General features: G+C 38.5%; 1 protein-coding gene and 3 long non-coding RNA genes across 4 annotated transcripts; 1 reads left to right on the top strand and 3 right to left on the bottom strand.

Moving 5' to 3' along the window:
• The first annotated feature begins 74,075 nt into the window (after window positions 1-74,075).
• LOC148051022 (uncharacterized) lies at window positions 74,076-226,055 on the top strand. Its single transcript, XR_015700472.1, has 3 exons — window positions 74,076-74,273; window positions 219,278-219,530; window positions 224,587-226,055. It is a non-coding gene; the product is annotated as an uncharacterized LOC148051022 (long non-coding RNA).
• Window positions 226,056-248,895: 22,840 nt separating this feature from the next.
• LOC148051021 (uncharacterized) lies at window positions 248,896-252,936 on the bottom strand. Its single transcript, XR_015700797.1, has 3 exons — window positions 252,811-252,936; window positions 250,728-251,081; window positions 248,896-249,433 (listed from the first exon to the last, which is right to left on the bottom strand). It is a non-coding gene; the product is annotated as an uncharacterized LOC148051021 (long non-coding RNA).
• A 1,755-nt stretch (window positions 252,937-254,691) lies between these two features.
• On the bottom strand, window positions 254,692-257,604 carry CBLN1 (cerebellin 1 precursor). The gene is made up of 3 exons (XM_087739765.1): window positions 257,124-257,604; window positions 256,828-256,947; window positions 254,692-255,639 (listed from the first exon to the last, which is right to left on the bottom strand). The coding sequence occupies exons 1-3, from the start codon at window positions 257,388-257,390 to the stop codon at window positions 255,442-255,444; spliced, it is 585 nt and encodes a 194-aa protein (XP_087595891.1). The 5' UTR covers window positions 257,391-257,604; the 3' UTR covers window positions 254,692-255,441.
• Window positions 257,605-263,425: 5,821 nt separating this feature from the next.
• On the bottom strand, window positions 263,426-265,529 carry LOC148051019 (uncharacterized). Its single transcript, XR_015700788.1, has 3 exons — window positions 265,461-265,529; window positions 264,819-264,864; window positions 263,426-264,183 (listed from the first exon to the last, which is right to left on the bottom strand). It is a non-coding gene; the product is annotated as an uncharacterized LOC148051019 (long non-coding RNA).
• Window positions 265,530-288,358: the final 22,829 nt, after the last annotated feature.

The following is a 288,358-nucleotide window of genomic DNA, read 5'->3' as shown; positions in this document are numbered from 1 at the left end:
TTAAAGCAACAGTAGCCCTCCATCCGAATGAGGGTACATGCACTAGATCAAAGTCTAGAACTAGCTGTAACACATATACCAGAATATAAATGTACAGCTCCCGATGGCTAGAGTACATGAGTTTCTTACTTTTTAGGTTTGCTTTGTACTGACTGAAAATATGGACAATGGAAAAAGGAGACTAATGCATATTAGAATGTGTTGGTTTTCCTAATATAAAAACCAAAGATTTTTAATGGTGGTTTTATTCATCACTAAGAAGTATGGCATTACGTAAGAGCATAATTTTTAGGTGAATCTTCCCTGCCTTCCTCTCCCATCCCCTTCCTTCTCTTGTGTCCTCCTCCCTCACCTTCTTTTTTCTGACCTTCTCTTCTATCATCTTCTCTCATCTTGTCTCCTCTCATCTTCTCTCCTGTCTGACCTTCTCCCATCTTCTCTACTTAGACCTTCTCTTCTCTGACATTCTCTTCTATACTTTCAGCTTGTCTTCTCTGACCTTTTCTTCTCCCTGACCATCTCTTCTCTGACTCCTCTTCTCTTCTCTTCTCTTCTCTTCTCTTCTCTTCTCTTCTCTTCTCTTCTCTTCTCTTCTCTTCTCTTCTCTTCTCTTCTCTTCTGTCTTCTCTTCTCTCTTCTCTTCTCTTCTCTTCTCTTCTCTTCTCTTCTCTTCTCTTCTCTTCTCTTCTCTTCTCTTCTCTTCTCTTCTCTTCTCTTCATTCCCTTTCCTGAAATTCCCTTTCCTGAAATTCCCTTTCCTGAAATTCCCTTTCCATCCCTGACCTTCCCTTCCCTGACTTACTCTAACCTTCCCTGACCTTCTCTATTGTAATGCTCGGTACTCAGAGTCACATTTAAGACAGCGTCTTACAAGTCATTGATTTTAATTACAGCTGCATGTGGAGCTGGATCAACTTGTTTCAGTGGTCAACTCTTTATCAGATGTAACCCTTTTCTCTTTGCATTGTGCATCATCAAATCAATATATCCAAAGGTTCTTTGGAATGTATTTTGGTTTTCTTTATTTCAGCATAAAGCTACATGTGAATTTTGCTCTGGTTCTCAATATTCTTACTTTTAATTTCAGGTTGTTTTGATGGGATACAGAGGTCACATGTTGGTTTCTTTTCACTTTCCAGGGTGGGAATCCTATTAAGAACCCATTTTCTCATGCAAAACCTCCCAAATTTTAATCCAAAATTTTCTTTCTTTGACTATTTGGCAAGTGGATTGACAGCATTCTTGTTTGGGAATTGTTTGCTTCAGGTGTTCTTAAAAGCAATCACAAAGAAGTCAAACGTGAAAGAATGTCAGCAGATGTTTTTCCACCATTTGTCCTTGTCATAAGGATATATTTGGGAAACAAATTTAGAGATACAAAAGAATCTTTTTTTCTTTTCTGTAGGATAAATAATCAAAGCATTTTTTAAAGATTACAGTTTTATTCTCTCACCTGAAAGAAGTATAATTTGATTTTATTTTCTTTAAAGCAAGAATATTTCAGAAATTACTGTTATTTCTTCACTGAAAATACTTAATTGTCTAGTAGTCTGCCACAACAGAGATTCAGGAAACCTGTGGTTAGATAAACATTTCTTTTTTATCCTTTACTGAACGTTTCTTATAACAAAATGGGGGCTGGTCCTTTCCCTCTAAAAACCTTGTCAAAATCCCCTATTAAATTAGATTGGTTTGTTCCATTAGCGTTTTCTGTGAGAAGTATCATTTCAGCAGAATAAGACTCTTCATTTTTCCTACAACACTGTAGTGATCCTAGTCAGGAGACCATTGTACATGGGTTAGTGATCCACAAAACAGTTAACCTGAGCAGGCCCAAACCTGAGGTGTGCTGTGCTGTGGGAACAGCTTAGCCTTCAGGCCTGTCTTGGGCTGCACAGTTTCCTTGGTCACGGGATCACCTCAGCCGGCTCATTTCAACAGAGGAGCCTGCAGGCAGCTCCCGCTTGGTACTGGCAATTACACTACCTGTGTGCCTCATCTTCATCTAAAAGTGCAGCAAGTTGTTCTTATGTGTACTTCTTTTTGTTTGACAGTAGAAGTGATGAATAGAATTCTTTTCTTGTAAGAAAATCATATAATAGCGTGGATGACCCAAAGGGAGGAGCTTCTCTTCATGGATGGGTTCTGTGCAGCATGCCGTGGGAAAATCCATCCCATGTCTGTCTGACGCTGTACAAACATGGGGTTCCCGTCTTGTAAGATTTACTATCTGTATTCCTCTTTTTATTCTATCTTATTAAAACAACTATTTTATTAAGTCTTTTGTTGTTGGTTCTTATCAAGATACAGAAAGAAGCCTGCACCATCTCTCTCCTCTCTCTCTCACTGCCACCCCACCTCCGCTCTTCCCCTGGTGCAGAAGAACCCCCTTTTACATTATGGTAACTCCGTTTATCTCCGTGGAACTTGTCCCAATTTATCTTACATTCTGCTTTTTTTTTTTTTTTGTACCATTGCTATCACTTAAAGCACCTATATATCATTATGTGTTTCAGTATTTTTCTTGGAAAAATATCCACTATGTGCATGTTTGGGAAAGAGGTTCAAGCTATTTATCTAATATACTGTGCATCTAACCATACAGGAGCTTTTCCTTATTTTGCAGAGGGTGAAAACAAGATAAATCCATCTCAGGGAATGGAATCTATTCTCCTAATACTAAGTTTTGATTCTCCTTCCTCACCATCTCAAACTTCAGGTTAATGGACACTCATATTTCAGCCAAGAAATCTCTCTAGTAATCATAGCATTGTAAAAAGAAAGCATGTGAAGGTATTTTCTCTGCTTTCCCATTTTAAATGTGCTTTTTCTTAGTGCTGTGTTCTCTTTTTTACAGTGGCTGTATTCATCTGTCATTTTGCTTAAGCCGTCACTCTTTAGGTCTTGATTACCCTTGCTTTGGGCAATCCCTTCTCTTTTAAATAATGTGATGAAAGGAAATCCAGTGAGGCTTACACAATGAGACCTTTAAGGTGCCGCTCAATCCTATTTGGTCTTGCTGAGACAAAGATTGGTCTTTCCTTTCACAGAATTCATGATCACAAACACAGTTGTTATTATTCTTATAAAAAGCAGCCTATACATGCAAACACTTATTAACTGTATCAATGCAGGGCACTGGAATGGCTCTTTCTGATGCTGATTGATTTACAGTTAAGAGAAATGTTTGTCAGTTCCAGGGAATAAAAGCATTTTAATTGGGAGGATCACTGCAGTCTTTCTGGACAAAACACTTATTGGCTTTTAACATTCTTTTGATTAATTTTAACAGAAATCACGATACAAGCAAAAAGAAATTAAAATTTTAAGTGGGTTTTACTTAAACTGATAAAACCCAAGATATTAAATATTCACTTTGGCAGGTTGGTTCCTGTCCCTCAGGTGAATCTATGTGGATGAACCCTGTTACAGTACTGGTGGCTTCAGGCTAGATTTGTAACTAACTAGTGATGAAAACAGGAAAAAAAACCCACGGGTTTGGCACCTAGCTCACAGTGAAAGCCAACAGCAGTTGTGTGCCTCTCTGGGGCCGTTGAGTGAAAAACCTAAATACCTCTGAAATATGCATTACAGATTGTGAATTGCTTTGATATTCTGTTACGTGGCTTTCTATATCGTTTAAATGGGTGAACAGGACAGACTGACCTTTGACACAAGTTGGGACAAAGTGTCACAGTTTCTTCTAACACCTTCTTTGGTTGTGGGGTGGGGGTTGAAAAATCTTCAACTGCTTTACATCAAAGCTCTCCTGTGATGTGTCTGCCTGGCCAGCAGAGACACTCATCACTAGCTATACCTCAGTTGCAGGGAGAGAGTTTGTTGCCCATTTGTGCAAGTAAATCAAAATGCTAAGTCCTTTCCAGAGATGTTTGAGAGACGATGCTTGATTCCTTTGTCTCTTTGTGCAACTATATGATCCCACTCATAATCTAGCTCTTGTGTAATCAGTTTCTGAACATAAAATGCTCATAGAGCTTTAATATCTTTTTTTGCACTTCTAAAGCAGGAAGCTTGAAATTAAAATATATAATTGCAGTTCAGAAATGTATCTCTTTCTGACTCAGTTTAGGCATGTGCTTAAAAATCTATTTATTGGAATGGGGTCTGAGGAGGTGATTGAAATTAGCACATTCTTTTAAGTGATTAGTGAATTTTTATGCTTTGATACTGGAGCTTATGGAGCTAAGCCAAGGGATTTTTTCCTATTGGTTACGTTTAGGGAAAGTTCCACAGAGCTATGTAAACATAATCACTGAAGATTTTTAGGTTTTGCCATGGGATTATTGACAGCAAAAAAGAAGAAAAAAGAAATTTGAAGCCAGAAGAAATAAATGAGATTGGTACAAGTAGGAAGAAAAAAAAATTGTTACTGTGAATGCCAAATAATCCGAATTCCTAAAATGGAAGACACTGTGTAGATTTCCTCCTGCAGTTACTGAAAAATCTTTTAAAATATATAAAGATGCAACAATAAGTTGCACCAAGGTTTTTGTGGGAAACTATGAGATTTTCTGACAGTGAAGTTTCCATATCAAAAATGCAAAGCTAGGCTTGCTAGAAATACCAAGTTTTTGTCTTAGATGAAGTTTACAAACCTGCACAGCCATTTCTTTTGTCTTTGCTTTGAGATGCTTGTGCGATATAAATGGGCATATACTTCCAATCACAATAGCGTAACACTCCACTGATGACACCTGTCATCAGTTCCTTAGTTTGTGTTATCTCTACAGTGGCCTTAGCTTTTAAATAGTTCATTCATTGGAGAGGAAGGAAAGGTCAGTGATCTCTTATTGTTCAACAACACCAAGGGGTTTTTCTGAGATTGGCAGCTGGCAGAATGTTGCAGCGAAAGTACTGTATAAAGCTGCCAGCACAGGCTTGCATAGATCAGCATTTCATTACACAAATAGCAAATCACTGATGTATTTTCTAGGTCAAGGTGGAAGAAGTTAAATAAGGATACTGATGACTTGAGTAGGGAAAGGTGGTTGTTGGGTGCAGTATTCCACCAGCTGTGAATCGACAGTGTAGTCCTCTTTTCTTTCACTGTATAACAATATTTAAAGACCCAAGCACTATAATGCTAACCCCGATTTTAACAAATTGCAAGTAATACTGTGCTTATCTTCATTTGTTTATCTCTTAGATATAATGACACTGAAATAGTAGGCATCAGTGTGGACAGAGTTGATATATCTTCCTCTCTGGCGGAATTAGTTTGAAGAAGAACCTCCAGACAGTGATGATGGTACGTAGACTTTTTAAAATTTATCTTCTTCCCCTGAAATGTGTTGTGTATTTGGATACACCAGAGGAGCCTGGCTACAAGTACTTACTCTCTTAAAGAATTTTAGATGTCTGTCATGATTTAGAGAAAAAAAGTAGTTTAGTAAAAGCTTTAAAGCATTTACTTGTTTTCCAAAATGTTCCTCATAACCACAGCGTATCTCCAATGAGCTGGTGGAACTGGAGGTTTTCAGGGGTGCTACTTAAGACACTGAAGGAATCAAGAGGCAGAATGGCTTCTAAGGCAACAGGAAGGTGTTTCCAGATCTTTAAAGGTCTGACCCTATTCTTCAGTTTAGAAGTGTATGAGTAAGGCCTATGTTGTCTGAAGAAAAAGTCATTAGGAAGAATAGGCTCAAGAAGAAAAAGAGCAGTGAAAGACCATTTAAGAACTTCTTTAAGACAGCTAATTAGTTTCTGTCCTCTAATTATTCTTCAGTTTTAACTATTTGTTAGTTGTTTTACTTTTCTGAAAGTGAGAAAAATGAAGAGGTTCTGCCATTAAACAATTCATAAGAGTAATCTTTACTGGAAATTTATCAGCTTTAGTGCAATGCTGAGCAAATTTCTAACTGGCTTTTGGCAAAATTTGATGAAAATAATTTCTTTTTCAACAAATATTACAAACAATTGCTTTTCTCCTATGTCTTCTTGCTCCTCCTTTGTAGAAAGAACCAGATGAGATTAAAATAGCATTTTGTTTATTTAGGATAGTTGTTTGAAGACTCACATTTAGAATTTGCACAATTCAGAAAGAAGTCTGTGTAAATGTGACATAGGCACAAGTGACAGGAGCTGATCCTTTGCATTCAGAATGCTTCTCTAAAGGGAGTATTGCTGCAGAGCAGGTGGCTTGGCAGATAGAGCTCCACCTGGATAAACCATGGGATATCAAAGTAGCCTGTTACCTACTGACATACAGGAACCACAACAGGAAATTGAGATGAAGTATGAAAACCTTTTTGCTACAAATTCAGACAGCTCTTCTGCTACCTAAGGTGGAGTCAAAGAATATATTATAAATTTCTGGTTTGGCTTTATAGTGAATATTTCTTAATTTTCTTTATTTTTATTTTAGTTATTTTTGTCTTTTATTTCTTACATTGTTAATCAGTTTTAGATTATTGCAAAGGCAAAATACAGGCAGAAAATTTGGAATGTATTTGTGTCTTTGTGATTGCAGAAAAGGAAGATCTACAAGTCTTAATTCTGAGGTCAGCTCACATTCCTCATGAGGTAAAATCTGACAGGAGGTTAGGTTAGATACGCGGACTTTGGTCCTCTCTTTGGAATAAAATAAGATACAACTTTTTTTTTTTTAAATTGAATGTATTTCAAGTTTTAAAAAAATCACATTTTATTTTTAGTCTTTGCAAAAAATCACAGTCTATCCACAAGAGAACTTGGAATTGTCACCAAGCTGCCAGATAACAAGCTTATATTGCTCAGGAAAATATATTGCAATTTTATCTACTTGTACTGTTCAATAAAACATTAGTATCTCAGCATTTTTATTTAACAATAGGCAACCTTAGGCCAGTAATTATGCAACAATTATAATCATAAAAACTGTCCCCTGCTGCTCACCTAGAAACAAGAATATATTAAACCAGTACTAACCATCTAAAAGGAAAGCAACAAACTAGACTCATTTTTAATGCCCCTGCAGTGCACCATGGGAAGCTAATAATTCACCCTCTAATTAGTATCCCTTCTGCTGCTGTTGGCGCAAGGACAGACAAAGAGGTATCCGCTTCATTACAAACTTGCCTTGGTAATCTTTAAATGTCTTTCTTCTCTGCAGGTTGAATGCATGGAATAGGGGCAAATAGAATGTGCAATTAAAAAAGGTTTGCTGGTATCGCTAGTCTGACCATGCATCCTAAGTCTAATGAGTATACTAAAAAATCAAAAAAAGCCATTTGAATGTACTTTTTCTCTTTTTGGCTATGTTATAATTCTTCCTTTTCGTCCTTCAGTAGTTTCTACATTAACAGAAAAAAAGGAATACACCAATGGGGTAAAGATATGATAACTTCACAGCATACCTGCAATGACAGTATTGTTTAGAATTTGAGCAGTTGATAAATGTTATCAATCTAGCTTGAGAAAAAATGAATGACAGTAGGCCTTAATTAATGCTTTAGAAGATTAAGTTTAATTGTTTCAAAGAGAGTGTGTCAATTTTAATACATTTCTGTTTTAAAAACCAGAATGATTTTGCCACAGGGCACTATGGGTTCGAAATATACAAAGCACTTCTACAGCAGTTTTAGTACTGTAGAGATGATAATGGTAATACTACTGTTACAATGATGCTTTCCTGTAACTGTCTTGTTTACATACGCACAGTGTATTTGTTGATTAGTTTAAGCTTATGAAAGAAAATGTTACATGCCTGAGGGTATTTTCGACTTGCCAATACACAGCTGATTCTAATTATATATAGAGAAATTTTAGTTTTTATCATGGCCTGCTGGTACAGTAAGAAGCAAGGCCAGCAGCATACTGGACAGCACTAAGAGCTTGTGCTCTGGTTCAAATATGGCCTAAATCAGTTGTGTTATTTCCATTTCATAGCTGCGTAGTGATCTGTGTGAAGTCCATTAGCAGTCTCAGAACAAAACTAGGTATAATGTTGCTTCTTCAGTTAATTTTAAGGATTATCTATTGAGTTTCAGAGGACCTGTCTGTTTACCTCTGTTTATATCCAGTCGTGCCCTCTGTGAGATTCTGCTTGTGTAATCACTAGGAGAGTTGTGTGTGCTTAGGGGAGTTGAATGTCACATCACATTTTTATGAGCGGTCAATAGAAAATTCAAAAGTGAATGACCACAGTAACTAGCTTAAAATTTTACCTTCTATTTTGAAACATATCAGTGCTGCTGTCTGCTGAACAGGTAGTGAAACGTTATATTTTTTGTAATAAATAAGTAGTTTGAAGAAAGTTAATGGAGCCTCATAATCCTTCCATTTGAATATTGCAAGCTAATAGCAGGTGAGGACTGGATTATCAATATGAAAGGATGTAGCACTCTTGTTCAGCAACCCTCCAGCCTCAGTGGTAGAACTCGTTCTGTCCCACAAGCAATGAAGCTCCTTTAACCATTTCTGTCTTTGTGTGTATCTGTTCCTGGTTGACTTGTGACTCTTTCTCCAGAATTGCAAGCTGTTCTGTCATACTAGGCAACACCTTTCTGTATCTGTGATCCTCTTCCTGTCAGCCTTCCTATCCTGCTGTTTTTTTGACGGCTTACCCTACCTTGTTTTTCGTAACGCTCTATTCTCCTTCCTGCTATTTCACATCTGTTACTACTGCTCTTCCTCTGCTTAGGTCTACCTGTCCCAGTGCTTACCTCTCCTCTACTCATCTTACCAATCTCAACAAGAAAACTCAGTGGCTGTAATATAGAATAGAGCACTACTCTGTACCAGAAGAATATATAAATTAATAGGCTGATCCAGCATCCACTAAGGCTTTCCAGTATTCTCATGAGTACCGGATCAGTTCCTAAGTTAGTTTTTAGTTTTAATTTTAATTAAAGGAGCCACAAGGGAAGAGCAGGAGTGTTGTCTGTAGAACAAAATAGGATCTTGATTTTTGTTCCCTCTGTCTAAAATAAAGATATTTCAGAGTTTCTTATAGGAGAGTAAAAGGACATATAGTGCATGCGATGGAAAAAAATTGGTTTACTTCCATTCAAATAGTGCTTCACTGTTGATCCCAATTTGTCCTAATTAAAATGTGGCCAAATTAAGAAATGGAAAAAATTGCTATCTTAGTCTGTGTGTACACTTGAAAAGGAAGTTGATGCCATTTTAGGCTATCTTAGGACTCATGTTGGGAAATAAAAGGTCTGAAGGTTGTCCTGATTTAAAATCAAAGAAGAGAAATTTATGGAAAGCTCTTATCAGTACTGTATCTGTCTGGAGAATAAATGGAGAACTTGATCAAATGGTTCCATAAATTTAGCCGTAGCACTAAATTCACTTAAAAATGTCAAAATTGGGTTTGGCTGGCACTCAATCATATCAAAATTACTTTCTAAAGAATTATGCACAGTTTCTATTATTGAAGTATCTTGATAAGAAAATAATTGGATATAAATTATAACATATTGTTTTAGTGCAGCATGAAGCCACGTTTTGCATGACTAAGAATGGAAGCAAAACCAAAATATTCTAATGATATTGTCTTTAAAAACAAACATATGCTTGTAATAATTACTAAACCACAGGACATTTGCTAAAAAGCTAATGACATGGTTGGATTTAATGGATCTGGATGTAGCACTAGGACACTCCTATAACTGGCCATTAATCTCAATGGAAATACTTTCTGCCTCAGTCATTATTGCTTATTGATCTGACACAATTGACCATAACTTCTTTTCTTATTATGTCATATAAATTGCTTCTCATCCAGTTATGTGGTGCACTGCATCAGTTTACATTGTTTTCCATAAAATACTATATTAAGTCTCTATTTTTTAATACTGTCTGTCTGATAAAAATGTGTTGTATGTTTGGGACGAGTTCTTGAAATACTTTTTTGAACACACTGGCTTCTCTGGGGGAGGCCAGCATCTGAGAGGTGGAAGCATTAACCTCAACTAGCCATGCTACAGTTGCAATGCTGGAGTTAGTCTTTTCCTCAGAAAAAAAAATGTTAATCTTGTCCTGTAAGTGTTTTGTCTTGAATCAAGATGATAAGCCAACCATCCACAATTTTTCTTAAAGGTAAAATTCTGTTTTTGAAAAATTCTTGCTAAGTGTTCTCTGAGGTAGTTCTCTGGGTCTCCTGAGCAACTCAGGCAGGTGATTTCGCAGACAGATGAGCAGACTACAAAACTGGGTGGTCCAAAACAATTGTTAGGGAGTCTATAGAGTTTTCTGCTGAAAAAAACCTGTCAAAATAACCTATTCTTCACATAGAATTTATTTAGGAGCTGCCTAGATGATCAATTGGCCATGTAACCCAAAGGATCTGGGGACTGTGAAAGGCTGGGACCTAATGAAGTATAGCAGATGGGCAGCTCACCTTAAAGTCTTGATAGGAAAAAATCAGGAGAACAGACAATTTTCTTTGACATTTTTATTGCACTAAGCATATTGTCAGCAAACTTCTAGTGTTTGACACACTTGTATTTTTTGATGGGCAACTATTTTGTAAAGTTTCCAGCCACTCTGGTAACATTGCCTATGGTTAACTAGAAACAGTGATGTCTTGCCCAGCAGAAACTGTATGGTGGATAGACTCAAAAACTATGTCCTTGGCCAGCTCCCAGCTCCCACAAGGAAGGAAACCTGCAGTTAGAGCAACTCTTTATGGGCTAGCAGGTTAAGGAATCCATATGCATAAGTTATTTTTTGTTGTCATTCCTTTGCACAAAATCATGCCTGACTTGCTGAAAATGTTCTATTCCCTGTGGAGTCGGTTCCTTGATTTCACTTTCCCAGAAAGGTTCGCGCTCTGGGGGAGAAAAACTAGACACAAACTTCATGTTTTTATATTTTGTAACTCCATATATCTTGCGTCTCAAATGAGAGCTTCTGATTGCTGATCTCTGACTTTCTGGCCAAAGGGGAAGTTGTGCTTCACTCGTGTTCTGTACCTCTAGCTACCTTCAAAGTTTAATGCAGGGAAATGGAGCCAAACAAAGAAAATGTCTCAAAGACAAACATCTCTGATTTTGCTTGGTTTTGTAATGAATGATAGCAACTTAGGGAATTATTATAATAGTAAATGTATTAGAGTTATAAATATTGGTAAATAAATTTGTATGGATTCCAGATTCATAGCAGTGATATTTTAATTATATTACTTTATTTATTTTTGGCCTTAATTCTCAGAAATATCACTATTTCTGCAAAAATTAATCATGTAAATCAAATTGTCATTGATAGTTTTTAATCTAGAGAACGTTTTTCCTAAATTTATTTCTAAACATTGATCAAGATGATAAACAGCTTAGAGAATGTTTTAGCTCAAGATTGGAGTTCAATTTTTAATATGATTATTGGCTGCTCTGAATTTCTACTGTAAATAAAATATTTTTCTTAAACAGACCACGTGTTTCTGTTTGGTGACATAACAGATTTTTGCTAAGGAAAAGCACAAGCCTAGAATTGCTTAATGTCTAAATTGATCATTATTTCCAGGAAATTAATTTTGTTTGTTGATGAAACCCTTGGCATGGCAAAATGTATAGTAGAGACTTTGCTAAGAAGGGGAAATTGTATACTTGTGAGATAATTTTCTTGTGTGTTGCGCCATATTTATAAGGTATAGAAGGTGTAAAATTGTTGTTGGGAAGACAAAAGAGAACAGTGGACTCCATATCATCAACATTCTAGATTAGGTTTCTAGTGCATCTCAATTCTGCTAGATTGCTTTCAGCTGACATGCTCGTTTTTGCCCCCCATGGGCTTTAGAACATAGTCTTGTACCTAGTAAATCACTGACAGTTTTCTCTTGTGGCTTTGATGCCGTTGGCTTCAAATTCTAGTTTCCGCAGGTGAGACTAAGAGTAAACAAACAAAAAAGAAAATGGAATAGTAACTAATAAAGCAGATAAAAGATAGTATTTTGACATCATTCTTAAGTAGCTTTGTAAAGAGGCCAATACTTTGCATAATAGTCCATTATTCCATCTCATTTGTCTGATTTACGAAATAATTTGATTTATGGTATGTAATGTGTAATAGACTCACAAGAAAAGGGTAACTAAAAATGTAATTAATGTTTCTTAAGGAAACCACTTGCTGAAGCAACCCCTCACCAGCAAGGTAATGTACCATTATGCTAGTTTTTTATATATAGCTCCTACACTCCTTCTATATTTTCACACAATCACTAGTGATAATCCACATATTGGCGTAGTACACAAAATTACAAAGTTTAAACCACTGCATTCCTCATTGTTGTTTATATTCCTTGAATATTTTAAAGAGTATAGGGTTGCAGTACATTCAGAATATCTTAGACCTAAAATTCTGAGAACCAGGAAATACGACCTTAAAGAAGTTTTATGATGTACAAATGTTTGCATAATAATGCACAATTGAATAGTAAGTTTGTCATCGTTGTTGTCACTTTGAGCTCTTGTTCTGCTACTCTGAACACTAAGTTTTTGCAGCCTATATGATTCCACTAAAATGGAATGTAATTTGTGTAACTGTATAGAATCAGGGTTCCCAAAGTGCTGGAAACTGATGTTTAGTGTAATGACTAGCAGATACAGGAGTGGAAAGGTCCAAACATTAGTGGCGACCATGAAGTTCTGAATGGCTATTATATGTAGGTAGTGACAATTTTGACACATGAGAAGGTATGGCTTTGTTAAAATGTATTTGTACCTATTTTTGAACAGTTCTTGTTTGCAACTCTTCTTATTAATAGTGAATCATTTAACACGCCAAGGCCCTTTAGAGGACTACATTGTAAATTACATTTCTTTTCTGAGTTGGGCTGTTGTTACTGGGCTGAATATGCTGTGCATGCACAGGATCAAATGATTATTAATAGTTCTAGACTTTCCTGGGTTGCTAGCTGCACAATAATGAACAAAGCAGCATGGTCAAGGTACAAATCAGATTGAAACATCTCCTGTGAACTTCTAATTCTAAATTTATACAAAGCAATTAAAAAACCCTGTACTTACATATTTCTTTTAGACTGCACTAATGGTTTGGAAGTAACAAGGTAAGATACACGTTCTGATTAGAAGAGACCAGCAGTTCACAGATCAATAAGAACAGAATGTCCTAATACCTTCTATACCTCTGAATGATGTATTTTGTTCCACTGACTTTCAGTTTAGAGGTACTCACAGAAATTTATAATTGTAAGATGAGAGATTTTTGTTCCCCAAATTCTAAACTAATATCAAACTTCATAATATGTCTACGAGTATACCTGTCCTGCCGTATGTATTGCAGGAAAATTCATGTGGCTCATACCACATAAGCTGCATGAACTTTTTGGCAAAGGTATATCCATATTATGTATTTGATAGGTGAGGGCCCTGTGATTTACAGTCGAGGAAAGGATTTCTGAGTTCTTTCATAACTTCAGAAATTATTGGTGGATGAAGAAGAGTTAGAGAATCCACAGGTTTTAGACAGTGAAGCACTTTGAACAAATTTTCCGTTTAGGGAAAATGAAAATGTTTTGTTACGATAATTAAATAATTGACGAAGACAGTTTGGAATAAAAAGGAATCAACTTTATTATTTAATTTGCTTCTGACTTTCCCATTTTATTAGAGATAATGCTATCAGGCATCATCCACTTTTGTCATATGTTGGCTTGTGAATTTTTTTTATTGTGTGATTGCATTTTTTATTTGTCTAGTATATTTATGCTTTAGACTGATGAGGTTTTTTTCTTTTAATCTGAAAAGTCATTGACGAAGCGTCTTATTCTCAGCTGAAAGAAAGCGGTTGAGAGGTTGGATTGCTGCGACAGGATTACAACAGCATATTAGCAGTGTCTGTCTGTCTCACTCTTTTAGGAGTGCTGCTGGCTGCTTCTGCTATGTAGGGTAGTAATTATTCATTGATTTACTTCACTTCATGGAGTCTGCCTCCAACCTTTCCAATCCGTATTCTGCAAGATGAAAAGTGAGACTTTAAAGTAGCAGTTGCCTAAGGAGAAGGAAGGTTTTTGATGCTATTGCTAATGCAAGTAGTGAAGAGCTTGCTTTATCCATCTCAGAGCCAGTATCTGAGAGGTTTATTATTTGAGCACCTGTAAAAATTAGTTGAGAAGCTGATTTCCTCTATGGTGCAGAGTAGGAAGGCAAGAGATGCCCATCCCTGGACATTTGAGCTTTTTCCATAAAGAATCTGTTGTGCTATTTCTGTAGCATTAGAACCATGTAGCCCACCACAGAGACATGCCTTTAATGCCAAGTCATTTTGGCCTGTTATGCCTCACATTCTTTCAAATGTGCTGCTCTTCAAACCAGTCTCTGCTTACACAGTCTCAGTGTTTTTGCTGCTGTTGGAGGATATATCTGACAGCCTTTTTAGAGTCTTTCTATGATTTTTCAGGTTCTTGACATGGTCTTTGACCCAGCTGCCTCAATGTGCTGCTGCTACTCCCTTGTCTCTGTTCTTTTCTCTATTCCTGTACAGAATTTGTAGCTGGGTTATACAGCCTCTGTCTCATGTTATAATTTAAAACTCTGATGTGATTTTTAACAGAAATACCTCAATTGCAGCAGTGCAAAATCACAAGAAGGTACGATTACTGCAGTATTCACTTCTGCCACCTTGGAGATGCATGTCCCATAAGGGTTGCTCTTAAAGCAGGTACAAAGCAGGTACAAAGGGGTAGCAAGCTGTCTCCTGTCTATCCCTGTGCCAGCTCTAACATTAGGGCACAGATGAAACATTTCTAATTCCTCCTAAAGGGCTACGCAGCAGGATACATTGCACCAGCAGCTGCAGTATGTGTTGAAAGGCTGGAGCATATGCTCTCTCTTCACTGTACTCACCTCTGCAAGTTTAGCACCAACAACTTTAACAGTGTCTGAGCCCTAGGTATCGGGCCAATATATTGATCCTCAGTAGGGAATCGTACTCGTATAAAGTACTCTTTCTTTCCTTCCTGTCTTCTTCACTCACAAAACACTAGAAACAACATGCATCTTACTGTTCAGGATATTCTGGTAGTTCACATATTGAGAACTAATTTCATGCCTGTAAGAAGCTATGAAGAGTATTACTCTAAAAAAAATCTACTGTAAAATATAAGCAGTGCTATCTGAAAGTACTGATTTCACTGTGGCCTAAAATAGCATATTTTTTTTTTTTTAACTATTCCTAATAAACAAAGATTCTTATCTGCATTTACTTGCTTTGAATTTTATGGAAGCAGCAGTTTCTCTCTACAATAAACCCAGATCAAAAAGTGTTTTCTTTTGAATTCAAATCAGCCAAATGGGCATCTCTTTCTGAATTCATTCATGTAGCTGATCTCTGATCTGCAGCATAGTTAGGAGTTTCATGGGGTAAAAGGGGTGTAACTCATTTACACTGAATAATGTATGCATATATAATATGTACAAAACAGCTGGAAGCAAGAGAAATATCCTCCAGCAAACTATCTGTGGTTAATAAAAATTACTGTCCTTTCACAGAACTCCAATTTGACAAGGATCCTTTAAAGTTTAGATTAGATGGTTTTTACTTAAATTATTGTATTATCAGACAATACCGTACTACTGGCTTTCAGCATGTTTATTTTACAAAGAAGGAGACCGCAAGATTAGTTGAAAAGGATAATAATGATAACTATTTTATATAACATATGAATAACATATGAATTCCATGCACCATTTAAGATTGCATTAATTTTGGTCTATTTGTTGAGATACTGAATGACACTAGTTCTCTAAGATTTTCTGTAGATATCACTATAGAAGACAAGTGCAACTTTTTTTCCATTGTAGTTAGTTTCCTACAAGCTCTTTTTCTCTTCTTATAATATGAAAATGATTTCTAAAACTAAAAAGGTCTTAGAATGTATATTTTTCAATTTGACTGGTATTCAATTTTTTAAATTTATTTTTTCAGTCATGTCAGATTCTTATGGGAACCTACACAGAGGGAATGCAGATCATTAGGCAAGTTACTGCTATTAAACAATGCAAATCTTCATCAGGTCCTGTTGTGGAAAAAGATATTGGGCCCATTATTCATGGCTGCTGAGCACTTATAACTCCAGGTGAAGTCAGTAGGAGGTAAAGGTGCTAATCCTCTCTGAAAGTAGGTGATATTACATTAAAATAGACCTATCGTAGTAAATTGAAATGTTGCAAGTACAGCAAAGGTTGCCCAACATCTACTTTAAAATATGAATCTCTGGAGACTGGTTTCACACAATAATCTGAGCTGCAGTATGAAAGATGGTACTTTCAGAGCAAACCCTATAAGCAATAGGGCAGATTCCCGTTGTTCCTGTATCTTTTTTTGTAGGCATTTGTGTTTCTTCTACAAGTTGAAGGTGTCATTCCTCTGTTTTACCTTGTTAGGCGATATCTAAGGACATATTCTCCTTGCCCTCAATTGTTCCCTGATCCTGGTCACCATTGGATCAGCGACAAGTGTGGAGCATGCATTATATCATGTGTGCACTTATAGCTCAGCCTCACAACCACCAGGCTTGGAGTCTCCTTTCAGCCCATGGCTTTGTAGCTCTGGATGGGTCCTTATACCAAAGTTGTGTTAGCAGACAGAACAGAGTAGGCTACAGCTTAGGAGTCCGAGAAAGCGTATGAACCTATGTGGGCATAATATATATTTGACTTTCAATTGACTTACTGTTGCTTAGATATTACCATTATCATAATTTATGCCATTTAAAAGCTTCCCTGGAAGCTATTCTTTAATGACAATATTTGGTAATACTCTGAACATTAAAACCGTTACATAAGTTCCCTTTCCTTTGTTAATCAAAATTAAAGAAGACTACCACAACATTTTCAGACATTGATGTACAATTGGATGATCTGTGTTAAACAGCTGACTTTTGTCAGCTTACACTTTGTAAACATTTGGCAAGCCATGCAAGGTTTTCAGTCCATCTCTCTCAAAACAAGTTTTTTGAAGGGAATATACATTGTCATGGAGGGGGAAATAATCTGCGCTTGCTATGAAGCTGGTGACCCAGAGAGTCACAGCTTGGCTTTCAGTTTACTTTGAGGGCAGTGAAATTACATTGTTCTTTATCTGAGGTTTCTTCCAATACCACAGTCAGGTACCTGGCAATGCCCTTTCACATACTGCCCACCACGTGCATGAGGCGTCATGCTTCTTCCTCCGTACTCCATCACAGTAATATTTCCTTAGTAATCCCTGCAGACACAGTTACATTTTTGTCATTTATGTGTGCCAAAAATAGGAAACAAATCCAGTTCCTTTCCTCCTCCCTACCTCCAGCAAGACACAGTTCTGTCAGTCTTCTTTCTCTCAGGTTTGGTATTGTAACAGTATTTGTTTTGCTCAGATTGTAAAAAGCAGTTTGGGGACTTACCTGTTAATCTAAACTGTTGTGTATTCCTATGATGATGCAGTGCAGATGTGTAAAATCATGTTAACATCCATTCACTTAGCATATGTTAGCTAATGAGAGAGGGCCTGCAGCTGACAAAGATTTTTTAAAAAATGCTTTTTGTCTTGCATTCAGCAATTTGGCCCAACCGTTAATGACTTTGGGTTGTGGGGAGTGACCAAGTAACCCATGGCAAATTATTAATTTGCTTAAAACAAGCATGTCATTTAATGGTCTACTTAAGCCTGTCTTAGACCTGCAGCTTAGTACTGTCAGGATCTCTCTTACTGAGAAGGATTTTTTGGAACTTATTTGAAGTGGAGGTTTATTACATTTGAACTGAAAATGAGCTGTTCTGGAGGAAATCCTTGGAGAAGCTCCACCAGTATAGGACACAACAAACACAGCAGCAGCTGCAGCATCAGCATGCTCCTCACACTTTCAACTAGCAGCTCAATGAAAGATTTTGGCAAGGCAGAAGACCCAGTGGGTGCCAGGTTGGCACTAGTATCTATTGTGTTTTCTTTGCCTTATAGGATTTTTAAAAAAATTGTTAACCTGTTTTTATGATACTGCAGCTTGAAATGAGGGGGTAAAGGGGAAAAAAGAATTTATCTTGTTTAGGGTCCCTTCCCTGTTAAAGGCCTTTTGCCTTTATTCTTCTCTATTCTTCATCATGCTAATTAGGAAAAATGTTCAAACGACTGATGTCAAGGACAGTTTCTGGAATAGGACGATACATTTTAGGGGTGAGCATTTCCTCAATATTAGTAGTTTCTTACACTGTAAGAAGAAACACTATATTTTCTTACATATATTGGTCCGTGTTTTCAAATTTAAGTGTTTAGAGGCATGCTGATCTCATGCAGTATAGCAGAGAACAGGGCTGTGCTGTTTCCAGAACCAGAAGCAAACAGCTGTGCCACTGTGGTGTAATGCTCAAGCTAAGTGGGGGACCTGCTGAGGACAGAGCCTATCAGTTCAAGAGAATTGGCAATATAATTGTCAGTATGTTATGTTTAACGTTTTGTAATTACTAGAATGTGGAGGGAATGGAATTATTTTAGTGTACATTTTGTGCAGTCTCTTAGAGTGACTTCTAGATCTATATATACAGGCTCTCTTTGTTGACAGTTTCAGCTGGAGATGTTCCATGTTGAATGTAGTTGGCTTTGGTCTAGGAGCTAAATTTGTGACTAAAATTTCCCTCAGTATCTGTCTTCAGGAGGTGAAAAATATGGGTACCTAAACGAATACAAAATATGACTGCCTGGTTTTTCAGTATTGCCACACACAAGCATACTTTGTTGAGGCTCTGCAGTTACCACTAATTTCCAATTAACTTGCAGGCTAAGTCCAAGTTGTTGGTTTTAACCTGTAAAGTCCTAAATGCCTTGGGACTAGGCCACATGATACCATTTGTGATATTCTTGCAGATGTCATCAACAGATCACCTGTGATAACAGAGCTCATCTTTAAAAAAGTGGAGCTGTTAGGGGAGGGTATGTTGTGCCATTTTCTTCAGTTTTGGTCTGTACTGAGTGGTGCTGTGCTTAACTCCATGTCATGTCTTTCATGTGTGATGTTTCTGCGGGTGAGTTGAATTAATTAAGTGGTATAAAGGAATATATGAGAGCACAGGTTATGAATAGCAAAAACTGGTAGCACACTTAGAATTAATCAAGCTTACAATAAATGTAATTAATAAGAATTTTGGAGAAGCTCAGAATAAATAATTTTATTCACACTTGTCAGCTAGACTGAAAAATTTGCTTATGACAAAGGCAAAAAGATAGTTGCCTTTGCAAAAGATATGAATGCACTTAAAGTATCTAAACAGATGTTTGTAGTTTATATTATGAACAGCTATACTCAGAAGTATGTTTCTGGAGAAAAAGAAATGCTAGGTGTCAGCACATTCCTGCTTGGATCAGAACTGTAAAAGATTTGAGCAAAAGTTTATTTTTGACAGTTGAACTTGTGTTTCTTTAAGGAGATCAAAGCAAGTTTGATATAGTACAGCAGTTACAGAATTTTAAAAGTCTTTCTTACAAGTAGAGTTTGACAGTCTTGTTTTGAAAAATGTATTTTAATAATTCCTGTATTTTGCAAAGACATAGACACTTGTTTGGCTTTATGCATCTCACTGAAGTCAGTGAATTTATGTATATGGCGTTAAACTGCTTATATTTTTATGCTATTGAAGACTTTGACGTTATTTATTGTTTAGCTGTTCTGAGGTGAAATTGTGTTCTGAAAGCAAAGTGGATGAAATGCAGCAATGTTTGTAAAGGGGAGGGGGGAAAAAAAGTCCTAAATGAATGAGTGCTTATTGGCCACTGAGAATTTCGTAGCAAGCTTTAAAACAAAACAGTGATGGTAAGTGTTACTTACTGTACTTTATTTCCTTGATTGTAAATTAATGTATAAGTTAAGTAGATCGTTACCTCTGCTTTTATATAACCATAGATAAACTATGAGGAAAAAAATATCACTGACTTGAGAAAGTGTGCCTGTGCAATTATCTGCTCCCTTGCTGTTTACCATGTCTGACTATAAATGTTTTATTTTGCTCTGACCATGTTAGCATGAGTAGGGAGGCCAGAACCATTAGCAGATTGATCCTTCTCTCCTCCGTTTTATGGCCCATATCCATTGTTAGTTTCACTTCAATGATTTTTCTATTTCTCTTCCAGTACAGCTAATTTAAATAAACAAAGTTTGGGGTTTTCAACTTGGATTATCTGCCACTTTTGCTCTCTGTAGTTGTGTTTTCTCTCAGCTGTCTACTCTTCAAATAATCTTAGTTGTTACCTCCTGCATGCTATCTTACTGGTTTTCAATTATTTTTGTTATTTTTATGACTTTTTCTATTGGCTAGAAGTGTCTTATCTTAGATCATCTCCATTTATTAATTTTGGAATGAGTATGTTTCCAGACTCTTTATTCATTTCTCTTGTGGAAAGCTATAAATTTTCTTAAGCATCTGAATTCAGCAAGGACACCAAATTCTCATTTAACACGCTGTTATTAGCAGCCTTAATTCTTGAGAATCTACATTTATTTCCACATTTACATGCCTATGTTTTAGTCATTTGTCTTATACTGCAGTTACAATAAGATAGGAGGTACTTTAACATAAAATTAATATTTATCCTGGCAAATGTGGCTGAATTGCTCATCACTCTTAACAGTGCTTGATCAAACTGCCAGTCATTCAGCTTATTAGTGTCTATGTTTGTTACTGATTTTTAGTGTTCTTCAAGCAGTATCGTTTTCAATTCACTTGCCAGTGTCCTTTGTTTCTGTACGCTTCGGTACTCTGCAGTACCCAGGGCCTTGTTCTGGCCCACCTTGTCTTTCACCAGAGGATTCCTGTGTCAGAGCTCCCCTGAAACCCGAGTTCTCTGACAGTCTCCAAACAGCTGTCGATAGCAGAACTCTACTTCTCGGTTGTATTTCATATGGCATTGTTTCTCCATGTACATTTACAGTGTCTTCTCAGGAACTGGTAGCAAAGTGATTGTGCAAACAGGTATGACCACTTTGGTGCAGTCCTGTGAACATTAGTGCAGGAGCCCTTCCCAGGATACTGGTTATTCCTCCCTCTCTTTGAAAAGTGCCCTTGGAGCGTTGACATTCCATGCACAGAGAAAGCAGAAACTTTGAGAGACCTGTGTTTAACATCTCCTTTGAAGTAGAGTGCTACTAACAGAGTAAGCATTAATGAAAGGCAAGAGGATGACAAAATAATGTGTCAGAGAAAAATCTAAATATAAATTATTTGGGAAGGATGTTTAGCGAGGGAACTAGCACTATGCTGGAGGAGTCCGTAGAATCCAGTGAAATACAGTTTCCACATCTATAGAACCAGAGACTATAATATGGAAAGGAAAGCATACGTATGTGTATTGGGTCTGGCTGGGATGGAGTTAACTTTCCTGTAGCAGCCCTCATAGTGCTGTACGTATATAAGAATAATATAAAGTCATCATATGAATTTGTATTTTTAGTTCTGGTCACCTCATCTCACAAAGAGTATAAAGGAAAGTAGTTCACAGAAATTATAGTAGACGTAAACAACTGATATTTTAATACTATAAATGTCAGGCATAGAAAAAAACTTTCAATGTTGTATTTAATGCAGTATCACAAATGCATATTAGCCCAAGGCCCTGTTTGGGTGTCCAGTACAGAAGAGCTTTCTGCACACTGGAAATATTAATAAATCAAATGAGAACCAGGTATATGTGGTTGTGTTTTTCTGCAACATAACAGGTGTTGAGTGCATGTATTAAGGCACCTGGTTTATTTGGCTGTTATTTGTCCAGAGATGCTTATTCATGCTAAATTTAGCTAGGCTGTGGCAGAGCATGAGTTCACTTGGGAATGTGAATCTGTGAAATATGCTTTCACTGGAGCATGGTGAATAATTTAACTCACTAAATCTCTTTTCCAGCTTGCCATTTAACTGTGAATGGATTTCAATTTTGATTTATTTTTTTTTTTATTCAAGTTATTCAACAAAAGGTTTATGCAAATACATTGCAGCCTAAGGATAGCTCATATATTACTCACAGTGACTATAGCTGGTGATGGGACTGATTCAATGCTCATTGAAGTAATTGGAAAGGCTGCTATACATTTCAGTTACAAAATCCAACAGATATTTTTTTCCACTGACTTCAGTGAGTATGGGATGAAGCTGTGTTCTCAGCTGGCTACTTGTGCTCTGTGACTGGGCTGATAGCTCATGTAATAGGGTTTCTGCTGCTTGACAAGATGACTTGAAAATCTGCAGAGAGTTCTTAAAGATTGCAATGAGACTGTTCCCTCAAAAGATGTGCGCTACTTCATGATATTTTATCTTTCTGAAAAAAAATCATTGAAACATATGTACACTTACAAAAAAAAGTCTGTAAAAAGTGATTTAACGATTACATGGTACATTTGTAATTCATTAAATATATTTTTAGTGTTTACCAGTTTAAAGTCAGCTTAAAGCATACCTGTAGGAGTTTACATTATATAAAAGGAAAAACCTAATCTGGAAAGAATCTTTTACTAACTGCAATATATAGCAATAAAGTCTTTCAAAACAGTTATCAATAGCAGTGTTTCTAATATTTAGGAAAATGCCTGTTTTATCGTTAGCTAGCAATTCAGGAAGTTCGGGTTTCATTTCTTATAGTCAAGTCCTATTGGGAAATGTGTCCGAATAAGACACAGGATAGCAACCTTGCATTGTATGATTCACAGAACTAAAACATTAATACACTCCTATATTATTTCCTTTAATGTCTGATTTTTTTTTTTCCTGGAAAATGAAAATGTACAAATAATTTTATCTAAAGTAAAATCTCTTGAGGTACTTAGGGGTTTTTTTTCAGTGCTCATGATTTATAAGAAAAATATGTTTATTTGGATTCTGTACCGTTAAATCTAAGAAATACCTAAAGGGTATTTTAGAATCTGATTTTATGATTACTAGGTCTTACTTAGTTGTTTATAAATTTAGTAAAAATCTGCTTCATTGTTTTTATTTTCAGTGACTAACTGTAGAATAGCCTCTGATCATATTAGTTGCTTAACCAAGTGAAAGATTCAGTATGTGCACATTTCCTTAGTCACTTGGCAATTCTTATCGCAGTCAATTTTTTTGAGTTCCCTCCTGACATGACTGATGATAAAGCATTTGCATATACTTCATTTATATGCATAAGTATCACTTGATCTATACATATTATTTTGGTTTGCAAAGTCCATAATAGCTTATCAACACTTTCTCCATATCCACCCATCATCTTGAAGCACAGTATCTATTTTGATGGGCAATCTTCATACCCTGTTCCTTTCTCTGGAGGTAATTGGCTGAATTTTCAGTGGAAGGCCTAGCTTTTTCAGTGATTACTTAACAGATTCATGTGGTTAAACCTCATCTTGTTTACCTCAATCTGTTCTTTCAATATCACCAAAACTTCTTTCCATCCCACTCTTTTTTTTTTTTTTTTTGTTGTTTGAGATATATTCCTTTTGCATGCTAGACATTTTGTTGGTAGTGTGAACCCACGGTAATCTCTTTCATCATGTTTCTTTTAATGCCATATGCTTGCACTGCTGGATTTTGGATTTCCTTGGATATTTGCAGAAACAGTAAATGTAGATTTATTTTTTCCTGACTTGTCTCATTGCTTGCATGTTCTGGGCTTCTATTCTCTTGTAACATTTAGCAGCCAACAGTTAGTTCCTCTCTGGACTGTTCCAAGTACTCTGTGCCCATGTGAGGTTCTTTAAAGTATCATTGCAAATATTTGAAAGGAATAACCTTATTTCTTTTGTTTTGTGAATAAGATTTTGAAATGCACTAGTCGCAAAGGAAAAACAGCAGGCACCAAGTAATTTGAAGTGTCTGTACTACAACAATTCTCTATTAAATTAACTGGACAACAACTCATCCACGTACAATAACTGGCTGATGAGAGATGGATTTGTTAGGTTGTGTTTTAAAGAGTATAGTAGTTAGAGTTAATTCAGTAGATGGCACTATTCCTCCTGAGTCACTGAGTTAATAACCCAGTTACAAGGTGGTTCTCCACTATGCGAGTCTCATCTTTTTTTTTTTTTCAGATGAGAACGAATACAATTTTTGGATATTTGAGTCCATTAAAAGTTCCCATGAGATTATTTGCAAGAACATGGGCAGCTTTCTGCCAAGATTCCAGTGTAAGTGATTATTAGATTTGGATAAACTTATAGTTGTGTTCCTCTATATCTGAGCAGTGCCTGCACCCCTTTTGAGTTCAAATTTTCTGAACAATGGCATGATTAATATGGTAGTTTTGCAAATCATGTAGGCCTGCATAAGCTGTCACTGTTCCGTAAAAAAAGCAGTGCCCCTGGTCTTTACTGATCAATCCCGCCCACCTATTGCCCTCTAATAGTTCATGGTGCCACGAACGTGCCTATGTGGATTGGGAAACTGATCCACATTGTAACTAAGCCAGCAAAGAAGCAATCCACCAAAAAGCTAGTTAGCCTGGGTACTTTTCCTGATCTGGTTCATGGCACAATAACCAAGAAAGTGGCATAAGAGGGGGTGGTATCAAAACAGAAATGATCATGAGTAAGCTGCCTAGACTGGTTCTTTTAGCAACATCAACAGTTTGTACCAGCTTTAAGTGTTCGTGGACTGCGAACGCTATTGCTGAATTATTTTGGAAAGAAGATTTAAAACTTGCTCTGGAAATGTTTCCAGTTCTGCAAATTCAGACCCTGGTTCAGCATAGACTTCTCCTGTGTGACTGAAAGTGCTGCAGCTACATGAGGCCCTGATCCAGCATAACTTCCCTCTGTTAGTTCCTTTGATCCCTGTAAAGCAGGCGTACAACTCTGTATGATGTGTACCAGCAAGAGTGACAGAAATACTATCGTGTCATCAGGCCCAATCAGTTAATGCACTGATCTGTTGTTAAAGTCAATAGGACCGTGGCTTCCTTGCGAGTGTGGGAATGCCAAAGTTCAAAACCTGGGCAAAATAGCACTGATTAAGAGAATTAAATAATGAGAAAAAAAGTTGTATGTATTCTGTTTGTGTTTCTATTCTCAAACATAAGAAGCAGCATAGCCTCAGCTCTTTCTTCAAATAAGAACTTACTTTTTATTGGATTGGATTTTTTCCCACTAAAATTGAGACATTTTTATCGCAGTTGTCTTGAAGATAACTATTCCCATTATTTTCTTGCTTTTACGAAACTGTGTGATTTAAATTATTCTGTGATTCTACTTTGTTTGGTGGATGTAGGAGTAACAGATGTGGTGACAGTTTCATTGCAGATATTCAAAGCTGCCAGAATAAATCCTGAGTCTCTCTTGAAAAATATCTCAAAATGGGAGATGAATAAAAGCAATTGAGGTAGTCCAAAGGACTAAACCAATGATCTCTGAAATGTATTTCATTTCACCAGATCTGAAGTTCCTTCTTTCATACATGAAAGACTTAAAGCATATGGTAAAAATTTGGTACTGTCCTTATTTTCAAGTTTGACCACAGGGACTACTCACATGCCTGAGCATTTGTTGCATTGTTCCCTTAGCCTAATAGTGTTGAACTAGTGGCATCTATGAATATAACGTATGCAACTGTGTGCTATCTAATGTAGCTCCAACTTTTTAACCAAGTAGAAAACAAAGGTTGTTTTAGAGTAAATGTAATATAGGCAATCAAAAACGTTTTTCTTCCTTTCAATTAGGTCATATGACATCTTCTAAAAGAGTCCATGGTCATAAATAGAAAATCAATAAAGATAGTGGACATGTCTGAATGACAAGGATGGAATTTGCTGCTGTGGCTTGAAACTGCCTAATCTAGAATTAATTGTCTTTAATCGTAGCAATAACATATCACTTGCTTGTTTTGGAAATGTGGTGGGAACATGGCTGCTTTCTCTGAGGAACTGGTTGTAGCAGCGTGTAGTTTCCTTCCTAATTTGCAGAGGTGGAACAAGTAGGCAGGTAGATGTTTAGTGCAGCAGAGCACTGGCGTATATTTGACTGGATTATAACTGAATACCTAGTGCTGTTACATAGTAGGGTAACTAGTTGTACTTAGTGAAGAGTGGGTAGTGTATAAACACAAATGTTTGTAGAGATGGGCTGTGGATACTTATAAAAACTAAAAATTTATAATAATGAGTTATCTCCTGTAACCAGCTCCATGAAACAGACATCGACGTTTATCAAAGGGAGAATGATCTGTGCTTAAGACATGGTCAGGGGACTCGGATAATCTGAGCACTATTCCCAATTTGGTTTCTAATGTCACATAAATAATTCAGTTACTTTATGCAGGTTGCATGTGCAATATTTTGGAGCTGAATGCTTGTGACGCTCAGGGTTCCTGTGCCTACCCCTACCACCTCACAAAAGTGAGTGTTCCTCTAGCCGTGTTCTCACTACAGCTTCAGTTCTATTATTTAGTTCTTCTTTTACAAAATAAGAGTAATTCCTTCTTACTTTAGAAGGTTTCTTTAAGTTTAACTTTTCTGATGTGCCTAGCTGTAATGATATGAGAAATGTGTATGTTTAGAGTATTGACAATTTTCCTAGAATCAAAAGAGTGATAGCTGATAGCAAATGTGTGACAAATAAGAGAATAATAAATTTTTTTCCCCCAAATCAATAGATTTTAAATTTCATTTAGGATGCAAGTAATTAAATGCAAGCTTTTTTCTTGATTTTATTGGTAGCTTGGTCATATCCTCCCATTACTATGCTATGATCTAAAAGAAGCCCTTAAGAAGCATTAGTGCAGAGTTCTGATGTGTAAATATCATGAGCTTGGTTTGAAATAATGAACCTATTAAACCCAAAATCAACAACCTATAAAACAATTTCCTCTAGCTTTCTCACTGAGAGTCTTGAGGGTTATATCACTCTTTATTGAATTCAGACTAAAATCAGAATATTTCATGTAAGCGGTATATTTCAATAGGAAGGTCTTTTAAAATAACATGTGAGTTGCTGTAAAATATTGAAGCTTGGCAAAACTGAGGTGTGATTAAAATACTTGTTTTAATTTGGACTATGAAGCCCATTCTTGTCAATAACTTAATTTTATCTGTTAGCTGTTTACATGTTTATGAGGATTACAGAGCTATTTAGAGAGTGGGAAAAGATTTATTTATTTTCTTCCCTTATGTATATTTTTATACAGCTGTATATAACTTAGTGTTTTACAAACACTGTGATATGAATAGCAATCACCCCTATATTTCAAAACTAGTAAAATAGAAACCAGGTAGTTAGTATTGATTTGTATTAAATGCTTAAGGTCCAAGCAGCGATCCCCTACTGTGTTAGCTACTGTGCATACAGTATTAAAAGTCTCTGCTATCCTTGCTCTGACTCCAGTATTAAGATTCCTGCTTGTAGCAGGACAATAAATGATCAGATTTGCATTTCCTCAAATTAAAAATACCTAGATTTCCAGCATGGTGCTTGTTGTTTGCTCTCAAAATGTTAGAAAATGAAAGAGTCTGGCAATAAATATGCTTATTTTCTGTACAGAGCAATAATGATTCTCCTTGCATTCCTTCAAGTTCCTCCTGAACTCTGTCACTCAGTAATATGCTACTCCTGTCAGCCTAAAAGGATCCCAGATGGACATAGCAAATCGGCTATGAATGCATCCTTCCTTCCTTCATTTATATTGTTTAATAAGCTAATACTGGGTCTTCAGTCAGTACTTTGTCAGGTTCATGTGTGTTCTTTTTAAAGCAGTTTCAAATTCCACAGATAAATCTCTGTTTGAGCTGTCAGCATATGCATTGTGCAAGACCAGCTTCTGCAACATTCCCAAGGCAAAGCAATTAAAACACTGCGTTTCCCTTAGCCCTTCTGGCTCCTAATGGCTGTTTATATTTTCTGTGAGGGCAATGGAAACATGGACAGATTTGCTCAACATAGAACAGTGGCATTAAATGATACTGACCTTCTTTAAAAATGCATGTTTTGTTATGCTGAATGCTTTCTTATCCTTTCAAACCACGTTTGGCATGGCAACATTTTTTGTCCTTGCAGACAAAAAATGGTTCTGGGCTAATGAAGACTTATTAGCTTTTTAGCTCTGCTAAGAGAAAGAAAGTTTCATTTGCAGGTGTGGTGGCCACGGAAGATAGTAATCGCTATGGCTCGTGGCAAATTTGTTTGCATCAGAATACATCCACATGGGTGATTCAGAGTTAATTTTAGCTGTTGGTGAGGCCCTGAAAGCTTTACACATTTTTTCTCTTTAGGGATGTCCAAGGTTCTCTTGTGTTACAGTTCCAGTTCTTCCTCTGTGAAATTGAGGCATGTGCATGTGACAGTCAGTTTTCATGAAGACAGATCACTGTCTGTGCAAGGTCAAATCTCCTCCAGTCCATGAGTTTTGGCAGCCACATCACTCGGAAATGGCAAAAGACTATCACCTTTCAGTCCCTGGGCTATCTGTCTCGTCAAAAGCTTTTCTGGAGCATATTATGTCATTTAGAACATTTTTATAATGAGTATGCTGAATTAATTTGGCCAATGCTTAACTGCTAAAGGGATGACAAGGAACAGAAATTAGTTTGGAGCTACATTGTCCAAGCATGTAACTGAGAAAGGGATATAAAACGCAGACTTCATCATTTTCTGGTAATGAATAACCAGAATATCTAGAAATGAGTATAGGCCTGTAATACATACAAGCTGAGTATCCAGTGATTGTGTGAACTTGAACATGAACTGTAGATGCTCAGAACCTCTGAAAGGGATCTATTAAATAAAAATAACCCTTGAAGAGTCCAAAGCCTAATTTTCAAGCATTTGTAGCTGGAGACAGAATTTTCAAGTATCTTCACTCCAGTTAGGGAGTGTATATCAGGACCAGGTTTTCAAATACACTCACCAGCAGTTCCCATTGTGACACCTAAGACCAGAGTTTTAAAAGACTTTGCCCTTCAGCATGCTTAGTTCTTTCGAAAATTTGTCTGCAACTGTGTAGATGTAACAGAACTTCTTTCTCTGACATATAAATACCTAAACCCCAGAATGAGGGAAATGTCATAGAGTACTTTCCTCAGATTTTTTTGGGTGAGTAAAATTCATTCTCCCATTCTTATTCTGGTATTCTTTCCCTCACATGGGGATGCCTGAAACTACAGACAAACTTTCATAAGTACTGGGATAAATAAGATTCAAGGAGATTATATAAGAATAACTATGTACTCATCTATTTTCAGGTAAAGTAGGGAGACTGTGGACCACCTTCTCTAGTTTCTATTCAAGCTTTTGTGTTGCTTTTATTACATTTGGATACTCTTCCGTCGTCATTAGTGAGACCAGGATACCATCAGTAGAAGTTCTACTAGAAAAACACGCTGATTTATTCATGGTTATATGTAAAAATGTGCGTTTCTGAAGTTGCTAGTTGACAATGTAGATACCATTTATTGGAAAGATGTTTGGGTTTTTTTTACGTTTCACTGCAATAGAGGCCACAGCTTTTTTAAGTTTTTAAATAAAAACATGAAACCAGGAATTAGCTGGCTTATCAATAACACCCTCCTTCCCACAGGAAATGTCAAATAAAAGGATTCAAAAATTATTTACTTCTAAGGGTGAGGGGGGAAAGTTGAGAGGAAACTTTCAACTGGAAAAAAAAAAAAAATTTAATTATAAAATACTTCACCTTCTCCTAGTTAAGGTGTATCTTAAGTGGAAGAAAATATGTTAAATATTCATTTTCAATGGCACACTAATTAAAATAAATACATGGATATAACATTAATCTTAATTTTTTTAACCCCAATATGTTTTTTATATTTCCTTTATAACATTTAGCAGACAAAAGAGGTATGACTTTATACACTCTAAACATTTTATATTGTTCTTGAATGGAAACTAAAACTTGTATGAAAGAATGCCCTAAGTGTGTAAATATAATTAGTCTGGCCATTATGAAACAAATCCTTCATAATCCTTGTACATACAGAGACTGAAGGGTGGGATCTGTTTGTCTTTGCAACTCCTGAAATTGAGCTAATTTTCAATGGCTACGCTAATTTAGCTTATCTATAAAATGAGCACATATTACAAGTGCTGTTTTATAGTTTTAATATGCTGTGATTCATTTTATAACTAACTTAGACTTGGACACTAATTGGGCATTGTGCATGCACACACAGTAGACTGACAAAAAGCACACTTCTGTAAAACCTTGGGGCAAGAAAATACACCAGATAACCTCTTGTAATCTCTTCTACTCCTTATTTAATGATAATATGAGCAACATGCACTGTAAAGGTTTAACAAACAGTAAAACGCATTGATAAAGGTACTGTCCAAATAAGTCTGCTGCATACCTTTGGTTGCATTAGGTCAGAAATTTTAGTACATCTCCAGCTGTAAATACAAGGTTAAAGCCAAGACATTAGTTCCTGAGATAACTTTCATCTCTGTGGCTGTGTAAGGAATCTGTGGTTCCCCTCTTCCCTCCCTGCCCCCCTCCCAGTATTACATTGTTACTGAGTTGAATTAATTCTATGAAGTACATAACCTCACCCATGAAGATGAAAAGCAATGGAATTAATGCTTTATGAAAAAATACACTGCTTGAATATAATCAAGCATTTTTACCATGTATAGCTGAATATGCAAATACCTACCTACATATTGACATGGCAGTTTCCAGTGTGTTAACACCTGTGGGCTAGGGGAGGTAAATACAGTTGACTGAATTCAGCCATAAAGTTAATTCCAGCACAGCCTTGCAAAATGCTTCAGGAAGGTTGTTTGGCGCTTGCATGTTTAACCACATTCTGGACATATCTGAAATTGCCTGCAATTTTCTTAAGGTAGTAGATGAAATAAAGCCTTTCAAAAAACTTAACATGATTCAAAATAGATGATATAAATTCATTGTTTTAAAGATGAGTAGTGTCACTATTTTATTTGACAGCATTATTTGTTAGAAAGTGCTATTTTCATTGCATATAAGTAATTGTCTGAACATTTGCATTTGTTTTTTATAGCCAACGTAGGTTACTACTAAAATACCGTGTCACTGACAGGTTTATAATTCTGCTGACACAGGCTGGCAGATAGACGAGCATCTCCCATGGAATATAAACATAAATTTCAATGAATAAATAGAATAGGGTCTGTTAGCACGGTCATCAAAAGAGAAAAGCCCCATAAGAAAATAACAGAAGGCTTTTGACCCTTTAAATTATAGCTCACTGCTACAAGGAACTGAGCTCCTTAGCATTGGTGGTACTCTGGCTATCCCCTGGCATCTGCTTGTTTGCTATTCACATCAAAATTCCTATGGAAGATCACATTTCTCCCAAAATTAAGTAGATAATAGACTACCTGAATAGTCCAGGTTCTAGGTCAGACAAAGTCTTTTATGTTATTCTGCAAGATTCAGGGCTGTGCATCTTTAGCAATCTGTAGGAAAAACGAAGATATATTTGAATATCTCTGAGTGTTTTCTGTTTAACTTTTGTGATTGTAAGATAAACCTTGAAGAGATTACTCAGAGTAAGTAATTTGAGCAAACATTAAAGGTGGGGAGGTGCCATAATATTATTAATTAGCACTCACTTTCGTAGAAGTATTTCCCAGGCATGGGGTTAGAACTGTGCCCCACTGACTTTGCAGGGGTAAACTGGGTACTGACTACCAGATTATCTGCTGGTGTGACTTTAATGAGTTTTTCCAGTTGGAAATACTGGCCCCCTGCTTAACTTTTGACACATCTTTGAGCACCACTTCCTTTTTTTTTTTTTTTTCTAAATTAAGAAAAAGATGAGCAATATTGAGTAGGTAGGTATATTGACATCGGTAAAGTTGATCCTGCCTGTGTTGTTTGTGAATTTAGCCCAACACCACTAACATAACATTCTCCTTGCCAGAAGAAAATTTTCTTTTAGAGCAAAGATTGAGTTCAGAATTTCAAGCAATTGTTTATCAAGCTAAGTGATTGCACCCTGTTTACATATATACATAATATATGCAGTTACATGTACATAGAAAACATCTATCTGTATATCCAAAATAGTACAGGCTCCAAACATGGGCATGATGCAACTACAACTACTTGTAAATGCAAAGCAGCACTCATTTCAGAGTCTGAAATCCTCTCATCTTAGAGGATGGAATTACCATAATATAGGGTTATGGGTATTTTTTTTCCCTATTAGTCAGGCATTGGTGCTTGGTCCCAATCTAGATCTTGGCCTGCTTTAGGACTCCGAGGTCATTACCACCCTGTGGCAGCTACATCCACTTATGACATTGTGATCAGCAATAGTTACGTTAAAATTTACAGGCATCCTTTCAGGCAGTTGAGATGGGTGACTAAACATAACTAAGCTAACTTAAAGCTGGCTAATTACAATACTGAAATGAATGAACCTGTCAAATGTGGGATTCTGTCAGGGCTGTTCCCATCTTTCAATGACTCTGCCTTCCTCTTTTATAGCTGTGGCCCCAGCTGAGCTATCTGAATTAGACCTAGTTAGAACATGGTCACTAATGTTACAAACATTACTCCTTTTAGAACCTGTTTTTACTTCCCTGACTTGACTTTGACAGTCCCTTTACTGCTTATACCGTTCCCCGGATTGTCATTTTCATACCTGTTATTTATATTACTCCCATTACTATCTTTGAACCTTCAGTGAAAGACTCATCTATGTTGTCAGAACAGCAAACCTGGGAATTACCATAACAAAAGACCTTTTGTGAATCAGCTAGATTCATTTTTTTACAGTGAGTGCCTTAACGTAGAGGAAAGATGTGTGGAAATTTTTTTTCTTACAGAAATTCAGTATAATTCTTAATGCTTGTAATGATTCCAGGGACTGGAACTATTGGAACTTTCATAATAGATTCAATAATATATGTGGAAAAGCCTTGGTTTTCCTCTAAACAGATTCAGCCTGTCAGCAGGAAATTTTTACAGTGCTAGTTCTTTGGTTTGTTGCGGGTTTTTTGTTTGGGTTTTTTGTTGGGTGTTTGTTTTTTTTTAATGTAGGGTTGTTGTGTTTTTGTTTGTTTATACATTTTTCATAAGAGTTACTGCAACTTTACCTCTGGCTGAAATTTGTCATTGGCACTTTGGCTTTTCATTATTGACAGATATTTTTGAAAGGTATTGCACATATACACTACACTTCTTAAATTTCTTCTTTTCTAGAAGAAAATCAAGTAGAGTTGGGAATCTATAATTACTCTAATAGCTGAAAACATGTCTGCAAACAATTGAAAAATAATAAAAGAATTGATAGATAAAACTGTCTATATCCACCAGGGAGAATTGTTTTCAGTTGGAATCTTTTTCATTAACAGCAACTCTTTTCTGCTATTTTAGATTATTTTTTTTTCCTGACTACCTGCCTTAGCTAGCATACCTTTGCTCTCATTTACTTTCAGCATTTACACTGATGTTCTCTTGTAAACTTTTGCCTCTTCTTCCTATTCTTATCTATACTTCACCCCAGTTAATAATTGTAAATTAAACCTAGGAAAAAAAATACACTGGAGGAGGAAAGAAAAACTATAACACACTACAAATTCGTTAAAGCAAGACTTAAGTTATCTTGTAGAACAAACCCATTTCTTTAAGGGGAATGGGTCATGTTGAGAGTTGTAATTAGTCATTAGCAGAATTTGTAGTAATGTGTGTGGGTTTAAGTGTGTGCTTTTTGGAATAAAGTATGTAGTGGCTCATGCTCTCATTTCCTGGCTTTTTGTGTGTGTGGTGTTTGTAAAGCAAACTTAAGTACTTCATTATGATTGTTTTTGTGTGCGTATTAAAACAGGACCTGATGTAGAGCTGCTATAAGTGTGGTTGCATAGTTCTGGACAATTACCTCTAGACTAATTTCAAATGTCCTTTGTCATTTATGAATAACACAGTAAAATAGATGCAGACTAACACCATACGGATAGGCTTCCCACCTAGAAAAGGGTTTAGTGGTGAATCCTGCTGTCTTCACTCAAATAAATCTTTTTGTTGAATTCTGTGTTAATGGCAGAAAGACATTTTGGGTGACACCTATGACTGGTTTTAGTGTTTAAAATATCACCAGTTTTCTCTTCTCCCTTTTACTATTCTTCAAAACATAGGCTTATATAATGGGTTTCTATTTAATGGGAGATGCTTTCTTCACCTTTTGAAGAGTAGAATTTCTTTGTTGTATGAACATCTGATTTCAAAATAGGTGCACTGTAAGAGTCCACATGAAGATGTAATAGATGTGCAACTTAAAATCAAATCCAATTTACCCAGAGGTCAAAGGCAATAGTGAAGAGATCAGATAGAGGAGAAAAGAGATTAATCCATCGTACTTCCTGACTGAAGTTCTTCATGAAGTGTGTAAACTCTAGGAGTTAAAAACAAAGAAAAAGACTTTGAGAGAACAATATGAGGTATCCACTGGCCTTCAAAATAGGCAAAATAATTCCAAGCTCTGTAGTCCACTGCCAAAGTTAGAATGTAGTTTTTGAACTGTCCTGTCTCATTTTTTGAGTTAACATAATGCAACCTTCCCCCCTGTCTTTTTATGGGGTATCACTGCCTTTTCTGCTTGAAACATTTCAAAAGTTATTCTCATTTTTCATTGACCATGTATAATCAGGGCACGCTATTTTTCTGTTCAGAACTTTAGTTACACATTTCATGTGCCTGATGTACTGGTCTTGTGTAGATAACTTCTGTTTGAAAGAAGGAACTCTATTTTCATGCCTGGCCACCCTTACTTTTAAGACCTTGTTTTTAATTCCTATGATACAGGACTCGAGTGTTGGAATTTCCCATGCATAAATGCAAAAATGCATTGCTGTTCATAGCAACAACTTCCAGATCTACAGTGGTCAAATAGTAAACTGAATCTAAGCAGTCATGTTACACTTCAGTAATAGTATACAATAGGACATTAGGATCATTTTATGGTTATTACACCCACAGATCTGCAGTAAGGTGAATAATGACACATGAGATGAAAAGTAAATGCTTTCAGAAGCTATATGGGGTGGTTAATGCATAATAATTTTTCACTCTGGAATGGTTTATCCCTGAATGAGATCAAATCTATGTTGTAACATACCATGATTTGTGAATAAATAAACCCAAATACACTCCTATTTATGAGCACTGTGAAACTCTAGAAGCTCAAGACTTAAACATGGTAGAATTCTACTTACTCCTGCTGCAACTATACCTTGCCAAGTTACTGCTTCCCTTACGGCCTTTTTTCTACTGTGTAAATACCTCTTTGTAACAGCAATATCTACTACAATTTCATCAGCAAAATATTAAATACAGATTAGAAATTACTATCGGCCTAATCCAAATACAATTCATTTCCCACTGGCTATAAGACTTGGATGAAGGAAACTACAAAAAGTGCAAATGACTTGCTGTAGACAGCAAGAACATTCTGATACTGCAAACCTGGTTTTTTTTATAGGGGCTGACCATTTCCTCTAAAGCACTCACCAGTAGCTATATTTAGAAATGAGAGGGGGGGATTTTATGTTGAAATTTTTATCCTATCAAGATTGCTGTGAAGACATCTCTTGACCTGGCAGAAACAAGAATTTGGTCTTCAGTCTGTTCTGGTAGGACAGATCTCTAGCTCTGACCCTGATTTGTGCAAAAACACACATTACTTCATTACTCTCCCCTTAGCTACTGCGGTTTGTAAGGAGCAATAATTACAGTCTCACTGCGGAAAGGAGCAAAGTGCTGTATGTTTGTTATTAGGCTACCTAGCACAATAGTAATAATTACCTTTAAACTGAAGTTTTAGGTTCTAATCTACCAGAAATAATGAAAAAAATAATATTGCTAGGTTGACTTTTGTTTAGCTTTCACTACACAATAAATGGAAAATCCTACCAAATCTACGTGTTTAACTTTGCTTTCAGTGAGACAGAATTCTTTTCAGAATTTATAAGATCGATATTATTTCCCAAAATTCTTATAGGTATTAAGAAATACAATTTCATTTTGCATTTGTGATTTTTATTGAGCTAGAGAACAAGAGACTTATTTAAGGCACTGGAGTGGGAATCTGCTCAACTGAGATTAGTTTCTGGTATGCTCTAACTGCTTATCTCATGTGTAAAAGCCAGTCTTAAAACATTTTTTCTTCCTCTGTGTGGGCTGACTTGTACATATACTGTAAATACATGTGTGAAGTGACTAGTATAACTGCTATCTGAGTTTTAAAATAAAAACACCACCAAAAATCAAAACACAAACACATTAAAATTACACTATTGTATGTTACATAGTTCTGTTACATTTGAAATGCTTCATAAAACCAAAGTCTCTTTTTGTTCCAGAACTTCATTTCAAAGAAAGAATAAAGCAAGCTTTGAAATTGTTGACACAGGAACTTCCAATTTTGTTTTAAATTTACTTTTCAATTTTTATATATTATTATTATATTATTGTATTATATTAGAATGAAACAGCTTTTGGTTTTGTTCAGTGATTTTTTTTTTTTTCCTTTTTCTAGATATATGTTGGGGTGGGGAACTCAGTAATTTTCAGTTTTATCTCTGATTTCATGAAACAAAACTTTCATCCTCCCCATGCTTCTAACATCCAGTGAGCACTGAACTACTTCAGCCCCCTTGTCAAACAAAGGTTTGCTGTGGTACTATCCTACTGGGCCATCTTGTAGACGAAGCGCTGCATCTGTCAACTCCTCTTTCATTACCTTCATTAGTACATTTGCAACGACAGCAAATTTTTCTAAAAATCTTGAAAAGAATTAGCACAAATACTGATTTGGAAATTCTCATGAGAAGTCTTAATCAAAATGAAGTGAGATATGGTCAAAGTAAACTGTAGATTTAATGACATATTTGGCTTGATTCTTCTTTACTTCATTGTAAATCACTAATAACGTATTGAACTCTCTTAAAGCAAATCTAAAATGTAATGGGAAGTAGCGTTGCATCAGAGTGCGTGTGCAAAAGAAAACATTACTAGAAATGCTGATTTGTAACAATCGTGCCAAAAAAAAATGTGGGAATACTTTGACGTACAAAGTCTTTCTGTATAATACATTCTCAATTATTTTAAAATCAACTTTATTCTGATCCTATTTATTTATTACCAAGTAGCAAGCAGATGGAGCAATTTTTATTGAAAGCAGTTTGAGAGAGATGCATTGTTCCACATGCTGCAACTCCACTGATTTACAGTTTCTGCAGCTCAGGAAGCATCTCCAGATATGCCTCTGTTCTATTCAATACAAAGGAGAAGGGTTTTCAGTGCAATCTCACTTTTATGACATAACTTATACATGAAAAAATTACACAGTGAAACATTATAGTGCCAGAGTCACTAACATATACTCAAATTTAAATGATCAGATACTGTAGTTTTACAGAGACTATGCTCTTAAAGCATTTTTCACTTAATTTTTAAATATGATCTAGCTAGAGAGTTTGAGAGATTGAACACCCATTTAAACTAGGACAATTTCCTTGTGCCAAATGAATAAAACTGTATCTTTAATCATATGAGTATTTGAATAGTTTCTAAGCTGGGTCACTTGTAGATTATCATACTGGCCTATTTTTACTTAAATTGTCACACTGAGTTTTTCAAACTGCCACACCTAAACAAGAGTACTGATAATATATAGCTTTCATATAGTATTTTAGATATTCAGATTGATTCAGACCGGATTCTAGGTACTAAAAGTGTTTCACAATCACTAATTACTTGGTTGCTACAAACATTATCAACTAGCAAGATAAAATTGAAGGAGAAGGATTAAGTCCTTGATTTTAAGATAAAGGCAGTGAAGGGAGCATCAGAATTCAAGAATTGCCATATATGAAACTTGAAGTACTGTTATTTCAAGTTTCTTATATAATGAGGCAAAAACTTGCAAGTGACATTTTAAGAACAATGAGGACTGGAAAGTGTTTTGAAACCACAGGAAGAATAAAATGCATTAGAATCTTTGGATCCTATGGGTCTAGACTGGCTCAAATGAGGTAAAAGCATTTGTATTTATGACATGGGATGAACCCTTTCATTGTTATAATAGTGATGGGAAAGAGGAGGAGCAAGTCAGGAGGAAATATTTGACGCATCATCTGGCTGCCCAGAAAAAGGGCCATGAATTTGGTGACAGGCACTTCTAGATTGCATACTGACTTGTGTCCTTGCCATGAACTTGAGTGTTTTCTAGCAGGATAAGTAGTCCTATGTGCATACCTTGTTCCTGAATGAACTGTATGCGATATTATCCATTACTTTCTCAGCAAACCTAGAGGACTGTGGGCAAATCTGCTTTGGCCATGTGAGATGGAATGCAGATAAATACCGATTAACAGAATGAACAAAGATAGGAAAAAAAAGAAAGCCAAAACCAAACACGAAAAGCTTAAGTGTTTGTTGTTAGAATGAGAAATAAGGTTTGAACATATCCAATAATATAATTTTGTGAAATATTGGAGAGAAACTACCAAGTGAAACTCAAGAACTGGGAAACTGAAAGAAAAAGAAGAAAATGCTAAATTTGTAATAATGAGATCACCTGTTGTACCAAAATGTTACTGCCTAAAATCAGTTTGTGCTTTCCTGCCAATCCCATCTAATTTGCATTGAGAGGTTAGAAGATGGCAGCTGTGCACAGTGTATCAGGGCATAGAATCATAGAACGCTTTGGGATGGAAGGGAACTTTAAAGGGGTCATCTAGTCCATCCCCCCTGCAATTGCCAGGGACATCTACAACTAGATTGGGGTGCTCAGAGCCCCGTCTAGCCTGTCCTTGAATGTTTCCAAGGATGGGGCATCTACCACCTCTCTGGGCAACCTGTTCCAGTGTTTCACCACCCTCATTGTAAAAAAAAAAATTTCTTCCTTATATCTAGTCTAAATCTACCCTCCTTTAGTTTAAAACCATTACCCCTTGTCCTATCGCAACAGGCCCTGCTAAAATGTTGTCCCCATCTTTCTTACAAGCCCTCTTTAAGTACTAAAAGGCTGCAATAAGGTCTCCCCGGAGGCTTCTCTTCTCCAGGCTGAACAACCCCAACTCTCTCAGCCTTTCCTCATAGGAGAGGTGTTCCATCCCTCTGATCATTTTTGTGGCCCTCCTCTGGACCCGCTCCAACAGGTCCATGTCTTTCCTGTGCTGAGGGCTCCAGAGCTGGATGCAGTACTCCAGGTGGAATCTCCCTGGTGAAGCTGTGCTGGCTGTCTTAAATCACCTCCTTGTCCTCCATGTGCCTTAGCATAGCTTCTAGGAGGATCTGTTCCATGATCATCTTATTCTTTGCATCCCTTACCAAGTTCAGCTCCATCTGTGCCTTGGCATTCCTGACCCCATCCCTACACAACCGGGCAGTGTCCCAGGATACCTATCCCTGCTTCCACTGCCTGTGCATTTCCTTCTTGCCCTTTAGTTTGACCAGCAGGCCTCGACTCATCCATGCTGTTCTCTTGCCCTCCTTTCCTGATTTCTTATACCTGGGTATTCAAAGCTCTTGCACTCTATGGAAAGTGTCCTTAAAGATCTGCCAGCTCTGTTCCGCTCCCTTGTCCCTGAGGGCAGTTTCCCAGGGGGTCCTATTGACTAACTCCTTGAGGAGCTGGAATTTTGCTTTCCTAAAATTCAGGGTCCTGACTTTACTCTTCGCCTGACCCACATCCCTCAGGACTGTGAACTCCACCAGTGCATGATCACTGCAGCCCAGGCTGCCTCCAGTCTTGATGTCACCGATTAGCTCACTTGCTAATTAGCTCACTTGCTAATTAGCTCACTTGTTGGTGACCAACAGGTCTAGTATTGCATCCCCTCTGGTAGGGCTGTTACCTGGCTTAAGAAGTTATCCTCAATGCATTCCTGGATTGCCTATAGCTCACCATGCTACTTCTCCAGCAGATGTCAGGGTGGTTGAAGTCCCTTAGCAGGATGAGAGCCTGCGAGCACGATGCCTCCCATAGCTGGAGAAAGAAGGCTTTGTCAACAGACTCCCCTTGATCAGGTGCCCTGTAGTAGACACCAACCACAAGGTTCTCTTTGTTGCCTTGGTCTCTGCTTCTTATCTGTAAGTTTTCAACCTGCTCATGGCTATTCTTCAGAGACAGCTCTTCATACTCTATCTCTTGATGTGGAGGGCAACGCCTCCGTTCCTCCTTCCTTGCCTGTCCCTTCTGAACAGCCTGTAGCCATCGCTAGCTGCACTCCAGTCTGAGATTTGTCCCACCAAGTTTCAGTAATGGCAACTAGGTTGTAGCTTTCTAGCAGAATAGTGGCTTCCAACTCCTCCTTTTTGTTGCCCGTGCTGCGTGCATTGGTGTAGAGGCACTTCAGCTGGGCTGTCGGCCGTGTCATCTTCTTAGAGGAACAGCCCTTAATTCCTTTGAGATATTTCACTGGTTTTTCCCTGTTGGCTCCTATTACCTCAGAAGCCCCTGGCTCATCTCTGTAAGACTTCAAGTGTGCTGTAGTGTAGCCAGCATGTCTCAGAGCAACAGGCTGAGGGCCCTTGCTAGCACCCCATCCCTCTAACCTTGGTGTGTCATCCCACAGATTGTCACAGGCAAGCCTGATATTATCCCCCTCCCTCTCGTAAGAAAGAGTGTACGTTTTGCAGTACACGTGGTCAAACTGCAATGTAGTGCTGGCACTGGTCCAGAAGGATGGAAAGTACTGGCTTGTTTTGATAAGAAAGTATTAATTAAAAAGTGTGAGAGAACAGAATGAATGATACAAACATTGGTTCTATAATTGGTAATAGCCTCTGTGTTGTTGCTTTTGTTGTTATTGTGTATTAACAGCCCTAAGTTCCTGAGGGCTTATGACAGATGCTGCACATGTGCATGCAGAAATACTTATATGCACATATATACATGCAGACAATAGTGAGAAGATCTTTGGCTTAAGGAGTTACGAAAATTTTGAAGCAAATGTGCATTATGTAAGACATGTCATGAGGTAAGGAGTGGTATTCCTTCTTAGTAATGGCTGTAATACCAGAAAAAGTGATTAATGGAACTGAAGAGGAAAAGATAAAGACAACAGAAAGATTGAAAGAAGGAGGGAGAGTGATAGCTGAGGAAGAAAATACACTGAAAGATACTGGCAATTGGTTTGATATAGAATATATCAGTGTAGAAGAAAGTAGGAGAAAATAGCAATTCCACTTATACCTGTAGGTGCTAATCCTCTGTTACTGGGAACAGCTTTAGAGACTTCAACGAGCATAGATTCTTGCCTTGACAGGATTAAATCTAGAAGAAGACAAATGATACATTAATTCAGTTTCCTCATTCACTTCAATTTCTGTAGTCACCAGAAGACACTTTAATGAATGTCTTCTGACTGAGTTGATTTTTATGGTTGTCCAGGATAAAAAGAGAAAGTAATGGAACTACTTTTCTCAACCCGTTGAACCTACATTATAAAACAACTTAAAAACCTTCATACTTTGAAGACTACAGAGAACAAACAGCCAAAAGTTTCATTTGAAGCTAATTCTTAGCTTATTTTTGCAGCTGCCTACTCTCACCTTTATTCATGTTGACTTTGCTGAACCAGCATTGCCTCTGTCAGTCTCGTACCCTGGAAGGACTAAATCTCAAAGAGCAGGTTGACTCAGCAAGTGTAAGACCAGCAGGCTGGTTGCAGCCAATTTCAGCAGGAGGATTTGAAAGTTATATAATAACTTGCTCTGCAACCTGTTCAGCAAAACAGATGGAGAGTAGCGACAGATGCATGGGCAAAAAGGAGTAAGAATGCAAGGGCAGTAGGACAAAGAGGGGAACATCATAAAGGGACAAATAGAAGATTGAGGAAGAAGAAATTTAAAAAAAAAAAAAAAAGAAAAAGAGTTGATAGAAAACTCCTAGATTATCTAAAAGAAATATAATTGATTGTTGTAATTTTTTTTTCTTAGACTTTAATGGGAACTTCATATCTACCTAAACAACACAAAGATTCAGGTATGAATGCATAGATGTATACTCATTTTTTGTGGAAGTATTTGTCCTAACGTTTGTAAATAGGCCTTTAATAGTTGGGGTTTATTGCTGCTGATGCATTTTACCTGACCTAAGTGTTAGCTTACATAGTGGCTTATTTCAAGTCAATTTTCTCTTGTAGTTCCTTGCATCTAAATTGCTCACTGGAGAGAGAGCGAGAGAGAGAGAGAACACAACCAAAAAAACCCCACAAACCCCCAAAAAACCAAACAAACCTAAACTAAAAAACACCCCCCCAGCAACACTCCCCTTATACTTATTTATTCAGAGAAATTCTAGAACAGTTTTTCTGAAGTCAGTGAATTTACTCTACCTTTAGTGTAGTACAAGAATACTGTTAAGTATTTTGTTATGGAGATTACTAATATTTGCTAAGTTTTGCTAGTATTTATATATATTGTTTAGTATAATATTGTAAATTGGTGTTTGGCAGATAATATAACCCATCTAATCATTCATAAATTATTTTACTCATAATTTAATTAGCTTTTGCTGTGGTACACATTTTCATTACTCAGTAATTCCTTTAGCAAATATTTAAAGGTTTGAGTGCAGTTATCATTCTGTATGAGCTGGTTATATTACTTGTTTCACATCAGTTTGCTGTTTGTATGTGATATTAATGAATTCTTAATACTTATGTAAGCACATTACTGGTATATATCTGTTAAACTATGATACTGTAGCCTGCTTCAAAGTCTTCTGGAAGAAAATAAGGGGTCTTTTCGTTGCTCACAAAGACTTCAGAATAGGTTCATTAACCAACCTGTATTGTAGCATCTCATATAGCATGGGTATACTAACCAATAAAGAAAGCTAAATTTGGCTTATTTAAGACAAATCCACACTAGTTGTGCATTTCTAGCTCATGAATGATAACATTGGCTGGATACTTTGCTAAGAGTTTGATCAACTTTCTCACACTGTGTTTCAAGATCAGAGAAGGATGACATTAAAAAGCACATCACTAAGGAAAAATAATAATCTAACTTTACTGAAGATGAACAAAATTAACCTTCATTTGAATATGCAAGCATGCATAGCATTTGGCAACTTAAAACTGCCCTTCTCTGAGGACGCAGGAGGCATTGATGAAACTGCCTATATTCCAACTCAAAACTTTTATTCTTAGAGGCTTTTACACTTGAGTAAGTGCTAAATAATAATAATAATAAGCAGAGACTGAAACAAACTACTGGTATCTGAAGGGTGTCAATGCAGTCAAGATAAAGAACTGGGAGCTCTTCAAGTGAGTCAGGGTGTGACAAAATCTGTACTGATGAATGCTGACATCCTGAATAAAATCACTACATGGCTTCACGTAGGTCAAGAAACTACATTGTTTCCCTGAGCCACAATGACAGCGGGGTGACAGAGATTAATAGCTTTGTATTGACTGAGCAACTTCCAGTTCCTTATCTTTGTCAAGTCAAGGCTCTGTCCAAGAGCTGAAATTGTTATTAGACTTATAATTGCAAAGACATTTAAAGGGTTTACCCTTAAGGGACTATGAAATCCAATAAACCTTTCATAAAACCTCAAGCATTCAAGTGCAAAACCCTTGTCTCGGAGACAGGCACGCTCACAGCCATAACAGGGGAAACCTTGAAGCCTCATACATTGAATAATGTTTGATTTATGAAGTTGGTTTTGAATTTGTATCAGTTGTTTTATTAAAAATATATGAAAGAATGTTTTAAATATGAGTGAGCTGTGTTCACTTCTGTCTTGATCAAGTACTCTATGTGTCTGAGCTGGAGGTCTTTCTTCACCTGTCACTTAGATTCATGAGAGCTCAGGAATACTGAATTTGTATTGCTAATTTAAGGCACTTAATTCAATTTGGATGAGATTAAATCTCCATTCCTCACTGAAGTTTCAAAATAAAAGCTTTAAGATCAGGGTTGGGTTTCTTTATTATTGTTGATTTGTAAGTAAATGTTTGCTGCATGTAAAGAGTCTTCAGTGCTATATGTCAGGCTTACTTAATGAACCTCTTTGAATGAGAGAATGCAGTGTTTTAAAGCAGTAGATTTAATGCTTATCTCTGTGGCTTACTTAGAGTCTGTTCCAGTACAACATAGTGTAAATTGAGAGATTGCACTGGCCTCAGGAGATACCAGATTCTTTTGTTTAAGAAGCTTGAGCTTTGCTAGGAAATTATTGTGGCTCGTCAGTAACCCACACTGTGCTAAATTTTCTGTTACCCTGTTTATTTACTTACTCCAGAGCTTAAAGGGCTTGAATTGATGCCAGTCATAACAGCAGTCATTGCAGTCATTTTGCAGCGGAGCAAATGATACTGCATGGTGCAAAGTAATGTAGAATCTGCCCCATGATTTTAAAGAAGGGAAATCTCATAAAACTCTACTGTGCTGCATTTAATAACTTATAAACTCTGATATTTTTTGTTGTTGCTAAGACATTAAGAAATAAACAGTTAACATAATTAAAAACTAGCTTCTTAATAGTGATAATAAGATTTAATAGCCATAATACATTCAGGCACATACCTTTCTATAAGCATTTGTTAGTTCTTCCACTTTCAGCAAAACTGAATGGCATTCACCAGAACTAGTTACTCCAAGTTATACAGCTCTATACTAGTGTGTCTGCAGCCACAACAGACTACTCTTTAGATATTTCAGAATGTATTAATATGCATTATCTTCTTATTCCAGTAATGGCTGTGCTTGCTACCTCCCATAGTTATAAGCCATACCCTAGGACCATCAGACCAATATGGAGGTTATGCCTGATATTCCCTTTTGCTCCAGAGAAGACAGTTTGAGCTTTTTGACAATAAGAAAATGTTTTATTTTTAAGCACCTGAAAAACCTGAGCATTGAAGTGACTGTAACATCCATATGCATCCACTGGATTATAAGAAGGCTTATTTCTTGTTTGTCATGTGTCCACTTAATTCACATGCATGTATTAGGCTAATGCAACCATTATCAGGTTCAAACTTTTTTACGTTTGCAGAATTAAGGACCTCACTAAGATCATGCAGCGTTAAATATTACTATGAGGACCCTGTCTATACTTACAGAGTATAATAACTAGACAGACATATAAGAGCTAACAGTGAGATTTTAGAATTGACTTTTCTACCTTGTCTTGAGATTTGTCCAAAGATTTGTTGAGCAACATTGCTGGGCAGAATAAAGAAACATAAGAAACAGTTTAAATTGCCATGAATTTCAGTCAATATAAGGACTACAATTAACACAGCTAAAACTAGTTAGTCTTCATAATATTGAAGGGCCATAAATTGCAGGATTAGAAAGGGTCTCTGGACTGTTTGAACTGTTTGGGAGAATTTACAAATATAGTACTAGACTACTGTAGCTTGCCTTAGGGGCAGACTTTTATAAAAGACTTTTTTCCAAATTTTTTGACAAATTTACCTTTATTCAAAATGCTCCACTAAATAAAAAATAAAATTGATCAAGCTTTTATTTTCAGTGTTCAGTTTCTGAAGACTTCTCTAACAGCTTTAGTACTGACTGATTTGGTGATTAATGTAAGAAAAGTAAAATGCAGAAAGAGGAAGGGTTGTAACTGATATACTTCAGATATCTGGAGGAACAAGTATTCATTAATTCCTTTTTGAATTGACCTTTAGATAGAATGACAAACAATTTTCTTATTGCCTGAGATTTTTTTTTTTATTTTCTAATTTGCTAAGTATTTTTTTCCTCTAAGAACTTTCCAGTGGTTACAGTCTAATTTAAATGAGCACGTTATATTAGTCCTTTTATTATGTATATATGTTTGCAGGTACATCTGTATAGAAGCATGTCAGTATGCATTATAAAGAAGCTCTATTCCAGTTTCAGAATCCTCAAATCTGCTTTTGATAATGATCATATAATTATCTTATATTTAATATATTAATAATTAGAGATATTTTAAGCTATTATCAAGGTTATAAGCTCTTATGGCTTGGTTTAACCCTGTCAAAAATATATTTAAAAAAATAATTTATTTCATCATGTCTATTGCATAGAAATGGAAGAACAGTAAAAGATCAACATTATTTAAAACTTGTTTCATACGTCCCATACATGTGTGTTATCTGGAAAACATCAAGATGATCTGAACACATGAGAAAAAACTTAAGTAAACGACATTCCATCTTAGCATGTGATAGAAGGTTTTCTTATATTTGGACCTCTTCTTTTTTCTGACTAGAAATGTTGCCAGAACAGAGTTTCAGGACTTTGGCCATTTGTCTGGCAGTTCAGTTAAAATTTTGGATAAATCGTATTGCACATATGCATGTCCATCCTACCCCAGATGTGCAGACACCTGACGTGCTCTGCACATCCAGTGCATTCTGCATACCCTGAACCACTGAGATTGACTGTACGTGTGTGACAAAGCACGCCCTTCTCTCCTGGAAATCCTAGAAAGAAAAATGGGAGTTTTGTACTTACATGACTGCCTGACCAGTCCTCTACTATAAGCAGCTTCTCCACTGGTCTACCTTCTGTTGTGGTTTATTATTCCTTGCTAAGGTAAGATTTTACTTTGATAGGGATATTTTTTCCCAAAATAGCTTTCTGAATGTGGCCACTGAAATTCGTTAGAGGGCTGCAGTTTTAAAGAAGCAGTTTAAGTAGTTGCTGCTTGCTTCATTGCTCTCTTGTCTCGTAACTTTTTGTCCCTACCTGAGAAAATGGGATATAGTGAGAACTGAAATCTGTTAGAACTATCTTGTTACATAATGCAACATTATATGCATATTATCAAAAGCAGATAAGCATGGGATCTTGTTTCATGTAGTGGTAGGAACACGTTTGCTGAGCGTAATTGGTAGCAAAAGTTCAGTGTAATGTACAACAACCAGCACTTTAGTCATATGGAATGTAAGGACGTAGTATTTTGCCTGCTGCCTACACCCTAATTTCCTACAGGGAAAAATGCCCAAGGAGCAAACAGGAAGGATGTAACAAACTGGAATGGACACAAACTGAAAAAAGTAGTTGTTAAAAAGGCTGAGGTATGAGGTGAAAACTGAAAAAAGCCTTAGTGTTTGTTTGGTGTTTTGGAGTCCAAGGAAAAAGGAATATCATTAATTCTTCTGAGTGTTTCTGTAAATATCTGGGGTTTCATCGCTTTTTTCCTCCAGTGTTTTTCATATATCAGTGCCAATGCTAATTTCTAAGTATATTGCCACAAATTAACTTGCCTTTGTTACTCTGTGTGACAAAAAAATTAAGCAGTAAAAATGTGACTTAGAGAAAACTGTCATCAGTTAAGTTAGCCACTGTCTATTGGCAGAAGATGAGCAGTCTAGCCATCTTTTCTCTTATTGAATGCTCACCATTAATTTTCTATGTATATTATTTCATATGTGTTGTTCTTATATATACTAAATAAGAACTCTCTGGATTCTTATTCACATAGATGTGCTATATATTCTCTGTCCATAATTGTGTGTAGGAAAGAAATGAAGAAAGAAATTAACGCCTATGTTCCTAAGCTGTTTAGATCCTGTGCTGTTTTGTAGTTTGCTTATCATAATTGTTACCAGTTAGTGCAACGCATCAAGAAGCTGGGGAGGTGGTGACCTATTGATGAAATTACAGAAAAGAATGGAGTGAACGGACTAGTCCAGTATCTGCAAAGTACAGTTCAAATTCTTAAGTCAATTTTTTGAAGCAAAATTTGAATCCTGAAGTAATAACTTAGTTGTGTGACAAGTAGAATAAAAACTAAAAGTTGGGTGACTTCTTAACTATCAGCATAAAAGGCCAGTTAGCAGCTGCCTTGTTATTAATAATCTAAAGCTGGAAGACTAATTGCAGCTGGGGTTTTTTTGGTTTGTTTTTTTTTTTTTTTGTCCTTTTCCAAACGTGACTTTTATCTTGGTCCATCTGAATAGCGATGTTTCATAGTTGTGCTTAGATTTATTTATTTATTGGAATAAACACTTTAAATGCTACTGGCATCTTTAACAAAAGTTCTCAACAAATCCAGAAGACAAACTGGTAATTAGTCCAATAGTAAACTAATATTTTAGGAGCTGTATTTTGTTTTATAAATGCAATGACCAGTTTTAGAAATAATTCATTTCTAGGAATTGTAGTAACAAAAGTTTCAAACCCCTATACATGCTTTTTTTTTTTTTTTTTTTTTTTTTAATACCTGGAGGGGAGAATTAGTCAATACAATTTCTGTTCAGTTATGGGCTTCATGCATGTGTCCAGGAAAACCACATAATTTCTGACTTTCTCTTATCTGTGACATACCTAGAAATCCATGTTTAAGCAGGCTTAATAGCCACTCAAGATTTCATATGGTGTTTTTTCAACATATTCCTACTTTTTAGGGAATAGAAAAATAACATTAATGTGGCCAATGCATAACTGAGTGTCTCCCTAGCAAATATTTCCCAGTTTCTTATCAAAGCTTATGGATGGCAACATACTGCAGGAAGAAAAGTTTTCTTGCATGAATAAATAATTTTTTGGGAAAATTTCAGGGTTCATTCTCCAATTGTACTTTGTCAGTAGTGCTAGGAATCAGTTATGGTGGTCATTCGGTTGCTGTTTCATCATTTATTCCAACAGATGATTTATTATGAATTGTTTTGCTGCAATTGGTGAGATACTTAAAGCACTGACAGCAGCCAAATGCTGCAAGCCTAATTCTGTCCAGTTGAAAACCAGCATAGTATGAATGCAACTTACATGATCTCACGTAGCTCATGCTATTACATTCCCTCTCTGGTTATCTCTTGTCTTTGTAGCCAAAAGGGATCTTAACTACACATTAAAGATCTATGATCTCATGAAATATTACTGTGGCCTCCCATTATACACAACAATCCCTGTTTATAAGTTCTTTGTACTGTAGTCAGTGGGTATCCTACCATCACCACCACTGAGAACCCAACATTTCCTAATAGTTATTATCCAGTGGGAGCTGTGGCAGCCATTGCTTTCTCTCTGCTCTTCAGGAAGTATTGGCACTAACTATGCAGTTAGGAGTAGTCTGGTAAATTTTGATAGAAGTCTAATTTTTAATAGCTTTATCTGTGGGGTTTTTGTTCAGTGGTTTTCTTAGGATGTTTTGTTTTTTTTTTTCAGGATTTGAAATCATCACCGCTCTAGAAGTGAAAAAACTCCAGTAGGTTAACTTGCTGCATTCAATAAATAGCATTGGCAATTTGGTTAGTGAATGATATTCTTTTGAAGTATATTCAAGCAAGCAGTGGATGCTGAGGACAGTGCAGTCCTATGCAAGACGGTCTGTCCTCCTAATACTTGTTTCACATTGTTTTCTTGTTTATACCAAGATAGATTTTAGTCAAGCTGCTGAGTGCAAATAAGCTTTGCCAAGTCATCCAGTTTTCCTTTTTAAGTTCCAGAGGGAGCTACAAAACAGTTCCACTCCATTCATAACAGTATTAATGTAACTGTACAGAACTGTAGAGAAGATGGGATAGAACAGAATTCATTACACTTTTATCACAGGAAAACATGAGGTTTCTTCAAAAAGTTTGGATGGAAGTAGAAAGAGATGAAAAGATAAAATCATGCTATTCTTCCTTCCAATTCCTTTTTGTTCAGGATTGCGCTTCAATTGAGAAGCCTTAAAGGACAGTAATTATTGAGCTAAGTAGAGTCCCTGTTCTGGCATAACAACGTAAAGGGTTTCCTCTTCTTAATTTTGGTAGTAAAAAACGTGCAAGACTGCAGAAAATGAACTTACGTTCAGCAACTGCTGCAGATTTTATTTGTTGCATACATACAAAGCTAGAGAAGAATTGTTATTGATTATCAATAATCAAAACAATATCAATATGTTAACCTCATTTAGGACTGTGTATCTACTGAAGAAATGTGGTACGTTTACCAGGTGTATCATCAGAGATGATCCCTGCCCTGAAGACTTAATAGCCCTTACATAAATCACATAAAGGCAATATGTTTTAAATATATCCACTACTGCACTTTAAATCCTTGATGTAGGATAAGGATAAGAGTGCTTTGCTGCATCAGAGCCTTATTTAAAACGAGGTGCCATAATGGCAAGTAATAAACCTTAGGAGGGAAAGGAAATGTGGTTATCTGTAGCAAATACATGTAATCTTTTATGTCATCTCTGTGCATGACTCCATGGTTTAAATTCAAGTGAAACTGCAAAGACATGAAGCTGTGATTATTACAGCTTTGTAATGTTGGGTGTCCTTCAGAAGAAGAAAAGGGAAAAAAAAAAAGTTGAAGTGTTTTAAAACCGTTTAGTGAAGAAAAATTTTTGACCTCTCTATTGATTGTTAATTTTTTTTTAATATGAAAAGTGAGAAAGAATTTATTTTCAGAAACTATTGACTTCAAGGATCCTAGGTCTGGGAGGAGAATCTTTATTACTTTATATAATCAAAATCTTGAAAATGTTTCCGTTTCTGTAGCCTTAGTTCTGTTTCTTTCCTGAAAGTAATAAACACTGTACACAGGAGTATTGCTAAAGTAGACTTCTGATAGCAACCTGGGGTGTTGGATAAAGTTACATTGCTCTGGGAAAAAAAAAAAACTGGTGTTTTTATGAGTATTTCTATAGCTGAAAATACTTGGGAGAGGATGGGGGAAAGGACCAGTATTTGAGCTACCATTTTAAAATTGTTTGAGTGTGTGGTATTGTTTCTCACAGGTTGGCTAGGTAAACAGAATATTTTTTAATATTCTGGATTTACCAGAGTTTTCCTGCTAGAAGCTTAAACATGCTAGATGCAGGTTATTATTGTGTGTGGAGAGCTTCAGGCCATATTTCTTCCTTTCTTCCCCAGCTGCTTCTTTACTCTGCAATTGGGCATATTCCTTATATAGCTGTACATAAGAACATATAGCCACTCAGTGACAGATAAGATAGCGTCATGTGGGACATACTTTCAAAACAAATGGGATTAGCTAATGTATAAAAATGGTTGGAAACAATGGCTACTGTTCTTCTGACTTCACTGCTATTACAATTTACGTGTGCAAAAACTTTATCTCAACTTTTTCTGCCTCTCAGCCTTGCATATTTTAGCTGATGTTTTTAAAGTTAAAATGGGCTCTCTACAACTTGCACATCAGCAGTACTAATGAGGATGCTTCAGACCAGATGAAACTCATCTTCAAATAATTCCCTTAGTATTCCCATAGTCACCCCAGTGGAATAGAAAAAGAATTAATACAAAGTCTGTTGAAAAGAAAATTGTTATAGTCACATTCAGGCACGTCACTTCATTTTCTGCTTGGTTGGATTTTGACCCTGGACTTGCACTGAGGCAAATAACAGAGCAGGATGTAGCCCAAGTGCTTCATATTTATTTAGAAACTGCCGTAATATATGCCTCCTTTTTGTTTTTCTTACTCAGTTTAGCTATATATATATATAGCTTATATATATATATAAGTCTTTAAAAATAACTTGTTGAATAATAAGGCTTATGTTAGTAGTACTGTTAAAAATTTATTTCATAAGGCTATTCTTGATACCAAGAGGTCTTTGGACTAACTGGAAAGTAGAGACTAGTGAAAATGTACATTATATTTCAAATAAAGTAATTAATGTTAGTCATCAAAATGGGTATTTATTGATCTGTTGCAGAACTGATATAGTAGTTTATATGACATGATCTGTGATTATCTGAAATTCATCAGCTGTCAACTGGTATGTTGATAACTTGATAGAATATCTTCCTATGCTTTTCGATCTGCAAAACAGAGGATGGTACAATTTTGCTATTGTGTCGTTTGTGCAAGCATTATACCAAATTTCACTTATCTTAGTGAAAGGATAAACAATCTAAATGAAATAAGGTTTACATAGTTATGAGCTTCCCAAGCACAACTTCTTTGGCTACTGCCATTTCAGAAAGAAGACACTGTTGTGTTTTCTTGGTGGTGCCAACTGCATCTTCCAGCCCTGTACTGGGAAGTGCATATTTTCAAAAAAACAGCATTCTGTTGCTAGACCAATAAGCATTGCCCAAATAGCTACTGTTTGTTTTCTCTAAAGAAAAAGCAGCATTTCTGCTTTTCACACACACCATTTGCTAGTGCTGCAATTCACACTTTAGTAATCACTGCAATAGAAGTAGACAATTAGACAGAAGGATGTAGAAAAACTCATGGCATCTAGGAGCTGCAGATAAGGCTGCTGCAACTAGAGTGGGGGCTGTACCACTTCAGATCATGTGAGAGGGTGGCTGGAAGAATAACAGGGATAAACAGAAGATTACAGTTTTGCAGAGAAGACATTAAGAAACTGGAGGAAACAGAAGCAAACTAGTTAAAAGGCTGTAAAGAATGACCAATGTTATTCAGTATAAACAGATGGATTTGCATTCAGAGGAAAGATGGTTATGGTCTAAAGGAAAACAAAAGAGGCAACACTCAAAACAATGAGCAAAACAACTTTGTCCATTACAGAGACACAAACAAGGGCTCATCACAGCTTTCCTTTAGAATAGTTGTTGTTGCCTCAAGAACAGTTCTTGCCTCAAGTGTAGGGGAACAGTCTTCATCAAAGAAATTTACTGCTGCTGAAGCTTAATATGACAGTTGCAACTGAATATTCAAATATTTTCCATTAGGAAAAACAACTTAGAAGGGCAACTTAGTTAATGGCCTCATTACTGGGAAATGAAGCAATATTATTGTTACTACCGCAAGGCTACCTTTTTGTGATATCAGAGACTCATAATGGTGAAGAATTCTTGGGAGTTTGATGTAGAATTACGACCAGTTCTAAATGTCCTAAAAAGGCTGCAAATTTTCATGTATTCCTGCTGCCATATGTAGCCAATAATTTCCATCACAACATCTCTGTGGAAATTGAACAAAATGTCTTGATAGGAACAAAATTAACACAGGTCACACATCACTCCATATGGCAAGTCACTGTGCCAAGACAACTCAAGGTGCTTTGTAGTAGATGGAAAGTCACTAACAAATACCTTTCTCTGTCAAGCAGTGTTTCTGTTATCTAAAGAAAGTTTGACATCCATGTCTTCAGCCAAGATCCATCAGTGGTTTTCCATTACTTTATTACATTAGCTTAATTTGACCTAGAAGAAAATATAGATGCCTAAGCACAAGCTCTGTACCCTTGTGTACTCAACTCAAATACCTTGAGAAGGGAAAAAACTTGGCATTGGAATGTTTGAAAATAATCATTATAAATTCTTCCTTGCTGTTCTCATGCTTGACCTCTACAGTATTCATGTTCTCTCCCTGCCTCTGTTCTTCTCCCCCTTCTTTCCCTTCTTTTGCATTTCATCTGGGAAAAAATGGCCACACGCTTTTTTTTTAATGTATGGGGAATTGCCTTCAACTTTACCTATGACTGTACACTGAGAACAGGAATCACAGTTTTTACCTTGGCCGATTCATCCACATCAGGCTGCAATGTGAAGGTTCTGTGATTTAGCTAGACCAATTCAGTCTCATAGCATCATGGAACAGAAAGCTCCCACTGAGCTTCTGCCTACAGGGCCAAAATTTTACCTCTTCTCAACTACATGTTTCACACACAATTGCGTATGAAAGCACTGCAGAGCCCTTGTGTCTGGAATTATTAAAACCCATAATACTGCCTCTTGCCTGGCATTTTCCTGCTGTATTCTACATGCAGACTTAGAACCTGTGTTTCTGAAAATGCCTCATAAATAATGCATAATTATGACACCCATATATTGATGTTGGTGCAAAATCAAATGTAAACTTGCAGTGTATGCCACTAAATAGTTTCCGGTTTGCTGAGATCACATAGTAGCTCTTAACTAGGTTTTCAGGAGACATCTTGATATAGTTCAACTGCTCTACCTCCTTCTGCGTGAATAATCTAACTGTCTGCCATGGCATTCCTAACTTGGGAGTGTTGTTATTCTCCAAGTAACATACAATAAATAGTTTTTACATGGATAGATTCGAATAGGGTATTGACAGCAGTTCTAGTGAGATTAAGCATTTGAATGCAGTGTGGTTTTGCATTGCTCTGATTAGACTAATCACATCCCAGCCGTTTGTAGACATGATTTTTATAATAACTTAGATAAGAGCATAGTGCATATTTCTCTTCATTGCTGCTTGTAGGATTAGCAGCAGAGGAAAGGTAAATCCTTTCTGTGAATCTCCAATCTCTGCAATTTTAATGAGGGTGAGAGTGATCTGATCCTTATGGCCAGGTTCAAGTGTTTTTGAAGTAAAAAAAAAAAATTTCTATTGCCCTTAATGAAGTTGTATCAGACACAAACTGAATGCATATTCTGAGTTGGGAACTAAAGGAGTGGAGTTATGTAGTTTTAGCAAATCTATTTTAATTTTTCTAGCAATTTTGAGTGGAATTTTTATTTAAGTGCAAATATCTTGTGTCTTTTTTCATTAATAAATAGTGGGAAAAGGTAGAGGACTGTATTTTCTAGTTAAGTAAACTGATCTGTATTGCTGAAAAGCTTACAAGAATTTCACAACTATGGAATTACTACAGGAAACAGGGATTGGAATTTTTTGGTAGTTCTCAGCATTATGATTGTGTATAAATAGATATATTCTAAACCCTGTTAGCTTTTGCAAATAAGTGCACTGAGAGCTGCTGGAGACCGATGTTTGTAGACTGAGGAACTATCAAAACATTGGAGATGAACATTTGAGGCGCTGCAGAAAAACATATTGACCTTTCAAGTCGCTTACAGTGTGAAAGAGGTTATTCGCTATGTAATCATGACTCAAGGAATCGACATTTGAAATATTACTGTGTTCTTCATGGGCTCTCATAGTTGCATTGTGGTTTTCATAGGAAATTATTATTGCATTATGTTAACCACCACCATTTTCTGTTAGAAGATGCATAATCAGTAGCAACAAATAGTCTATGTATTATTCTGTTGACCTATGTCTATAAGTAAATAAACATATAAGATATCCATATAGAAAATCAGGGTTAAAGGCAGAAATGAAATGAGCTCAAATGTAGTGCAGTAATGACAAATATTGCATAATTTGCCATATACGTTACATAGACATATCTTATCTTACTGGCAAGTGACAAATTGTAGTTTTGTATTCCTTTTCTTCTATTATCTAAGTTAATGCTTTTAAAAATATGTTGTGAAGTTCTCAGGATAATGATCTTTTCCCAGAGTGTACATTTACAGTAGCACCAAGAAGCGAGATTTCCTGCCCAAGTTTTGGTGGGGTTTTTTTGTTGTTGTTTGTTTGTTTGTTTTCCTCCTTCGGTCTGTTGTTCAGCAAGGAGCAGACTTGACATCCATTCTCTTGTTATCCTGTATACAAAGATCCCATGTTCCAACTTTGTAATCTTACAGCTCAGAATTAACTTCCACTTTGGGCTGCGTTCATTTTAGAGGGATTTGCTCACAATATTGAAAGACAGGATGATATAAATGGATTATAACTACTGAGTCTTGTTCCCCATCTCATTCTCATTGTGCTTTGATCTTCTCTCTGCTTCCTCCAGGAAGCTCAATATCAGAAAGAGAAAAGATTCTACCCATTAAGCGTAAAAGACCTCTGGTGTTTGATGCAAGGAGAGCATCCACCATGTCAATAGATTTGCCAGTGAGCTAAGTAAGTGCAGAGGTACTATCTTTTGTTCTGGGTTTGTACAATGCCTTAAAAAATCAGTACTGACATATGACTGATGCTCCAGAGAATGTTTTATATTTTACTAACTTTTATGGGAAACTGGCTCTGTGATAATTATTTAGAAGAAGAAATATAAACGTGATTCTTGTAACACCCAAATTCCTAAGATGCTGCTTATTTATCTCCATTCTATGTGCGATTTTAACAAAGTTGAGAAAAATCTTTCACAAAGGGTTGAAAACTTCTCATCTGTTGAGAGAGTTAAAATGTGGGTTGATGCTCCAAATGTTGGTCTGCTCACAGGCTAGGACTTGTTTCCTCCACAAACAAACACACCCCCACACCCCCACACTCCCCCCATTAAAAATCAAACGTCATTTGTCTGCCTCCGAATGATAGCATTTGAACTAACTTATTCCTACTAGAAAGCCTAGATTTAACAGAGCTGTGCCTAAAGATTTAACAGATACGGTTACTCTTACTGTTACCACAGATTTCTCAGATTTTTATTGTATATAACTTTTCAGAGTCTTGAGCCTCCTGTGCAATATAAGGTGTTAGAAACTCAGGTTATTACCAAAGTGGCAGCCTCAGGCAGGAGAGAAAATTGGCACAAAAAGACACACGCTTACTTTCCTTCTCCTTTTTCCTGCCTTCTGGCTTTATCCTCACCTGATGTACCACAAACTTTCAGAACTCTGGTTTCTGAAATATGTAGACTTTCAATGTTATCTTTGCTGTGTTAAATACACTAAAACATCATTGTCCACACTTATATTTCTCTGTAATTCAGTCTATCAATTTTTACATGAAATTGTAGCAGGATGCCACTCCCAGAGCAACAGGTTAGCCTTCAAGCAGGCTGCCACAGTTGCCTTTTCCTCTCTTCTTATAACTTATTTGTAACTTGCATAACTTCGTTTCTGCACACAAACAACCCTTCTCCAAATCTTCTGCCCCATCCCTTGTCCCAGCCTCCCCCAAAAGAACAATATGACAATCTTATTTTCCTAAGGCACTGATTCAGTTTCTGTGGAAAAGTGAGGCATCTTCACTGACTTCAGAAAGATCCAATATGGCCTGTTCAAAGACAAATCCAAAATCTCCTGCTTGATAAAACTGAACTCATACAATTAAAATGAGAAATTTGCTCTTTCCTTTATGCAGCTCAAGTATCCAGACTTTCATAAGAGGCCCTGAGAAGGTGTAATTTCTTGGCACCCAAGCCTCACAGGTCAGAAGCTGAAAATAACCATCGCTTTCCATCTGTATTACTCTTCTAGAACAACTAACAGGGAGTTAACAGTTCTAATTTTGCCAAAATGCCCTACTTGAGGATCTAACCTATGATGTATATGAGGATTCATTTTCTGTCAGTTCACCTATCATACAGAAGTAACTAGCCATGGTACTATCTTAAGACTTCATACAACTGCATTTTGCGTTGCATTTATAGATTTCCTGATCTTCTGAAAGCTGTCTCCGATTTTGTTTGATACATTGCACTGTGGAAATGTAAAGTTGCTGCGTTTTTACTTAAATCATTTACCTCATCAATGGCCTGAGAGTAAGTTAGCCAAACACACCCCCAAGCTACTGCGTTGTTTACGTGTTACTACTGTGAAAGAAAGATGGGGAGCTGAACACTTTCAAACTTGCTGAAGTAGTTCTGTGGTGTTACTCACAGGTGGCTGGAATTAAATTGACTAAGTGGTTTCTCCAAGCACAGCACCTGTCATATCTTGTCTCCTTTTCATAACTTCAAAGATATGAAAGTCATAAAACCAAGCCCAGAAAGGGTCAGAAGTCACAAGCTTCTTTGATTGATGTTTTGTCATATTTTGGCTCATTACTTCACCAGAAATCTTCTCTTCTAAATTTCAGAATTTATGAGCTCCCACAAAATAAATATTATTAAAAACTAGGCAAGAGGGTCAGAGTGAATCTAAACAACATGCATGAATCAAACCCTTATGCCTCCAGGATGCACTCAGAATAAGAAGATACAATAGCGATTACATTCAATGTATTTGTTATCTATTCCTTTGACCTTACAGCCACCTTACAGTGGCTGAACCATTGTTGAAGAAAATATTTTTTTTGCTGCTGTGTACAGAAGATTCTTTTTAATGAACACCACAGGGTTTACTGATCGCTCTTAATGAGTTGGGAACAAGTGTCCTGCAGGTAAATTGTCACATATCTTTAGAAATAAACCAATCAATGAAGGTGATGTATAGAATGATAGTTATCTGTACTTCTCCAAAAGAGAAAACAAATATATCAATGTCCTTAATGTTTTATATGAAAGACACTTAAGGAGCTGGCAAAAACTCTGTTAGAGCTCTATGTCAGAGCTTAAGAATCAATAACAGCAGTTAAACTGAGGTTTAGGGACTCTTACGAGCAGTAGCAATATTCAAAGAAACAAAGAAACTGAAGACTGTCACAGGAAAAAAAAAGTTTGATTTTGTCAGTGTCTCAGTACTTTTTTTCAAGAGGTATCTTTTAGGAGAAATAGCTGCCTCTGAAGGTTACTGTAACATACTCTGTTTTATACAATAAGCTTACCACTATGATTTAACAATGACTTCGACTACCTTAATAATGTGTGGTAGAAATCTGCTATTCTGCTGGAATTCAACCACAGAAATAAAAAAATCTGTATCCTTTTCAGCAGATGTATTTATTTCTGAATATTTAAATCGGGATCTACTATTTATGACATTTGCTTAATTCTATTGTATTTGATGTAAGGGAGACATACTCCTTTTCTTTATGTATAATGCATTTATATAGTTCTTTTTATCCTTAAAGATACACTTATATCTTTGTACAATATTTGCATATATGTGCTGAACATATAAAGATTGCTTCATCTGCTTCGCCTGCAATACAGGCAGTATTGGCCAGACAGCTTACACTGCCTAATGCACAGGGAATGGGGACCTTTCTTCTAATGATAGAAGGATCAGTCTAGTCTCTTACGGGAAGAGCCTTCTGCACATAGATGCCTGTTCCGTCTGTTAGTCATGCTGGGCTTCAGGTTTTCAATGTGAAATTCTCATGAGTTTGAGAGCTCTGTTCTCAGAATTTGGCGATGTGATGCTTATCGTAATAGACCCTCTGTTTGAGAATTTTTTTTTTTTTTTCCAAACATTTAATGTAGGCCCCTACTCTGTATGAGTCAAACATAACATCTCTGGGAGAAGAATATATAGCTCAGCTAACTCTAATGGGCTTTCAACATAATTCTACATATTTTGTGCATGGTACTTAATACCTTAACTCCCTTACTACTTAGCTTTTTTTTTTTTTTAATATGCAAAATGGAAAATGATGTTAATGTACAGTTTTTTAATATTTTCCTTTTTCACATGTAAATGTTATTTTGCTTAATCAGATAATATATCTGAAAGAAGAAACAACTTTTAAGGACAGAAAATCAGGATTATTTTGTGTAAGTGTAATGCATTATAGATCCCCTTGCAGCAAGATTTTTTGTAAGCTTGAACATGGTTTCTTGTGTCTTTACACAGGCATTTTGAAATTGGTCCTATCAAACAGCATAAGGCAATTTAGAGTACATAGGATAAAACCCAAACTCTATAATACATACAGAATTACCTGTGCTTTTGTGATTTTTCTCTTATACATGAGTATATCTCTGGTTTCTTAATGTTTTGGGATTTTTTTTGGTTTTGTTTTTTGTTTTTTGTTTTTTTTTAATTTATGTGAGGATACTTTTTCTGAAAACAAAATGTTGTTTTAAACTGTTCTGTGTTATTCTTCATGTTGGAATGCATGCGTAAAGATCATCATTCTAGTTCTTATAACAATGGCAAAAGCTTACATTGGGATGTTTTATTCTTACGTCTGCGCTTCTCTGAAATTCTTTCCTCTGACACTGTAAGGAGGAAGCAGACTAGGTTATTGTACAAGAGGGTTGCACGTCTAGTTTGTTAGCTGAAACATAATTACATCAGAAATCTAGAGTATTATAATTAAGACAGAATAAACACAGCTGCTTCTGATTTCAGGAACTAGACAGTATTTAGGTGGTCAAAATTCTGAAAAAGCTCTTCAGTTTTTATTTTGAACTGGAAAATTTTGAATTGACTTTTTTGATTTTGATTGAAATTTTTTTTTCGTTTCCATGAAAAAATACTTATAAACACTTGTTTTTAATTTATCTTATTTCTTTCCTGTGACTATAAGAATATGGACAATATTTAGAATTTAGAGTGCCTTTCCTCATCTCTTCCAGGTTTCTGTTTTCATGCTGAATATCTCCAACAGAGGAAAAAAATAGAAAGGAGAAAGGGAATAAGAAATCAATTGCCACATAGACTACTCTGAGTTAGCACTATTGCAAAGTTGGCAAATTTAGTGTAGGAGAGAAAGAAAGAGGTGAGACTCTTATAATATTCCTTGTTGCTGTACTTGCCAGACAATGGAAGAAAAAGGCCTTGGACTTTCGTGTGATGACCTTCCCTTTCTTGAGCATCATTCTGCGTTATTTGCTGTCCAAATTTTTTCTTTAAAACATTGGTGACAGAACTTTTTGTTGTTGGGTCCAAAATAAGTTTTGGAAAACATTGAAGTGCATAGTAGTTTGTGCTAAATTCAGATTGGCAGTGGTAAAAATCTTAGCAGTAATGCCAATTGTTTACCATCATGGCTGCAGAATATTCTAAAAACCTGCTTCTTACTCCCATTTTAAACAACAGGAAAAATAATTTGGTCTCAGCAATGGAAGAATAGGCTTCTGTACATGGCCAAGAGCTACATTTATTTATGCAAAACTAAGGATTGGCATTAAATATTTATATCTCATTTAACTGAAACTGCTGCCCCATAAAGAACAGAGTGCTTGTGGGTTGTTATTAAGTGGTCAGGTTTTTCTGACTGGGTTTAATTCTCAGACTACTGTGCTTGAAATCGTCACCTTGTATGAGACATTCCAAGAAAATGACAACACTATTTTGAAGTGTAAGTGAAGAGCACATGCTTGTCCTGTTCAGTGACCTCAAAACATCTTTTAGGTACTTGTACTGTTGTTGTCCTCGCTTGTTTGGTTAAAGAATTTAGTTGTTGTGCAAGGGTTATTAATTTCATCACTATTTAAGTATACTTAGGAATTTTCTTATCGTTCAGATACTCATTTAGTACATTTTTATGAGTGATAGACTTCTGCTTCCAAGTAAGTCCTTGCTTGTCTGCTGCAAATGTGATGTTCATCCCCTTACATTAGGTACTTTGTTGCCTGGAGAGAGGCAATATGGAAAAAGTTATTTAAAGAAAAAGTACATCCGGCATGCTGCATGAAAAAGTCCTTAGTTTCACAGCAGTAGGGACTAGAGATGCAGACTACTCTTAATGACAGATTTGGTTATGAATTTTTAGATAATGATTTTGAATTTTACTTGTAATTTAGTTTTCCGAATTCTGCTTCTCTGTGGAAAAGGCTTTGTATTTTTGTAAGGTTTTGTTTTGGTGGTTTTTTGTTTTGTTTTTTTTTTTGTGTGTGTTTTGTTTTGTGGTGTGTGTGTGTTGTGTTGGGGTTTTTTGTTTTTTGGTTTTGTTTTTTTTTTAGTTTTGTTAGGTTGCACAACATACCATTACCTTTTATTTTAATCTATGTATATCTTTCTTCCATTTAAAAAATGATCTCTTGCACTATGGAAGCACTCAAACATTTGAAATACAAGCAGTAAAATATAGAATTCATGAATGCATCTATAAAAGTCGGTGGTCTGAAAGAGTCAGGGGTATTGATACATACTTGCTCATTGTCTTTCACAACAGATTAATAGGTTATTTTACAATAGCATGACAGTGTAATCTTACTTGTATGTAGTAGTTCATTTTTTGTTAGGTCTGCTTTGTAGTATATTTCAATTTCTATGTTATTTACCCACCTAATTTTTCTGAAGCCTGTAGAATATTATGGGTTCAATTTAGAATGGAAGTTGGCCCCTTGCCTGTAGTTCAAGTTAATCTCTTTGTTAATTTTGGTAGTTTACAGCATATTTATAGCCTAATCTTGAAGATACCTGTTCAAATGATAAGCATAATTGTATTACTATCAGTTGATTCACATTATTGTTTTCAGAAGCTGATTTCACTTCTGGGAATAAAAATTTACAAAATCAAACTTGGTTTTAAAACAAAAAAAAATTTGCAAAGACAACAGTAGCACATTGATTAAACTGGGATCGTGACAAGATATGAGTACAGATATTGTCTAATGTTGAAACTACATTTAAGTTGTAAATTCAGAACTAGTGATGCACTGTCCTTGAATGTTGTCATTATTTATAATATGCAGAAGCTCAGCATCCCACCTGGAATTTTTTTCTAGGCTGTTTATTTAGAAGATAAAGATAATTTTATTATTAGGGGAGCCTGGAATGCTTTGAGAAGATTAGTTTGAAACTCATGGAGAAGAATAAACTCTATATTGACTAGCTGTAGATATGAAGAATATAACAAAATAATGTATTTCATATTAAGTCCATCACTTAGACTCATGAGTACTGAGAATGTACTCCTTTTTTAACTTTTCAGTTTCTTTTCAAAGATGACCTAAGTAAGATTTTATTTTTATCTAATTTGCTTTTCTTGTCTCTAAAGAGACTGAGTTGTAACTATTTGAATTGTAGTTCCTGTTTCTATTTGATCTGTTAGTTCAAATATGCCATGTCACGTCAAGGAACCCTTGATTTATTTCCAGATCTCTTGCAGATGGATTTGCCAAGCAAACAATTTTCTTAGAATTATTTAGATTATTTTTTTGGCGTTTTGTATTTAGTGAGAAAACTGCAATAGATCAAACTATTATTAACGCTTCTAAACAAGTGTGTATTATACTGTATGCATCTATACACAAAATCAATATTTGTTTAAGCTTGTTAAGATGACTGACAGGCTGGTTATTGCTTCTGCCCTCAAGTGACTGTCCACATGTATATTCCCAGCCATTCACAAACGCTGACTGATTTTGGCTTAAAAATTAACTGCCTTGAGACTGATACATAGGTTTATAAGACTGTGCTTCCTTCCCTCATATTAGTGGCGTATAAATTATTGTACTATCAAAACAGTATTTGTTTTATAATTGAGACATGTATGACATGTATAAGAGGTTAGAGCTTTGTTTACTTAAAATATACTCAGAAAAACTAAGTCTTTATTAACACTTCTGACAAATAGAAGTGTAAAATAGAAATACTTGAAATGCTTGAAATATTTCAACAGCATTTCTTTTCCTAAATCACCCTATTGGAGTGAAACAAGAAAATTTATTAAGGAAGTTTAAAAGCTATTTGAAATAATCCATACAATAGAGTACAAAGTATATAATTTCTGTTAATCTTGCTACTGTTTGCTGAGTCCTCAGTGGGGAAGGAGCGAAATATGAAAATCAGATTAAAAAAAAAAAAATCTCCTGGCAAATTCAACAAAACTTTTTTTTCCTCTTGGAAAGGGCCGATCTGACCATAAGTTTATTTACATACACTAGAACAAAATCAATGAAGTAATTTTACTTTCTGTTTTGTTGCTCTGCTCTATGCAGGTGTAATAAGTCATCTTGACTGGCTGAGCAAGAAGCGATCCTGGAGGCCATGTGTCTTTCCCTTCATTTCCCAAGCTGTACATGTAGCAGCTCATGAACAGACTCTTTTTCTATATTAGTTTTCTGCTTTTTAGTTTTGTGCTGAATAGTTCATTAAAAAAAAAAAAATAATCATACCTTTACTGAGACGCCCTTTTGCACAGCAGCTTCTGAATTTCTCTCTATTAGACTCAGTAGAGACTGCTGACATTGGCATCCCACCTTCTGATCACTGTTAAACCTTGCCAATGGTCCTGACAAGCGGAGTATACTTAAACTGCCAAAGGCAGTGGCTGAGTCCTTTTATGTGCATTTAGAATGATTCTTAGAACTAAAGAAAAGGAGACTCTGCCTTTTATTGAGGTGTCACAGAACTGTCCATCAAATAAGCAAGCAGGAGGTCAGAGCTTTAGCAAGTCTTGCTTTTGTTAATCAGTGAGGTTTGTAAGACATTAGGTTACTTGTTGGCAAAAGAGTGTTGCTAAATCTTATCCTGAAATTAGAAAAGAATTTGTGAATAAGTAAGTGTTCTTCTGATCTTCTTGCTATCTTCAGGTAATCAGATAACACCAAGAAAAGTCCATTAAATGACCACCTAACAGTCTGATGGACTCTTGCTTTTCCTTTAATTGTAGAGCTCTAGGATAACATTTCCCGTTTTGCTGTCTTCTATGAATAATTTTACAGTTTTCATTTCTAATGGACATCTTGCACACATCAAACAGCTTTTGAATTCTACCTGTGGAGCTGGAAATGTGCATGTTTTTAATAGAGACACTTTGCCATTTTGTTATGCTTTTCAAATTTGGAAGCATAGTTGTGGCAAAGGACAAGTTAGTATTAATCCTCAGTACTTGGAATTCAGAAACAAATCGTCTGAATTAAAACTTAGCAAATGCACAGTTTGGAATAAACTTTGCCTTTAGAAAACCACCTGGACAAGGATTGCACAAAACCTGTACTTGCCTGAGATAAACTGCAGGTTGTGTTGTTCCTCTGATGCACTATTTGAATCACAGTTTTCCCCCTCTTTGAGTTCACCTGATCTGCTACAGGAGATTATATGAGAAAGTCCAGCATCCTTATAAAATCCATTTCTGTTCTCAAGTCAGTTTTTAGTGGACAGACATCCAAATCACAGAAGCTGTGATTATATTTAACTCTTAATTGTCACACTGTGAAATCACAGTTTTTACACTTATACTGCCGTTAGTCTCAGTGGAAGAAATGCTTCTTGCTGAATTGCTGTGGAAAGTGGTTGTCTCAGAATAAAAATGAAGCACATCTTTTGTGTTGGATTCTGGGGTCTTTGTGAATGATCTTGCATATTAAATCATTGTGTTTTTATTATTTTTTTTAAAAAAGTTCCTTCCCCATTTGTAGCTTTGTAACTTTGCCAAGTATCAAGTAGGAAGAGAAAGGAGTTCCAAAGGAGAGAACCTTTATTCAAAACAAATATGTGCAACAATGGCAAAATAAGTACAGAATATTAGCTGACATATATTTCGCTTTATATAAATGTTTTTTTATAAACTCTGTGAAAGTAGTTCCTTAATGTAAATATATGCGCGAGAGTACAGCACTGAATATGACTCAGATTTGTGGGAAATTTTCAACCTAGGATCCCAAACAAATCATGATTGAAACATAGAAAGGATGTCAAAAATATTGTTTTCCTCAATCCCAGGTGAGTTTGTGAAAAACAAATTTTGGCATATTTCCCAGTTAGCCAATTGCACAAAATTGAATATTTACACAATTTTTAAGTTCTGCATAGAGAGGCTATTTTTAGATGTATTAATTTCTTGAATCAAAGTGGAGTCAGAAACATGTAAGAAACGGCTAGTATTCCTTTTAATACTAACATCTAACGCACCGTAAGACTTCTTCCTACTGTTTTCAAAGCACATTCATGTTAAATGGAAAGTAGGCCAGAGGGATAGATACTGAACCTGTTTTTTCTTAGCGTTTACAGGAAGCAATTGGAAAGAAATTATATTCTGTGGGGAGGTAAATTATATGCAATGGATCAGTGCTCTGCTCCTGTTCTAAGCAGGTAGGAGAACTTGTTCAACTGTCTGCGTGATGTTGAATGAGATCATGCAGTTTTCCCATCTATATTCATCATGTGCCAATTCACTACAGGTAACAGCTATTTCAAAGAGACATTCCCATTAAGGCAGATAAAGATTTTTGATGAAGTCACTGGAAATAAAAGGCTTCTCTTCCAAATGAAATGTTGTATATGCTACAGAATACTTTAGTATCTTAACAACACACATTATATGTTTTATGATGTGCTGCCTTCTTATGTGTCAGTGTTAAAAGAGAGGAGTTTGGTCTCTTTTTTTTTTTTTTTTTTTTTCCCCTTCTGAAAAAGGATCTCATTTGCATAGGATGGTTTTAAAAAGACTTTTTTGGGGGAGGGAGGCGGGGGGGAGGCAAGTTAATCAGTTTTACTGACTGTTGCAAATCACAGCACATAGACCTAGTACACTACTCTTCTTTTGCCACAGAGAACCATACCTACATCTTTGTACCTGCTCAGAATTCTTTCTTTGGATTAGGTGTAACGATTGCCATCTTGTGCACTTCTTCGTGCACTGAATGTGGCTTGTGTCAGGGCTTCTTCTGTAGTATTAATTTCAATTTTAATTGTGGCTTGAAGCTTAACCTCTTGGACAGAAATTGTTCAAGTGCAGCAAGCAACGAGGCTAAGACCAATAGTCCTTGCATAAGTACTACTGTTTTGTGAGGAATCCAAGCTTGTGAGGAGTCCAAGCTTGTATCTGGTCCAGTCTCTGTAATGGACTGGACACAAAATCCTGGTCCTGGAAGGTAAACTTCTTCCAGAATTTTGAGTCTAAATGTGGATCTAAGTTTGTTGGAGCTTTTGTCCCAGGCGTCTGGCTAGCAGGACAGACAATAATAGGCCTTTATTTGTAGTGGTGACAATCTTTTTTTACTTCAGATACATATATCCATATTAATTCACGACTAATTGACCTTATTTAGGCTTTTCAAAAAGTGAGCACTGTCAATATAATCTGAAAATAAAACGTCACATTTTTACAAGTGATACGCGTGGGTTTTGAATAGTCCTTCCCAGGCATGTGTACTTTCATTAGTGATCTAAATCTTTCAGTCACTGAATAAAGCATTAGTGAGATAGAGTGCTGCCTTTGTAATAATGTGCTCTTTTGTAAATTGATTACAAAATAGCTGGGAAAACAATGCCAAGTAGTGTCTTTACAAACATATGGCACAAAGATTTTTTTTTTTTTAATTCAGTCACGTGGAACTGGTAAAATAACATTAGACACTTTTAGTAAACAAGACTGTTAGAAAGCACATGCACATTTGCATATTCACTTCCACTTGTATACTCACAGCATAAACACTGAACTGCAGTTACGGAAGTTTATGGTTTTGCTTTAAATATTTCCCATTCTTCAAAGGGCATTAGTGATTAGTAGGTTTTCTCAATCGAGATCTCTGGATGTTTCAGTACTGCTGAAGTCCTATTTTGAGAACTGAAATAGTGCTTTGACCCATGCTTGTGTTTTTCAAAGGAACAAATCCTCACTCACTGTGAATTTGTGTCCCTCAGCCTATGCATTGTTTACTATTTTCATAACTAGTGGTTCCTGAGCTAGTTTGTGAGTATGTGACTGTTTCCTCAATGTGACTGTCATTTTTAATGTTACCTGTTCTAGGGAACCAGTTTCACTTATCTGAATCGGTTCAAAGAAAGTCCAACAAAAGAGGAGGGAGGAAGAGGGGATAAATACTAGGGCTACTCATGTTTATTCTTAAACTGTTTGACTGCCTGCCTAGGGCAGCAGTCAGTAACAAAGGTGATACTTTCATAATGACTTTTCAAGTTATCAGGAGTTACTAACTTTAAGTTATCAATAGTTGCCAATGTCTTGCATGGCTTCAGCCTTTTTTTTTTTTTTGCCTTGTGAATCAGATGAAGTTGCCAATACCCATTCTTCGATATCAGACATTTTACTTATTCTGCAGTCTAAAATCTGTTTGCTGCCATTATTTAAGAATCAGTATTGTTTTCTTATATCTATTAGATTTATTGAGAGGATGCACAAGTATACATTGCCTTATGTGCTTGATCTGCCACATCTGTTTTCCTAAAAATTGTTGAAAATCTGTAACTAAAACTTCTGCTGTTCTTGAACCTACTGCTTGTTCTTAGATATAGTCTATTTATTTCTGAGTGGTTTCTCAAGACTGTTGAATATATATGGTGATCTACAAAGGAAGAGAAATACTCAGTTTAGGATGTTATACATAGCAAGCTAGGTATGGAAAAAAAGAAAGAAATGCATGACCTATTCCAAAACCTTCAGAAGAGAATCATTCACCGAAGGCGATATACTTTTTGTTGGAAATGAGGAAGGTCAAGTTATGCAAAGGCATTTCTGACTTTAGTTCCTTCGATTCTGGGCTATCAAATATGTGACACAGGAAGTTTAGTGTTTTGGGGGTTTTCTTAGATGATGCCAGTCACTTCACATGAATTTTTTAGGTGCTCAGAACTTCTGAAATTGGATGCTTGGTGTCTCAAATGGAGCCGTAGCTCACTTTATGACTGTCTTCTGTGGGTGCTGTATTGTCTGGTAAAAAGTTGTAAGGAAGATACATCATGAAGTGATTCTGGGATGCTTGGATATTGACTGTCTCATTACGGTTAATAAGAGCAGGATACACCAATATAAGAATAAGATTTTAGCTTAACTGATTATTTTCTCAGTAATCTGTTTTTTTTAGTTGTTACTAAGACAACAGCTATCCTGCTGAACTAATGTAGATCAAGAGGGATCTATTGCAGTGGCATTTACTATTTGCTCCTTTGTATGGCAAGTATTACAGCTCCTTTTTTATCTGTGATGTTGAACAGCAAATCAAGTAACAAAATTGCACTGAAGTTTCCCACCTAGACAGTAAGCATTTTTAGTCATTTAGACATTTAAGCATTTAGCATTTAAGCATTTTTATTTTGCAAAGGTGAAAACTGAGGCAGAGGTATGAGGAGCTAAGAAGTGCCAGATAGAGGAGAGTGGTCTCTTTCTTCAACCTGCTGGAACAAATTTTCTTTGACTTCCGACTCCAAGACCAGGCTGACTGGGAGCTGAACAGCTTCTTCGTTGTAGGGGAGTTCTGTTAAACAGAGTGTATTAGGATCATGGAGATCAGAGGCTGGTCTTTTGCCTCTGGATAGATCACGTGGAGCACATGCAACAGAAGTGAATGACTATTAAAAACTGGTTTCAGGTTGAAGCCTGACCTTTGAAGGTCATCCATGGTGATGAAATTAGTAATAGAAATTAATGTCTTTAAAAAGAGGATTTTTTGCCCCCTAAGCCAGAATTACATTGAGAAACTTTGGCTAGTGGGCAAGGTTGTGTGGTGTTTTGGGGGAGCTTTTTGCTTGTTTGTTTTTGTTTTTTGGGGTTTTTTTTGTTTTTTTTTTTCTTACAAATCCCCAATGGCCTCTGAACTTGAAAGCATTTCAGTTTCTACCTTGATCGCTGCCTTTTTAAAAATTTTATTTCTTATTTTTAAGGTTTAGTTTCAGTGCCTGAAAAGTGGTTAGCTTGTAAGTGCTGAAGATAAGTGGGCACACATTCAACACAGAAAAACACAGACAGACAAACAGGTTATTTAACAAGGGGTTTTTTTATGCTAATTGCTTAAAACCAGTGCCTACATAATGCTGAAATATTGGGCCAAATCTAAAATTGTTTTATAATTCAAGCTCAATTTAATGACAATCCTTTTTCTTCATGGGAAGCATTTTTTCATGGGAATCAAGCACGTTTCATGGGTATAGATGTAGAAAGTGCTGTGCTGAACAAACCTCAAATTTGCATGGCTGTTGAAATATTGTGATTTACATAATGGGTTGTGCCCTGTCGATCCAGTGGGTTAGGTGAAGATAGGATGCCAGGCACAAAATGGCTAAAATTCAGCCAAAAAACCAAACATGATCTTTTAAAATCAAATTGGTCTATCTTCTTTTTGGACTGTATTGTGACTTTGGACTATCCAGGCTAATACTGATTTTCTTATAGTGACCAGAGGATCTGAGTCAGCCAGCAAATGAGCTAGAGCCAAGGTGAAATCTTCCAGGAGACAGAGACACTAAGTATATGACCAAGAAAAAAAGGACCCCACGTTGTAAATGATACTCTAAAACAGACCTTTCCATCATTTGTCTCAACTGTAAGTTGGACAGAACATGTATCCCACAGAGGTGACGGCAAGAGAAATAAATATCTTCTAAGTGTTTACTGGCTGCTTTCTAAGTTATTCCCCCACCATTTCCACTGAGCTCACTGTATCAGTGGTCTGTGTTTCCACAGAATATAATGACAGTAGAATTTAAAAGTATACTTTCTGTGAGATGTAAAACACATGGCTGATGCATAATTATTCTTTCTAATGTTAATATAAGTTTTGTAAAGGGACTTAGGATAAGATCACCTGTGCTATAAAATTTATTATAGAATTACGAAGGCTCTTGATGATGTAACCATCCTCTTTTTCTCAAGAACGAGTAAACATTTCTGGAACACTGATCATCTAGAAATTGTTAGTTTTGATTTCTTTTGAAACCAGTTCCCTAAAAAATGGCATCCTTGTGACCTGACCTTTGGCATGTACCTCCTTAATAACATTTGAACTTGTTGACCAATTTTAAACAAATTTGGCCCAAGGTAGAAGTCTCAGAGATTAGGTACCTTCACATTTCATGAAAATGAGTGTTAGATATTGGAGAGAGAGAACTGTCTTTGTACCCTTACTCGGGGAAGAAAGCAAAAACTAATCTCTTATTTGACATCAGAGATTCCACATAGACTCACCCTTGAGACATAAATCTCAACTAAGATATTGGACTGTGATAGTTTTGAGGCTCAGAAAATAATCAAATGAGGTTTGGGGGGGGGGGCTTTCCCCTCCAATCGAAAAGAGCATCCATATACTTTGAATTCGAATAACTTCGGACATTAAAAAAAAAAAAAAAAAAACCAACAAAAAAAACCCCAAACCAACCCCCCCAAAACCCCCCAAAAAACCCCCCAAAACAAACAAACAAAAAAAACCCCAAATTTAAACATTGTAATTAGACCTTTGATGAGAGCACTCAGGTCTAATTTATAACAACCTGAAGCGAACATGAAATGGCCCTAAAAATAGTAGAGCACTTAAAAAACAGGAAGAAAAGCATACAGAAAATACAAATTTACATAGTTCAAAAGACTGAATGTGTAAAGATGGGGATTTGCCGCCATTATTTCTGTTGCCACTTCATTGCCTAGAGAAGAAAGGGATGAGGACTTTCCATATAGCTTGGAGTTTAAGGAATACTGAGTGTGTGATTTGTCATCCCTGAGTTACCATAGTATCTGGTTTCCCTGGTTACCAGTGACCAAGGAAGGGACACTGGGGAAGCTGGAGGCTTGGTTATTTATTTATTTATTTGGGGGGGGTGGGGGGGAGAGGGAGAGGCGGGGGTCAGAGAAGATTTTTGTGTGTGTGAGAACAGAACGTGAGAATAGTGCTGCAGGATAACAGTTGGGAACAGATTTTGTCTGAAATGGAATTTATAGATTTCTCTTCAGTGCAAGGAGCTAAAGTAGTTGAAAGAAAAAGATTGGTTGTGAGAAACAGAAATTCCAGTAAAACATGAGGAAAAGAAGAGCTGTAAAGCTGTCTTCCTAAGAGACTGGAAATAAGAAATGTGTTGTGTCAATACAGGTGATAGAAGGTGTGATTTGACCAGATTTTTCTCTTACTTGACTGCAGTAGCACTTAGGGGATGTGGTCCTGAACTGGTCCTTTCTGTGCTGGGGACTTTACAAACAGTCCTTTACCTCTGTTGGAAAGAGCGTGTTGTCCTGTTTCTTGCTAATCCAGAGGATTTCTTTGGTAACTCTTTTTGGCTGGGACTGCTGAGTGGTTCCCAGAAGAGAAATACAAGGAGATCCTTTAAGTGTTTCCTTATGGCCTGCTGCAGAACTGTAAATAGAAAAATAAATATGGAAGGCTATAACAAGGAGTGTTTTCAGTGAGGGTTGTTTTTTTAATCAGAACATCACTGAGTTTCCCTTTTGCTTTCAAACTTACCTATTTCTTGTCCAGAATGTCTTTTGAAATATTCAGCCCTGTTACAGACACCCAATACAACAAACATTCCTATGCAACTTCTGTTTTGGTGTTTAGTGGAAAACAAAGGAAGGCAGTAACTGCTTTCATCCTTTAGACTCATTGACACTTAATCAGAACTCAGATTTCCAGGGTTTTTGACACCTTTACATTAGCAAAAATATTTTTTGGATGTTTTAATATTCTTATTCCACAGAGACCTGCTCATGCCAGAGAAACTCTTAACAGCAAATTCCCACAAATGCAAGAATGGTTCTGCTGCACGAGTTCCAGTGTCAGAGGCAGCTTAAATGGAAACGTATTTCTGGCTTCTCCTCATATTTTAACCATGATACACGTGTGTGTTTGATTCCTTCATTTCTATGGCAAATTACAGATACTTGACTGGACCAGCTCCCTCCTTATCCTTTAATCAAGCCTATAGAAAGGTTTAAATATAAGAATACTAAACTTTATTGCGTGTAAACTCTTGTTTATGGCTGAAATTGTAAATCACAGTCTTTAACACGCTCTTTTACTTCTTTTCATACAGGCCACGTGGTAGGAAGCAGATGATTTTACTAGCCAGAGAATTTTAAGCATGTGATTGCAATGTTGTTAGTAAATGCATCATTTTGCTATCTTTCATTGCTAGGCTTGTTGATGGCCCATTCAGTCAAAATTTAGTAAATAAATTTGGATTTTCAAAGGTTTACTTAATAATTTTATTTTCAAGATTATTTAAAATGTCAAAAAGACAGTCCATTTCATGTCTTTTAAGTCAGAGGTTCTTAGCAAAAATAGAAAAATGAATTCAGATGCCCAAATTTTGTCAATTTTTCTTATTTATTGAATATTTGCCCCTATGCTTTCAAAAGGGTATTTCTGTTTTGATCCTGATTTGCATGAGTACAATGTCAAATGTACACATGCAAATTGGGTGTTCACATCTGCATTGATCATGCATGCAGTCACTTTTTGCATTTGCAGGTAGGCAATAGCTAAAATGCAAATACAGGCTAGCCTCAGTATTGTCAAGATTCTCATTCATATGACAGCAAAGGAGAATTTTATAAATGGGTTGGAAGAAGGTGTTTAAGGGAGCCCTCCCAGCCTTGTGGGCAACATGGGAGAACGCATAAATGTGGCTGCTTGAAAATCTAAGAGGTTTGGGCCAATGTCATGGGCTGATCAAAGGAAAGAATCTTCTGGTCACATGCACAGTCTTATTATTCCCAAAATGCATTTTGTGTGCAGGAATAACATAGCTCTCTTGTAGACACTTCCATCTTAAGTAGTATTTGTGCTTCTAACGTGAACCAAGTTTTCCAGACAACGCATCTCTCTGCAAATTCTACATTTTGGTGCTCATAACCAGAGCTCAGTTCAGTTGACCACCTTAGGGGGCTGAAGGTAGCCAAGCGACATCTGCAAGCCTCAAAAGTACCTTTGGCAAAGAGCCATGGCAGCTGCTTCAGCTACCAGGGCCACTACTCGTGTGACCCTCGGTTCATGAGGTAGCCCAGGGAGCTGCTCTCATAGCAGTACAAATTAAAGTGTTGTCTCGGCCACTGATGGTCAAACTAGACCTCCCTAGCTCTGAATAAGAGAGGAAAGCCACTCCTCTCACCTCATTCCTACAGTAACATGGATTAAGTCCTCAGTTACTGAGTAATGGGAACTTTTAGTGATCCTCCTGTGCCAGAGGCTGATTCTTTAAAATTGTCATCTTTAATATCCAGGTGGTATTTAATCTAATCAGAGATAGGAAGATTTTCAGAAATGAGATTCCCTCCCCCACCTGACCCTGACTTTTAAGGTAAAAATCTCCCTTTCCTCAGGCAGAAGTACTTGTGTCTGATTTTGTTGATAGGCACCAGCTAGCATTCAGTTAATACATTAACTACTTGTTCTAAATAACTTTTTTTTTTAAACATATAGCAACATTTTCTCATTGCTAGTCTTTCTGTGATATGACTTTCTTGCTAAATATTATTCCTTTCACGCTGCTGAAAAATATTCTATGCAAAATGTGACTTATTTAATACCTAATGTGTCTAGATTATATCTTCCTCGGTAGAAAGCTTTTTCCCTTTATTTTTCTTTCAATGACAGATACAAGTAAAAAAAAAAAAAATCATAATTACCTAACTCTGAGACAAACACAACATACAATTTTGTAGAAAATTTGCCATGAAAAAAATAGAGTATGTATTGGAAAGGACAGCCTTTTAGAATTCAGTTAAAAGGTTGCTAGTGTACATATTTTGCTACTTGTGCATAAATAGTAATTTAATTTTCTGTTCTGTTTTGCTGACATATTCCAAAAATCTCTATCGGAAGAATGTGCTATGTTGACCTTACCCTTACTTACTAAATTTTACAAGCATACTGGTAGTCAATTCCCTTGAAAAAGATCTTGTTGCCAGTAATCATTGTTAAGTGTAACCCCAAATATCCCATATGTGGCAATAAAGTTTACCTCTTCAAAAAGAGGAAAGAAAGAGAGCCTAGTGTTCTAAATCCCATAGTTTAGCAAGGGTAGACAATGTTTATATCAAGCCTGCCCCCAAAGCCCAGCCTGCAGCTTGTTAAGTAAATGCCTGATGAACACACCCAAACTACCAGAAGGATCCAGTAGTGTCACAGGTGATGTGCATTTGTTCTTATGATTTGCAAGTGAAGCCCATCAAAAAGATGAACCAGCAGTTTAAAACTGAGGTATTCGAAGTTTGGAAGGAAGTATGCTAGTAATCTTCCACTAACATAGTACATTCACCCAGAAGGTCTCTAATTGCTGTACAAAATTTCTCTAGAGATTTAGAAGGTGTTAGTAATTTGTAGAAATATATTAATTTATTTTGTAATATGCGGTGCCTTCTGGGGTAAGAAATACCTTTTATTTAACAGAAGTGAAAATTAACTAAAAACTGGAAGGAGAGGGAGGGAAGGAAGGATCCTAGGTAAGTGTGATATAATAATGTTTATACAGTTTTCTCTATAAATGAGCAAGAAAGCTGTATTAATGATTTGCTAGAAATATTTTAATGTCTCATGTTGTGCATAATTATCTTGTAAAGTACAGTTTTTATGTCCCAGGAGGCTGCAGAAGGGGTGCATGCTTGTACTATCTCACATTGATCACTAGTTCTGTAGAGAAAGTTGAAGAGGTCTTACAATTTTTTTTCTGAAATGTCCTGAATGCTTTCATAGTGTAGTTTGAAGATTACTGATTCATGGAAAGGATTTATAGTGTGAAGAATGGGAATGCTATGCAAGTAGAAAAAGTTCAGAAAATTATTTTCTTTTTTAAATACGTAAGATTTCTCAAATCTGATTTAAGCAATCTTTTAAGCATGATGAAGATCTGTAAATAGCTTATTGGTTTTGAATATGCTAGTCTCCTATATGTAACAGATACGCTGTACATTTTTATTCAGTTGTTGGGGGGAAAAAAGATTTCATATTAACTGTGCAGTATTTCATGTAAGGCATTTATCTTTTAAGGACTGGTGGCCTAAAGATGCCACTTACATTAAAAAATTGTTATTCAATTAAAGCCCTCTTTTGAATGCACATTTCTGTACTCCTAAAAGATGAATTTTTTCTAAAGTGAAGTAAAGATATTGTTAAATGAAGGTGGCAAGTCAGCACAACTCTGTTGTGTTAGTATCTTCAGAGCTGTTTTGTTTTACGCTTTCTTTCCTGAGGAGATCAATAATGGATGGCTGACATCATTCTTTCACCACTCAGAAATGAGAAAGCCTAAATGCATTTCTTTAGGGCAGGCATGTTTTTCATCCTGAGCTGAAAAGCCTGTAATTGAGTGAGGTTTATAAGTGTGATTGCTATTGGTGTATGTTCCAGTCTGACGTGCCTGTGAAAGGTTCCACTGGCATTTACCTGGCTCTTAGGAATGTTGACCTCATCTCCCAGCCTGGCCAGCATGTGAAATGTCTCTGCTGGGAGGCACATATACAGAATTAACCTAATACTCGGGAGCATTGAGGCTCAGCTTATGATTGCACTGGTAACTTTATTGAAGTTTGCTGGTTCTACATAATTTGTGCATACTTTTATTTTTAATTAAAAAAGAAATAAAAAGAAAGCAGAGCAGAGAACAGATGTCCATCCCCTTGCGATGTTGACTTAGGCTTCTATCTTCCTGGTGAAGTGACTGGGAAGACTTTATCAAGTTTGCTGTCAGTAAGAACATGGGAAAATTGGATGGCTTATTTGACAGGACTGTTCTGCTGCTGTTCACGGGTCTAAAAAGTCAGCAGAAATGTGTGCCCCTGAAATGACGTGTCAGTATAGACACGTTTATAGTACAAGACTCTAATTAAAGAACAGTTACTATTACTTGTCAATACCAGTAGCATTTAGGTCTCCGATCAATATAAATGGAAATGTACCCAAATGAAAGTGGTAGGGACAAAGCAACAGACATAGAGAATGACAGGTTCAGTGTGAATCCAAAGTCATCACTGTGTCTCAGATCCCTCTCTTGTGTAAGCTGTCCTTTTCCTACTCTAAATGCCTTCTGCACCCCAGGAAGCCACCTGTGGCACAGCAGGTCGCTGATCTGGCCAGGACGCTGGCTGCGTTACCTACCAAACGGGCACTGAACATGGCAAGAGCATCTTCCAGAGCCAGGCAGCCTGTCTTCTCTGCTGCTCTTGCCTGTGGCGATTTTATTTTGCCTTTGGAAGTCTTTCTATAATACATCTGCAACATATTCTCCAGAATGGTTCCGGTATGTGGGGGAATTACAGTGAGGGTCAGGCAGAATTTGTTGCTGTTGAAGGTTGTCCTATCTGCTTATTTTACTCATCTTTTTAATATGACCAGTAGTCTGCTTTCCATCATGCACATCCCAGAAATTTCTTGGAAAAAAACCAACAAAATTCTGTAATTTAATGTGTTCCTGTTTTCATCTGTTAATCTGGAAGGATGTAGATAAGACAAATTGGTTTACAGCACATGTGAAACAGTGCTGGAATACAGAACACAGGTGCATCAGGGTATCCACAATTAATACTACTGAGAAAAAGATAAATGCAACTTCGATTTGCGTTTCCAGTGGTGTTTGGGTTTTTTTGGTTTGTTGTGTTTTTTGGGGTTTTTTTGGTTTTTTTTAAAGGAAATAGTGATTCTGTGGGGTGTCTTGAGAATCTTGGTTGATGTGGCTGTGATGGTGTATGTCACTGGGAAGCGACTGCCTGATGCAAGCTGCTGTTGAACGTCGCGCCTGCCCTGCAGGGAGGGCTCCCGACTGCCTGTGCCCAGGTGCCGCTGCAGGGGTCCCTGTGGGGAGGGTGGGGCTGCCCTCTCCCAGGCAGGGCCGGTTCCAGCTGGTTCTGCAAGGCGGGTGCCACAGGGCACAGCTGAGCCCCTCAGCGAAGCTGGTGGTGCCCCTGTGGAAACGTAGTTAAGAGAGGGCAGAAAATGCTGGACAAATGGGGGAGGAGGAGAAAAAAAGAGTGAGAAAAAGCAGAGGGAACACCATGGAGGTAGAGGTGCTCCAGTGAAGCCCGTGGAGGACGCCGTGCCAGGGCAGGTGGGTATTTCCTGATGGGAACCCCAGCCTGTGGGGAGGGCCTGCGCTTGGAGCAGAGGAAAAGCGTGAGAGGGAAGGATCGGCTGGGAGGAACCGCTGTGTGCTGCCCGTGGCCCCCATCCCGCCCTGTGCTGCTCGGGGCTGGGGGCAGAGGAGTCGGGGTGAAGGAGTGACGTTAAGCTTGGAGAGCCAGGAGGAAAAGTGGTGTTTGAATGTTTGTCTTTGCTTCTGGCCACCTGAATCTATTTTAATCAGTTAATTTAATTAGTAACTTTCCTTAATTTTAACAAATTAATTTTAGCTATTTAATTTTCTCCTCTCCCCCGTCCTGCTGAGGGAGTGAGCAAGTGGCTGGGTGGAGCTTGGCCCTTAGCCAAGATTAGCCCACCGCAGAGCGGGAGGCGGTTCAGCAGCCAATATCAATGTGTACTTCTGTCATTGAAGATGATGTTTTGCCGTTAGTTGCGCTTGTAGAACTTTATCTCCAGAAGTAAAATAAACCCCTAAATGCTGTAAATCGGCACCATTTTTGAAATCCAGTGTACGTATGTCTTGCTGTATGAATTCAGTTCTATCAGAAGCAGTATTTCTGTGTTTGTTTTGATACACAGTGGAAATAAGTACTAGTTCTCTTACACATAAATATGCTATCTATTTGTGAATTGAGTTTCAAACTCTTTTATCAACACTGATTGCTGCCTGGGGAAATGATTCCAATATATCAAAGCCTGAGAGAAAAGAAAGCCAAGAGTAGCTGGATATTTCAAAGCAGAATAAAAAATGAGCATTAGAATTCATGACAAATAAAAGCGATTTGTAGTACAGAGGTAGGCGTTGTATTAAATAAATGCATTTAAAATATTGCGTGTAAATGAAATAGATGGCTAAGTTTAAGAAGGAAGAACAAGTGCTATGCATCAGTGTTTAAGGTGTTTGTAGGTAGTAAGAGACTTAATTTGAAAATAAGATTATCTATAATTCACTCTGGATAATTAATTTAATTTTTTCTTTATCGGAATCAGTCACATTTACTCCTATCAAGTAATATTTTATCCTTAAAGTAGGTTTCTTCATTTGCTCTACCTATTACAAAATACTATTCAGTGCTAGAAACAGTGTGAAAATATTTCTAGCAGCAAGATGTTTAAAGACAGAAAAAGGGATATCTTTCATTTTCTTCATTGCGATGTGACAAGGACAGTCTACTAGAAAAGGTGAAAAATATTTTGGGTGCTAAACTGGATGACACTTACAATTTAATTTTTTTCTCAAGCATTTATTTTCAGCTCATGAGTAAATCTATTGTATATTTTCCTGTTTTCCAGTGGAGAGGTAGCAACGTCATGGCAAAGCCATTTCTAAACAATAGAACCTTATTTCTCAGGGACAATTAGATAATTTTGGAAGCATGTGTTTTGTCTTGTATAACAGCTACAAATGAAGCAAAATACAGAAAAGTAATCTTTTCTAAAAATAAACAAAACTACTGTATTGCTTAAACAAACTTAGGATGTGACTAGATTATATTGCTGTTTTGTTTTAAACATTTTGGGCCTATAGAAGAACAAGAGCTAATAGAATCATAGAATGCTTTGGGATGGAAGGGACCTTTAAAGGTCACCTAGTCCAACCCCCATGCAATTGGCAGGGACGTCTTCAACCAGATCAGGTTGCTCAGAGCCCCATCCAGCCTGGCCTTGAATGTTTCCAAGGATGGGGCATCTACCACCTTTCTGGGCAACCCATTCCAGTGTTTCACCACCCTCATCGTGAAAATTTTTTTTCCTTGTGTTTAGTCTAAATCTACCCTCCTTTAGTTTAAAACCGTTACCCCTTGTCCTGTCGCAGCAGGCCTTGCTAAAAAGACTACCCCATTTTTCTTGTAGGTCCCCTATAAGTATTGAAAAGCTGCAATAAGGTCTCCCTGCAGCCTTCTCTTCTCCAGGCTGAGAATCTGATTGTCTTAACAACATGTTGCATAATAGGTGTTCACTTACAAGGAAAATGCTTTCTCTTCTAATGTTTTCAAGATGCTTTTCATTTTAAAGACATTAATTATTTGCTGATCTTAAGAGACAGCAACACTTCTTACCATGATGTAGATGCTATTTGGAATATGTTCACCATTTTTATTAGATTCCAGTGGTGAACTTTTATTTAACTGAGAACGCTGGGGTTTACTTAGTGACATACAAAATGTGCGTACGTGTCTGTGTGAGATTTGAACAAGCAGCCCCTTCCTCTTTTCAAACAAAGAACATGCATAACAGAAATGTGAAGCCTTGTATTCAGTCCTTGTTTCCTGAGTTCAAACCGCTGTATGTGATTGGCTAACACTTGAGAAAATAACAATTAGTGATACTGAAATTTCCAGTTTCATATTTTTGTAAACTCTCTTCAGATTGCTCAAACAGCATACCTGGCAAATCTAGACATGTCCAGCTCTATTCTGTGATGAATCTGTTCTGCTACCTCATTGTCACAAGTTGGTTTTTTTAAACAAAATTGTTCCATGATAACAATAGCTCAACACTGGTTAATCCGCTTTTCCTACTTTTCCATGATTACACTCTTGTCATTTTGTCTCACTTGTATCTAACCTATTTTTCCCCTTTCTGTCACCTTCTTGTAACTTCTGATGTAGCTGTCAAAGATCTAAGGTTTCATTTTGTGCCAGGTACTGAGTTCTATGATTTCAAAACAATTATTACTAATATGAGAAGTGAAAGTTTCCAGAATGATTTGACATGGGGGCTCTGTTCCATAGTGCAAGAAGGTGGTTTGTGACTCTCAACTGGATCTGTACTTGCTCTGTTAAAAAGACACTGAGGCAGGCAGCATGTTCTTCTTTCTTTTTTTTTTTTTAAAGGAGATTTCTCAGTAGTTATGCTTTTGGTGAGCTGAGAACAGTAGATGCTGCCAAGAGTCTTTCGACTCTCACTGATTTTTCATTTCAAAATGTCTTGTATTTTTGATGGCAAAAGACTTTGAAGCAGAAAATCTTTTGTGGTTTGGGTGCTTCCCCAGCTTTAGAGCCAGGCAACCCAATACGAAACATGCCAGTGCTAGAAAAGCTCACAAGTTGATTTCAATCAGTTTTAATGATAGCCTGTACATCACACACTTTTTAAAACAATTATTCCATCTATGTTTAATAGGAGTCATTCTGAAAGTTTTTATTTTAACTGTGTAAAGGACTCATGGCTTAACTGCCTTGAAAGTAAGACTGAAGTAAGGCATACTCAGGTCCTATTTCAGCCAATGTGGCAGTTATCCTGTGGACTTCAATGTTACTGTTTACTGCATAATAATACAAATACACTGATTAAGCAGGGTCACACTCTTAAAATTTGTGTTAGTAACTTAAATATGAAACAGCACTGTTGGAATATATAGGTGTGGCTGTGTGACACTATGCCTTCAGTGGCTATGCAGTGTGGCTTAGGGAACCTGTTATGTCTGTCCTGAATGCTTTAATGCTTGAGTTGTAAAGCTGACAACATTCAGTATCTTATTTCAATCATAATTTTTACTTATCTCAATTTATTGTACATTTACATGATATGTGGCATTCATCTGTGAACATTCTTTTTCAGTTGAACAGCAAGCTGATAACAAGTCTGTGGTGAAAGTTACGGTACTTTAAAGGACATTTAATCTGCTGTGCTTTTCAAAACCCCCAAATAGGCAAGATACAATCAAATTTTATACTAGATTGTGTTTTGCCAGTCAGGCACCATTATAATTTGACAGGCATGATGTGATACAATGAAATCTGAATGACATAACCCAGTGTGACATAACTGATAGGCCAATGTAGAAATTTAATAAACATTTCCAATAAGTTTGCTGTACTCAGCCTGTCATGTCCCCAACCATGCCCTGGTGTTATGCCAATGTTTGGATCAGGTATTTGGGCTTAAACATTACAAAATGTAACAGTTTGCTTATTCATGAGAAGTGTGATAGGTGTTTCCATGTACCCTTTCTGGATATTCTGGATGTGAATAATTTTTGCAACTATATAATTATTCCAGTGTAGGCACCTGGAAACCATCTTGGTTGTAAATGATCAGTAGAGAAACTACTGAATAGATGGAATCACTTAACCTACTTACATATAAATTGCTTAACACTGATACACTGTGCTGTGGCTAGCTATGACCTAACTGGCTTCTTTCTGAAGTTCTTAGGTTAAAACAAACAAACCAACCAACCCACCAAAACCAAACAAAAAACCAAACACACACAGCCCCAGTGGTTTTTTTTCCTACAACTTATCACAACAGTGGCTTACTCAAAGAATTATAAGCAAGGTATGTCCTCATCTACTCCTTCCAATTTACATTCCTGCTGCCATGAGAGGGTTCTCTTCTAATTCGATGAAAACAAGTTGGTACAGCTAAACTTCCAAACCACCTAAAATTAAGAGAACATAATATTATTTTAAAAATTCATCACACTATTCCTTCAGCCAGATATCACTTATGCCTTGGCCTCTTTTCTAACTAGTTAAAGTTAATGACTTGGAATCAAGAGTTTTTAAGTTTTTGTAGTCGTCTAATTCTTGTGTTTTCAGTGGGAATTCAGCCTCACAAATGTAGCTCATAATTAGAATGTATTTGTTATCATATCTGCATTACCTGCTTGTTATATGGAAAAAAAAAAACCTATTAATATTGCACACCACAAAGAATATATTTGCAAATATTATTTCTAGGAACTTTATCTAAAAGCCTTGTAAACAATTTGTACTCTTTTAAACAACAGTGTAATTAACAGCACTGATGAAAGAATTGCTTTTACAATCTGAGCCAAAACTGCTATATGGTTTATTCCAAATTAGCCCATGTCAATGTTTGCTAAAAATGGACTGGGTTATGGAAACCAGAGAGCAATTGTCATGCATTACTTTACTTTTACATTTGAAATATGGACTAAGGAATCAGTGTAAACTAACTTAATACACGCGTATCGCCTTTTCAAAAAAAACCCTATATGTAAACCACTGTCAAAAATTTCACAGCAGTGTTTGGGGACTAAGGATAATATGAGTAGATTAATTATTAATTTATTTATTGCAACAATAAAGTGAAAAATATTTATTTAAAATTCCAGGAGCAAAAAGAGTACCAGATACTTTTTTTTTTTCCTTGGAGCTGTAAGACCTGTCTGTAGGATTCTGCTGTGGAGGTGCATGGAAACTCCACTGAGGTAAATCTTCTCATACTAAGGAGTGAAGTTATGGATACATACAAACACACTAGTAATTTTGTCACTAGTGTAATCTGATTCACATTTGTGTGTGGATAAAAGTGATAACACTTGCAGGTTCAATTCTTTACATTGTTTTATACTGAAATCTGGTATAATAGAACTTTATTTCCAAAAGAATTTTCCCACAGTTCATTCAACTGGTACAAAACAAGCAACTTTCTTCACATATTTTTGAGAGATCTTCTTGTGTCTTTATTTTAAAATATATTTAAAGATTTAAATTAAGGCAGTTTGGGGAGCAGCAAGGGGGATCAATGAATGAGAGACTGAATTGTTGCTTGTAGCTTACTACATGGAGTTGTGGGAGGTGTTGTGAGAGGGGAGAGTTTCAAGAAGCATCAGAAGACACCCCAAGTTCATGTTTGGAACGCTCCCTATGTGCAAACGGCTATTTTATTAAAGGCCTGATCATTATAAACATCAAGTCTCTTGACGTGCTACTATTGCACAATGAATGGCAGAAAGCACACGAAGTATATCTAAATATTGCTGTCTGTATGACTGGACTCAGTTGGCATTGGCAGGTGGTAACTTACACTTTTTTGAACAAGCAAGTTTGTTTTACTGCTAAAGCACTAAACCCAAAAAGAAGGCCTTCACAAGGTGACTTAGAAGCACAGCCAGTTTTCCTTACCATTTTCTAAACATGCGTGTTAATTCTAGCAGCAAACAGGAAAGTCCCTAGCTAATCCTTCATACAGGCATTACCTTGACTCAATATACTTTCCCTTTGTGGCCAAGATGGGAATAGATTAAAGCTCACTGTACTCCCTGACCCACTTTCCAGCATAATACTGCCTGTGGGGTGTCTGTAGGTTGGCATGGATCATATCTATCTGCCCTGATGATGGGCAATATTAAAGCTGCTGCAGGAGTGATCCAGGGCTGCTGCTCCAATGTCAAACGTGATGTTGCAGAAAGAAGATCAAATACGCTTGGTGATGGTGACAGTATGAGGCATAGTATACTTGTGCACCTACACTGCAAACTAAGGTATGGTTGAGTCTATGGTAAGGGGACGTACTCTTACCTCATCTCCCTAGAGTTGTCTGAAGCTTGCCCCAATGCAAACATAGAGGTGAATTTTGGCTGGGATTTAGATGCCACTACAGCATGAATATACCAGGTTGTTCTGTAAAAATAAGAAACTCTTATCTCCGCATGACTCCAACTTTGAAGGTGCCTTATGCCTTCAAAATAACGATGTCCGTGGAGTCACTCTGAATACATATTTCGGTTGAAATTCATGCCCTCCTTTATTATGGAATAACTTCATTGATGAAGGGCATTCAAGTAACTCGAGTCCTGAAACGTACTGGTTAAAGACAGGAATAAACTGTCTCCTGCCTGTGTGCAGCAGAAAGACTGCAACTGTTCAGCCCTGCAAGCGTGACATATCTGGAATATCAAGCCTCCATGCTCTTCCCTGCAAAGGCCAGGGGCAACAGAGGTGATGACTGTAACCTTTTTTGCAAGTAGCCAGATGGTCTTGTTGTTTCAGTCACCTGAATAGATAATAGGTAGCTCAGGAAAGAAGTGCATATTGTCAGCTGAGATGTAATTGTTTCTGGACACAGAATATTACTATGTTCTTACTGTCAGAATATTATTCCGTTCTTATTGTCTTAGCTGCTATCTGAACTAATTTTCTTAGGCATGCTAGATTATACAAGCTAAATGTAAATAAAAATATTGAATGGTACTGAATGATGGGAATAATAATAGTCTGTCTAGGTTTCTTAGGAAATAAGCCTCAGGTACAAATGTTGTGATCTGGTATTATATTTAATGGAGTTATTTGTCATCATAATGCATTTCTGGGGTATTTTCCTTCAAAAGCAAGCTATACAATAAATTTCCGTAAATTTGACATATAAATTCCTAGGGAAGAAGAGGTAAAAGAATGTAGGTAACACTAGGCTCCAAAAGAGATTTGGGGATGGTGTGTTGCTAATGAGTACAAATCTTTGTATGTTACATTGAATGGTTGCATTCAGCCAGTCCAAAAACTTTTTATTCTGAAATCTTTATCTGTATTCACTTGTTTCAAGAGTCTCTAGCTGTGTTTTTGTCCGTTTTCTATCTCTCTCTTCTCTCTTGTACTTGTGTCTTTATGGCTTAGCCCCACAAGGATATCCAGAGGTAGGAGCAAGGCAAGTAGCATGGCAGACTGCCCTGAAGCCTCTACCAGCTCACTGATGCACACTTGCTTTAATCTCCTCCCTCTGTTTTTCTCCCCCTGCCCCCCCCCCCAAAGGTCATATGGTTCAGCAAACAATCCAGAGATGCCTTGTTAATTATTGTGTAGTAGATGTGCTTGCTGACTACCATCAACACCAAAAGTGGTTTTCACCAAACATAAAAAGAAGTTAGAGACGCATTAAGATTTAACCAATCAACAATGGGCCAGATTCATCCCTAAAGTAACTTCTCTAAACTTGCCCACATCTGAACTGTTTAGTTCACAATTCCTCCTTACCCATAGAAACAGTTTCAAAACCCAATGTTATTTTGATTAATGGCAAACCTCTTGGCAACACAATCAAGGTGAAGAAATAGTACAGTAAGATATATAATTTTATGCATATGGCAATGCAGTACTTAAGAGGTAAATTGTGTTCTGGAAGTACTCGGTTTGTGTGGAAGGAGACGTTATATGAGAGATGCTCACTGACTAGGATGATGGGGAAAATTGCACAATGCAGGAGGATTTGCTATGGTTCAGAAACAAATCCATCCTTAATTTCCAGTAGCAAGAGACTTGAGAGAAAAATGTCTATTTTCACACCATTCCAAGCATGGGTTTGTGCTTATACAGCCGAACTGCCCTCCTGGTATGTTCCCTCTCCTTTTTTTCACCCCAGAAAGAAAATTCATGTAATGATATTCCATGCATTGGATGCATTTCCTTTGCTGAGGGAAGTATTGCTTCTTGCTTTCCATCAGTTCTGTGGAAAATGCAGTGAATTGGCCACAGAATGAACCCTTCTCGGCAACTAATAAATCACTTACGTGTCCTTTTCCAGATTTGCTAAGGGTTTGTCAGTGGCCTACTCTGATTATAATTGTACGTAGCCCTGGAAGAAAAGGTATTATCCATCAAAGGTGCTTTACACCTATACAAAATTCATCTTCCCTTGGAAATATATACCTTGGTTAGTCAGCAGGGTTTCTGCTATTGTTGCAAGCTTCATCTTCAAGTGCCTACATTTATGCTGTGTTTGCCACACTAACTGCTTTGATATAGCTGTAACAATGAGCGACCTCTTTTCCCCCACCCATTCTCAATATAGACAAGGACTAAGTTATGAATGTGATAATTAACTATACATTACAATTAATTAAATATTATTAATTCTGATTTGGGAACAGATTAAATTCATCATTAGCAATTGAGTTGTAGAGTGAATGTGTGTGGGTGCATGGGAATATATATGCTGGAAGAAATTTATGCAGATTAAATCCATTAGCGATTTTCTGCACACCTCATTAAGCAAAATATCAAATCCCACTTAGCTCTTCTGCTGCTCTCATTAGACAATTTAAACTGTACTATTCCATACCATGAAAATAAAAAAAAAAAATCCCTGGTGTAGTGTCTCACAAATGAATTCTCAAAATCTACAGCTGTCATACTAACACCCTGGACTAATCATGTTGCCTCACCGTACTGTATCATTGTTCGGTCTGCCAAGGGATAGGCAGCCTGGCAACTACAGAAGGACTCTGGAAAACGGGTATATTTGTTACTTCTTGTTACAGAGCAGTCCAGACTCTCTGGTGCCATAAGTGGCCTAAAGCATGTGTGCAGCTGTGCGTCAGGTGTTGAAAATGCTTCCCAGTGACGATTGTTGAAAAAGTTGTCCTGTCACTCTGTTGGAAAATACAGATTTATCAAAACCTGAAGTTTTCTGTGTGAGGACATCGCCCTTGCTAGAATTTATAATGGAATAATTTCTCAGATTAATGATGGAATATCTGGTGTGGCTAGATCTGTGTCAGGGGCCATGGTTTAGCCATCACTTTATGCCAGTTTAAGCCAACTCCACTGCTTAAGTGTTCCCAGCCTGCCCTGACCTCAGCAGCTCATTGCTGTCCTCCCTGATGTGCTTAAGCTGGTACAAGAATGCACAACAAAGGGGGACAAATTGGCTTAAAATTAACCTGGCAAAATAAGACTGAATTATTTTTGATATAGTTAGGTTTGCTGAGCTGGTTCACCACCTAGCCTTGCAAATACTTACTCCCACAAAAAAGAAGGGAAGAAACTACAAGTTGAGGCTAGAGAGAGGAAGGACAGAAAGTGCTGCTTTTAGTGGTAATATTGTCTTATGGCAGTTGAAAGTCTTCATGATACTGTGGCAATAATGTGATCAGTCGTAGTTCAAAGGAAGCTCTATAATCCAAAGTTGAACAAAAGTAGGTGGAAAACTTTAAAGGGAGTTTGACTGCAAGAATTTGTCATTATGTTTACAGGGAAGGGGGAAGAAATGCAATTTCCTCTTGTCTGTCCATTTACACACAACAAGAAAAGTGTGAAAGTACAAGCTAATATTATTATAACTTAGTCTATACTGAATGAAAATCTAAAAAGGATGGAGGAAGTTTCTTTATTGCTTTGTCTTCCTGTTATTTGACTGCTCTCCCTGTTTTTGAGACTGAAAAGTGCCAAATAGTTTTCATTTCCATGCCCAAACTGTTTTGTCCAATGCAAGCTCACACAGTCTAGAAGCAAAGTGATCTCTCAACCAGAGGATGGCAGGGGGAGAGGAATGATTCTCAGCTGAGTACTCAGGGTTGAGGTCCAGTTAACTTTTCTTTCTTATTTCTACTGTGAAAACACAGTAGATTCAGAAAACACTAACAAAGGCACTTAGTTCCTCTCCATGTACAGTATTAGGGCAGTATTTTACTTTTAAACTAGGTTAACCGTATTTTTAGCTTGTGTCCTCTCCTTCCTTCTTGCAGATGCCAGAGCAGGTAGAATTTCTGTTTTTACTTCACACTGGAAGCAGCAGTGTGTAAGAGAACAGATGAATTCTTGCAGTGCCACATTTAATGTCCTTTGCTGCCTTTGATCATTTGTCATTTTGATCATTACAGTTTGAACAAAGTCGCTAATCAATCCCTTCTCATTGTGTCCTTCACATACTGCCTGCTATCAGCTTTGTTCATTCCCTTTATATTCAAAACTGTACAGTAAATAGTACTGTAGGTCTTCTCAGCACTAGTGGCTGGGCCTGTCATTCTGCTGTGAGAGAAGGGGTGTTCCTATCAACAGCTGGCACCTCACTCAATCAATCAGGAATGCCTTTGAGCCTCACCAGGGTATGAGACTCCCTACGGGAAATATTTTGTACCTCATTATGCTATCTGTAGCCAGTAGGTGCACCTCACATGCTGAGAACCAGGGCCATAAGAAGGAATTGGCAGGCAGAAGATTTCTGGAGCACTAACAAAGACTCCTGAACCCTATTTCTTCCTCTGTTCAGTCACACAAAAGCAGACCCAATGTGGCATATATAAAAGTGGCCAAGTAAAAGCTTAGTGGTTTGTGCTTTTATTGTGTAGACTTATGAGGGTTATGGTTCCCAGGTATCCTGGTGAAACTGGGACAGTCCTAACTGTGTCTGGGCAAAGTGTAAGCAATTCCAGTTCTTTCTGTATGAGTCATTTGTCAGTCTGAGCGTCGGCCTCCACTGACCCCACCCCGCATGAGGGAAAAGGGTTGCTGGCTGCTTCTGACAGTGTGGGTCCCTGGGGCACAAGCTGGGTCTCTCAAAGCTGTGGGCCCTCTGAAATTATCTAATGAACTGACTTTAGTCCTCTAAAGAGAAAAATATTGATTTTTCTTAATTTCTTTCTGTGTCATCTGGCAACCCAGATAGGGTCGGATCCTCCCTCAGCTGTTGTATGCTCTCTAGTTCCCCGGTCTTGCCAAAGGAAGGGAATTCTGTCAGATGTTGGTTTATGAGCAAGGGCTCATAGCCATGAGCTCACCCATGGCACAGAATTGGGCCCTCAATTGCATTTGAATCAAAGGAGGATGAAAAAGGAGAGAGGGGGAAGAAGTAATCTCATTTTTTTGTGTCAGGATTGCCTTTTCTTCTGGACCATAACCCATTCCAAACCCCTTTGTTAAACCATGAATACGTTGTATGCTAACCAAATAATTTCTCCTATTATACTTTACATGCAATAAAATTCTTCAAATTCAAAGGTCACCAGCCAGACATGTAAAATGACTTCATGAACGACTTCAGCTCATTAATCATGCCTCAGTGTAGCAGTGGCTCTCCTCTGTTCATTAGAATAACATTTCTTTGCACTTTATGGCAAACCATCATTATAATACAGAACAAGGACAACAGAGTGTGAAAGACTTTCTTTAATGAGACTTCATAGCTGCTCATGGTGGGACTCCCTATCCTGTTTGCTCTTCAAAGAGCTGTCTGACAAAGGTTCAGAAGGATTTTACCTGATGAAGAGAGCCAGGAAGAGAGTTTCACAGGGAAAACTGTCAATGAGCTTACAGAAAGCTGCATAAACCTGGCTGCCCTGTTGGCTGAGCTGTCAGTCTTCAAACAAATACAGAGAGAAAATCTTTAATTGTACCCACCACATATATGACATTTTATGCTGTATCATTGTCATTTGCAGCAGTTCTTAACTCACAGAGAAAAAGCAGCAGTTCAAGATCGCCAGGATCTTGAGTGGACTCTGCACTTAATAAGGAGAAACTCTGTAGTTTAATAATTACTAGTTATTGAGGAAAATAAACTCTTCATCAGAACCTCTAAAGCTCAGTTTCTTCATCAATGCTTTTGCTGTTATTCTAATATTATTTTAGTCCTTACCTTGGATATACCAAAGAAATGGAATCATTCCAATAGTGCTGGACTGAGACAGCTAATTTAAATCTCCCTTAATAAATATTTAAGGGATGTTAATAATATTTTAGTAGCTTTCTTCTTTAGCTGGAATAATGAAATTGCAAAAATGGCTTATAAAGTTTTGTGGATGTTCATTTTTAATTAAAATGTTCTTCTCTGTTTTCCCTCAGGAGTGCAGTGACTTTAAGTGCTAGAAAAGATAGCAAGGTTCTTCACAAAAAGAAGTACCAGTTTGACTACTGACCTGATGATTCTATAACTTTTTCATTTCCTGTCTGTGAGGCCAGTACAGGTTCTCCCCACAAAAAAATAAATACTTACAAATCCAGGCCCTAATCTTGTCCTGCTGCCCAATTTTCAACTCCCTTTGAAGGCAAATGTAGTTTTAATTTATATGGGAGCCAGCATCAGAACAATTCTGCAATATGCAGATAGAGAAGTAATAATATGATGACACATACTTATAGTATTGCCAGCCTCCAGAGGTAAAATCGAACTTTATAATCAATGGAATCATAAGGTATTTGAAAATGATAATGTTGTTCTTTTGGCCTGCCATGTGTTCTTTCTTTATTGCCTGTCTCCAGTGTTTGTGACAGTGACTGCTGTAGATATTATTCTCTCTATATACCTCTGATCTTCTATCTATTAATTAATTTCTATATCTAATCTCCTAATAAATTCTTTTCTTCATCCCTGAGTCAGTTCCACACCTTTAAACTCTGTATGTGTCCCTAGTCACTACATCCTGAAAGAGACTCCACCCTAGGCTTCAGCAGCTGTCTCCTCAGCTTTGCTGCCATTTGTCCCTGCAACTCCTCTGAAGTTCTGTACGTCCATCTCTCTCACTGGCCAAGGTCTCTTTCCACATGGATACTGCGTGGGCCAAGGGCAGAAAATTGTTGTCTTTCAAGCCTGGAGTTAGGAAGAGGCGCTGTTCTCCACTCCCCCAAGTATTTCTGTCAACACTGGGTGAAGCAACAGAGGTATTGAGGTAAAAGAAGCTGTTCAAAGTATAAAGCGTGGTTACTGAAATGTTCATGAGCTCCTTTCTTCAGCTGCTGTCTTCTGCAAATCATCAGGTTACTTTTTGCAGCATCTCTTGGTCCATTTTCCATCTTTGATAGGCCAAGAAAAGACACTTTTTTCTTGTAATCTCTAGTCCTCTTTCCCTTGTGTTGCTCTGATCTGCTTTGTCAAGTGATCAAAGTTCCTGTACAGGTGAGCTGTTGCTTAGTTACCACCTGCTTGGAATTCACTCTTGAAAAATTGCTTTGTCTTGAGAAGTAGCCATATCTTTGTTCCTTGGTGCTCTATTTAAAGGGATGATCAAAGTTTATCAGCCTGCTCTATTAGTACTGTGTTCTGTGCAAAACTTTCTCTTGTCACCTTCTATGGATTTTAGGTCAATCTGGAGAAAAGAGATGGGAGAGAAGGCAAGAATGCTCTGCAGTTTAGAGAGAACGTTTGTCAGAAAGGAGTCTGACAAGGAAACAAAATGCATAGTCTTCAGCACCAAACAGGCTGTACATAGCCAGACATCCCAAATAGTTACAAGACCCAATCAAGATATTTTAGTGTTGGAAAATTTTTTTAGATTATTGCCTGTAGAATTTTGTTTTTCTATAGACAAAAATACATCCCAATGATATATAAAAGCAAACGTGCAGCAGTCTGGAATGTAGATCTTCTTGCTCCAAATAGACAGGCTTGCCTAGAGAGAAATACCTGTACTACTGGTTGCTGCTGTTGCTCCTCCTCTTATTCTTTTTCAAAATCATTTCCTAGAGTCGGAACAAAAGTTGCATTTGCGCTTGCCATGTGCATGACAGTGTACTGCCTTAACTTCCTGTTTCCTTTTCAAGTGTACAAATCAGAACCAGGCAAATCGACTGCCGAGATTCTTTACCAGCCATGCATTAAGCAAGAGGCCCATTAAAGTGTAGAGCAGTGTTTAGACCAGACAGGAGATCAGCAGCTCTCAGCAACAAACACCTGCAAGAGCAGCATCAAAAGCAAAGACAGGCTTTAGGTGAGAAATATTGTCATAAAACTGTACACAAAAGAGCATTTAGCAGCATCAACAAACATGCAGGACTGATTGTCAGCAGGATCCCATTTTGTACCCAGACCATCATTGATGTGTATGTGCTCTATGCTAGATATGCAGGTAGAAGATTGCAGTCTATTAATTGTAGCCTAAGAGATTCTATCAAAGTTGGCAGTGGCAGAAATAGGAACATCTGCTAGCTTTGTTCCCAGCCAGGAACTCATCTCAGTGTTGTAAGTGAATAACTAATGTATTACTGAAATTTCTTTGATTTTCAGTGGACTCGAATGGAAAGGAAATTTAGATTTAGTGTTGGTGCAGGTTTTCTATCAAATAATAAAAAAATCGTGATAATTCATTGGGTGGTAGAATTTGGATTATCTGAGCATCTAGAATTTTTTTTCAGCTTCAGGAATAGTTCAAATTAAATTTGGATTTCTAAATCCATTAGATTTTCTTTAGTGAGGCTGAAAACCTGTGGCTATTTCATATAACAACCCTCCTTCCCTATCCTTCGTGAATATTTACCAGTACTGTAGAAAAAAAAAATAGATGGGTTAGTTATCTCTCTGATACATTCTTCAACATCTACTGTGTTAAATTTGAGCACTGCTATTTGAATGCGCTCATTGTACCTGTATACTAGCACATTTGGATTGGTTGGATGCATAACAGGCATACTGAAGAGGTAGACTAGGTATCTCAGATCTTTTGAAAGGCAGAATGTAAGTTATTTGAGCAAAATTTTAAAAATACTGAAGATTTGGGTAAAGTCCATAACAGGTGTTCCCACATGTCTTAGTTTTCAGTGCCTCTCAATATGAAATTTATTGAAATTCTTTCTGTACACATAGATGCTGCTAATGATTTTTTTTACGTGATGCAGTTAATAAGTTGATTACACTGACAAGTCTCTTATATTAATAACTGCTCTTGTCCTGATTTGATTTATTAAATCCAGACCCACCTGAGTCGGAAGGTGCTGAGATTAGCTATAATTACAGTACTTATTACCCTTGGGTACTCAGGATGGGACACTGAGTCAGGTTCAAATTCTATTCTTGCCACCAATACAAATCCAAGACAATACCAGTGCATGCAGTGTTGCTATTCCAGATTCTCACTGTTGTAGGGGGAAGCTTTGGTCCTAGCGTGCCAGACTGACTTCTATGCAAATGTAATAATGAAAGAGCCAAATATCGACGGGTTCTACCTGTTAATTTAGTGACAATGACAAGTTCCTGCTATTGTAATGTGATGACTGCAGTCTTTATGAACAAATGATGGCTTAAGGCCATGAAAAATAAGTAATTAAGTTTCACTCTGTCATCAAAGAGTTTAAAGTTCATAGACTTTGGCATTGTTCTTGTCCTAAGAGTGGCAGTCAGTATTTGTGGTCTTCAGAATCAAATTCCAACCACCTCAGTCAGACAGAGTAATCAGTACTTTTATAATATGATGATGTGTTTCCTTCACGTGGGAAAATGTGGAAACAGTCAATCTTGGGATATCTTTTCTTTCCTGGAGGCTTTAAGTGTGTGGTCTGCCCATTGCTGTAAGGTTAAGTAATTTACAGGATGCATTGCAGCAGGTTTTTCGGGGTGTGTTTAAACCTATTGAATTAACAGAGAGAACAGGGAGCAGAAAGAACAAAGGGTTAACTTCATTATTTTTTAACTCTAAAATACATTTCTTATCATTTTGCCATTCTGTTAGTAGAGTACCTGTCTAATGTTAATATATACTCTATACCTGTATGGTATCTTCTACCTATGGATAAACTCTGTGCCAAAAATGTTCTTCAGCATACCTAAAATTTCAGAATCAGTTTGGTTTGGGTCAGTTCTTTTTCCTAGCTAAAGTTTCACTTTATTGAGTTAAGTTGCATAAACTCTGTGATGAGTTAGGTACACTGCTCAGTGTATTCCTCCAAAATGACTTTGGATTAGAATAATTTGACAATTAACCTTAAAGGCTTTGTACAAAAAGCAGTAATGTCATTGTGTGTAGATGCCTTTTTGGAAAAGTTAATCTTTGAGGGGAGATTCTATAGCACAATTACACATATGCAAAAGTACGATGATCGCTGAAGAGTGGCACTGGAAATGCATGGGAGCCAAAGAGAGAGAGAAAGGAAGAGACAAACTTTGTAAGCTGTTTAATGTTCTTGTATGTTTCTGTCCTTCTCTGCTTTGACCTCAGCCCTTCTACCCTTGGAAATCATTTGTCCAACAGGCAAGGTTGAGTATTGAGTATACTTTCTGTGATTGAAATTTGCCAGCAGATGCAGCATTTCATACTGTGCACATTTTTCAATATGTAGTTTTTTTAAGCAATTTTCCCTTTGTCCTATCTCTTTCCTCAGGTCCGGTAGAGATAATCTTGACTTCCTGACTCTGTCTTCTGTGCTTTCTATATTTATATTCTGGAATTTGAGGAGAAAACCAGAATGGAGTGGAACAAAGTATTCCAACAGACCTGTATGCTCTATCCTTCTTTCCCAACTTTTGGTGACCATCTATTTACCAGTATCTCACATTATTTCTCTCTTTTCTATCTCTTATTTGGCTCTTCTGTCTCAAAAGGCTCTCCTAGAATGGATGCTCCCTTCCTTTTTTCCCTCTACTTTGTGAATTTTTTTATTTTTCCTAGAATTATAGAGTCACAAAACAGTAGAATTGTAGAGTAGTAAAGGTTGGAAGGGGCCTCTGGAGATCCAACCCCCCAACCCCCCACCACCACCCCACCCCCCCCAGCTCAAAGCAGGGCCTGGTAGAGCAGTTTGCTCAGGGATGTGTCCAGTTGAGTTTTTAATAGCTCCAATAATGGAGACTCCACAACCAATCTGGACAATTTGTTCCAGTTTTTGTCAATCCTCACAGTAAAAAAACAAAAGTTTTTAAGTGGAATTTTCTGTTTCAGTTTGTCCATTGCCTCTGATCTGTCACTGTGCACTGGCTTCATCTTCTTTTCTTCTTCCCATCAGTTATTTACACACACTGCTAAAATGTGAATAAATTAAAAAATATGCAAATCAAGATGATGATTCTGAGGGACAGCAAAATGTGCTGCTGTTATAGTAATATCCAGTTTCTACATGAAATTGCTTGCAGTGTGGGCAATGAAAGCAGATAAAAGATAAAAAAAAAAAGTTAAATCTGATACTTTGACCAATCTCCGTGCACCCGAGTAGTGTACTACTCGGGGTAGATACTGTTGGGTAGGCATGCCATCCAGAGGGACCTTGACAGGCTGGAGAGGTGTGCCCATGCAAACCTCATGAAGTTCAACAAGGCCAAATGCAAGGTCCTGCACATGGATCGGGGCAGTCCCAAGCACAAATACAGGCTGGGTGGAGAATGGATAGAGAGCAGCTCTGAGGAGAAGAACTTGGGGGTATTGGTTGATCAGAAGCTCAACATGACCTGGCAATGTGTGCTTGCAGCCCAGAAAGCCAACTGTATCCTGGGGTGCATCAAAAGAAGCGTGACCAGCAGGTCAAGGGAGGTGATTCTCCCCTTCTACTCTGCTCTCGTGAGGCCCTACCTGGAGTACTGCGTTCAGCTCTGGGGCCCCCCAATATAAGAAGGATATGGACCTGTTGGAGTGAGTCCAGAGGAGGGCCACGAAGATGGTCAGAGGGCTGGAGCACCTTTCCGCTGAGGACAGGCTGAGAGAGTTGGGGTTGTTCAGCCTGGAGAACAGAAGGCTCTGGGGACACCATGTAGCAGCCTTCCAGTACCTGCAGAAGGCCTACAAGAAAGCTGGAGAGGGACTTTTTACAGGGCAGCATAGTGATAGGACAAGGGGTAATGCATACAAACTGAAAGAGGGTAGATTTAGATTAGATATAAGGAAGGAGTTCTTTACTATGAGGGTGGTGAGGCACTGGAACAGGCTGCCCAGAGAAGCTGTGCATGCCCCCTCCCTGGAAGTGTTCAAGTCCGGGCTGCATGGGCCTTTGAGCAACCTGGTCTAGTGGAAGGTGTCCCTGCCCATGGCAGGAGGGTTGGAAGTAGATGATCTTTAAGGTCCCTTGCAACCCAAACCATTCCATGATTCAGGTGCAGCTGAGTGAGATTCTTTCTTTCTTTCTTTGCTGTCTAGCCAGATTTTATTGGGAAAAGGGGATTGTAAACCTATCACTATGGTACTAGTATTATAGCTTCTGTTGTTCAATATCCATTACCATTCATTTGGTTTTTTACAATGTTAAATTTTGCTAACAATAAGATAGTATTAAGCATTTTTGTTGTTAATTGTTTTGCATAGGTACAATGTCAGCATAAAAGCAGCCACTGGGGAGATCAAAGCTGGGAAGGATCAAACATTGGGAACATACTTTATTTCTGACAATTTGTCAAAAATTACTAGGGTTTGTTTCATATAAAGGTATTACAGGTTTGTGAAGAACAAACAGTTTTGAGGAATGTATCAAAAGAGATTTAAGTTAGAAGTAAGAGTATTGATTTGAGATGCAAGATTACATAGATAGGGTTCCAAAGCAGGTGGAAAAAATGAATAAAACTAAGAGCTGTCTATGAAACCAAATTATATAGAAGTTCAGAAAGAGGTTCTGGGCCCAGTCCTGTGTCAAGCGCCAAATACTGTCAATACTACTAGATTTAAAAAGCACATTGAAGAATCGGGCCCTATTCTATTTAAAATAGCACGTCAAACTCTATTTTCATCTTTAGTGTTGTTGCTCTTTCTGTCTCTATGCCAAGCTCATTCAGGGACTCCAAAAACAAGTGTTAAAGCAGCCTTTCACATCGAGTGTTTCTATATTAAATTTAGTTTTCATGAAGCAGCTAGATTCTATTTAGGTTCCACATCTCATAATATTGGAAAGTTTTTGTTAATTGCTAGGCTGTAAATCCTCTGACTAACCAACCCAAATACTTTCATTTTTAACTCATGACAGTAATAGAAAGACACTTTTTGGCTCCTGTTATTTTTGTTCCTAATAGCTGAGAGCCTTGCAGAGTTTAAAAATATCAAGCCTTGAACAGCTTTGCTCTGTTGAAGAAGCTCTAAGGCATGCAATTTCTTTGCTAGCTGATGCTTGCTAGATTTAAAAACAACAACAAAACTTCCAACCTTGAGTTAATTACAAATTTGGCAAACACTTTTACAATTCTGATGTTAGCATGATATTTTCGTGATATCTGAATGTCTACACTAGAACTGTGAATTTAACTAAAGAAAATCTTTTCAACTTCTAACAGAATATGTAAACTCCCTTTTTTTGAATCTGCGATGTGTCAAAGGGTCAGGGCCTTAACATTTTATGCAGGCAGCGTTCTGACTGTCTGGGCCTGCTCTGAACATGGTTATGTGGCACCTGGGTACAAAATCCATCTTCTGTGAAGTGCGTGTGTGACTGCATGGCTTCTTCAGTAGGATTTCCTGTTGTTCAGGGGAAGGTGGCATTGCATTGGCATCCTGCCTTCAGTTTTTTGTTAGCCTACTGTGTAGGCTCATCCAGGGTTAGCTTTTGCTTCCCATTCTGCCAGTTCCAGTTGGCTGTACATATACTAGAGCTACATAATGTTCTAATTTTCCCTCGTCAGAGGGTTTTGTAATGAGAGACAAGTCAAAGAAGTGAAGTATGCAAACAGCTAAAGAATGGGAATTTTTATTTAGTGTGGACACACTTTCTCTTATTTTCTCTGGGTTAAGGTCTGTTCACTTTTCCCCAGCTGTGTCTCTGGCTTGAAAGTATAGGTGGACAAGATCCATGTGTATTTAAATGTATGTAATCTAACAGTGACAGTGTCTTAGAATGGAAGAAGGTTAAACAGAACAAGTAGTCTAACGATTAACTGATACTGTCTTTAGTCATTTACATCTGATGGCAAAGGGTGGAGCAGTTTGGTTTACTGTGTTTTGCTCCCACTTTCTACAAGGTAATTACCTCCCCAAAGAAGGTAGCTGAGGTCCAAGACCTAGTTTCCTCTCATTTCCTACTGGCTTCTGAAAAACCTGGTCTTTGAAAATCATAGTTGGGCACCAGGCTCCAGTACTTACAGCCGTACTGATTTACAGAAACAAAGGGTAGTTCTTGTGCTCAAAGACTAGGTGACAGTGCAAAAATATTTACATGAAGCTACAGTGGCTTTATATTAGAGCTGCGTGAACTCACTAGGTATGCCTTCTAGTATCTGGCTTGTCCATGCACAAGGTAGCAGTGTGGGAAAACTTGGTGAATTGTGTCTGTTCAGTAACTACTAGGAGATTTTTTTTTATTACAAAATTGAATTTTGCAGGTCATTTAATGTCTTGCCCACTTCAGATTTTTAAGGACTGATGTGTACAATACTGTCTTCAGCAAAACTGATTTTATTATTTTGTTGAAACAATTTTATTGTTTCAATATTGTTAATCATTTGCAGCGGAATAATTAAGAATAAATCTCAACCAATTTAGAATTAAAAGTAACATTTCGTAGGCAGTTACTTCTTGTAGCGACTATGCACCTTTGATATTTTGAAAATGTAAAACCCAACAACAGCTTCAAAGCAACAAAGATATTTTAGTTTGGACTGTGTCTCTGTCTAAGTACTGTAAGAATTATTTCACAAAACTTCACAGTCCAATGTGCCAAGTAAGAAAAAGAGGGGCTGCAGATATAATGCATGTTTTGTATGCATGCTAGGGCTATACTTCTGAATATGGGATTCTACATAGAAATCTTGTTGTCTTGTGTTTATATTAATCCCAGGGATGCATACACAATCAGATCTGCCATTTCCTTCTTCCCAGAAACAGTGCATGGACTCATGACTTCTGTCTTACAAAACCAGGACTCAGTATTGTACATTAGGCTATACTTATAACAGTAATTTGCAGAGGCAGAGTCATAAATGGCGGATCCTCAGAGTTTCTGGGCTAAGTTCTTGTAACAAGATCTACACAAGCAGGGGTGAGAACTTCTCTTGAAGAAATTATTGTCTTTATTCTGAAGCTATGGTTGCTCTGGTCTCAGCGCAAGTTAGAGAAATCCCAGTCAAGCTGAGAACTGATAAAGGAGAGTGAAACACTTTTCTGCTTCACCAGTTATCTCCTCTCCTTGGCTGCCTCTGCAGTTCGTGGAAGCGTGAGCTCTTCCATTTTGTAGAGCAGTCGAAAGCTTTCCTGCCCCCAGGGAGTGGAGGAAATCCATAAGACTTATATTTTGGCTATTCACACTGCTCAAGGGCACAACTTCAAATACAAAGAAATGCAGCTTACTTTTATTAGGAGTAGTGAAAATGTCTGACTGATTGTCATTTTATCGTCCACAGAAGTGTTGAAATTTTGACATAAGACCAAGAAAAGGTCTCTAGTACTTTTGCATTCTGATGCCTCTCTAAGTTACACTGAGGCAGTTAATATGAATGTACAGACCAATAATCTAACTTTTAGAAGCCTTATTAATAGGGAAAATTGAAGTGTTGGTATCACCTGATACAGAATTTTAGTGTATTGAGTTTGATGAATCTCTGGGTTTGGAGGTTTTTTTCTGAAGAAGTCTTGTAAGGATGATATCTTAGCTCCTGTACTCTGCACACAAAAAGGCAGTTATCAAGCATAGAATAATTATCCATGGCCTGTTACTATGCTGACCTTCAATTTTGAAACTGAACATATTCATACACAATTGATTGAGGGCCCTACAAGACCACCTTTTGTTCTCTTGAAACATAGGAACAGGAGAAGCCATGAAAGTAAAAAAGCTTTCCTCTTCTGTTGCATCTTCACATTTTTCCATTCTTAGTGTGGAAGAGATTGCAGAGTGAGACAGGACAGTTCAGTTTCCAGACCAGCTGTCCTCTCAGGGTCTAATAGCATGGATCCCAATTAATGTCAGTTCTGAGCATGACTTCTAAGATGTAGGGTTTTTTCCACTTGAAACCGAATATAATATAATATTATATTCTTTCATGTAGGTCATCTAAACAGCTGTTGAATTGTAGAAGCTTCCAGCCACTGCTGATCTGAGTCAGATTTGAACTGATGACCCGCCAATGAAAAGCTTGAGTCAGATTTCAGTCCCCTGAGTCATTTAGACTGCCTGCAAATGCATAATTAACATTTAAGATGCAAGTCTTTTTTTAGTAGCAGGAGATGGATGGAAGAAGGTAGTCAGTTTTTAATAATCTAAGCCATTCTGATACAACACTGTAAAGAAAATGTCTGTGCTGCTGGGAAGTGCAAAATTTGATGTTAAAAAGGAAACACATTGGGTTACAAATCAATCAGCATTTCACTGAAATAAATGGCAGCACTTCATTTTCATTGATGGTTCAAGGATTGGGAGGGAAAGAGCAGAGTTGTAGTTAAGAAACTCATCTGAATATTGGAAATACGTTCAATTCATTTACCTAAATAAGGTCCCCCGTATCTTAGGAAAGGCCATGTAAACACTGATACATTCTGTGTAGGAGAGTGGCGTCTCCTACCCTTTCTCCTACATAGGCGTCTCTTTTCAAAAGATTCTGAGTTCATCCTGGTGCAGAATGGTGCTTTTCATTATAATTCTGTGGGTTTTTGCAGGAGAACTAGCCTTAGTCTGTTTAGGGGGAAAGATGTACTGCAGTGAGTTTGCCAATTTCCTTCCAAAATAGTGATGGTCTCTGCATTAAGTGAAGGTTAGTTTCAAATTTGCAGTGATGGAATTTTCATAGCATCTTTTGGGAGAATTTCTGATGGACTAACAGATTCAGTGTTTTGCTGGTAAACACAGTAGCTGTATCTTCTCTTAATGTTATCTGACGACTCCTAATTATATACACTCAACTTTTTGCCCTGTTTTCTTTTGATGTGTTTGCAGACTTCTGTTATCTGCAGATTTTCATCACAGGCCAGCAACAGTTATGGCCATCAACAGATACAGAAAGGAGGAAGATAGTTATAATCCAGTTCTGCGCAGAAAGGATTTTATAGAAACATATTAGGAGAAATGAGAGGCAGTTTTCCATAAATGAGAGTAGATTTTCATTATGATATTTCTTTATCTGTGAAAGACTTACTGTTATGCTGTTCACAACCCTGAAAATCGAAAAAGAACTCCCCTCTTTGTCAGCTTCTTTCAGACAGAATTTTTCAGGTCGAAGTTGTAATTAAACTGAAATGTTCCTCCAGCAGAGCTAAGATGATAAATGTTTTTGAGTGAAGACGAGGCTGTCAAGCTGTGGTTCTCAGCTGGCAAAGTGCTGTGATACAGTGTGGAGCCTGTGCAAATAAACTCTACTTGCTCTTACTTGACTTTATAAAGAGGCAGGTTTGCTGTCTCTCTGCAGTGTTGCTGAATTGGGAGTGCTGGGATGTGTGTTGTAAAGACATTTGAATGCTTCTGGATGGAGGCAGATGAGGTTATACCTGTCGCACGTGGCAGCTGGCAGTAGAGCTGCTGTTAGTGGGGTGGAAATATCTGCTACCCAGGAAAGAAGACAAAAAGGAGTAGGAGCTCTAGGATGGGGTAGGAATGAAAAGTTGGATCTAGTGAAACACTAGCATTGTCCGAAAGTTTAGGAGTTGGTCTGTATAAGGTTGTCTTGAAGGTGAGCCCTTCAACTTAGCTTATATCATTTGTGCAGGGCCTTGCCTAAGTAACAGACTAATTCCTGGTCACAAGTGATGAGTAGGATAGAAAGCATGAATCACCAGAAGTGGCTTCCTCACTGATTCGATTATTGAAAAAACATTTTCTAATTTTTGGCTTGAAGGTATTCATGTTCTATTTGCTTGCATTTGGTCTTATGGCACCATTGTTCTTTAGCTTAAAGAATGCTCTTCCCTTAGTGATGCTTATCTCCCCTCTTATATTTAGAGAGAGCCATCAAATTCCCCTCAGCCTTCGTTTTGCTGGACTGAGTGAGCCAAGTTTTTATTATTATCCTCTTTCAAGCTCTCCATGCACCTTCTCAGTCTAATGCCCTTTCTGATGCTTTTCCAGCTTGAGTTCAACTTTTTAAACAAAGGTCATGATCAGCATTATAGATAATACCCCAGATAAGATTTTATTTTCCTTCCTCTCACAAAAAACATTTTTCACTTTATAGTCTGACAGTCTCACTGAGAATGTCAGGATTTTGCACAGGTCGGAGAGAAATCTGCCTCCTTATTAGAGCTGTAGATCTTCCTTCTTTCACTTTTGTCTCATGATTTCAATTACTTTTGATAATATGCATGAACCATTTTTTCATCTACAGGAACAAAAGGAGGAATGGAAATATGATTTTATTAATTTGTTTGTGAAGGATCTTTCTTTCCTATATTTATCCTAAATGCTACGCAAGATTAAAAAGACATGGGCTAATGTTCTTTTTGTGGTAAAACTGTGTATTAAGTAGCCATCAATGATCAATAAATAAGCAATTAAACAGAAACTTATTAAAGACACATTTTAAAATAATTTCAAAGTTATAAACACACATTGCAAAAGTGTTCAGTTTAGTGTTCTCTGCATGGACAAGTGTTAAGTTTCCATAATAATCTATTTTTGGTAAAATAATTTTAGTAATAAAGCTAGTTCTAAGATGTATCTGGCTTATGTACCTAGAATTAAGAAGAATACGCCTTTTAAGGGCATGTTATATTACTTTCAAAATGTCACATTTTGCTATGAAAGATTAAGAAATGCAGCTCCCCACTTTGTTTCATTTTATGCTGCACTGTTGATAGAGTTAAATCATATGGAAGGAAGTCCAACAAAAATAACTGTATAAATTCATAGCATTACTTGTGATATAAGATACAGCTCCCTGACTGATGTCCTACCTCTGTTGAAATCTATGGGATTTTTCGACTGATGTGATTAGGTAGATTTTCAACTTAAGTGTATCATAATCCAGTCTTATGGCAGTTTGCTGCCAAAAGCAAAGTCACTACATGTTTAATTTATTTACCCTATATTAAAAACAAATACTCTCTCCTTATTTAAATGCCTAACCAAGAAAAGTTAAGATTTACATGAAAGAGATACAAATACAGGATGAACACTGTAGTAAAGAGGACACTCGCACCAGGATGCATATAGAAAAATGCTGACTTGGAAAATAAAAGTGCAATTCTGTGAATAACTAATTTGATTTTTACTTATACAGTAAGGAGGTCTACACTAATAATAATTTTAAAATCTCCAGAGGGGTTGTTAATGAATTACTAACTACTCACAACAGCAGTGAAATATTTTTAATATGTCTGCTTGTGAGAAGTCAGCCCCAGGTCAGACCAGCACTAAGTCTCTGCATTACTTGCACCCTTAAAGAAAGGACTTTGGCAAAAGCTTACACTGGCCTTCCTCAGAGAAGAGAATTTCAAGCCAGGAGAATTCTTTGCCAGAGTCACTAACAGTCAGTGTTGTTTGACATCTTGCTATAAAACACTAAGCATGGTCAATTTGCACTGATGTCAGCAGGAGCTTGAGAACAGTTACTAGGTTATGGAAGAGAAATCATATTTACCTGAGTTGTTTTAAAAATGGTATTTACTCAAATACTAATTAGCTTGCTGTTAATAAATGATTGCTTGAATATTTACAATGTTACAAAAGCCCATAAAGAGTTGCTATTTAGCTGCTAGTTGTATTTGCCGTACAAAATTTCATATTGCATTAAAAGGCAAAATGCAAGAACATATTATTTTCCCCAAGATCAAGTTGCCATATTTTCATAGTTTCTTCTTGGATGAAAAATAGACACCCAGTCCAAAAGGCTTTTGGAGGAGGTGGCAAACAGTCAAATCACTTTAGTTTTTATCTTTTTATTTTAATTTCATATCTTGGGCATGTTGCTGTGTAGATGAAAACAGCTAATATTTTAAATAAATCTTCCCATTATTGGTTCGATTGTCAATTACAGTCACAGAGGTAAGAATGAAACATGTTCTGCTTGGTTTTTTTTCCTCTGGTAGTGCCTTTAGATAAGCTTTCTTCTTTCTCTTAATTATGTTTCATTATACATTACACTTGTGATGGAGGGGTCTGAATTGTAAATAATTTTAGTGGGTAAAGCTTTAGGCCCCACAAAATTAATTGGGTAAATTAAAAAAGAATTCCATTAATACCATGCTTTTTCAATAAAACTTTCACATCATATCAACCATTCCTATGAAAGACAGCGCGAAGTGATTTCAGGTGCATTTGCAAGTGCATCCTTCTTTCTTGCCAACCAGTCTTATAATCAGTCTAGATTATCTCTGAAGTGAAGCCTAAACCACAGAATATAAGGTACCCTGCTGTTATCTGAAGTTATCTTTCCTCTGAAAAGGCCAGTATCTGGGAATCTTTAACGCTTATTAGTAGGAAAAGTATTGAAGATACTCTTCACCTTCATGTCCTGACTGCAGTGGAAAAAGGTTAGCCCTGAGCTGCGGAACTGACACTGCATACTACACTGTTACACTGTAAACAACTGTATACAGGTTTGCTTGAAAACTGTAGCATAGTTCACTACTTGAAGGGAAAAAAAATAGTGCCAGTAAGAAAAAGTAAAGATCACGTAGCAATTTCTTCTATTTGTTCTTTTTTATTTTATTACTGTATGTATCTCTCCCGTCCCCATTTTTCAAATAGCAGTAGAAGGAAAAATAGGTAGAAAAACATTAACACCATGTCCCTTCCAGGTTACACCTAAATATTTTGGAACAAGAGATAAGGGGAGGCATCACTGATTTTCAACAGTTAATTTAAAATGAAACTACCCTGCATGAAGAGAAGCTCACTTCATATTTGAGAGCCGTTTCTCCTAGAAATAAAATATGTCTGGGTAACAGATTGTATTAAAGTACTTTTGCCTCATGAAAACTACTACTAAGGAATTTCAGACAAAGAATTGGACTAGATACGTTTTGGGGGGGGGTGTAGTGTAATCTCTAATAATTGCAAGAAAGAAATGGGAAAAGAATATCAAGAAATAAACATACAATAACCTTGCCACCTTTTAGAGGATGTTTAAAGCAAACTCTCTGCCAAAATTTCCTGCCAAAATTTGTACAGCCAATGCAATACCACTAGCTTCAGCAGTGGTGAAATGCTAGTGTTGCCTGAATCATCTAAATTGCTTTGCAGGAGTGATAGGAAGCATACTGATTAAGACCTTACTGGGTTTCAGCATTGGTGTTGCTCTTGTTGTTGGTATTAACAGATACAGCGGGTTGTAGTCTGGTGCAGTTTTTCAGTGTTAAAGCAATTTTGGACAAGAAAAACTGTGGTTTCTAGGTAAGGAGTTTGTTTAATACATCAATCTGCCAGCTGGCCAAGAGTCAAAAAATAATGATTTTTGGGTCCTCAGTAGAATTTATTTTCAAATTACAGGTGGTTTCAGGTGGGCTTAGAGGGTTGGTTTTTCCGCCCCCCCCAGTGAATAAGATGATATTGGGACACACAGGGAAGTCACCAATTTAAATTGATATCACCTGAGCCACAAGGTAACAGAGAAATAGAAAATGGAATGGGTTGAAATGCATGTTAGCCTAACTGATCTGACTGCTGCGTGACCAAATGGCTACTAAACTAGAAGCATCTCACTTGATGCTGAAAGAGAGCATTTACATTTATGAAAGAGATGTTTAAACAAAAACATCAGTCATCATAATCATTACCCTGTCTGCTGAGGAAGTGCAGCAGGTGTTGAAAAGAAAGATTACAGTTAAAATTGTGACAAAGAGTAGATTAAATTTCTCAACGTCTGTCACTATAAGAGATGGTTGTGTGAAAGATAGCACCGGAATTGAAACCTCTGTGTTATGGACATTCCGCAATATGTTATGTCAATGGATAAAGAGTAGGTTCTAAGCAAAATATTGCACTTTCTTCATTTCCAGAAGAGCAAAGGATGTGCGTAGGAGATGTGTGGTATCAGTGAGCTGTTCTGAGTATGGTCAGCAAAAGAATTTCTAAACAATTTTTCAACACAGAATAACTAGTCTTGGAAATATCAACAATAGCTTGTGCTTTGATTTTTGCCTTGTGTACACAGCTGTTAAATTTTAGATAATTATCCTGTTAAAATGACATAGCAAACAATTGTATAGCCCACTTAAGGAAGATGAGGAATAGCTGTAGTGTACTCCAAATAGTGTAAGTTAAAGTTTAGCCCCATCCAGTTTATGCTGAGAATAATTTCAATGCCCAGATAGTACTAGAATAAACAGCACAGAAGAGGTATATGGACAACTTGACTTCTACTGGCAAGTTCCAAGATTGCCACCCAAATTTAATAGCAGAATTTGAGTTTGATTCCAGAGCTGAATATACTTCCCTGGATTTCAACACTGGGCTGATAAAAGTAAAATTTTATTTGGCAAGTTCATTGCACTCTTAACTTTAAGTGGTACTGTCACTGTCATTTATTTAATCTGCTGGCCTCCTATGAAATTTGATTTGGTTATTTTTATGTTTCACATTAACTATCAAGGTCTTTTTGGGGAAAAATATTGTCTAAAAGGTGCAAATTTGAAATACTTCAACACATTCTTGTAAACAAGCTCTTTAAAATGTGATAAAAATACGCTACAACCTTAGATTATCCATCTTCTCTGCTTTTATTTTTCACCTGAGCATTATATTTTCAGATTTTTCTGCTACAATAATCTATGCATAGATTGGGTTAGACTGTTAGATTATTATTCCTTATATGAAAGATTAGTAAAAGTAAGGGATTGTTTTGCATTTTAAAACACATATGACCTCTTTGAGATGAAAATGCAATAATGTAGAGATGCTATGCTCTTCATTGCCTCATCTTTCATGGTGGTGTTTTCTCTAGTGTCATATTAAGACCTGCTCTTACCTACATGAAAAGTACCTTCAGGCATTTGTACATCCTTGAAGCATCTTCACCTTTCCTCTTGTGTCTGTGGCTTGCCAAGTACTGGAGGAGTTACAACTCGTCATTCTGGAAGACAGAAGTAGTTTTGTATCTTCTTTCCCTCTGCCTTTTTTCCTCCTCAATTAATTGTTAGTGAACAAAGCTAAGTGTAAAGTTTCACAAAGCACTGAATATGAGAGCGCAATTCCAAAAGCGGGACCTAGTATGGCAGAGGGTGTTTGTTTAGGAGTGAGCAGTCTGACCATCCACACTTGTGCTTGCTTGCCACCTTCCCCAAATTCAATAGCCTGAAGAGTCTGACCACCTGATGAGTAGGCAGAGTGCCACCTGAACACATGGGTATAAGTTTGAGCAGCAAAGAAACCATGTCTGAGCACCAAATGTGTTTGCTGGATCCTGGATGGCAGAGCATGACATCCCAAACAGCTGCCCACATTGAAGTTATGCATCAGTGGGCAGGAGAATGTGAAAACTGCTAATCTAGCTTTTGGCTGTGTCGGTTTAGAAAATGCCTATTTTTCTGCATAGAGATTTTGGCTCTGTTACATTAATCACAGTGATGTACAGAGGGACATTAGAGAGTCCCAGAGAACCCTCTATTATTTGTCAGATTGAGAAAAATTAACATATCCAGCCAAAATAGTAACAGTTGCCTTTCTGCTGGGATGCCAGAATTGTATTGGCTTTTGCGTAAGTGATAGCAGTGGCTGTAGCCATTTCAGAGATGCCTCATTTCAATTCTGTAAAACTATTACCAGTGCCATGTCCTACTCAAAGGACACAAGGCAGAGCATCCTTTGGGCCTTCTATTGTGGCATCAAGATAAGTACAATACCTGCTTTCCAGAAGTAGTGGGCACTTTCTTTCTAGTGAAAGAAGAAGAAAGTACTGACTTCTTCAGACCTTTAAAATATACTTACCAGCACTAGAATTTCTTAATCAAATTTTCTGGAGTAGCAAATGTTTCTTCAGAACTGTGAGGTGAATGTTTGCAATTAAGTTTTTTACACAAGAATGGAAGATGACATGTTTTCCAGGAGCTTGACTCTTCCCTTCTGATTCATAGGGTCCACATCGAGAGTCAAAGTCTTGTACTGAGGCCTTGTAGCCACACATGTCTGAGGAGAAGAGGGACTTCCCAATGATATGTTGTAGCATTATCCATGGAGTAGAAATTGAACCCCAGTGAACCTATCTATGGGTATCTTCATCTTTCTTTATGGGGTTGTACCACTGAGACACTGAATTCAGACGGAAAGGAGAAAACTGAGCCCTAGGCTCTGCTGTCTCATGCCTGTTTTCTTGGCCTAGTGCCAATAGTTTCCAATGCATTTAAAAAAATGCTTAGCAACTGTTTGTATATAATTCCTAGATGCTTTCACTGAATCAGAAGACATGCCAAGTGCATATGCCTGTCAGCATTTCCATCCAACATAGTACTCATGGCCATCTACTGTGGGTTCTTGCTGGTTCCACTCTCTCCTTCAAGTCCAGGACAGCCAGAGAGACCAACTGCAAGCTATACTTTAGCTCCCAGCAGGAAACAGAACAGCCTGATAGGAAGGGTGTTAGTCTGTAGAAACAAAACCCTCTCTACGTTCCTTGCTTTCTTTTGCTCCTCTTCCTGTGGCCTCCCTCACCTTCTTTCACTTTGGCACGTGTAGAAACACAAGATTTGGTGAGGCAACATTATACTGGTGGTCTGTCCTGACTCACAGGAGCTTCAGGAGGGCAGCGCTTGATCAAGGATGACTGTAAGTTCTATTTTCCCATGCAGACTGAAGAAAAAAAGACTCAAAAAATGATTGTAAATTAAATGAGATGGTACTATTTTTATATGTGCCTAGTATAGTGCCACTTAGTTGCAAAAAAAGTCCTTAATTTATTTAAACTCCTTTTAGCCATATGAAATACTATAACTTCTAAACCAGAGATCTAGCCCATGCTGCAACTTCTTTGTGACTGCATCTAGAACAGAATGATTCGTACCTTGATATTGCATATCCTGGAAATAATACATCTTGATTGTTTGCTTCATGGTGGAAAAACCAGGTAGGCTGTAGAAAATGGAAGCAACTTAATCTGGATCTCTTCACCAGTTAGGTAAATCTTTGTTCTGTAAGTAATTTTCTGTATGTATAGCAAATTGTAGTTACATGTTCTAACGACATACATGCAAATACTTTTTTGAAGTCTATTGACATTTGCTGTATTTACTTTTTATGCTGTTAAATTTATTTTGTTTTGTTAATGGCTTATATGGTTATCTTTAATGCAGAATGCCTTAATATTGTTATAGGAGAAACTTGCCTGGATGAATGCTAAGTAAGCTAGCTAACTAGGCCTTCAAAAATATTTCAGTCCCATTGAAAATAGATTTCTTGATTTGTAAAAAGTCAGAGGCTTACAGTCTCATCTAACTTCCTTTACCATTTCCAGTGTCAGGAGGGACAGGGAAGGTATAAACCTGTGATTTACTTTCTGCTAGTAAGCTTAGTCAAATAATTAAAAAATGGGTAGTAAATACATTTATGAATAAATTATTTGAATTCGTGCCACTGCTGTTTACTTGTTAAAGCATTCTTTCTGAATATAAAAAGATTCTTAAACAGAATAGATTTGTAGTGAAAGTCCAATGTTTGTTATTTTCCTGCAAAAGATAAGTCAGCCGGTCAGGGAGTAGAAACAATACCAACTAATAACTATTCTGTTTCACACCGTACATTTTAGCAAATGTAGTAAATGTTGCAAATGTGTTTCACACCATACGTAGTACTAAAGAGTTAAAACAAGCAATTTCTCTGCAGTCTGGAAATTTTCTAAAACTCTTTGGAAAAGACTTGAAGATATCTCATAGACTACAGAAATCACAGTTATTTCACATCACTCATTTCAAATAAAAATTCGCACTATTTTCATTTAGAAAGTGTTTAGTCAACAGTTTATAGATACTAATTACATTTGTGTAATTCCTTCAGTAAAAATGCAGATCACATGGCTGATGATGGCTACACCTTCTAGCTTTTAAAGAATACTTTGCTATTATTTTCTTCCCAAGTAAAATGTTAACCTGATTTTATGTTGTGTTTATTGGTTCTCTTGTTGATTAAAAGTGTATAGTTCCTGTTTAATGTAGGTTTCTTCAAGCTTTTATATACTGTTTATTATTCATACCATGTGGCAAACGCAAAAACAAGCATACCCTTTTTTTGAACGCTAATATATTTTTGTGTGCTCCAAGCTTCCCAGGGTATTCTGAAGCCAGAGAGAGAGGCTGAAAGTGGATAGGAGTCAACAGCCTGGTAATGATAGGCATCCCTACAGCTCAGAGGTAGCATCCACATCATTTCTCCCTTGAAACTTGAATATCAAGCTTTCAAAACTCAATTTCCAGAGAGGTTTTCATTTAGCTAGCAGTCTACTGTAGTCCTTGAGCTAATATGGTCCATTAGAATCTACATGAGACTGCTGCATCCTCCGTGTATATTTATTGCATAGAGAATAGATTTGTACTGTCTGAGCAAGGAGATACCTGGTCATTTGAGTTAGGATAGCATGTATGTGTTGTTTCATATATGTATGTAAAGTTTAGGCTGGGATTTAGGTCTTAACACATTAGGTGTTGGGTCTTAACACATTTTAGAAGTTTGTTTATTATTTATCCAGGCTGTAAGTTCTCTCTGTAGTCACTGAAGAGAGATAAGCACTTTCAGAAGGTAATTAATACCACCTTAACATAAATGTCTAAGACAGGTGGCATACTTGACTCTGGAGGTCTTTCTCTCTTTCCCCCAATCCGCCTCTCTGTTAACTTTAGAGGTAACTACAAAACTAGCCGAGATCCTAACTTTTAGATTAACTTAGGTGACATGTAGCTTTAGAGAACTTAGTATTTGATATGTATATTATCCATCATTTCTTGAGTTATACTGTCTTGGGATCAACTCAATAGAAATCTTTATTTCTTCCTGAAGTTACATCAGATTTTTGCCATAACTTTTAAGTATTCCTTCCTCCCTTGAGCATCTCCTTTTATTTAAGATTGCCCACCATGCTGCTAATTGGACTATATTTCATTTGATTAGCTTATTCTGGTATGGACATATTGACATCAACAACATTTGCTCCACTATTCAAATTTGCATAATGATGCATGCATGAGATTTGTCGGGCTATTATGCAATAGTAAGCTATGTATTTCCATAATTATGTCATAAGCAATTCTGCCATGAGTAGTGTCAGTGAAGTCAAATAGGAATGACATTACAGTCATAAAAACATGAGAAAAACACTTGTCTGCAATAATATTAGTAATGACCTTACAGCTTCTGGTGCCCCAAGTGAAACTAGGTCGTTGCAAACTCCGTAGTTTGATGGGTGAATATAGTTATAAGAGGATTTAGTAAAGTGGAAGTTTTTGATTGCAACTTTTCCATAGACACAGTTACCACAAGGTTTCATCCTTTTGTCGGTGTTATAAAAAACATTTGTAAAAAATCAGAGGAAGCTGGATGTTTCTATGCTAAATTTCAGTCAGCCCGGATCACAGTATCCTGAACTGTTGTGAGGAAGATGGGATGAAAATTCAAATTTGAAAGTGAATTTTTCAGTTGAATCTGATATATCAGATCTCTCTGATATATGAAACAGTACCTGTCTCCCTTCCTCTTCCCTTTCTGCACCCTTGGCTGCTTTACAGAAGGCCATTTAGAGAATGGGGTTTGAGTTCTTTGATACAGACCCATTTGCAATTTAAAAAGTTCTACATGCCTTACTGCCAGGCTTGTATGTATTTTTCTTTTCTTGGATTACTAGGGTGCTCTCTTCTTTAGCTCAAAGGTCAGCTTTAATGAGACAAATCAGAATGTCAATTTTATTCTTTTTCCTTTTATGGTTTTCTTTTTTAGCCTTTGTCATAAACATCAGTAAGAGATTAGTGATAAGTGAAGTATGAAAATTATGTGCAAGTTTTTAAAAATAGAGAAGTGGAAGCTTTGCCAGCAGTCAGCAGTTTTTAGAGAACAAAGCTGAAGGGAGCAGCAAGTTTTTAATAAGGGTAAATGAATAATCAGATGACCTGCACATCTGATTGCTCCTTCCACACAGGTAATGCAGACAGTTTATTTCAAATATTGTTACCATATCATATCGTTGCCTGTGCAAGTATGCTTTATGATTTTTTTTTTTATTTTGATTATGCTTCTGTACTTTATTTTGGTGTTGACCAAGAATAATAATTTGTAGTCATCAATCAGCAGTATTTGGGGGTCATTTTAAGATACTAAAATATTATGTAATGCAGCAAACTAGAAAATAATTTGTAGTCAAGATTATCTTAATTGTCTGTGTTCATTTACTTGGCTGTAAACGATTACCTTGGTTTTGAATGTTGTGCTTTATTTTCATCTTTAATACACCATTTTCGATTACCAAATGATCATTTAAATATTATAACAATGACATTCCCAGAATTGCTCCCATGAAAAGCAAGTGTGATAGAGCACACACTAGTCTGATGTTATTGAAAAAGTCAGTTATGTTGATGCTGCTTATGAAAAGAGATGTTCCTGTTTAAAGAATTAAAAAGTCTTAGTGAAATCTGCTGAACTTTATCATCAACCACTTTTAATTTATTCTAAACAAAGATATAATAAACATATATACAATGTAATGTAATAAAAGGACAAGGATAGTCCTTTTGAGATTGTAAATGAACATGCTTAGAGATGTCCGTGTTGGACAATCACAAGAATTAACAAATCTGAGTGTGTTCAAATGGGCATTTCATCCAAACAGAAACCAAATCCTTCACACAACTGGTCGTGTAGATTTTTATCCTATTATAATAATTTATTACTACATATGAAATTTGTTATACTGACTGGAAAAAAAGCAATTCAGCCACACACTTCTGTCTCTGATGACTGATTTTGCCTGTAAGGAGAAAACTATGTATATAAAGAAATTACAAATTGAAACTAAGTGCACATCTCTCTCAATCTTCCAATAAAAGCTTTTCGAACCAAGGGCACAGACTGCCTGACCAGTGAGCCGTGTGATAAAGCACAAACAGTGCAGGAAATGAAAACCCTAGGAGTAGCAGATGATGTGGGCAGGAGGCACAGGTATTTCACTCAACTCTATCTGGTTCGCTCCCCAGGCTCTCAAAGAAAACTTAAACATTATTTACTCAACCATGTGCTAGTTAAAACCAATATCTCTAGACCATCTGTTCAGGAAGATGACCTCATGCAACTTTCTGCCCCAACATTACGTCAGTATAATTCTGACTAATCAATCTCTGCTTGATCACGTTGTCTTAGAGTTTTCCTTACCTGTAGAAAAGAAAAAGGTAGACTCTAGATTTAGATGGATATTTCAGCATTGTTTTGTCAAACAAGACCCTTACTTATTATAAAGTAGCTTGGCTCTGATGGATTATGGGAGTTTCTCTGATATATGCCAGATGAAGGGCTTGGCCATGCGTATTCAATACCTCAATCCTGTATTTATAGTCTTTCACTATGAGATGTATTCCTTTTCAGGATGCTTTTCAGAGGTATAGGCATTGTTTGGATCTTCGGGCTTTTCTCATATCTAACTATTCTCATCCAACTATGTATTCATATTAAAACGGGATTGCTTTTATAAGAAAATATTGTGGTGCAGTAAAATAGCTAAAATACTTCCAAAAAGTAGTAACCTTTCGGTGTGAAGTGCAGTTGTCCATCATGGACCTTATATGTTAAAGTGGCTGTGGGTTATAATAAAAGAATCTTGCAAATAAATAAAGCACAAAGTAGAAAATCAGTTCAGTGTCTCAGCATAGGAGTTTCTGAATGGAAAGAAGTGTGAAGAATGAGCAATGGTCTTTCAAGTTCAGTGTGTGAGTGCTTGGTTTTCAGGAGTGTAGCACCAAAATGGGTGCCTGATGAGCACCTAGAACTGAGTCAGATGTTTTAATCAATTCTACCTCATCTGTTCAAGGTAGTGTTGGGTATTTAATCTGTATTCGTACTCATGTCCAAACTGATGAGAATACATTTGTTAATTTGCCTTTTCTCCAGATTTTATATTGTGCTTGTTTAGTCAGATCCAGTTTACATGTACATACCTTAATCCTGCTTCAGTGGTGAGCAGAATTTGATCCAATGTTCTCCTTGAAACGTTGTGTAAGCCTGGTCAGACATTCTAGCACTGAACATGGTTTTACAGGGCATTTTCACATGTCCCTGTCACTTCTGTTTATTCATTCACACCTTTGCTGCTTTCTGATATAGTTCCTGTTTGTTGCCAGGCAACTATAGCTGTATTATGCAGGGTTCTGCAGTACACCCAGAACTAAATTGCAGTGCACTGTAAAGCAATAACTGATGTTAGGCTGTACTTTTTTTTAATCACTCCATACCTTTGTTCTCCAACTGTTTGTTTCTAATTAAGTGGTGTTCATCTGAAAGATGAAAACTTTCTAGATATATACTCAACAGAAAAATAAGATTGATCAGGAATGCAGTGAAGCAGGGAAGAAAATGGAGAGGCATATTTGTTTTTTCCTGAATCTTCTGAAATACCTTTAGGATGTGCAATGGCTCTTTTGAGGCATCACTGTTATGACGTGTGTTATCATGCTTCTCAGGTTAAATATGTTACATCAGATTGCTAGCGAGCATCAGCACTATCCAGAAACAGGCAGAAATACTAGGTGGTTGATTAATCTCTTTTTATTTAGATGGTTGTAAAACCTCCAGGCACAAAGAGATTCTCTGTGTGTATGTGTTTTTATAGCACAGTGATATGTGGAGCTGGTGGCTACTGCTGTTCTATCCATTAGAGCTATAAACTTTAATGAATCTGGACAGGGGATTGCAGGGAAAACATTTTGTATGAGATCCTGAAAAGTCTCTCTAAGAAGACAAATAAGGAAGGAAATTTACAGTTGCTGTGAATGAATACATGTCTAATGCTGAGGAGGATAAATCTCACACAAGGGAATTAATTTACATACTATTAAAGTTAACATGTTAATATCAAAGCATTAAAATATGTAAATAGCATAAGCATGCACAAAATCCTAATTACTGCTTTGCATTATCAACTCATTTACTCTTTATGATATTTTATGATTATTCAGCTGCGTCAGCAAGCAATTATAAAAACCTACTACAACTTGATGATAATGCATTTCTGTATATTTCCTTTTCTTTCTAAAAAAACATTCTTCCAGTCCTAAAAGAGAATGATGTGGAAACGATTCATGTTGCCCAATGTCCTTTTTGCATGAACAACATATGCTTTGAGTTTCTAGCGGTTCAGTGGTCTTTCTTTTATCCTGCTTACCAAAAAAAAAGGCAGATTTATATGCAGGCTAATGAGAACTGACATTTCTTACACTCTCTGCTACGGTTACAGTACAGATTTAATCCATTGCAGGTGTTATATCATTACAAAATAAGCTAGAGGCATATGAGCACTGAGGAAAAACTTAACAGTTATTATCATAGAAAAAGATGCTTCATTTTATGAAGCATTGTACCTTTTCAGTCATAAAGTCTTTACAGTAGGGAAGAAATTTGTCATAAAATCTGTACTGCCAACCTGTAATAAGACAGTCTCTTTTTTCCCCCCAGTAACTTCAAACATTTATTGAAATCAGAAAGCAGTGATGTGATATTTCTTGATTTCACTAAAAATGTTTGAATTTTGATCATGTTTTATTCATCTCAAACAGTTGCTTTAAATTAAATGGAAATTTCTTTTGGGATGTAACACTGCTATTGTGATGAGTCTCTTGATTTATGACAAGAAACATTTCATGTCACAGCAACTTGAGACGTACCAGATTATGTTATGTCAGTGCCTTTAGTGGTCTTAAAGAACTGCTGGATAGAAAAAACTAAATGTGGGGGCAGTTCCTAGACCATTTGTATAGAAAAGATTACTGTTACAATCAGTTTTATACGTGTCAGAAAACTGTCCTGAACCCTTAGTTTAAAAACTTTACCTTGAATTTAATTTAATTGGAAAAAAATATAATTTTTAAAAAAGGTGTCCTGAAATGATTCTAATTATTACTTGTTTATAGAGGATTTATGTAAACTGTTCAGTTCTTTTTGCTCTCCTGTACGTAAGCATGAAGGGAGTCAAATTGTGGAGGACTGGGGCTATAATCTGAGCCTATGCTGTTGCTGAGGAACTGATGTGATAAAGAGAATAATGGGAGCTAAGAGACTGACAGAAACATCTTCTGTTAAAGAGGAAGTTAGAGAGAAAAGGCTCACGCAAAACTGTTTTAAGCCAAGGGCAGATGACACAAGATTCAGAATTTAATGAGCCTTAAATGCCATAGAACGTGCCAGATGTAGTTATGGCATAAAGTCTCTGCACAGTTGCATACCTTCCCAAAACATTTTTAAAGGCCGCTCAAAGCTCACACACTCATAAATTCAGTCATAAGATGCTCAGAAATAAAGCCCAAACCATTTCAGGTGGTTGCCATCATCTGTTCCAGGTTAGATTTCAGTTTAACTGTGAGAGTTTGAAGCTCGGTTTTCCTAATGCTACAGATCACTTCCAAGAAGCATCATTTTGCATCCTCTCACTGCTTACTTGCATGGTACAGGTGGGCATAACTTGTTAAGCGGCACCCAGCAGTAGGTTGAGTCTCTGTGCACTATGCAAACGTGCATCTCCATGGTGTGTCTTGGAAATTTGCTTTCCAGTCTGTGACTGCTTCTTGCCAGTGCTTACTTTCTTTGCTCTTCCTAACTTGCTGGCTTCCTATACAGGGATTTTGATCAATCACAGTTCCCACTGAGGTGTTATTTTGGTTTCTATGTATATGTTAAGGCTGCATTCAGATCTCCTCCAAGTAACAGTTATATGCCAATTTTGTGCTCAAGTGCAAGATGGTTGAGACTGATTTAGACTGCTTAGTATCGGGTTTGGTAGGCCTTGCATGCCGGTGCAGATGATGGAGAGAGAGGTACTCTATTCAGATCATTGTTTGGAATGCAATCATACCCTATTATCTCAGTTAACTGAGTTGTTCTTTTAAATTTACATTGTGTAGGAGACAATAATATCCATCCTGTTTCTGATAGCAGTAGTCCAAAAAACACTTATTCCTATTTTAAATAATCTGAAAATACTGGCTTTGAAGGATTACTACGTGTAAGTGTACAAAATTATTTTTATCGACAATAATTTTTCAAAGAATGCTAGTTCAGTGGGATGAAATTATCTGCTTATCACTACAGGCTGAGCTTGACAAGCCATTTTGGCTGCAATGAGAAAGAAAATAAAACTCAGAAATACTGAAAATTTCTTGCAGTATTTATAAAACATTTTTATTTTAAAATTCAAAAGAACTTTTTCAATTAAAAATTGATCCAATTTACAGAATAGATGTAGGAAAATGAAAACAAGAAGCCATTTCACTTCAGGGCAAAGAGAAGATTTCTGATAATCGGAATTTATTTTCCATTTTGTGATTCAACCACTAAACCAAAATGTACATCATCTGCTTGGCTTTTCTATGCTTCTACTTTTTACGTTTTGCCTTGCAGTAATACTCTGATCTGATCTAGTCTGAAATGTATATTGTAGCCAAATAAAATGATTGCATACCTTTGTGACAGAATATAAAAGTAATAGTTAGGATTCTGCTTTTACTAGCTGTAGACTAAGGGGTTCCTAATTACATCACACTACTTTACAAAAATATCTTATGGGACAAACTGACTCAGTGCTGCTGGAGACAGCATGCTCTGCGGTGTCCCTACTGACGTTGCAAAAAGGAGCCGTGAATGCTCCCTCAGAGCCATATGGTAGCATGTGCACGGCACGAGCCATGGGGCTTGAGAAGGCCCAGTGCCAGCTGGCCATGCCCTGCTGGAGTAATGGACCACTGCTGGTCATCCTGGCTTGCCCTCAGCCTTGCACTAGATCTGTATCTTGTGTTTTTCTTTTACATGTGCAGTGGGAGAAAACACTTGCCATACTGTCTGTCTCTTTGTTATATCACTGTGCGTTCTAGAGAGAGAGCAGAGTATAGCCTCTGTATATAAGCTATTTATAAGGGTAATAATGTTTTTTTGTTTTGTTTTTGTTGTGGACTATATGATAATTTTTCATACTGTAGTTCAGGAGTGGAATAGAAGCTCATTAGTAAATTCAGAAAAATACATGCTTTAGCACCCAAAATGAGAAAATGAGCACCCAAACATGTAGAAATCTATTTTGGGGGAAGTTATAGCTTATGGGCTATCTCTTAAATACTATATTTAAATGCAGTGGTCTTCCACACAGGTCTCGGCTCATGTTTCAGACCCTAACAAAAAACATGTGCAGGTGTGGAGATGAAGGGGGACAAAAAGTGATGATGAGGTCGAAGGATGGATCATTTTATGCTCTAAATGTATATTGCCAGCTCTACATACATCAAGAGCAGTGAAAACATCAAGAGTGTAACTTAAATATGTGGGAACAACAAACTTGGAACATACTGGATGGAACTGAGGAAAAGAAGAGAAATGGGAAGTTTTTCATTTGCTTACTTTAAAATGGGGAGCATATAGGTTTCTTGACTATTTGTATTTTTTTTTCCTCCCATCTTCTTTTACTCAGTATACTTTTTTTTTTACACAGACTTTTCATCTCTCCCTTTTAAAAAAACATATTCTTAAAGAGAAAGCTAGTTTTTCATGTCTGCACTTTGCCATTATTTCGTGGGGTCTTGTTTTTCTGTAGTAGTAGCCAGATGGAAGATGCGCAACTTCTGCTTTAGACTAATACAAATGAGATGCTACAAACGACAAAACTCTGGAAACTGGAAAAAAAGACAGCTCACAATTTCTCCTTAAGTCTCGTGCAGTTATGAAAACAAAGATTCTCCATAAATATATGAATTATGGATGGGGTTCAAATCTGTACTGGAACTTTTTTGGCTTTTCTTACCTTGCATCAAAATCTCATATTAACTAACAACTACAAATCTATGTACGGTTAGATGTGTAAACGTTAGATGTATAGACAGACTAAGAATTATCTAGGGGATATGGAATTTCTCATATAATGTCATGTACACCTCATATTCAACTCTTCTGCCATCCATTCCAAACTAGAGACCATCTTTCTAAGAGGGCAGTTCTGCCATCTCATTTTGTCCTACAATAGGACCCTGAAATTCTGTATATTTGTTCAATGGGACATCAGCTGAGTTTGTGGAAAGGGAAAGCAGGTGCCCTAACTTTTTCAGTGTTTGATATCTGCAATGCACTATGCTGATAGCAACTAATTAATTACCTATTTTTGAGATTAGGTGAGGAATATTATTCATCTGCAATGGATACAGGCCATAGAGAAATGGAGAGAGCTAACTAAAGCTGCACAATGATTCTATGATACGATAAAGATTAAATTTTCAAGAAATTTGTCTCCAGTTCTGTGAGAAACTTGAGCACATTCTAAACTTCAAGTATTTACTTACGTCCTTGCTTGTTCAGTAGGCCATGAAATCCTGTACCTGTGGGCAGTATGTATCTGATCATACTCACTGTGTCTGCTAAAAAAAAAAAAAAATAAAAAAATCACTTCTAAAAGAAAGCCAAGGTAAAATCTTCAGAATTGTTGTACTAGATGTATTTGAAACAAATTGCCTTTGACGTTGCTTCATTTTTTGACCTTGATAGAATTTTTGCTTACAACTTAAAAATAGGTGCACTGCGAACTGCATTTTTGTCTTTATCTCAGAGAATCTCTCCGTGGACTTACCTGAATTCAGCTCAAAGTCTTGATCTGAATGGATTGTAACACAAATAAATGCAATTCAGTTTAAAAAGTTGATCTTTAGTAATAAATTAGCATCTCGTCTTGGTATTAGTGGCTAAAGTATTGCACATAAGTTAGCACCTAATGTTTATTGGGAAAAAATTAAAATCACTTCCGTACCACATAGCTAAATGGTTTCTAGCTATGTGTTTCTGTGCATGACTGGGTTATTGCTCCATTTTTTTTAGCATATAAAATAGAAAACCAGATTATGAAATTAATTTAATTGAAACTGAATAAAGAAACCGAATATATATTTTTAATCTCTAAAATGCCAAAAATACATGATTGTTACTCGCAAGTGTGTTTGTGTTGTTCCAAGTATTGAATTGAAATTGGAATGCTTAGTTCTGTCATGGTATACCCCGAGATTTTGAAGGCAATTCTCCATTGGCTCCCTGATATTTGTTTAGTGATATTACCATGTGCTTGAGAAGAGTGACAAACACAAGAGGGATTTTAATATTTGTATGACTTAGGCTTACTATGTGGTGTTCATCTTTTTGTCTTGAGCTCAAGATGCTGAGAAAAAAGGTCTCACAAAATGTTGTGATTTGAAGTCCTGCCAGAGCTCAGGCATCAGCAGTAGGATATTACCTTGACTACTTCCAAATGGCTGTTGACATTAATCCATTGCCAAATACGTATAAAAACCTCCTTACAGATAAAATCAGATCCGGCAATATGAACAAGGATACAGATAACGTGTCAGCAGGTGAAAATATTAATAAAAAATTAGGCACGCTGAGTTACTATCCTCAGTTGAGTTATTTACTCTCGATTTGTTCTGCGGACAATTTGTCACTTATTACTGCAGCAGATACAGGAGGAGTTGACCAGAGTGTGCATGTGGTGATACTATTGAGATATACTTTGTACCTTACTGGGTAAAATATGTGTTTAATTATATATAACTGAGCAGATTCTCAGCTCAGTATAAATCAATATGGCTTCATAATCTTTAGTCTAGGTGGCCAATCAAGTATCTTAGCTATTGGAGCTTACTCTTCAGTATGTGACAAATTGTATACCAGAACTTCACATTTTGACGCACAGGAGTTTTTTATCTTACAAAATGAAAAAATCTTCCATAAGTATAGCCTTAAAAGTTGTATTCTTCTAACAGTCATCTTCTCTGTGTTGTTACAATTTGATTAAAAGATAACTGGGGTAACTATATCTGCGAAGAACTATTTCAAATCCTTTCATGGAATTTTTTTAAGTATAGTATAACTTTGCATTTGAGGGGCCTGTGTACACTTGGAGGCTGGTCACAGACTTCTGATGAGCTTCTGCTGTAATTTTAGTCATTCAGTAGTGCATTTATGAACTAGTTTTAGTATATTTTCACTTATAATTTGTGAGAGAGGATTAGGCTAATTCTGTGAAAAATATATGTAATAAACCTGGGGAAAAAAATCAACATACAATATTGCATCACATTGTTTCATGTCTATTTTGAGAGGTGAGAATCTTACCTTGATGAGCATGGTGTTAATGGACATATGAAATCCTTTCTAGTTAAAATGTCAGAAGACCTTTAGGTCTGCCAGTGAAGAAAGCTTGGATAAAGTCCAGTTGTATTCTGTTCCTAAAGCCAATTGAAATTCTCCAAAGTAATGAAGTAAACGTGGACTTCTAGAAATTTTGTAAAAATTCACTGAAATAAAATTTGGAATGTATTTCCTCACTTTGCTGTAAGAGTGTAAAGCTTTATGAAGATTTATAATCATAAAATAATGATCAGTGTTTATGAAAATTCACACAGACCTACTGTGTGATGATTTTATCCTGTTCTAAATTACTTTCTCCCATAACTCATAATTTATTTCATTTCAAAGAGAACTAAATTACAATGACTATCCTCTGTCTACCCTAAAATGTAGAATTTTTATGCCCCCAAGCAACAGAATCCTGAATGTTGAATTCCATCGGTGCTCAGGAGCAGGATTTCTTATTTACTGGTGGTACCTCAATAGTACCAATTCTTTAATATGAGATACAAAAAGCTATTAAACTTGGCGTGCATTTTTTTAAGTGTGCTAAACCTATAGTCGTGTACAGACTATAAATATTACATCTTTTTGCCCAAATACCAATTTTTTCAAAAACCCTGGGGCCTGTGATAGCTCATAGCCTATACCTAGTATGATTGTTCGATGCATGAGCATCCAACTGGAAGGCCATAGGAGCGAAGTCACCAGCTTCCCTCTTTCCCTGTGTGCCTCCATCCTGAGGAGTGCAGACCTGATTTTTTGACCCAGTGTGGCAAAGGGTTTTTTGTTTCTGGGAGCCTGGTTGTCACTGTTCTAGAAATAGTCAGAAACATCTACTTCTTTTGATTGTCCATGACTTTAACTAGATCTGAGGGTGCTGAGATCTTACAGACTAATCTTGGGTTTTTTATATCAGATTTAGTTTAACTGGGGCCGTTGGTTGCTGTATTGCTGAAAAAAAAAATCAATGTTTTTTAAAAGACTGATGCTAGCAGCAGCAGCAACAACATTTAAATAAATTCAGTCAGACATGATCATTGTTAACTTGCCTATTTTGCTGTTGGTCTTAGAACAGCATTCTGTATGAAAACTCATCTTTACTACTAAAACATGATTTTTTTTAATGGTGAAAAGCCAAAGTATCTATAAAAACCTTTCATATTAATCAAACTGTTATGAATCCTGACAAAATTTGTGATATGGTCTTTGAATTCTGCATTTGAACATCCACATTAAATGTTGTTATTGCTTGTCACACTATAATAGACCAAATAAACTTCATGAGTAGGGACTGTGTTATCTGTTCTAAAAATGAACCTGGAAACTCCATTATCTAAATGTGTAAGTAATCCTTTTGTGACAGAAACTGTTATTTAAGATCATCCAAGGAAAAAAAAAAATCAGAAATTGTTTTTACTCACACTTCATCCTTGCTGACTTTGTATACCTCTGCTGGGTCTTTCTTACCCTTCCTTTCCGCAATTTCAACAGGTCTTTGTTATTAGTAGATTTAGTTAGAATAGGGTCTCTGATCATAGATCCATATACCACTGGACAAGTTGTAAATGACATAACTGAGTAACTATGCGGTAGGAAAAAAGTCTGGAACTATACGAGTAGTTGTGTTTAGTACTCTGTTGGCGTACTGCTTATTGACTTGTGCTACAAGCAGCTTGCCAGGAGCTGAAGGTGCTGATCCTTTACTAATTTTTAGAAAATTTTTCATACAACTCATCTCAAATTATTAGTAAAACAAGAAAAATTGTTAAGAATTAAATAAGTCATGAGAAATTGTGTAACATAAACAAAGTTAGAAAACATTAAAATTCTTGAAAGAGAAGAAAAATGTTTTCTTTTGATTTACTACAGAAGCATGAACAGATGTGGTAGTCCTAATGGCCTTCTGTAGAACATAAAAACTAAAATGCCTTTTGTTCTGACAGTTTTTAAAGTATTGTGAACTGTCGTTAGGGATACCAAAAAGTAGAGGAAGGAACTTCAGCTAAAGGTGGTTTAGAAAACATTTCCAATATAATTGTGTACTGTCTTGCATTATTTATTATAAAACTTTACTGACTTGATTTGGCCGACAGCCGGCTGAATATGAGCCATCAGTGTGCCCAGGTGGCCGAGAAGGCCTGGCTTGTATCACAAATAGTGTGGCCAGCAGGACGAGGGAAGTGATCGTCACCCTGTACCTGGCACTGGTGAGGCCGCACCTTGAATACAGTGTTCAGTTTTCGGCGCCTCCCTACAGGAAGGAAATGGAGGTGCTGGAGCGTGTCCAGAGAAGGGCAACAAAGCTGGTGAAGGGTCTAGAGCACAAGTCTTATGAGGAGCGGCTGAGGGAGCTGGGGTTGTTTAGTCTGGAGAAGAGGAGGCTGAGGGGAGACCTTATTGCTCTCTACAACTACCTGAAAGGAGGTTGTAGCCAGGTGGGGGTCGGTCTCTTCTCCCAAGTAACAAGTGATAGGACAAGAAGAAACAGCCTCAAGTTGCGCCAGGGGAGGTTTAGGTTGGATATTAGGAAAAACGTCTTCACCGAAAGGGTTGTCAAGCATTGGAAGAGGCTGCCCAGGGAAATGGTTGAGTCTCCCTCCCTGGAGGTATTTAAAAGACATGTAGACGTGGCGTTTAGGGATGTGGTTTAGTGGTGGACTTGGCAGTGGTAGGTTAATGGTTGGACTTGATGACCTTAAAGATCTTTTCCAACCTAAACAATTCTATGATTGTATAAGAAATGAGTCTACAGAAATGCTTTTTACACTAGTTTCTCCGAAACGTTTCCTGAATACTCTGCCTGGTTCCCCTTTGTGGAAATGACACCTTAAGATTTTGGGAATGAAAATCATTCTTTCAGGTTATTCAGTAGCTTAAACACAGCTTCTCTCAGACGCCTGACTGTGGACACTCTGGGTTTGTATTTTGTCTTCTCAAGGGCATCTGATAGGGACAATGTGTTACTCACACATTTTCTCTCTCTTGGGTTTCATTTTGTCTTAGGCTCCTCAAATAAGGTGTCATTTGTGTGTGTGGACTGTGCAGCAGAAGCGACTTACTGTTTGCTTTGAGAGTTTAAAATATATGTAGATGTAGACAATAGCTGTACGCGCCTTGATAAGATTCCCTGGGAATCTTTATCACTCTAGAGAGTTCCCTGGACTTTGGTGGCAAAATCTTCCGAGATCTCTGTTTCTGGCAGGCAGTTTGTGTCTAAAGTATGGAAGTTGTATCTCCCAGCTCCAACTTCTCTCTAAGCATGCTTTGACCATTAATTAAATCTTTCTATCCCTTCGTCCTGCCTGTCATCTCATTCGCCAGTGATGTTTGCCATTACCAACAGCTTGCCCTGACTGCTAAGTCACTGACCTATACAGTCTCTATTGCTTTAAAGGCCACCATCAAGGCTGTCTGAAGATGTCTTTCTTTGAACTAAAAAAATTTTCTACTGCCTGAACTCTGAAGTGTCAAAGGATAGCAACTCAACCAGCTCTGTTACTTTTGTTGCCTTTTAAAGGAAACAAAAAATTGTGGGGGTTTTGTAATACTTTTCTTATATGCCTTACCTTATAAATTGCCTGAGAGTTACTATGATGCGGACCTGCTGTTTTTGTTTTGGAATGGAGGCTTCTTTTCTCAGGGACAACTTTGAGTCTGTGGACTGTTCTGGTCAGGAAGTAACCATGCTTTCAGACATGAGTTTATGCTTTTGTGAGCATTTCTTAACTTTGGCTTGGAAGTTATACCAGAATAATCTTTAGCTCAGACGCAGTTTAGTAAAAATTTTATTAAGGGAAAAATGAAAGAAAAGTAGAGAAGAAAGGCCTGGCTGGTGTCCTTACACTCACACAGTGTCGTGAGCTGGGAGCAGTAGTTCAGCAACAGTTTGGCAGCTGAACTGCAGTACGTTAGTGAAGGGAGGCTGCCTTTGCTGGACTACACAAAGACCAGTCGTAATTTATATCTCCATATTCCAAAGCAAATTCCTTGTCGTCAGTGGTGTCCCAAGAATGCATGCATTTGCTCACAAAGTAAGCCCTGACACCTTTACCTAGTTAGGTGATGGCTTTGAATGGACTCATACAAAACTGAAACAGAATAATTTTCAATTTTATTTATTTAACACTGTATGATATCACTGTAGTTGTTCTTTCTGTTCCTCTACCACAATAAAACTGTAGACAATACTCTACAGGAAACTTTTATACATAGTGAAAGGCCTTTATTTTTGGAAGACTATAGTTCTCCACTTGGTGGTCTGCCTGTTAAAACCAGACAGTTATTTTAGTTTAGAACACAGTTCAAATCAAACATTAAATACTGGCTAATGTAATGTGTGATTCTGGGGCAACTAGTTTCTGCACTCTAATCTTCTACATTGCACTGGGAAAATATTTTTTTATATATTACATATTTTACAATAATTATTCTGCTAGACATAATGGTAAATAAAACATTTCTTTTCAGAAATAGAACAATAGGTATGTAGCTGGGTCTGAGCATAAAGTAGGTCTGCATGTCTTTTGCAGCCAGTTAAGAACTCTCTCTTCCCATCTTCTTACCTGACTGGACACTATGGAGTAACATAGGATAGCAGCAAATCCGAAATAAAAACTTCTCCAGAGATGCAGGGTATAGTTTCATCACAGTGTTAATGTGGTCATGTCAGCTCGGCTCAGCTGAAATGGGAGAGAAGAGAGACGTGCATGTGCATATGAAATACTTTGTAGATATATTTGGAGATGAAGTGATGAACGAAAGATGAACGTTATAGAGAGAGTGCATTGAAACTTAAAACAAGGAAAGAGACGTTAGGAGAAATAATGAAAAGTGATAGCATACCTCCTCCAAGCATAGCATTGCCACTGTTTTAACTACATGTTGAGAACACGGTTTAGTCATGGGTCTCAAAAACATTTAATTAATTTTAAATAATTTTTAGCTCACCAGTCCTGCACTTTGGGGAAGTGCCTATTGCTTCCTGCTGGATAGCCAGCTAGCAGTTTTATATGTCTGGTCCTTTGGGGCATCATCTGTCCTCTTAAAAGAAATAAATATGGAACTGACATGGGCTGCTCGGATCACTAAAATTGCAATTTTACTATATCTTATTGCAGACTGTATAATTTCATGTGCTCTCTCAATCCAGTAAGATACAATCTGTGCCATGTTAAGACAGTTTGTGTTCTCACAAGATAAAAAATTTGGATGTTTAAATTGGCTGCAACAACTCAAAAAGGCCATATTTCCTTAATTTTAAAAGGTGGTCGCAGTATTTTACCAGGGAACTGCAATCTAAAGATTCTTAAGTTCTTTCTTTCAGAACAGTTTTGCATTTACTATAAGCATGTGCACACACATTTTGTATATAAAAGCTTTCAGATGAAAGGTTGCTTAATAAAATAATTACATTTCTCTCCTATTATTATATTTCATTACCAAAGTTTTATGTGCGTTATTCTGTTATGACTGTAAACTGTAGATTAATTTAGCCAAGCAAATGAAGTATATTTATTTTTAATCTCTCTCTACATTGTATGCTTTGTTCATGCACTAGAGTATTATTATATATGTAATATGTAATTATTAGGTGCTTATAATAAATGACATTTTGTTTTTATGTATGTCTACAAATTCCTAAATTCCTGTATCATGATACTTCAGAGTAGCATATCATTATATCTATAAATTTAGGAATTTGTAGACATAACGATACTCTAAAGTATTACGATAACAGCAATATTTCTTTTTGTTCATTGCAAAATGGCAATCCAAATCAATAATTCCTAATCTCATTTCCACATTTAGGCGTCTAGTCAGTGAGGGACAGTATATAATGGATTCAGGATGAGCTTTGTGGTAGTGTGAAATTATGGATTTAAGCAATGTCTGCCTTTATAAAAGGATGATATCCCTTGATATGGGGATATGATCCAGTGTTTTAAATAAGCAGTTAATAAAATGTGCTTCTACTGTTCAAAAGAAGATTGTGCATGGTATTTTACAGCAGCTTAGTATTTCTGACTAATTTATGTGAAGTCAAGACAAAATACTTATATGGATGTATTTTAGGCTGCTTTTTTATATCTCCTGTATGTTTTCTGTCTTATATCAATTGTAATATAGGATTCCGTTATTTCTTCTGTGACATCTACAGTGTTCAGTCTTATGCTTCCCTTTTAGATACAAGGAATTATGTGGCGTGCTAAGCAAAGCAGCATAGTTAACTGGAAAGTTTTTTAAATGTTTGCTTATGCCAATGATAGAGGGTGGGTTGTAGATCTAGGTCTGAAAAACTGACAGGCTGCTTTTCTGGAACTGATTGTGGAGAAAGTAGGAGCGCTGCATACCCCTCTCATTCGAAGGCTAGACTCTTGGACATTGCCATTTTGGGATGGAAAAATAACTTATAAACACCTGCTAACTACAGTAAGAAAAAGGGAGTTTTCCAAGAATTTGTTCTCTTCGGTGGTGTTTTACTTTGTCAGAATACCCATACTTCAAGTTGTAGTAGCAAATGTTAAAAGTATTTACATTGAAGCTATTCCAGTTGATGCCTTTACTGTCCTGAATTTTACTAAATCAAATATATGAATATTTAATATTCCAAAATGTTTCCACAAGCCTATAGCCACTTTTAGGGTAAAATTCAATTGCCTCTGGCTCACACTGAAGAAGAGCCTTCTTTTGAAACAGCTATTCTTAGAAAACAGTGCTATAGAGCACGGAGCAATGTAATTGCTATGCATAACGTTAGGGCAATTTCTTTTTGCCTTTAGGTGATATGACCAGCTGACATTTCAGCACAAGGATCCTTCAGAGCAATGTAGAGAATTTGATGTGACAGTGTCTCTGAATCAACCACTGAACTTAAAAAAGTATTCATTATATATACAACTTATGTACTAGTCTTTCATGTAATCAAAGAGTTTTCTCTGTCCTGTTTCCGTATGTAGTTGTCTCTTTCCTTATTCTCATTTTTATTTTGACTGAAGCGTACTTAAATGATCACACTTCACATACACGAACATACGCCCCCCCGCCTTCATTTTGCAGGAGCTTGCCTCGCTCAGGCATTGCCATTTCTGGGTCCCCACGTCTTGTGTTTTGGTCAGATTGCTTCTCTTGCCAGGAGTGTCCGCTGAGGGAATATTGTAAGTGCAGGCGAGCTAGCAGCTCCTTGCTTATGAGAAGGTGATGGCAGGAAATGTCAAAGTCTGTCCTCATCAGTTTGGATTAAAGCTGGATGGAGTATTTGGCAAATGCATTAAAGACAAAGCAGAGCATGTTGGAAACCTGCAGTTTGAACAGTTAAATTGGCAAAGGAACTAACAAACAAGTTTTTATGAAGAAAAGTATTAGACAACCTTAGTTATATGGCTTTGTTGACTCCCCATAAAATAAAAATAAGTCATAAAACATTATATATTTTTGTGAAAATGTGCTTCATCTAATGTTCCTGAAAACTGATAATGAAAGGAATTAATCTTTAGGGTGCTGAATGCCAGAATTTCAATGAATGGGGTTGAGACAGGTCAGTTCTCCTCAACAATAACTTGCCCTATTGCTGGCTTGAGTGCATGGTTTATTTCCAAGTTCCTCTGTGGTTTATTCAAGCTTGATGGGCTCACCTGCTTTCCTAGAGCAAATGATGTCCTTTCTGACTGGTAGAAGGCAGAAAAGAGGCAAGCCAGCAGAAGCTACTGAAAAGCATGAGTTTCCTCCTTTGTGGTTTGAAAATTTGTATTCTGGTTAACACTGCAGTATCTGGGTGAGAAAGGGCCCTTCAGTGAATGGAGATGGCCTCTGTTTTTGTCTACGAAAATCAGTGATTGTGCAAGATAGGTACACCGAAAAGCATACCAGTGACTTCAGGTGACTATCTCTGTAGCAGAACTTATAACTGCACCAAATGGGTCACTGATTCACTTTCATTGCAGTGTTATTCATTTCCCATGTTAAATAATTTATAGGTTATTTATGTGTTGCATTGTAATAAAGTCATAGCTTTCTGATCTCTAAGGTGGGTGTTGCTGCCTTTTGTAGAAGCAGAAAGTCTGAAAGTCATAAATGATTCTTATCCTTAACAATCCTTTACTGTGCAGATGTTTTACAATAAACCAAGGGGACAGGGCATTCTGTAAATTTAATGGCACATCACTTAAAACATCATATAATTACAAGGTGTATGTTGGAATAAAAATTATACCTTTGCAGGTTAAGTAAAGAATCACTAATAAAATTGTAAGAGACATACATTATACAGCATGGGGTTCATAATGAATAATTGCTAGGTTATTAGTGCTTAACAGATTAAGGGTACTTCCATTTATTACTGCGCTCCACTAAGGATGAGCATTAATTTTTTTTCAAAGCAAATTCACTGGAAACAGACAGTTTAAAATTTATGCTTGTAATGATTGCTACATGGTCCATTAAGACCACCTCTAAGTGAGCTTAATTTGTAGCAGATAAATGTACATGTCTACATATTTTTCAACGTAGTTTATGGTGCATCCTGCACAGCTGTGCCCAACTGATTAAATCCTCACAAAATTTAAATAGGAAACCCATTACATAGACAGTATTATATCCATTTATCATACACACATTTTCAATTTAACTCTCTAAGCCTTTGTGCAGGATATTTTCACTGATTCATTAAATATGTATAGCGAGGCCATTTTCTCTTCTGGTTTGTTTTTACCCTTTTGTTTTCTGGGTTGGTTTGTTTCCTACTTTTTAGTTCTATCATCCAATAATTAAGAACTTCAGCAAACTGAACATCATCTACAACAATTATCTCAGTAATGATCCTAGATACGACAATCACTTAAAATTCTAGATCTAGAGAGCTTTTATCTAGGGAAAAGAAGCAGGACTATAACCAGTATAGTAAAGGTGATTGGTACTAATACCCTCATTTGCCTTCTAGACTGGATTCTGGACTCTGGATTTGTCCTGACAGATAGACATGCTAGATGCTGAGAAAGGTTGGAATTACAGATATTTCTTCTCTTTCTTCAGCATTTCCAATTGGTTAGCTCTGGGCATCTCCTGATTTTGTTAAAATGTTTCTTAGGATCCCATTCTGAACTGTCCAGCTTTATCTCTGCTTTAGGTGTTTTGAGTCTCCAATAAACCATAGTTTTGGATTCTAGAACTAGGATTTGGAGCATTTGTCCAATTTTAGAGATCAATTTTAGCTGCTCTGAATTATTATCTGAAATCCCTTTTATTGTCATTGACTATAGAGTAAATTAAAGCTGTTAACTTCACATGCCCTGAGCCCTACGTAAAATAGATGGTATCAATTCCCTGTCAGCCGAATACTGCTCTACCTGATTCAAGACCATAGATCTTTCTCTGGATCTAGTGCTACAGTAAAAGTCTCGATCATCATATTCTGTGGTCTCCTAGGGTGAGCCTCTGCAACTGTGCATAGGTTTATTAAGCTCAGTAGAGCCTATGCTAACAGAACACTGCAAAATAAGGGCCAAATTCTGTTTAAGCTGTTTGAGTATCTTTGGTTATCTTAGAGTAACAAAAGAGAAAAGATTTTAAAAGAACAAGAGTAATTATTGTTCATTCATTTTCACATTCCCATAATTGAATGCCAGAGACAGATTCTGTACTCTTCTACAAACTTGAACAAACATACAGAACCACAAGGAAGTATTGACCTCCAAAATCTTCAAGAATTGAAGATTTCATATGAAAAGAATGTCTGATTAAATAATAGTTCTCTGGTAGCTGGTTCTGTTTTCTTAATGTGTGTATAAAATTGAACCTATGGCCATTTTTTAAGCAAACATGGGTATTTTAGAGAGAAATTTAAAGGATTTAGTAATTTTGCTTTTCTCTGTGGTGCAAATAGTGACAATGACTTATTATAACCTTCTTTCTAGCCTGCCTTTGAAGCCATTGTGTCCTTAAATGTTGGTTGGTTGTTTTTTTTCCCCAAGGGTGATAATGTCAGTCTGTTTTCCGCAGAAACACCAAAACTGACAGATGGATGAATTAACTTAAAAACCTTTCAGATGACAATTAAAAGTAGTGTATATTCCTGTATTCTGAAATTGGTTTCAGTATATTTAGAATTTTGATTATGAATACATAATACAGTTAATAAACTGTTAGGAAATGACTGGGTTTTGTTTGATGAAGATGAAAATTCTTGCCAACTTGCATGATTTTTTCATCAGATTTTGATGTGGGCTAGGGCTAGTCCTGATGTTCTTCAGGCCTTTCACATGTTTGCTGTGCTCAAGCCTCATGGCTCGACTTCTCACTTCACTTCTTTTCCTTTTAAAAAGCCAAATCATCTATACGAAGCAAATAGGATTCCCAGCTATGAACCCCCAGATAGTGCACCTCTGTTCTCCCAAACAACAGCAAGACAAAAAAAAAGACAAGGACAGTGAAGAACATGTAGAGCTACATCATCCTTGGAATGTAGTGGGGAATCGACTTCCCAAATCTGGGAGACAGTGTAGAAATGTCTTAGAAGTTTCAGGGAAAGGAAGATGTCCTTCATTTGAGGTGCAGGTGCTGGAAGCAAGCACTTTTAAAATGCTGAGTAATTCTTTCATTATTCTGAATACTCAGGTGATCTGGTGGTAGTCCCAATACCTAGAATCAGTGCTGCTGCCTCAGTGTTTCAGTTTTTTTCTCGATAGGGAACATATTCTCACCCTAAACATTCTCTCAGGGTATTTCTGACATGTGAAACTTTAAACAAACACTTGGAGAAATGAATGCCTGTTATAAAATAGAAGAGTATATCTTGGAATAAGACCTATAAATGTCATATTATAGATGGACTTACGATCTTAAAAGATTGGATAAATGCTTAGGAACACAGACAGTCAAACCATGGAAAAATTGTCCTGGATATTCATTTCAGTTCAAGCATCACACAGAAATAGAGGCTGGCTGAACTGGACAGTTCTTGAACAACCCATAGGTGAGGTCACAGTTTTTAAAGACCTCTGTGAGAATTTGAACGTCAGGACCTGTGTCCCAGTTCATTCAGAGACATCTGTTTCAGTGTTCATTTTTCTAGTGATCACTGCCAGTAGGAATCAGCTGTGACTAGTAAAGTGCTGGCTCCAGGGTCTGGACAGTTGTTGGGTTCTTCAAAGTGTGAAAACAACAAGTTTCTGTCATCACAAGTGTGAAAATAATATTGCAAGTGCATATGATATTATTTCTAGATTTCAGGGAGAGAATGTTTCAATGGATAAAGAATTATGGGTAATGAGTTGCTTGCGAGTAAGGTCTAAACCTATGATATTATAAACATGCTCATTGTTTTGTTTTCTTTCAAAAGGGGGAAACTATTCACTAGGAATATTAGTAGCTACCCAATATCTGATGATGTTTTTTTCATGGAAACACAAAACACTGTCTTTCAGCTATGCACGAGTTTTTGGAGGCTTGCTTGTGATATTAAGAAATCGTTGAATGTGAGATTCTAGTGTATATATAGTCATCCATTTCATCTATATAAAACCAATGTTTGCACTTGTGATGAAACCGTTCTTTGTATGTTTAGTGGGTAAACATTTTAACAGAAGTGTTTATTTAAAAAGGCATAACAGTGCAAACGTATGAACCTGAGGAGGTTTGTGTCACAATCTGTTATCTTGAAACCTTACCAACAACAAACTTACTTCAGGGGAGTCTGTTTTATTTTGCTGCTGGCAGCAAAACGATTAGTTGCAGAATAATCTTAGAGCTGGTTGCTGATTAAAAAAAAATAGACTGCTCCCTATGTCATACTTTCAGAGGAATCTTCCTCACATGTTTTAATTTTTGAGAAATAGCTAATGCATTATTGTTAAATGATCATTACATTTTAAATTATTAATTTAGCTAATTATAGGTATTTAGGAATCCGTCAGCTCTTCAGTTTGAGGTTAACTTTTCTGCAGTAAATAGATGTATGAAAGACACAAACTAGCTACCTATCAGAAAATAGAAGACTATGTAGTAATTTCTGGAATATGTCCAGAGCAACGGAAAAATAATTGGTAACTGGGTTACTAGAAAGAAAATGACCCTTAATCTACTGAGGATTTTGAAAGCAAGAACATTTTGGGTCCAAATTACATTAAGTGCTTAAACATTTCACTTCTTGTGTGCTTGGATGAACTGTAGCCCCTATTCCATCTTACGTCAACCTTTATAGTTTAAGTAAATTTATTAAAGTATGGCCAATTCAGAAGGCAGTTTAAGGATAGACTACAGTCCCAGCAGAGCCAGAGGTAGGATCCTGCCTTAAAGATGAGCTGAATAATTCAAGCAAATTCAGTGAACAAAACAAAATTTATATATAAATCAAAATAAATATAGAAAATATTTTCTGCATGAGAAAGGAACAAATGGAGTTAACAGTAGTTCTTAACATTTTTTGCAAGCGAGATGTTTGTCATCCTCCAAATGATATCAAATTAAAATATGTTTATGACAGAAGCTGACCTTCATGAAAATACATTTTGTCCTCAGATGAAGGAGGTTTGATTATCATATAGTTACCACGACACATGTAAAATACCTGGCTTGGAAAGCAGAAGCAATCATGTTTAATTAAACTTTGTTTTGTTTCAATTGAGATGACTTGCAGTCAAATTGGAAAGCATGTTCACATTTTAACCAAAAAATAAATCTTCAAGCAATAGAAATATATAAATATAGCACCACTGCTACAGAGATGTTTTGTGAAGCTGTGATTGAGACTATTTGGGATTTTAGTCCCTGTGAGGTACCTTATGGTGTATGATAACATTTGTGGTTTACATCTTATTGTATTAACTGGCAGTGTTACAAGCTGTATTCTTTCTTTATGCTCCCTTATGTGTCATAAGATTTACTTCTGATTTTTTTTTCTACAATATTTCTTTTCCTCTCAAAGTATACTAGCTTTTTTTTAAACCATAACTATTATGTTATATGCCAAAACATTTCAAACACTGCTTAAATATGGAGGAAATATGAAATGTTTTCACATAACTCTCTAATGTGATATTAAACAGCTTTAACACAAATTTAATACAAACATTATAAAAACAACTACTTTAAGTCTCTTTAGAACATGTATTATTCTTATTTAGCTTCAAAACAACCACCATCTTTTCTGTGTTGCTAAACTGTTCTTTTCTGCTTGTTTCCAAATCCTTCTTTAGAATCCCTTTGTTGTTGTTGTTTTTTAATGAAACCTTGGTGATTGTCTGTCCTTTAATTCATTCCACTCTGAATCATTGTCTCAAATTGTATGTGCCTGGAAGGTTTAGTGAGCTGCTTGGAGTGGATACCCAAATCTGCCTTTTTTTAGGTGCTCCATTATGCACCATTATGTGCATAATACTTTGTGCCCAGTTTTGTCTGTGCGTAAAAAGCACAATGCAAAAATTAGATATGCGGTGTGCATAAACAGGGCTGAAGATGATGATCCATAATATCCTGCTTGCTGAGCAGGGAGTGGCCTAACTTGAAAAAAATTTGTGATTTTACTGTTCTCTGGAGTATAAGTTTCTCTTTTCTTAGGAGTTCTTGGGTCAGGAACAAATGTGCAGAGCTAGTGAGTCCATGAAAATTAAGGGAGAGAAGAAATAAAGAGAAGGGGGGGGGACGGGGGACGGAGAATGAAAAGTTGAGTGAGTGGTAGTAGAAGGAAAATGCTTACAGGTCCTAAACTTGCAAATTCTTTACATTTGGACAAAAAATACACCTTTGTGTTAAAGGTCTGGGTCCAATATTGCCCTTCGAATTTATCAGCTTTCATTTTGTAATTTTCAGTGACTGTGTACCATGGAAGTTTGTGGACTTGTATACTGGTGCTTATATACCCTCACAGCTTCTGGACAATTGCCAGCTGCTGGATATTCTGAATAACTTAATCAGTGCAATGAAGCAATGCAGAGGAGCTGGTTTTGGCTGTTTCAGTGGTGCAGGCATGTCCGGATACATTCTCTGAGTCAAAAAATGTTCACTGCTGAAGTCCCTTGTGGCCAGGGTCATCTTCTAAAAGACTTCTTAGGAGAAGCATGTTCTTACCAAGGTCCCTTTGGCGACATGAGCAATTTTTTCTGCTATATTTTGTGGCTCATCGTTTGAATCATCCTTTAAGGATATGCTCTGGGCTGAAATCCTATTTGCACTATTAACTTTTATTCTGTAATAATTCATTTAAGAACATCAGGTAGTCTCTAAATAGGCTTTTTATTAATGTTTTGTTCAAAAATAATAAATTTTGTTCCTGTTAAAACAGAATTTTGCACCCTCTGCAATGTAACCTTGAAATTTCAAAACTCTTCTAAAGACCTTGCAGAGCCTTCCTGATAGATTGAAGAGTTTATTGTTTTATCAAATGATACACTCAGAGGAACCCTGATTTTTTTTTTTTTCCCCAAGTGCTAATGTCTTAACCCCACTTGCGTCTCAGATTTGAGTTATATATAAATGTATAATAAATATATAGTGTATACAACTGTATTTATATATTTCAGGAATATAAATGGCTCACAAAATCTAATTAGCTTTTTCTTTGAATACTGCTGGGTTAGTTTCAGTTATTTGGTTTTGAATCCATTGTTTCCTCTGATTAATTTTGCAGTTTAAGTATTGAAGTCCAATGTAGTTTGTTTGAATAAGCATTATGTTTGGAAGTAGGAGGTCATTGATACGTCTTAGTCAGGCCCTACACAAACATAACTGAGAGAAAAAGGCATATTCGTGTGTGCCTGAAGACAACCTGAGAAGATTGTGGCTTCCTCATTCTACTGCCCAGTGTAGCACATGCTCTATTTTGTGTGAGAGTCTGATGGAGGAGAGGCTGTCATCGGTATTGCTGCTGCCTTTAGACCTGTTTATGGCTTATGTTTTTATATTCTCTGTTATTACAGGAAATTTAAAGGGCTTTCATACATACTGAATTTCCAAGAATTAAGCAGAAGCTCTAATGTAACTCCTTAAAATGCTCTTGAATCTCAGCTTTTGTCTAGAAGATACAAGTTTTTGATCCAGATTGGAAATACAAATCCAGGCCTATTTTCTGTATGCAGGTCAGATGAGACCCAAGATAGCAAAAAGTTGATGAGAGCACCCGAAATCTTATGAGAACAGTTCAAATGAAATTGTGCTGGCATATATGAACTTGAATGCTCAGCCCATGGACCGTATCAGTCCTTCAGCTCAATATTTGTTTAATCCAGACAGAAACCATAGTGCCTATGGAGCTATGTGAGAAGGAGGCATTTTTCTCAATTCACTTTGGTCTAGGTATATGCAATGCATTTCTAACTTTGCTACCAAACAAAAATTTAGATTGTTACAACACCTTCCTTGAGCCATCATGGAGTCCCACTGAAATATATCTTCTGACTCAAAGCTTACCACTGTGTTTCTACTGTTGTAGCCAATATGTTGCTATGAAAACTGTTTGTAAGTACTTATCTGGAATTATTGAAGGACTTGACCTTCCTCTGTGAAGTATTAGTGACATTACTGAGTTCTCTTTTAATAGTGTTTTTGTTATCTCTGCCCTTGTAAGTCCCTTCTTCCAAATGTTATAGCTTATTACTTTATATGCTACTTTCATTGCAATTATAGCTAGTACAGGAATGTTTTGTTACCTTTTTAACACATTGTCACCATGCATCATTTTTAGATCCTCATTTCTCCTTATTAGAGGTTATTTAAGCTCTCAGCTCTAACTGGATAATGAAGCATGCTTATGATAGAAACTAGCAAGAGCTTATGTAAAGATTTTGTTGCATTGGTGACAGTCTGTGGCGTTTTATTTGGGGTTTTTTGTGTGTGTGTCATCTCTTAGGTTAGTTAAATGTAATAGAAATGTACATAAATGTCAGACAGCTGGTACAGCCTCTGCTGGAATGACTTCATGAGTGTGCGAGAATATGCAAGATCTCTGCATGCTCCACCTAACCACCAGTATGGCGCCACTTTCTTCAGGTCTGTTTGTTTTCTTCCACTGCCACAGATTGAATAGAATAGGATACAATGTGTGAGATTAATGGCTTTGGTTGTCTGAGGAAAACCTTGGGATCCTTAAAAAAAAAAAAAAAAAAGTATTGGAAGATAAAGTGAGGCAGGTGAAAATTATTGATGTGGCCCTGAGAAGATTATGCTAAAGAAAACGGTGTGTTTGCCTCCTTTATTTCAGTTATTGTTTTGTTTGGTGGTTGTGTGGCCTCAGTGTGTGTAACCCAAGCATGTCATAATTTGGAGTGTATTTGTTACTTCTCACAACATCCTCGCAACATAAAGAAGCATTACTGTTATTATGTATTATCTTCATTAGTTGTAGAGGTTTGAGGCACACAGCCAGCAGATTACAGAGATACTCCAACTAGTAAAGACCATGCTAAGACAAGAATTGAGAACAGCACGTTTGTGGTGGCACAATGCTATGCCTGAGTTGCTAAGCCATGTCTCTCAAGAGTGCCTCTGAATGAAGATGAAGCACCACACAAGCCTGGTATGGCCTGAGGAGTGCTTGTGGGATAGACCCTGTAACCTGCGCAGTCCATGCTGTGTACTGCACCATGTAGAAGCATTACCTTAAAGCACCATTAGCATAAGCATTAGTGTTCTGTGGCATCTGAGTCATTGAAACTACATTTGGAAACTGAATCCATGTCTCCTGAGTCCTACAGTCATGTCCTAGACCATTCTTCTTTTCATCTCTACATGTAAGCTAATTTCAGTTTGGTTTTCATCTGTCAGGGATATATAAACTTTTAAGGCCCCTGTTCAAACTCTTTCCTTTCTCTAATTACACACATTTCTTATTCTATGTATTTTGGGAATTTATTTTGCTACTACAAAATTAGAGGGTGGACACTGTGCTGCTTCCTAAACCAACTCAGCACTGAAATGTATTGGCAGAACAGAAGCCTGCTCCTTGAAGGATCAGCGCCCGATTAGTTTGTTTCACATTTATATCTCCTGCTAGTAAAACAAAAATGGCTATTACATTTTTGAGTGGAGGATAATGCCATGGCTGAGACACAGAACTGTCTGTTGAGGATTTGCTGTATGTAGATCCACATGATGCCAGGGTCTAATCCCAGACAGCTAGGGGGATCCACAAATTATTTCTTCCCTTTTATTTGCAATGGTTAAATTCATGAACGCCTCAGTGTTCTTCCTCACCATATTCAGGAGCAAGTTGCTACTACAGATATGGACTGAATTGCTTGATTGCTGGTATATATTTTTTTCTGAAGGGAAATATGCAGAATGAACTGGGGACTGAGACAGCGCAATTCCAAAAGGTTTTACTGAAAAAAGGCTAGATAAAACATGGATATGAGCTGGTAGTTCTTACCTGCTGTGTTGTGGGTAGGTGGAGCAGTCACATGTAATTGAAATAAGGTCTACTGGCCAGAGGGTATACCTGCCTATGCAAAATATTGACAAGTAAGCTGGTTTACACAGGTAGTCGTGTGGCTTCAAAGGATGCATCGATTCTTTTAGTCTGAGAGAATGATATATGGATTGAAATTACGTACCCAAACGTTACGAGTGACAGACAGGCCAGAGTATATAGTTTCAGAGCACTCTAGAGCAATCTGTAATAGAAAATCATCTTTGTATACTATTCCATAGTATTTAATTTTTTAAAAATGCTATAGTAGTAGTTTTCTTTACATTTTAGGGCAGGTAGAATGTTTTTGAAATATTATAACATTTAAATTTTAAAGTAATTCCAATAAAAGCCAGTTGCTATCACTCTGAATCAATTCTGTCTGATTTTCCTGAAAAATAGTGACTATAGGCTAGACTACACTTTTTCTGTCATTGTCAGCAATATCAGTGGATTTCCTTGTATATAACCCAAAGCAAAATGTGGCCATTTAATACCGCAAACAGCAATAAAAATAGTGAACACTGGAGAGTATCTATTTGGATTATGAGTAGTTGATTTTTCTTTCAAATTGGGTTTGTAAACTATTGTTAGTCGTATTGTTTCCTTTTTCATTGCATCCTTGAGAGTGGGTGTTTACAGATGCACTATTACTAGAGCTACTTATTGTAATATCCTTTTTGAATAAAGTCAGGCAGCCTGTACTAATTGCTGTATAGAGACACTCTACAATGTAATATATAATGTCACTTAAGCCCTGTTCATAAAGACCTGAGTTTTCAAATGTTCAGTGCATTACAATAAGTTTTGGGTTGGGCTAAATTGCACTATTGATTTTTTTGTAATTAGGTTTTAATGAATTGTATTCACTGAATTGTACGTTTGTCAAGGGACTTCAAAGATTGGATTGTGATAATTTAATTTACTTTATTTATTTATTTTTGTTGTGTCTAACAGCAGAGATCTCCTGGAAATCTTTTCTAGATATCAGTAACTTTGATTTTGTGTGCTAGCTTCTTTAAAGTCCAGCACCTACTTTTCTGTAGTATAATATTAATAAAATATGTAAGATTGTAGGAATTTATTTTAAAATCTGTTGAAGTAATCCAGCTCTCAGAATTTTCTGTTTTCTTACTGTTTGCCCCCCTGCACCATTTGGGTTAAACTGCTTGACTGAAATTGGTCAGTAAGGGTTTTTGTTGGACTTTTTCACCTTTATGGTTGCTTATATTTGTTTTAATCTTTATCACTGGACACTAAAAAGCTGCTTTTCCTTGTTGATGCTGAATCAAATATAATGGCAGCAGATAATCCCCTGTTCTGATTTAGTAACACACACAGTGTTCTTTTCCATGAGCTTTTCTTATACTGTTTTATGAAATTATGTGCTTTAGAAGGAGAAACGCATATTCTACACCACCCCCAAAAACACTGATTAGATGGTGCTTTTACAGCTTAGCTTATTCTTGAAAGGCCAGGGGTACCTGCTGTAACTTTGTAATTATGACTACATTTCACTCTTCTAATGGAAAACCACATCTTTTCCTGAAATAGTTAAGTAGTTTAAAAATCCCTGTCTTTAATTAGTGGTTTCTGTATCTATGCGTAAGGTTTTCCTTTCTCATCACCTTTGCTAATACACTGGACTTGCCACTGTGCTGGACAGCAATCATGAATAATTTTTGCTGAGCAGAGTCCTGGGTCAGCATGGTTTTCTTGTGAGCTGGAGAGTGAGAGTCTGGCCCTTGGTCAGTAACCCCTTCAAGGCAAGACAACAACCACCTTTCACAGAGTCTACTCTTGATCAGTCAGTTGTCTTTTGTAGGGGAGGTGCTGAACACTTCACTGCCCTTGAGCGGGCCTTGTCTTTCTTAATGTGATTACAGCTAATCCCAACAGCAGATTAACTTGTTCTTCCAACTACAGCAGTCCTCCGGGTTTCTCCCTCTATGAGATACCAGTTTTTAATGAATACATGTATGCTTAGATACAGGGCTGTATGCAGTCTCAAAGCAGTGGTGGGGTTCTGTTGAGAGTCTTGCCAGACCAGAAGCAGCCTAGCAGTGTTAGAAAGGTATGAACCAGAGCTAATGCATCCCAGACAGATGTGACTTATTAGCTTCACTTAGCTCCGTAGCTTTTGGATTGGAATTTTTGGGTGTAAAACTGGTTTGTTACACAGAGAAATAATGTACAACTGCCTGCACATGGCTGGATAGAGGTACATTCGTGTTGTTTTCTTTGATGCTGACCTACTATATGACCTTGAGTAAATAAGTCACTGAATCTTTCTGTGCTTTTGTTCTTTATTCTACCTTTTATATTAAATCTGTAATATTTCAGACTTTCATATTGAAAAAGCAAATCTTTCATAATATATTTTACTATTTTTGTCATTGACCATTGCAAAAAAAGATTCCAGCATGTGTTTTATTCTGTATGATTTGCACTTGCTTAGGTAAGAATCAGTCAATTCAGACATGAAAACATGCACAATAATTCTAGCTTGCGGTATTTTATAATTTAATTTCAATAAACATGTTCATCTAGAGGATTTGTATCTTTCAAACTTAATATTAGGCATAACTTTAATTCCTTGTTAGATTTAACCAGTAGCCTGGTGAATTTATGCTGCTCCCCTTAGCTGTGAATCTGTTGTCTCTTCCAGGACTATTTGGGCATAAGTGCCTGTATTGGGCAATTAAAAAGGACACAGAGTTATTACCACTGTGCCTAAATACTACTTCTAAATTTGTGCACAGCCATTTCCACACAGAAATATGCACTTTGCATGTGTGGCTGTGCGGTTTAGTGCCAACAGTTTAGGTTTATGGTATGAATGCACCTGCATGTAAGACTTTATTTTAAAATTTGGTCATGCAGAACTTTGCTTTTTAATTAGGTTTTCTTTTTTTTCCTCTTGGACAAAAATTTGCATATGCATATATTTGCATATTTTATGTGTATTTTTAGAAGGGGTCACTGTAAATTGAACTTACAGAATGGGTATACCCAAGTATATTATGGAATATATATTATATTATGGAAATACAAACAAGGATATGTATCCCAAAGTGAAAAACTCGGAAGGTCTGGCTAAAATGTGGAAAATCTCTTTTCTCTTCGGCTAAGGAAGAAAAGAAATTTCAGATCACAAGAAGGTGTTCTTCATGCTTCCTCATGTTTCCCTCTGAAAAACTTATTCTTTTCTTTAAATTACAGCTGATTTTGTTATCATTATCAGAGTATTTAATACTGATATTCATTTTCTCTCTTTCTGGCTGTGAAATAGTTTACTAATAGTATTGGTTGTAATCATAGTGTAAGAGGCATTTGTGCAAAATAGTGCCAGGCTTTCTATTTGTTGAGATATTACTAGCTGTTTACAAGCAGTGCTGGTAGCAATGATTTTTTTTTTTTCTTTAGAGCATTTTAGTACAACATTAGTAGGGGTATGTATGAGCCTCTGGGGCAAGACACAGAGAGAAGAGTAAACATTTGGAGGCAAAAGCAGGTATTTCCAGATAAGCAGCTTCCTTCATGTTTCCTTTTAGATATATATCTTACCTTTGCTGTAACTTTCATTTACAGATTCTTTTTCCTGTGACAGCCTCCTTCAGTTTAAATCCATGCAGTCTAGCAGGACAATACCAATTAAAGTAAGGTGAATGGCATACTTAGTGAAGTAAATAAATATTACACATAAGCAACTCATTCTGCTCAGTTGCACCGAATGAATTTCCAAACAGGCTAAGCTTGAGTTTGTATACACATACTCTTCCTCCTGAAAACTGTCTAACTCTGGTGGCTTCCAATGAAGTGAAACGTGTCAGAATGAAATTGAAGAGAGGATGAAAGTGGCAGGAAAACAATGCAACAACAAGTAAATACAGAAGAAGCCATCATTTCCCAACAAATAAAAACTAGAAATCTTAGAATTAAAGTTCTAAATAAACAAGATTTACTTACATCATTATCTTGTCTGTCACTGTGTCAATACAGAATAGTTCTTTTCAGCGAATTTCCACATGTTTAATCCATTTTAAAGTACCTTAGATGGCAGGGTTTCAACAAACTCCCTTAGGAGATTATTCTATAATCTATAGTCAGATACATCTAACTATTAGCATTTCCTTTTCCAGTTCAGCCTTTTCTGTTTCATCCTATTATTCCTACCCCTTGGGCCACATTAAATAGTTTTTTCCTATTCTTGGTGTGTATGTCCTTCAGACACTTAAGGATGCTTATCATTGATCCGTCAGCTTGGAAATAGTTAATGAGAGAAAAAACTGCTTCAGTAGTACCAGATGCAGGGGATACAGCATTTTTTAACTGCTGGATATAGCTTTCTTAAACTGTACTGCAATGTTTTTGCAAAATATAAGAGGAATTAAACTAGGCATTACTTTTTTCCCTTTAATTCTTGAGTTAAAGTGGATGTTTTTATTGATTTGATCTTTTCAATTAACTTGTGTTACAACAGTTGGTTCAGACTGGGGACTTTAAATCATCCAAAATGTAAAACTTGTCCTGCTTGGGAGGTTAAATACCCTCTTAACTGCTCACCTATTTCTGCATGATCCAGTGTCACCAGGGGACCAGGTCCACCTCATTTCCAAGTAGCAGATACTGAAATGGTTTTCTATGAGAAGTGCTGAAGTTATTTACAGCACACGTATACTGCTTTGTTGAGGGTATAATCGTTTCCTACCATCCGTGGTTTTTCTTTTTTTCTTGTTCTACTTTCTAGTTATCAATGTTGCTGTTTGTCTTGGAACTGCAGATTTTCCATAAAAGAAAGCTTAGTTTTGTCAAGGTAAATGAACAAAACCATATTAGATTGCAAACATTCTTGTGGTAAGAAGGTTGCTTTTATCTTTGACACTTTGGTGCTGTTATCTGCTTGTGTGTGTATGCTCCATGCTGAACACCTACACCCAGGGAATTATTAAGCTAAAAAGTGAACAAGACAGCAAACAATGTTGGTTGCCTGTAAAACTAGCTTCATAAAGGAAACGTATTGGAGCTATCAGCAAATATTTCTCCATGATCTCACAGACTAACCATTCAGATGAATATAATTTGTATAGCTTTCGGAAACAATGTTAGATAACCTTATAACTAGAACAAAAGCTGTACACTGATGATTTTATGTATCAACTCTGTTTAAGATATATCTTATTCATTTCTTATAGCTCCTTCAGTTCTAATTCTGAATACTCCTGTTTTACTCCTGAAATTTCTCTTCCATTCTTCTTTAAGCCATGAAATGGAACATCGTCATACTGTCAAAGTACAGACTAGTAATAAAGAAAAAATTGAAGTTATTTGAATAGGGCTAAACAAATAACATCCTGTCTGTGATTAGCTGATTAGTTTCTGTTTCTGAATGTCTATTTGATCTTTAGTGATTCTTTCTTTTGCATGTGTTCTCTATGTGTATAGTTATTAATACTGAACATGTGATACCCACCATTAGAAACTGAAACTGTATTCATTAGCTCTAGTGGGTTTGGTTCTGATTCAGGCCAGCGCTGGCTCATAAATAGGCTTTGTTGCCCTGAACTTGCTAAAATTGATCGGTGCCAATGGAAAGGGCCAAATGGTGCCAGGGCCTCAAGGAGCCCTTTCCACCTCTTAGGTCCTACCAGTTGTGTTTCCAGCATAGTGGCATGGCTATCTTTCAGCTCCCTAAACCTGTCATGGGGATTTGAGGAACTAGAGAGAAGTTGCAATGCTGTTACTGTAGTATGACTAATGCCAATTCTATGGAAAAGTGGCAGGAGAAGAGACTGAAGCATGCTTAGGGGGATATCTCCTGAGGCATACACATCTACAGAAAGAGGATGCAGAAAAGTACTGCAATGGCCTGCTAAAGGGAAGTCTGGGTAATAAGGCCCATCAGACAGTTTCCAGATACTGCTGGTAGGAATAACAAAGTTCTACACCTGAGAATATATCAGGAGGATATTTTAATTAGAGTTGGCCCTGACAGAAACAATGTCTTGACAGAAGCAAGTGGTCATGGTGAAATGCTGATGAATAATAAAACAAGGAGAGAAGAAAAAGAAATAGAGGATTGAGAGGCTGCGATAGAAAACTGGTCTATAGATTTTAACAGATGCAAACAGTGAACTTGAAGAGATCTGTAGATGACTACTATCCTAAACTTGCTACTAGTAGTGCTTGTTTTTTTGTTTAGTTCCGTTTCAAGTTTCAGTGAAGACTTCTGTTCCAATCTGAGAGAACATAAGTGGTCACTGTTTTGGTGGGACTTCTTGACTCCTGAAATAAGTCAACCTATAACAGTATACAAAACTTTACTGTCCTTCAGTAAGAAAGAACCAATTTCCTTTTTGATATTATTACTGTTCTCTGATTATATGATCATAATTCTTGCAATCACAAGAAAAGAGTTAGGGAAACCACCGAAGCCTTGCCTTTTTAGAGAAAGGAACATAACAGTATAGAATATTTAGAGAAGTGTAATCTGAGGGAGTCAGAAATATTACTGGCATTATATCTGGAAACATAAAGCAATTTAGTAATTACTGCCCCAGCATGGCTTATATTTAGTATATTAATTGTATTTGCATACATCAGGTATATACACGGAGACCTCAAAGTAATGAAATCTGTCAGATTTCATGAATCTATGAGTCAGGTAAACATCTGCAGCCAGTACAAAAATTGCGCTTAGTCAAGCAATTTATCAGGACCACGTAAAAACTGCTTCTCACAAGCCTTCCCTGTTAATTGATCCAGGATATAAAATAGCATCTGCAAATGTTTGACTCTTGATCCCTAAGCAAGGAATCATTGCTAGGCTGCAGAGTATACATTGAATGTGGTATGTCCAGAAAAGCATTACAGCAGACAACAAATACAACAGTCTTAACTACTTGGGATAAGGCTGACTGATTAAAATCTATATTAACATTTTCATTGTCAAATTCTTCTTTATTCTCAGTAAAATGTACCTATGGCTGATGCAGAAACCATTGTGATCCTGGCAGTAAAATCAGTGTCTGTCCAAGGTTGTCTGCAAAAGACTTCTCTTTTCAATGCTGACTGGTTTTTGTCTTGATAAAATTAATGGTGATTGTTAATGATTTTCATAGTTGCTACTATAAACCAGAGCTAAAGTACCATGAAGCAGATAGGTAAGTTTGTAAAAGTAAATATCATTTAGAGATGGTCTTCATCTGAGCCTAAGCACAATCTCCATTTTTTTTAATTGTTCAAAAGCAGCTGGGGATTCAATCACTGCTGTTTGCCAGCTTCCTCTCTGGACAGTGCAACAAAGTATTAGAAACCCTCCTCTATAGTTATAAGAAGCCCTAAAGATCTGAACAGGCAAAACACGTGGTACAGTGTCTTTTTCTTTCAGATATTTGACACTTTAAAAATGGTTTTAAACAACATGAAATACTCTAAAAATTAAACGTTCATCAGAATGAAAGTTTTGCCTAAACAACGTGCATTTCTACTAACAAACATTCTAAGAACCTGCGTATTTAACATGTAGGAAAAGATTGGTGCAAGCAAATAATTTGAATAAAAGTTGCCCATATTTTGCTAGGTCCTTAGACAAACTAATGTGAACTGCCTGTATAGGCTTGCTGGATTTTCTCCAGTAGACACAAGGACAGTAATCTCAAGACAGTGTATTCATAATTAAAACATCCGTTTCAGGGATACCCCAACAAGTCCCAACTGGCAGTATCATTATCACTTGAACTAGCTTTGCTATTTAATAAATTTTACGTGAAGAGATCATGGTCATGTGCATATCTGATTGGCTGAACATCTATAAGCCTTTCATGTGAAAATGGTCCTGAAGTTACTTGTGGGATGTAATTGTGACAAACAGTAAACCTTTAATGGTAATCAGTCAGCAAATTAGAGAACGGTTTAAAGACTTATTTTTGCAGATACAGAATATAGGTGATGGAGAAAGTGTCTGTTTTTGCAGATCATATTCTATTTATGTGAATATGACTGGTGTAACTATTTTATTTTTTTTTTCCTGGCTTTTGTGCATCAGTTGAGTTGCTGCTTTATAGGCAAGACACTCTAATTAGGTACAGAGAACATCATCCAGGAGTAAGGTACTGTACTTCAAATTTAATGAAGTATTATGAGAGCCTTAGTTTTAAACACTTCATTTGCCACTGTTAGGACAAAAAAAAAAAAGCTAAGGCACTAAATATTTCATCTGGATCAGTATTTTAGGAAGTTTCTTTTTGAGAAACAAAAATATGTGATGTGTAGACAATAAGTAGCCAGAATATTTTCAAATGAGTGGTATTTATTATCTTTACATCTTTGCTAGTGAGTAAAGTGATACTGAAGATGACAGACCCACAGCAGTTGTGAAAGGAACAAAAATGTTCCCAAAGTGTTTTACTTTGTCATATCTACTAGATTGGTTTAAAAAAATCTATTTTGAATTTCCAAAAATTCAATTTTTATGATACAAAAAGTCTCATGAAAAAACATAGAAAATCCAAGAACGTTACCAAAGTAACTGTCTCTAACCAATAAATATTGCTTTCTTAAAACTGGAGACACTTCTATTTCACTCCAGCTAGATGGGGCTCCACATGAACTACTGGAACTGTCATTTGTGTTCTCTTTCCATAAAACCAGTTAAATGTTATTAATTGACCTTAGTTCTGGAGGTGAATTTTTTTTCTCCTGTTTTCCCATAATATCTGCAAAATTAAAAGCACTGGCAATATTAATGAAGAGGAATAAATACAGGACTTCTTAATTATATAGACTGAAATTTATGCTTATATTTTTAGAGCAACTTAGCGAATGAATGAGGAATTGACTTTTTTTGTGTGTCACAAATCTGCACTTTTCTGCATTTGACTTGTTTTTGTGGGTTTTTTGGGTTTGGTTTTTTTTTCTTAACTACCACTTGAAAAAGCTTTGTTTTAAATCTCCAATTCTCCAAAATTCACTTAGGGAAAAAAAATGCAGATTCAGAGCCTCACTAAAATTAGTGTACATGACCTTGGGCTTTACCTGAAGCTCATGAAGTACTTACATTTGGGATGCATCGGTTTATTCTATCCCAAAGGAAAATGTTTAAAATATGTCAGAGAAATTATCCTCTAGAAAAGCCCCTTTCTTTCCATTGACTGTAAAGGGATCCCAGGCAGCTACCTCAGATACAGACGTCTGTGTAGATTCAGACACTTTGCAGACAAGTGGAAATCCCCCTCCCCCTTTCCTGCTACCCTTCCTATGTCTTTCTCTTGACTTCAAGGACTGAGCTCTAATCTTTTATCCTCAATTAATGCAGGAATGAAAGGATGATCTTAATTTGCTTTCCACTTCTATTTTAAGAAAGGAAACAATGGTTTTGAGGGAAATCTGGTGTTGGTTTATGTTAGTGCTCAATTATGCATTGTTTAGACAAGGGTAAATATTAGGATTTGAGAATCCAGCACAAAAGTAATAGATTTTTCTTTCTTTAAGGAAAATAGTCTATTTGCTTTATTGCCAAGCATTGACTGTTTCAATATGTTCAAGCCTAGAAGGCTGAAAGCAACGACACAGATGTGATTCACATAGGGCTCACCAGCATGGTGCTTCAGTGTTCTGGCTTGTTGGAAAGCTTCCAGGGGATTTAGGAAAAAACATACTGAAGAAATGCAAACCATTATTTAGCCAATTAGTTGGGAAAATGTGTTTTTTCAGCATGATCGGAATTAGCTTTGTTCATTTTTATTCATTCTCATCAAAATTTCCCCACACAGAACAAAATATTTAGTCACAGAGCTGTTATCTATAGGTAAAATGGTTATGCATCAATCCGAAGAAGTTTTAGAATACTCTGTTTATTAAAGGGCTTACATGTCTCCTAGGTGATTGTAGGAACAAAGCATACTGCATAACAACAAGGCAAATCCATTATTGTTTTAATAACGTAGTATTGGAGCCTAGATCATCTTTTGTACATGGAATTTATTTGACTATTTTAAACTTGTGAATCCTAATTACAGGACTATATGTATTAGATTCTTCTTTCCTGGAACAGGATTATCATCGTATTGGGTTTGGGGGGGGAGGTGAAAGAGACTGTAGGAAAATGCTACTCAGTGATGCTATTCTCCTTGCATGATATCCCTAAGAACTGGTGCAACTGAAAGACAGACCAATGTGGAGCCATTTTAAAAAGTGTAATTAAAGCACCTTGGTTTATGTAAGATTAAGACACATTAAGGTTTTCTCAGTCTTTAGATGAATCTACTGTAGATGCAAAAATTTGCAGATCAAAATCAAAAGTGGTTTTACAGGGAGGACCTTCCAGGCTTTCCACATAGTAATGAAATATGATACAAAGCAGCACAGTGTCAATAAATCTACAGGATAAAGGTCAGGTTTACATCGATGGACAGAGCTGGCAAATACATTTGTTCCTGCAATGTCTGTGTTTTAAATGCCACCCTCTGATGAACCTAGTGCAGAAATACACTTTTGGGTTTGATGAGATGTCAGTTTTGTTCAGTGCTGATCAAATAAGATGAATGAAAGTGAAACAAGAACAAAAATATTACTTCTGTCATTTATTTTTTATGCATTACAGGAAGTGGGTCAGTCAGGGAGATTTCTCTTAAACAAATAGCAATCACTGCACAATATCACCCATTGATCTATTTCACAGCAGGCAATAGCCTTTTTGTCAGAAAGGACATACAATTCAAATACCACAGAATACGTAGAAATGCCCATGACAGGTTTAAAAAGTATCTTCCCCTTCTTTTACTTGCCAAGCCATCATTTTCCACAAATCAATCTAGGCTGCAGAGGCAGGGCATTGCAAAAACACTTCCAGATCTCCAGCAAAGTCAGATACTTATGTCATACGTTTTTTTTTAGAATATTGTCTAACGTAAATGAAATTTAGTATTTAGCAAAAATAATTTGTTTTCTATGATACAAACATACAAAAAAATAGCTGGTGAATTTGCAGTTGCACGAGCCGAACTGTCGCTTTGCCTAACTGTAGCAACTTGAAGGCCCTGTGCTGAGGCTGAGTGATATACAGCCTATCACTAATTCATCTTCTTCAGAAAATGCTATCAAGTACTAGAGTCCATGTATCCCATAGGATTGTAAATGTTTGTTTTAAAAAGAAATATTTTGTGGATAAACTGTTCTGAAAATTTGATGCTTCCCTTTACACTTAATTTGCTCGTGAAATTATTTTAAAGCGTTTAAATGCAATATCCTGCTTTGAATGATTCTAAGCAACTTTCATGTGTTTGAAATGAGGCACCTAAATTCAAATATAAGCATCTAAATAAGTGGCTTGAGGTCCTGAGCATTTATAACCTGTGTGGAGGTAAATGTTATTTCCAGTTTATCACCTGTATGTCAGCACAGCTAAAAAGCAATACAAGAAATTTTCTAATAGCATTTTACAGTCAAATACAGAATGTCTGCTTTATATGAGTTATTTATTCAAATAACTGAATTACTTCACTTTGCTTGACAAGTTGTCTTGGTTGATCATAAAATTCATAGATGATATCTTCTTCTGAAGATGGGTATTTTAATGCAGTGGCACCCATAAGCAGAACTGTTTTGATTTAATTCGAAAGACTTTTGTCTGTTGCTTTGGCATATTATTTATGGAGGTCAAATAAAAAAAATTGTAAATCATGAGTGTCTGAAATAAACATTCTTCTAGTAATGAACTGAGATGTGTGAGAAACACTGAGAACCTGTCACCTCCAGCTGAACTCTAGGTTTACAGGTAGCCCATAATCTTCACTTTTATCATTTTCCTTTTTAGAGGCAAGAATAAGTCTCACTTTCCTCTTCAAAAGTGGGGAGGAAAATAACAGCACTCATGAAAGGGAAAGTTGGTTATAGGAGCAAGTTAAAATGAGGAGAAAGATACCTACATTCACATGGCTGATTTGTTCCTGCTTTGTCCACTTGTTGGATTATATACAAATATTTAAGTATTTACCATTCAATATAAAAAGACTGCAGATCTTAACCATGGTAACCATTGTATCACTTGCTGTTTAGTATACCTGTCTTACCCTTGCAATGCCATTAAAAGAAAAGCATGTATTCAAGGCTTCAAAAGTGTTGGTTATATTGTATAAGGTTTTCAGGAAAAAATATCCATGTGTAATACAGTTTATATTCTCAATAGTTCTCCAGCTTTTCAGAATTTTCTTAAAACATGAAGAGACTATAATGACAAGGGAAATCTGAGAATGACTCTCATAGCATGGTAAATCTAGAGCTTATGGGAATGACTTCTTTTTTCTTCTACTCTTTCTCTCCGCTGTATTATAAGAACACATTATAATTTGTATTAAATCCTATAATCTATAAAATTAAGTAATATTGGGATTTGGGGATTTTAGCTATGCTTTCTGTTATGAGCACTCTTATGTGATACCGTATAGTATGTTTGTTTATATAGCAATATGAAATGGGTTTATTAATGAAAATAAATACATAACATTTTAGGGCAATATTACAAGATATGTATTATTATACACACTTGCATTCAACAGTGATACCAGAAAAATGAGACAAAACCTGGATTCTTTTAAAGCTTTATGAGTTTCACCCTAAAGATCTACTGTGAAATTTTCCTTTTGTATAGGAGGACCAAGAAAGACTCTCTTTCCATTCCTTAAGCCTTTCAGCTACTGGTCTGTTGGTACCCCCCAGAGGTCAGAGAACGTTTGTGTAGTGATCTTGCACAATAACCCTTGTTTGGCACATTTGTGTGGAGCTTGGGTGTCAAGGCTTTGCGCACATCCTCTCCCCCTGAGGGCTTAGCTGCCTGGGCTTGGGAGCCAGCTTTAGGTAATGATGCAGGTGCGTGACTGAAGAGAGCTGTCTGAGCTCCACTGAGCAGCCTTACCGGGGATCCCACCTCCTCACCTGGCAGCAGTGTTTAGGCTGAGGCTTTTGGCCTTGGTCCTTGTGTGAGCTATGCTGCAGCCATGCTTGTGTCCTCGCTGATCTGGACCCTGTCCCAGAGACTTGATTCTCTGCCTTGAACTTGGATCTGTCTGGTGATCTGGATTCTTAGCTAAACCTGGTTTCACTCACTGGATTTGCTCTGCTTGCCTTGCTCTGGTATGGTGAGACTGCCCTTTTGTCCGTGAAACCTTTGTGGCTGCCTGCCTTGTTTTCATCATGAGTTCCCAGCTCAGCTTACTCTCTTGAAGCAGCGCCTGACCTGGCTGCTCAGCCACACTACAGAAGTGAAGGGGAGCTATCAGCTCCAAATTGTAAATGAAGTTGGCAAAGCAAACCTGAAGGAGACTATAGACCTCCCTGTAGCCTATAGGGAACCTATAGGCTCACTTTGTTCAATGACCTAAAAGAACTTACCTTTCTGTAGCTCTCTCTTTTGACCAACCTAAAGATGTAGTACTCAGTTACCAGGCAAATGCAAATTGTACCAGGGGAAGAAAAATTATATCTTTTTTCCTATTTGGTGTGATATAAGACTCTCTCGGAAAACAGGAAGAAGTAAACCATGCACATAAATAATTCACAAGTTTAACTATACCTAATTTCAAATCAACTTTTCTGCAGCTGCAGACTGGATGGAGATGTGATCCTAATGTGATATCCTTCATGTGAAAGGAGGATCAGCTACGTTTTTCCCCTTTGAAACTGTCCACTAACTCCCTTATTTTTGCCTCTCAGATCTCTGTTAGATTGTTGCTCTGTCTAAATCACCTTCCTTCCCATCGTTGCCATCTATAATTGACCTTTTTAATAGTGACAGAGAATAGAGAGGGGAGTGTTAAAGGAACTTTGTATATCCATGCAGTGAGACTTTTGGCTGTGTCCTCTTTTACCCCTGCAGAGAAAGTAGCTGAGAGTGTTCCAGTGACAATGAACTTAGTGGCTGTCTTCAGGGCATATTAATATTTTTGAATATTTTTATGACAGCAAACACTTGATAAGCATGCAGTGAGCTATCCCATGGAATTGTTCTTGCAGTGGCAAATCATTTGACTCACCTTTGCTGACTAAGCAGTTGTTCTTATATATGGTTTCCAGTTGTACTTTATAAATTACTTTAATTTACAGTGCGTTATATGGCTATGCCTCTAAATCCCCATGCAATAATTTGTATCCTTTCCCTCGATAGTTTAATTGTTTGTAATTTTTTTAAGGTAACTTCTTGATAATCCAATCCAACAACATCTTTCCCTTGCTTCTGAATAATAAATATTTAAGTACTGTTTATGCAAATTATCCTAGGTACTTATTTTATAACTCTTTCTAATCTGGGTAACACAAGCAGTATTATTCTTACACTTCCTTGGGGAAAAAAAGGCACCACAAAAACTTATTTCTTTACATAAATACAAAACAGAACATTTAATTAGATTTGCTAGTGTAGCTGACAAATGGTCTGCATGTGCTATAAATGGGGTACATATATCATGTATGCTTGCACTTTAGTTGGAACTTTACAGTATCTTAATGCATCTGTGTAAAGAAAGGTTTTAGTTCCAAAAAATAAAGCTTCATCTTAATCAAATCTTTACAGGAGTTTTTAGTACTCTAAACTCCACAATGTGATCCTTGGGACTTTATATTAATGAGAGAATACTTGGGTAAAGAAAATTATGTGGAAAAAAACCCAGAAGGAATACACGTCTACATAAATCTGGCCTAAAGTCCTTCCAGTTTGTTCACGATGGATCACTGCGTGTATGAAACAATATCTGAACTATCCTTGCCTGTCAATGGGATAGGAGAGAGAAGTTTAGGAAGACACCTTGGCGGTTTGTGAGACAGTGAGGTTTGTGTTTTGATACTGGTATTTCCTACTTGTCAAATGAAAGTGCTTGCATTCAAGCAAAAGGTTAGGAAAGGATTACATGCTCTATGATGGTCTTCTTTTAAGAGGAAACTTAGTTAATTAGTATTTAGCTAATTAGAAAACTCACCAAAAAAGCACATAATGGGTATGGAACTTAAAAATAAAACGTATTTATAATTTTTTGAAGGATAAGTCAATCCTGCCAATTCGTTCATGGAGTTTTCTTACATCTAATTTTCCACATCTGACTCTTATGTCATTTCCTATGACTTCAAAGATTAAATAGTGCATCTAATAGTTGCTTTGACCCTCACTAGCTGATGAAAAGGATTTTTAAAAATTATAAGATTCAGTAATACATATTAAATGCTTTCTAGTTGTCAGTGTGATAGGGACTTCTGTAATTACCTGCAAAAAATCTGTTTTTCTTGAGAAGAAATATAAAAGTTCTGAATTCTTTTTCTGCTTACTAAAAATTCTGAATATCCCAGTGTCCGTATGTATCTGGACTGCAGGCCAATTCTGTTATAGTGTTTTCCCCCTTTAAGCCTTATGAAATGAATCTACTGGTTTGCATAGTTGCTAAATACCAAATATAGTAAGCTTCTGCCACATCTTAAATCTTCTGTTAAAATCTTCACAAAGCTGTAAAATTAAATTAATGAAACAAATTAATGGGCATAATCCAGTCCATTAAATCTGCCCTTTTAACCCATGTAAATAGAAATTCACTGATTTTTATTCCAATAGTTTCTAAAACCTAGTTGGTGGATATAACCTTTTTGAAATGGTTTTCTTTTTATGTGTTCAACTGATTTACCCTTCTTTCTTTTTATTGCCATAGTGGTTTTTTCCATGTTCAAGCCATCATTGGAATATGAAATTTCTATCTGAATTACCTTACTGTCTTCAAAGCATGTAATCCTGAGTGCAGAAATTTGTTTCTTTATCAGCGCAGGTAGAAATAAAGCAGAAATTTACAGCCTGCTTCTATAAGTAAGGTCATCAGCACACTAAAGTTCAAAGCAGGTGAACAGATGTCCTAATAAACACGGCAGGATTAAATAAGGAAGATAGTTTTTGTAGGTTGTTCCTGGTCCTTTAGAGGCAGATTTCTCACCAAACCCCTCACCTCAAAACAAAAAGCCTGGCATCCAGAAGTTCATTCACGGCCTCTTGATTCTCTGAATGCTTGGCATTTTTCCATTTTTACTCTTCTTTTTAGATTCAGATTTTAGGATCTGAGAAAGGTAGACCTGTTGCGCTTAGTTGCAAGTGGCAACTTTTGTGACCTTGACTTTTGTAGAATGTGGGCAATAAAAGATTCAAAAGTAATTACTGGAAAATTTGATTCACCATTTACAGTCCCTGTATGCCCAGTCATCATAAATAAGTAGGGAGAGGGAAGAAAAATATGGAGAAAGTCAATTAAAACCTCACTGTGTCAGAATCAAATATAATCATAAAGAATTGTATTAAAAATAAATTCTTAGGATAGAAGTGTTTCCTAAATATCTAGTAATACATTTTTCTGATTTCCCTCCTCTATTCCTTTGCTGTTCCCTGGTCTTTGATAACATTTCCCTATGTGCCTTTTAATTTGTTCTTACTTTATTAAAAACAGTCCTGACTTAGTATAAATGGATATAATTCATGGATGATAATTGAAAATTGACAAGAAGTTTGATGTTTTACTAGTTAGTTGCCCTCACTTTGGTTTTTTGGATGGCTTTGCTCTTTATTCTTCAGAAAGGACACAGGCCCTTACTGGCTGTAGTCACAGTTGTGCAAATACACATTGAAACAGCTTTTCACATTTCTAATGTTTTCTATATTCCTCACATAAATACAGTTACACCTAGACATTTATGCCTGCAGGATTGAGTCTTACTGAGGTGTAATAAACAAGGGGAAATTCTTGTTCTTGGCTTTTCTCTAGTGATGTGACATCACTTTATACTAGGTTAGTGACACTGGGAATAGGAAGGGAAAGTTCAGCATGTGTCTGCTTTCTCTTCTGAGTCTACTGAAAGTGCTCTCCTAGCAATGTGGGTATTCTCTCTGGTCACTTCATCAGAAGTAGCAGAGTCAGATATCATAAAGTAACTAACCCACATTCACTTGCGAAAAGCTCAGGCACATCATACTCATTGTTTAATTAGTTTAATAGTTACAGGTTTATTGTAGCAATAAAACATGCTATAGCTGTAGTATGTCAATTCAGAAACACTATTCCTTCTTCATAAGGAGGGTGTCCAGAGATTATCAAACTACTATTCAAGCAATTAGACAACTCTGTGTTGGTGTCAACATGGAGAGTATTCATCTGCAGTTGCAGAACTTATCCTGGAGAAAATTGTGATTCAGATAGCTGATATGTATCTACATTTTAAATTAAAAATGAAGAAGTTAGAGTCCTGGCTCTACTGACATTTCACTAAATTACTATTCGAACAAATACAGCTGATGTCAGTAGTCATTTTTGAACACTGTTGAAGCTAAAGGAGGGGCAAGAGCTTAGTGTTAAGTGGGAAGTTACTAAGGTAACCCTCATGGGCATAGCTGAGAATGTTAGCAGGGAAGAATTGGATCAAGAAAGAAAATGGTTCTCGGACAAAGTGTTTATGATTACTGAGGACAGAAATGAAGTCCAAAAAACAAACAAATTTGAAGCTGGTCATACAAAATCAAGAGAGCAGGTCAGAATTAGAAGATCGCAACAAAGAGAATAGTAGCTCAGGAGAGATGCCTCAGTGAGAATCTTATTGATAGGAGATTTTGCACTGCCAGCTAAGGTTATTAAATCAGCAACTAGAGAAATTCTGAGAGAAGAAAAGCATGTGATTGATGTGAGTAAAAATACTTCGAAGAAGTTAAAATACTGTTAAATAATATTGATTGTGCAGGTGAAATAAACCATATGCATTAAAATCTGAAGTAACGTCTCCCACTGAAAGGGTCAAAAATAAACCTTTCCAAAGTGGATGATAAGCTAACAGAACTTAAAATGGATTAGGGTGCAGGGAGGAAAACTGCACAGTGACCTACCGATTGTGTGAGATTGATACAGTGCAAAGGAAAGGTGGCTGGAAGGAATGTACAAATTACTGAACAATTTCTCTAGTGTTGCATGTCAGCATGTTAAAAGGCCTCTGGAAAGGATTTAAAAGAAAAGAAAAAGTGAATAGATAGGGTAAGGTATGAAAGGCTCTTAAATAAGTGGATGGCAAACCATATGACCATGATTAATAACACTGAGAATCTGGGCAACTACCTTGCTGCTCTTAGAGCTACTTATTCTGGTGGGAAAAATTAAGTATGAGTTTATGAAGAAGTTGGTGAAAATGAGGCCTCTACCAGAAAAAGTGGTTAAAGAGTAGTTTCATTATCACAATCAGAAGCCATTAATAAATTTGCAGGAGTAATGCTTGAGTGAATTATTGAATAGATGGGTGGTGGTTTGGAAAATATTTTAAGATTACAATTCTGTGCCTAGGGAAGGTAATCTAGAGAAGGAGGTCTAGAGAGGGCAAGTATGTATGGAAAAGAGAAAGAGGGGAGAATTGCAAAGAACCTGGCTAAAGGCAGAGAGGACTGGAGAGAAATAAGAATCAAAAAAGATTACCAGTAAATAGACAAAGGTAGACTATACATATATTCTGTGTAGAAAGATATACTTTAATATTCTGGTTATATTGTAAACATTTTGGGGAAAAGGAGTCGTTAATGAAGATCATAGCGATGTTCACGGATAAATTCTCAGCAACAATCCAACTTCTCCAAAATCAGCAAAGAACTTAGAAGATACTTTGGTGGAGTCACTATTGTGATATACAGGCATACAGTGGCAAATGCTTCATGCCAAATATTCAGTATTACTGGTCAGAATGTTAATATTTTCCAAGGGGGAAGGTTTTTGACAAGTACAAGAGGTAGGCTGTGGACTCAGTTTCCCCTGAAAACTCATTAAATTTGGTAAGATTTTTGCTACTACTTTTGAATTTTTCCTTTAATTTCTTTTAGTATGAAAATAAAGGAGTAATTTCAAATGCAATTTATAAAAAAATGGTCTAAAACTTTAAACAGAGTAGAAAATAAAAAATAGCTTTATCTGTCTGTGAATGAAAAATATATGTTCATTTTCTTTGCTGTTAAAAATGCATTCATGGTAAAACCCCAAGCTGTCTGTCATTTTAGTTTGGCTTGTGTAAATAAGGTATCTCTGTTTAGAGAGAACTGTGGGCTCTGTTATTCATCATCCTGTTCACTTTGTGTTTTATGCTCTTTGTCATGATGCTTTGTTTGTTTTTCACTTCTGAAGCGTATGCTCATCAAAGAAAAACTTGCCTCTGTATATGTGTTCGTGTTTGGTGTGCAACCATTGCAAGGGATGCAGATTGTAGGAAAGCTTTGAGAATATATTTGACCTGAAAACTCTAGCTACATACATATCTACCTGTACATAGTCTTACAGACACGTAAGTATGCATGCTTCTGAAGAAAAATTGCACCTTTTGTGTTCAGAGGAAATGTGTATGAAGTCTGGTAGATGAAATGCTGACCCCATGAAATCAGTGACAAGTTCTATGTTATTTCAAACAGACCAGTATTTGGCCCTGTAGAACAGTTTCTGCAAATGTGAAGACGTGTGTTTCAGTGGAATATAGGAAATCTATTCCAGTTTAGGGTAAAATGCCAGAGGTATTTTTTGTTGGTGGATGGAGGGGTAAGAGGCTGCTCTATTGCTTGCTTTCTTTGGAAGGAGTTCATTTCATTCAATGGCAGCATAAAAGGGAAAAAAAAATATTTCAAGGCTGCTGAATTCCCTTCTGTCCCAGCCTAAGAACACAATCTGAATTTTGTTCTGATAGCTAAGTATTTTTGAGGGGGCAAAAAAACCTGAACATCTCAGATTTGTTCTTCAAAACTACCTAAATGCTTTAGGAGCTATAGTAATGTTACCTTGCATTGAAACACAAGTCTTTAAGTGCACATGTTCTTTCTGAAAATGGGATTTCAGTGCTTTTGAAAGACTTCCCTATTAATTTACATCAATTTAAATGGAATTGATCAAGGTAAGCTTGCATAGTGTTTAAAGAGATTACTTTAGCAACTTCCACATTTGGATATATGTTTAGAAAAATACAGTTAATTTTCTGTTTACCAGAGCAGAAGCAGTTGATAGGACACCAAACCAGAACATATTATGTCTCCTTGCAGATTGTACTTTTGCATTAATGAACTGTCAAAAAGCCCCAGGGTACACAACAAAAGAGGTATTTATTCTTTTGTCTGTATGGTTCAATTAAATATTCTACTAATTGTTTCAGAATTACTGCTGCAAATAGTTCTCAGGAAGCGTTTACATCCTTGCCCCTTTAACACAGCGAACAAAGCAAAAATGCCAGCTGCTGGATCTGTATGTTAACTGATGTGCAATAAAACAGGTGTCCAGTTCTGGTAGTTTATAGTATTGGTAAGGTCAAACTCTCAATTCAAGTCCCACTAAATTCCATTTAAATTGAATATAACTACATTGAAACTGAGACAGACTGTATAAACGAGATCAGAACCAAGCCTACTGCCTGAAGTTAATTTGAACATAGGATATTGTTGGCCTTTATTTTTCTCCCACATTGTCTCTCTCATCACTCCTCTCAAAATTATTTGTTTTTCCTTAATATTAATAACCTAGCTATACCTCATGTTGCTATCAGGAGATGCACAACTCTGCTTTTAAGGTTTTGAAAATGAATTTCTGTTCTGTATTGGAATAAAATTAAACTTTTTGCATATATTTGTAAAGCAGAATCACTCTGAAACACTTGTTTAAAAACTGAAAACTGAATTCATCTTTTTGAATCCCTCCTCTCACGAAAGCCTTGAAAGACCCTCATAGGTAAGAGAAAAAAAATTCTGTCAATACATCCTTTAGTTGCACTTATTCAAAAGCAGCATAGTTACTTCTCATGCAATGCTACTTTACTCATTCTTCCTTTGGTAGCCTTGCCCAAACAACATTTTCTTAATCTCATTTCTTGCCTTAAATCTCCCTCCATCTTTTCTCTCCTTTTCTTCCCACAGTTGCACAACCCCATACCCTTTCTTTTCACGCCCATATTACCTTTTAATTCAGCAACATTTTATTTTCGTCAAGCACTTGACCTTCCTAAGCTGCTGCCACATTCCCTGCTTGTTTGGGACCCACTGTACGATACCAAGTAGAAAAGGGAGTGGAAGGAAAGAGTGTCAGTCCTTTGAGTGATGCAGCTCTGCTCCTACATGGATGAGTTTCTCTTAAGGGCTCTCTTACAGAAAATTCTAATAGGTTAAAAGATCAAAAGACAGTGATACCCGATAGTTTGTTGTATGCCAGTTCTCCAGTGCTGTACTGAATTTTGGAGTGTAGTTCCAGTACAGAGATGCTGCCGTGGAGAAGACTACAGTCATACCAGATGACAATACTTGTGTGTCTGGTACCTTCCCAATATCTGTTTTTTAAAGTTATGTGCCATGTTTCTGATCGAAATGCTGAGTTTACGTTTAGCACGTCATGTTTGGCCAGCAATGCTTGTTTTTCTTGATTTTCCAAAACCCCTGTTTTCAGTTTTGCTGTGAAATGTAGCTGAACATATGTTCCACAGCTGAATCTGCCTGTGATGGTGTGCTGTGTGGGACTGTGCAAGACAGCAAGCAGACAGAGCTCATGTCAGAGCTCGTATCTGGTGAAGGAAGGAAAGTTACTGATTGATCTCAGGAGGTCTTGTCCATGAACCATATCCTGGTAGATAGCTACAGAATAGCTCTGTGTGCTGCTATGAGCTTTTACTTTCTTGTGTAGGTTTGTATGTGCACTGAGTGAACTCAGCAGGACTTACATGACAAACAGAGGTCCTTTTCCCTGTGATACACATTTAAATGGAGAGAGTCCAGTTCTGCAAAACAGAGCAACTGTATTAATAGAATAGATCTGTCTAACCATCCATCTGGCATCAGAGAGCTAGTGTCCTTTTAAGGGAAGAACACTGATGAGACTGCATGCTTTACTATGATCATTTTTACTTGGTAGATTTTAAAAATTACTTGTGTTTCTTCTCCATCTGATTTCCCCAGTTGCTCATATTGCACATTTGATGGCCTTTTGAATTTATTCCATGATTACAGTTGCTTTCCATCTGAAATACACTTTATTCTTTTCATACATTCTTCCTTCTTACTTCATGAAAAATGCTAAGAATTTTTTTTAATGCTCTGTTATAGTGTTCCTGGCTGTATCTGAACTTTTGTTAAATTCGGTTTGCTAATCATGCTAATCAGTGGCCACACAGAGACCTCAAAGAAAATGGCAAAAAGCAGAAAAATGGGGATTTATGCTATGAACATGTCAGCTGCCATAATCTAGGAGATACCATACTACACAAGCATCAGGAAGCTTCAGTCATTTTTAAAACTGGACTTTAAAAAAAACTTCTTTTGCTAAAGTTTTGAATTGCTAATGCATATCTTTAGGGTTAGTTGTTGTTGTGGTGTTTTTGTTTGTTGGTTTGGGTTTTTTAAAATTTGGTTTCTAAATAGATGCAGAAGAACCGAAATACTATAAGAAATCTTTTCCTGCAAGATTTCAATCCCAGTCTTGAAAATCCAGTATTTTACCATTTATGTTATAAATTTAATGCACCTTGTAGTTCAGCCCTCTCTTTTTAAGCACGTTTTCCCTGACTTCCACTAATAACTCACATTTCATTGCGCTTTATAGAGGATCTGCACAAAAACATGTCTCAACCAGACTCTGAAGCCTTGGGCCAGTAAACACTGGGAATTTTTTAGGAGGCTAATTCCTTCATTTCTCCCATGCCATAATTGCTTTGCTCATTAAGAGATTGCTGCATTAAATTTATATTTGTATTTTTTTTACATCTTATATTTGAAAACATGAATGTATAATGTCTCCCTGGGACTCTGCACCATTATGATGAAAGATACAAGTGGAGTCTAAGACAGACATGTTTAATTAGTGAGCAAACTTGACATTTCCAGTGTTTAGACTAGACAGGGAAAAAGCCAAGAGCAAACTAGTGTTTTGGGGTGGGTTTTTTTTAGATTGCAGACAGAAAATAATTGATTTAACACAAATCAAAATGAAACTTCTCTACATTTGTAGTGGATAAAAGACCATTAGAGTTAGGATTCAATGCTTAATCACAAATCTAAATATTCCAAACACCTAAGTAGGAGCAAATATTATATAATTTTGGAGTGATAACCACTCAAATTCTGTAGGCAGCAATGGAAGACCTACATCTTCATTAATAAAATATTTAATTCAGAATCAACCTCTATACAAATCCAAAATTACCTTGTCAAATCTATTTTTTTTCTTTTCATCAAAGTTGTTGCAAATATTATTATTCTTTATTTGCTCTGTGATAGCACGAACTTTACAGCATTATGTAAAGCTGTTAACACAGGGCAGGAATGGAAGTTTTCAGCCATTTAATTAATTTGATTAATTTCACTTAAGTCAATTGGGACTGCCTTTTAGTTAGCTTTGAATCATTCACCCTCAGCCTCACATACGTGATCTTGGCTATATCCTTTTAAATACAAGGACTAAGAATCTTTATTTTTATTTATTTTTTAAATTGATTGCTTTTTATAGAAAAGTTGATCCCAATCTCAATCAACAGAAAAAGTATAAAGGGAAAATATTCTTTCATTTCAGGTTCTAAGAAATTCTTAAATGCCCTAAATACACATGTCTGGATTTTTCATTCAGAATAGAAAAAGCTTGGCTATGCGCTCTGTGGCATGTTAAAAAAAAAAAAAAAAAAAAAAGGAAAGAAAAAAAATAGTCACTACCCCACAGTGATCATCAGTGGAGTTTGCTCTGTGACATATTGGGAGAGATTTTTTTGGTGAGGTCTGAAGTCAGCATAAAGCATTCACCTGACATTTAGCAACCTGCTGAAATAGAAAACGTAACATGGAAAACCATCAAATTCATAGCAGTGGTATATTACTTATTCAATAAAGTTGGCACACTGTGTTATGGTATAGCATAAATCAATGAGATATTGGTTGAACATTTCATATAGAACTATTTTCAAGCTAATACATCTGTATGGTAACATTGATAAAATTTCAAAGAATTACACCTGTTTGTCAAAACCAAAGAAAACTGGAAAAACCTTTATGTTAAAGATATTGGTATGTAGATCCATTGGTAATCCGTTTGTCGTTCTCAGAAGCTGCACTGTTTCAAAACAGGGCAGTCTTTAAATTAGAGCTAGCATTTTGACCTCTGCTTCCAGGGCACTTGTTTGAATCTGGTCAACCTTAGTTGGGTACAGTCATCAGTATTTGAAATTTGCTTAGATGCTTCTGCTCTGCCAGGTGCATAAGAAGCTGGGAGGGAGCATAGCTAGGACAGCTGACCCAGACTGGCCAAAGGGCTATTCCATACCGTATGACATCATGCTCAGTATATAAGCTGGGGGAAGAAGGAGGAAGGGGGGGACGGTCGGAGTGATGGGGTTTGTCTTCCCAAGTAACCGTTAGGCGTGATGGAGCCCTGCTTTCCTGAGGATGGCTGAACATCTCCCTGCCCATGGGAAGTAGTGAATGAATTCCTTGCTTTGCTTTGCTTGTGCTTTCCCTGTTAAGCTGTCTTTATCTCAACCCATGAGTTTTCTCACTTTTACTCTTCCGATTCTCTCCCCCATCCCACCATGGGGGGAGTGAGCGAGTGGCTGTGTGGTACTTAGTTGCTGGCTGGGGTTAAACCACAACAGTGTGTTAACCTTATTTTCTGTTTAATGGGGCAAATCGTCAGATCTCAAATACAATCAGTGTAATTGTTTCTGACCTGGATGTTATTTGCTGGCTATCAGTAGAGAAGTTGGGAACTAAATGAATAGCAATACTGTCATTTATTACTAGTGATAATAAAGGAATATAAGGCTCTATTATCTTAGCCCTGTTTTTCCTAATTTAACATACGTTTAGTCTAAGATTTGTTTAAGTATTTCTAATTTGTCACAAAACCTATCAAAAATACACAATAGACACTGTTTAGAATGAAAGAAAGCCTTATCTTCTGAATTTATCTTGATAATTGTGCCATGTTTCTTCCCCTTCTTTCTCAGTCCATGAGGTTCCTAATCCTTGTGCTATCTTTGTTCGCTGCATTAAAGTCTTTCACCTTGGAATTAATTTATACCATCACAGAATGTTACAGAATCAGATCCATAGGATGCTATACTCCCTTCAGTGTTGTGAATGACTGAGCGACATATAAGAACGCGAACCATTTGGGCTAGCAGATGGAACGTGTTCGTCTGTATCTACTGGTACTAGTTCTATATAATATTACTTAGTAGATCATTAAGGTGGGTGGTCAGGTTTTGGTTTCAACAGCTAGGGACATTTTTTTCTCAGCTAGCAATAGAATTTTCATTCTTTGGAAGTCTGTTATTCTTTGATGGGTAATGAGTGATTCAGTAGAAAGAAGCAGGAATAGTTCAATTTCACATAGCCTTCTAATTCAGGGTTAGAGGATGAAACAGAAGAACCTACAGAATCTGAGAGCTAGGGCCCTTAGGATTTAGCTAAGGCCAGCTTTCTCATCTGTGAAGTTGTGTTTTTCATTATATCTGACATTTTTTGAGGGTGAGTTTTGTTACAGATTATTAGCCTATGGCACTGGGCTGGGAAGATGAGACTTCACTGAGATACAGAACACACAAAAAAAAGAGTGAACAATTGAAATTACAGGGTTATTGGTATCTTGTTGTCAAGGTAGCTTGAGGTTGGATTTGCTCTGAGAGGAATTCAGCTTGCTTTTATGTGTGATACTATGAAATGAATTCAGTGCCCGGTGTGCCCCAACACTAATTATAAAACTTTCTTAAAAACAAAGAACCAAAACAAAACAATTCTTTCTAGCTTTCTTTCACTGTTTAACTCTTGTCATGCATCTCTGGAACCACTGTATTGATTTACATAACTGAGGGCTTTAAATGTGATCGATTACCATATGTATCTTGTTCTGTTCTGGATTATGTATATTCATGGAAGGAACAGAAAAGATAATTTTGCATCAGATCATTACCTCAGGGATGTTACTTAGGACATTTAAGAGTCAAGTTCCTGAATTCACTGCCATTAACTTTGAAGGGAGTAAGCCCAAGTCGGCAAGGAACTAATAAATTCCTGGGTAGCTGCTGTGCAACTAATCAGGTAACAAACATATCACAGTCATCAAACATTACCAGCTTATTAAATAAAGGGGAATCTAAGAAAGGAAATTGCTAGGAGAATTTAGGGAGAACCTTCTGAGCAGCCTTGAGACATCTTTGTTCAGCCTTCCTCAATAAATGTAAGGGATTAAGCCAGTGAGTAGATGCCTGCTGTCTGAAGGAGGTCCACAGTCAACAGACACAGGAAAGATTTCAAAATTACCTTGGCAAATATTGTTTGGAAAAAAAACAGAATGCAGTCCAACATGTATGTATTCAAGGTACTATGTTTAGGCAGGAATACAAGATGGGAATAAATGGCTGCATAGTAGTTTGCATCTGAAGGCTGTAAATTGAATGTGAGTTATCAGAAGTATTGTCATGAGTGCAGCAGGTGTTCTATGACATGTATCAGCAGATGCATAACCAGGACTCAGAAAACAATATTTTACTGTGCTTGTAGTATAGTACTATGTCTAGTTTTAGTTCCTGCATGTTAAATAAAAAAGTATGCGTCACTAGAAGAATTTTTACATATTTAAAGATTTGTCTTAAACCTCTTTAGTTTTCTCTCTTTAAAGTTGAATGACTCAGTTCTCTCGGCCCACTCATAGTTGTGTTTCCTTGATCTCTAATCTGTTTTTATCTTCTGAACTAGGTCTTTAAATATGTTTTTTTTCAAATCATAGACTACCAGGTTGGAAGGGACCTCGAGGATCATCTGGTCCAACCTTTCTAGCACAATCTAGATGAGATGGCCCAGCACCATGTCCAGCTGAGTCTTAAACATGTTCAGTGTAGTAGAGTCAACCACTTCCCTGGGGAGATTATTCTAATGATTGACTGTTCTCATTGTGAAAAATTTACCTCTCGTGTCCAATTGGAATCTCCCTGTGAGTAACTCGTACCTGTTACCCCTTGTCCTCACCATGTGACTCCTTGTAAAAAGGCAGTCTCCATCTTCTTTGTAGCTGCCCTTTAAGTACTGGTACATGGTGATGAGATCACCTCTAAGCCTCCTTTTCTCAAGGCTGAACAAACCCAGCTCTCTCAGCCTATCCTCACACGGCAGGCTTCCTAGACCCTTGGTCGTCTTGGTGGCCCTTCTCTGGACCCCCTCCAGCCTGTCCACATCTTTTTTGCATAGCGGGGACCAGAACTACACAGTATTCCAGGTGTGGCCTGACAAGCGCTGAGTAGAGTGGGATAATGACTTCTTTATCTCTGCTGGTGATGCCCTTTTTGATGCAACCCAGCATCCTATTGGCTTTCTTGGCCGCAGCAGCACACTGTTCCCTCATGTTGAGCTTCCTGTCCACCGGGACCCCCAGGCCCCTTTCCACAGAGCTGCCCTCCAGCCAGGTGGATCCCAGTCAGAGCTGCACTCCTGGATCATGTTTTCCCAGATGCAAGACCTTACACTTGTCTTTGTTAAACTTCGTGAGGTTCTTGTTAGCCCACTCTTCCAACCTATCCAGATCTTCCTGCAGGGTGGCTCTCCCTTCCAGAGTGTCTACTTCCCCGCTCAATTTGGTGTCATCTGCAAACTTCATCAGGCTACACTTGATCCCGTTACCCAGATCACTTATGAAGACATTGAATAGCATTGGGCCCAATATCGATCCCTGGGAGACCCCACTTGGGACAGGTTGCCAGTTTGAAAAAGAGCTATTTTACCACCACCCTTTGGGTGCGGCCCGCCAGCCAATTCCTCACCCACTGCACAGACCACTTGTCCAGGCCATAACGCATCAGTTTCTCCAGGAGGAGGCCGTGGGGAACTGTATCAAAAGCCTTGGAGAAGTCCAGGTAGACAACGTCCACCACTCACCCCATGTCAACTAAGCAGGTCACTTTATCGTAGAAGGCCACCAGATTTGTCAGGCACGATCTGCCTTTTGTGAAGCCGTGTTGGCTTTTCCCAATCACGTGCTTCATTTGACTCATGATGGCCCCCAGGAGGATCCGTTCCATGACTTTCCCGGGGATTGAAGTAAGACTGATGGGCCTGTAATTACCTGGATCCTCCCTTGAGCCCTTCTTGTAGATAGGGGTAATATTCGCCTTCCTCCAGGCCTCTGGGACATCCCAGATCTATAACAGGAAGGAAACAATTTATATCAGTGGCAATTGAACAAGCAGTATTGGATTTGTACTGCAACAAGGAAAATTCAGATTAGTTACTAGAAAAAAGCCTTTTAAAGGTAATGATAGTGATCCATTGGAATAGATTGCCTGGAGGGATTTTGGAATCCCTGTAGTTGGAAGATTTTAAAAAGACAGTCTAGACAAACATCTGTCAAGATGGATATGTTTGATCTTGCCTTGGGACAGAGGATGGATGAAATGACCTCTTGAGGTCCCTTCCAGCCCTGTTATGAATCTATAAAATAATGTTTAAGCTCCCAGGGAACAAAAGAACTATTCAAGCATAGAGAATCTGCTACAAATGACCTTTGATATTTTCATTGACAAAAATTTGGAAGCGGACTCAGTGTATAGCTAGTAATGATGAGATAAAATTATCCAAACTAACATTAACCTGTAGTTGCTTCAATCAGAATCCTATATAAACAGATTTCTAGGTTAACCCTGTATGCACTGTGACTTAAGTTAAGGATTCTTGTAGGAAATAAGATTCTGTGTTTGCGGAATGAGGGTCTTAATTTGAAAAGTTAAATAACATATTTGTTATCCCATTGCCACAGAATTGCTCCTGGTCTCTCCAAGACAAGCTTGTCAAGAAAGTATACTGATAAACTTGATTCAGTCTGGAAAACGGTCTTCTGCAGAAGACCATATGACTTGTTTGGGAAAAGATCAGTGTCCTTACATCAAGTCTCCAGAGGCAGCTGGAATTTTACTTTAAAAAGAGTTTGCTTATAAGGGTCTGCTCACTAAAGAAGCCTTCTGGGCTGCAAGAGCACAGTGCTGGCTCATGTCCAGCTTTTCATCCACCGGTACCCCCAAGTCCTTCTCTGCAGGGCTGCACACAATCCCTTCAACCCCCAGCCTGTACCGATACCGGGGATTACCCCAACCGAAGTGCAGGACCCTGTACTTGTCCTTGTTGAACCTCATGAGGTTCACTCAGGCCCACCTCTCCAGCCTGTCCAGATCCCTCTGGATGGCATCCTGTCCCTCAGGTGTGTCAACTGCACCACTCAGCTTGGTGTCATCTGCAGACTTGCTGAGGGTGCACTCGATCCGCTGTCTATGTCATTGAGGAAGATATGGAACAGCACTGGCCCCAGAACGGACCCCTGAGGGACACCACTCATCACTGTTCTCCATCTGGACACCGAGCCATTGACCATTACCCTCTGGATGCGACCATCCAGCCAATTCCTTATCCACCGAACAGTCCACCCATCAAATCCATATCCTTCCAATTTAGAGAGGAGGATATTGTGGGGGACCATGTCAAAGGCCTTACAGAAGTCCAGATAGATGACATCCGTAGCTCTTCCCTTGTCCACTGATGTAGTTACTCCATCAGAGAAGGCCACTAGGTTGGTCAGGCAGGACTTGCCCTTGGTGAAGCCGTGCTGACTGTTCTGAATCACCTTCTTGTCCTCCATGTGCCTTAGCATAGATTCCAGCACTTAGAATAGTGATTGTAAGGTTATTAACCAAAAGTCTGGTATTAACGGAACTGCAACAGTAAGGGAAAAAAAGGCAGCCTGAGCTCACAGGTGTCTGCATCAAAGATCAAAACCACCTACTGTAGAGCTGTACTGTACACTGAGGTGAAATTGTCTATAACTAACCACAGGAAAAGAGCAAGATCTTCTGAAAACAATCTTAAAGATACCATTTTATTGATCTTGCAGATGAGTCTTCTATGGGAAATACTGTTGAAATATAAGGGCAAATAATAAAACTGAAGAGTTTTTATAGAATCACAAGCTATTTCAGATCAGGAGACACCCCTGGTGATCTTTAGTCCAACCTCCTGCTCAAAGCAAGTGTCAGCTATGATGAAGTCAGACCAAGTTTCTTGGGGCTTTACACAGATGGGTCTTCACAATCTCCAAGGACAGAAGACTGCATGTCCACTCTGGGCAACCTCTTCCACTGCTTGACTCTCCTCTTGTTTTTGTGGGTCTTTACAACCTTTAGACCCCCTCACCCTTTCAAGGGTGAAGGAAGTTTTTTTTCCTTAGTAATGACAGTGTCTATGCAACACCAACAACTGAAGTTCTCAATATACTTTAGAAACATTGATCTTTGTTAACAAATGGTTGAGACTAGTCTTTCAACTGCCTTACCCTTGTCTGTAAAAAGAAATGATAATGCTTACTTGCCTTTGAGTATTTGAGAACCTTTGGTGAAAACTCTATTTATGTTAATTAAGATGTTTCTCCTACAAATAAGGATATTTTCCTCTTGCACAAACAATAAAAATCCTATCCCTTTTTACATTTGAAATATTCAAATCTAACAAAGTATTAGCTCAAGGACTAATTTAATAAGAAAATGCAACTACCATTATCTCTTACTGAATTAAAGGACATTGAGACTATCAAAAAGATTAATCTACTATGTTGAAAAAAGCCTTATATACATTCATCCCATTGAAAAGAATTGCGCTATTGATTTCATTGCTTTCAAATAGGTTAGTTCTGGAAATACAATTAGGTATCAGGATGCAGGAAAAAAATAGCTTATTTTGTATCATCAAACTGGAAAAACAACAAAGAATTGAGTACACTCCCCGTACATGTGAAAAGCTTTCTCTAAACAACTAAATTAATTAATCTCTACAGAAAAGCAACAGAGATAAACAGTTCGTCTATCTTCAAAGACTACAACTTTGCAATAACCAATATTCTTGAAAGAAAATTTATTATAATTCTTTTTCAAAGAGTATAATACAATTTTGGAGAATATTCCTTTTTCTGAGTGATTTACATAAAATATTAATTTCAAGCAAATTAATAAGAGAATCTCTCTTAAATTCTGATTCAATGTTCTTATCAGTTAATAGTTCAAATGAAGATGCTATGAATAAACACATGCAAATCATACGCATACTGCAGAACAGCAAAACAATTATAGAATGGTATAGTGAGGGAAGTGTAGCATAAAGTAGATATCTAGCCTAGTACAAGTGTAAGATGATGCCTGGTGCTCAAGTCTGCTTTGTATACTATTCTTACAACTATATAGTATCACAGAAAAACATAAAATGCAAAATTTAATAGATGCCAACCTGTGCTGAGCTTCGTCCGCACATCCACTGTTTATAACAAAAGGAGCTTTGCTGTTTAAGAACCAAGCCTGAAAAATAGCATGAAAGGAACCTATCATGTATTATAGCTCACCTGCTAGGTATGAGGACAAGCTATTCTAAGGACCTCTTCATTTTGTCTAGGAATCAAAATCTTTCACTGAAGATGATTAAGGCTTTTAACTGCAGACATACATGGCCTGATGAGTGACTTCTCCAAACTGTTCAGGTTGTGTTACAGATATTTTCAAGTTTGGAAGAATTCTAATTCGTTGTAAATTGCTTGACTGAACTTTGTGTCTTCCTATAACGAATAGTGGGAGAAATGTCCTGTTTGCTGCCAGTTCAGCACTGAAAGTGTGCTCACTGCTGCACAAAAGGTAAAGGACATTTGACCTTATTTATTCATTGGCAACAGTTACAAACAAAACTGTAAGCCCCCTTGGGACACTTGACAGGGTTTTTCCATCACATAAAGCATGTTCCGAAAGCAGCAAAATGTTTTCTTGCCAGCTGAAACAGCTGTCATATGCTGCTCTCAATTTGTTGTGCCCTAATTCTTCTGCTTAAACCACGTAAAATTTGCTACCTTTGATAGCAGTCTCACTTAGCTCTTTAAAAATAGCTTAGAATATGACTTAACATGTTCCATCTTCTCTGTCCTACTAGTGCAGTTTATATCCTTCTCTTGAATATATATGAGCTTTTAAATTATTTATGATAGGCAATGTTACTGAGAAGAATATGAATCAAAATGGCAGACTTTGACAAATAAAACAGCTTTTTTTCTGTCTCTTGAGAATCATGTGAATTCATGTCATTTTGCTCATTTTGCCAACGAGGAGAGAGAGAGTTTAAATTACTTTCCTAAAGAGAACCTTATCAGAGTAGATAGTATATAGTATTAACAGACTGTGGCTTTGCATACACTTACATATATGATCAACTTTATGAGAAAATGGCCAGTTTTCAGAAGCTCTGAGAGTTTCTCCCATCTGATAGACAAATCAATGGGGAAGCATTCTTATATCTTGCAGTTCTTTGGCTTTACACAATTCTATTTTTTAACCTCTCTGTAAATAAGCTTTGAGATAAACAACTGTGTGTCATCGTGTCCCCGTCTGTCTGTCCCCCCCACTTTTTTTTCCCATCTGATTCTCCAACAATCTGGAACAAGGGAGACTTATTTGTAGAATATAATAGGATAAATTAGTATCAAATATAATAGTATCAATGAGTATTAATCAGCATTAGGACACTGCAGTTGAATGAGGCTGCTGATCAGGATAGTAAAGTCAATAGCTGATTTAATAATTAACAGAAAACAAGGTTCAAGGAGACAAGGAGTCTTTATTTCCTCTCTTTGCCTTGAAGTGAACTGTTGCTCTAGTCATGCATGATTGGTAAAAGAATGCCAGAACAACCCTCATTCAGGATCTCTGTTCATCTGACAGAGGCTGACGTATCTAGGGTTAGGTTTCCTCCACTGTGACGTTCCTAGCAGTGTAAGACACGAGAGAAGCTCCATGAGCTAAGAAAGCTTTTGCAATCAAACATTGTAGTTTGATGGATGCATGGCATTTAGGTCTATCGATCAGTGACACAATAACAGGGAGAAAAGGCATTAAGATACTTTGTTGTTAAAGCTATAGAGGGGTTTCTTCTTTCCTTCTGATAGTAATCAGAAGGAAAAAAGGGGGGGGGGGTAACTGCATGAGATTCAACAAGGCTAAGCGCTGGGTCCTGCACTGGGGTCACAACAACCCCATGCAATGCTACAGGCTGGGGGAGGAGTGGCTGGAGAGCTGCCTGGCGGAAAAGGACCTGGGGGTGTTGGTTGACAGGTGCCTGAACATGAGCCAGCAGTGTGCTCAGGTGGCCAAGAGGGCCAATGGCATCCTGGCTTGTATTGGGAATAGTGTGGCCAGCAGGACCAGGGAGGTGATAGTGCCCCTGTACTCGGCACTGGTGAGGCCGCACCTCGAGTACTGTGTTCAGTTTTGGGCCCCTCACTCCAAGAAGGAAATCGAGGTGCTGGAGCGTGTCCAGAGAAGGGCAACAAAGCTGGTGAAGGGTCTAGAGCACAAGTCTTATGAGGAGAGGCTGAGGGAGCTGGGGTTGTTTAGTCTGGAGAAGAGGAGACTGAGGGGAGACCTTATTGCTCTCTACAACTACCTGAAAGGAGGTTGGAGCGAGGTGGGGGTTGGTCTCATCTCCCTAGTAACGAGTGATAGAACGAGAGGAAACGGCCTCAAGTTGCGCCAGGGGAGGTGTTTAGGTTAGATATTAGGAAAAACTTCTTCACCGAGAGGGTGGTCAAGCATTGGAAGAGGCTGCCCAGGGAAGTGGTTGAGTCTCCATCGCTGGAGGTATTTAAAGAACGGATAGATATGGTCCTTGAAGACATGGTATAGATGGACTTGGCAGTGCTAGGTTAACGGTTGGACTCGATGATCTTAAGGGTCTTTTCCAACCTTGACAATTCTATGATTTAAGGGGAAAACTTCTGCAATGCAATGGGGAAAATGCTTGCAAAAGTATAGCTCATTTTAAAACACATTTGTGTTCTTGGGTTGCTCCAAGAAAAAAAGTTTTAAAAACTTTTAAAATGCCAGTAACCTGAAATGTCAGCATTGAATCAGGTTGAGGAAAAAGTCTACTTCCTGACAGCGCTTCGTATTTGTTGCTGAACAGTGGATGTGCTACCTGCATTTAGGAACACAAGCATACTTGTTAGCAGGGGTAGATAGTTTGGTCATTTGCCATAAATTCTGAAACATTGTTTGCTAAGTTAACCTGTAACTGTTTAGACCCTAAGTATCAATTAGTGTACAGTGAGATGTACATCTGGAGCAGTTATTCTTTGTCACAGAGAATAGCTGAGCACTTATTGTTATACAGGTGGCGGATGTTTTTCCTCTTAAAAAAGGATTACCTCTCTAGCATGTATGTACGCTGTAATTTCTATGCATACTGCTATATATTACTGCTTCCTGGCAGAAATATCATTAAGAGTTGTATGATTATCATTCTCTTATCATTCCCAGGCAAAACCTGGGAAATGAGAGAAGAACAAAATGAGGGACATTTTATGTGTTTTTTTCCATACTTCACTGTTTATCTGGGTTTTTTGCTAACATAGATGACAGCAACCAAAATGAATGCAACTTCTTTCTCTCACCAGCCTAGAACACTGATGTTTTCTCTTCTCTTTATCAAACTTGAAACCTTTTCTTCACTTTATATAGTGTGTGCAACAAGAAATTTTTATTATAGAACTATTATGTATTATAGTAGCACTTCATATTAATAGCTAGTTTACCTGCTGTATCTTAGAGCTGCATAGGTGTGACAATATATTTATAATTGTCCAAATGTTCACAGTTTGGGATTTTCTTTTCTGTCTGTAGGTACTTTCTGTAATTAACTAAAAGGAGTAGTTAAGTCCTTCTTATAACTTCAGGTTAGAATTAGAAAAATATTACCATGTTCTAAGGTTTGCAGCAAACATAGTAATGAAATTTGATATTGCAATATTCCTTGGAGAAGACTAGTTCTTTTGCTTAGTTTGAAAAAAGAAATGTTTAAGGAATGTTGTTGTATTTTGTAGTCACTGCAAGAAAATAGCTCCGAAAATAAGCATGCACATCTCTCTCACGCTCTGGAAATCTTGGTACTTCCCAGCTAAAATTAGAGTTCTACTTTTTTTGTCATTTATTTACTTGTTTATTTTATTTTTAAAAAGAAAATTTAATGTCACTGTAAACCTAAGTGCCTTGGCAGAAAACAGAGGTTTGAGAGCATCACAAGTACGAAAGAATAGCAGTCATTTCTCTTCCAGGCCCTTGCTAAGTGTATCATGTCCCGTGTGTGGCATTCTCAGATAGCTATTCTGTAGCAAAAATGACATACATACATACATATATAGGTATGGTTTAACCTTCTGCTAGGTGCCCACTGCTACCCATAGTAGTGTTTCTACTGCTGACTCCTGGAATTTGAAATGAGCTCACCCTAGCCATCTTCATTGGTAGCTTCCCCGCCATCTCGTCCATACTTGGAGGGTCACAGGAGTGCCTGAGAATGTGGAATTGGGGCTACCTTTTCTTTCAGGCAAAGAGAAAAAACAACCAAAGGGAATTTGGGACATTCCTGTTTATATCAAATAAATTGAATAATGTGGAAGATTTTGGTGAAGGTAGCAATTTGAAATAGTTGTCTAATTATAGCACTTCAGCACTTACACCTTTCACCCTCCAGCCATACCCATCCACCCACTGTTCTAGGACTTTATTGGAAGTGGCGTAGGTATTGTGGAATCGGTGAGCCTGGCACAGAGAATCAGTGCAGCACAGCTGCTGCCTATATCAGGGCTGCACTGGCAAAACTGCACTGCTGCTGATTTGGTGCAGACTTCTCGGGCTTCCCTGCAAAATCACCTGTGCATGCTGCCAGTCTCACAGACACATCCTGTACAAGGATGGGGACTGCAGAAAACCAGGATCCTTTCACAAGATTTCTGTTTCTTGAGAAACAGTCTCTTAGAGCAACAAGCCCTTTCATTTTGGCTGAAGTTTAGTTGTGTTCCTAGACCAAATTCTAGCACTGGAAAGATGAGGATTATCCGTTTCCTTCCAGATGTATTCAACATAATTCTTGTGCTGTATACAGTACTGTGATGTTGTTTATTGATTCAGTGTGGGAAAAAAAATACAAAGAATGTAGTAGGTAGGATAATTAGTAGTCTGCATTAACATATGAAAACAATATTTACTGGATTTGACTGTCGAGGAATAGAATTCTCTCTTCCCTGTTTTCGACCCTGGAGTTATATGTGGTCAAGGAATCAGTAGTAGTTTACTAACCAGTAAGTAAGATTACGTAACTCAACAACTCAAGACACGAGAGAAACAGGAGTCAAAGTTTCACATCATTAATCATAGCCCATTGTTTGATCGATGACATATAAGAAATTAGTGACATACAGGAGTATAATTTCTGTACACCTAAGGGGATATACACTTCTTGGATTTAGAGTAAAGTCTCTTAAATTGGTTTATTTGCTATCACAAAGAATGTGAAATAAATAGTAATGTTCTTTGCTTTTTACTCCAGAATAGGTAATAGAAAAATCTTTAAATATAACTGTCTGCTGCAGGTCTGAAATACTGTACCTACATGAATATACAAACACACACATGAAACCATGGCAATGATGAATGCACACCCTTGCAATAACTTGAATCCCAGAAAAGGAAAAATGTACTTATTGAATAGAAAGATTCCAGTGTTAGTGTGAGCTGCACATAAGAATCAACTCGTGAAGAAGGAATGTTTTACTATTACGTAGTTCTGTTTTCCTTTGTCACCTAAAGGAATAAACTTTGCTTTATTGTAATTACATTTTCAACTGAAAATATACTGAAGAGTTTAAAGCTCTGTGCAGCTTCTATTTGAAGTAGATCATATAACGTGCTAAATATGTTTGAATTGTACACCAAACATAAAATGAGGCTAAGTTCTAATACTTATTGTAATCCATAAATGATACTGTGCAATTATTTCACCACATAACTAAGGATAAATTTAGTCATATGCACGTGTATACTAAATATATATATCCAACATGATTGCTCCACATTAAATATACATCTTAATTACTGAGGGAGATAGTGTAATCTTGCTCCTTTTGAACAATAGCTTAACTCTCCACCATACAGTTTTCTGTCCTTCCATTAGCTTGTTTGACCATTTTCTTGCTAGTAGACTCTGCCACAGTGCTGGCCCTTATGTGCCAAAGACAAGGGGATGCCTGTGTATTGCTTAAGGCAAGGCTCAATTCACATTGTTCAGGAACTCCACCTTTATCCAAACTTATTTGGGGAATTTGCAGAAAAGATTCAGGTGAGAAATTAATGTATGGCTGACAGACTATAGATCTGCTAGTTGTAGAGAATAGCTTGCTTGTGCCCTGCTTTATGAAAGGAATCTTAATGCAAATAGAAATTAAGTTTTCTATTTTTAAATGCTTCATATATTTCAAAATATTATTTCTCTAGGTCACTGTTCATGTAACTAAACTCATGCAGAATTATGCAATCTTGCAGATGTTTATTCACTGTGGAAAATCATTTTTCTGTGTGTTCTGTGTGTATGTCTGGGTATTCGCTAAGAAACAAATTCAAAATATAGTAACTCAGCATCTCACTTCTAAACATTCAGTGTTCCCTTCTGCACTCCCTTTAGAGCATATGGCTCCTGGAACAATAATGACTGCGTGTCTACAAATCACACAACAGAGGCAGAACTGTAAAGAACTGCAGATGATGAAAAACTAGAATTCTCATTTTGCAATTCAGCCTGTGTCCCATTTTCTCTTTTTATTTGACCTTGCTTGAATAATTAATGTGGGACTGGCAAGGAGGTATCTAAGGAAACAAATTCGACATAATGCAATTATGGAAAAATCATTATTCAAACATAATATGTTTTCTATACAAAACATGGAATAATTGGCAATGTTATACTAACCTCAACTAATTGGTCATGATGATGGATTTGTGGACAATACCTACTGCTTTTTGTGGGATTTTTCATTTTTAAATCGATTAATATGAAATTTCTCCAATTGGCTGGGAAATTGTTGATGCTTCATTCTGTAGTTCCAAAGTAGCACAGAGATTAGTAAGTGTGGGGCTGAATATTATTGTCATCTTCAGCTGGCTTAACAGAGTCTGGTTGGCTTGAGGACCAACAGACTTGTATTCTCATATCCAAGAAGCACTGCTGAGACAGCAGGGCAGATACAGAGCCCACAACACACAAAGATACCTTCTGGAGGAAAGCATATAAATGGTTGTTATGAGAGCTAAGCTATAAAAAGGCTGAGTGAAATATGGTATCACTAAAATGCATAGCAAAACTCAGTGTGATTTCCATGCTGCCAGAATTTCATTCTGATTCAGCAGAAGTTTCTAGAATCAGAGAAAAGGTCAGATACACAAACCTGCATAGAGCAAGAATATAATAAATTTTAATCAAAGCTTACTTTTATTGACTGATATTTCCTAAATTTTAACATGGACATAACGCTTGTCCTTGTACTCAGAAAATCTCATTTGAAATAAGATTTAGAAAGTGTTGATGCCTTTTTATAGCTAATCAAAAATATTTTTTTAATCTGTGGAAAATTAAGCTGAAAACTTTGTAAGACAACTTTGAAATATTTCTAAATGAATTCCTGAAGTTGGAGGAAAAATTGTTACTTTAAGAGCAGCAGTCCTGAGCTTCTGACATCAAATGGAGGTAACCAAAAAACCCTTAAATATACATTGCCACAAGTCATTTTACCAGTTGGTCCTTCTTGCACATGGTATGAGATTGAATACTCAAGGAACAGGTAGCTAACAGATTAATTACATCTAACATTTACTTTTCCACAAATGAATCTCTCTGATACTGTCTGTTTTAAGAGTTCACTAGGATGAACCTGATGTTATTCAGAAGGTTACAGTTGGCTTAATATCATTGTTCCCTTTCCAATCAAAGGAGAAAAACAGAAAATAGAAGTTTGTCTCTTGCTTTAAAACAGGTAAATCGTTATTATGGAATACGCTGCAGTGTTTTTTAAATGTTGACTTCTTATTTTTTTTGTATCTACAAATACCTAACAAAATTAAAATCCTCTTAAAACTCAGTCATTTGGGAGTAGAATAAAATACCACCACCATCAGAGGCACTACAAAATTCCTAGGGTCTTACCAGAAAGTTATGGGACCATTCAGTCTTTGCATCTTTGATAGACTAATTCAGATGTATCTGCACACAGGTTATGTTGGTTCCGCTGGGATTTGTCATTTCATTTTGTAGTATTGCTGCAACAAACTAAGCTACAGTACAAGCTCTTTAAAGCACACAAGACTTTCACTTGTGCGGTTCTTGCCATTTATGTGGAGTGAATACTTCTGATCATAAACCCAAATGCTCCCATCAGGCATACAGTTATAAGTGAGTCTAAAATGATTCTTGGAAATGATTGCAAGAGCATGTCAGTGACTGACTTGCCCATAGGAAAGTCGAAGTCAAATTGTTCCCGAGATGGAATCCAACAGAGCTGAAGGAATTGAAATGTTCAGCATGAGATCTACAAATCCCCATTTCATTTTCATGAGTATTATGAAGATTTGTTTGACCCTTACTGAAGTATTTCCTGAGAGTATTTTATACTGCTAAACACTTTGTGGGCCTCATCTGCTCTGATGTACAGAGCATGCTGAAAAGAACCAGTCTTTATAAGTCTTAGACTGGTGTTTCGTAGCTGTATCTTACTAAACACTTGCCTTCCTGCCAGAAGGAACACCACCACACCGTATTAGTTACTATTTTCCATAGGCGTTTATGCTGCCAGTTTCTCCACTGTTCATAATTTGCATTCTTGTAAAGATAAGGAGAAAATATATAAGCAAATTTGAACATGTATTTCTAAAAATTATTGAATTCTTAAAAATTATCCCAATCTTTTACTCAGCAGGTGACTTCCAAACTTGCTTGTCTCTTCCTTCAGATTTGCTTACCAAAGTCCTGGCAGAGTCAATCTGGGATGTTTCTGTAGGACACATTCTCTTTTGTATGTGAAAGAAGAGGGACTTCTTAGTGCTTTTCTTGCTTATTTTCTGATAATTACCACCATCACAAAAAAAAAGGTAAAATTATGATTTTGTACTTCTTCCAATAAAGTACTTCTTCCAATAAAGTGGAAATAATAGTGATGATAGTGAGAACGGAGAAGGGAAAAAACACTCACCAGGTTCAAAAGAAAGAAAATACACAAATGAGTCACTTCTTTCTAAAGTCGCATCAAGCAACACAGGAGGTACTGAATATCCTTCTCTCTTTCTCTCCTTTTTCCCTAAAGTCATTGTAAAACACAACTGATGACTACTGGCAATTCTTGTTCCACATGCTGGTTTCCTAATAATGCTCAAATTTAGCTTTCAGAGTCTTAATTTTTATGGAATAAAATATTGCTGCTGTTTTCTACTTACAAAATAGCAAAACATGCCAGAATTTTAAAGCATTTAATCAGTTGGAACAGAGTAATAATAGGCTCTGTTTGCTGAAATTTTCTTAGAAGCAAATGCTAGTGACACAAATAAAGTCACTTCCAACCTCTCATTCTGTCTAATCTAATCTTCACTTTTATTTGATCACTATTGCCATGGTATCTGAGAAACAACCAAAAATCAAAAATAAGAATACTCCAGCATCTGCCCCTCTTCTGACCTTCTCAGCATTTATGTTGCTTAATTAAATTTCTGAAGAGTTTTCTGGAAGGAGTGACAAGAGCCATACTGAGAGAAAAGCAAGCTGTAGAGGAAATCTTGGACTTAGTTCTGAGCTTAAGTGTTGTACTCACCTCCAAAGAGCTCCTACAAAGTTTGATTTTTCCAACAAGTAAGAGGTATGTCCCTTAGACCCTCACTTCTTAAGAAACAACATTTTATTGCTACAGCTGTACTCTGTTTTATTCAGCTGGAGCGTGTAAAGAAATGCAGCATTTCCCTCCCTTGCTGCTGTTACCTGAATATTTAGTACAGAGCTTCCTGCATGACTATCTCTTTGAATTCCTTAATTGTGTTGTTCCTTCTTTATTAACACTTACCTACACTAATTTACAGCTTCAAACTGTAAGGGTTATTATGAAAGACTGCAAACAGTAAGGGCTCTCTACAGAAGATGATAAAATCTTTGTTCTTCACATACGCTGATATATAAACACTGCTGCAAAAATCCTCTTCAGGCTCCATGATGTTCTAGTACTTCACATGTCACTTGAACATGGACTGGAAGTAGGTCACGCTTTTTTCAGATTCTCATTTCTTCAGATTTGGTTTGATCGTAACAGAATCTCACGAGAGGAGGGCCTCTGCAGGAGCAAGGCAAGTTTTAATGAAGAGAACATGTAACAGAGAACTTGGGCTTTGCCAGTTGATTTTACATAAAATGCTTTGTGCGCAGGGATTTCAGGACTTCTGTGCTGCTACACGAGTCGAACTCATTTGTTTTGCTGAGGTCGGCATGCGTTGGCAATATTTTAAGATATTTGGATAAATTATTTGAACAGGGCGTTGCTTGGGGCATCTTATGTATCTACATATGAGGCGCTGATGATTCTTTCCATATTCTTGAGCTTCAACACTTGTATTACACTTTTCCTCTCAAAATACCTTTGTCCTGGTTTCAGCTGGGATAGAGTTAATTTTCTTCCTAGTAGCTGGTATAGTGCTGTGTTTTGGATTTAGGATGAGAATAATATTGATAACACACTGATATTTTAGTTGTTGCTAAGTAGTGCTTACACTAGTCAAGGACTTTTTAGCTTCCTATGCTCTGCCAGGTGCACAAGAAGCTGGGAGGGGGTGCAGCCAGGACAGCTGACCCAGACTGGCCAAAGGGCTGTTCCATACCATATGATGTCATGCTCAGTATAGAAACTGGGGGAGTTGGCTGGGGGGCAGTGATCGCTGCTCGGGGATGTGCTGGGCATCAGTCAGCGGGTGGTGAGCAATTGTACAGTATAATCACTTGCTTTGTATTTTATTATTGTATTTTTTAATTATTATTATTATTACTACTGCTATTACTATTACTACTATTCTATTTTTTTTACTTCAATTATTAAACCGTTCTTATCTCAACCCATGAGTTTTCTTCCTTTTACCCTTCTGATTCTCTCCCCCATCCCACCAGGTGGCAGGGAGGAGTGACCAAGCAGCTGTGTGGTGCTTAGTTGCTGGCTGGGGTTAAACTATGACAGCCTTGGTTTTGGTTACACTAGCTGTGCCAAGTTAACATCACAGGTCTCATTTCATAGATAAGAAAACTAACGCAACAAAGCATGTTTTCTCTGGTACCACAAAATCTGTAAGAAGGCAGCTCTACTGAAAAGTAAACAGGTTGATAGTTGGTTAACCTTAAGAAAGTGATGTTAATTCTGAGAAGACAGAACAGACTTGCTTTTTGTTAGGATTAGCAAAAATTCAGTAGCAGGGCCAAATAAAGCTGTGTGAATTACAATTTCTGCTGAGATACAGAGGAAGGATTTACTGGGTGATATGCTGACATGAATTGCCCTTCATTCTGTTACCAGTGTAGACCATAACAACCTGTGGACACTACATTTGGGTATGCAGAACAAATTCGTGTAGTATCTTGCAGCATCTCAAAAGAACAGTAAACCTTCCAGCTGTCTTGCAGAAGACTGGCACAAGTGGCGTGCTAGCGTTGCCAGATAAGAAAAGCAGAAGGTGAAATCAAAAAGGAAGAAATGTGGAGGGGTTCGAGTTGGTTTCTTTTCTTTGCTAATCAAAGATGACATCAACATAAGTTAAGGCAGGATTTTAAAGCAGTTTGTTTAACTGGTGCTAGTGATATTACACTGTGCATTACCTGAATGGGAAGGTGTTCATTTCATGCTCCTCCATACTTGCAGCAGCATTATGAGACTATAATCTGTTAAGGCTAAACTCTGTTTTATTGCTTTCCCTTCACAATCAAATGATTTTATGTAGTAATTAAGGTCTTTTGCAAAAATCATAAACATTAGCATATTGCTAATTTAAAAAGCGGTTACTAACTAAATGCCTATCATGTAGTGCACATATTCCACTGTGCACTTTGCTTATGTTGATATTGCTGTTTCCATTTTTATTTCAGCTGAGTAAGAGAAGTCTACCGAAAAACTTGCTTTCTAATCAGGTAGATGGGCAAGGATATTTAGGCACATAAATCGCAAAATTGATTAAGGTATGCAGCAATCTGCCTACAATCCTTAGTGATTTTACTGTGTGAATTTCCTCACCGTTGCACATATAAAAACCTACAGAGCTAACTGGCTATTCACATGCAGAGAAAACTAATTTTCACGTACAACCACCGGTGCGTTTCTAGGGAATGTATTGCATCTGAAGCTTTGAGAAATGTGGCCCTTTAAGAAATATTTTCAGATTTTAGGGTTTATGTTTTTAAAGCTAATTGGGGGATTTTGATGCCGAATTCTCATTTAAATCCATTTACTTCTTTTGAAAAAGCTCATCTTCAGCAACTATTGATTTTAATAGCTGAAATAAATAATCAGAGCAAAACAACTACTCAATAATTTTCATGAAACTTATATCTAGTAAGTTGTTTTCTATAGAAATAGAACAGTATTGCTGTAACAAATCACTCATCTTTGACTTGTTATAGCTAGAAATAATCTCATCTCTCAGAACTCTATATTACCCAAATTATCATATTTTACTGCTTATTTTTCAGTGTAGGTTAGCACTTTAAGATAGACATTGCTAACATTAAAGCTAATATCAAGACTGGGGTAATATTATTTCAAAGATCCCTGTATACATGCTAACAGTCTGTGGCCTTGCTGACCAATGTGAGAAATAAGACTCCTGAGCATCTCTTTTAATTTCACGTATTGAAAGGTAGAATCTCAAGTTAAATAGGGCAAAATTATTTATAAATTCCTTCAGAAATGTTAAAAGTAACAGAATCAAAGTAAATTTTAGAATCAGTTGGGTTTTACTATTGGAATAAAGGTCTGCATAATAATGTGGAAGCTTAGGGAAAACCTGTATGCATGTCCTTTGTTGGACAGACCTCAGGTCGGGCCTTAAATTCTCCACTATGATTATTTTGATTCCACAAAAAAATGGTTCCAATTCTAATGTAATTCCTTACATTAAATTCTTTTAATTCCTAAAAAAACAGTGTCAGTTTTTTATGGAAGTTATACGTTGTTAATACAGATCTCAATGCTTATTGAAGATATTTCTTTTTAGTTATTCCTTTATGTCTAAAAGCATGCAGGTTTTATTAGATGTAAAATACTGAAAGGAACACAGAATCCATATTACATGGCATGTCCTGCTGTGGCCTTACTTTGCCAAAGAAATGTAGCAAAAATGTGCTGGTAATATCCTTTGTCTTCATTATAAGAATCTGTGTTACTACATTCTTTCTGATGTAAGGCCATTTACCTTGACTCCCAACTACATTTAATCTCATTACATTCACTGTCATTATAGCAACATCTTTATTCCACTTGAAAGACTTTAAAGCTCTGGAGGATGATATTACAGTAAGGGCAGAATATGCTTTATTGAATAGGGTCCTGTGTAAATTCCAGATATCATCATGCCATCCATTTTTATGAGCCTGCTCACATGATTCTGGGTTAATGCAGCAATTGTGATTCTTCCAGTTAAATATGGGGATGGGAAATCAGACTATGAATAAGCATCTTAAATATTTTGTTATTGAAAGGACAAAAAAACATGTATTAAAAGATCTTAATATAGATCTTGACTTAACAAAGAACTGTATTTTTCATGCAAAAGATTCTACAAAATGAAAACATGTATAAATACATATACTAATGTTAGAAATAAGAGTAAATTAATTCCAAGACAGGAAATGACATCGCTGTAACTTAGACTCAGTATAGAATTCAGTATTTCAAGGATCATATTGTTTTTTGTAATTTTAAAACAAAATCTATGGTGCCGAGTTGAATAAGCTTTACTCCTAGAAAAAAAAAAAATCTAGTTTAGGCTACTTGTCAAGGGATCAGCATTAGAATGGAAATTTTCACAGACAAAATGCTTCAGAAAACTAAAAAGCCAGAGAGGCAGGGTTGGGATTTCCAACTCTTGTACAGCCCCATGGGCTGTTCAAGTTGTCCCAGACAGTCCTGAGAGGCAGTGGGACTCCCAGCAAGGTGGTAGAACACAAGAAGCTACTGTCATCTTCTCTATCTGTCCAGCTTTCTTATAAAGTACATTTCTGAAAAAATGTCTTTGTGTTGGATTACCTCTTTCATCTCCTATATTCTTGTAGGTGGTTGTATAGAATAGCAAGTACAAGGTGCGTGCAAAATTTCTTTGGAAACAGATAAACTTATTTCTTCACGACTTGTTCTAGATTGTGAAATAAATAGCTATATGAAATTAATGGGTCACAAGATCTTTGTGAAAAAATAGTAAGAATTTCTTAGTGCACGTCTGAATAAAGCATTCTTGAAGTACTCAGCATGACCATGCTGATAAATAGACTTATCCAATAACTGAAAGGCAAGTTATTCGTTCTTGCCTTTGGTCGGTGATAACATCGTATGATCTTGCCATTTATTATGGTAGATTTTATTAAGTATGTTATTATAGGCTACCCATAAAATTTTATGTACTAGTAGAAAATAAAATTATAGTTTATCAGATTATTTCTCTGCCTCTAACTATTCCAGATGGGTGAAAACAGAGATTTGCAAGGTATAGAACTTCTTAATGAACACAGACCTCGAGGATGATAGTGTTAAAGATGATTCTGTCTGCTTTTTAGCCTTTGAAGCTGCAGCATTCAGTGCTGATCCAGGGACTGACCCAAGGGAAAGGTAACAGTAAAAACTGTTAGTTTCATTGAGGTGGCTACTAAAGATTTGATTTTGCCTTGAGAATGGCTATAAAATGTAAAGACTGGGCATGTCTTAGGTCAATATATGCAGAATATCTTTTTTTTCCCCCCAGGGGTAAGCTTTCTGCTATATTAGCTTAAGTAAATATTCATGTTGCTAATTGGTTCAGATAATTTAGGTAAATGGTGTTTTTTGAAGATGACTTAAAGTGCAAGATTAGTCATATGAACAGAAATAATTGCCTATTTAGCCATTTCAGTAACCTCTGCTATTCTTTCCTTTTTACCTCACTTTACAAAGCAACTTCATCAGGCCATAATAAGCGTTACTCACACAGAGCTTGTAAGTCTTGCTTTAAAGGGGCATATAAATGATGAAAGGAGAGACAAGACAGGCAGGAAATAGAACTCAGTGAGGTTATAGATTCTTGCAGATTTTTCTTCCAAACTGTTAGTCAGTAAAAAGATTTCCCTTTCCCTCATGCCACGGAACCATACTTCTGTGCTATCTGTTCCTGGCTGATCCATGGCACAGTATCTTCATCATTTCTATTGAATTTGGGAGACATAAGATCAGGCTGACACAGGGCTTCCTCACAAAAAGATTCATTGGTTTTTCCAGTGAACAGAGTTCTCATTACTGAGGAACACAATCTAATTTCCACTTATACAATGGACAGGTCCCATAGTTCACAAAAATATATGGAGTGAAAAGGTGTCTCACAAACCTATCGCTTCATCTTTGGTCTCTCGGAGTTTATCCCCAAAGGAGTTCAACAAAATGCCATTTGTATTTCCTTTTCATATGTAGTTCCATACAGGCATGTCTAGAATTGACATTTGTCCCAGAGTGCACAGTCAAATGTTTGTACAAGACTGTATTCCTGATGCAGTAAAGGGACTCTCTGGAATCTCCTCAGAATGATGGCTCCCTCTCCTATTACTACGCATTTTGATGATCCTGAAAAAATCTTTTCTGAATCACTGTTTTCAGAAGTGTTTACGTGCATTAGCATTAAATTTTGTATTTGCTAGTTATTTCATTAAACAGCTTTGCTCCGTAATTAAGCTAATGACTTAATTGCTTTTCTCTTTTCTGATCAACCAGGAAAACAATTTCTTTTTCTTGTATTCCCACTCAGATATGTTCTGCTTTTATCTAAAAATTAAGAGATTTGATCCCATGTCTCTCTCTTGTGTATTAGAATTAATCAGATCTACTTTAATATTGGGAGATACCAAGTAATCCCTGTTTAGAAAGTTTTGTGTTCTAGAAGTGCTGCTTTCATCACTCTACTAGCTATCAAATATTAACAGGTTGGCTGTTATTGCCACTAGCTCTCCATCATGCTGGGAAGTGTTCCTGCTGCAAAAGAATCCAGTAAGGTCTGTTGGTTTTGTAGTTCTAAAACTCGTATAGCTAAAAACAAATGGTTGATATAATTTGCTCTTTTGGGAAGAGAAAACCTAAAAATGGAAGGTGTACAAACCTGTAGCAGAATCCTAGCAACAGTTAAATCTACAGAAAAAGCTTGACCTAACCTTATTTTTTCTTAGACTGCATGTGAATTTTATTATGTAGAAGTTGAAAAAGGAGACATGCTAGACATTCCTACTAGACATGCTTTGACCTACTCTGACTGTTTTAAAGGATTCACAAATTCATAATTTTGAAGGAGCATTTTTCTTTGAAAAAAAATGAGATAGATAAAACATTCTTCAGAGAACATGTTTGTAGAATTGGAATCTGAATTACTTGCCGACATACAATTGTTCTCACTCCTCCTCCCAATTGGATTTTAATTCAGCAATCTGAGAGATTTTACAAAACTAATCATTTGCTTTGATCCTGTGAATACATTCTCCTTGAATAAAGACAAAATCAATAGGAGAAAACAATCGATGAGAGGAAGAAAAACCATTTTCCTGTGCTCTAAAAATGTAGCTGTCCATTGACAAATGGTAGCATATTCTACAATTAGCTTATAGCATATCTCAAGGAGAAAGATGCAGAAAAGACTTACGGGGGTCGCTCAGTGGAACACGTATCTGGTGTTGGGAATGAGTCAAGTCCACTTTGTCCTCCACCACCTTGTCATCAATTTTGTTAACTTTAGCTAGCTGCTGGAAAAGAGTTTTCTATTTGCCATTGATATCTGCAAGTTAATCGACACCATTAATCTGCATTCCAAATACCTGGAAAGTGTGTTCCCTGCTACTAATACCATTTTTCCCATACACTTGGAAACCTATGGACTGGTGTATGTATGATCTTATCCATCTTTACGGTCTCATTTCTTTAATTGTAACAAACTGACTTAATCTTTATGTTGTATAGGAAATGCTTGGGCTTTTGGTAAAGGGCAAGCATTGTTTAATTCAGCTGAATACCTTGGGTTTAATCTGATCTAGATTATTTCATAGAATTTCCACAGACACATCTGTATCCACACAGAACTGTGTTCTGATCAGTTTGCAAGCTTTCAGTGAAGTTTCAGCAGACATTGTAACCTTAACAATTGTAGTGCCAGTGCAGATTCAGGTAACCTTAAAGGTCTTTATTTTACTTTTGCCGACTCATTTGCTAGCAGCTTCTTCTTAATACCTATAATCTGCTGCTCCTGAAAGAGGGCATTGCATTTACAACAGCACCAGTGTGGATGTAGCAGTTTTTTAATTGTTTCATCGTAGCTATTTAATTGTTTAATGCTGTATAATGTGGTCAGTTCAGTGTGCGGACATAACAGTAATGTCTTTGTTGTTGACTTTTCTTCCAAACATACCATTAAGTACAGATAACAGTATCTTTCCTCTACCAAGCAGTAGATGTTTGGGGCCTACCAAACCGGTTTCCCAGCAGAAGAAAAAACAGGAATATAGAAAGTCTCTTTATTCTAAATGTGGTTAAGGTACATGGGATCCTGGATACAGGTGCTATTACATAGAAGTCTTCTGCTTTAGGAATCTAAGCTAACAATAATGCTCAATATCCAGACAGAAATTTTGTCAAAAATTGAGACCAGGGATGAGACCAAGCTCTCCTGGCACTTCTGTGGTTCCTTTCTAACCATCACTACCTCAACAGTGAAACCTCAATATCAAAGACCATGTTCTTTCCAGAACTGGCACCTAAGGAAAAGAATTTAGAAAATTGCATCTAGAAACATCTTTTGGGCACACCTACCAGAAGAATATGTTAATATTAATAATTAATTATTAATTAATTATTAAGTAATTATTAAGTAATCTTATTCTATAATAAGATAAGACTTATTAAGTATGAAATGGAGCTAAGTACATATAGCCCTTTGTTTATTATGCTTGGTTGCCCTGCTGTACTATAGAGAACATTTTTTTTTTTCTTTTACTTTTCATATGCCTTTTGGGGTAAGAATGTCATGATGCTGGTTGATAACACTGATTCCAATAGCTGAACTCTTTCACTTACTTTTTGATTGCTCTGTATTCAGGTATCCGGAACAGTAAGCATAGACCTCATCCATCTGTCTTTAAAGTCCATAAAAAATTTCCATTGGAAATCTAGTTTGAGCCCTGAAACACATTTGCAATTACGAAAACGATTCAATGTTTCAAGAATAATTTAGTATTACTCGATACTCTACCAAATTATTTGTCCTCCAGAATCTGTTTTCATCCTTTAGTTATTTACATTATGGGCATTGTCCCCACATATAACATATACAGGAAAGTCAGGACTTTCTAGCCTAAAGGGAAATGACTTGTACAAAAAACAGGGGGAAGATCTTGTTTCTTTACCCCACTTCCTCACCTTTTCTAATTTACTAACTTTTTATTGAAGCTTAACAGAACAGCTGACAGTATGCAGCACTTTCTAGAGTCAGCATTAGCAAGAATGTCAAATTTGCAAGGAAAGAACTTAACTAGAGTGAGTAAAGAACAAACCACAATTATTGTAAATTTCTTTTCTTTTGCTTCTTATGTTTCATCAGATTGTTAGTTTTCATTCCTATGTGATTTAATGTCATTATAATTTCCATAATGTGTGATGTATTTCTTACACGGGTAAAAATTAGGTATCTTTCTTGCTTTCTTTGCCTTACCTACCTTTTTTTCTCTGCTCAGATTCGTACAGAACTATCTTCAATACTCTAGCTTATGGCTGTTGCCTTTTTGAGCCAAACTTCTCCTCTGTCTGTGGTGGGGCGGTAGCTTCCCACTAGTCCAGAAAGTTGCCTCTGCTGACTGTGCAGAATGGCCCCAGGAGGAAGCATAATAGTCAAAGCCTTGGCAGCGATATGGGGTGCCATGGCTTGTATGTAAGCCAGGCAGTAGCAACTGTGAGCCAGGACATTGCAAGGTTTTACTGGTTTGTGTTGAATCCCAGGTTTATCGGAGAAGTCTACAGAAAATGAAGATACGCTGCACATCACTTGGGATGAACTTAGAAGTTACTTCAGTGATACCTTTCCTGACCTAATCCCTGACAGTATATCCTAAAGTCAAACAGATGTGTAACAATTTGAGACTGTCTTAAAGGATGAAATATCAGTCCTTATATTCCTAATGGTCTGACAAACTGCAAAAACCTGTGCAAAAGCATCTTCAATTTTTTCACCAGGAATCTCTACCTAAGAGATACTGTATGACTAAAACTCTCAGTCCTCCAGATACATGTTCTGCCTTGTGTCTTCTCAAAATAGAATAAAAGGATTAATTTCTCTGATTCTGTGGAAAAAAGAATTTACGAGATATTTTTAAAAATGCTTTTACCTTATTTTGTGTTCCTACCAGAATCTTACCATTCACAGAAAAACTGCAGATGTCTTTGCTTTCACTGTTATTTCTTGTAGGGGTCATGTGCTGCTTTTAATTACAACCTTATTCCCTACTGAGGCCTGTGCAAGCGTTACCCAGAGCAACATTTTAGCCACTACATTTAGACTCAGACAAAAGCTAATCGTCTATGTCAGAAGTTTACTGTACTGGATTTATTAACACCTTCACAATCTTCAACAGTACTTTAAAATTCTTCAGGTCAAATTCATCCTAAGTGAAGTCAAGCATAATGAATTCTCAGCCTGCTGTCTAATTCTGTGACAGGTGACAAATTCTGTGGTATAACACGAAACTACAGAGAGATGTAACTGCAAAAGAAAAAAGTAGCAGTTGTAAATACTGATGGGCACAATAATTTTCCATTAACAATGACTAATGAATAAATCAAGTATAGACTACAAAGACAGGATCCCAAGGACCAGGAGTCAAATCAGGAAAAAGACTGTGGTTTGTGTTGTACAGTCAAGGATAAATCTGTAATTTTTAGTGAAAGTGCTCTGAATTGTTACCTCTTTGTTTCAGAATGTAGCTTGCTTTTATATTTCATTAACTCTGAGAAATATGTGTAGAAGTGCCAAGAAATTGATTCCTTCAGTTATGTTTATGTGGTGGCGTTGATCTAAGTAGGAACCACATAAAGTGCCTTTGATCTAAATGGGGGTCAGGTTGAAACATGCAAGGGAAGAATATGGTACTTTGGTTCTATAGGAGCAAAACACCCACTGGATTAATTCATTCGCATGCACTTTTCTATGCACAAACTATTCCCGTATGTACTGAGACTTGAGACTTGTCTGTTTCAACAGCAGGGAGCAGAGGCACACGAGTCTTGTATTTGTTGCTGTAGTGAGCAATAAAGTAGCAAGAGCCAATATAATATTAACCTCCTTTAATTGCAGTCTCCTCATTGTCTGTTTGCTCTGCTGTATATATTTAGTTGCACAGCCTCCGGATGCTGTGGTGTTTCCAGTATGATCACAAATAAATGACTCTGCAGTTCATTTTCAGGCATCAGTGATGAATTTTCATCAGTCTTTAGTAATGCTTGAAGAAGAATTTGACTGTTTCAAAACATTAAAGCAAATACTTAAATTGGTTCATATCTGTTGTTTCCATGTAGACTCTTTCAGGCACTGATAAGAGGTTAGACTCAGACTACAGATAACTTACAAGATAATATATCATTTAAGCATATTACCAAATCCAGAAATGATCAGAGAAGACAATGGAGAGGGCACAGATGAAAATGCAAATGGGAATGTAGGAGTCTGATGAATGGGAAAATGAGTGACTCGGCAGGTGGCACTCTACCAATACCCAGATGAAATTAGAGAGCACTTTATGACTGAAAGAGGTGACTATTTGATGAAATGCAAATTTAAGGTGCTGAAAGCTACAGTAGGTGGGGGATTCCTTGAGTTTTTAACATATTCCAAACTAGGTGCTGTGTGTGGACAACTCATCGCAATAATCAGCACTTAAACCTTGACCAGATAGCTATGTAATGCAATTCTGCCTGAACTGATTCATCCTGTAGACTTATTTGTTTCCACTTTCTATTGTATAGTACTGCTGTACAAAATTAAATCACTGCTGTATTGTGTCTAGAAGAGGGGATAATTTATTTGTGGCTGAAATAATATAGTACCATCATGGCTGATTTTTGTGGGAGTTTCATGAAGTAAAATCTATTTCAGAATCAGGCTTGGCAGAGCCATGGCTTTCTGAAAATGCTTTTTGCAAACGTAAGGTGTAGAATTACTGTGGAAAGTAATACACACCTAAAATTAATTGCTGTGTAGCAAAGCCTTTTTATACTACTTGGCTGATCTTTAAACAAAAGTTAGCATTTCAAAAACACTTACTGGAACCATTAGCTTTCTTGCAGTGCATTTCAGTTCAGTAACTTTAATGAAGAGAAGTGATATCTTCACATTAAAATTCTAACAAAGAAAATATTTTCTAGTCATCTCTGACTCCAGAAGTTTGTTTTTCACTGAGTTGTATTGCTTTACAGGAAGAAGTATCCATCATTCATATACAATACCCTAACCTAAAAAAGACCTGATTTATATCTATTTCCAGAGGTCTCCCAGCCTGGGGATATTAGTGAGAGATGACTGGAAAACAGGTTCTATTGTATTATACAGCATGTTTTTTAAAGCCACAAAACAGCACAAGATTTGCTTTTGCATGTGCGTTACTGATTGTTATTGTGTCAGTGGGTAATTATTCCTGCAGTATTCATTTAACTGCTTAATACTTGAAGTTATACTGTTCTGGTGCACATTACACAGTTGGCAGAGGGGGCTACAGCAGCAAGCATGAGGGGTTAATTGACTTTCATTGAAGCAGTTTATAGCTTGCTCTTGTCTTCATCCTTAAGCACTGCTGATCCACTGTAAACTAAAATCTATTGGGACAATATTTTTAAAGATGTTTAGTTTTCCACTAACCTATATTTTATTTGTGTTGTTTCATTTTTTTCCCCAAGATACTCTAGTGATAAAAAGGATAAGGTCATTGTTACTGAGTCTCTTTTTCTTAAGGTGAACATATTAAATTCTCCTGCCCATTAAAGGGCAGATGTTGTATATTTTTTTTCAGATAAATTTACATACACTTCAGTTTGTGGAACAGAAATTGCAGTAATTCAGCAGGTAGCTACATTTGCTTAGCTTACATGAAGTGCTGTAAGGAGATCTGAGGGGAGAAGTATTACCCTTTGAAGTGATTTTTAAAATATCAAATCTTATTTCAGTTGATTCTAATAGTTTGCTACTAGTAGTATTTTACCATTATCACCATTAGTGTGTTTGAGCTCTATTAAAGATTTAGATGAAAGTTTTATGGAATATGCTTTTTTAGAATCCAGAGGATTTATGGATTATTATTCATAACATCTGCCACTTACAGAAAAAAAGTCTTAAAATGCTCCTTTAATATGTATTTAATGCTTACGATACAATTTTATATTAAATAAGATTTGTTTTATTTTAGCAGTTGTGTTTGTGTAGCTGTGGGAAAGATCTGTTTGCTCTATAAACCTTTAGGTCTGAGTTTTATAGCTTGGCTATTAAAACTTTCATTACGAGGCAACTTGATATTTCTCAGCATATAATATATATATGTTTTTTGCAAAAGATGGAAGACTGGAAAAAGAATACTGAATAGACATTTTAATATTAATGAATGCTTACTGGTAACTAAAATGGATTAAGTAAAGGAGTAATGTAGATCCTTTCTGTTTTCCTGCTGTATGTTTTATAAAATCATTTTCTTAAGAAACAAAACTTTGCTAGAATTTGAGATAGCCACAAGAGAGATGTTGGAAGGTATTCTGAGGGAAGAAAAATCAAGCTTAAGTCGTCCTTTTTTATTTTTAACTGCAGGAAACTCCCATTGTTTGGTTTTGTGCTTGACATTGAACTGGGCAGGTGTGTCTACATAAGGTGCAACAGGGAGGATTTGCATGCTGGCTTGCTGAAGTGACAGAATTGTGCAAAATAACTGCAGTGGTCTGGCAAGCTTTGGGAAGCAGGTGGATCTGAGGTACCTCTCTCCAAAATTACAATGCTGAAAATGCCTGCTTGCCTGCTGCCTAACCCAGAAGGCATCTACACTTTTTTTCCCCACATTATTATTCACCAGGCTCCTCTTTGGTACATCTTGACATGCCTAGAATTGCCCCATCTTGATGGATCTGGGTGGTATAGCCTATAACTCTGAGCAAAGTTGGGATCCAGAAATTCTATGTGTGTATATGTGAATATGAGGTACGGTGATTAGGAGAATTTGTATATGCATATTGGGAGGTATAAATTTACATACAAGAGATGTTGACACTGATTTTTACTGAATACAGAGAACACTGGTCATTTAGAAGGTTTAGAAAGCCCTTTCTCCTCTTGTATTGTTACCTTTGGTCACCTGCATTTCCAAATGCTGTTAATATTGAACAAGTATGATAGAATATGATAACAATATCACATTAATCAGCAAGAGAGTCCTTTTTTCAGAAATGTTTTTTCATCAGGAAAAAGACTGGTCAAGGGGAAGTGTCTAAGAAATCATGAAAGTTACATCAGGCAACTTTTCCAAATAGGATAAAATTTTTGCTAAGTCAAGCGAAGAGACCCGAACAGTCAGTGGTCTGATAATTACAGCATTTACCTAAGAGCGGTTGGAGAAATTATTAGAATCTGGCCCTGAAGACCATAAGGATGTGCCTGAACAAAGAGGAAGTAGCTATTTTGAGGCGATGTTTTCTTTCTCAAAAACTATGAATTACAAGAAGATAATGGAGAACAGTCGACGTGGACTTGACAATGATAAATCATACTGGATCAGCCTGAAACTACTCATCAAAAAAGGCAATGGTGGAGAAGGGAAGAGTAGTCAATGTAGTATACCTTGATTCAAGAAAGGCTTTTCACACTGTCTTCCACAATATTCTCATTTGGAAACTAAGGAAGTTTGGATCAGATGACTGGAGTGTTAAAGAGGCTGAAAACCAGCTGACCACCAGGCTCAAAGGGCCAACCAGTGCTTTGATGTCAGAGTATCCAGGGTTACATACTGAGACTGTTTAGGTTAAATATCTTCGTCAGTGATCTGGATGATGCAAGTGAATACACAGTTGACCAAATTGCAGATGATACTAAATTGGTGTGGGGCATGACAAAAGATAAAGCTTCAGTGCAGAGGGACCTGGAAAAACTTCAGAATTTGGCCAACATAAACCCGGTAAAGATGAACAAAGTGAAGTGCAAAGTTTTGTACTGGAATGGAAAAACCCTGTGCCTTGGTACAGGCCAGGAACCCATTGGCAAAGAAACAGACAGTCCTGCTGGAAAGGACTTGGAGTTACAGGGTATTCAAGACTGAATGTGAGCTGCCAGTGCCCTCTTACCATGAATAAGACAAATCACAAACTAGGCTACATTAGATATGACTGCTCATTTCTGGTGAGGCTGCATCTCAAACACTGCATCTAGTTTCAGGCCCTCCAGGTCAAGAGGGAAGTTGACAAACTGCAGTGGATCCATTAGAGAGTTGTCAAGATCATTAGGGACCTAGAGCAACAGCCCTGAGGTTGAGGGAGATGCACTTGCTTAATCTGGCAAAGATGCTAATAGCAGCCTACAGCTACTTGAAGAGGAATTGCAAAGATGATGGAGTCAATCTCTTCTCAATAGATAACATAAAAAGGGGCAATCACCATGAATTGTGGCTTGGGAGGTTTGAATGAAGCCTTCCTATGAAGGCTGCCAATGCATATACAGGTTGTGAGTGTGCTTTTCATACTCCCACATCTCACAATAATTTCTTTTAATATCTTTAACGCTTCAACCAATTTCAGTTGCTTTCAACACAGAATGAGTTTAAACCAGGTGAAAATTTCCAGTCAGTTACTCACTCCCTCTGCTATCTCCTGTCACATCACTCTATTTAAGTCTCTTAGGGGAGTATTCAGATTTCCTTTTTTGCACAGTGGAATGAATTAAAGGTAAAATATCAACTTGGAATTCCCCAGGAAAGGGATTTCAGTCAGCTTTCATAACAGGTTTTAAGCACATTCAAAGAGAGTTTTAGTTTATGGATTAATAGCACATGCAGAGCATCTGCATTGACCCAGTAGATGCTAACAGCTCTGTCTGTCTGAGGCATTTAAGTCTGTTGGGTTAATGATTAACTGATTAAAAATTCTCAGTAGTTTTTGACATAATAGACTATCATATTCTATCAAGTAAACCATACAAGATTATTTAATATTGTAATTCAGATTAAGAAGAACTACTTTTCCTAGAATGTAGTAGAGTTATGTGGAAAATAAAGCACTAATAGAATTGCCAGAATAATTTACCATTGCATGACATGAAAGTGGCTTAAATCTCTGCCGGCAGATGAGCACACAGAGTAATGGTTCAAAGTGATCATTACTACTTAATCATGACACGTTCTGCTGGAAGAGGTAGTTATAATTCTCCAAAATGATGCATTTATATTTCCTCAACTCTTTCTCTTCTTCCTCTTTATGGCATATATCAAGTGACAAGGTTCATATTGAAATGAAATTTGTTCAAATCAGTTAGTGAATTAGTAGAAGAATGACGATAAAATAGTTGTTTAAACTTTACTCAAATAATGAAAAGCATTTCCAGTCGTAGTTATCACTGGTATCATCACTGACTTGAAAATCAATAGCACATAACATAATTCTTCTTTTTACTCCAATTATTTATATTTTATCTATATATTTACAGATGCAGTCAGGTAGCAGTCTCCAACGTGGTGACAGTTCCATATCCTATTTCTTGTGTTTCGTTTTGCAATATTACGTTTGCATTTTCTTTTTGTGGCATACTGTGGAACAAAATTTAATTGTTGCTATTTTTAGTTTACCAAATTAACCTTCTTCAGCAAGAACACCTGCAGAAGGAGTTCCTGGAAAGTACATATGAATTTTTTTTAAAAGTACATGAATACATTTGTGCCTCTTAATATATGAGACGTAGTTTGAAAGAGTCAGTAAGAATCCATAAATGATTAAAAATTATGAACAAGGTTTTTAAAATTACTAGTATTTTGGATGCCAGTTGATTCATGCCCAAGGGGCCTTGGAAAAGCAAGCTCTTTTCAGGTGTCCTGAGGATATGCCTGCTATATTACGCCTAATATATCTTCATGGAATTATTGTGAATACTATAATCAAAATGTTTTGCTTTTAATCATGGAAGTCATTATTTGGCCAAGCCTGCTGAGACTCCTGACTGGAGAACTGGAGTGCCTACAGCCCAGAGAATTATCATAAAAGTGTTTCAGGATTAGAGAGAGATGGCTTGCCCGGATTACTCAGTATCACCCCCATTAATGAAATACAATAGATGATGAAGATGTGTAAGTTCATCATAGGCAATTAGACACCTTGGTGTTGTATGTCTTGTTATGTCTACTTAAAGAGCCAGCACTGTCTTCCAAAGCTCTAAAAATAATGTTGGACTTTTCTAAGTAACAAAAGGTATTGAGCCATTTTCAGTTAATGAAAAACATCGAATGATGGATTATTAGGATATTTAAATGCTAGTCGATATGTGAAACTCCAAAATTATACAAATGTTTTAAATTTAATTCATATGGTTCTTGGTATTGATTAGTAAAGGCAAATTGCAAGACAGTTGTTGAACGGAGGGACCACTCAATATTTTGGTTATAATGGACATTGTCTTGTGTTAAAAGGAGGGGGATGGTAGTTAATGACACCTTGCAAAGTAACTTTTGCCATGGAATTCCCTTTCAATGTATTCATCATTTTGTGACAGTGACTTTTAAATTCTGTGCCTTGTGACTAGTCTTCCTCATTGTAACAGGACTGAATCATTTCAAACATTCTGATTTCACAATCACACAGGGCTTAAAATATAAATTTTTCCCATATCTCAATAAGATTAGAGAGCATATATGTCAAGTATGTTTGTAGGAGCAGATCGCTCCTTGATGTTTCAGTAGAGGTTTCTATTTTTTTGTCTCATATTGAGCTTTCTTTTCATTGTTTTCATTGTGTTTTCTTTCTCTTGTTTGAAGTGTCCTTCACTGACACACACTCTCTGCACTGCAGCCTCCCTGACTTCTGGTCAGGATGGGGTGACTTTGCTTCATTCTGCCATGCCTGTTACATGGCCATTTGTTTGCTAATGTCAAACATCCACTGTGGTACTTTGAGTCAAGCTGTAAGAAGTAATGTCCAGGCTTATTTTGATACTGTCAAACACATGAAAAATGCCTGTCCTGTGGGATCATTATAGCAATTATAGCATTATAACATCTTTCTTCAGATCAAGTGTCCAATATCACATACGTGTCTATAAGATCTTCAACGAAGTATTTTTAAAATGGCTCTAAACATGGGTTTTCTGCATACTATATCTTGTTTAGCTTTGCCTGTAAAGACCTAGTCTATGTCTTGAAGTTACAGAAGTTCTACAAAATGTTCTTGCTCTTGGGATTATAAATTACAATTTATCAACTGAAACGCTGTGCTTTACCACTATAAAAATAAAAAATTTGTACAAAAGCTAGTTGTTATATTCAAAAGAGGAGCTCTGCTACCTTTGAGATACCAAAGACTGGGCCAGGCAGTCTAAAAAGCTTTTGATTTTTGCCCCAAATGAGTATTTGTTGAAATACCTTGAAAAATATGCCTTAGCTTTGGGTTTTGTAGGATAATGCTTTCACTGAAAATTTTCATATCTAATACTACAGTTATAGGTGGTCAGTTAAAGGCAGTAGTAACTGGAAAAATCTAGAGAACTCATGCTTAAAAAATCAAGAAACATTAATTTTGTGTCATGAGAACTGCAGTGCAAATAAAATGGGTTGATATTTGATTCACAGACAGTGACACTAATTAAAGGACTTATGGAGATCATGAGCCGATTTCACATTTCTGGGAAATATTGGGAGTTGCATTTGAGAGGACACAAGGTGTTATTTTAAAGTCTATATGCAAGAAGAAAACAGTGAATGTAATGTTTTTAATTCATACAGATGCTTTTTGTAGCTTGTCATATAGTAAAGTTAGAATTAATTTACTCAATCCAAGGATTTAAATGATCTAGAAAAAAATGATTTTGTTCTTTTATAAAAACTACAGAGAAAAAGATTTAGAATTGTAGAATAGAGAAAGACAATTACTCTGAACAAAATCAATGAGACTATGCACAAGGGAGAGAGGAATACTCAGCATGAGTTAAGGGTTAGTAGAAATAAGCCTTTAGTGTGAAATTCAATCCTGTGCTAAGTACCAACACAGACATATCACACGAACCAATTAAGGACCGTTTAAGACTGATGTACTTTTTCATTAAGTGTCTCTTAAATGTAAAACTTGACTAGGTCCCATCAGTCAAATATTCACTTAAAGGTGACCAATAAAGGTAGTAGAAAAGCTTTTCCTTTAAATTACCTTTTCTTTTGACCAGGCAAAATCTTGATGAGAAGCTTAAAAACAGTCTATAGTAATAGGAGGTTAAAAAGATAGTCTGTGCTTTTAGAAGTCCCTAGCTTATTTATAATTAAGAAATGCACTGAATTTTGCTCTGCAAGGCTTCAGTTCCTCACAGAACAGCTTGTGAATTAGTAAGAAACAGTACTAATTGTTTGCTTGATCATTAATTAGCCATCCTGCCTTTCCATATCATCATTTAACTCCATTAAGCTTAATGTTTATACATATACCATGTTAATGATCTCGCATACAGATAGCAGTGGAATACATAGTGATTAGTGAAGCAATACTCACATAAAACATTATCAATTTCATCAGTATTAATGTTAATTCCATCAATTTGCAGCATTACAATAGAAATTGGATCACAATTGGAGATGCATTTTTAGATATCATAAATTATTACCAGATAAAATTATTTCCAGAGGAACAAAAACCCATGAAAATAACACTGTGGTTTTGTGGGGTATTCTTTAGCAAAAAAACATCCACCACCAGCAAACAACCCTGCCCCAAAACAACAACAAAAAAACAGAAAAGAGGCTGAGTTTCTAGTGAGATCAGTATAATAACTAGAAGTCTTGAAGTTCTCATTTATGTTAGTTCTTCTTTCATGACATCATGATATGACAGTGATCCTTTTCAAGACCTGTGTTTCTCTTTTCTATAAGAGTTCTTCCAAGCTTTGATTGAGACAACTGAAATATAGACTCTCTGTGAAAGCTCATAAAAAGGCAACAAAGCTAGTGAGATGTACAGTAAGATTTACATATAAAGCACTTCAAAGACTATAAAGGTTCAGAAGGTATAGATTGACACTCCTTTGGATCATTTACCAGTTCATACCACTGAGATTCTCATCCTAGAGCAGTTTTGTTTGGGAAGAGTAGGAAGTAGTGGGAACACAATGCAGTATTCAGAATAGTGATGGGGGCATTTTCTGCATTGCACATCTCGGTGAAATAAATGCACCATGAAATTAAGGGCCAGTGCATTTAGAACAAATAAAAGAAAATATTTTATGCAGAAAATAGCCCATGGATTTTTCAATGGCAAAAAGACAGATAACATGCCTGTATGTAATGGGGCTGGGTAATTTATGTTTGCTAATACTATTCGTAGCTGTGATAATACAGATGATCAAATCTCATGTGTCAGAGAAATATGATGAAAAGGGAATACTTCTTTCTTTTTCTTACTGTCATTTCATAGTCAGTTAGATGTTTTATGGGTATATACAGTAGAGACATAAAGTATGAGAGGAGCTGTAGAACAGTAGATGGACCCATTATGACAAATTCTTCATTACTTGCTCTGTGAATACCCAATCCAGAATGCCTGTTGTTGCCAAACTGCAGAAAATATGTCTATGTTAAGAGTTAGTTTGGACAAGCAAAGCTGATAAATGTTAGAGCTAAAATAAAACTATGGAGCAGAGCTAAGTGACGCAACAATCACATCTTACAACTTTTTTATTCTTATGACACCTGATTTATACAGCTGTAGTTCCCACTGATTTCAATGGTTCCTTGTGATTTACATTACTATAAATGACAGTGAGATCAATTCTTGCACAAACAGGCATTTTCAGCTGAGATTTTTCTGTCTCAATGCTATGTTGCAGAGGTTCAAGCACTATTTTCTCTTTTGTCGGTTTTTGGTCAAGACATATCCTCCGTAAAAGGCTCTGGAAGAATTTTGTCACATTAATACTTTCTAACTGAAGGCATCATTTGCCGGAGCCTATATTCAGTGTCACACTCTTTAGAATTGCTCTTGGCATCACAGCCTAATGGTATTACAAATTCTGTCACAATATCAATAGTGAAGTGGTAAGAGATTTAGAAATATTACAATGGTGCTCCATAGTCATATAGCTTGGCAAAGAACAATCTGACTCTTTTCTTGCTCATACCAACAAAATGTTGTCAGTCTCAACTATCCTGATTTATAGTCTGATTGGAAGACCATTGGAATCAATCTCCACCTGTCCAAGGGGAACAAAGAATTCCAATTTTAAGTGCTCCACAGTGTTCTAAATAAGAAGAAACTTGAACTTAGTGTGCAAACAGATCAGTAGTATCATCAATTGTTTCAGATTTAACAAGGAAGTAAATCACCTTAGCAAAATATGCTTTTGGATAAATTGGAAAGCAAGATCATATAATCCAGCAGACTCCACATGGACTTTTGTACATCTAGTACACTCTATCAAAAAGCCACCCGAGAAAGCATCAAGTAGTGTCAAATTTGACCATATCAGGCTACTGACTGCAGCCTGTCTGTCACATAGCCCCACCAGATAATTGGATAAGTCATGACAGAAAGAAGGATTTCTTTGGTTCTTTCTACACAGTTCTGAAAACTAAGTAAGAGAATTTCCATGACAGCAATAGTCTCGAAAGTTTACAGAATTTCCTAAAATTAAATGGATGCATTCAGGTGGTGTGTATACCATTTCACATGAAAACCTCATAGTCTTAGTAAAACCCAATGTGTTTAGTATAACAAACTTCACTATGTTTGCCAGAGGAATTGTTAGTGATTTCAATCTATTATTTTATATAATTAGTTGGATTTCAATTTTAAGTCTTGGGAAAGGGTGTGTGGTCTTTGTGAGAATAATTGTCCATTTTTATCCAGTCTGATGCCACCCTGATAGTACAAGAATTTTTATGCATTGCTGATATAGCAAAAAATCAGTAGGAATAAGTGAGCATAGCAAAAATGGAAGAAACTTGAATATAATCAAACCATTCAATCATTTCTGATTTTTATTATCAGTTTCTTGAAGTAGACTGCTTTAAATGTTTACCAAAGAAAAAAGTAAAAGCACTGATGGAAATAAACCCTTCTAAAACAGTTGTATTGTGGAGATGCAATTAGTTTTCCTTCTGTAAAACTATCAGAAAACTTAGTGGCTCCCTAAGGTATATTTAAATATTCTTTGATGAATTTTCTTGTGTCATGCTTGATTGTGCGTGTGTCATACAATTCCGAAGAATGCGTACAGTGGGAGCAATCAGTTCTCCTATATAACTGTAATATGGCTTCATATATAATCCTGAACAATTTACATACGTTATATCTGTGCAGGAACAACCATATTTAATACAGTCCTTCAGTGAAAAGATTCTTTTCAGTCATCTTCTTGTGGGAAGATTGTTATCTACAAAGCAAGCATATTTAGTCTGAATATAAGGAAAAGGTAGGGTCCTTTGTTGATGTAGCATGCTTAAGCGAATTAGGAAGACTGAAAACAACTCAAGTCTTTTTGTGTTTTTAAAAACCCTTCTTTTTATGTGTCCATATGTCAACCAGTCACTAAGTCAGGAAGCTAATGTAGTCTTGTATTGGACTCAAAGAATGTCCCTGCAAATGTTGGGCAGCATTCCTGCCGATGGGAGGTAGCATAATTCTGCCTTCATTCTGCTACTGAGTTACTCATTACAGTTCACCTCGTATCACTGCGACTACCTTAAAATCATCCCTTCTCCTTAGAGCCTTCAAGCGATTTTCACTGTTCTGTCTTTTTTTCCCATGTGTTGTGTCAGCATTGCAAGCCTGGTTAGTACTGCACAGAACTGACATTTCTGCATCCTGTTGATTTTAGGCACCTGGAAAAGAAAGAACTTTTAATTTTTTGTTAAAGGATATACAAAGGAAAAGCAAGAATCTTCACTAAATATTATACTGTGGACAATTTTATTTTTTGATCTGTGACCTATATGTATGGAAATACGTGATAATTACTGCTTGCTTTTACACTAGTGCTTTGATTCTGGTGTCCTTGGGATTTGTTCTTAAGGCTGGACTGAACACAGGCCATTTCACCCATGCTGCTACACCTGAGTCCCTCTCTGCTGTTCTCTACAGTCTTTTCCAGTGTCGATTCTGTCCCACTGTTACCTCCCCTGCACGTCTCTGCTCTCAGTCCAGTCTCTCTCTTTTCAGTTGTCTAGGATCCATAGATCCATGTCTGTCCTGCACTCTGCTGCCCATTTCCAGTTTCTCTCAATTCTGTCTTCAGTCTCTTTGCATCAACTTCTTCAAGTTTATGTCCCTAGAAAACTTTTTATCCCTCTGTAATCAAATGGGATAGCTTGTGCCCTGTTCCTGGAAATGGCTGAACTTCTCTGAAATTTTTCTAGATTTTTTCCTTGAAATTTTCTAAAATCAGCTTTAGAATCTTGGGAATTTCCTAGAAACTTTCAATCTAAATAATTCCTGTTTTGTAAAGCTATGAGCAATTGAGAATATGACTTCATGACAGTAATCATTAAAAACCTTAACAGGAGACAATCTTTTAGCCTTGCCTTTTCAGCAGTAATTTTTTACTTATTATTATGCCTTATTGTGCCATTAATTCACAATATGTGATTTCACTGAAATAGCCTGTTCTTGTTACAATGAAAATTAGTGACAACCTCACTGGTTATCACTGCTAGCTATCTTTTGCTGTGCTTTAAAAATATTCACATGGATCACTGATATCAAAACATAGATGATGTACATCCAAGTTTAAACAAAGTCTTGTAGAGAGAGAGAATGTGTAAATGGAGGACTGAGCAGAAATAACACTTTTTATTACTACCAGTACATCTTTTTTCTTTAAAAACAGGAGGGGGGAAGTAAGTTCTTTGATGCTAATTCTATTTTTAATTAATTTTTAGGGTCATGAATTAACATTACTAGAAAGTGTGAAGACTGAAGTTTCACTTTGACGCTGTACATTAAGATTTAATGACCTAGGCTTATTTATACCTAAATGAGTTTTTTAATGGTCTAATTAACAAAACGTATCAGTTTTCCTCTTTAAACTAAGCCACTCTGAGGTAGTATCTTTTAGTAATTTCAAATGTTTAATAAAACATGAACGCCTTCCATTATTTTAAGTGAGTACTTTTCTAACAAGCCATTTCATCTTAACATATTACTGTTGCCTCAAAAAATTGGACTTTACATTCAGAATAAATTTAAATTAGGATCAATTGAATTTAAATTTAAAATCAGAGGAATTTGAGCATTTTGTGTAGAAAAAAGGTAAAGAAATGTTTAGATCTTGATAAACTCCTGTATAAGAAATTCTAGCTCCCAGGAACTGCTGTTTTCAGAAGAGGGTCCTCCTTATCCTGCTGAAGTATAAAAGGTCCATTTTGTGAAATGCGAAGTATGGTCTTCTCAGCGCTGAGAAGAATAAGTCCTCTGTTTCTCTTGGCTGCTGAATCAGACTTGGTCCATGGTGGATTAAGTCCAGTTCTATGGGTTTGGTTTTATGAGGAAATCTAATTATGAAATACTTTTCACTAATTTTTAAGCATTCTTTCCAGCTGTGTTACCTAGAATTCAATTTACATCAGAAGAAGACAATATATTATCTGAATTTTATTATCTTTTGTCTGGAGGCTTCCAAGTACCTTGTAGAGACAAATTTTACCCCCTTTTTTAAAGAGGAGGGAGCTGGGATATAGAATGATTCAGGACTTGCCCAAGATCACAGAGAAAAGTGAGCAACAGACCTCTTCATTCTTAGCTAATTCTTAATATTGTGACACAGGCTAAGATTTCTGATGTGCAATAGTAACTTACATAAGTGGCAAACTTCATGTACAAGAGGACCCCCACTGGATTCCATGGGGCTTCTTGTATGAATCAAGTTGAGCATTCAGATAAGGTATTTGCAGGATTAATGCTTTACATATGGTGGAGAATTGAGCTTTATATAAACTTTAAATAGATTCCGAATCCTTTGTGCTTCCCATTATCCTGTGTTGCCTCTCAGTCTGAAATAGGGCATATCAGACAGCCAGGAGAACTGAGCAGATAACTGGAAGGGAGAAGGCTGTCTCCTATGAATTAAAAAATCTAAAGGCTGACCCCCCAAATCATACGCTTCAGTTTCAATAACTTCCATGGCTTTGATATCAATCCTGTGATTCTATTTTGGTTTGTCTTCTGATTTTTGAACTCCTGGGGTTGGCTACACTGACATCATCTCCAAATTTGGTGGGGAGAGAGAAAGGCAAGCATTGTTAGGGTGAAGGAGCCTGAACAGCAGCAGCTGCTGATCTGCTCAGTCAACACACTCTATTTTATCACACTGCTTGAGATCGAACGTTTCTCAACTATATTTTTAGCGCATTAAGTAAAAGCTTATTTGTTTTTTGACTGAGGTGATTATACCCTTGGTGAGGTGCTACTGCTTGTTCTGCAAAGTAACAAAGACTGTTGATAAACTCAGGGGTGCAAAATGAGCGTCACTCAAACCTCTATTATATTATATTCACAGTCAGAATGTTCAGAAAACAGACCTGCATCTCTGAAGTCATGATTATCTCTGCTTTAATGTGCATTGCATCAGTTACAAAAGATAAAAAATAAGTTACCTGAGTCTCCTGTTAGGGCTGGGGAGCTATGCAATTTAAGTAAATAATAACATAGAACATAGCAAGATCAGCAAATCGGAACAGGGGGTATGTCTGTTTATGAGCTCTACCTCAGGAGTATTTTTAGTCTCTGTCCTTTAAAGAAAGGATTTGTGGCAAGAAATAGAGTACGTTAAGGGAATTCACTGTCATCTAAATAGCCACTGCACTGGAAGCCATGAAGTATTGTAGACCGTAATTAATCCTTCAGCTTACCATCAGTGGTAGGTTGGTAGTTTTGTGACGGACTGGTGAAGCCAGGCAGCTTGTGAACCCACTACCTGTAACTCGTTCCTAGACAGTTCTACGGAAAAAACCCACAGCTACAACAGAGCTGTGGCTGTGTCTGCGTGGCAGCATGCAATATCACATAGAAATAGCAGTGAGTGAGTGCTGAGTACTAGAAGCCATCTAGCAGCAATAGCACAGTACTCTGGGTTTACTACTCTGATAGGAACAACATGTCAATACTGCAATTCTACTTTTAGTACCACGCGAATTTGGAAATATCACTATATAACACTGCATTACGTTATGCAGATATGTACCTGGTGAAATGGGAAGAGAGAGGGGAAATTCTGGGGCCCATGAGAGTCAGTAGGAGTTTTCATGTTAACTTCAGTTGGTTCAGCATTGCACCCATGTTTTTTTACTGATTTGGGTTTTACTGGCTGGGGGTTTTACTGGTTTGGGTTTAGGCAAACCTACATATGGGTTCATCCCACAGCTGGTATCATCACAGCCTATTAATTGTAGTTCTTATTCTTCATCCAAGTTGTTTTGCAACTGATATAAACAGAAGAATAAAAGATAAATCTCTGGCAATATCTTGTCTGTTTAAACAGAAAGGTCTTTAGGAACAAGGACTGCCTTTTACTGGCTGTTGCTATAGTGCCTAGTACAATAGGGGCCTGGGTCCTCGTTGGAGTCAGTGCAGTATCCTCATTGTAGTAATAAATGTTCCTGAGGAGACAGAAAAATACAACAGCTACTCTGTAATGCAGTCATGCACCATAATGGCATAAAATAATTTGACACACACCCTAGTCACATTATGTGTGTGGAATTACACCTTGCTCTGCAAAAACTTCTCAGGTACTAAAAATAATCCTTCATGTAGCACTGATGATCTTGCAGTAACCCAAATGATTTTACAGACCCCAAAGTTCTCTTCCACATATATATACAGATACCATACTCTCTAATGTAGCACTGAACTCAGGGAACATACAGCTACACAGGAGATGAAATGCAGAAAATATTTAACAGTACAAGAGCTGCAAGACAGAATGTGAGCTAAAAAAATGCACTCTGTTAATGCTGTGAGGTGGATTTAAATAAGTAGGAAATTATCTGCCAGGATGGAATTTGGCAAGAAAACCAAACTTAACATTCCCTCATGTCATCCAAAATGTGTCATGTCCATCTGAATAATGTCCTCCCAGATGGAAATAGGCAGAAATTTTCCAGTAAGCAATGCTTCCTTAGAAAATGCTGAGTTACTGAAAACAAAAATATTTCTCAGGAAATTCTCTGGGTCTTTGGGTTTTCTTGTTGTTTTGTTTTTTGTTTTTTTCTTCACCCACCCACCCCCCGCCGCCAAAACACAGGGAGGTCTCTGTTATTTGTTGCTCTGCAGCAGACCTTCTGTGTGGCCCTCCTCTGACTCCAGGGCACCTAGAAGGCTTCCTGCAGCTCAACTAGGAGTTGAACCCAGAGCTCACATATCTTCCAGGTGTCTCTGGTAGAGCTGGAAACCCTGAATTTCTGAAGTCTCTGACCCAAGTGGGGGCTCCTGCAGCTTTGACTCCTCTCTTCACAACAAAGAATTTGGATACCTTAAGTACTGCCCCAGCCCCTGGCCTGTGGGGGTGGAAGCCTAGGAAAGCTTGCCCAGTAGTGGCTTGTTCTTTTGCACCCCCAGCACTAGGCACTGTAAATACCAAGAATGCTGGTTGAAGTGTGGATGTCTATATTTCTGAGGTTCCTACTCTATTGGTAGGTGAGAAACAGACAACCCCAAGAGCCCTGAGGCTCTCAGATCTGCTGAGATGGAATGTTTCCCATTTGTACGGTTGGCCCCATTTGTTTCAGACAAAATAATCAGCACCAAAATGATCTAATTTTTCCAATGTAAAATTTTCAGAATTTTAATTCCACTGGAAATTTTGAGAATCCTCTTTTTTATTGTCATTCAAAACAGAAATGTGGAGCAGAGATCTTGAATTTGAGTGAAAGCATCTCCAAGCACTGTTTGGGGAATTACTCAGTGCTCACTCCTTGGACCAAGTGCTTCACACTGAATTGCTAGCATCACTCCAAACTTGTCTGCTTGGTGGTTTGCTGTCTGAGGTTGTTGGGGTTTGTCATTCTCAGCCTGAGAGATGTGGCATATCCAGAGTGGGAGGCTGATAACGTCTGGCACTTAATTCTTGGTAGTATATTGCTTACAGTAGAGCCATTAAATGTTCTATAACGTTCAGATATGCTGGTTTTTAACCATGACTTTTATAGTGTCAAGATGTGTTGAAGTATACGTACAGTATGTTCAGTCATGGCGTGTGCAGAGTTCAAAGCTTTGTGACTCTGTTACACAAAATCTCCCTGCGCCTTCACAGCTATAATCTTTCCTTTTGACAGAAGCATTAAAAATAGCTGTAGATGTTAAAGATACTCCCTGCTACCCATAACAACGTTTCATTGCATCAGAGTTAATAGCTGTGGAAGGGCTGGGCACAACTGACTGGTGCTATGAAATGTCACTACATTTGCATTGAATGGTCTTCTGCCCTGTGCCAACATGGAAGAAAGCTAACAGTGCTTTAGATTAAGTCTCTGATATGCATATAATTAGGATGAAGTTTGCACTCGGTGTGGTAAATAAGAATAATTACAGCTCTCAAAACACACATTTAATAAATATTCAAGAGCTGTAATAATTCACCACCAATCAGTTGTGAGCAAATTTTATTAGAAATCAAGAGATATATAGTGCCTGAGTGTGCATATATATAAAAGCAAGGGTGGCCAAGGCTGCAGGTTGGTACCTCGTCCCTCTTTGTGTCCCTCCATGTAGACTAGGCAACCCTGTGCTCTTGCCATGCAAAAGCTGCATTTGCAGGTCATTTGTAGGCAGATTGGTCTGGGATCCTTGTACCAGGGCACATCTTGCTCTGCAGTACCTGAGAATGCAAATGAATTTGACACTCACATAGGAAAGAGTACTGAGTATTGAAAACCCAATATTAGCCTTCTGGCTGTAGTAAGACTACTCCTATGTGGCAAAGTGTTTTCAGGATCAGGTCTGGAGAAAGGTTTGGCTAGGATTAGAAGCTGTTAACTCCCAGAATCAGAAAATTCAGAAAAGGACAGTGAAGGCCTTATGCAAGGCAGTGCAATGAAATTTCCCGACCAACTGTTTTGCAAAAATTATATTAATAAACAGTTAATCTGGGAATTATTCCAGCAGATCATGCACAGGGACATCAAAAAAGAAATGGTGCTGGCGTCGTTTTATGTATAACGAGTGAGATGTCAACAGTATGCAGTGATTTGAGCACACTGGTGCCTAACAAGAGAGGAAAGGTGTATGCTGGGGGAAAGAGAAAGAAAAAAGAAAAGTTTGAGACAGTATTTGTTTAAAGAAAGAAATCCATCATATGGCTTTTTTAAATGAGGATAAAACTACTCTCTCCAGCTGCATACAAATGGGAGAGCATCTCACATATTAAAATGGAACTGGAGCTTTCAAGTACTTCACTCAACATGCAGAAAATTATACTGGATGTTGACAGCTTTTCTCCACAAAGACGACAGCTGTGGGGGTCCTTTTATTAGACAGTATAAAAAAAATCCTAAAGTGAAGTTTTCCCAAGTAAATAGGCAAATATTCAATAAAACAATCAAGTGCTGTTTTTATTTTGCTGTTCAGTGTGGAGTTTGTTACATTTCCTGCAAATAATACACAAAACAAATCCCTTTTTAGGACTGTGGGAAGTACTCACATATGACAAATGGTGATTGGTATATAGATGTGCTGAGCTGGTAATGTCTGTGTTCTCCAGAGCCTATGAATCATCTGACAGTGCCAGTGTGATGTTAAAGTAGAACAATATTTTCCTTTTCCATTCTGGAACGTCCTGAACTTTCCAGAACCAGGGAGCCTTCCTCATAATTAGAGATGATGCCCTGTGAAACCACAAACCCTGTCCGTTCTCAAAATCTGTGTCTAGGTCCATGTGTGAACTATACATACTGCATGTGTGAACTATAAGTATTGCCCTTGTTCTTATACATGTACCCCTAGTAGAGAGCCAAATCCTGGATTCAAACACTCAGAATTGTGTGCTAGCTTCTAGCTAACTTGAAACTGCATTATCCCCATCTCTCCATGGCTGGGGTCAGTCTGGGAGCTGCCCCTAAAGATAAACTCATTTGGTTTAGATGCAAAGTGACTGTTGCGGAAGTACTTTGGCTCAGGAACTACTTCCTCCATGTCCCAGTCAGCTGATGCTGAAAAAACTCATTCTAAAGTAGTTTTTCAGGGATTTTTTTGAGTCTTCTCCAAGAATAGAGGGAGATGTTTGGAAAAAATAGTTTATACTGTTGAAAGTGATGGTTGTATCTTTCACAAATTATTTACGATCCTTGTATGAGCATCTGGGACACAAAACAGTTAATATGCAAACAACAGAGTTAACTGGGATATTGCAGAACATCAGCAAACATATACAGTGTAGATTTGACAGGTGATACACAGAGATAAAAATCAGCATAGCAGCTCTTAATTTCCATTTCCATTCAAAAGACTACTTCCCAGAGATGAAGTGCTGCTCCAAGAAATAGCTGCACTTCTCCCATGCACCTCTCTCAGATTCAAGAAGGGCCTTTGCATTTCAGGGAAGGAATGCTTCTTCCCTAAAACTTCATATATTATCTGTCTTGGTTTTAGCTCTCTCAGCTGCTTTCAATCAAACCAGAGGTTTCTTTGTTGTTTGTCTTTCTGTGTTTGCTTGCAGAGCTACAATTAAACACCAATTACAACTTGGATAGGTGACAACGTAATGCCATTCCTGTTTAACTCTCTTTTTCCAGTCTTGATAACGTATGTCTTAATCATAGTGCCTGTTATCACATAGAAAGCCAAATGTATCAAATACAGATGCTATTATACAGTTTAAAATTATTGCCATTTAAGAAAAGAAAAAGGACTGATGAAATCCATATACCGAGAGGGTTTTTTAAATCTCTGTAAAGCCACAGGAATACATTGCATAGTGCAATGTGAGTTATGTCTGCAGGTAGTTCTCATTTGAAAATCCTTACCTAGTTTTCAAAATTCATCCCATTTTCTCTCTTTAAAATGTGTACTTTGTTCCTCACTTTCTGCAGTGGTAGAAATGAGAGGCTAAAATCCTCTCTATGGCTTGTTGTTTGACAAGTTGTTCCACTGGCTCATCCTTTACCTCTTGTAAAATACAAACATCTCTCTTTGCCACAAAGACCCTTTGAAGCTTACCCCGTTCTCCCTAACTAGCTGACTTTTGTGTCTGACCTCCATCAGCACTTAATCAAGGGATATTCGCTAGCTTAATTAGCCAATGCTGCATTTTCTGGCAATTCTCTCCTAATCTCTTTTACCATGTCTATACAAGGCCCAGATCCTCACCCATAGTTCAGCAAGGTGCAAACTGCAGTTGCTCTTCCCTGACTCACTTTCCTCTATTCCTCTTCTATAGCCACAGAGCTAACCAAGGTGAGACAATTTATTGCCACTTTATTGACTCTTATGCTGTATTCCCACTGGGATTGGAGTGCCACCTGGGGCTTCTCAGTGATAGAATAACATAAATGTTTCATAAAGTTAATATAGAGAAGGAAGGGGAGAAGATAGGAGTCAGGTTGCCTACAAATGTTGAATAATGGGAATGGAAGAAATGCTGCAAGTCACTGTAAGCTGAAAGCTTACATTAACATCTCTATAATTACATGGTATACTCAACGGTTGTTAGCTTTGGCGGGCGTTGCACAGTAAAGATGCATTAGAGTAATTATATTGTAATGACAGAAGATCATGAGTTAAAGATGTTGTGGATCCTGTTAGTATACACATCTGAAATTGTTTGGAGCTGATGTGGGAGGTGTATCCACATGGAATTTGATAGCACTGATATTGTAATTAAAGCTGAGGAGATGGGGTTTGTACTTATTTCCTACTGCTGCCTGTGAATATTAATTAGCTCATGTAGCCACCTGACCCTAGCAATAATCAGCTCTGTTAGATAGAGCAGGAGGGAAAATGTGAATTGCCCACTACATATTTATTAAGAAAGCCGAGATGAAAACAGCCTGGTTGTGATAGAGAATAGAGGCTCCTGGAAGCCCAGGTGCCTCCTCCCTGGTGGAAGGAAGAGCAGAATCTTTCCAGTTTCCTCTGCCTTCGGCTCATGGAGGACAAGGACATTTCTGGCACCACGCAGATGACAGAAACACACCTGTTTTGGCACACAAATGAGTAAGAGATTCACAGGTCTGCAGAGATTTCAGATTTCTGAAGACAGCTGGGACTTTTTTTTTCCTGCTTGCTTTCCTGCCTGCATAGGCTGTAAGGAGGAGAGGTGACTCCAGAAGGCCAAAAATGTAAGTCTGAGCTGAAGAGCTTCCCTGAGTCTGGACACCCTGGGTAGACATATGTTACTCTTCCTGAGGGCTTCAGCATCACCCTCAAAGAGAAGGGAAATGATTATTTCACCACTTGCAAAGATGGGATGAAAAAATACATGGGGAAACCCTGCATCTTGTAGTGGGGAAAGCCCTAAGAATTAAACTAAATAAAACTAAAATTCTAGCCCCAAGCCCTAGGCTGCCTGGCAATTGACTCTGCCTGGCAAAGCAATGCTTTTCACCGTTCACACTAATAGTGTAGTGTGAGCTTTGGGCATACCCAGAAAATTGGGTTCAGGGGAGAAATTTGCATGTGTGCTTTTTAAAGATGGCAATGGAGAAAATGAGGATTCATCTATATCTGCAGCATAACTAGGTAGTTCTGTTTCCCTCCCTGTTAGGTCCTGGTCTTGTTTGCAGCAGCAGCAGCCTTCCTAATGGCTTCCTGATAAGACTTATTATGGAGTTCCTATTTTTGTCCTTCTCACATCTCCCTCATCTCTTCCTATCACAGTCCCCTCCCTAGTCATAAGGATTCGATCACCTGTGATATACAGCCTTTGGAGTCTGTGTGGAGGGACAGGCTGTGTTAAAAAAATGGTGTGTTCCTAATCGCTTTAGGGTTGGCTAGGCAGTAATTCTCAGAAAAGGTGGTACAGCACGATGCTGCTGTGCACTGGTGTCTGGTTGCTGCGCTGCTGGAGATCCATGAGCAACAATAGCACTGCAAGTCCTCTTTCTTCTTTCCTGACAGCACCACAGTACCTGTATCTTAATCAGTCAGTGTCAGACAGTGTCACAGGCTCTGAACGCTCCTCTAAGCAAAGCACAGCACAAATACCTCCCTGCTGCTTGTAGCTTAGGTTACCATCACTAGGCTGAGCTGCCTGATGTAACACTTAAATGCTCCAGACAGGCTGAAATCTTCAGAAGCATTGGCACCAACATGAGTTCAGACCAAGACACCCCTAGCCCCGGGCCAGGCGGCTTCTGTGCTCTTATGACTCTGGCAGAGGTTGCCACCCCTGCTACCCTGCTAGTAACAGCGCGGACAGGAGGCAGTGCTGCTGCCAGAGAGAGCTGACAAAAGGAAAAGATTGTTGGTGTGGTTGTTGATACAATTTTAGTCGCATCTGTTACAGAGAATGAGGAATTTGTATATATTTTATACTAAAATATTGCACGCCTCTCGAGCTATCTGATTTGTAACTTTCATGACTGGCATGATTTAAATCGGAAAGGATGAAGGGGGAAACCTACCCAAAATGGAACGGTGACATAAATAATAGTTTTAGAGGAAACAATGGACTAGCTGACTATAGGGAATAATTGTAGCTCCATCAAAGTTAGAGTGGTTTACTGTTCCCAGCAGTGAGTCTAGCATCAAAGGGAATCCTAAACCTGAAACCCTTGGAAAGAAATGGGTTATCAGCAGATACAAACTGATTCATGTAGAGAACAAAGAGAACATTTTGCGAGTGGGACAGCCTGGCTTTTCCCAACTCAGTGACAGCACGCTCTTCCCTGAGCACGGAGAGGTTAAGCTTGGACTTTTAGGCCTTTCACCATTTTAACACATTTTCCGCAAGGCCCTGTACCTTCCAGGTATAGAATAAATAAGGCTTAACGTTTTAAAACATAATATAAGTTACATCTGCTCAGAGGATCCTGCTGGGAACGTTTTCAAGTTCCATAAGCAAGTTAGACTTGTGGTGTTAACACACCGTGTTCACCCATGGGCACTGAATATTTATAGCAGGTTTATTAAACTTTTGGTGTTTAAATGCTTTACAGAATAAGGGCCACCAATGATAAACTTCAGCAACTTGACTTTCTGTTTGTTGGATACCGCTTTATGGGCCCTCCTGATGCTGTATAGGCCTTCATTGTCTGTGGAAGAGAAATAATTGGTTATTTGGAGTTACCCTGCTAGTAACTGCACAGCTAGGAGGCAGAGCTGCTGCTGTAGAGAGCTGACAAAAGGAAAAGATTGTTGTTGTTGTGGTGGTTGATATAATTTTAGTTGCAGATGTTATAGAGACTAAAGAAACTAGGTTTAATTAGTGTGGAAATGCAGAGGAGCAATGATGGCTTTATACTAGGTGTTCCAATTTGGCTGGGTCAGTCTTCCCCCAAACAGAGGATCTTCATGTGCAGCAGAAGGTATTTGGGGTGTTACTTTTGTCTCAGGTTTTCGTTGAGGGTATTCCTTCTGTCCCCCTTTCCAACCAAAAGCATTTCAGCCCCTCAGGTTAGGAGTGCGCCTCAGTGTAGAGGCATGTCCTCCACAGCGTGGTCCAGCACTCAGGCAGATGTACCTGTGTCTTCCGGCTAGATGATATAATGGCAGCTTTAAGATGTCTCCTGCAAAACGTACACAAATGGATGCAGAAATCAGTGACACTTTTTTTTACAAGTATAAGGCCATTCACCCATTTGAGCTGTTGCAGGACTGAGATCTTGTTTAGAAACAAGATATTCAGTAAAAATAGTATGTTCAATTTTCATTTTTGAAATCCTATACAGATTGCAAATATTTTGGAAATGAGAAAGAATACAAAAATACTCAAGTACTGCATATTCAGAGGCCTCAGCTTTAGTAAAATATTATGGTTTTATGAGGTTACTTTATAATTAATTTCAGCTGCCCCAGGAGTAAAAAGACAGTGGTGTTTCAGGGGCTGATTGCAGAGGTCACAACCTTCTGCACACAATATATTGAACAATTCCATCATTCCTGCCTTCAAAGTGAATTTGGACTGACATAGCAGAATAGAAAAAAATGCTTAATAAACTAAGGGTTTTATTGCGCACACACACAGTCTCATAGGTATGCATTCAGCAAAGAGTGGGCATGACTCTATAATAGGTACACTAAAAAAAGCAATCTGTTTGTATTAATATCCCCTTTCACGACGCTCAGTAAAAAAGCCCTTTTCAGTTATTTTACTCTTTATCCTCATCAGCTTTACATTTGTTTGACTATAGTATTACCTTAGTAAAGAAACCTTGTTATGCAAAGTGATAAATATGAAATTTAACAGAATGAATCATTTATGGGTAGTAGTAGGTTCAGAGCGAGGGATTCAGGAGGCGTTGCCCTGGCAAGCACTGGCCTGCGTGCGTGTCCTCTGGCGAGGAGAGAAACTTTCCGTTGCGCTGCCCCTCCAGCCTCCTCAAGAGCAATGAAGGCGAGTGCTTCCAGGGGCCAGCTCATCAGCCCAGATGCTGAATCAGCCCAAGAATTTTTAACTACAGGAGAAAAATGGATCACACCAGAGGATTTTCTCCTTGAAGAGAACTTCACCCTGTTCTAATCAGAAATGGACATTTCTGAGGTATTCTGGACTGCTTTAACACATCTCAGCAGTTTAGTGCAATAAAAAATGGAAATCACGGTCACGCACTTTTCACCTTAGGCATAAGCATTAGTTAACCCTTTGATGTGATAAGATTTGTAAGGAAAATCCCTGAGACTTTCATCCCCTTGAAAAGATCCATAGCAAAACCATTTGATAAATCATGCCCAGTCTTTAGCACCCTCGCCGCCACAGTACCCGCTACAAGAAAGAGAAGCTCTAGGAGGCTTAGACCAAATCCTCCAGGACATCTCAAAACTTTTGAGACCCTAGGCCCAACTAACCCTCTAGAAGCTGGGACGAAGGATTGGAAGCAAAGCCTTAAATCCAAGGCCTTCATGCCTTAAGTGTTAATCATAAACACAGCACCATCCTTCTCCTATAGAGAAGTTCCTCACCGTAAATTATTCTTCATTGCCAACACTTATTTGCTAATTGCTTTTGCTTTGCAGTTTCATTGTTTCATTATTATGTTGTACAGCCACTGCTACCTTACTTTTCAGGCGTAAGTTGTCAGTCATATTTTTGCTTCCTGTTGTTGCATTATTGTCAGGCTCTAAGCTGTTTATGAGCCTCTGAAATGTGAAATTTTGGTCTTGTTCAGTTTTCAGCTAACCCTGCTGCTTAGATGCAGGAATATCACATTTACCATACAGAGAGATTTATTTAAAAACCAATTGTGAATTACACTGAGGAATCTTCAGTAAACCATGACAATAAATAATGAGAGGATGTTTGCCTGGAGGACTTCTCCCTAATGAGGTTTGGTCAGGCAGGCATTTTGTTTGGAAGTCAGATACCTTGTTTTTTGAGATTTTCATGTTTCTCCCTATCTAGCAGGACTTTCTGTGAGATTTTGTTAATAATTGACCATGGGGTCACTAATGATTATACACAACGGGAAAAGGCATGACCATGAACATACTTGGGGGAAAAACGGTTTTATGTACAATTCGCATGTCTAATATTTATTTATTTATTTGTAAACAAAAAGTCTTAACAAGAAAGCTCAGTTGTTTTGGAAGTAGGCATAGCCAAGAGTGCTTAAAAAGAGACTGTGGATAGTTGTTAATAGAAAATATTATGATCCACATTTCTTCCGAGACGGGTTTCTGCTCTGAGGTGCACCTCTTTGTATCGTTACAGTCGTGTGCAGGATCTGTTCTCAAATGAACTTTTCTAAATGAACTCTCTCACTTTTGTAACTGTGGCATTTGCATTAGTTCGCCCTCCAAAACCTGCTCTCCTTTGCGTGTGCCAACCTTGCTGTCTGCTCCTTCAGTGGCACTCAGGATCTATGCTAGTATGGCGTTGGGGCAGCTACATGGATGAATATTGGTGCCCCCAGTAGTCCATCAGTTCAAACCTTCATCGCTCTGTAAGGTACACAAAAACAATATTCCATCACAGTATTTTGGACACTGTGTTGTAAAGAGATATGTGTAACAGCAGTGGAGGTATTTGCATATATATCAGTGAAGTTATATATGATGCAGGCACAGGAAGACGAAAATCTGTAGGGAATGATGTACAACTTATTATGTTTGAGGGAGATGGGTGCAGTTCTACTGATGCTTGTTGAAACCCCTGGCATCCTGTATCACAAGCCTGTACATTAATTTCACGTCTGTTAAAAGTGGTATATTTCCTTGTAGGTTTACTTGAAGGCTGATAAAAATAAGAGAGTGAAGCACTTTTTTACTTGAACAATGAGAGGCATGAGTGCAATTACCTAGAGACCCAGGGTTCCTAGCCAGTTCGTTGGACCTGGAGAGTTACTAAGAGGGTGCTTCTTGGATTCTGCAGAGTAAACGGGCATCCAGGTAATGGGATAGGAAAATCGCCAGACTTAAGGATTCCCCTGTGGACAAATCCCCACCAATATTAAAAGGAAGCCAGAATGTACATATGGCAGGCCACAGTTATCAAAAAGTAGTATGTAGGGCAAATAGTTTTGGTTGGCTCTTTCAAGCTAAATTAACCTGCACCATGATTTTGAATAACTGTATCGAGGATGAAGGCTTCATCCCTAGATGAGATATTTCATCTTTGCTCATTAGTAGCTCGTTCCCATACCGGGCGGAACTCTCCTTAAAGTAGAGCAAAAGGGAAGAATAATATTGTCAGACTCCTAAATTAATAAAGCTCTCCCCTGATCTAAAGCAGCCCAACCATTTACTTACTGCAGTGAGCAGCACGTCCTCAAGTTACGGAGATTCACAATGGGAAAAATCTGTCTCTTCGCCTCAGCCGCACATCTGATAGCCCTTAGGCAGAAGACAGGTTTGAAAGGCGTCTAACCAGTAGCTGCACACAGTGCCTGGTTCTTCAGGTAGTGCAAGGTTCAGCAGCCAAGTAAAAAAAAAAATGCATCGCTCCTTTCCTCCTTGCCTCCGGCAACATCTGCTTGTGTGACAAAGTGAAAGCTCAGTAGTTCTGCACTTCAAAAACTGGTTTGATGTCTGACTTATATTCAAAGTGCTCAGTAACTCTATGCTTTGCACTTACCTAACTGTTTTAATCTCTCACAGTGCAAGCAACTTGATAACGTAATAATCAAACAAAAGATTGACAGAGGGTGTAGCAAGCTTAACATATCCCTCTGATTCTTCTACCGTGGAGTGATAGATACTTCAAGAAGAAAAGAATTCCCCTAGTGGCTTCGTTGTTTTCCAGGCATCTTTCTATATGAACATTTCCAATGGTAAAATCATTACAAAGTAGAAATGCAATCTCTCTAAGGGCTAACTTGAAAACCTAGTCTAATATAAGGAGCTATAATGCAGTAATGAATCCTGTAGGCAAAACAGGACTTTTTGTGACTGGCTTCGTAAGGTGAAGAAGTGGGAGAAAATGTTGTATTCGGAGGGTTAAGCCAGAGTGTTATTTTTGACTGCCTTATAATGTGGGATGTTAAAAAACCAAGGTCTCTCCGAAAGCTAGAGCCCAAACTCTCAAATGAAAAACCCTTGAACTTCTTGAAATGCGAGCTCTCATCTATGTTGTGTTTTGGAAAATGAAAAGGCAGTGCTGAGAACACTGCTGTTCAGGTATCTCTGATATTCAAATCTCAAGCTGGATTCAAATTTTACCTCTCGACGGCAGCTGCGGATTTGCTGCTTCTGTTCCTTCCGAGATCGTTGCAGGGTGCATAATCCCCCAGTTACATGATGAAAGAGGCTGTGGGTGTTTTATGGCTACCTAAGGAGAAGGTCCCTTCCCAGTCACACTGCAGCTACATCTGGCCCTCTGATGAGCAGCAAAATAATGCTTAAATATACCTCCGCCAGGGAAGGGTAGTGGGAATCCAGGCTGGTATCATCCCCTCCGAGATGGCTTATTGGGAATTTTTATATGTGAAAATAGAACAAAATCAAGCCCGTCCAAAAAGAAAACTCAAAACTTGCTACTGGAACAGGAAATGAGTGAGCAAAAATAAATCTTAGTCAAAAAAAAACAAATGTCATTTCCAGCATGACAGAGAGGAAATAGATAGCTAAGTTATGGATTTACAGTGAGAGTTCAGCAAACGGACAGAAGTCTATACAAAGTATTGAAAACTAGAGACTCTTGAAAGAAATATTGTTTGCTCTCGTCCTTCTTAGGAAAAGAAGCAATTGCAATCAATTATGCTGTAATTTTAATATTAGCTTTGAACTATTTGTGAGAGTACTTTGTGTTTAATAATGCAGCTTACCCTAATATAAGATAAAAGCAGAGTTTGCCTAGCATGGAAAATAAAACTTAAGAATTGCCTTGTTCAAGCTGGAGCGAATCTAATAGTCATGTGTAACAAACCGCAGTGATAGTACAGGACAATGCAATATCTTAGACATTTTTTTTTCTTTGTGATCAAATGAACATGGAAAAATCAGTTTCTAATTTACTATTAATTGTCTCCTTGTATGTACTAAAATTTTTGGCTGTCTGAAATAGCATTTCTACTGTCCTCAAAAAAGAGATTGTAACACAATTCAGTGCCCTGCAACAAACCTAAAACAAACCCACAACAACTGTACTTGGCAATCGTACCTAACTACTTTCCAGCAAAGCAATAGTCTCTGAGAAAGGCCCACGGTTTAAGTACTGATACTAGATGAACATCAAGGCTCCAGTCGTTGAGTGGAATGTGCGTAGCGTGAAGGTGATTTCCTTTTCAGAAATTTTGATTTAAAAAATACATATAACTTATATTTGTTACAATTGTATTATTTGTATTTATATAGTTTGTACTTACACAATATATTTTATATATTTATATGCATATTCTATGTCTTTACCTTTTATATATGTACTCATATATTACTTATATTTATATTAATACTAGTACTTTATATAATATTGTTTTATGCATTTGTTATTTTATATAGTATGTAAATATTATATGTGTGTCATGTTATATTATATTTACTTCTTTATATTTCATATGGTTTGTATATACATAAAATGACAACGTGAAGGCTATAGGTGCTTTCCACCTATTTGGGTGGGTGGGGAAGAGGAGGATAGGTGTTAGGAATTCTTTGTTTATGGAGTCAGTAACAGCAGCTGCCCCTGTGGGCCTAGGCTAAGGCTGGTGTCAGAGATCTGGAGGGAAGTAAGTGTTCGACACATGCAAGTGATGCAGCAGCAGCATGTAAAGCAAGCTCACGCTGCTCTCGCAGGGTTTCGCTGTGCGTGGGTGCTTTTGGGGGGTATTCGTTTGTTCTGTTTTAAGCACAACTCTGCCTTGACTGCCACGTGCGTGCAGCTAGCAGCGCTCAATCCAGGCGCAGTGCGTGCAGCTAGCAGCGCTCAATCCAGGCGCAGTGCTCTGGTACAAGCAGCCAGCAGGCGCCCCGTGGCTCCCGGGGCGCAGGGAAGGGGATGCCGGCTCTTTGCCAGGCTAACATGCACCTGGAGTCCCATGTTGATGGCACGGCAGCCACCGCGGCCGCCTGCCCTCCATATGGGTGGCTCAGCCCTGCCCCGGCAAGGCGGCCGCGCGGCCTGGCTGCTTCGCCTGCGCAGAGCAGGGCACGGCTAATAAGGAGCGGGCTTTTGATGTTGCAAAATTTTCCATCTGTTCTCAGGATTTATAATTACATGCAACTCACTGTGCACCTTCAGCCATCTATAATTGGTAGGCATTTGCCTCATTAATCATTCAGGTGCTGTGAGCTGCTCCGTGCACAGCTGCAGAAGTTACGGCCAAATTTATGTATCCTTACTGTGGTTTATATCATTTACCAGGTGCAATTTTTTTTGAACTGTGGTTGATTCTGAGGACAAGTTGCAGTTATCGTAGCTCAGGGGTTTTTTTAATATCATGAAGTGCCACAAGATGGCACTGATTCCGAGGCACCTCGGCCTGGCTGGCCGCCGCCTATTGCCCCGGCATCGGCAATATTGCAGCAACCATTGCAGCAGGTGCCGTCTGGGCTACTTTGGTCATTTTTTACTAACTAGCTGGTGGCTCCAACAGCCCAACTTTTCATGGTTTGTTTTGTTTAAAGCTGCGGTTGTGAAATGCTATGATTCTGTGACAACAATATGAAGCTTTGGGATTTAGATGGATTTAATTTTCTTATATGTGATGGCTGGTTTGGTTTGGGTTTTTTTTAAGGCCTGAGCCAAGCCATACAAACACCATCTGAAGACCAGACTGCGGTGAGTCCACGAAGAGCCAACATTTTTATTCATTGCAAAACTGGGCAAGCTCTTATCAAAAGGTAGAAACCAGCAGTTGTGGGACACTCACGAGAGCAAGATCGTCTGCTTAGCTGAAACGTTTACTGAAGAAGTTCTTGTAACTCTGTTGGTACGCAACTTGCCCTTGTGATTGCTTCTTTCTGGAGCCTCTTCCTGCCACCATGCTGGTGAGTACAACACGGTCGCTCACTTTGCAATGTTTCTTAAGCACCTGCTGTACTTCAGCATTAGACGCTCATCTCTAGTCTCTCCAGGTAGTCCCAAGTTGGTTCATAACGTCTCTTGTCATTTTGCTATAATAGTTACGACATTGTTCATTACTTCTGACCAAACATGCCTTTTCGGCTGGTTGTAGCATCCTGAATGGTGCTCCAGTGGCTCATTTGATTGATGAGTTGCAATAACTGCTTTTGAATCCCTTTGTTGTGACACTGGTTTTCAGTTTCAGCCATGTATAATAACTAGCCTAACAAACATAGCGTATTATTTCATTCCTTTATTAAGTCATTTATTACAGTGCACGTTCTTTAACTGCATCAGAAAAGTTTCTGGATAAAACCAATTTACTGTCATCATGGTTTAACACACAGCTCTTACATGGATTGCTTTTCAGTAAATCCATATGTTACAGAACCTGCCCAACACTAAAACGATGATCTTTTCATTTAACAAACTTCTAGTCATATCAAATTTTTATTTTGCCTGGGAATCGAGTTTGTTCTGGTTACCGAAAGGGAAAAAATACTCTTTTAAATGCCCTTCTCATCTATGAAAAGATGCACACATTGGCCACGTGCTGAAATACTACAAAAACTGCATTTCTTTAAAAATAGGATGAATCCCACACTTCTCCTGAGTTTGAATTAAACTCTTAGTTAAGGCAAAATATAGAAATAAAGAATACAGACAGTACAAACATAGAACAGATGTTTACATTTAAACATATGCCATTCAGCTGTTAAAAAATTGATTCAGACACCAACATATCAAAGGCATATTACTGACATATGGTGTCTGACATGCTTCCGCAAATGAATACATACGCTGGCTTTGCTGACAACCATGCAAACTGTATCTTTCCAGAAGAACAGTTTATCAAGGGAACAGTCAGATCTGTGCCTGTACAGGAACACATATTTTGGATTTCTTCTGGAGGACACACCATGTTGTAACCATACGGTATGTCAGATCAGCAGAATGTGCGTCAAATCATTCGCTCCTTTAAGACTTCAAAGCCCATGAGACGCAGCACGCAGGTCTGCTTAGAAGCGAGGTCCAGTTGGCCAGCGGTGCTGCGCAGTGTTGCACTACGGTTCCAGGAAGCACTCCTCCTTCTGGGACAGCGACCCTGTCTCCAAAAGAAGGGTCAGGGGAGAGTACCCTCTAGAACAGGGAAGAGTACCCTCTAAAACAGCCAGGCAACACAGTGGCAAATTCCACACAGGTAATTTTTTTTCCTCTGCAGTGAAGATTTGCCCTGGTTCCTGCAGTCCTCCAGCGTCAGTCAGAGTACAAAACCCAAGCAGTTGTCACCGCGTAGTCCTCACCGGCTGCATTTGCTAGAACCATTCCATACCACGTTACTCATCCCGCGAAGGGACCCCAGGAACAGCAGAGCACAACCACTGCTGCTGCTGAGCTGTCCTCCCAGAGGCAGGCAAGCAGAGTAAATTAGACACAACGGTCTACTCCCAGTGCTATTCTCAAAACTGACGGCTTGATCTCCTTGGCATATGGCTGGCGGTTCCAGCACATGGGAGGTTACTATTTTGCCCTAGGAGAAATAGGTGTTAAAGCTTATTAACATTATGGGGATTGGTCAGGCTAATGCACGGCTACATGTCAAGGTACTCGAGTCCTGTCTAGACTTCAGCATGTTTCAGCGGAAAACGCATCATTTCAGGTGCCAGGAGAGCTTTGCTGACCAAAATTCAAGGTACCAACTTGGAGGCTTTTGAGGGGTCCCCAGGGTCAGATGTAAGGTTAAGGGAACTTTAAGATTTCAGCTTTACAATTCAGTGCCTAAATTTTGCCTACGTTCCGTTCTAGAAAGTCCTCAGGGGGTAGTTGTTCAGCTCAGTGCCTGTGAAAGCAAGAATAAAATCAGCAAAGACCATGCTGAAGTTTACACAGATACTAGCTGAGGAAGGTCAGGCTGTTGAGAGAGAGACTTTACTGTGCCTGCATATGTAAATAAACAAGGGGGAAAAAAACCAACCAACCCACTTGCTTAAAGCTAAATTAGCCCTATTGTCCTCGCTTCCCCAAAACAGCTCCAGCTCCAACCCTGAATTCAAGTTCATGGGCACTACCTAATTCATGTGTCCTAAATAAGTATTTTTTTCTCTATTAAACAACTAACGTATTTCAGCATCAGCATATCCTTGAGTCTAGCAGTTAAGTCATCAGTTTAAACAAACACCATCCAACTGAGGAGGGTTTCCCATGAATGCACTAAACAAGGAGAAATTCCAAAGTGTTCTTCCTTCTCTGGCTATGTTTAGAGCCTAATGGGGCGCACTCTGCCGCTGGTGCCACTGATGCCTGGGCGAGGCTTTCAGCTCATAGCTGGCTCACATGCTGTCACTTCCCAGCACAGGGAGCAAGCTGTCCTCCCTCCCTGAGGACAAGAGTACATCTGTTCCTCAGCCCAAGGTGCTGAAGAGAGGCAGCACGCTAACCGGTGTTCAGCATAAAAATGCCAAGCGAGTTGGGCTCGCCTTAAGTTGCAGGTTTGATTGCAAGAGGTCTGCCTTGATGTTTTCTGTACTTCTACTCCCAAGCTTTCTGCCCTTAAATAAAAATACTGTTAGTGTTTATAGAATTTCCACAGTTTATTTTATCAGCCTCTCCTGTGTGTTCTCTCTGGTGTAAAAAGGGGGGGGGGAAGCCATATATTTGTCTTCTAGTCACTAGCTGGTCCTCCTTTAAGGACCTTGTAAGACATTTTTTGTGTATTGTTTCCCTGCATATGTGGGCAGCTTTACTACTTCATCCCCCTCAGGACCACTTAACAACATCAGCAAAGCAATTAAGTGTAGTTTTCAGGAAAATGCCAGAGGCATTACACTGTCTGGATGGGAGTCTCAACCCAATTATTTTCAGCTAGTTGTGAACTGTGGAAAGTGGACTTTACTTCATTATAACTTCAGTTCCCACTGATTAAAAGTCTAGTGTGTTACAGACGGTAAGGAAAAAATGAAACAATTAAACTTTCCATCAATAAAATTGCTGCATATTCTTCAACATAGGGGTTTACTTCTCTCCAGAGAAGTGATTAAAATGAACTGATTGAACTATAATTTGATTGACTGAAGAGCTCAATCCATTGCACTAAAGCTTAAATTCCATCTTATTGCTCTATTTAACTCTGAATATAAAAAATTACTGACGGTCTTGCAAACCCCTTACACAGTCTTCCAGCTGAAATTTCTTGCTGCTCACAGGCTGTGGTAGGTTCTGCTCTTTCTTTGCTGTGTGTGCACGATTCACAATGGATTGATGTTGAAAAAGAGATGATGACACCTAAGAAATTACATTAATATGGATTTAAAAAAAAATAGAAAAGGCCTGTTATATTATCAGTTATCTTGTACCTATTACATGATCATTTGGGGATTCTAAACTCAACCATAGATAAAGTTAATCCAAGAGACTGGAGAGAGTAATTGTCAGGCTATATACAGCTGTGGCAGCAAAAATTAGCATATTCTCCTGACGAAAAATGCAGCCGTGATGCATCTTCCTACTGCAGAGCTGTCTGCAGCAAGGTGTGAGGCTGCCAGATGCATAGGTTTGTATGCATGCATATGTATGACTCTTTCCTTCTAGGAGATTCTAGAGGCACGTTTAGTCTGGTCTCGAGTGTAAGTTAAGTTGTGCTGGAAATGAATCAGGATGCCTGGATTCCAGTCCAAAGACTGTTTCTTTAGACCTGGGGCAAGTTTTTAAGGTTTGCTTAGTCTAGGGGGCCTTCATCGCCAGAGATGAAAAAGTGTGCTGCCAGAGTCAGGGACTCCTATTGCATGGTGAAGTCTAATGAAAGCCAGTTAAGAAACAATGAGCTGCTTGCTTCTGTCAACTGGCTACTATGATGTTTTGATACCGAAAACACCTAGAATATCGTTCCCTCTCTGAAAATTTAATTGAAATGCCATTTCCTATTATGAGGTTGCCTCTCTGTTGTATGACACGTGCTTTCTCTATTCCCATCTTGTATTTTGAAATAGAACACAGTGTTTGACTTACAGCTGCACCACAGTAACATTGAGTAAGAATATGTTAGAGTGTTAAGCTGCAGCAAGAACACATCATATTGGTAATTAAATGAATCAGATGTGCAGATAAAGATGGGCAACAGCTGGGTTAAATACTTCATGCACTTCCTCTACCAGGCAGCTCAAACTCCAAATGAAGTCAATAGATGTTTTTCCGTTAACATCACCAAGAACCAGGGCGTGTACTCCTTGAGCTATAATATTTACTACTGAGCTCAGTTTGCTGTTGAGCTTTGCACTTCTGGCTGTGACTGATCTATGAGGCTGGCTTCACAGCTAATCAGGCCATATAAATGATCTGTATCAGCTCCAACCCTTGGCCATTGCTAATCCCAGTTTTACAGGGATTTCTGACCACAGTCAAGGGTTACTAATTCACCAAGTTCTTTGGTCTTATTGTTTAAGCATAGGGCATACCGCAGTTCTTCATATTTGTTATCCAAAAGCTACCAAGACTGTACTGGAGTCACTGAGGTGATATTGATCTGATAAATTAATTTAGAAGGAACACCTTTGACAAATTATATTTGGCACTTAATGACAGTCTTGCATTATTGGTCTTCTTTTGTTTCCTCTTTCATTTTGATTATCAATTACTATAAATGTTATCCTCTACTACACCTCAAAATATGTAACTTTGAATAAAGATGTGCAGCAACAACAGTAACAGCAGCACTTTACAGGGAGACAAGGGCAAATGCAGAACCACAGATTTGTAGGTGTCTCTGGTGACTGCAGGATGTTTGCTATGTTCCCTGAGCCCAGCTTTATGTACACACACCAGAGGTATGTAGGGCCCCAAAGAGCTTAAACGCCTACTTAATGCCTATTTAATCTTTCAGTTCTTACACAGACAGATACATTCTCTCAGTTATAACAGCTTTGTCTGCATAAAAGCTGCAGAAGGTGCTGTGTTTGAAGTAATTTATATCTTACTTTCTTGCAGGACAAGAAAACAGCAAAAAGAGGAGCCCCAAGTGTGAAACTAGCCTCAAGACTTCTCTTATTCCTAAATGAGAAAGTGGCAGCTACCTTACAAACCGTTTATTCATCTCTCACAGCACTCCTACATCCATGGCAGCAAGCAGAGCCTGGGAAGGGTTTTTTGTCATGTTGACATGAGTCACAAGAAATCTGGGGAGTGTGCAAACAACGTCAAGAGCAGGGCAGGACCTTCTTCCAAGCCCAGCCTGTGCAGGCAGGTGAAGGAGGAGGAACAGGCATCTGGTGACCCAAGCAATTGCTTCATGTGGTTCCCCAGAAGAGCATCAGCTACTGTATGGACAGGAACTTGCCAGCAGTTCCACCAGACCATGCTAGACTGGCACATCAGGGAAAAAGAGAATCATAATTCAATCTGGGTTTGTTTTCCATATCTGTGGGTCTCCTGGCAGATGCACAGGAATAACCATTCACAGCTACCCAAAAGAACATCATTTTGCTATGGATGCTGCAAATCATGCAAGTGACTTTTCTGTCCTTACTCTATTAGGGAGAGGGATCAGAATTTTCTGTTTTTCAACAGCAAGTTGATTTCAAAATCTGCAATGACAAAAACATATAAAAATGTATTAGCCAGCAGATTTGTGTTTGAAAAATACAGCACTTTAATTACACAGATACCGTAATTCTCAATTTTTGAGGAAATGTGATTACTACCATTTCTTCATTAGGTTATAGTTTCACTATTTAAGAAAACATTATTTAAAAGGCACAGTGTTATCTGTTTATTCCACACTGTTAAAACCCCAGCAAAACATAAGCAAACACTTGAATACTCTCTTTCTAGCAACCAAGGTCTTTCATCAGAAAAGCAGCATATTTGTCTTTTTTCTGTATCTTGCATTAAGCCAAATTTCTAGTTTGTAACTCTCTGGGCCACTCAATAACCATCAAATTCCTGGAATATAATTTTAGGCGAAAGTCTTAGCCAGTGACTAAGGCATCTCTTTGTTAATTTTCTAAAAAAATGTAATTGAGCTTTTTTTCAAAAACACCACATGAGCAACAAGAGTTGCCCTCAGCTTTAATGTTACAGGAAAACCATCTACCAAGCTACTCAAAATGACTTTGAGCCAAAATTCCACACTGGATACATCCAAATCCCTACGTGAATGCCTGTGTCACCACAACGTACATGTTAATACTGTGGTCATGGGGCCACATTTTCAGCATTCTCTGTATCCCTTACTTCCACTGACAGAAGTATCAAGAAATTAATTTTAGGCACTAAGCTCCTTTACATTTACTAACCTGCTGCATGACTTAACTCTTCAAATCACCAGCAGCATTTTTCGAAGTGCTGAGTTTCTGCAATTCCCACTGCAGTGAGTACAAAAATACAGATACTGAGTACTCCCTTGGGATTTAGCTCTGTCTTTAAAGGTTGGGATAGTGTTTTTTACTGAAGATAGACGTTTTTACTGAAGAAACGGGTTTTTTGGATCTCTTAAGACCTTTGCAGGATGCTGGGGATCCAAAAAAAAAACCAAAAAACCCCAAACCAGAAAATACTTACGCTAACAGAATCCTCTCCTTTTCTACATCCGTTCTTTTCTTACATCAGGGTAGGGTCTCCTTTCTTTCTTTTCTTACCTGAGGGAGACCTACAGTCTCCTTGCTAACTCTTCAAGAAAATCAGAGGAGCAACTGGGAAATCTGCCTTCCATGGAGAAGACGAAAGCTAGCTAAGTGAGAGGACGTGTCCTACTCGACACTTATGTGGTCAAAGAGCCAGCTCCCCGCCTTCTCCCAAGAGTTCGCAGACAACTGTCCAGAAAAGTACACGGTCTCCCCAACAGTTCTGCTAACAGCAGGACAGGCTGCAGCAGCACTCCGGACTGCTGCTGCCGTGTCATTTCAGTGCCTCTGAGGTCAGCCGAGTGTATTAAATTAACACTGCTCCCAGGCAAAGCACAATGTCTGTGAACAGAATGGCGTAGCATAATAATGGGAGACGAGGGGCAGATACATGCCTAAATATTAAACGGTTGGAAGGAGTGGGGAGCATTGACGTGATTCGGACTTAGTGACAAATGTACATTATCACACAGATCTCGCAGCAGATTATGTGTCTGTTCACCACCTCTTAACATTTTCGCAGTTCGTCTCAGTATTTTTGCATTTGTTTCACCCTTAATAATTTATTTATGAGTTTAGGATTATTAACAATTTGAAACTTCATTACAAGCTATCCTGGGGGAATCTCACCTGCCTCGTCCCATTAAATTATTATTCCCAAATATCTAATTTACATTTAATAAGACATCAATTGAACATCAATAAAATAATAATGAATTAATAAACTGTAGCTTCCTAGAAATACTAGTAGCTTAAATAGGTAAGCAAACGCAGTGCACCGTCTGCAGGTCAGCTGTCAAATCTCTCTGAGAATATTTGTCAGAATCATTTAGTGTTTATAATATGATAATAAGCCATAAAAATATTTAATTGCTATGGTATTCAACTAATTCTTGTGATAATTGTGAACCATACCAACCTGTGAACCTGTAAGGCACAGCTGGGAAGTAACCAAGTGTTCCATGTGAGTAAGAAGGCCGTCTCAAAACACTATAAATGCCTAAGGGACACCACGTTGCCATGAAATGAAATGGCAAAACAATTTGGTTTGAGTAAATACTTTTTTTTTTTTTACTTTAGCATGATCTCTTAAACTGAAATGCTTTGTTTTACTATACAGAAATTTAAAAATACATCTTTTTAACTGACTTAAACTTCTGTCTAGGAACATTAAAATAGCATAGTTCAATGTTGCTGGTTGGGTGTTCCATTTTAACAAAATATCAACCCAAAGGACAAGCTTTGGCAAATATTTCTATCCAGACAGAAGTGGCATTATTTCACCCTGGGGAATTTTGGGAAAGGTCCTAATCCCATTCCACCCTATAGTTCCACAGCGCTGTTTATCACTAACTGGGGACCACTTCCATGAACCGTTCCTAGGCTTATACGAAGCCCACATGAGGCTTAATGGAGGAAAGGGAAGCATGAGAGTCAAAATTTCCATTCTGGCTTTTTTTTCTTCACTTCACCAAGTTCTTATTATGTACCTTCTTTTATAGTTCAAATTTTATCAGGGCTTGAAAAAAAAAGAGCCTTAGATGGAAAGGATGACCGTGTTGTCAGTAGCATGCTTCTCTGTCCCAGTTCACTAAGAAGCACTTACCCCCATTCTTCAAAATGATCCCAGTGAAGTCAGTGAAGTCCCTCAGCCCCTCACTTCAGCAGGATTTACATGAGGGTTTTAAATGCCCATCTGTGGAACTGAAGCCAAAAGACAGTATTATTCTTCTATGACAGTCTGACATTTTTTAATATTCACTGACTCTCCTTTTTCTTTTCATCCACAACACATCTGTCTTTTTTAACTGCTCGTGTCCACTGTTTGGACATCTCTGTTACACAAGCAAGGATTATAAGGCCAACTGTCCTCAGGCATGCAACATGGGTTCATGCAAACATTACAACCCCATTTGAAACCTTAATGCTGCTTGGGATGTTTACAAGTCCACCGAGATGTGCTATTCAAACCCTAACATAGAGAGGTTTCAGTTTAACATTTTTAAAAAATTTTAAGATCTGAAGGGGCCCTCAGATTCTGGTCTGACCTCCTACATCAGATTTTTACTTGGTTACTTCTATATCAATCCCCGTAACTCCTGTTTGACTAAAACACACCTTCCTGAAATACTTCCAGGCTTAATCTGTAAATGGAAAATCCATCATCTCTCAGCAGTTTACACTAGGATTTATTACCCCAGACTTAAAAGCCTGACTTCTCAATTGAGTTTGTCAGGCTGTCACTCCCACTCACTGACTTTTACTTCCCTCTGCTACACAGTACTTTGGCAGTCCGTGTTTTGGTCCCATGGAGGTGCTGGCACACTACAACCTGGATGAGCTGGCCTCATCAGAGGTATGGGCAAGTCTGCCATTCAGAAACACGCAAGCAATTGCATGCATACATTCACATCCTTAGCATGTCTTTTTGCCGTGAAGGATTCATCGAAGTCCAGAATCAAGGACATCTCCTGTGTTCTCCTCCTTCTGAGTGGATCCAAATACATTCCTTTTTGGGACACTCTTATAGGGAAATGATGACACATTAAACACAGAGAGCATTTGCCCACAGCTTTGAGGGATGGTTCTAATTTTAGGGCAACCCGCTTACCAGATTTTTTCCATTTCCTCTCACTTAACCACACTCAAGTTTTGAAAGAAAAATACCACTTACCGCTCTTTTTAAAAAATTTCCACTATGGACTAGTTTCACTGCCCTCATTCAATCAAACTACTCGCTGGCTTGAATAGGTATTTTTTTCTCGAGTAAGAAAGAATAAAGCCTTCAGTTTCTGGGCCTTCTTTGCAATGGAACCTGTGAAAATAAAATAAAAAAAAAAAATGTACACCAATTCACCTTTAGTGAGTGCAAAAATAGTCCCCCAGAGTGATAGCTATCAGTTTGTCTCCCATGAGAGCTGTACAACCTCTCCTGTAAATATGTCAATGAATAATGATCAGTCTCTTACTCCTCTCTTACTCTCTTGTGTGACAGACCCTTAATTATGGCTATTACATCATTAATTGCTTCAGAGAATTCTACATGGCTAAAGCTGCATTCTCTGGCCACAAAGTCAGTATTAAAACCCTGCTTAGGAAAGCTCCTCAGAAACCTCTGCTGATGTTCATCCTAACTAAGGAATGCTCTGTTGGAGACAGCAAGCACATAGCTTCAGCTTGCTGCCTCCTCCTCCCGGGTGATAAAGCATCCTACAAAAATTGATACACCACTGAAAAGGGAAAGATTTCCACCTGAAAACACTGAGAGAAAAGAAAAGCCCACCTCGCATTAAGCTCTGAAAAGCTATTCAGATTGCTGTTATCTTAGTGAGACCTCTAGAGCCCGCCAAGTTCACCCATCCTTAATAAGTTCCTGACCACTGAGGCTGGCGACACAACAACGCTAAAGCAGTATCACAAATTATGACTGTGTAACAGAAAACTGAACTATAAACCACCCACTAAGGCCCTGTACCACCAGCATCTATTGCTGCACCACAAGCAGAGATGTAACATTTTGGTTTTGTATGTATAGCATTTATGGGCATCCTTCAGGGATAACCGTAACTCTACACGCTTCTACAGTCAACTAGGAAGGATGTCTATACAGGCACCCCCGAGCAGGGAACAACAGGGCAGAATCAAGATTCAGGTTTGCACCAAGCAATGAATGATTCATAAACTCCTTATATGTAGGTAACATGAATCAATTCTTACACAGTAACTACTAGAAAATTAACGTAACTTCCTCTCAAGAGAATTACTGGAGAACACTGTTATCTTCTGCAGGTATGTAGATGCAAGCTAAAGCTAATTATATAAATCAGGTGATGATACATATGATGATGATGTATTTGTTTTGGAATACATAGCGACTTATTGATAGCCAACATCTTACAACATTACCTACATGGAAAGTAATGCCCGGCAATTTATCAAGTCTTAATAAAGCTCTGTGTGCCTATGTATTACTGTTGACACTGCTCTTGATTTTGATTCAGCTGGTTTCTGTCTGGGCTCAGCACTGTGGCTCATCCACGTTTCCCCAGCTCCCTCAGGATTTGCAAATACAAATTCTTACTTGATGAGCCTGTTAAAAAAATTAAGAGCTGTACATGCAGTGCTCCCCTTGTCTGTTCATGAAACTAACATTGGTTCAAGATGCTAGAAAGGCATGCGTGTGTACTAAAAGCATAGGTTCCAAGATGAACACCGCATTATCCATAAGCAAGTTATACTACCCTAAAAGCATACCGTCAAGGTGTACTACCACACTCAATTAAGCCTGTATGTGCCATGCAGGAAAAGAATTTTCAGAGGAATCACATCTGTAAAGGTAAGTTTCTTCAGAACTTCACAGCCACATGCAAAAATAAGTAGATTTAAACACCTCTGCCAAAACTTGTCTGTTCCACACCTGTACAATAATCATTACTTTAGGTAATTCTAAAGCATGACTGCATTTCAAGCAGAGTTTATGTCACACATCCCAATTGTCAAGAGCTGTTGTAAGCAGTTATGATACACAAAGACACAATTCGCAGTTACATCCTTAGACAACAGTAACATTTCTTTGTGAACACTTCCCTTTCCAAGTATCTCTTACCGACATCATGTCAGCTGCTCCATGAGCCATGTTCCGCAGCTGTGGGAGCTTAGCAGCTTTCCAATGATTTAGTCAACTGTGGGGACTGCTAAAGATCAGGTCTCATGTGATTTTGAGTTCGCAAAACTGTTCTGAAGATGGACATTTAAACTATTTATGGTTCTTGTTGCAGTTTAAATCCTGCATAATATTTTGATGAAGCTTTGTGACTCCAAAAATCCACAGTCTAAATGAAGGACTGCTAAAAAAACCTCTGATTTGCCACAAAAATCGATCTTCCACTGCCCAATTCCATTCTTAATGAAAGAGACAATTCAGAAACCTACAGGAACATGCTTTATTGATTCATTCGCAAGTCACTAAAGCCTGCTGCCTGTGTTCCCTCCAATAAGACTAACCACATAGTGCTTCTTGTGTACTGAATTGCAGGAAAAGACGATGACCCCAGGTCTGTTCTGCTGGAAGTCCAGTGAGACTAAACATACCCAATGAATGTAAACACAGTACGCCACTAAGTTAATGATAAATGTGTGTAGGGGACAGAGACTTACATTTCCTCTTTATTATCCCTCCAGTTGAGCCACTGCCTTATCTGTAATTTATTTACCGAGGACAGTTGGGCCCAGATGCATACCTGTTTTTTCATGGAGGTACTTGTTTTTCTCAATTTTGCAGATGGATTAAATAAGGCAGGGGGAGGCCAGCCTACATGTGTGAGGTCACACACTGAACAGTAATCTACACTCCAGTAGATGCCTGAATCCATTCGGGTTCAAGACCTAATTTGGCATAAACCTGGTGTGTCGCTGTACTGCACTGTATATTTTATAAACATATCTTTCAATAATCTCCTGTGCTCCTTATGAAAGCAGTAACAAGCAGTAAGAACAGCAGAGCCTATATTGGGCAAGCTTTCCTATTAAATTCCACTAATGCATCTCAGCTGTGACCTGTCGTAATTTGGGTAACCTAGTAAGGCTGAATGCCCCATAAGAATCTCAGATGATATACTGTCTACCTGCAAGATATGGGAAAACACAAGAGAGCAACTAGATACCAAGCGGCACCTAGCAGTCAGAACAAGAGTGAATTTAAAAAATAGATGTAAGAAAATACAGGAAGAGAAAACACATTATCAAGAATAAGAAAATCTGCTTTACATAGTCCTGCAAGTACTTTCAAGTACCACCATTTCAACATTCATTTCCAACTCAAAACACTACATCTGCTTGTCCTGCTTAATGGAATATGCTACACTCAGATTTAGTATCAGGCTTTACAGTAACTACACTTACTACAATTATTCCAATACAAATACCTTGAAGGGTGACATTTTCTCAGATTCACCCACAGCTCTTGCCAGAAACCCGAACAGTCTTCTGCTTTCTACCTCATGACACAATACGTTTTAGAGAGCCCACTTCTCTTAGATCATTCTAATACTCTTCTTCCTTTATAAGCTTTTGGTAAGTGTGCACAGACCCAGTCAAGCATTATACTCTCTACTGCAAAACTCATCTGTTCACCTGTGTTACGATTTCAGTCCTTTAGTGGCTTTAGTCCAATTCTACGTAAAGAATGGCTTCAGAAAGCAGCCTCTGCTCTCAGGTAGCTGTTACCTGAATAAATAAGGTAGTAACAAGCAATTTAGTGGTGTAGAGAGGAATTAAAAGATTTTTTTTTTTTTTACAATCTTTAATACTTCCCCTAATTCTAAAATCAACCAAAACCCCAGCATAAAAATCACTTTTCCTTTAGAATTGTCTCTCAGCAGGGTAGCGCGCACTGCCAAGTTATCGCTTTGTGCCATACTGTATGTTCAAAGCCATCAGAATGCAATGTGCTAAGAAGTGACACTGAATCCCACCATCAGAAATAAAACCAAAAGTTTCAAAAAGGTTTCAGAATTTATATGAATATAAATAGCTGCTTTGAAGCTGCTTTTACAGATTTACATTTTAGTCTGTTTTGAACGGATAAACAGACAAAAATATGTTTTGTAAAGGAACAGTAAGATTTCCAGTTTAACGCTTTCCATAGTTAGATTGTAAGAAATACTAGGAGCCACAGAAAGAATTATTTATATTCACTGTACAGAAAGCTTATGTTTCACTTCTGCATATTACTTGAGCTCCTGAAAAGCATCTCATTTTCTAACCTGAACACTATTAATGTAAGCCACAAGCTTTCCGCAAATGTACATTCCCACCATCATTTACACTCATCTTTCCCACCCAGCTACAAGGACCCAAAACAATCAGGGCACAATCATTGTTTAGTCAAGAGATTCAGAAGGTTTATCAAAGGTTTTCTTTTCTTCTGAAAGATACAACTAATGTGGCCAAAGCATTCACACACACTTAGAATTAAAAATGTTGAGAAAAGGGCTCTGAAAGGAAAATTAATTGGAAAGATTCATTCTCTAACACTGCTTCCTGTCACTTCACTCCTAATGACTGAAGTGTTTTTATAGTTTTCTGTGTTCTCCCTTAGTGCTGTGTAATTTGATTTCCAAATCCCCCGAGAGCTCTGTGACAAACCTCCAGGGTGTTTCCAGGATGTAAAGGTCAGACTTGAAGAAGATGGGGATGGGGTGTGCAGAAGACAAGTCTCAGAATCTCTTGCTTCAAATCCGCCACTGACACAGAAACCAGGGAGAGTAAAGCGTAATGGGTAGTCTCTTAAAGGAAAATCAACCACGGTGGGAACTTCCTAAAGCAAAAATCAACCCTGGTGGGAACCTCCTAAAGATCCTAGAATAACTGCAAGCAGAATCCCAGTGACATTCCTTAAATCAAAGGAAGGAGACAGCCTTCCCAGAGAGATTCTGCATGGAAATCAAACGGGCTTCCAAATTTCTTTAATTTCTTAAACAAGAATCTTACACTGGGAAGCCCAAACAATGTGGCTTGTGCACTTGGCTCATGTACGACGCTTGGTATTTAGGGAAATCCTCCTGTGCTATATTGCTGGACTCCTTCCCGCCCCGCCCTCCAAAGACACCTTTCCTCACCCAGCTCCTTCGCTGCCCTCACACCAGCCTCCAAATTCCTGACAAGATGTTGCTGTTAGAGAAGTGCCAGCCAATCTCTATCTTAGGGTTCTCTAAGAACCTTATTTTATTTTTTTATTGGTTAATTAACATGATCACTAGTAAAAAGTCTATAAAGAGAAAAGTCCCTTTTAGGGACCTGAAAGAATTCTCTGCTGCTTTTGCATGATGTGCTTCGGTTTTACCTTATTTGTTATTGTCTGTTTAATCAAGTTCTTCTGTAGTATAAACGTGACCACCATTATGCTAATCTCTGCATTAGACATGCAAATATTTAAACATTTGCGTGCCAAATTATTAAGGTTCTGTCTATAATATTATGCCCCTGTTTACTATCTATATTTTATGTTGTATGGATTTCTAAACATTTAAATTTATATCAGTGCTGTCACATATCTGCAAGCAGAGACAGTTTTATGAGCACTAAAAAAGCTGCAACACACAGCCACTAAATACTAATGACATAAATGGTATCCACTAATGGTCTCTGTTTTTATTACAATGCAAAACTTCAATATATTGCAATTACCACTGCTCTCAGGCTGAACCATACACACTGTATAGCACCAGTTTCCAACTCTATAGCATAAAACGGCATTATTTTTTGTATATAGTTCAGCCCTGTACTGCAGATGTTGACTGAATGCTCAAGTCAGCAATTGTAGCTAAAATTCACTCTATTTACAGACTCTTACTGTTAACTAATACCCTAAATTGTCAGATATGCCAATGCATTAGACATTTTTCAAAGCCTACTGCACTAATAACATGTAAGCGTAGCACATGTCTTGTACCTGTCAACAGCCCAGTAACTTTGCAAAGGTAAAGCATGTCAAAAAAGGAAATCTTCTTATGCTTCTGTGTTAAAAAATCTTTAGTGAGCAATTTTTCTAAAATATTGTGATACAGAAGTGCATTCAATAAAGCTTACTCTCTTGTAACTAGGTTTCTATTTTACCTTTTTAATGTTAAATTTTAAATTCTTCATTCATAATTAGAACAGTGTCCCTTTTTGTTTCAGCTATCTAAGACTCAAAACCTTGCTCTTAGGACTTTGAGACAGTGGAAACCTCAATGTTGTCCATAAAACTGGATGAAAAAAAGTGTACGCAAAATCCCTCAATACATGAATCGGGGGGCAGTGGGGTTAATTTCATTTCATATATGCATTTTACTTGCCAGAAACTTTCACCAAAAAAGGAGAGCTAAGTTCATCTCTCAGACTTTCTCATGCCTGTTTATCTCCCATAAAACAAGCCCAGTTATATTCCCTTTCATTGACTTCAACAGAGAATAACCTCCAGAAAGCTGGAAGTTTTGTTTGAAACAGGAGACATTCCTCCTATTTCCATGCAGCTGGGTAGTCATTTACACAAGGAAAACACTGGAGACAAAGTAGGTGTCAGACTTGGTAGCATTTTACATGCATTTTCTGACACAAGGCAGACAACAGAAACGTGCACACAAAATACTTCCCTTCAAGGGCTGGCTAGTGAGAACAGCAAAAACTAGAAGAAGTTAGTGTAATTATTACAGAGTTACCAAATACTGCTTGTGCTTAAAAATACCGTGCAATTATCACCCTTAACTTTAAGCATGCAAAAACCATTCCACCTGAAAGTAGTATTTTCTTTAAATCTTCTCACTCAGCTTGCATAAATCTAAGCATACATGACTGACTATAGAAGAACGAATGATGTGAAATACACAAAATAATAATACCTAAAGCTTAGAACTGGGAATAGTGATATGGTAGTACTTATTTTTCCATCTTCCTTTCTCTGCCAATGATCTTGAATATGACAAGTGCTTTCTAACATAATCTGAACCCACTTCAGTATTCTAATATTTTGACTAAATAGGTTTTATGAAGGATCCCAGTTAACTGCCTCTGTTCTACAATTATAACAATAAAATATTCCAACTGAAAATTCAATGGCAGGTTAATTTCAGAAGACACGATTTCTCAAAAGAACAAATTCATCAGTTTCAATATTTGTAAGAAAACACAGCTTTTCTAAATAAGTAAAATATTCTAACTCATTTTCTCAACAAGAATTTAAAATAATAGCTCGTTTTTGCATTCAAAATGTGGGGGGTTTTAATTTTTAGTCCTCTCTACACATCTTAAAACCTGAAACAACCCAGACTGACTGACTTCACTAACACAAAAATGAAGTATTTGAGTACATGAAAAGCATTTAATTTCTTAATTAATTCCCCATTTTTCTTGAGGAAAATGTTGGGTAACTATAACCCATTTTGAGGAGTATTTTTGGACATTTTGAAATGCCATCTTTGACAACCTGTATCGTTCACTGCTTAACAATCACATTGTACCAAAGGAAAAAATGAGCTCTTTTAAATAAGACCTTGCACAAAATCTAAAGCATATAAAGCATGTAAGAAAATGTTGACTTTGTTTAAGTTTGTAAGTGTAATGCCTCCAATAGAAAAGTAGCAATAGGTCATAGGTCTGCTAATGCCAAGCCCAATGTCATTCCCCTAACAGATGGCACTTTGGTGAGGTCCCTAATTTAGGAAAGTAGCTGCCCTAGAAACGCCGTAATATCAAGGAGAAAAAGTGAGACATCTGCAGAGGCCAAGTCAGATGGTCCCCGCACAAGAGTGCTCCCAAGCTCCTAACTCAGGCGTCTCAGTCAGATACCCAAGTTAGATGGTCTGAATCCAGCCCAAGATCTAAACTGTCCTCCCTTAAAAATCCGGAGTGAACTATTTTTGTGAATAAGGATTTCTATTTCACCCTAAAAAGTGTATGTTCACTAAGGGCACTGAAAGCGAACACAGCTAACAGCACAGCTGCCACCCAGAATCAGAATTACAAAGGTCTCCATGGATATGACGTACATTCACATAGCAGTATGTCCGGTGGGTTTCTGAACTCACAGACTTGACCGCTGTCTCTGGACACTTTTCCCACCCTGTTGCTCAAGTCTCTTCTACAGTAAAAAAGAATGAGCTCTTGTGGAGCATCTCTCTACCTGGTTACACACAGTGAAACCACACTCCTTCACTGAAACAACAAAACAAACACAAGAAAAAACAAGAGCCTTTCTGTACACTTCAACAGGCGGTGGGTCAAGCCCTAAACTGAAAGCCTCTTGCCTCCGTTACCTGTTTGGAATACTTGGCTATGGATAGTTTTGTTTTCACATGTAAAGACACTATTTAAAAAAGCACTCTAGGAAGGATGGCTGTCCGTATCTGCATTCCCTCCAAAGGGAATGAGGTGGAATATTTACACCTAAGGCAACGTTTTTTTAAGGTGTTTCTTCTTATTATAACAATACAATGAAACAGCTATAATATCTGGAAGGCAGACTTTTGTCTTGTAACCCTGCAGATGAATAGCTTCAACCTTTGAAAGAAATTGCAGTATGAATGTCTATTTTATTCCAGAGTTGTGTCTGAGCAGACCATTAGTAGAATACTGATAAATGCTACAATAGCTATTCTTTTTCCTCCCCTTCTGCTTTTATGCCATTGCCAATACCTATCCTTCCCCTGGTGCTGTCAGCTGATGCCTGCCTCGTAACTCTCAGGGTAACGGCATTAGAAGAAAAAGAAATTAAGTTCAAATAAAACTGCCAGGGAGAATTCAAAATTATGAGATTATGGACTGAATTGTTTTCTGAAGCAGGCACATATATGTAGAGTTATACCACTAATGACCTACAAAGAACTTACATATTAAAATTTAATTACTATAATATTATTTAAGAGAAGGGAAAAGTTTATTATTTTTCTTTTTCTAGTAGCTCTGCGATTTTTAATGGCAAGTAATAACTAACTTCATCTTCTCTATACATTTCCTGGGGACCATGTTTGTAGCACCATACATTGCACCATGTTTGCATAAAATCAACAGGTGTTATAAAATCTTTGTAAAATGTGCATGTGGCTAGTAGGACATTTAACTAGGCCTTTGCAAACCTCACTAGGCATTCTTATGCACAGTTGCATATGTACAATTCTCTTGTTTGTGTTTACTCTTGCACAGTAAATCTAAAATGACAAGGAGCTGCACCTGTTGGTCCTGTGAATAAAAATAAATCCCAGAGATTATGGAGAAGAACATGCAATACAAAGACTACACAATAATTATGAAGAAATCCAAAAAGTAATTGCAAGCCATGCAAGTAAAAACAGATGAGTGCTTGATTATGATACCAACAGCTTTAAATTATCAGTATAGAATTGGTTAGGTGCCTTTGTGAAGCAAATGAGTGAAGTTGTTTAACATATAACAGAAAAGTTATCCCTTCTACAATTTATGTCACGTATCTTAAAACCACAGTCAGATACTTCATTGGGATTGCAGCAACTGCTATCACCATCAGAAACAACCAGCTCCTTAACTGGCTGTTTCAAGGAAGCCAAATAATGAAGTGCCACAGAGAACAAACACATTTTTTGTTCCCTGCAGCAATGTCTTCAGTGAGTTAGAGGGAACAGCTATGTCCCAGAGAAGCTTATAAGGCTGTAACTGATGTTTCATTTGCTTTGAAAATTTGTATTTTCTACAGCTCCCAGACAATTAGGGTTGGAGCAAAAATAACACATGTAGAAGACACTAAGAGAAACAAAAATCTTTTTTCTCATAAATACCTAAATAAATTTGGAAAGATCAGAAACACCTAGATATTTGTCCAATCTTAACGCAATCCAACGCGACAACATTTTGTTTAAAAGGCTTTAGCATGTCCATGGTTAAAAGTAACACTTCTACTGAGTAATAAATATTTATCTTTCAAGATCATGGTGGCAAGTACTGTTGAAACATGCATGCACGCAACTTTGGTATAGCTAACATTTGCTCACGGCTGGAAAGCTGTCTTGGCGAAGACAAACAATCTTATAAAAATGCTGTAATAAAACTAAAGAGAAAACTTCGAATGTAGCATGTGTGAAGTGGGATAGTCAAGGAAAAGAAGAAAGTACGTAGCAATTTCAGTTTTCAGGAAAGCTGAGTCAGCTGTGGCTCTGTTAGTTGAAAGCCTGGACAACAACAGGCATCAGGGGAAATCCTGCACATCTGCCCACCAAAAGAAATCTGACTATTGGGGATTTCCGTGCACAAACAACAAAGGACTAGACCCTATAACTGTATTAAAACACTACTACAGGACTGAAAAAAAATTAGCAATGCTAATGGCTGAATGCCAGTGAAAGCAGAAAGTGTAGGAAATTAGAAGGATGCAGTAGTCATGGTGAAGCAGGTATCAAAAGATGAAAGGAAATCTAAGCAGATCTGGGAAGGCAGACAAAACTGACAAATGGTACATAAAACAGAAGCTGATGGAAGAGGGGGACTGGCAGTTAAGATGCAGAAGAAACAAAAAGAAGTTGGAACATTTATCAGGAGACTTACATACGGTGATTTGCAAATATATCTCGACATTTATAAAAGGCAAGGATTTCTCTTCAACTATTTTCTTTGTGTACTTATCCATAGTTTCAGAGACTGTCAGTTTTGGAGATTACATCATATGCATATTAGTCTTCCAAGATACTGAAACATTTTTTTTGACCTTTCCTGAATAACAAGAGGTATGTTTATGTAACTTAGTCTGATTCACTGTAATTCCTAATCTTTGTCATCACACAAAATACCTTAAAGATACTGGGCATGCTTCCCACAGCACAACTATTTCAAAGAATTAACAAATTGAGAGTAAACAAACACTTGCTGGTAACTTTAATGGTTACCCAAAGAGTCACCCAGAAACTGTATTTTAAATGCTTGGAAATTTGCAGTTTCTCTCACAGAAGTCAGAGAGCCAGCACTTTTCAAATCCCATGGCCGCTCACATCGATATCTGCTCCAAGAAAACTCGAAACATTCGATTCTGCTAAGTCAGGCTGATGGACTTTGCAAGCCACAACAGAGAAAGCGTTTGTGGCATTAAGCTCAACTCTGTTGAAACCTGCTCTCCTTCACTTCCTCCCTGCCCACTCTGTGGAAGCATGGTTGCATTCCTGTGTATGTGAGCGGGATGCAGAGATGAAAAATGGCTAGAAAATGGCACTAAGCAAAAATACCTCTTCCCCTCAAGTTTTCTCACCAAAATTAGCCCCTCACATGCCCCTCCAACCCCCACTTCTCCTTTATGTTGGCTACATTCAATAGCCACACCCTTTCCAGAAGGAAGAAACCTAATGAGAGTCTTGCAATTCAGCTGTGGCGACTCGTAATCTCATACAGATGTCCCTCCCACCAGACCATTCATGTCACCTCAGGAAAATCTCCTGTTGATTCCCTTATCCCATCTTACTCATATTCATGTTGCAGAAATGGCATTTGAGTTTCTCCTCTCCCCATCCCCACCTTTGAAACTACAGGCAAAGAAAGAGAACAAGCCACCACTGAAACTCTGAACTGAGATCCCACCAGCTAGCAACTGGTTACTTTTTACATTCAGCCTTTCCAACCTATGTTCACAGTTAACAGGAGTTTACCAGCTATAGCCGGCCTTCACCTGATACCTTTTTCACTTCTTCCTTTCATGTTTACCTTAAATTCCAAATACCTGAGATGTCTAACTATGGGGATGAATTGGAATAGATTTAAAGATGTCTGCACAATGAAGGTTAAGAGCTAGAAATTTCTTCACATAGCTGTGCACTAAGCTGTAAGAAGCTGAATCAAACACAATAGTAAAGCAGAGCTGAACTTTCAGATGCATCCCCTCCACTTGCTATGTCTCTCCTAGTAATAGAGGTACTGCTCAAAAACATAAAATCTAACTAGCTGGTATAAACTAACTTTACAGAAGCAGTTATGACCTAAACAAAGTTTGAACAGTATATAGCCTCTGGGTACTCTTGCCCCAGTAAGACGTTTTGAGTTTAAATTTAGATTTTTATTGCCCTTGGAATGCTGAGATAAACTTTCAGTCCCACCGGTGCAACTCCAGGAAGAGACTATATTAAATTTTGCTGTTCGTGAAGGAGTGCACCTTCCTTCTATTCATTACCAGGCACGCAAGCCACATAATAAAGCTGAGCTGTTTTCAGTCGTATACAATGTGCACCTTATTATGGCTAGCAGAATTCTGCAAGAGCAGTTCCTATTAGCAGGTGGTATCGCAGAAGAGCTGAGAATTACATCAGGGGTCTGTGGGGTTGAAAACACAGGCCTGACACACACCAGGGCCTATCAGGGAACAGGCACAGATTTTGTTCTTTACTTCTCCAGCCTGGGATAGATATCTTATCTCCAATTTCCCCGTTTCCACAAAAGAACATTTAGAAGTAACTCAAACACAAAGGAATCAGCTGAGATGGCATTTTGAAAAAAACCAGCATAATTAAACGTGTGAGTTCTGAAAAGCCAAACCAAGAATTTGCTTACTTGACAAGGAAAAAGTCTTGAATACCCTAGTATTAGTAACATGCATTTGTCTTAGGTGCCTAACATCTTACTAGCAAAAGAAAAAAGTAGGCATTGTTAGGCCCAAGTAGAAGTAACAACTCTGACTCAGGAACAACCTGAGATACCAATAAAATTAATAATCCATTGTTTTGTCTGAGGTCTCTTCATCACTTCCCAAACCGAGTCTGTCCTTGAGTCAAAAGAGTTCAGTTAACTGGGAACAAGGAAACAGCAACCTCTCTCCTACAAGTCACAAGGGAAGATTCACCCATTGCACCACTTCAGTCTTGTAACGGGAAGAAGCATTCCTTATCTCAAATGTAACAATCCATAACGCTGCACAGGCCCTAGGCAGAACGTTTCAGGTAAGAGTGGTAGTATGCAATGAAGGAGAGATTCCTACACATGACAACTGATACAAATCATCATTTGCCTCAAAAAAATAAACTCACAAAGTAACTTACTCAAAGTTAGGCAGATTCCAATAACCTGAAAATAGTCTTCGGGGCAAAATAATGGTAACCATCCCTATGACAAAGAAACCAAACAGTGTATCTCTTGATGCAAATTGTCATTATCTTATTGATGTTCTCTCATCAAAATCTCATTCAGTTTTACTTTTATTTCAAGCAAAAGGTCGTAAGCCTTCAGGGCACTGAAGCTGGAGGTCCACTATGTTGTCTACATGCCACAAGTTGGAGGTCCTCATTGGTGGCAGAAACAGTTCCATTTTGGGGAAAATGGACAGAGGTTATCCAGATCTTTAACCTGCTAATAGCAGCTGCAGCTGGTATGAAACGCAGTGTTGAGAGTAGAGCACGTAACACACCATTGATGTAGTTCTCCCTTGCATTATTTGCTTTTCAAGGTGCTATGGAAGGAAATCCCTATGGTTTTAATCACATTCATTATATGGGAAGAGAATTTGTGATCTAGCCTCTAACACAGTCAGCTTAAAGGACAATTTGTTGTTTTGACTGATCATTTTTGAGATTTGTATTTTGTGGGGTTTTTTGGTTGGTCTTTTGTTATTTAAAGACAGAGAGGAAGTTTGAAGAGAAAGCTGAGAGGTTGGTTGTTTAAACACTGTCTCAGCAATATAGTCAAATTGACAGTGCTTCCCTGATCCCCCTTACCCAGAGGAAAGTTTGTGATTATTTTCTCTTTCTGCATACAACATAAACCAAAATTGCTTAACATTCCCTTCCTCTTTAGCTCCTAACCTATTCAGCTAGAACTGGCTTAGATGGGCTTCTCTTTTGCTGGTGTGGGGTGCCTCCTCTATCTTTTGGCTTCACTTCTAGATCTTTCCAAAGCTGTTTTTTTCCAGAATAGCCTGTGATTTGTGGTTCTGGCCCTGGCTCTTCCTCCTCTTCTACAGTATTTTGAAGTTTAATTTTATACCTTTTATACAGCTTTTGATTTTATTATGTTTTTTTTTTTTGTAACTCCTACTGCTGTCTTTTCTTTATGCTTTTATAGATATTGATAACATTATGAATTACATTATACTGTACAGAAATAAAGCTCTCTGTAATTGAAACTCACTGCCATTTTTTTTCCAGTTTTTGCAAGGGATTGAGACTCCCTATGAATTTATTTTAAAATCTCCTTTAATCCTCCCACTGGACTGATGTTTCCTTTCAGAAAAGGAGGACACTGTTCCAGCCAGAAGAAATGACATGGCATGAAGGAAAAGAGGAAAAAAAATCCTGAGTCATGAAAGCAAAGAAGAAATACAAGTGAAACAGAATTGAGAGAGGATTAAACTCCACAAACTGGAAGGGACAGAGAAGTAGGATGGAACTCTAATTGAAAGGAAACTGAGGACTGACTCTACGTAAGAACTAGGGAGATCAAGGAGGGAGAACTTGACCAAGGGAGGGCTGAACTAGAAGACACCTCTCACCTTTTAGCTCTGTTCATTACCCACCCTGTGTCTTCTGTTCCCAGTGAGAGCTGGGAGCCCTTCTGACAAACTTTCTGGCCACAGTCAATGCTGAAGCTTGAAAGCAAAGCCTCTGGGACAGGAGCTGCTCTCAGAAGGTCACACAAGCACTACCAGGTTGTAATGACGGACCTGCACCATCCTTCCAAGGGTGGGATGAACACCTGGGCTCCAAGGAACATAAGTTAAGTCAGTTCTTGTTCCCACATCACCGAGAAAAGGGAAGATCTGTACCTAAGTTTTCAAGTTGACGTATTTTGTGAGTAAGTGCCTCCCTTCTCTCCTGGTACTCTGAAAGTCTGATTGCTGTGGAGGCAAAAAACCACTGCTAAGAGCTAAGCACACTGCGGCTGTCTCTCAGTAATCAGAATGCCTAATACAGCCATCAATAACCAACCACTGTCCAGGATCACAGACCACAGCCTGCTTGCCTCACCTGTGTGCAGCCTGGCTAACTCCCTGCAGACCTTTTTGTCAATTAGAGAAGCATTTTTTTTTTCTCAGTTCATTAACCTTCTTTCTACTCCTATACACCACTTTGGAAAACCCATGTTTACAGTAATTGAATGCACTCTGCACTCATCAGAAGGAGCGTTACAGTGTTAAATCAAAGCCCACAGTTAGAGAATACACTGCGTAACCTACCATTCTTAGCAGTTCTGTAGTGTGAGGTAACAGCATTTAAAACAGAGCAATACCAACTAAGAAAGTTGAAAAGGTCACTATTTTCTGCAATTATTCCCATGGAATGCACAATTGGATAAAAAAAACTGCGATCTTTTAATATTCATCCTTCTGAATTGGATGTTTAAAAGTAAATCCCTTTGAGCATCATGGCTATGCTTTAAAGATGAGTCCAGCAACAAAAAAAATATTTCCTATGGATAATTGATAAATTTTCTACTAGTTGGAGGAAAAAAAAAAAAAGAAATACCCCAAGGTATGACAAGTTTGCGATACAGGTGATACATGATAGTAATTGACATCCTAACAATAGCAGACTATAAAGATACCCTGAAATTATTTTCTTTTCTGTATCTTCCCTATCTGCTCTTCCTCCTCTGTTTCTTCAGTGAGCCAGATTTGCCAGCAAGGCAATTTAATCTTCTGGGGATAAAGAAAGTCTTCCTTGTCTAAGAAGAATAAAAACTTCTACTGGTCAAGGACAGAAAGCCCAAGAGAAGGAATTATCTACTGACAGTGAGCTATTTTTTTTTTTATCTCTAGGAATGGAAGCAGCAGTATTCTGGAAGAAATAACATTGATTTAGCTAGAATGTAAGGAAGACATCTTCTGTTTGATGTACGTTGCTTTCTGGACAAGGGTAGGACAATAGCTTGTATTCCCTGAACAAAATACCTCCTACTGTGTTTTCACTATTATTTAGTGAGAAGTATTTTATTCCCTTGTAACATTAAACTCTGAACCATGAGAAACTTCATGCTCTGTCATGAACCTGGATGGATGCTTATTTAAGGAGCTACCAACAGGGTAATTCTTCAAGGCTCTTATGCCATGCATAATTGGGAGAGGGAAGAGCTGTTTGTCCTATCCTGTACGGATAATAAAGTAAAATATGCCAGCCAAAAAAACAGGTACAATTTACCTCCTTGGTGCAGCAAAACAGAAACAGAAACCATACCTCAACTATTGCATAAGTTTGCAGTCCCGAGCAACCTTATTTCTTCGTTTTTGTTACTGCACTTAGCAGCACAGCAGTAAGTCAAGGACTGTCAATAAAGTAACACCTAATAATGTAACTTACTAGTCAAAGAAACAAACTTGCTAACTTGGGCTTAAATGCAATACAGAACAAACCCCCACATCTGTCTTCTTTTCTTCACAAACACACATTTGCCATCTTGTCAAGATCCACCTTAAAAGTAGCTGACTGTTGCTTGTGATTCCTTCTAAAAGAATATTCCAATTTTTAAAAGGCCGCTTTTATTTGCTGGTTTAAATATAAAACAGCCCTCGTTCTTCTATTATCCAGTGTGAAGGCATACAGGGCTGGTAAGCTTATGCTTAAGTGCTTTAACTTTTAAGAACATGAAGCACCTTCTTGCTTTGAACTGGATAAACATATTTTTCACATCAAGCACATTCTTAAGTGTTTTGCAAAACTGTAGCTTCTCAACAGAATACCTATATATATCGATATGTATCTCCACCATTTCCTGAGGAACCAATGAGAGATGTGGGCGGCCCATACTTCAGCCAGAATTAACATATTACTGGTTTCCAGCAGAGATCCTAATACTGTATATCAACAGGGTTCTTCTAAACAAGAAAAAAAAATTCAGTTAGAAAAGGAAAAGCACAGCATGAACAACCTATACAGGTGGCGGAGAAAAGTGGAAAGGGCTACTAAAGGGAAGAATTATTTTAAGTTAATCTCAGAAATGACAGGAAGTAGATATGCAAAGAGGCAGGCACAAACTGAGTTAACACAGCAAAGAGGGTCTCCTCCTGATTGGCAAGGCTGAAGTATTGAGCTTTACAAGAAGAAAGATGACTAAACCAGTTAAAACTGAAAAGCTGCGCAACTGGTAGAGGAAACTCGGCAGATGAGCAACTGCATCAGAAGGAACGTACAGAAAACGTACCAAGATATAAAGGACAGTACTTCTACAGCACATTACCAATGTTGTGGGCAAAGACGTAAACTGCTGCAGCAAAGGGTTAAAAACTCTCCTACAAGTGGTCATGTGTGGCCAGACCTTACCTTGCTTGCTCTGAAGTGCTTAGTGCTTCCTACCATGTAACAGTCCCTTTGCTTCAAGCTTGCAAAAATACTTTCCTCTGCACAGATGCAGAAAGAAGTGTCTTGCATTCTTCCTCTGACCCCAAGAACAGGTATAGGGTTAGCTGCAACCTGGCCACAGCGTAACAGGAGGGAAATTTCCATAAACTGCAGAGGTAAAGGGCTGAGCGAAAAGCATCTGAGTCAGACAGGAACTCACTCAGCTGCACAATGGACAACAGCCTTTGTGCAGAAGTATTCATTAGACACTAGTGTAGATATAGTAAGACAGAAACACAGTGTGGTATGATATGCTGTCACCATTAAGGTAGGATGTGACAGATATATTCAGAAAATATAAAATATATTCACACAGCTTCAAATTAAGGAGAATACATGTGAAGCCAACCTGAATGAAGAACCCTCCCTTCTTTGGAACACCCTGACATTAATAGCACTAATCAGACCAGCCCCTAATTATATCAATTTAGAAACAACACTCCAACATTGTATTTGCAACACCTTGCAGCTTTGCTCAAAACACATTACAATAACGTGAACATTAAAAACATGCTTAAACACTAAACTAAAATTATCATTCTGCAGTTGATCTGTGGTTATACAGGACTCATTTATCTTCTCAGCTGCTGAAGCATAACCAAAGGAATCTGGCTGCATTACCACTGTTATTAGCATAAAGCAGTCATGACCAAACCTGTGGGTACTGACTAGTTAGCCTAGAGAACCCGAGCATCACTTTGCCTGGTTTCAGAGAAGCCAATACTAGCTTATGACCATGACAATTATGACCATGTCAGCCATAAAAAGACACAAAAATGTGCCAGAAACAAAAATTGTATTTCTGTTCTTGATATTGCGTTCTCCACATTCTTGTATGCGCTTCACCTGTTTGGTCTTAAAACAGGTCCAGACCAATTCAACTATTTCCTTTCCCACACAGGACATGTATTCAAGTCTTCAATACCATCTAAAAGACTGCTGGTAGATAGAGGGGAGACTGTTCCTTCATCTACCATTTCAAAAGAAAACAATAAGAGATATTATTCAAACAAGTACCTTACTTGATGTTATGTTTCAATGCTTTTAACCGTTTTTCTTCTTTTTCTGCATCTTTAATAAAATATTATAAATATTTTAAGTAGGAAAAGTTTGTCACAGGACTAGAACAGGTTATGCACCCAAAGCCCTAGACTGATGGAACTTAACATGACCATCACCAGATAACAGTGGACAGCTTTGACCCCGTGACATTTAAGTTATTTTCAAAAAACTATCCTAGACATCTTAATTATTTGACAACTGCATCCTTCTACCATGTGTTTGCCACTGAAACTATTTAATGCCTCCACAGTTATGCAGAAGTTTTACATGATCGTGAAAACATGGCCAAAAGAATTCAGTTGTTTTATATAAGGTCACAGGACAAATGAAAATAAAACAGGAGAAGAAGAAATATGGGTGTGCTTCTTACAACGTTCCAGTTATCCAAATAATCCTTGTCTCATGCAAGCATATTTGCTGCATGCAACAACTGAGGTAACAGGACTGGGACATATTTCTGTAACACCACTGTTTCCTGACTTCTGCCATAAGATCCCCCGGGCAAAATAAGTTGCAAGAATTTGCACTGCAACACAGCTATGCAAATTTACATCAGCAGAAAAATCTCATTTAATGACCCACTGGAATTTAAAACCATATCTTGAAACCTGAGCCCTGGCACCTCTACTTTAATAATGAAAGATCCTCCTCTTCCCGTTATAGAGAGAAGCTGATTTTTCTCTCAATATATCTGTTCCAAAGCCCTTTCTAGTCAATGAAGTCTTTCTACTATGTATATTAGGAAAATAAATACAACTTTCACAGGTCAAAACATTATGTTAAACCAGTGCTTCAAGACTCACTGATGTCTTAGCTCAGTCTGGGAAAACAATTTAATTCTGAGTTTGGTCATGTACACAATAAGCTAAATGCAAAGCTGGTAACTTTATGTATATTAATGGTGGTGAATTACTATCAGGGTTCTCAATTAGCTTAATCAAGCCACAATAGGGACCTGGGAACATGGCAGGAAACTGAGGGGAGATCACTGCTCAATACATCACTGCAAGAGGCTGGCAACATGACAAACTGCATGGCTACCTGAATTAGTATTTCTGTTATGTATATAATAACTATGGAGACTCATCTCACGATTCTGGATAGAACTGGTCCTACCATTTCAAAAGCGGTGTTTCAAAACTAGAGGCTGCAATCCTCTGGGTTGTAAGAACAATCAAGCCTTTGGAAAGGCTCTTCGAAGGCTAAAATAGTGAGATTAATCACTCAGAAAGGAGGCAACAAAGGAACAATAAAACCAGATTAAAGAGAGAGACATCAGAAGCTTCTCTTTCCCCACACCTCAACCAACAGAATCGTAGGGAAATTCAGCTCTGTCAGCAGCTGAGAAATACAAAACCAGATAAAGAAATGATAAAAACATTCAGAAGGGAGTTATGGATCCATGTCAATCAATGATTTTAAAACATGACTCAACACATGCCAAAGAATTTAGGGAGAATCAAATTAGGAAGCAGAACTGACACATGAAATTTCACGTTGTGTAGACCAGATTTTAACAATTATGAAATCAGGAATAGTACCACATGCATGGGAAAGAACAAAATGCTGCTCCGTTCCTTCAGTGGAAATGGTATTTATCAGGTCAGCAGATCAGGCAGTCTGACCAATACCCTGCAGTGTTTTACATGAAATTTTGAAGGAAAGATCTGTTAGAGTGAGCAATGTAACATGTTCCTATTTTTTTAAGACTCAGCATTTTTATTTGATAACAGAAAGAGAAATATAGAACTGCTTTGGTGACAGCAACACCAAAAACAACTATCATGTAATTAGTGGCATGGGTTTTTATTAACAGAAAAAGTTCAGGATTACGTTCATTTTCAGTACAATATTTCTCTTTTGAAAAGGGTTATTTACTACTGACAAAATTGCAAAACACTGCCAGTATAGAAGCAGCTCAAGGAGGATGGCCCTGACTTGAATGACCCTGAAGCCCAAAATATCAAAAGCACATTAAAATTTATTAGCATGAAGTGCAACAATGAAATAAGAATTTCCACTATAAGCTGGATGACCATTAATTGCAAACAAAGCAGGAGTCCTCCTGTGATCCTCTAGTCCTTGAATGAGTGTTGCATAGACAAAAAAATAAAAATAGCACTGCTGCTGGATGTCTCTGGCAAGAAATTTTCAACACTTCTGACTGGAAGTATAACTGAAGTTGATGCACTGATATTTCTTCTAGCATACTGTATACAATATAAATTACTAATATGAATGACAATTATTCACATCTTCTGTCTTCATTTTGCTCAAACTCTTCCAAAATCTCTTCCTCGGGTCTTCTTTCTTTTGTCAGCTTTGCAGAATTTCAGTCTCCCCCAACTACAATTACTCTCCAAAACACAGCAGGGAGGCACACAAGAGGAGGTATGAGGATAAGATCAAAATACGTATGACTTGCTACACTACTGTAGAATAAAAATTAAAAGGTCGCTAATAACAAGAGTGCTAGTAGCAGCATTCTGCGCGGAAGACTCATGACGCTGAACCCATTTTTGTTAGTGATCTAGGCACAAGAGGCAGGAGACCCTTAGGAATCTTTTTGCAAGTCTAGATGCCCATGCAATGCTAGAACCATTCTCCAATAGCTCCACCACTCCCTCCTGAAGGAAAATTCCCCAATCAGGGCTTTTCGGCATCCCAGACATGTCCTGAGTTCAGAACAGCAACTGTTTCATTTTAGGAATCCCACACTGTAAGAAACTAAATTCAACTGGTGAAACTTAAAATGGCTTATTACCACATCTCCCCACCAACACAGGTATAAAGCAGCAGAAGGGCAAATGGCATCATCTCCCTCACTTGTCCAACAGAAGGCTCAAAGTTGCCACGTGGGAGAGGCAGAAAGCTCTGCAGACAGGTGTGCACAGCTGTTCACACTGGGATCAACACTGCTACTGACCCAGGACCACTGGAGCAGAGGCACCCCATTGCCCTGCATCCTAGGAATCCTAGAGGTGCTAGTGGAAGGTGGGGGAACTGCACCTAATTCAGATATCCCCAGTGCAGGCAACACAGCCTCAAGTCCACACTGGGTTTCCAGCGAGAATGTTGAGAGCACAGAGAGGAGCAATGCTGCAAGATGCTGATTACTGATAGCCTTGCCCAAGCCCTCTTCTTCCACTGCGAGGCACACAGCTTGTTTTGCTCTCCACAAAAACACAAGGCCTCTTTTCTTTCTGGGCAAGCAACAAGAGAGGCCTTTTGGCAACCCTTAGCTAGCAGACTATACTCCATGCTTCCCCCACTGACCCTGCCTGAGGAGAGACAAGAAAATCAGTGCTGCAGGCGCCCTCTCCCCGGGATTTCTGCACTACAGGGATTCCCAGAGAACCTGAGCCTTCCCCACCTTCCCCCTCCCCCTGCACATGCCACTGGAGGTGCCTCCAGCAAAACGCTCTGATCACCCTCCTCCCAGACCACGTTTCCATTTAAGTGGAAAGGACGGTCCCAGAGGTCACCCTCCAGGACACAGAGCACAGGCGAGGCAGAGCTGAGGTACACAAGCTGCCTCCGACTTGCTCTCCCCCCGTCCTCACAGTACTGTCCACTCCCTCCCCGCCTCTAAAATCCCACCTGGTGGCTGGCCCACGCAGTCCCGCTCCGCTCCCCTTACCTGTTGCAGCCCTTCACCCTGCTCCAGCCAGGGCTCTCCAGCACTTGCCGGTCGCCGTCTCCCCCGCCCAGAACCGATGAGGGCAGCGGGGCGGGCAAGGCGCTCCCTGCCAGGGGCGGTTCTGCCGCTGCCGTCCAAGATCCTGCAGCGGAGCGAGCGGCTCCCTCTGACCCCGGAGGAAGGCGCAGCTCTCCCCTCCGCTCGCAGCGCCTCTGCCTCCGAGCCCAGCCTGCCGCCGCGCAGCCGCCGGCGGGGTGGAGGGAGCCGGCTGCCCGGCCATGCACGAAGCCCTGCCTCTGCTGGCTCCTCGGGAACGGCCTCTTCCAAGCGACCTTACTGGGCTTCGAGCTGTACCTGGGGGGTAGAAGAGGGGAAATTATGTTTTGCAGTGTGGCGCGTGCATTAACTATCCCCAGAGTTAACTGCATTTGACTTGTCTTTTGGACCACACTCGCCGTCTCTTGCTGGAGTTATTAATCTTTACGTTCGCGTCACATGTGCAGAAACAAGTTGGTTCGTTTCTCTCTTTCCACCCCCTCGGCCCCACACACACTCCCTAAAAACCCAACAATTACAAATGTGGATTTTTTTCCTTTAATTCCCCTACATTGTGTAATTATATTCGCATTAGAAATCAATCTACTCTGGTCATTACCATTAGTGATATGCTCATAAACCAAACACTAGTCATGCTAATGAACTGAATGAAACATAATTTCTTGTTGTGTAAACTGATGCTGAACGCTAATCAGCAATAAATTCAATCAGACATTACTTACATCAACTGAAAAACACATTGAAGGCGGGTAAAGAGCGGGAGCTGCTCACGCCTGGGGGACGCGCAGGCCCGTGCCCGGGAGCAGGCCCAGCACTGCCACGGCTGCGGGGGTGCGTGCGAGGCCGCTGGAGCCCTGAGGGGACGCGGCCTCCCCGCGAGGGACGCCTCGGCGGCGGGGAGCGAGGGGAGCCGGAGGGCAGGCCTGCCGGCTTGAGGGGGCGCGCCCCGGCGCCGGAGGCGGCTCCTGCCCGCTGCTCGCCAGTCACGGCAGAGCCACCGAGAACAGCCGAGGCCCCGCCGGTCCCTCAGCCGCCCCGCTACCCCGCCTGTCCCTCTCGTCCGCCCCTGCCTCCGCGCAGCCGGGCTGGCGGTGCCCGGAGCCGGTCCCGGCTGCCCGTCCGGAGGCTGCGGCCGGCTCCGCCGCTCAAAATGGCGGCTGCGGCCTGCGGGCGCGGGGCAGCCTCAGCAGCCGGCTGAGCCCGCCCGCCCTCGGACGGGCAGAGCCGGCCCCGGCGCGCTTATCCGCAGCGCGCAGGAGGCCGCTTGCGCCCGGGTCCGGTTTTCTTCGGCTCGGTCGCCCCCTCGGAGCCCGTTTTCCTCCTGGAAAACGCCCGGGGTGCTGCGGGTCGCAAGGCCCGGCATCGCGCTGTCAGGAAGATGGCGTCGCCTGGCCCGCCCGCCCAGGTGCGTGCCGTGCGGCGGGCCTCGCACCGGCCGGGAGCACCGCCCGCCCCTGCCGCCCGAGGGGCAGCCGCAGCCTCGCCCCTCGCCAGGGACAGAAGGCGCCCGCTGAACCAAGCCGCTCGTTTTGCATTTCCCTGCCCTAAACACGGGCGACAGCACCGGCCGCGCGTGGGGGCGGCCGCAAGCACGGGCGCTGCCGGCCCGGGGCTGCTCCGCGGCCCTGCCCGCCCCCCCGGGCCAGCGCTGGCCCCGGGGCGCTGCCTCTCCGCCCGGGGCCACGGCCCAGCCCGGCTCCAGGGAGGCACGGCGTTAGCTGCCCGCCGCGCCCTCCAGCCCGACCCGAGGGCTTCCTTGCGGCCTTTCCCTCTTAGGGCCGGCCCCTCTGGGGGACGGGGACGGTGGAAAGGAGATTTTTTGAAACACAGCCTGCCTGCTGAAGTGAATCGGCCGACAGCAACCCCCCCGCCGCTGCTCGGGCATATTCCCCGTCGCTTCCAGACGCCGCGGCCGGGGAAGCTCCCCGCGGAGCCGGGGCGGGAGCAGGAGCAGGCTCCGAGGCCCGGCCGCCTCCCCGGGCCACCGGCAAGCGCTCCCCGGCCAAGGGGGCTTCGGCGGCTTTACCTCCAAGGCGAGGAGGCTGCGATGCTCTGCTCTGCTCTGCCCTCCCCGGGGGCCTCCGGAGGGCCCCGCCGCGGCGCGCCCGCGGGCAGCGCTGCCCGCCCTGGGCTGAACCCGGGCCGGTGCCCGCCAGTGAGCGGCGCGGAACGGGCGAAGCTTCTCCTGGCAGCCACGGCGGCGTTTTGTAATAGCCGCAGAGCAGTGATTTGCTGCGACTGGGGGTAATGCAATTTCCAGCTGCACAATATTAATGAGATTCTCACGACCAGGGGAAAACTTTCAGCGGAAGGTGGCGGGTTTATTTGCTTCGCGTTAAGGGAGAGGAAGGAAAAAAAAAAAAAAAAAAAAAAGACAAACATCAGCATCATCAGCCCCCGCACCTGCGGCACTCGGCGGGCCCAGCCGGGTGCCGCAGCTCGGCTCCCTGCGCCGGTCTGTCTGAGGGCGGGTGAGGGAACAGGGCCACCGCCCGCTCTTTGCAGCCCGGTAATTTCTGTTCCCCCTTCTTTTTCTGCTCACTTCCCTCCCTCGCTGCGGTCACGGGAGGCAGGAGCGGCTTCGCTCGCCTTGCCCGTGCCCGTCGCTGGTGGGTGAGCGTTCCCGGGCGGCGGGGGGCGGCGGGCCGCGCTGCCCGGAGCGGGGCGGGGCGGGGGCCGCCAGCCGGGCGGGAGGCGGCGGGCCCGGAGTGCAGCGCTGTGCGGGAGCGGAGAAGGGCTTCGGGGGAAAGCAATAAAGTGCCTCATATTGAGAGAGGAGCGCGCAGCCCGGAGAATCCGATGCGTGGCTGTCTGGGGCAGGTTATAACTCCAGGTGAAAGCAACCCGGCTGCCTTCCGTTATTAACCCTTCTTCGTAAATCTCAATCTGTGCGGCTCCTGGCCAGCGGCCGCAGGTGCTGAGGCTCCCGGCGAGCTGCCGGCGGGGTCCGGCCCGCGCCTTCCCCTCTGCTGCGGGGCGCCAATCGCGACATGCGCCAGTCGGCAGCGGCGGAGGCGGACAGGCGTTTTGGTCCCCGCACCTCCAGGTGACAGAGGAGCGGGTGCTGGCAGGCCGCTGATGTGCTGCACCTGGAAACGAAGGGCCACGGCCACTCTCGGCTCGGCCAGGGCCCGGCCGGCCCCGCTCCCCGCCGGCCGCCCCTCGGCGGAGCTGGGCGCGGAGCATCCCGGCAGGGCCGCCCGAAGGCCGGGCCAGCGAGGCGCCCCCGGCCGCCCCGCGGGTCTGTTTCCAGGGCAGAACCTGTGAATAAAGCGAGAAGCGTTGCTTATTGTGCTCGTATCGGAGCTCATTAAACCCCTTCCCGGGAGCCGGGGGCTGGCGCAGCGCTGCCGGTGCCGCGGCCGGACACGGAGCGGCCCCGCGCCCGTCGCCGCCGCGCCACGCACAGAGCCCAGGGGGTCGTTTCACCGGTTTATTTCACGTTAAAGTTTAGATACAATCGAAATCCTCGTACGCACCTTTTAATAAAAGTAGTAATCTCTTCGAGTACTGCAAAATTATAGCATTTACATCTTTAAAAGACTGTAAACAAAATAATACTAGCAAATAAATAATACTAGCATCGAAGTATACATTGTCAGGTATTTTTAGACGGCCGTATAAAATGCTATCTGATTTATAGAATATAATACAGATAAATGCTATAAATACGTGGATCTAAGAGTCGGCGGGAAACTTCCTAGCGAGGGCTCCGCCGGGGCTGCCGGCGCGCCGAGCCGCGGGGCCCCGCGCAGGGCGATGCGGGCGGGCGGGGGGGGTGCGCGGGGCTCCACGGCCGCGGCCGCCCCCGCGGGGGCTCCCCTGCCCCGGCCCCCGGGCCGCGCCGAGCCTCCTCCCCCGCCGGCCTGCAGTGAGAAACCTCATTTCTGGTTAGGAAAAATAAAAGTCCCATTTAAACTTTATTGGATTAAAGCAAAAATTAATTCTCGATATTCACACATATATTACAGAGTAATAGTAAAAGTTCAATATACTTCCTGGCGTTTAGTTGGGCCACATTGTACAAGAGCAAAACAAGCATCAAAACATTTAGCAGCCTTAAATTTCACAATCACTCAGAATTACATAGAAATACTGAAATACTCTGGTCAGCCTTGGCTGTGAATAGTTCTTCGTGTAGAAATTTTTCCTTTTGCCAGCCAGTACACAGCAAGAATTGCATTTTCCCTTCCATCATGGCATCCACGTATTCAAAAATACTTTCCTTTTTTTTTTTTTTTAAGTTAAACTCAGAGAAAGAGTCAAGATTAACATGTTTTAAAAACAAAACTACAAAATATGCTGTAAAGGACAATGAAAATATCTAAAGTCTACTTGTGTGAGGCAGAAACCATGGGGGAACGATGGCAGATTACACCAGTGACACAGAGATGGGAACCAATTTTGTGGGAGGAGAGAGAAGAATATAAATGGGGGTTTGATCAATTATAGTGTCTCCCGCCTGTTGGCCGCAACACAACAAAAATAAGTAGTAATTCTTCAAAGCGGATGTACACAAACCTAAGCAGGATTTAGCTTCTTTAATATTTGAATGTAAAAAGTCTGCTGTCCACAACTCTTTAAACCCAGCTATGACTTGGGAATTCGTTACGAGATTCTGACTCCCGTCTCTCCCTTTTCTTGGATGAGAAGTGGTTTAAAGCGGGAACACTAGAAATCCAGAGAATGTTGAATACTTCCAGCCTCCCATCAAGTTTCCTCTTTCCAGTTTTAGATAAGCTCTGTCTCCTTTCTCCATCTGAATCAGGACTCCATTGCTAGCAGCTTCTCGGGTCACATCTTGGTCCCCTGCAAAGGCAGAAATCACTGGCCACCCATTTAGCATCAAACTCACCTAAAGAGCAAGATAAAACAAAGCCCTCCGTCAATTAAAGTCAGACAATGACACCGCCGGGGCTCACCCCGCAGGCAAAATGCTTAGTTAAGAAAGGGCCTCTTTTGACAGCTAAAACTCCAGCCCCATAAAAATGAAATATCCATCTGAACCCAGCTAAGGTATGTACTCTAAAGGAAGAAGCCTTTTCACCGCTGTTTTAGACCGACAGCCACATCAAAACACCCAGTGCATATAAAACAGGACATTGATCCTATTTTGAAGAATTTCAATAGGGTGCCTGTGTTTTCACGCTATGAAAAGAGGTCTGCTCGTACTTATTGAAAGATGGCTTTATGCGAAACCTCAGAGACAGCAAGGAGCAGAGCCACAGCCACCGAAGTCAGCGCGTTTGAAGTGTATTCAAGAGGTAGTTTTCCTTTGTTAGGCAGCAAAGACAATATGCCACAACACAGTCAATAAGCTCTGCTCAGCTCGCATTAATGATCCCGGGAATGCATACCCCACATTAATAATACACCACCTGCCCAATCTAGATGTGTGAAGCCGCTCACACCAGAACGGTGCTATATAGCTGTACATTCCCCTTTGCGATGTGCATCGCTACGCAGACAGATTTCCTGTCTAGGTTACACTACCTGGCTTCAGGCCGGTCGTTTATTATCCCTACCTTGAGGTGCGTGTGCATCGATCCACATACAAAGGGCGTGCATAGGGCAAATGCACACACACGCACAGCGCTATATTCCATATCGTATCCGTGCCATAGGTGCCTCCCTGCACCCCAAGTCCCTATGAAGCCTTCTGCCGCCCGAGCGCGGGTGAGGAGCCCACCGGGGGCCGCGGTTTCCACGGGCTCTGTGCAGGGATGCTCCCCACGGCGCTCTGCGGCTCGGAGCAGCCCGGGGCCGGCTCAGGACGGGAGAGGACGGCAGGCGGCCGCCGGGGTATCGCCTCCCGTCCCGGGGCGGCTGATGCGGGCAGGGGCCGGGCGGAGGCCTGGTGAGACTGGGCAGCCCTTTGGGCACCGTCCCCTCGGGCGGGGAAGCGCCGGGCAGGCTGCGCTCCCGCCGGCGGCTTGGGGGCACGTCCCTGCCCCGCCGCCCGCACCGCCCCCGCCGGGCCGCGAACCCGGCCCGCTCCCTCCCGCGGTGCCCGCGGAGCCAGGCGACGGCGCGGGGGGCTGACCTGGATGGTTTGCCTGTTGTACACTTTCACCACGTGAAAATTAAAACTGTAAATCCCTTTCCTGGGCGAGATAAACGTGCTCCGCTCCGAGTCGAAGTTGCTGCCGATATTCACTAGTACCTGGAAGGGAAGGGCACCATCAGCACCTCCGCGGGGCCGCCGCCCCCGGCCCCCCAGCGCCCCCCCTCCCGCGGGCAGGGCCCCGCGGGGCGGCGCGTCCCCGGCCCGGCCCCGCCGCCTGCCCCGGCAACTTCTCCCGCGGCGGCGCGCCCGGAGCCCCGCCGCGCCCGCCCCACCTGGTCGAAGTAGATGATCATGGTGCGGTTGCTCATCTCGGAGGGCTCGTGGTTGGTGCTGCGGATGGCGGAGAAGGCGACCTTGGCGCTGCCGGAGCGCACGGAGATGCCGAGCGCCGTGCCGGTGGGGTCGGAGGTGGGGTTGGAGTCGCACACCACGAGGCACTTCCCCTCCAGCACGATGGGCTCCGTCTCGTTCTGCCCGCACGCCAGCCACGCCGCGCCCAGCAGCAGCCCCAGCCCCAGCCCCAGCCCCGGGCCCCGCATGGCGCCGCGCTCCCTTCGCTCGGCGGCACGTCCGGGCTCCGCTCCGCTCGCTCCCTGCCCCGCCGCGCTCTCAGAGCGGGGCCGAGAGCGCCCCGCCGGCTGGGAAGCGGCCGCGAGGAGGCACGGGAGCGCCGGCACACATAGCGCGGGGCGGTGCGGAGCCGGGCGGAGCAGTGCGGAGCCGCCCGCCGCGCCGCGCGGGGCTGAGGGAGGCGGCGGGAGGCGGCGGCGCTGCCGGGGCTGCCGGCGAGCACAAAGACGGCGCGGGGTGCGGCCCCGCCTCCTCACCGGCCCCGCGCTGGCGTCAGCGCCCCGCGCCCGCCCCCGCCGCGCCCGGCCCAACCGGCGCCCGCCGCGCGCCGCCGCCGCCAATGGCCGCGCAGTCCGTCTCCTGCCACCTGACGCCGCGGCTTTTGTTAGGCGGCGCGGGCGCGGGCGCGGGAGCAGGTGCCGAGCAGCCGCCCGCACCGCACCGCACCGCACCGCACCGCACCGCACCGCACCGCACCGCACCGCACCGCGCCGCGCAGGTGGGAGCGCCGGGGCGCGGCGGGGGGCGCGGGGCGGGAGAGCGCCGGCGGAGCGCAGGGGCCCGCGGCAGCTGGGCGAGGAGCGGGGTGTCGGGCAGAGCCTGGCTGAGGGCGCGGGGGGCGGGAAGGGCCGCGGGTCCCCGCTTTGCTCCTGGGCGAGGAAGGCTGGAAGGAAAGGGGCCGCTGCGCGGCGGGGCAGAGGCCTGCCGCCGTCTCCGAGCAGGGATAGCATCACCGGGTGTGCCCTGAGCCGCGGAGGGACCCGCCCCCCCGCGCCCTCCCCGCCGGAGATCGCACCGAGGGACGGGATGCCAAGGGCCCCCCTTCCCGGCGCGTCCGATCTCCGCCACCTCCTTCAGCCGCCTCCTTCACCTCCCGGAGCGGAACAAAACGCGGTGCCTCCGGCAAGCCTTCCCGAGCGAGAAGCTTTAAGAGCACAGAGAGACTTTTCTGGCCGCCGGAGCACCCAGCCGTTAGGGAAAGCTGCGCCCGGGTGCCTGCCCTGCCGGCGCTTCGTGCCCTGCCCGCGGATGCCTCCAGCCTGGAGCGCGTTTTTAGGGTCGTTGTTATTTCCTAAAGGGCAAAGGTTGCTTTGTCTTGGTGGACATCTGACCAGTGTTCATTCTGGATGTGCTGTCAAAAAATCATAGCCCGGGATTGCAAAAGAAGAGATTTACCGATGAACCATTAGAAACAAACCACTGGAACAAAATAATTTTCTAACTACCAGATCTGTTTGCAAAACTAAACTTATATTCAGAGATAGAAACTTATATGGAGTTTGTAGCATCCTCTCTGGGAAATTGAGTATCATCCAAAACCGGGCTCCAGTGCAAATCGTTATGAATTTTGGTAAAGGCTTTAATTTCTTTTCCTGTGCTGTTCCGATTGTGTGATTCATAAGATTTCACCTGGCAAATGGATCTCTCTCTGAAAACTGCTACGAATAAAACTTTATTCATATCACTGCCCTGCTAAGTTAAATGCGTGTCTGTAAAGTTGCTGAGACAGAAGTCTGAAGTACCGGAGTTTGGCCGTGGGTTGGTACTGGCTGGCTCCGAGGGGACGGATGTGGCTGTAACCAATGGCGTCATACCTCGGGGAGGACCAAAGTACCCCGCACTTCACTGGAGACATCCAGCATTGAAGCAGCCTGGAAACCAGCGTAGTGGCAAAATGATTATAGGGGAAGGAGAGTGGTCAGAAAGGAGTTGGAGAGATAATAAAGTAGAAACAAGCACTCTCTTGAGAAGTAGAAAATGAGATAAAACCGAGTGGGTGGAGCCACAGCCTCTTAGAAGGTGTGTTATGTTTTATTTTGGGACATAAGCTTATGATTTCTAATGTATTATTACTGCTGACCTTCTTAACTGAGTCCGAAGTCAGAACCAGGAACTTTTTTAAAAATAAATATTTCTAAATGTTTCTAAGGGGTACTAATAAGGCTAAAGCAAATGAAAATCAGCGAAAATGAGCATTTTGCATCCTTGTCAGTATTGGCGAAATGACGTGGGGAAATGGAAACTGAAGGAGCACAACTCTGCCCTTTTAAGTTTTTTGAGTGCTTGACTGTGTTCTTCCAACATACATGGCTCTTTTTTATGGAAAAAATATTCATATATTTTAAGACACTTCTTGTGCATGACAGAAGTCAATTCTCTTGTGCTGTAGAGCTTTTTAATTGTAGCTTGCTGATTTGAATCCAGGAGAGGTTTCCCTCCTGAGCTGGAACCTGCCCTTGGTGTTTGGTGGTGACCCCCCGGGAAGAGGCAGGGTGGGCCTTCCTCCCCTGGCCACCTTGACTGCTTTCTGGGCTCTGACGGGTGGAGTTAACAGACAGAACAAGAACAGATGGGCCTGGAAAAATGAACAAATCTGTCACTTTTACCAGAAGCCCTATTCCTCACATAGGAGGTGGGTAGGCAGGCGAGGGGGGGATGCAAAGTTTCCTGTGCCAGACACCATCGTTGCCACAGACTATCAGTCTTGCACACTTGACTAGCACTGTAGCACCCAGCTTCTGCAGTTCTGGCTTTAATAAAGTAACACCAGCCATGCAAATTAGATATTACTTCATTTTCATTAAATGTCACATGCGGTGCTAGGCAGTTATGTTGATTTTCTCTGTATTGACAACAGCCTCTGACTCGTACTGGGAACAAAGAAGAGACGTTCAGCAGGAGGATGTAGGTACTGATATATAAGAACATGGCGTAATTAGTGATGTGTGGCAGAGAGCTCCCAAGCTAGGAGTGCAGAATTGCAAATCCAGATGTTTACAGAGGGCCAGGAATTGCATTTCCCCATCTAACTACAAACTGCCTTGTTAATCGATGTCATTGAGATACAACAGGGCAATTGTCATTCAGATACAATGGGAGGGTGTCAAGGTATTAACAAACTGTGATAGATGTTGTAGATATTGGGCTGAAACTAACCTATTTGTCAAGCAGAGCTTTTGTTTGTTTGATGTTTGCTTTTAAGAAATACTTTCATGGATATGGAGAAAATGTGTGAACTGTCCATTGCACAGTAACTAGCCATGACCTTGATGTTGACAGATTGACCACAGACTATTAGTTTGTAGAACTCCTCTAATGTTTCACCCATGGTTAAAGAAAAAAAAACAAACAAACAACTTGGAAATAATCTGGAGGGAAAAAAATTAATGGAATGATCCTCATAAGTCTCTGAAGAACTGCTTCAGGACTGGTTACTATCCTGCTCAGATCATGAGAGTGTTGCTTATTTTCTTCCAGAAAAAAAATATGGAGAGACCAAAATAACCTGTTTTTTTACCTCTTACAGAAGGAAGTTTAAAGCTGAGAGGTACTGAACCGTTATCTGTAGAAACCAAAATATAGTTTAGCCACAAAGGAGTTCAATTCATGAACAGCAGCAGCATTACCTGCCCTGCATTACTCTGTCCGTGAGCCTTAATCCTGTTTTAGGAAAATCATCCTTAGAAACTCAGTCTCACTAGACATTTAACTTTAGCTTCACTTATGAAGAAAGCCTCTAAGGGGGGCAAGCATAACCTTCTCTGAAAAGAAGTACAGAGAAATCTACTGGAAACCTTTATTTTTTCCTTCGAGAGAATAATTTATCAAGAGCTTAGCTAGCTGTGTATAAAAACCACCTTTTCACAGACTACTTGCCTTTTGATTTAATCCTGGAGTAAGAAATGCAAGGTCTGGTCCATAACTGGATAACTTAGATGAAATGCAGTTTGTTCACAGTTCTGAAAATGCAGTTTGTTCACTGCTATATTAGTTTATGAAGTATAAACAGCAAAAAGCAATTCAGGGATTTATATATATGCCCGTATAAACTTAAGATACTTGTCTTCCCAAGCATCTGCTGGGATTCTGTGCAAGGTCTGAAGATGTGTGAAAATGAGATTTAGAGCAAAACAGCTCTTGCTGATCCATATTGTGCACTATCTACAACCATCTGATTTGCTGTTTTAAGAGAGGTTTGCATGTATTTATGGTGATTTGCTTATGGTGTCACCTTCAGCTTCCACAGCAAGCAATTAAAGTATCTCAAAGAGCAGGCTGAGTTCAGTGAGAGAGTGCACAGCAGGAGCAGATGAGCTGTTAAGGTGCCATCCAGCAGAAATTACCTGTAATGTTCCACACCCTGTACAATAAGAAAGACCACAGAGACTTGCCTCCCACAGCCTGCCAGCGCAGGTCGTACACAGCAGAGAAAGGACAGAAAATGGCGCAGATAGGCTGGTTCAGGTGCCAGGGGAGAACACCACCAGGCCAAGGGAATTCTCTCATGATACTTGCAGTTGCAGGAGAAAGATGGCATCATTGAGGGTAAAACCCATTGGTAGCATAGATACCTAAAGAGTGCATATGCTTTCCAAGGTGCGTACCTGAGAATAACTAGCAGGTGATCATTGGCGTATGTTCACATCCAAACATTCTGAATTTTATTTGATCAAGTGAAACCAGATTGCTTCCCAAAATTAATCATGCACTCCTTCCTACAGAAAAATAGTTCTGGTTTTTACTTTCAGATCTCACTTCTGGCCAGAGAATATCAAACAAAATAAGCTTAGTGTTTTCCCTGTACCTTCATGTGTTTTGAAATGTTCAAAAAGATTGTGATAAAATGTTGAAATAAAAATTCACCTTTTGCAGTTCACAGTCGTGGCAAACCTCAGTCTCAGAAGTGGGAATTTTTGATGGATACGGGTAGTTGCAAACAGAAGGACAAAGGGGAAGCTGTTACACAATCTTAACCAAAGTAGAGATTTCAGCAGTAAATGAATATAAAATTGTCTACCTTGAAGGATCATTGGGCTGCGCAGATAGTGGGTTTTGTATATTTTGAACAACATCACAGTTTATTAAGATAATGTGGACAATGTCATCTGCTGCTTTTTATTGACTGCCTGCAATAAAGTGTTTGACTTCTAATCTCCCATTTATAAATTACATAGGGCAACTTTAAAACTGGGAAAGAATATTAGCTCGCTGCTAAGGATATTTGAAAACACTATCCTTGAGACAACTATTAAACATTCTGGTTTATACAACCATAATTGTCCATATGTAGTATAGTGCTGTCAAGCTTTTTCTTCTTTCTTTTTTAAAAAAGTAACATTGGATTTCAATCTTACCTTAAGAGGTGTCTGCTTTACTGATAGATCTCTGTTGTTGTATTTACTGATAACATGCAATTTAATTCATTACTTGGATGGGATATTAGCAGGTTTTCTTTCAGGTACAAAAAATTCCTAAGTGAGTGATGATGCCAGGTCAGGAGCTTGATTTGTTTTTCTTGTCATAGACTTCTGTCAAAACAAGTGCATTGTTACAAATAAATAACTCAAACTGGAAATTAGTTGCCATTCAGATGGATAATTATATTTTAACAGGGCAAAATCCCAACCCAAGCTGCCAGAGAAAGCTCAGCTAAAGCCAGCATGGACTGGAACAGCGTGTGCGCTCCCTGTAATTGTAGATGTGGCCACCGCGGTCATGCTGCCTCTTCAGACTTGAAAGAATTAAGACCAAAGCTGTCCAAATGTTAACTGAAACTCCTAATAATTATGGGTTATTAGGGGCTGTTGGCTGGCTTTATTTTCTACCGCAGTACTCTGGTATTTGTGGATTCTATTTATAAGCAGAATTAAGAGCTCTGTTTGAACAGGTAATCCAATCTCCTCTGTGTAATTTAGCCAATGATTTTATTTTTTTTCTGGCCCTTAATTTTGGCTGTGTTTCAGGATGTACGGTGAAACTGCAATACTAAGAATAATCTCATTCAATATATGTTATCTGAAAGGATAAACCAGGCCACCTTACAAATGCTGGGTAAAATTCTGAATTTTTTTTTATTTACGGAGGAAGCACCAGAGGTGCTATAGGGAACTTCACCGTGTGCATCCTTCCCTCTAGTGGCTACTCTTCTCAAAGAAAAGTGGCAACAGTTCAGCACTTCTGTATTAGGTACAAAGTGGTGGGTATAGGATGGAGAGAAGCTAGCCAGGGAGGAGACAAGTAGACACAGACTTTTAGGTACCAGAAAATTCAAACCTCGTGATGAGACATATCAAGACGCAGATACAAGAGCCATGGATTTGACAATATTTTTGTGAAAAATGCAATGTGTTCTTGAGAGATGATAGTAATTGTGATCACTTGCATGCAAGACCAGCTTCTCAGCCACTTCGCAGTCTCTCACACTGATCCTTTTTGTTGGTCTGTCTTGTTTTCCCATATTCCTAGAGCTTGCAGGACTCACGGAGTTAGAAAATACATCAGCAACAGCTCATAAACCAGCTGTCCCTCTTATATCCCTTCCACACATTTTTCTCCTGTCTGCTACATACTTTCTCCCTTTTGTCTGTCCTTTTCTTTTCAGCAGCAGTAAACCCACATCCAAGTCTCCATGTTCATGGCTTACTGTTCTGCTGTTCCTCCTCTGGGATTAGAGCCTATCATACAACCCAGCACCCCTTCCCGAATTGCTGTCAAAGTGATGAGTCAAAACCACAACTGTTGGGAGGATGAAGTGGCTGAGACAGCACTGCAGAAACACAGATACCCCTAGGTAGAAAACAAGGCTGCAGGGGTACAACCAGCACATGGAATATTCCGTAAGGACTTATTTCTTGTCTGCATGCAGCAATGAGCGGTCACAGGCAATGAAGTCCATGCACTGTATTGCATCTCTGGCCAGCTTTTCCAGGCATTGAACCAGGGACTCTGTGGAGTTTAAACACCTCAAATGGAGTGGGCAGACTGCAAAAAAACAAAGAGGGGAAGAGAAAACATGCTGGAATTTCATTCGTGTCTTACATGGATGCCAAACTGTGAGAGTTTTCCAGCCCTTCAGCTAGAGACATCTCTATTCCTCTCTGTTTACTCTCACCCCTTTGCTTTCTTCCATTTTTACTAGTTTTATAGCAGGGTTACTCTGTCCAGCCAGACTCACTTATTCTGGTTCTGAACAGAACCGTCTAGGTCCTTGTAATCTAAAGCAGCTAGGAGATTTCCTTAACACTTGTCATTTACTGCTCTGACAGTGTATGATAACAAAGGCTATTAGATACCTCCCCTTTTTCACTGCACATATTGGACATATGTGGTACCTGGCACAGAAACTATTTCAGGGCAACCCCAGGGTGCATCCCAGGGCACCCTTCCATTAGAAATCAAAATTTGACAGGACGATGATGACTATCAGATCTAGAGGATACACTTTTAACCATAAGTTACCAGCAATTAAAATGCTTATATTAATATTTCATTAAGGGCTCCTCCTCCTGAGTAACTAATTTGTTATTCAACCAGTAAAAAGTGTCTATAGCCTTCCCAGCAGAATTTAGACCAACCTGTGGTTAAAGAATAAATCTTTAAAATAATGGATTACTTACAAGATCTTTGAACTTCTGGGACAATTCTCGCTGCATTTATTTCTCTCTAGGTTTGGATGGGAAAATTATTAGTAGTTATGTGTATTTTCAGCAAAAAAGTAAAATAGTAAATTCCATCAAACACTGACTACAGCTACTTTTTATCATAAAATTTTACAAATTCCCCACCAGTGAGCTCATTAGTGTAAATGATAGAGCCTTATCTCAGGTTTCAAGTCAGCATTTTTCCTTAGGTACCAAACAGCCTGTTTTCTTTCGTGACATGGTAATGGAGGACTTTACTCCAGAGAGCAGGGAAAATATTCCTCTCTGTTCTTGCAGGGCAATCGAGTAGGGCTGGTAAAAACCAAGCAGACTGAGTGGGATTTCAGTGCTGTCGGTATCCTTCTGGAAGCCTTTTCTAAAAGAAGCAGAGCCTTTGCAGAGGAGAGAAGTGCACGTTGCACCACAAGCCTGTTGTGAGGAGCAGATGTCAAGGGACGACAGAGGAGGAAGGCTATTTCTAAAGAAAATTATAGGGTCTCCCTATTCTCCCTCTCTCTTCTACCCTCGAAAATCTTTGTGACGTACAGGCATTACATGATATACACATTAGTATCCCAGGGTAGCATCAGTGTTGTTCAACACACACTGGTACCTTACCAGAGCTGGGAAACTGTGGAGTCATGCTGGCAAGAGGCAGTGGAGGTCTCCTCCTCACTTTCCAGGAGCACCTGCAGAGGTAGTGGTAAGAAGAGCGGGGTTGAGCTCTTAAAGACACTGGCAACTACAGATAAAGATAACGCTTAAAAATATTCAGTTGAAAATGATGACTTCAGATTACTTCAGTGGCAGAGGGAGGGCCAGACCCTGAGTACCAACCAAATTCTCATGACTTGGAAATGACTAGCCTCGTAACTGCAGGGTAAACCCATAAGCCAGCATACGAACACTGTTCCATACTGCTTATTGAACTCTGCTTTTTATGGATAGTGATCTCTTGCATTCATCACAGTACATCAAAATAACTCTAATGAACATGGTCAAGGGCTAAAGCTGGACTGTTCAGAAGGCTCACCATGTTTGGGTTAGCTGTTCAGAAAGGGGGAGGTCATTACATTCGGTGTTCATCTACTGCTTTCTGAAATTGTAATATAGCAAATTTCCGTCTTCTGAACACTCCCAGTATTTTAAAGAGTTGTTTGTGGCTCTGAATGAGAGTCCCATCCTCCAGTACTCATTCAGGCAAAATCCCATTTGGCTCCCGGCAGCGCTGGGGAGCCCAGCTCCTGTCCGCACCCGCAGCTCCCGGGGGTCCGAGCGGGTGCCTGGTGTGTCAGGCCTCTGGCAGAGGCCAGTGGGCTCCAGCGGCTCTGCTTTGACCTCACAGCAGGCAAGCTGCAAGGCAGCTTGCTTGAGTGACATGAGAGGGAAAATACGATAGCTGCAGACTGGAGAGCTTTTTCTGGTGAAACGTGAGCAGTCTCCAGCAGCGCAACGAACAAAATAACAAACAAAGGATTGTGGACACGTAGATTTTGTAAGCTGAGTTAACAAAGGCTGGAGGGACATAGCTGTTTGTGCCATAAACTCAGCAAAGATTTCTGAAGGAAACCTTCTGTCCCTGGAGTCAAGTGCAATCTGGTTTGAAAAAAATCCCGAAAGGAAGTAAAATACTTTAATTTGGGGAGGAGAGAATATATCTCATAGAAAACAAAATGTCTTCAATTCACTAATTGGAGCGACATTGTTTAAATATTATTAAGCTGTGAAACAAAGTGTCGTCATTAATTTGGCTTGGGTCAAGCCGCACATTCCCTCCTCTGAATTCTAGATTTCTGATTTTGCAGCGAGCTGGGCCTGTGTTTCCCCTATGTGGGCAGGTCCCCCCGCGCTACAGTATCCATTGGAGTGCTGGTTCCCTGTAAAGCTCCATCCAAAACCTGTCAGGCTCAGAGTCCATTTTTTCTTTCATCTTCTCTCAACCTTGAATTTACCTCACCATCCATGGATTCGTATGTTTTATGTCATTTCTGGAACTGCATTTGCACTACAAGGTAAGGGGAGAAAAAGAATAAAGAGAACTGCTTCACATGAAGAGTGGACTTTTACATTTCTGTTTTTTTCAGGTTCACAGAGCACAGGGAAGTGCCTGTATGTTGCAGTAAGCTCTGGGCCTGCTACAAGGCTCAGGGAAGTGGAGAAGAGATTTTTTTATTTACTGAGCATTGCAAGGACCCCCTCAATGGCACCAGTGTGGAGGGTGACTGGGATATGTAGGCGGTTCTGCTTTTCCCCAAGGGCCAAATCTACTTGTTTTGGAAACTGCTGATGTACGTGAACTTCAGAGGAGATACAAATTGCAATTCATGTAGTTGTGGCTACTACTTGGGCCAAATTCTCATTTACACTGGAGTAATTTTTGCATATATATTAAATACCAGAAAGAACTGTTGATGAATATGGGTACCTAGTTCATCGTCTACACTGCCTCCACATGTATATTTCATCCCCTTAAATCAATTTCCAAGTTAAGCCTGTCACAGATATCATATTTTCTTACATATTCTTTCCTCTAACTATACCCACAAGCAGATTGTCCATCAGTGCCGCCAGCAGCTTGTGACAAACTGCTGTTTCAGTAATTACTGAAGGTCTGTATTACATTTGTGATGCTGTTCACCAGAGGGGTTCAAACCTAGAAAAACAGGCATCATCATTTTTCTTTTGAAGCTGAGACCAAGCCTGAGTCACTGGGCTGGCCACTGACTGGCTCAGCAGATCAGCAGTGCCACCAAACATATTGTATTTATTGAATATTATGGAGGGGAACAATGAGATATAGGATGGTAACAGCAGTGATACAAAGGGAGCTAGACAGCACCGGATAAGGAATCGAGTCAGGTATTGGCCAGCCACCAGGATAAGCGTGTTTATAACAAAGATCATTTGAGGGTCAGAATCAGGACATAAAGGGAATCTGCTTTGTTTGCAATCCCTTATATTTGGAATGATCTACATTTCACCACCATCATTCAGCACATCTTTAGGGTACAAAAATGCTTATGTATTTACCAGGATTTTAATAAAACCCATGTTTTTCCTCTTGCACTTGATGACTTCTTTACTCTTTTATCTTTTCAAGTAAGCTGGGACTTCATCATTTGGGTTATGTAAAATATTTACCTATGAAGAAGCCTAGCTGCATTCAATGACTCTGCACCACACTGTTTTCTTACAGGGTCAGCAAAATTCTTAAAGATTGGAGTGTAAAAATTGTGTTGCTTTGCATTTGCGCATTGCCTTTCCTTTATCCACAGAAACTCACCTCACTTGCCTAAGCCCTTTTGCATCCGAGGTTTTATTTACGAATTGGCAGTAAAGTGCTGTAGTCTCTTTGACAGTTTGCAATTAATTGTACACAATCTGTTTAGGCTTCAAGATGCACCTTTCATAAATGATGATATATTGCAAAAGGCAGTCCAATTGGCTGCTTTGCATATTGCATATATTTTTCATATTTCTGAGACAGGACATATGCAAAATCATTTCACTGTGGCACAAACACAGGAAAGATGATTTGGAAGAAAGGCTAGAGGCCAGAGGTTGTTTCTAATTCTTCCACTCACCTGCTGCAGACTGTGGGTAAGTAATCTGATATTTCTCTGCCTTTCTTCTGCATCTGCACAAGGTTGTTTATTCTTCTAAGAGCTGGAATTCAGTGAATGAAACTCTAATTTATTATTATTAATATATTCCAATAAATGGTTGCAGTGCTTTAGCATTGCTTTGAAGTCAGTCAAATAAGTATTAAAGAAATAGGGAATTGTAAGAAACGGCAGTTCAGTCCATCTGATACGCCTGCATTGAAATGTTACTTGTGGGATGACCTCCTCAGAACAAGAAACTGATAAAGGTGTACGTCCTAAATGGATCCCAGAGTCTTGAGAAGCTGCTTCTCTTTTCACTCATCCATTGTGTAAAGAGTGATGCGAGTCGTGTGGCCCAAATCACTAAAAGCAACTTTTACAATATAAAGCATTTAAATGTGCCAGTAAATACCTTATATTGGTATCATACCTATCACCATTCTTACAACTAGCTCCTATCTACTTTCATTGTTCTCTCCTTCCTCCCACCCTGTCTTACTGTTTTGAATTATGGGCAACTCTTGGAAAAGCAACATACACTTTAATTATACATGTAATACTATAATTGAATCAAACTACTTTGTTTCCCAAAAAAGCTATTCTTTATTTGCTGGCAGGCTGCTTGCTTGTGATCCTAGCATTGTCAGTCACATCAGGAAAGCCATCTTAGTCATAAAACAGCTATTGTAGAGGAAGTATTATTGCTTCTGTATGGGGCTCTTTAGCAGTAATTATGTACAGCTTTTAGTAATTTTGAGAGTCACCCAAGCATCATTGATACAAACCATTTGCAATGACATGCAATGATGCCTGTACAGTATTTTTACAAGCAAACTAAAATAAGACATTTTGGTGGTAACATGTAAATTAGCCTTGAGGCTTGCAATGCAGTGCTCATCAAGTGTGTAACATTTAATTAGAAGACCACTGAGCATGAGTGAGGTCCTCTGAGCTTTTCATCCCTACAACAGAAAGATTCTCCCACTGAACTGACAATTTGAATCCTCTCATCAGTTGTGGAGCGAATCCACCGCTCCCTCAGCAGGCCAAACTGGCATTTAAGGGACTGATGTCTTTTAGGACCCTAGTTGGTAAAGTACTTCATGGAGCTACTGGTGCTTGAGATAGATACCTTGTTGAATCCCATCTGCTAGGAACTGAAAACTGCAGGCACTAGGTACAATGTACCATCAGCCCATAATCAGAGGGAGTTGCACCTAAGGTAGAAGAGCTCAGTCAGGGCTATTCTGATTTTTACTTTAATAAACAAAATTGTACTGCACTTCAGGAGCTACGTAATGTGCAGTGTTTTCATACATTCATGCAGAACTGGTTGCTTCCGACATGCCTAAGTGTACAAAAGCATAGGAAACTCCAGCAATTCTGTGTTCTGCACTGAATCGGTGCAGTTTGCATGGGAGTATGGGTTAGATCTTTCATTGGGTCTGACCCCTAGCACAAACAAAACTAAATTATTATTTATCTCAGCCTTTACTTCTAGATGCTTCTGAAAAGTTAGTGAATGTTTTGTTGTGGGGTCTAGGTTTCAGGCTGGGTACCTATTTTCTAAATCTTGGACTCCTATATTCATAAGGTGGCTGGTGTGGCCAAAGAGTGGTAAAACAAGAGAGAAATGCCACAAGAGAGATTAAATACATGGACATAAGTCCTCCAAGCCCATTCAGAGCTATATAACTGCCTGCCCTCTACAGATACCTTGCAATCCTCCTGTTAGAGTTGCCAGTGGAGATGCCTGGGGGTCCGCTAACAAAGCAGAGGACTAGCAAGTGCCTAGGAAGATGCACACAAATGTTTCACTTGTTCGTGGTCTCTCTCCAAGACTGACCATGCGTGATATGTAATGAACAACCGTCCTCCATCTGCTTCTTTCTCTGACCAACTTTCCCCTGCCTCTGACAAACACCTTACATGCTCTTGACCAGTTCAGAGCCCAGTGACTATCATCCCCAGATTTTGCGGGCTTGTAAGCCAGGCCCACATCCCTGAATCAGAATTCCCTGTCCTTATCCAAAAGAAACAGGGCTGCAGCAAAGGTGGGGGAAAGGGACAACCAGGAGACTGGCCTGCAAGTCCCTGGCAGCACTCAGATGGACCAGAGAATGCTGTGCAGAGGTGTTGTCAGCTGGCTAAATACTGTATATATTGTGAACTTTCGTTTGGGGCTCATAGACTCTCTGTTAACATGTTTTGGTTTCTGGTTGTATACATTATTCTCCAAGTGAAATCCTCAATGAATGCACTCGTGGGTGTTTTTCATGAGTAACTCTACCAGCTTAGTGACAAAGCTAGAAAAGGACATATGTGGAAATTGCAAAGTATCTCATCCAGGTAAATTCTGTGGCAAACATTTACAGCTTACTAAGTTTTGCCTAGTCTGATAATGAACGTTGTCATTTCATATGTGTTTTCTTAAAGTCATAAAGGTTGGAGCTACATAACTGTGCAAAATTTGGCCTTTGTTTAAAAAAAGTGTAGAAAGTTTCTATCCACATTTTTAGTCTCTATCTTTGATGAGCTACATAAAAAAAGAAAAAAAACCCAGAAAGATAAAGGGGGAAATAAACAAATATTGTTTTGAAAGAGTAAACTGTATAACAGTCTAGTCTTGCTCAAAATTTTAAGGGCCTCCTCATTTTTGAGTTTTGAATACTTGAAGTTGACAAAATTAGCATATCAGGAGAAGGAAAGTTTACAAGAATTTGGTTACAAGAATTGATTGAAATTAATTGAATTAACTTCTTGATTACAATAATCAAATAGAAAATCAATTAGCCATTTCAAAATCCAAAATTGATGCTGTTTTCAAGTATGCTTGAGAGAAAATACATTATTCTGTAGGTTTTCTGGAGATAGGAGTTTTGTTTTCAGTATCGATTTAGTATAGCAAATGTGATTGCTAACTTACTTGTTACAGACAACATGTATGTGTTGTCCCAGTTCTCTAGATGCTGGAAAATGAGAAGCCTGAGGAACTGGCTGCCCTGCTGGATGTGGCAAGGGATATGACTCAATCTGGGACAGCTACTGTTAATGTTCTGAAAAAATGTGGCTCCTCAACACTGAAGTGTTACCTTTTTATGCAAATAGTAGTCACAACAGCATGCTCAATCTTTTCTATTTCATGATTAGTGTTCTCATGTCCAATCAATAAATCCCCAGAGTCTCTCCCTGTAATGGCCGTTTTGCTCAGTCTCTCCAGTAGGGAGGTCTATTTAGCAGCAGGTTTTCAGCAGGCCAAAATGTGGAATCAATAGCCTGAGAATAATCTGCCCACTTGTCCGTATGAAATATTTGTATTTTTCCATGCAAGTTCTAACAGACCAAATGACTTTTCCAATATGTAAGGGTTTAGTGCCTCATATGGAAATGCATCAACTACATAATTGCCAGCACACGTGATAGGATCTCTCAAGGTCACTAGTGAATTGACTGAAGAGCTTCAATAAAGCTTTAAAGTCAAGACATGCAGATACAGAACACCCACCTGAACGGTTACAAATTGCCTGTGAGCGACTCCAGCGCGTACGTGAGCGTAGCCTGGGGAGGACATGCAGCTTTCCTCTCGTGAGCTCGCTCCCCACACCTTACCTCCCTCCTGTTATATATGACAAAAATTGAAAACCTCTTTGCTGGCTCTGCTGCATGTATACCTTACCTAGGGAAGGGACACTGATGCCAGCCTCCTTTCTCGGTTGTTCTTACCTGCCTGCGTGTTTGCAGCCCAGTGCAGTACATGACAGCAGCCCACTCCTCAGTCTGTCCCTCGAGCGGAGAGCAGTGGTGGGAGAGCACCTCTGCACACACATCTGTACTCTGTCCCCCAGGTATCCCTCTCTGGTTTTAACTGTACCATGGGACCATTTTTTCCTTTGAAAAGTAAATACAATAAAATTATTACTAATAATTGTAATAATAATGGTGATTTAAGAGGACTTAAAAGCTATTCACAATTAGTTTCTTTTCTTGACTCCTTTAATATAGTCACAAGAATCTCCACATGTCTTTTCTGATCTGGGATATATCTGTTCTTATCCTGGCTTTCAAAGGAGAAGCCCTCAGCAAAGGGTCTGAGGTTACATTTTCATTTTTAGCTTGGTTTCCTAAGGAAATGAGGGTCATGCCATTGCTGTCTTTCTGTCCTTATTTTTCTCTCATATTGCCTTACAGGAACTTTTGAGCCTGTCAGTCAATCTCAGCCAGAATAAAAAAGCCTTGTAAGTCTCAAGAATAAATACATGCCTGTAAGACTTCATGGACACTTTTGGTTGGGGAGCAAAAGGAACACAAATTAGAGCTCTCGCTGAGCAAAGGTGAGGAACACGCAGCTGGTGCCATCTGCTTGGCAGCAGCTGATGGGCAAACCAAGACCGCCCACTCATCGGCACAAGGCTAAGTTTGGATAAGCCAGGGCAGAAACGGCTTCTTGGCTGGTGAGGGTGCAGCAGTGAGACCCGGCTGCTCCCAAGAGTGGGAGGCTCCCAGCAGCACAGGGCACCTCTCCCTCCCAGGCATGTCTCTAGTTCTGCACTTCACAGCTGTAGTTACAATTCTGTCATCAAATTTTGCCTTCCCTGCCAAAATAGTCAGGATGTTTTGGAGATTACACACAACAATACCATTCCTGTTCTAGAGAGACTACAATTTAGGGGTATAAATTATATTAATTCCTAAAACCTACTGTCTGTCTAAATTTTGAGTTACAGACTGGAATATAATCTCACTGTAGCAAAAACATCCAGCTGTTCTCAGATAGGACCTGATCCTTTTTTTAATGTAGCTGAAGCAAAGCTCTCACTGAGTTTAGTGATGCAGGACCAAACTTGGGCTGTGCTGCTTTGTATTTGGTTAGTAGCACTTGACAGGATAACGTAAGCAAATTTTTTATATATACATCATAGGTAGCAGCACTGTGTGGCAGGCAAAAGCAGTGAGAGAAATCCCCACAAAAATAATAAAAAAAATGAACAACTGATGGCAGCAAAGAAAAAAAATTCAGCTGGAAAAAAACACAAAATCAATAGATTATGAAATCTACTCTGAGGCTTCCACTGCTATCATCTCAAGGCTTTATTATCAAATATCAAAAAATCATTACTGCAATATCAAAACATTCATAATAACACTATAAAAACTCCACTCAATCTGTTCCTGTAGGGATCTGATCTAAAAATCCACAAAAAAAAAAGAATAATTGCTGTGAAAATGGCAGTTAGCCAGTTCAATCATTCTGCCAACCTGGTTCTGTAATTGTACACTAGTCACTGCATTTCAGTGCCACCACTGTAGATAACTACAAAAGAATTGCTCAAGCAAACAAACTATAACCAAATCAGACAAAATACGAAGCCTTTTAGAAAAACTCATAAGTGCTGTTATCAGGTGCTCTATTTGTGGCTTCATGTCTTTTTATATCTAGCATAACTGATTCCCTATCATTTAGAAATGATAACCTATAAACCCTACCTTGAGTCCTCCTGCAGAAGACCAATTCTTATCAGCTTTAACATTCCCCAGATTTCCTTACCTCAAAAGCAAGAGGCACTCCAGATGGCATGGGAAACCTTCATCCTTGCTGTCTATCAGAATGAAGTTTTAAGGAAATCAGGTTTCTACATGGAAGACTTCTTTTGTTTGAGACTAGTTCTGCACCTTTCATGCGTACTTATGCACAGTACTTTCAAAACTAACATAACTCCTTTTTGAAACTACAGACAAATACAGCTTGTAGTTCATAAGGACAGTATTTAAGGGGAGAAGGAATATGATCATTCTCCGTTGACTAGTATAACAAGAAAAGGAAGGAAAGCTTTCTGGTCCAGTTAGCCCAGGGTGATCTACCTCATTCTTGTTTGACACCTGAAATCTCGAGTCTGACCTGAGATTTATAACCCCACCCAGCTCTTTGTAGTGCACAGTTGTATTTAACAGATATTTATAAAGGCCTCCTGTACTTGGGGACAAATCATAAATATACACTAGTAACAGATGTTTGTCTTGTCTTATGCTTAAAATAAGTAAAACTCATTGTACTTCCATTATAACTTGTAAAATTTATACTTTTTTTGGGTGGCTTTCCTCTTGAATGTGTGGGTAGCAGATGGCCCTTCTGAATCCCAGAAATGCACAGAACTGGCTGACTAGACCAAAACAAGAAGATTTAAAAATTGAGGGGTGTCCACAGGAACAACAGGGTTAAACCAAGATGCTTTCAGCTGGACAAGCTCCTGTGAGCTTATTCTGTGATTTTACATGTGGGAAAAGACCTGTGGGAAAAGTACCCAGACCCCCAAAAATGAGATCTTTGTAGGTGAGGAACATCAAATCAAAATAGCACGAGAGCAGAGCACAGATCTGGCTTGCTATATATTATATACTGCCTACATGTCCTTGGCTTTTCTTCTGCTACAGGCAGACTGTCTGAAGTCACCCTCCAGCCTTTCAGCTGATAATCTACTTCCTGACGATAACTAGCAAAAGACTAACATTGCACTTGGCTCTGCAGTAGACTCAAACAGCCCACAGGCACGGCGCAGGGTCAGCCTGCTGCTAGGCTGTTTGTTTATTTTGGTTGACATTTTCTTTTGTCGAGAATCTGTTCCTTGTTATTCAGTACATACAGCCCTGCACATATCCTATCTGTTTAACTGTCTTTGGATAAAAGTGGGTATTTTCCCATGTCAATAAATGTTCTGGTGTGAAGCTGTGAGCCGGCCTCCGAGAGAACCACCCCCTGCTGAGTATCTCACTTCTGCATTGAGTTTTCTTTGTTAATCATGGGCAAAATAAGAAGGCTTTCTGTCTAGCAAAAACCCATCATTAATTTTTCATATGAGCACTAAAGTCTTGAACAGAATCCTTGAGTGGTTTCAAAGAAAAAGGAATAATAAAACCAAAGAGCTACATTTTCCTTTTTCCCATCTTAGTTATTTGATAATTTAAGAAAACTTTTTAATGCAGAACTACAGTTCTCTCAGCTTCACAAGTGACACATTCATTCTGAAGACTACATTTGACCTTCAACTTTGTCCTTCATTAGCAGGATTACACCTAAACATTCCTTCATTTTACTGCAAATGAGACAGATGCAATGTGTATTCTGTTCGGCCCCAGCATTAGGATTATCCCAAGAGTGGCATTTATGTTCTTGTAGTTCCTTGGTATAAATAAATATCAAAGTAGGAAGACCAATCTGTACTCCACTAGGAATAATAAACTAAAATAATATGGCACTGATTCTGTTTGGGTTGTCTAAATGTGTTTTTACGATTGTATATGTTTATGGCTTTCTCACACAGCCACCATGAATTCCAGGCAATTAAAAAGGACATGAGTTCTGAAGCATTTTAAAAGGGGCTTTGCTTTCCAAATGGTGTGTATTAAAAGTAGAATACATTTTTTTGACAGAGCTACTGCAAAGTCAACAGTCACACATTTCCCCTGCTCCAAATTTCTTCCCCTTCTTCTCCCACCTGAAATAACTAATTAGAATATTTCTGTAAGTTGAGAAGAAAGGCAGGGAAAGATTCCTTTTATGTTTGCACATATATTAGATGCATTGCTAGCTTAAGACTCAGCCTGCAGGCCCCAGATTTGGAAGTAGCTCAGAGGGAGTATATAGCAGGTCTTGGATCAGGTGTATCAACCTACCTATACACGGTACCATCTGCTTTTCCACGTTGAACCAGTCCACTGTCACCATGTGCATGAGAGAACAGTTCTGTCCTTGCTGCACACTGCCCAGCATTCACCCCCACTTGACTGAGGGCCACAGATTTTTCAGTCGTGGGTGTAGTGAAGAACTTTAATTGGATAAATAAGTAACTCTTCTCTAACCTACCTTGAACTGGATTGTCTGTGGCGTCATGAGTTACTGAACAAAGAAGTAAAAATATGAGCAGTGAAGAAGCAGTACTTTTGATCAGACTTAAACATTGTTGGCTTGCTTTTGTTATTTACATCAATTCAAATACAGAGTAAAGGGCTGAGAGAAAAAAAAAATCTTTAAACAATTTTCCAATTATGAACTAAGTCCAGTTTCAAGTGTTTATGTTCAAGAAATACTTTGTAAGACTAAAAAAAATCCTAGATTTGATAGGTAAATCAAACAGGTACATTTTTAAAAGGTAAAAATGCATTGTTCCTCCCTCAGGTCAAACTGTCCCTAACTTCATGACTTTATACATGAGAAAAATTGAATAAGTGCAAGAGAGAGGGTGATAAAGCTTGATATTTTGCTTTCACCAGTAATTTTTAGAGGAGATTATAATTCCCTGATTACAGATAATCTATACCCTGCTCCACATAGTCTTCCACAGCAGTCAGTGGAAGAACTTATGGACTTAGGTGTTAACAGCATAAAATTTCAAAATTTGGCCAGATTCATCATGAAAGGAGAATTTATTAAAGAGTATAGCTACAGCAGTCACTCATCTGTTCATAACACATCTGGAACAAGCACCTGAAACCTCTGCGAGGTCTGGGGACATGCCATCGTAGTTCCAGCAAGTCCATGGCACACCCCTTGACACATAATGAATATGGGTAAACATACACAGAAATTCTGGCTCAAGAGTCCACAACTCTGCAATTCTTTCAGAGTACACAAATAGCCATATTTTATGGTAAAATCACTAGGGATTTCTGCCACTTTGGTCATAAGATGTTGCCTCTTCTGCACTGTTCGCTGTAGCTTTGGTCCATCCACCTATTACATAAGTATTTTACTGGATGCCTAGTCATATAGAGAACTATTACCCCATTGTGCTTAAATGCAGAATGCCAGCTGCGTTAATAGAAGCGTATCATCATGTCATTATTAAATATTTATATTGTTGTAGCACCAAGAGACCAATCCTGTCAGGTTTCCTCTGTTAAATTTTTAACGAACGATAGTCCCTGACAAGCTGACATGAGTCTGTGAATGAGCAGGAGTTGACACAAGCTTCCTGTGTTTCCAGAGGAAGGGTGTAAATCCTGCCAAGGACTCTTGTTTAGCAATGAAATCCCTTCTGGAGATAAAACAGGCACTCCTGAGATAACCTCTGCCAGTAGCAGGGCAAAGAGGGAAAACCCTGATGAGCCAAAAGTGGTTCCGAAGGCAAGAAGTAGCAATCCTGTCCCTCTGGGAAGGTTAGGAAGCAGGAAAAGAAAATAAGCAGAGCTTATTATTTGAAAATTATAGCCCAATTTTTACATGTTTATTCAAACCAAGTTCTGAGCCTAGCAAAATTATCCGTCATTAATGAACATGCCTGAGCTGGCTGTTCGGTACCAGCCTGTAGCAGCAGACCCCGTGCTGCCCCGGGTAAGAGCTGTGCTGCAGCAGCCGAGCTCTCCTCCTTGCCTGGGCGGAAAGTCTCTTGCTTGTCTATTACAGCAGGAAATGTTTTGAAATCTGAACAATGCAGGAGATCTGAGGGCAGACAGCACAGATAATGAAAAGAAAAAGAACTATTACTTGGAAATGATTGTTGCTTTGTCACTTTTCCTTAATTTCCTCAGTAACTAGTAGAAACCGTTCCTTAGAAAATATTTAGGAAATAACATCCATAACACCATTTCCCTGCCTCAGTCTTAGCCATTGTTTCCATCCTTTTACTTTTGATGACAGGTGAATTTCAAATGTAGTCCTTTTTATGAAGATTCAGTGTATAAATTATGCAGATTAAAGTCTCTAATTTCAGAGTAAATTTCAAAGATTCTCCTCACCTTGAGATGTGTAACAACTACGTAACATTTTAATTTAGCTCTTCAAAGGCTTTATGATCAAAATTTTTGTTTTAAATAATGCCCATAAAATCCCTACATTCACTTATGAAAGCAGAAGCTGGAAGAATTAAATAACAAGGTTTAATCTTCAGCTAATTTGTTAAACTCAAGTAAATAATACTGATGTTCACACTGTAATATGTAATTTGAAAGGAAAACTGTTATTTGTAGTTTTTAATTGACTGTCATCCATGGCTAGAACAAACTTACCAGGAGGCAGACCTTTACCTGGAGTAAAGTATTTCTGAAGTTAATGCAGCAAAAGCAACGTACATCAACAAAGAACTAAAGTATTATCGAGGCTCTGATTCTGGAAAAAAACTCTTTGTTGATCCACACTGAAATTGAGGGACCTGCATGTGGGGGACAAGGATTCAGCTGTTTGGATTTTTAGGCTCAGGGCTCAAGGTTGGGAAATAATTTTCTGCATTATCATTTTCATTTTTGAGCCTTCCCTCACTGTTTCTCTGCAATACAATGAAGAAAACTTTCCTCATTCCACAGAAAGTTTTTGGATATCAAATAAACTTCTTGTCAGACATTGTCATGGAAGAGATCTCTCAAAAACACCATCTCTAACAGCAAATACTTCCCTCCAGTACATAGAAGACCACCTTTCAATGGATACTTTATTTATGTAAAATAAACCTGTTTGATCAGGAGCAATTGAACAAGGCTCTGGAGTAGTCCGTTGCCTGATGGCTGGTAATTTAGTAAGGATGCAAAAGGTATGTATTTGTGTGTCTGGTTAAATCCGGCAGAGACATCTGAACAGACGGTTCCTGCATGGGCTCCCTGACTACTGAGCTGCTGGCCACACCAGCGCAGGCAAAGGCCTCGCTTAGTTTCAACCTTGTAAAAATCAGTATTTTGGCTCCTACAAAATGGCTTTGGCTTTGAAATTTGGTGCCTTACAATGACACGCCATTTACTGGAATATTCCCAGTTAACCTGACTTGCATGCTTTGCTATTAAGCCCCAAAATGTTAAGATGGCACCAAAACAGAGAAATATGAAATTATCTTGAAAATCACACATACGTTCCTATTTGTGTGGCATGACAATTAAACAGCTGAAGGTCGGCTACGGTTTTACAGCTATTAGGTTTGGATTGCTGTGCGTCACGAGCCTTTTCACAAGAACCTGACAAATCTCTCTCATTAATAACAAATGACAATCTCGCTGATGCTACAATGCATGTTACATTTAATCAATTTGCTATTTGTATTCGTTACGTACATCTCCTATTTTGAGTCATGAAAAATTGAAAAGTGATTACAAAATGGAAGAGCATCATGGATAACAAATGAGATAAGATGAGAAAAAGTACTATTAATTGGTCAGTTGTGCTTGTCAGTACATTTAAAGTAATTAAGGCAGAGAATGAGATAAGACAACTCTATGCCTTTGAAGTAAAACAGAGCATCAGGATAACCACTGGTATGGTACCCTGGTTATGACAAAAATTCAATCATCTAAGCATGTACTGTGTTAAGACGAGCTTTAAAGAGCTGTTTAACTACAGCTATTACTTAAAGAAGTCAAAGTAACTTCCCTGAGTGAAATGTAATTGTAATGCCTGGTAGCACAACCACACTATAAATAAGTCTGTCAGCATCTCCATTATAGCCCCCACTGCCAGGGGCTGCTAACTCATCTCTTTTACATTTCAACAGCCTCAAAGAGGGCAAACAAATTAGTGACTCAGATGTCTATTTCTGTACTAAAAAAAGAAGAAGAATTTTAACTGTTTTTAATCACGAGAATATCAAGATGCTGACAAACTTTTAGGATTTCATTTGCATTTTCCTGCGAACCACAGCTTAATGTAAGTACTACCTTAAAAAATGGAGGTGGAAGAAACTGTGTCTCTCTATGTGACAGAGACAGGCTGATACAGTTTTGCACCTTGGTAAGACCTTGACAAGTAGAATAGCCACACTATCTCCATTTAATGAACAGCTGCTGAGTACTTCTACCTGTTAGTTTATAAGCCTTTTACCAAACCTATTAGTCCACATTACTTCTGTTGCTGGTATAGATAAACACACAAGAACAAAGGTCCACATTCAGAAACCATGAATGTGCCTAATTTAATCTCGAACAGAACTTCAAGGAACTTACATGTCCATGGCCAACACAGCAGTCCTGGGAAGTCCTCTGTCCAGCCGTTTCATCTGGGCCCCAGAGGTACGTAACTCTCTGGACTCCACAATGTCAGCCAGGATAAAACTGAGCGGTACACTCACATCTGGACCCAACCAGTGAAAGCAGCAAGCGCCCCAGGGGCCAGTCCTAGTAAGCCCACTGGATCTGGCTTCTTAAAAATGCAATTATGGACCCTACTTCAAACTAAAATGTCTAACACCTAAGATAGATAGTACTCAGAAGAGTGTAGACTGCGCTGGTCACAGGCAGTATTCTGTGTCTGCATGGTAGATCTTCCTGAAAAAAACCTCATAATCTGGAATTAAAATTCATACATCAAGATCTTAATAACTACTTCTTGTGCTTGTGAATTAAAAATCATCCTTACAATCATGCTTTAGGAGAGGCAGTGGTCAGGGGTTCCTGCTATGCAGAGTCACAAGGGTAAACTTTGGACCATTTCTGCTGAAAAGGGTAGCTTTAAGGTTGAATTTGAACAGAAAACAGAGTAAAGACATAAGAACAGAAAAAGACATGGCTGACAATCACTTTCTTGAGAAAGAGAACCACAGTGACAAGGGAGGGCAAAAGTGCTGAGGAGGGTGATGACTGTATTGGTGTGACATCTGGGAAGTAAGAGTTTGGTCATAAAAAACTGCTCAGCGTTAGCAATTATAGTAGCTTTTCTTTGACATTGTCCCTGAAGTTTAGAGGGAATATCATTGATTTCATAATGAAAGCTATTCATTTTGCAAAGGTTTATTGTAAAGTGTCATGAGGAAAGGCATCCTCAAGACACTAAGAAATATAATGAAAAACCTGCAAAAAGGTGTAAAGAATTCTAAATCACTGCATTGTCTAGATATTAATGTAAGTAGGTACTAAATGCACTGGCTGATTAATGCTTCCTTCCCCTTAAGGAAAGAGAATTACTAAAACAATATTTAAAGAAACGCAGGAGTGAATAAAACCAGTACTATCAGCACAGTGATTACATGGGAAACAAGACACAGCAAAGCTAATGTGCTTTCTCAGACAGAATTTGATCTAGAAATTGACAGCTAAAGCTATTCAACTAGGCAACACAAAGTCTTCATTACCTTCACATAAAACATTTTTTATCACTTAAGTACCTTGCCAGCTGTCTGTGTGTCTGTATACACCGTATAGTCTATTTCCCATTAGCAGTGGGGTGTGAAAAGTCTCGACTTAAGTCATTCTAGAAAAGCTTAGGCTTATTAGGGACCTTTTTTAAACTGCTTGTTCAAAAGGATTGCAACTGTTTATTTGTCACCATCCTGTAGTCAGTAAAAATGTTAGGGTTTTGTGGAAGTATGAGCTTTTTGAAGAAGAATATGTCTACTCTGAAGACCCCCTCTGAAGGAGAACAAGGATGTCTGCGTCCAGGATACAGAATTCCATAAAGAAGGCTACAGACACTTCATTGGTATAATCAAAAGAGTAAAGGCAAAGCTAAAAAAGAAAGTGATATACAGGAAGGATTTTCTAGACTGGTGTAAACTTCAAGTGGAAAGAGAAGAGGTTTTCGTGTTTTACAGGACACGTCCCAGTCAGCCTCAGCACAATAAAACATGCTGGCTCCCAGCGCTTCATAGTGTTTGCTTGGCCAACAAGACCTTGATCCCTGTTCTGCATGTCAGACTGCTGCATCAGTACAGACCCTGCTGTGGCTCTCTGCAGGCACAGCAGTCTCCACAGCTTGTGGGGTTGGGGTTAAAGTAGGTGTGTTTTATATACAAATGCGTAACATATTCCAGGTATAACAAATACTAGGTGATGTAATTATGTAATTTAGGACCATGCATCCAGAATCCTAAATTTATTAATATATTGTAGGTCTTGTGTTTATTTGGAAGGAAATTTATATATCAAGCACTCTGAGTAGTGGTACTTACTCAGCTTCTATTGACACACACAGCTGGTTGGAAGTAATTATATGATTTCTCAATAAGCATCAGAAGTCAGCCACAAAGTTCAATTATTTTGACATAAGAGATCAATAACAGGAATCTGAAGCAATTACAGGCCCATGATTCAGAAGTTGCTTGATCATGTGGTGAATCAGTCCCTGACTACAGCTACAAGTTCAATCGGCGGTGTGGTTCTTCACATCAAAGCACATGTAATCAATGGTTTATGCTATTAAGGTAAGCTGTTATTATTTTGCATTTCCAGAGCACACATCCTTTCCCAGAGTAGCTCTGAATCTAATATTGAAATCTGCCATCATTCATATCTGTGAATATGATAACAGATGTAACAGTGTACATTGACTTCTTCTTTAAATCAGCATCAACATGCTGTCTCTCACATGAAATATCGATCAAACTTCTGAGTCAACAAATTTCATCACTGAAGCAAACAGAAAGCAGTACTGGGATGCCCACTGTCAGGGCCAGTCCTGAGCAACTGCACTGGACGCTCTTCCAAAGCGCTCCTGCTGCCCCTTCCCTCCTGGGAAGCGGACTGGCAGCAGGCTCTGCTGTCACAACTCAGCTGCATGGCCAAGTCATTACCACATGCTTCCTTGCTCCACACCGCACTCCTCCTGCCCCCTATCCCAAAGCAACACTGCTAATACCTAAAAGTGTCAATAATACAGAGGTACTGTATCTCTTTAATGATTGCCTTGTTCCCGGTGTCTTCTCCCAGTTCCTTTGCTGTAATAAGCAGACAGCTGGCACTAAACACCAGTGGTTTTTCGTGGGTATGATAATGATTTGACATAAAAGATAATGTTAGACACAGTTAGGTACAGATGTGACTTTGGCAGTTTCCCTCCTTTCCCATTTCCTTCTGCTGTCTTTGAAACAAGTCTACAGCAAGCAAAAATGAGCAATGAAGTACTGCTGCTCTCTATTTTGTTTTATTTACTAGTGCTGCTACATCTGGAGAGACATTGACTGCTGTTTCATCTGAATGGGCCCAAGCAGGGTCCGTCCTTAGGAAACTGAGACATTTCCACTTTTGTGTTGCAGTTATTACATTCCAAGAATGTGGAGGACAGTTGTGGAGCACAACACGTTAGCCTACAATGCAAAAGAAGTAAAAATATGTGTAATTTAGGCTCCAATATTTGGTCCTTAGGGTCACAGCCTAAGCTGTTCAGTAACATATTAAATAGTAGACAGTGTGTCTAACAATTTGACTAAGCAAACCATAGGGCTATGCTCAAAATGCCTCGCTCTATTTATTTTCAAATGACTTATTCATTGCTCATGACTAAGCAAAAGAAAACCAAACCCAACAACAAAAAAAACACCAAATCCCCAAACCTAAGAAGGATTTATTTTAGTAGGTTCAATAGTTTGTATGTTTTTCACCTTAGAGATGAACATATATGGAGTCCTTGTGCAGATAATTAAGAATTTTTCTGTGTCCCTCTGTCGCTGACAGTAACCAGAGACCACGGCTGCAAAAAGACAAGAAAAAAAACCTCTTCCTTTTTTCTCACTTTCTGTCCTAATTCAACAATCAAAATATTGTTATTTTAAATAGTTTGACCAATACTAGAATGGGTTAAAATCAGGGGAAAAAAAGTAATGGAGATATTGTTTATATTTTTTTCTCCACCAACAGTCAAAACTTTCACATTTTCTTTTCAAATCCATAAATTTTCACCAGCTTTGCTCACCAAAAAAACCCGAAAAGCAAGACAGACTCCTGCCACTGAGAAGTGTTACAGATCACCCTTCAAGTTTCTTGGACAGCTGACTATCAAGAAACCAGAGCTTTCTTCAGAAGCAACCAGAAAGACTGTGTGTAGACAAACACTTGAGAAGCGTAGCCTTTAAGAAAAATAACATCTATCTTTTAAGCATTGCATCTAACACTGTTTTATATCTTTAAGAGCTATAAATGAAGTTGTTGATTATACACAGGTATCACCACAATACCAGTGTGGCCTTAATCAGTCATCATAATAGCACATATCTAATTTTCAGGTGTGGGTTCATTAACCGGACAGAAATATCCCAACTTGCTCAGACCATTCAAATCATGCCTTAAAGCAACGGGGCTATGTGCTGGTTGTGCTATGTGGGGACTTCTCAAATTAGAGCTTTGCGCATGAGGCTCCTTGTTATTTTCTCAAAGGCTGCTCCTGTAAGCCACTACCCACGTGTGCGTGCAAGGTCACAGCACCAGCTACTTGTTTCTTTTGAGCAATTCTGTGAGCAAGCTTGCTTAGAAACTCCCAGGCCCATTAAAGCTAAAGCATGCCAGCAACCCAAGCAGCCAGCCAGTTCTTCAAAGGAATCTCCCAGGCTTGGCATTACCTGTGCCCTTTGTCCAGGGACAGAACATTTGTTTCTTGAAACGAGCAATCAGCGTAACTCGGCAGCCAAACCAGGTCGCGCTGCCTGGACTGCTCCTGGCACCTCTGCCACCTGTTTCCACGCCAAGGCTCATCTGCTCCCTGCATGAAGCTTTCCAAAGCCAAACTCCTTTCTGGCCTTTCCCCAAAGAGCCACTCACTCCTAAGCTTTCCCTGACCACTGGGAGACAAATAAGGCAGCAGCAGTGAGACTCGGACCACCTCTGTTAAAGGGAGGTAACATCTCCTGCCACTTGACACCGATATGCAGGTTTAGCACTATCCTGTGTTTTCTGCCATGGTATTTGCTCTTTCATAAATATTCATATGTCTATTTTATTTGTGGTTTTTGACTAGTTTGTAAAATTTGAGGTGAAGATATTTTACTTTTCCCTCCCTTGGGCTCTGCAGAAGGCATCTGTGCCATTCTGCACAAATCCATCCACCGAGAGACAACTAATTAGTCACAGGGAGGCTTAAGTCTCATTCCTGAGGAAGGAGGTAATGTCATGGCGGCAAAACCTGTCACCTTTGCCTGACCAACCTGAAGAGAGAAAGACTGTTACCACACAATCCAATCCATTTGTATGACAGGGGAAATGATACTGACTCATCTAGGGTGGAAAATGTAATAATCTAAAAATATTCAAAGAGAAATCCTCTCCAAGCAGTGCTAACATTTTCACAGGCAGCTCTCTCTTCCAGTGCCACAAACGAACCAGAGGATCAGCAACTAAGTGATAGGCAGTTATTTAATGAGTTAATCTCATTAGGACATTTGAACTCTCAGAAGAGGCTCAACCCATTAGCTACGTGAGAGCTTTGAAATGAGCCTTTCAAAAGGACTATAAGAATATATTAAAAAGTGGTTAATACACTGTGGACTTTACCAGGCTGTCTGGCAGGAGGACGAGCAAGAGGTCATTGCTGGTGAGCTTCTCCGCAAGCCCTGTGCAGCCACGATAGCTAATGGGCCCCAGTCACCCCTAGAGCCCATCAAGTAACATCACTAACAGTTTGGATTCCTGTTGTTTCTAAGGTTAGCTTTGCTATTCTGTGCAATTTCACCTTGCTTCCCAATTTTGAATGCTATAGCTTTACCTGATCTGGATAGTTAAACCTGGACTAGTCTTACTTTGTATATGAGACAAAAAAAACCCATAATAATAGTTTTAAGTTAAAGTCACTTAATCTCACATTCTCCATAGTGATGGTAGCCCCTCTAAACCTTTCTTTTTTTAACTTGAATTTAATTAACATGAACGCAGATTGTGATTAACTAAATTAAGAATAACAGCAGAGTCTCATCTAGAACAACATCATGTCATTACTTTGATTGCAGTGGAATCCCACAGCTTACACAATCGTACCTCTAGAATTTACATTGTATAACTCGTTTCTGCTCTTTATGTTTACTTATATTAGCTTCAGTAGAATTATTCACATCAATAAAGTGAACAGTATTTGACCCTATAACATTAAATGAAAGGCATCAATAGAAGAACCTAGAGAATGTCTTCCAGCAATAATTAAAACTCAGAGCAGAACAATTTTTTCCATCATCATAAATCACAATGAAATGTGGATACCTAAAGTCTGATTATTCAGATCTGCTTCACAAAAGCAGTCAAGAAATGTCCACCACTTAATTGCTAATGCTAATTGCATTTAGTCTATGGTTTTAAAAGCAGTGATATGAAATGTTCATATTATTTAGAGTATTGTAAAACGTAACTGTTAAGTAATGCATTTTCAAGAGTTTGGGGAACATTATTAAAGTTCATTTCCATGCTGCAGCTGCAGGAGTTGGAATTATGAAAGTGAAGAAGCTGTAAAATTGAAAAGGTCAGGAATGACATTCATCTATTCCAGCTGTCAAATCAAGGGAATGTTAACAAAACTAGTCTCTGGTAGAAAAGCTAATTGTCTGCTTGTATTTTGGCTGCCCCAATAAACGTACTCTACTGTGGCTTATCTATAGGAAAGACCACACTGGAACCACGCATCATTTTTTGAACAGGCCTCTTGTAAACAAATGAACCTCATTTCCCTAAATTAGCAGCTCTAATGATTCTATAACCCCAATCAGTCTACAAAGCAGCCAAATGTTTCAAGTCAGTGTTTAAAGAAAACAGTATGTGAATGAAGTTCATATACTCCTGGAAGCAGAGTTCAGTTTTCAGAGTGCTGGGAGCACAGGGCAAATTTTAAATTTTACTCTAATGTATTCTTGCTAGCAGCATTTCTAAAACGTCTCCTACCAAGGCATGTTTTACTATAACAACATATAGAGAAGTTTCTGTCAGAGACCAAATCTTTTATAGATGAGCTGCATTTAATGATCCCGCAGTGCAAAGGACCTTGTCTTCAACAGTCCATTCCCACGAGGTGAGACAGTGCAAATGTACACACCTAAACACAGATCATCAGTGGAGACTGAGTCTAAGAAAGACCTTTGTTACTGAATGACAGACCCCTGCCACGTGCAGGAAGAGCCCTCAGCAAGGAACAGTGAGAGATTTGTGCTTTTTATGATGCACCAAATCCTGCCTTACACAGAGAATGACACTCCTCAGAAACTAAAGCCAAAGAAAGGGGCCCCAGATCTGTAGCATGCTACACGTTCAAGGGAATCCAGTGATTAATCTACACAATTTTATTGCAAGCCCTTCTGGCTATTTTCTATTGCTCTTTGGTTTTAGGTTTTTGCCTCATATGCTGCAGCTGTTACCAGAGGTCTATACGTACAACTTGAACAACCACACGTAGCTGACACTCAGTGTGAAGACTTCCGTAATTCCCATAATGCATATATATGCCACCTCAAATTTTGATTTGTCCTGTGTTACATCATACAGATGTAGCAGAAACAATTCCACTTGACCTATGACAACATATTATTAGGTCAGTATGTAGCTGGGTAACATTTTAAAAATCTTTCTGTTATCTGACTTTTTTCCTATGGAGAAGTATTGCAAAAGCTAGAAACAATACTGACAATTCATGAAATATTCAGGTGTACAGTTGCAATCCTTTAATAAATGGAAGTGACCTTCAAAACAGACATCCCAAAGATTAAGAGAACTTCTCAAAAGATGGCATTTGTCACTAATCAATGACTTGAAGAACTTACGTTCTTCCTAGAAATGAATACAAAAAAGACCTTTCAGAATTATACCACTTTAAAGGCAAATCATTCACAAAACCCACATAAAAGAACATTAATAAGCTAACAAAACAACAGAACAAAAAGTCAAACAAGCAAATTGAAAGGATAAATCCCCTTGTGCCTATCAGTACCTATGTCCATGTCTGGAGTGCTGGAAAGTCATCCGCACATCCACCTGCTGTTCCCAGGGGCTGGATGATGCTATCAGCATTAACTACATTTCTTTTACTGCAATATTGTACGTCAAAATATTTATAATATTTTACAAATGGATTTCCTTTTTCATAGTCACGTAGGTATCTTGGCTCTAACTGGGTCATTGTATTGGAACAGATGTAATCTCAGCAGAATACTGTGAGAAATCTGGGCTACATTAATGACTGATCCAATTACAGCGGAAATCTCTAGAAAACCCAGATTTATTAAGAACCAGGAGATAATTACAATGTACTTCTAGGGACGACCAGAT

The sequence above is a fragment of the Nipponia nippon genome, unplaced genomic scaffold (genome assembly GCF_047370975.1).
Source record: "Nipponia nippon isolate SJK-2023a ecotype South Korea unplaced genomic scaffold, ASM4737097v1 scaffold_7, whole genome shotgun sequence".
Lineage (NCBI taxonomy): Eukaryota > Metazoa > Chordata > Aves > Pelecaniformes > Threskiornithidae > Nipponia > Nipponia nippon.
Note: the sequence above shows the minus strand (reverse complement) of the source record. Positions and strands in the feature narration are given on the sequence as shown.

Coding starts and splice junctions, on each gene's coding strand:
- CBLN1 (XM_087739765.1), bottom strand. CDS start 257,390: ATGCGGGGCCCGGGGCTGGGGCTGGGGCTGGGGCTGCTGCTGGGCGCG. Junction 256,948..257,123: donor TGATCATCTACTTCGACCAG/GTGGGGCGGGCG, acceptor CTTCCCTTCCAG/GTACTAGTGAATATCGGCAG. Junction 255,640..256,827: donor ACAACAGGCAAACCATCCAG/GTCAGCCCCCCG, acceptor CTTGCTCTTTAG/GTGAGTTTGATGCTAAATGG.